The 220,958-nt window shown below is 40.4% G+C and overlaps 1 protein-coding gene and 1 non-coding gene across 14 annotated transcripts; both read left to right on the top strand.

Annotated features, from left to right (window-relative positions):
• The first annotated feature begins 1,548 nt into the window (after positions 1-1,548).
• On the top strand, positions 1,549-220,544 carry OSBPL6 (oxysterol binding protein like 6). 13 transcript variants are annotated; one of them, XM_045163790.1, is made up of 28 exons: positions 1,588-1,669; positions 67,120-67,202; positions 105,312-105,490; positions 132,320-132,575; positions 152,883-152,975; positions 158,513-158,635; positions 161,442-161,495; positions 162,541-162,654; positions 162,772-162,942; positions 165,863-165,995; positions 172,324-172,427; positions 172,994-173,086; positions 177,442-177,516; positions 183,216-183,381; positions 186,869-187,002; positions 187,834-187,857; positions 194,285-194,392; positions 196,262-196,399; positions 203,107-203,194; positions 203,780-204,033; positions 204,780-204,917; positions 205,260-205,323; positions 207,003-207,081; positions 212,317-212,461; positions 214,102-214,246; positions 215,917-216,043; positions 218,217-218,339; positions 219,597-220,544. In XM_045163790.1, exons 4-28 carry the CDS (start codon positions 132,474-132,476, stop codon positions 219,703-219,705), a joined length of 2,904 nt encoding a protein of 967 aa, XP_045019725.1. In that variant the 5' UTR covers positions 1,588-1,669; positions 67,120-67,202; positions 105,312-105,490; positions 132,320-132,473; the 3' UTR covers positions 219,706-220,544. The 13 variants fall into 13 exon arrangements, with proteins under 13 accessions (XP_025129963.3, XP_045019725.1, XP_045019727.1 ...); XM_045163792.1 differs by lacking the exon at positions 105,312-105,490 and adding an exon at positions 79,178-79,223; XM_045163791.1 differs by lacking the exon at positions 105,312-105,490.
• Positions 183,644-183,786, top strand: LOC112583127. The gene has a single exon (XR_003107472.1). It is a non-coding gene; the product is annotated as a small nucleolar RNA SNORA79 (small nucleolar RNA).
• Positions 220,545-220,958: the final 414 nt, after the last annotated feature.

Raw genomic sequence — 220,958 nt, 5'->3', positions numbered from 1 at the left:
CAACAGAGATACTATGGAATAAATTGAAAGCATACAAGTGTGCTTAAGGTAAAACATGAGATTTAGGGTGTGATAGTCCCTTTACCCTAATAGATCTCTGCTACTAGAGGTTCCCTTAAAATATTTGAGCATTTCTTTAGGTTAACTACTCCGTGTGTGACCTCTCATCTCCTTCACACTTGTATTTTCTTATATGTGGGATTTACCTTTTTTTCTCAAGAGAGAGAGAACCGTTTCAGTCGAGTTTCTATCAATAAAATCCAGACGAAAGGGGGTGAAAATGTGGTGATGGTCAAGTGAAGGTCAGCACCCCAGTTGTCCCCTTGAGGAGAATTTCTTCATAGGAAAGGAGTTAAGGTGAAACTGACACGTCACTGGGTCCAGCATCTATTATTTTTTGATAGGAGGATATGAGAATGATGTTAGGGTGAAAGTTGCTAAACCAAAAAGTGAGATTGGAGAGTCAAGAGAAATTGTGCGAGAATGAGTATATATGATTATGTTTCATAGCAAAACAAGGTTTTGTTTTGTTTTAATCAGCACAGAGAACGGTGAAATGTCATCAGAATTGCCTCTGAGAGTAGCAATATCTTAAATTTTTAAAGGCATCGCTACCCTCCTTCATCCAGTCTGAACCCCAGAGAGCCCACAAAGCACTCCAGCGCTGCATCTGTAGTAGCTCCTGTGACGATCCGTGTTCTCGGGATTTTTTTCTCCTGAAGATGGTGATGACAGAAATGTCTTGAGATACCTAACGATATTTCCTCAGTCATCCATCTACAGAAGAAATCACCCTGTCCTTCCTAGCATATTTGCCTTTAGGTTAACCAGGCCTGGCACAGGCCGGGAACGGTTTAAGAGCAGAAGAATGTAAAAGGGTGGGAAGGGTCCTAGTGAGGTGTTTTTTCCGGGCCTGAGAACTTTTTGCTCGCGAGTGTCAGGGACGGCTGGGAGCAGGCAAACGCAGTCCTATCTGTTTACTGATCACCTGAATGAAGGCCCGAGACGGGGGCTGGGCATCGTCCCCGGGGAGGTGACCGGGCTGCTGTTCTCTTCCGAATCCGCTCTCCCACGGTGTTCGAGCGGCTGCTCTCCGGGCCCCGAGCGCTGGGACCATCTGGGCCAACCCGTGCGAGCCAGGGCTGGTCCACCTCCGCTGGCTGGAGCTAGGGCGAACCGGGTCGTTTCTACGGCGTTCAGGCCCGGGTTTGCCGGGTCAGGGGCTCCACGGCTGTGGTCTCTGGACAGCAGGGGTGTTCCCACCGGGGCCGGCCGGGGGTGAGCCCAGGCAGTGAGACCCCTGCGCGTCCCGAGGCTCGGCGCGCCCAGCCCGCGGCTCTCCCGGAGGCTCGGAGAAGGTGTCCAGCAGGTCCGGCGAGCAGCGGTTCCACTCCAGCTCCGCCAGCCAGCGGGAGCCGGGGGCGGGGAGCCGGGAGCGCCGCCCCGCCAGCGCGCCCCGCCCGTGGGAGAGGAGGGGCTGCGGCGCCGCGGACCACTGGAGGCGCAGCGCCGCCGCCGCCGCCGCTGCTGTGGGTGCCGGAGACCGCGGCTCCACGCAGGCGGCGCCCGCGCCTCGGCTCCCCGGCCGGCCCGCGCGCCCGTCCGCCGGGGCCGTCTCCCGCCTCCCGTCGCTGCCACCGCACCATCGGCTGCACCGCTCGTCTTCCCGGTAGGTGTCTTAGCTGCGGAGGGGACACCCGGAGCCGCACGACGGTGCCCGCACCGCGGCCCGGGGGCATTGTGCGCGGCCGGAGGGCCGAGGACCCTCAGGGACGCGCAGCCGGGCAGTCCCGCTTTGGGCCCCCGAGGCGTCGTAGCCTTCCGGAGGTTCCCCTGGCTGGAGAGCAGGAGGTGGCGGTGACAATCCCGCCCCGCGGCCGTGGTGGGAGGGGGCGTCTGGGTCATGGTCCCCGCTCCCCGCCCTCCCCTCCCCCTCGTGGTGGGGAATTCCGGGCGCCCGGCTCTCCCGCCCGCATCCCGCCGCGCTCCCCGCGCCCCGGCTGCTGGGTTGGAAGCTGGGGCAGGGACAGGGACTGATGTAATTGTCGGCGGAGAACCGAACCCGCGCGCCCGCGCCCGCTCCAGCTAACGCCTACGCCGCACCTTTCTGGGAAGCTGGGGAGCCGAGAGGAGCGGCTGGGAAGTTGTGCATTGGGTTTTATTGTGCGCGTGCACTGCGGACTGCCCTCTCGGGGCACCCCTGCCCACCCGCTGCTGGCTCCCCTGCAGCCTTCTCTGCAGCCTTCGTTCACACCCCCGGCCGGGCCCGAGCCTGCCTTCCCTGGTTCAGACCGGGACAGGGTTTGCATTGCAGTCAAGACGTGCTTCCCCTGCATCCAGCCGGGAGCTGCCCGCAAAACGTGTGGCCGGAGATAGTGGGGAGGAAGGGATGGGAGACCTGGGGAGGAAGCCGGGGAGAAGTAATGACACCAGCACATTTTTTTAAAAAAAAAGCCTCTGCTGAATACAGATATATCTGAATGACATCTTTCGAGCTGTTTTTGAAAGTTATGGCCAGGTACTGATTTTGTAGCAGTTCTGTTATATACCTGAAGGTAGCTTAAACATAGAGACTTAAAGCTGGGGAAAGCATTACATAATGGACGTGAAGCAATTGACACGAAACTAAGTGAACCCACAGGGGTGCCAGATTATTTCTTTCTCCCGGATGTAAAGTCCTAGAGGATTTTTCTCTATACGAATTTCCATTTTTAAATCGCTGGACTAGTTTTAGTAAATTGTGATTCCCCCCTCCCCATACCAATTTTTTTTCTTGACTATCTTTTCTTAAATTTAAAAATTGTATGCTAACGGATAGTTGTATTTCACAGAGATGATTAGCAAATATGGTCTCTCTCCAAAAGTAAAAAATTTAATAGGCCATCTTAATATCATTAACTTTATTTTCCTCTTGGTAGTATTTCCCCCCCCCTCCTCCTTTTTTTTTGTTTTTTTGGAAGCATTTCTACAGTTTTAGGTACTGCGATCTCGCAATGTTGATATTCCTATCCAGTGCTACAGCATTGCAGATACAAAGACTAATAATAAATGAAACAGAAGACCTCGCAGTAACTCAGAATGAGCAGAGTTCCCAAGGTCGAAGGGAAGCTGCAGTGTAACTGGGCTATAATCACCTATAAAGAATATGTATGCATAGCCTTCCTTGGGTTATAAGGAAGGCCCTGATAGGTGGACTATTATTCCTATCATTCTTTTACGCGGAATGTCATGTGTTTCCCCCTAAAAATAATGTGGTTTTATTTTCTCCAAGTAGAAACACAGTATTTTGAAATTAAAATCTTTGCTTTTAGAAAGCCTAAAAAATCCAGGGTTTGCCCATATTTTCAGTTTTGATGTTGATAGCTCAATTATACAATCAGTGCATGAATTCCTTTTGGGATATCTTAGTTTCAGATTATGATGATTTGTCAGTTGTCCCTTGGCTATAGTAAAATGTGATTCTATTAGACTTTTACAGAATTGCTTAAAATAAGTTTTCTTGTCCTTAGATTGCTTTAACCTTGTGTTAGTTAACTTTATTCCAAGAAGAAAGATAAAGTCCTTCCAAGATGAAATATTTGTTGTTGGATATCTGTAGCATTGTTGAAGAATTGTATAGAATTATACATAATTCTATAATTGTAGAGTTAGGTTAATGCATAAGTAGATAGAAGTTTGTGGTCCTCTATGGAAGGATAAAGCAGGAATTCTCAAAAGAGAATTTTTGTTGTTGTTGTTGTTTAACTGCAGAGCTTAAGTAATAATTATAATACCTTTTTTTAGTTTGTTTTTGATTTTGAGAAAAGGTCTCATGTACTATCTGTTGATGTGTGAAACTTTTTTTCCCCACTCAACATTATGTCACTATGATTCGTCTATGTTGTAAGTTCATTGACTTACACTGCTGTACAATATTCCATCATGTATCTGTAACAAAATGTTTCCCCGCTCTCCTACCAATAACCCTTTTTTTTTTTTCATTTTTAAGAAGATTGCAGAATGCTGCTTTGCTCATTCATATTTCCTGGGGTACATGGGCAGGTGTTTCCCTTGGGTGAATACCAAGGTATAGAATTGTTGATTGTGTAGGATGTGTGAATATTCAACTTATATAAATTGCCAAATTATTTTCCAAAATTGTACTAACTTACAGAAGCCAGGGAAACAAGCAAACACAAATAATCAAATACAAACAAGCATACGTGTATGTGTGTGTGTTAAATTGCTTTCCCTTGGCATAGTGATTTGGAGAACATCTTGCTGGTAGTTCCAAAAGCAGTTGAATGACAATGTGGCAACATCTTTAAGACAGATAGAGAGAAGAAAGAAAGACCTCCCAAGAAAAAAACCTTGTTGTTTACCACTAAAGTCAGAAGTTATCAAAAAAGAAGCTCATAAGAGAATAAAGGACTATAAACCTCTATTATTCAGGGATGATTATCCACATCCCCTGCTTCAGCTATACATTCCTTACATCCCCTGAATAGATATATTCAATGATTTGAAATTCAGAGTGAACTTAGTAGCTTTGATCAAGAATATGAACTAAAGTTAATTTTAGGGATAACTGACATGATATATGTTTTCTGATACTGATATGTCAGTTACTGAACTTAGTGGTCTGCCCTTCTAGTGTTTTTCTGAGTCTCCATGAACTTTGGAAGTAGTTTTGTATCCATTCCTGGACTTCCCAGCTGGTATTAGTGGTAAAGAACCTATCTGCCAGTGTAGGGAACCCCAGAGATGCGGGTTCAGTTCCTGGGTAGGGAAGATATCCAGGAGGAGGGCATGGCAACCTACTCCAGTATTCTTGCCTGGAGAATCCCCTGGACAGAGGAGCCTGGCAGACTGTGGTCCATAGGTTCACAAAGAGCTGGATATGACTGAAGCTACTTAGCCCACACGCACACTATGTCCATCCATTTGATTGCCAAACCCTTGGCCGATCACTCCTATGGGTCTCATGTGGCAGTGATATTGCATGTTCTTCTTCGTTCAGCCTGCGTTTACTGAACACCTAGTATGTGCCAGATGCCTTGTTAGGTGCTGGGTCAAAAACATGCCTGCCCTTAAGAATCTACTCAAAACAGCATCTACCAAAAACAAATCACTGTTGAATATGTATGCATGTGTGTGGGGTGGATCTGGCTCTGCTTTTATAATTTGCATGAAGTGTCTATTTTTTCTTTTGTTCCCTAAACTTTTTCCAGATTTATGTAACAGAAGCTGTAAAAGGACTTATTCATGGTTAAGTCCTATTGTCGTGAAGACACATGTTGTCAAGTAGGAGAAAGACAGAGATCAGGGAAGGGATAGTTGGATGGTTGAGTTCAGATTTGCTGGGAATGGAACATGACAGTGTTGAATTGACTTTTAAAGAGAAAAATAGAAAATAGACAAAGATGAATGGTTATTAAGAGGTCCAACTTGGGTATTACAGGAATCTCAAGAGCGTATTAAATCTTGATGGTTTCAAGACGAAGTTCCTGGTGGATTATGTGAAATGTTTTCTTGTAAGTGGGTATTCACTTACATTGTGTTTGTATGAATGTAGTTTTTCTTAAAATATAGTATAAAACAAATGCTAAATATCTGTAAAAGGATAATGTTAATAGAGTGATGAATTATGAGAAGCAGAAATGTCTGAAGACTCTTTCTTGCAGTGGTTTTGCAGATTACTTGAAAATAAAAACTTCTCCAGGTGAGAGAATTCCAATGGATAGGGCCAGTGTCTCAGAAAATCTATATAGTAAGTTGACAAAGGACAGAGCTACTCCAAGGAGGCCACTCCAACTAGTTTGATATCCAAGACTATCTAAGGGATAACTAGGCTAGAGAGAACATTAAGTATGTTACTTAACCTGTAATATAAGCTTAAGTAAATTAAAAAATAAGCTTAAGTACATAAAAATAATTTTAAATAGGTAAATATAATTAAGTAAAATATTGGCAGATTATCATTTAATATAATATTTAATATCACCAGGATTATGAGACTGAGTACAAAGAATTCATGATTAATATACAAAAGTTTATCTTCTCCTTTAGAGATGATGGATTGTATATTTTTCTATTCAATAAAACCTAGAGGCCAATTCATAAAATATATGAAGAAGGTACCCAGACACCGAAAATACTTATATTTCCTTGATGTGCTGATTCTTGAATGACATTTATATTAGATAAGGTGTTAGAAGGCTTCCCTGTTGACTCAGATGGTAAAAATTTGCCTGCAATGCCGGAGACCTGGGTTCGATCCCTGGGTCAGGAAGATCCCCTGGAGAAGGAAATGGCAACCCACTCCAGTAGTCTTGCCTGGGAAATCCCATGGACAGAGGAGCCTCACGGGCTACAGTCCATAGGGTTGCAAAGAGTCAGACACGATTGAGCAACACACACACACACACACACGTGCGTGCGCACGCACACTCACACACACACACATACGCACACAGTGTTAGAGGTGTTCAGTTCAGTTCAGTCCAGTCGCTCAGTCGTGTCTGACTCTCTGCGACCGCATGGACTGCAGCATGCCAAGCCTCCCTGCTGCTGCTGCTGCTAAGTCGCTTCAGTCGTGTCCGACTCTGTGCGACCCCATAGACGGCAACCCAGCAGGCTCCCCCGTCCCTGGGATTCTCCAGGCAAGAACACTGGAGTGGGCTGCCATTTCCTTCTCCAATGCATGAAAGTGAAAAGTGAAAGTGAAGTCGCTCAGTCGTGCCCGACTCTTAGCGACCTCATGGACTGCAGCCTACCAGGCTCCTCCATCCATGGGATTTTCCAGGCAAGAGTATTGGAGTGGGGTGCCATTGCCTTCTTGGTCCTTCACCAACTCCTGGAGCTTACTCAAACTCATGTCCATTGAATCGGTGATGCCATCCGTCTTATCCTCTGTCGTCCCCTTCCTCCACCCTCAATCTTTCCCAGCGCCAGGGTCTTCTCAAATGAGTCAGCTCTTCGCATCAAGTGGCCAAAGTATTGGAGTTTCAGCTTCAACATCAGTTCTTCCAATGAATATTCAGGACTGGTTTCTTTAGGATGGACTGGTTGGATCTCCTTGCAGTCCAAGGGACTCTCAAGAGTCTTCACCAACACCACAGTTCAAAAGCATCAATTCTTCAGTGCTCAGCTTTCTTTATAGTCCAACTCTCACATCCATACATGACCACTGGAAAAACCATAGCCTTGACTAGACGGACCTTTGTTGGCAAAGTAATGTCTCTGCTTTTGAATATGCTATCTAGGTTGGTCATAACTTTCCCTCCAAGGAGTAAGCGTCTTTTAATTTCATGGCTGCAGTCACCGTCTGCAGTGATTTTGGAGCCCTCCAAAATAAAGTCTGCCACTGTTTCCCCATCTATTTGCCATGAAGAGAGAAGGGCTTAAAAAATCTTTTATTCCAATTCCAACCTCTCCCATTTTACAAGTGGAAAAACTGAGGCCCTGAGACTTGCCCAGTGAGGTGCCAGCTCCTTTAGAAGATAGTGTGCCAAATAATTTACTTCTGTTGGTGGTAACAGGAACCCTAAATTATGGGTAGGTGAATAACAAGATGAATCAATAGCAACATCTTCAGTGGATTTTAAGCTTTTTTTCTGTCATTTTCTTTGAGTGGTTGGTATAGGAAGTGAAATTGAACATTTATTCTGAAGTTTTTCTTAGATTTTTAGAGAAAAATCTTCATTTTTGAGGGTGTGATGAGGGATTAAATAAATATCATTATTTAAAATTTTTTGATGTTTGCTATTTTGATACCCATAGCTTTGCCTTTTAACTCAATGGATGGGAAAGGATAGGGGAAATTAAATTACCTTGTGCTTCTCTCTTTTCCTTTGTCATTCTTTCCATAAGCTAATATGATACAAAATTGAAGTGTAGAGGGAATCGTCAGGAACAGGACATCAGCTCTTACTTTTTTACCTTGTATCTTATTGAGGCAATTCTTACTATAACTCTTGAGACAGACCTATCCACCTTTTGAAAAGTGTGGAAGTAGAAGGGAGAACAACAGCAGTATATTTTTAGAATCTTTTTTTTTTTCAAAAGTCAAATCTAAAATAAACGTGGCCTCAATTTCCAGCAGTAGCTTTATTTCACAGCTCCTAAACCAGTGCTTAAGTTTTATCATAAATTTGAAGTTACCTTGGTATATTTTTATACATAATACAGTGTTGCTACCAGTAACATACTATGATCAGCTACTAAAGTTTAAAAAATAAAGTATCTAAAGGAACATTGCAATTAAAACATTTTTGTTACATGTCATCTCTGGAGATAAAGAGGAAAGTCTGATTTATTTTAAATTAAGATAACATTTTTGCTTTTTGTTTGTCTCTAGCAGCTAGACAAGCTTTTGCATATTCACACCCCATCAGGCAACAATCTGAACAGTTTTTGTGGTATAATTTCCCTAAAATAGAAAAAGTAGCGCAGTTTGAATGGCATGTTGATTATGAAAAGCCATTAATGAAATTCTTTTTGATCTCAATAAACTTCAAATTGAGCAAGAACTATAAAAAGAGTGTGATCTCCAAGGTAGGTCAAGCAAATGTAGGAAACTTTAGGAAGAAAGCAGGGAAAAGAAGAGATCAAATTTTATAGAAACTCAGTAAAATGGAACAGGAAGCTCATGGAAGGAAGTAGATGGGTATATTATATCCCAGCTTGTCTTACAGTTTTATTTCAAAAAATGCCAACAGAAGAAATAAACATGTAAATCTAAAGAGATGGTCTATAGATGATGGGCTTCCCTGATCGCTCAGTTGGTAGGGAATCTGCCTGCAATGAGGGAGACCTCCGTTCAATCCCTGGGTTGGGAAGATCCCCTGAAGAAGGGAAAGGCTACCCACTCCAGTATTCTGGTTGGGAAGATCTCCTGGAGAAGGGAAAGGTACCCACTCCAGTATTCTGGCCCGGAGAATTCCATGGACTATATAGTCTATGGGGTCGCAAGGAGTCAGATACAACTGAGCGACTTTCACTTCACTTCACTTCATTGTAGAAGATGTCTATTTCAACACTTAAAAAGAAGTTTTTAAACACCTTAAAGAAAAAAAGAAGGCATAAGACGGAAATTGATAAATTCATTTCATTTAAGAAAAGGTAGTATGTATAAGGGAGAAGGCAATGGCACCCCACTCCAGTACTCTTGCCTGGAAAATCCTATGGACGGAGGAGCCTGGTAGGCTGCAGTCCATGGGGTCGCTAAGAGTTGGACATGACTGAGCGACTTGACTTTCACTTTTCACTTTCCTGCATTGGAGAAGGAAATGGCAACCCACTCCAGTGTTCTTGCCTGGAGAATCCCAGGGACAGAGGAGCCTGGTAGGAGGCTGTCTATGGGGTCGCACAGAGTCGGACACGACTGAAGCGACTTAGAAGCAGCAGCAGCAGCAGTATGTATGTATAAGAGGAAAGAGAAAACATCATCACACCAGGAAGAAACTATTTTTAATGTGTCATAGACTAGGGTTTACTTCTTAATATCCAAAGAGCTCCTATGTATCAATGAGAAAAATGACTGTTAATCTACTAGAAAAGGGGCAAAGGAAATGAAGAAACAGTTCACAGAAAAGGAATTACTAGTGGCACTCACAAATATAAAATTATGCTCAACTCATAAAGAAATGCAATTTGAAACTATTTAACCTGTTAAATTGGCAAAGATCTTAATGTATGTTAATTCCTTGGGGTGGCAGGGCTTCACAGAAACTGATGGGCGCATACATTGTTCAGCTCAGTTCAGTTCAGTCACTCAGTCGTGTCCGACTCTTTGTGACCCCATGAATCGCAGCACGCCAGGCCTCCCTGTCCATCACCAACTCCCGGAGTTCACTCAGGCTCACATCCATTGAGTCACTGATGCCATCCAGCCATCTCATCCTCTGTCGTCCCCTTCTCCTCCTGCCCCCATTCCCTCCCAGATCAGGGTCTTTTCCAATGAGTCAACTCTTCACATGAGGTGGCCAAAGTACTGGAGTTTCAGCTTTAGCATCATTCCTTCCAAAGAAATCCCAGGTTAGTAGGGGTAAAAAATGGCACAGCATCTGTGGATAGCAATTTGGCAATATTGCCAAAATTAAAAAGCCACCTGTCTTCTCATCCCAGGAAATCTAAGAAATTTTGCTACAGATGTATTTGTACATTGCAAAATGAATTTCACCAAGACATCCACTGTGGCATTGTCTGTAACAACAAAGATTTAGAGAGCAAGAGATCCATCAATACGAGATTGGTTAAATAGGGAGCAGAAACAAGACTAGGTAGCTGTTATAAAGCTGATGTGGAATGATCTATATTTGTGGAGTGGTTCTGTATTTGCTGACGTGGAATGATCTCTAAGATGTAAGAAGGGAACAAATCAAGGTGCAGAGCAGTTTGTGGTCATTGATGTTAAATATGTGCTTATGTTTGTGACTCTGGAGACTATCTCTTGAAGGTGACACAATGAACTAGTAACAGTGATTAGCTCCAAGGAAGAGAACTGGGTGTTTGGGGTGGGAATGAGAAGGACACTTATTTAGCATACTGTTTAAGTATACCTCCACTACTATTTGAACTCTTAAATATCTGAACATATTAAGTATTCAAGCCGAGATAGTTTTTAAATTTCGTGAGGATCCCTTGTGTTGATCGAGAATGTTGAGTAGTTGTAACCAATAGCGTTCCTTTGCAACGTTGGGTCCTGTTCTGTGTTGATAGAGGAACATGATATAGTTGTCATAAAGACTCACCCTCACTGCCACCCTGACAGGCTAAAGTTCAAAGAGGAGGGAAACTGGCAGCGGTTGCCTTTGGGGACAGAGTTGGCACGACCTTGGTTCTCTGCAGTTGCCCTGCCCTTGCCACTGTGCCCTAGCTAACAGGTCTTCCTGGAAAGGAGACTCAAGGGAGTTGGTTAGGACCAGGGTGCAGATGAGAGTTCAGGGGGAACAGACATCAAAGAAGGTGGTGGCAGAAGCCTGAGGCTGGTAGAACACAGAAAGAGAGATGGTAGTCATGGCAGCCTAACTTCATAAGATGCAGCTGACATGATAAAGTGGAGAGAAAGTCATTTTATAGGCCACAGGCTTGAGGTCCTCTGCTACCCTTGAGGTTTGGTATGGTGTCCAGGAATGTGCATTTTTTTAAAGTGCCCATTCTGGGAATCACTGTCTCTTCCACCTTCCTTGTTTTATAGCTAAGACGATTCCCTTCATCCCTTGAAAAAACCATTTCATGGAATATTTTTCTAATGACTTCTGAAACCATTTATGATATTCTACTCTTAAACTCATGCATTCATAGGGTGATGGTTTCATCTTGTCTTTACCCCTCTAATGCCCATAAAGGGTATCTAATACTAAGTTATAGAATAGTAAGAAGGAGAAAGCTAAGGAAACAGTTGAATGGTTAGTGGGTCATAACTTTGGGAAGAGTAATTGTGTGCTGATATGGCTTTTAAAAGCAGTAATGTGAATAACTATGAGTTATACTAAAGAAAAGGAAAAAGTTGGTAACTACCAGAGGTATTGTACTGCAAAATAATTTTCCTTAAAAGAAATAAAAATAGTTTTAATTATCATCATTAATACATATTTATGCAAAGTTAATAGACATAGCCTTCATTTGGAATTGGTCATTTTAAATCAGGAATGACACTCACCAAATATACAGTGGGGAAATGTTACATCAGTCTCTTTCTTTTAACCTTTAGAAGTTAGAATTAAATAAGTCAAAGTGAAGTCACTCAGTCATGTCTGATTCTTAGTGACCCCATGGACTGCAGCCCACCAGGCACCTCCATCCATGGGATTTTCCAGGCTAGAGTACTGGAGTGGGTTGCTATCGCTTTCTCCGAGAATTAAATATATATCCTGATAAATGAATCAACTAAATACATGCATTACTTTTCTCTTTGGAAGTTCTGATAGTTTAGTAGCTATGGTCTTTTTCAAGTTTGTTTAGAAACTAGGAGGAATAGGCAGCAGCCTCGAAGTAGTGTACCATGAGAAGAGTTGGGTGTCAGAGTGGGGTGATTTGAAGAGCAGAGAATGATAGATGTGAGTGAGGAGAGGTCAGAGAAACTCTTTATCACAGAAGAGGAAGTGGCATACCATGAGAAGAGTTGGCTGTCAGAGTAGGGTGATTTGAAGAGCAGAGAATGATAGAGGTAAGTGGAGAGAGGTCAGAGAAACTCTTTATCACAGAAGAGGAGGCACTGGCCAGCTCTTTGGGGCATGTGTGTCAGTATCTGGAAGATTCCTTATGTAACTTTCCTTGGCTATTGAAATTTCAGGATGCATTTGATACTTAACCTGTGTATCTAATGTGTCTGGTTCCCAGTGGGAGTTTAGGAGCAGGTTTAGTTTGACATGAATGAACGTTTACATTTCTATAAGAGACTCAGTAGCATATGTTAAATAAAATACATGTAAACATGGTATTGTACTTCTTCTTGCCAGACATTCAACTTTTTCTTCCCCCCTTAACTGTATCGCTCTTTGAAAATGGCCTGCTATCTTTTGGTGCTTTTTATCACAGTACCCACTTTGGAGAAGCAGTATCGTTTGACAGGAAGAGCCCTGGAGGAGGTATTAATATCATGGATACCCAAGTTCTGTTCCCAGCTTCTTTGCTTGTTAAGCATCTGACCCTGGGCCAGTAACACCTGGGAGCTTTATCTGATAAATGACAGCAAAACAGTGGTTATTGGAGTGACCATATTTCCAATTAGTACATGAAAACACTTGGAGAACTATTAAGTCTTATGAAGACAGAAAGTACAATTATTAATCATGCCTTAATTTCCCATTTGCCTAAAATCCAAATAGCCAGAAGACCAAAATAACTACAGTTTTTCCCTAGACTTGTCCAGTGATAACTGATTTAATGCCAACCTTCCCTGTGTCCCTGTAAATTCAGAGGTGACTTGGAAATCAAATACCAGCTGCAGTTATATTAAGCAGATTTTTTTTTTTTAACTGGTTCTTTGAAAATTAGTTGATTATATGTGGAAAGTCAAAGTAGAAAAATCCCAGTTTCTGACCAGTGTAGAGTAAAGCAGTCATCAGTCACAAGGTCAGCCCACCTCTGGCTCCTTGCCAGGGTGCCCCTCTGCCCCTTCCCAACAGAGGCCTTTTGTTCCTTCGCAGCCCCCATCGTGCAGCCATTTTGCCTGGGATGCTCTCTTCCCTTTTTGAACCCCACATGGCAGTCAGAGTTCCTTGCAGCCCAGCGGCTTATCCTTCTTTCCCAGGTCCACTGTGCGACTGCATTTGGTTGCCTTCTTGTAAGATTTGCTTTCCCAAGTTAGAAGGGCACCCCTTTTTTAGGGCCAGAGCTCTTTCTCATTCCTTTCTGTCTTCAGAGCTCCTTAGGTGTCCACTCTGTGGTTGCTTCGCACTTCCCTGCTTCGCAACTCTGTGTTTTTCTAACATTATCAAGGAAAGAAGCGTTTCCAAAAAGTGACAACCCCATTAATTATGAACTCTTCTCCTAATTTTAAGCCTCCTTTTTTTTTTAAGAATAGAAATCTCTCTAGAATGTTTTCTATACTTCACATTAAAAAAATTGCACATGGAGACCTCCCCCCATCAACCAACAACAGAGTCCAATCAAATGACAGTAGTAACTCTGGACTGAGTGTACGTTTAAAAATTTTTTTGTTTTTGTTTTGGCTGTGCTGGGTCTTCGATGCTGCGAAGGCTTTTCTCTAGTTGTGGGGTGCAGGCTTCGTGTTGCAGTGGCTTCTCGTTGAATAACAGGGGCTCTAGGAAAGAGGGCTTAAGTAGTTGTGTGCATGGGCTTAGTTGGCTCAGGGGTGTGTGGAATCTTCCTGGACCAGAGATTGAACCTGCGTGTCCTGCACTGGCAGGCAGATTCTTAACCACTGGACCACCAGGGAAGTCCTCCCTACAAGTGTACATTCTTATTCTCCTCTTTAATACAGAAGACTTTGGCTGTGGGGCTGCATGAATTGCTCCTTTACCAAATAACCCTAGACATCTTCTTCTTCTTTGACTTTTAACTGACTGCCTCCACTCCTCCCCAGATCTTTGTTTTCTCCTTCCATTAAGAGTCAGCTTTCTGATACCTGTGTGTGCTGCCCTTCCAGGAGGTGAGTTTATCTTCTGACATATGGGAAATACCGAAGTAATTTTTTTTTTCAGCCACATCTTTGAAGTAGTAAGCAGGGAATGTTTTTTACCCCTTATTTTTCTGAAGTTGTTTTTCTTTAGCTCAGGGGTTCATTTTACAGATAGAGCAAAATAGTTAAGATGGCATGAAGTCTAGTTAGTGCTGGTTAGATCTGGATATTAGACTTTGTTTATAGTTGCTGTGAATATTGGCAATGAGTTATCATTCTCACCTTCTCTAATCTTAACAGGATGGTTAATTTATTTGACAAAATATTTGTGCTTAGAAATCAGAAAAGGTCCCTGTTCTCCTAAAACTGTCATGATAATAGACACAGTCAGTAAAAGTACATTGCTGTTTTAAATGGCATTAAGAACTATAAGGACAGGAATCACAATAAACTGTGGAAAATTCTGAAAGAGATGGGAATACCAGACCACCTGATCTGCCTCTTGAGAAATTTGTATGCAGGTCAGGAAAAAACAGTTAGAACGGGACATGGAACAACAGACTGGTTCCAAATAGGAAAAGGAGTACGTCAAGGCTGTATATTGTCACCCTGCTTATTTAACCTATATGCAGAGTACATCATGAGAAATGCTGGGCTGGAGGAAGCACAAGCTGGAATCAAGATTGCCGGGAGAAATATTAATAACCTCAGATATGCAGATAACACCACCCTTATGGCAGAAAGTGAAGAGGAACTCAAAAGCCTCTTGATGAAAGTGAAAGAGGAGAGTGAAAAAGTTGGCTTAAAGCTCAACATTCAGAAAACAAAGATCATGGCATCCGGCCCCATCACTTCATGGGAAATAGATGGGGAAACAGTGGAAACAGTGTCAGACTTTATTTTTTTTTGGCTCCAAAAATCACTGCAGATGGTGACTGCAGCCATGAAATTAAAAGACACTTACTCCTTGGAAGGAAAGTTATGACCAACCTAGATAGCATATTGAAAAGCAGAGACATTACTTTGCCAACAAAGGTCCGTCTAGTCAAGGCTATGGTTTTTCCAGTGGTCATATATGGATGTGAGAGTTGGACTGTGAAGAAGGCTGAGTGCCGAAGAATTGATGCTTTTGAACTGTGGTGTTGGAGAAGACTCTTGAGAGTCCCTTGGACTGCAAGGAGATCCAACGAGTCCATTCTGAAGGAGATCAGCCCTGGGATTTCTTTGGAAGGAATGATGCTAAAGCTGAAAGTCCAGTACTTTGGCCACCTCATGAGAAGAGTTGACTCATTGGAAAAGACTCTGATGCTAGGAGGGATTGGGGGCGGGAGGAGAAGGGGACGACAGAGGATGAGATGGCTGGATGACATCACTGACTCGATGGACGTGAGTCTGGGTGAACTCCAGGAGTTGGTGATGGACAGGGGGGCCTGGCGTGCTTTGATTCATGGGGTTGCAAAGAGTAGGACACGACTGAGCGACTGAACTGAACCGAATGGGGCAAGAGCATTTGGTGGTGATGGTGGTGGTGGTGGGTGTATTAGTTTCCTAGGGCTGCCATAACAAAGTACCATTAATTGGCTGCTTTAAAACAATAGAGTTACTTTTTCTCAGTGCTGGAGGCTAAAAGTCCAGAATCAAGGTGGCTCCTTCCTTGCCTCTTCCACCTTCCGGCAGCCCCAGGAATTCCTTGGTTTGTGTTAGTAAGCATTCCTTGCTTACTAAGTATAACCAGTCTCTGCCTCCTTCTTTACATGGCCTTCTTTGTGTCTCTGTCTCTGTGTGTCTCTCCTTTATATAAGGACACCAGTCGTAATGGATTAAGAGTCACCCCTACACTAGTAAGACCTCATCTTAATTAACTACCTTTCTACAACCCTTTTAACAATTAAGGTCACGTTCTTAGGTGTTGGGGGGTTAGGACTTCAGTGTATTTCTTTTGGGGACACGATTTAGCCCTAAACAGTGAGTGTCTTTGGGTGGACTGACCAACCAAAGCCTTGCTAGGTGGTAACATTTAAGCTGAGCCTGAATGATGGGAAGGGTCAGACTGTGGGAAAGTCTAGGGCAGATCCTTTCCTGGTAGAGGAAACAGCGAGTGCAAGGACCTGGGGTGTGAGCCTCTTGGACTAGAAGGTATGTACATTAGGTTTTACACTCCTAAAGGAGCAAAAAAACGTCTGGTTTGGGGAGGTTACTTTTAAGACAAAGGAATTTTGCTTTTGAGCACTTTTGGATATTTTTACTTTTGGTCAGGCAAAGACTGAAACAGTTTTTCTTAAAAAAAATTAACTGCTGAGAAATCAGGCCTTCCAGCAGTAGCTAATCACATATTAAGAATTTTGTTGATTAGAAGTTCACTTTGCATTTTAATAGTATAATTCTCCATTACAATATTTGAGTTTATTAACCTAAAAGCTTTAAGTTAGCCTAAAAGCTTTAAGTATTGCAACATCTGAGAATTAAGCAGACTTTGTGATAGTGGAGATTATTTTCTAGTGGTAGGAAATTAAGGCTAAATATTCTCTAAAAACCTGACATCATAAATTAAATTGTTATTTTCAGCAAGATTGTAACATTATTGTGGTTGTCCTATGTGACACCTATGCTAAGTAGCATTCGTGTGATTTTTGGTACATATTTATGAAAATTCTTAGTTTTTGTGGAACTTAAAAATAGATACAGAATCTAGAAAAATCTATATGGAAATGTAAATTTCCCAAGACACTCAAGAAAATTCCACATGGGTTGATAATACCATTAAGCATTCAAAAGTAGGATAAAGTAACTTAAAATATTGTAATATTTAATGCAGAGTTGACATTATGAAGTATGCATCAGTGCATTGTATATGTGTACTTTTAGCCAGAACTTGGGCTTCCCTGGTGGCTCAGATGGTAAAGAATCCGCCTGCAAAGCAGGATCCTTGGGTTCAATCGCTAGGTTGGGAAGATCCCCTGGAGAAGGGAATGGCAACCCCCTCCAGTATTCTTGCCTGGAAAATCCCTTGAACAGAGGAGCCTGGTGGGATGCAATCCATGGGGTTGCAAAGAGTCAAACATGACTGAGTGACTAAAGACTTACTCTTCACTTGCTGTAGTTAATACAGATATATTTGTTTATATTACAGGAAAACTGTATTACTTATGGATAACAAGTTTCTATAAAAAGTTCTAAATGAGTTTTAAAATGCTTATGTAAAATTAGATTTTTATGGTGAATGACTATTTAGATAAAGTTCAGGATTACAAGTCTAGATTGGAGTGAAGACCACCTGTGTTTAAATCCTGACTTTGTTTTGTGCAGCTGTGTAACTTTGAATAAATCATGCGATTTTGAACAAATCGTGTGATTTTGAATAAATCATTTAACCCTTCTCTGCCCTAGTTAACTCACTTGTAGAAGGGGAAATATAAAAATAATACCTAACTCAAAACATTGTTGAGAGGATACAATTAATGCATAAACATTTCCTTAAAAGTGCATATATAAGTGCTGTGTAAGTGTTAGCTGTTATTATTTTTAGCATGTTAATTGAAAATTAGATATATTAATATTCATTAATTATAAAACTCATTGTATAAAATGTAAATACAGTCAGTGTCTCTTATGCCTTCTTATACATCAAAAGTTAATTTGAGAGAGATAAGAAAATTGTCAACAGAATTTGCAAGGCTCTGTTAAAATGTTAATAATGTTAAAAGTATTTTATATGCTTACTTATTTAGTTACTTATAGTAATGACTATGTTCAAGAGAGTTTGTTAGGTCTTAAGGGAGAAGGAAAGATGATTAAGCCGTTGATCCTACTTTCAAGAACCTGCCTATCCAATGGGGGAGATAAGACATAATTTAGTGTAACATGAAATGTAATGAGTTAAGTGTCATGCTGAGAATGTGATTTCGTACTATGAGTATCTCTGGAGGCTGGGAAGCATCTGAGGAGGTATTATGGATAAGAGGAGCATGGACAAAAATGTAGGAATGATGACATCATTAAGGGATGGGAAGAACAGGAGAAATCTGAGGTAGAGAAGGAATAGTTTGATAAGTAGGCAGAAGACTAAGACTCGTGTCCCTAAGACAAGAAAGGAAAGAATTTCTAGGAAGAGAAATGGGTTGTCACAAATACTGTAGAAAATTTATTTAAGGAGAGTGAAAATTGAAGAAAAATCATGAAAAACATTCCCTCCTCATCTTCCTTGGGGCCAGAGAGACTTTGTTGGGGATTCATTGGCTTTTCTTGACAAAATAAGATGAAATAGCAGAATTTCTGGGACATGACATATAATTGAAAAAACATCACATCAGTTAAGGTATAGTCTGTTTGATGTGACTCAAACATAGTGAAATTTCTGGGAGGTTCTAATTTGTAACTCCTTAAAGAACACTTTTAAGACTACCTGCCATTCATTTACCTTTTTTTTTTGGTCTGCCGTACATTGTCTGAAATAGTCAAGATAGTCATCCACTCAATTAAAGGCTTTCAGCTGCTTTTGCAGCAGGTATTATTACTTCCATTTTACAGATATGCAAGCCATGGTCCAAAGAGGAGGTGACCAGCTCACAGTCCTTCCATCTATGATAAGTGATCAACCTGGAATCAGACCCAGCCTGCCTGGCCCCAAAGCCTGAACAAGTCACCAGTTTTAGCTAATAATTGTTTAGTAATCTCAAGGCATTTTGATGGAGAGTTAAGACCAACATTTACTGGTGACCAGCCACATTGGCCTCCTTGCTGTTCTTTAAATAAAGCTGGTTGTTCCCAATTGTGGGCCTGTGCACTCTCTCTTTTCTTTCTTTAGAACTCTTTCCACCTCTTTGCCTGACGGCTCCTCCTCACCTTTCAGTTCTAATGGCAGAGACACCTTCCCCAGCACTCTGGTGAAAGACGTCCATCACCCTTGGTGCATGCTAGTCTGAGAACAGCTCCCTCCTTGGGTGTTTACTTGCTATTGTTTGCCTCCTAATATTCAGTGTCTAGCTTAGGTGCTGCTCTATTTCCAGGCCCCAGTTCATATTTCAATAAATATTTGTGGAATGAATGAATGTATAATATCTCAAAGCTACAGGATTTTAAGTAATTAGTGAGATGTTTTGGTTTATGGAGATGTTAGAGTAATCAATTAATGTCAGTGATTATTTCTTTTCTATTTAACTACATGCCTTTTTTCAATAACTTTGAATTGAAAACTGGGTGATATTTTAAAGAAAAGTCCTAAAAAGATTTTATGTGTTGAAAGTGATACACCCTCATTGTAGGACAACTTGCAAACTCAGAAAAGTATATTGTAAAGTCAGTATATTTTACCTGAAGGTAAATTTTAATATGCGGGTATATTCCTTTAGTTCTTTACAAATTGCTTTCTTTCATCAGCAATGTATCATGAGTATTTCTTGTGTCATTCAGTATTCTCCTAAACTTCATTTTTAAAATAGAATTTCATTTTTAGAGCAGTTTTAGGTTCAGGGCAAAATTGAGCACAGAGATTTCCTGTGTTCCCCCCTTTCTCCAAACAAGCCAAGCCCCCACCATCAACACCCCCTCCTGCCACCAGAATGGTGCATTTGTTACAGTCGACATGCCTATATTGATTGGCACACCATCATCACCCAGAGTCCATAATTTACATTATGGTTCGCCCTTGGTGTTGTACATTCCGCAGGTTTTGATAAATAGATAATAACGTGTATGCACCATTATAGTATTGTACAGAGTACTTTTTCTGCCTTAAAAATCATCTGTGCTCTGCCTATTCATCCCTCCCTCCCCCCAACCCCTGGCAACCGCTAATCTTTTTAGTCTCCCTAGCTAAATTTAATTTTTAATACATGCAGAATATTCCATTTTATGCACATGCCATACTTAATACTAGCTAGGCAGTGAGGTATTATAAATAACTTGATGAATGGCCTTGTGTAGAGATCTTTGTGTACAATTCCAGTTATTTCCTAGAGTGGCTAGATTAAGGGAAATAAACCTTTTGAGGCATTTGTTACATATCCCCTGACAGTCTAGCCCTTCAGATTGTTTTTAAAAACCATTTTTTGCTAAGAATGTATGGGAAAGCTTAGCAAAAAAATGTCTAAGCATGGTGAAACTGTAGACACAATAATAATAGCTGATATATATGCAGTTTATGTGTGACAGTTGTTGTTTTAAGCACTTTTTGAATTAACTCATTTTGTATTCATAGTAAGTACTATTATGAGTACTAATATTAGTTCCATTTTAGAGCTGAGAAAAATGAGGTGCAAAAGGTTAAGAAATTTGCCCAAGTGATTTCCTTAATTATAGGGATACTATTGAGGCTCCAAAATCACTACAGATGGTGACTGCAGCCATGAAATTAAAAGACGCTTACTCCTTGGAAGGAAGGTTATGACCAACCTAGATAGCATGTTGAAAAGCAGAGACATTACTTTGCCAACAAAGGTCCATCTAGTCAAGGCTATGGTTTTTTCCTGTGGTCATGTATGGATGTGAGAGTTGGACTGTGAAGAAGGCTGAGCGCCGAAGAATTGATGCTTTTGAACTGTGGTGTTGGAGAAGACCCTTGAGAATCGCTTGGACTGCAAGGAGATCCAACGAGTCCATTCTGAAGATCAGCCCTGGGATTTCTTTGGAAGGAATAATGCTGAAGCTGAAACTCCAGTACTTTGGCCACCTCATGCGAAGAGTTGACTCATTGGAAAAGACTCTGATGCTGGGAGGGATTGGAGGCAGGAGGAGAAGGGGATGACAGAGGATGAGATGGCTGGATGGCATCACTGACTCGATGGACATGAGTCTGACTGAACTCTGGGAGTTGGTGATGGACAGGGAGGCCTGGTGTGCTGCGATTCATGGAGTCTCAAAGAGTTGGACATGACTGAGCGACTGATCTGATCTGATTGAGGCTATGGTTTTTCCAGTGGTCATGTATGGATGTGAGAGTTGGACTATGAGGAAAGCTGAGTGCTGAAGAATTGATGCTCTTGAACTGTGGTGTTGGAGAAGACTCTTGAGAGTTCCTTGAACTGCAAGGAGATCCAACCAGTCCATCCTAAAGGAGATCAGTCCTGGATGTTCATTGGAAGGACTGATGTTGAAGCTGAAGGTTCAATACTTTGGCCACCTGATGCGGAGAGCTGACTCATTTGAAAAGACCCTGACGCTGGGAAAGATTGAGGGCAGGAGGAGAAGGGGACGACAGAGGATGAGATGGCTGGATGGCATCACTGACTCAATGGACATGGGTTTGAGTGAACTCCGGGAGTTGGTGATGGACAGGGAGGCCTGGTGTGCTGTGGTTCATGGGGTCGCAGAGAGTCAGACATGACTGAGCAACTGAACTGAACTGAACTGATTGAGAGCTAAGTTTTAAGTTGTTGTGTTGAATGTTCTGTGCTCTTCTGGCTCATAGGAAAACTAACCGATTGTCACCAGTAGTGTTAGGGAATCATCCCTGTTATAGAAGTGATGATCAAAGACATGACAACTAAAATGATCATAGAGAATATATTAGCTCTTAGTACTTCAATAAATATTCAAACAGAAAGTTTCTTTCAAATTCAACTTTGTCTAAATAACTCAACATTTACTACATCATTGGTGTTTGTGCTGTGTGTGACTACTACTGAGTGATAGCTTATGAATTTTTTTTTATTTACTGAGAGGAAATTGGCTGTTGAATATGTATATTGGATGCTTTGGATTTTTAACAGTGGTTTGGTTGTCTTCAGTGTATAAATACTATCTAGCACATAGAAAAATATGACTAAAATTAGTAATCCTGATTGATGATTAAAAGAAGCATTAGCATAAAACCCAGTTTCCTAAACTCAAAGGGAAGCCTCCATGTGTCAGGATGTAAAGAAGGCATTTCAGTTTTTGACTTTACTGTGGAAATGCTGTGCTGGAAGAATCACAAGCTGGAATCAAGATTGCTGGGAGAAATATCAATAACCTGATATGTAGCTGACACCATCCTAAGTGAAGAGGAACTAAAAAGCCTTTTGATGAAGAGGCTTTTGAAAAAGAAAAGTGAAAAAAACTGACTTAAAACCCAGCATTCAAAAACTAAGATCATGGAATCCAGTCCTATCACTTCATGGCAAATAAATGGGGGAAAAAATGGAAACAGTGACAGACTTTATTTTCTTGGGCTCCAGAATCACTGTGGACGGTGACTATGAAATTAAAAGAGGCTTGCCCTTTTAAGCTATGACAAACCTAGACAGCATACTAAAAAGTAGAGACATCACTTTGCCAACAAAGGTCTGTGTAGTCAAAGCTATGGTGTTTCCAGTAGTCATGTATGGATGTGAGAGATGGACCATAAAGAAGACTGAGATGGAAAAATTGATGCTTTCGAACTGTGGTGCTGGAAAAGACTCTTAGAGTCCCTTGGACAGCAAGGAGATCAAACCAGTCAATCCTAAAGGAAATCAATCCTTGAATATTCATTATAAGGACTGATGCTGAAGCTGAAGCTCCAATACTTTGGCCCCCTGATGTGAAGAGCCAACTCATTGGAGAAGAGCCGACTCATTGGAGAAGAGCCGACTCATTGGAGAAGACCGTGATGCTGGGAAAGATTGAGGACGTAGGAGAAGGGGACAAGAGAGGATGAGATGGTTGGATGGCATCATTAACTCAATGAACATGAGTTTGAGCAAACTCCTGGAAGTTTGTGAAGGACAGGGAAGTGTGGTATGCTGCAGTCCATGGGGTCACAAAGAATTGGACACAACTGAGCAACTAAACAGCAAGGGAAATTCTGCTTTCAGTTCAGTTCAGTTCAGTGGCTCAGTCGTGTCCGACTCTTTGCGACCCCATGGACTGCAGCACGCCAGGCCTCCCTATCCATCACCAGCTGCCGGAGTTTACCCAGACTCATGTCCATCGCGTTGATGATGCCATCCAACCATCTCATCCTCTGTCATCTCCTTCTCCTCCTGCCCACAATCCCTCCCACCATCAGGGTCTTTTCCAATGAGTCAACTCTTCGCATGAGGTGGCCAAAGTACTGGAGTTTCAGCTTCAGCATCAGTCCTTCCAATGAAACCCAGGACTGATCTCCTTTAGGATGGACTAGTTGGATCTCCTTGCAGTCCAAGGGACTCTCAAGAGTCTTCTCCAACACCACAATTCAAAAGCATCAATTCTTCAGTGCTCAGCTTTCTTCACAGTCCAACTCTCACATCCATACATGACCACTGGAAAAACCATAGCCTTCACTAGATGAATCAACTATTCTTTTCCCTCCTCTCTGCTGTTTCCCCCAAGCCCCAACATTACCCCGTCCACACACTTAATCTCGCTGTTAATTTGCTCCTGAGGATGCTTATATATTTGCTGCTAAGTTTCTCTGGGTCTTTTTAGAGGCCAAACTAATTTTACTGCCAAGATTTGGCGCTCCATCCTATGGTTCCCTGGCTCGCAGAGATATTGTGTCTTCAACCTTTAGTCTTTGAGTGACTTGTCAGATGTCATGGTGAGCCTTGGTGGGACTGATAACTCTTAGGGTAGTTTTTTATTTTCACTTGTTAAATTTCCCAAATTAATGCTACTAAAGGGCCTTTCATAGAACTAAAAAGCTCAGTCTAGTATTCCTTTTAACTCTCACATCACATTGTCTTGTACATAGTGGGCATTCAGTAAGTTGTTGAATATGTAATTTTTTGCTAATTGATTCATATAAAATTACACTGTACATTGTTTACTATTATACATGCTCATTGTAAGTTTATTTAGTTTGTATTTATACTCAATTATCTCAAAGCACTGAAGAAAAGATCTGTAGTTTTTCCTTTAAACTTTAAGAGCAAACACGTATTCGGATAGAGCACTGCTGTACTTCTATTCTTAAGTGTCTATTATGGGTTAGGTAACTGACAATTATTTGTTTCACTATTTAAGAAGTATTTTTTAAAAATACCTTGACAAGAATGCCCAATTATCCTTTATGAGCAGGATAATGTGAAATAACATAATGTGAAATAACAGTTTAGAGATTACATTTTTCAAAGCCAGGAATAAAGTAAACAAAAGCTAAAATGCATTTCCTTCAGTTGGAGATACTAGTGCTTTTTAGTTGATTCTTTTTGGTTTTAAACACGCCATTTGACATTTCTCTTCAGAGCAATAGCTTATGAGTTAAATACAAGCAAGGAACACATGTATACCTGTGGTGGATTCATTTTGATATTTGGCAAAACTAATACAATTATGTAAAGTTTAAAAATAAAATAAAATTAAAAAAAAATACAAGCAAGGTTCTTTTCTTCAGACGCTTTAACAACTACCCACAAATCATGAGATAACTTTCTTCATTTCTTCTTCTCTGGCATGGGTATGATGATTGTACTAAAACAGGAAATTAGTAATCTCTTTTTGAGGATGGTGGTAGAAAGTTACCCCTGACAAATTAACTCATATGTCTGCTCCCAGGTTTTAGTTTTAATATGTAACTCAGATGATAATATTGCATTGAAAAGTGCTTAAGAACCAGTTGGTCCAAAATACTTTCTTCTTACTGAGACTGAGAGTTCTGTTGAATCAATGACTGGGGAGTTGAGAGTGTTAGAAAGAGAGAAGGTGAAGGGATAGCCTGTGATTAACTAGATCAGGTAAGGAGGGAGTCCGAGATGAAGGTTGATGGGATGGGGAGAAAAAAATGTTGCAGAAGCCTTAAGGTTTCTATGGTTTGACAATGGCTGTGATGGCCTTAAAGAAATAAGGGAGCATGTACTTAGTCTTGGATGATGACAATGAAAGTAATGTTGGCAAAGGAAGGTCCCCAGAATTTTACCTGATCTTCTAGTGAATCCTGGCTCTCTGGTAACAGTTCCAGGTAGATCATAGACCTGAGAAAGGTGAAACAAAAATGTCCTAGAAAAAGTGAGCGAAGATTTTTTTAAATAAAACATAGAGTGTTCATCATCAAGGGGTAATGTATTAAAGTTGTTTTCATTGAAAACTCTGGCAGAGAGCAAAATAGCAGGCAACAGAGTAGAGAATATTTCCAGTACATATATCCAGATCCTTTTTTGGTCAGTTTTACTTGGACGAATGAGAAGTTACGTGTCGTCATTTACTGAAACACTAAAATGTTTTATTCTTTCTATCAGAAATTCATTAACAAACACCATGGCTTTGTATATTTCCAGAATTGTTTGTCTAATCCTCTTAAGGGCATTATACCACTAAGCAGCCCAGCTAAGTGTTTGATTAGTTTTAATTAGAACGGTCATTTGTCACACTTTAGAAGCATTTGGCTCTTGGCTATAGAAGTATCAAGGCTGGTCAAAGAAGTATTAATTCTGCCATCTTTTAAGGTTACATTTCAAACTGTTAAAGTTGGTCACAATTGAGTCAGTTTATAATGTTCAACTGTACAAGTCTATTCAATAAGCTGGTTAATTAGATTATGCATCTAATTTTTCCACAATATAATATATGAAAGTCAGGCGATTAGGCTTTGTTTTATTGACCTTTTTAAGGAAATCAGCATCTATTTTTTGTCCTATGTAAGAATTAAAGTTAGTAGCTCAGCCGTGTCCTACTCTTTGCGATCCCATGAACGGTAGCCCACCATGCTCTTCTATCCATGGAATTCTCCAGGCAAGAGTACTAGAGTGGGTTGCCATTTCCTTCTCCAGGGGATCTTCCTGACCAGGAAGATTGAACACAGGTCTCCTGCATTGCAGGCAGATTCTTTACCCTTTGAGCCACCAGGGAAGCCCATAGTGTTTTCCAATAGGTAGAATGAGACAAAAGAGGATTGAGGATTCTTGTATTCTTATATAGGTTAAAAAGCTATTGCACATTTTGTCAACACAAAGGAATGTAAGAACTCACGGACTGTGTAATATTTAGTGGTCAGAGATTACCAAGTAAGATGTTGCAAAGAGACCGGGTCCAAAGCTGCCTGTGAAAATCAGTGTCACGGGTTGACAGTTTTATGGTAGACCAAGGGGACACAAAGAGCATAAAACCATGAGACCACAGTAGTACAGCCTATATACTTAGTGATGTTGTTATTTCTCCTCTGTTTTCAAGGTGAGGAAAGAGTTAGAAAATTTGATTCATGTTGAATCACTCTCAAAAGGATTTAATTTAGTTATCAAAGGCTTTAGTACCTCTTTACCAACCCTCTCTTTTAGGAGTTGGGTTTTTAAATGAGAATGTGCTGTAAGTCAGGGGTCCCCAACCTACCTCTGGGATCTAATACCTGATGATCTGAGGTGGAGCTGATGTCATAATAATAAAAATAAAGTGTACAATAAATGTCATGCACTTGAATCATTCTGAAACCATCCTCATCCCCCCACCCTAGGTCCATGGAAAAATTGTCTTCCACAAAATTGATCCCTGGTGCCAAAAAGGTTGGAGGACCACTGGTCTGACTGGTAGGCTCCTACTTATAAAGGTGGTGCTGAGTAGGTGCCTCTGTGTGTGGGAGTTACACTGAGGTGGTGTATTAGTTGCCTATGGGTGCTATAACAAATCACCACCAACTTCGCAGCTTGAAACAACACAAATTTATTCTCATAGTTCTGTAGACCAGCAGTTTGGGCTGAAATCAAGGGGTCGGTAGGACAACTGCCCTTCCGGAAGCCCCAGGGGAGAATCCATTGCTTATCTCTTCCAGCTTCCAGTCTGCCAGCATTCTCTGATGTTCCTTGGCTTGTGGCCTCATCTCTCCAAATCTGTTTTATCTCTACATTGCTCTTTCTTCTGTGTCTGTCTTTTCTGTTTGTGTCAGAACTCTCTCTGCCTCTCTCTTGTAAGGTTACATTTAATTGCATTTAGAGCCCTTTTGGCACAGTGGTAAAGAATCCACCTGCCAGTGCAGGAGACACAAGAGACTCAAGTTTGATCACTGGGTCAGGAAGATCCCTTGGAGAAGGAAAAGGAAGCTCACTCCAGTATTCTTGCCTGGAAAGTTCCATGGACAGAGAAGCCTAGTCCATGGGGTTGCAAAGAGTTGGACATGACTGAGATAATCCAGTCATGCACCCACACAGATAATCCAGGATAAGCATTTCTTCTTAAGATCCTTAACTTAATCATGTTTTGTTTTTTGCCTTGTGTATAAGGCAGGAGTTTCTCTTTGGCCATATAAGGCAACATTCACAAGTTCTGGGGATTAGGAAGTGAATACATCTTCAGGTGGGCATTTTTCAGCCTACCACAGTTGGTTTTTCCAGCTGTGAGTACACCTGCCATCAGCAGATGCCTGCAGAGGTACATTAGTGAACATCTGGATGCCATGAGTATGCAGGGGAAGTCACCTGTAAGAAACCCAGGTATGGTGGGCTGGGGTTATAGCTCCTGGGTGTGTGAGGAGGGAGAGAGATGGAGGTGGAGTGAGTATTTTGAAAGAATGTTGAGGAAGGATACCAAATGTTCTAAGGCCTTTCTAAAGCCAAGTAGTAAATGGTTTGAGATAGTCATGGCTTTCAGCTAATATTGAGGATATTTTTTTCTTTCAGCTATTTGATGATTAACAAGTAATAGAATTGTGGAGATTGAGTTTGGAGACTTTTTATATATCAAAGTGATGATTAGCACAATTTTATTAGAGATGAAACATTGTCCAGTGGCATGCTTTCACTATTGTTGCTCATTATTTGGCCTTATCCCTTTTTGTTTTTATCACACTCTTTAAAAAATCTTCAAGCACTTTAAAAATTGTTCTAAGCACTTTTAACATGATTAATTAGCTTTACATTTATTGCACGTTATTACTGTTTGTTTATCTACATTTAAAAATTCATAATCACTGTAGGAGATGAATATGCTCTCCTTACAGACTCATCTGTAAAGACACTAAGACATTGAGAAGTTAAGTAACTTGCTCGTGGTCATGCAGTTAATAGTGTACTACCAGGATTTGAACTCAGAGTTTATACTCTTGTTTGTCAGGGTTTGGCAGGCTTTTTATTTAGAGTAGAATGGTAATTACTTTAGGCTTTGCAGGCCATGAAGTCTGTTGTAGCCACTCAGCTTTGCTGTTGCAGTAGGTAAAACAGCCATAGATATTAATACAGGTAAATGAATGAACGTGGTGGTGTTCCAGTAAAATTTGATTCACAGAACTAGGCAGTGGTCAGATTTGGCCCGGGTCCCCCAGTTTTCAGTGTTTGCACTGTGCTGTACAAAGTGTTTTTTTGTTGTTTATGGTATTAATTTTGTATTTTCAAATAGCTTTAGACTTACAGAAAAGTTAAATGTACAACAAAGAATGCCTGGTCCACCTTCATCTGTTTCTCTGATGTCATCCTCTTATATAACTATAGCATGTCTATGAAAATAACCTTGGTATAATACTGTTAACCAGACTCTAGATCTCTTTCCCTCTCCTTCCTCCCACCATTTTTTCCCCTTCCAAAAGATTTAAGAGGTACAGTATGAAAAACTGTTAAAACTTTAAATGATAGGATAGTCAAATCGGGTGCTAAAAGGATACAAATTTCTTAATTGTATTGTGCAGATATATATTTTTAGTAAATCCGTCTGCTTTTTGTCACTGACAGCTGTATTAAAGTCTCCCACTGTGCTTCTGGATTTGTCAGTTTCTCCTCCTAGTTCTATCGATTTTTTCTTTATTAATTTAAAAACGACTTTGTTAGGTGTATGTGTGCTTGTGCTAAGTCGCTTCAGTCATGTCTGACTCTTTGCAACCCCATGGACTGTAACCCACCAGGCTTCTCTGTCCATGGAATTCTCCAGGCAAGAGTACTGGAGTGGGTTGCCATTCTTTTCTCCAGGGGATCTTCCCCACCCAGGAATCAAACCCACAACTGCTGCATTGTAAGGTGGGTTCTTTACCACTAGAGCCACCTGGGAAGCCCTGTTAGGTGTACACTATGTCTGATTGTGCTGTCTTTCTGGTGGATGACCCCTTTATCAGTAGTAAATGCTTAAAAATATCTGTTAATGATTTGGTCTTAAAGTCTGTATTATGTGATAATACTCTAGCTAAGCCATCTTCCTTAACCCAGGCTTTCACTTTCAGCCTTTCTTTATTTAAATTGTCTCTTGTAAAAGGCATAATGTTAGTTTGGAAGTCTTTATGTATTTGTTTGAATGTTTAATCCCATTTACATTTAAGGTGATTAGTGGTATATCTAGGATTAAATCAATTTCTATGTCCTTTTTCATTTTAAGACCTTCAATTCAGTTCAGTTCAGTTGCTCAGTCATGTCCGACTCTTTGTGACCCAGGCCTCCCTGTCCATCACCAACTCCCGGCATTCACTCAGACTCATTTCCATCGAGTCAGTGATGCCGTCCAGCCATCTCATCCTCTGTCGTCCCCTTCTCCTCCTGCCCCCAATCCCTCCCAGCATCAGACTCTTTTCCAATGAGTCAACTCTTCGCATGAGGTGGCCAAAGTACTGGAGTTTCAGCTTAGCATCATTCCTTCCAAAGAAATCCCAGGGCTGATCTCCTTCAGAATGGACTGGTTGGATCTCCTTGCAGTCCAAGGGACTCTCAAGAGTCTTCTCCAACACCACAGTTCAAAAGCATCAGTTCTTCAGCGCTCAGCTTTCTTCACAGTCCAACTCTCCCATCCATACATGACCACAGGAAAAACCATAGCCTTGACTAGACGGACCTTTGTTGGCAAAGTAATGTCTCTGCTTTTGAATATGCTATCTAGGTTGGTCATAACTTTCCTACCAAGGAGTAAGCGTCTTTTAATTTCACGGCTGCAGTCACCATCTGAGGTGATTTTGGAGCCCCCAAAAAGATAAAGTCTGACACTGTTTCCACTGTTTCCCCATCTGTTTCCCATGAAGTGATGGGACCGGATGCCATTATCTTCGTTTTCTGAATGTTGAACTTTAAGACCTTACATGTCTGTAAATATTTTTACGTTATTCTCATTCTTCATTGATAGCTTGACTGGGCATAAAATTCTAGGTTGGAAATAATTTTCCTTCAGAATATTTAAGTCATTATCCCCTAGCTTCCAGTGTCTGTTAAAAAGAGCAAAGTTATTCTAAAACCTCACCTTTTGAATATGATTTCAAGTTTGCATTTGGTCTAGTAGTTAATATTTTCTATTTTTAAATCCAATTTTTTTCTGGGTATATGGTGAGCTAGTTCAGACTGGAAAATTCAGGTTCTTAAGATCTGAAACATCTTCTTTAGTTTTATTGATGATTTTCTCCTCTTTATTCTTTTTTCTGGGATCTTTTTATTTGAGTAATAGACTTCTAGAATTCACTGATTTTTCTTATCTTTTCTCATATTTCTTCATTTTTAATCTTTTTTGCCTGACTTTTTGAGAAGTATCCTTAGCCTTATTTCACAGCCCTTCTTTTGATTTTTTCATGTCTGAATTTCCTTTTATTTTTTTTTAAGGATTTCTTGTTTTATGGATGCAGTGTCTTTTCTTACTCCTTTAAAGATATTAATGTTTTCTATTCCCTGTACAGTCTCTGTTTCCTCCATGACGCTTCTCTTCTGTTTGCTTATTTTAGTCTGTCTTTCATGTTAGAGCTGTTCCTTAGAAGTCTGGTGATCCTTGAGTGTTTACTTCTCTTTGAGAGTGAGTCACCAGGGACCTGACTGGCTCCCAGCACTCAAGGGGGCTTCTGAGCTGAGGGTTTTTCGGACAGAGCTAGTTTCATGAGGGGAAGCCCACCCTCACTACCACAGCAATATCTTCAGGTTTTTTTCAGTCAGTCAGGGAAGATTTCACAAAGAGCAAGCTTCCTCTTGAAGACTACAGACCTGGCTGCTGTTTTTCTTACCTACTAAGTGACTTAAAAGGCTTTTTAAGACAATGCCTTTTATCTCTTTTGTCCATATTATTGCTGTATATTCTGAAAAAAATAAGACTATATTAAAAATAAAAGTTGTAGGTACATTAAAAGTTTTTTAAGTCAGCAAAGACTTTAAAATTCATCTTCCTCTGCAATTAGGACAGACTAGTACTTTACTATTAGATGATTTAACCAATTTGATGGCTACCTTTTGAATATTTGGCTTCCCTGATAGCTCAGTTGGTAAAGAATCCACCTGCAATGCAGGAGACCCCAGTTCAATTCCTGGATCAGAAAGATCTGCTGGAGAAGGGATAGGCTACCCACTCTAGTATTTTTGGGCTTCCCTTGTGGCTCAGCTGGTAAAGAATCTGCCTGCAATGTGGGAGACCTGGGTTCAATCCCTGGGTTGGGAAGATCCGCTGGAGAAGGGAAAAGCTATCCACTCCAGTATTCTGGCCTGGAGAATTCCATGGACTGTATAGTCCATGGGGTTGCAAAGAGTCGGACACAACTGAGCAGCTTTCACTTTTAAATACTTGATGGTTTTTTGGGTTTAGATATCAATTTTGGAAGACTAATATAGACACAATATGCCTTTTGTACATTGGATATATAAATAACCACTCTCTCCTGGGATGGAACAGAGGCTCAGACAAGGACTGGGGTGAAGATAGAACCAAGCCACCAGGTCTAAATGGGGCGTGACTACATGGATATAATGTCAGGGAAGTCTTGAATCACCTAGAAAATCCTGGGAAGGCCAGGCAGAGAACCTTTCTGTGTACAAATAGAGGAGTAGCTGCATGACTTTTGATATGGTTTCAGAGACTTTGGATAAGTCTGTCCTGAAGGGCGAGGGGCCTTCAGTCTTAAGATTAATACCTAACCTTGTCTAGGACTCACCTCTCGGGTTGTCCCTGGCCTGCTTTTCCCCTCAGGGCTCCTGCTAGCACATAGTCGTTCCCAGCACTTGGGCATACTTCTGACCACAGCCTCAGTCATTTGGGTAAGGAATCCCTAACCCTCCTGTATCCCTACAGCCCTGCTAGGGCTTGTGTCTTTGTCCTGCCCCACCCTCACTTACCCTCTGCATCCTCACCTTTGGGCTTTGGTCTGTCAATGGCAGCCACTGGCCCCTATTCCCAACTCCTGTCCTATCTTTACTCTTCTGCCCACATTCCTGGCCTGGAGCCAGATGAGTCCTTTTCCCGCTGCTTCGGAAAAGTGGTATCTTTGTCCATTCTGGGACTACTGCTGAGGAAAGATACATCCTTGGAATACTAAGTTATGCCTGATGTATTTTCTTCACAAAAGCATTGTTATAAATGGTGGTCAGAAGCTCTAGTTAAACTCTTGGGTTTAACGTATGGCCTGGGCTCCACCATTTATAACAGAACTTTTAAGGAAAAATGTGTTTCAGGTTCATGTCATAGACTTGGCACCAGTCCCATTGATAAGATGGGGGCTGCCTTGTAACAGCATGCAAAGGAGGAAAAATGTCATCGTCAAATATTCATTAAGTTCCCACTTGAGCACCATGCTGTGGTGACTGCTGGATCTGTGGGCCTCTGCTGGGCCTGTTTTTATAAGCCATAATAAGGCTGCCTTACAAATTGCCCTCTGAACTTCAACACACTGTAGAGCTTTCTCGGACATATCTTGTATTGTATTAATGGGGAGGATTCAGGCAAGAAGTGTTCCTAGTCTGAGAAAGTGCAGTTTCAATTAAAATGTGTTTTTTCCTGGAGCCTAAGTTCTTTTAGTCACTGAGCCTGCACTAATTTGTGTGATTCTCTTGGGGGCCGGGGCACTCTTCTTACAGCTTTTTAAAATTAGTACTTCCTATTGGTTCAGTATTTTCTTTCAAGTGAGGCACTCTTAGAATTATGTGACACATAGTGATTTTCAAAAGATTAAAGCAATGTGTTCTAATGTGAGCCTTGTAACTAATTGCCTCAACTAATTATACATAAAGGACCGAGTCATTAGTGTTAATAAGAAGTGACTTCGGAAAGTACAGTTTGACCCAAAGACTGAATAACTATTACAAATAGTAATCAGTGAGGTGGTATTCATTGTAGAAAACACCTTAGCTGGAAATTATTCATGTCGGTTTAAATTGGGTTTTCCCTAAGTTGTTACCTTTATACTTGGCTACTAGTTCCTTTTCAGTGAAAAATGTGCACCCTTTAGAATGTAAATCTTCTTCATTGCTCCTCTTCAGGCTCTTTTTCCATCCACTTAAAATATCTGTGCTCCCAGGGCCCTGTCTTAGGTCTTATTCCCTCCCTATACTCCTTCCCTGTTTGACCTCATCAAGTTCTGATTCCATGCTAGCAAGTTCCATATGTATTTATCTGGCCAGGTATCTTCTGGATTTGAGATGCATGTATCCATGTGGATATCTTACAAGAATTGCAAACTTGTGTGTGCCCAGAACAGATCTCTCCCAAATCTTCCCTCTCCGCATTCCCCCGGCCCTGGCTTCTCAACCTGGGAAATGATCCATTGCAACCCCACATCCTGTTGATTTCTTTCAGCCATCTCTCTCCATCCCCATCACCTTGCCCTTGTCCATGCCCTCATTGTCTTTTTCTTTGCAGTAGTGAAAATCTTGTAACGACTTTTCCTAAATCCAGTTTGCTTCCTTTCAAATTATACACAGTTGCTAGAAAAATATTAAAGTGCAGATCTGATCACAAATCTGCTTAAAGTGTGCAGTGATTGTTGTTGGTTGTTGTTTTAGTTGCTGAGTCATGTCCAATTCTATTGCGACCCCATGGACTGTAGGCCACCAAACTCCTCTGTCCATGTGATTTCCTAGGCAAGAATACTCGAGTGGGATGCCTTGCGCTCCTCCAGGGGATCTTCGCGATCCAGGGATTGAACCCGCATCTCCTATCAGGGATTGAACCCGCATCTCCTATGTTGGCAGGTGGATTCTTTACCACTGAGCCACCTAGGAAGCTGGTGGCTACAGCCTATTGACCCTTCTAATCCTAGCTGCAGTGTCATTCCTCAGTGACAGTCCCAAAAGTCCTCCCCAGTTGGTTAGATTCCCCTACTAAATATGCCAACAGCATCTTATTTCCTAGCATTCATCATAATTATAATTAAATGAGCATTTGTATAATTACTGTTTTGATGCCTGATTCTCTTACTAGCCTGTAAACTCCCTGAGAGCAGGGACCATGCCTGTCTGGCTCACCATTCACTCCGCAGTGGCCTCTCATTACAAATATTTGTCAAATGAATGTATAATGAATATGGCTGGACAGAAGCCATGGCATATGTTATGTGTATTTGTTGGAATATGGGGTATCTGATGTTCTAGGACTCAAAGACTTCCCACTCCATCATGAAGCAATACTATGAAAGCTGATTTAAGATCTTGTTAACTGTTCAGCTATTACATACGCTTTCTCCCTCTATTCTGGAAGTAGTCTGTCTGTATATCTGTCAGGGTTCTATCAGAGAAACAGAACCACTAGGAGAGAAAAGATTTATTGCAGGAATCAGCCTTCTCACGTGATTGAAGGGGCCACCTAGGCAAGTACATCTGTAAGGCAGGAGGTCAGGAAAGGCAGGCTGGAATTCTTGGGCTTAGGGCATAAGAAGGCTGCTGTTCACAGGCAGAATTTCTTCTTCAGGGAAGCCCCAGCTCCAACCTTCAGGTTTTCCAAGTGACTGGAGCAGGGCCACCCAGATTATTTAGGATTATCCCCCATACTTAAAAGTCAGCTGATTATGGACTTCAATTGCACTTACAAAATACCTTCATAGTAATACCTAGATTGAATAACTGGAAACTGTAGCCTGAAGCCAACTTGATACATCAAGCTGGCTCTCAAAGAAAACTTCGATACAAAGCACCAGTTTAAAAACATAACTAACTGAAAAAAAACCCCAAACAAACCAAACTTGGCACTTCCGGGATAGAGAATGGTAATTAAATATTTATTCACTGGGCTTCTTACTAACTATGTAATTAATGCCTGTTTTAAAGAGATTTTTACCTGTTCTGCTTATTCCAAATGACCTCATTACTTTGCTATCCAAAACAAATTTGTTTTACTTCGTGTGAATCAATAATACTTGGAAAATAGGCTGTTTTCTGTGCAGTGCTTCTAACAAGTGGACGACTGTGTCTCAGTCTCCAGTACCTTTTTATTTACTAACAGAGACAATACTACTGAGTACAGAGCTGGGCAGTGGAGATACAAGAAGAGGCAGAATACCACCCTGTATTTGGAGGCCTTCTTGAGACAAATGGGTAATCAAATAATTGCAGGCCTGGAGTTCAGTGAGGTTGCAGCATGGAAGGCTAGGGAGACGTGGTTTGGTGCCACGCGCCAATCATGGGGATCCTGCCTTATTCGACTGGATCCTCCCAGTTGAGGAGGGGCATGTTCATATTAGTTAGGAAGAGGAGCGTGGTGTGGAGGATAAAGTGAGGGAAGGAGAGAATGTTGAGGGCAGGAGCCTGAACTAGAAGCTAGATTGTAGCACTAGCAGAGTTTTATCAGCCGAGGGAGGGAGAGAGAAGATTTGAAGATGACTTTGTGGTTTATCGGTCAAAAGATGGGGTATCTGACAAGATCAGGTAGATGGAGGTAGAAGGTACCAGAGGAGAAATGGATGTTTATTTCTGGGGTGGGTAAAAAGACAAACGTTAAGGGTTGCCACTAAGTGAAGTGAAGTCGCTCTGTCGTGTCCAACTCTTTGCAACCCTGTGGACTGTAGCTCACCAGGCTCCTCCGTCCATGGGATTCTCCAGGCAAGAATACTGGAGTGGGTTGCCATTTCCTTCTCCAAGTTAGTTGCCACTAACTGAGCATCTATACTCAGTCTGGTGAGTTATACCCATTATCTCATGTTGTTTGAGATGCCAGTGTGACCTGTAGCCAGTGTGAGATCACTAAGGAGTGTTCTGAACCAAGGGATATATTTAAGGAAGATGCTTGGTGCCGAAAATTCTTTTTTACGGCCTGTTTTTTTTTTTAAAGGCTAATATAGGTACTCCCTTTTGAAAGCTATCTGACAGTTGATTCTAAGAGGAGATCTGTTTATAATTAAAGATGAATGTCAACTAGGAGATTACTGGAAAAGAAAAAAAAAAGCTAGGATTTGTGAATGATTTCTGTGTTGTCTTACCACTCCCAAAGCACACTGAAAAAGAAGAGATTTTTTTTGGCACTGAACATAGCTCTGGGTACACAAAATTGTATTCCCTGAATCTGCTTTCCAAAGACATAAGCGCAAGGGGCTCTCACAGATCAGATCTGGAAAAACTGGAAAATTTATTTATTTATTAAATAAATAATGTAGTAATGTATTATAAAGCATGAACTGAAATAAGATTTAATGAATCTATGTTGATCAATAAATGAATGGGAATGGGGGAGAATAAGTTCTAACAGGAGAATGCCCACCAAAAAATGTAGGGTAAAAAATAGGAAAGTCATCATTTGGCAAACAACACAATGATGATTGATAAAGCCAGGAGTTGTCTGTGTGTGGGTAGAGTTTTGATGAACAGTGGATACTGGCATAGTCTCAGTATTTTCCACAAAATACTCATTAATTACAAAGAGGGAAATGGAGACTTGATGGCAAAGTCTGGCAGACACAAACTTGTGCAGGTGATCAAGGTTAACACCATCGATGATGGGATGATCTGACATCCTTTGCCTCCTGATGTGATGCGCTGAGAACAGCATAGCATCATTTTAGGGTGTTTTTTTTGCCAGGAATACAAAGCCCGAATCCGTGTTCACCTTGAATCCTCACAATATTTTGGAGCAGATGTTTTTATCCTCGAATTGTAGAATAGAAAATTGAAGTGCAGAAGTTGAACAATTTACCCAAAACCAAAAATGGTAAGTGGCAAAGCCCAGTTTCAGAATCCAAGGTAAATTTATAAACTTGTGGTGCTTCAGTCCTGCTGTAAAGCCCATGGGGGTTGTTAGTTCCATGACAGTTGGGTTCTGCAGATAATACCTTACGGTCCAAGGGTGACATTTAGAGGAGTATCACTAAGGAGCCACAGATAGCGAATCTTACATTGCTTATAACACTAGTAGTGAGGGGAGGGAAAGCTGGATTTTATGTCAGCATCTGAATGGCTGGTTCTTAGCAAGTAATTATTTATGATCAGCGCATGTTGCTACTGAAAGCCATCCCGTCAGACCCCTTTCCAGCAAGAGTCTCCTGAAACAGGAACTGATTATGCAGTATTAAATCTGAGACCCATTTCATATTCAGAGGTTCCAGTGGTAAACCTCATATGTCAGGAGCAATTAGTGACCTTGTGACATGTCATCTTCAATATGCTGAACTGTGGTCAATAAATCCTAGCAGGATGGATGGAATTAAATAACTACCTCCACCATCACCCTAGTGCATCAGAGCAGTGCCTTTTCAAGGCCACAAATGCAGGACATTCTCCTAACTAGTGTCACGAAGATTCCAGAAATGTGAGAATATAGTTAATTGTGAAAGTTTTCAGATTTTGAATGCTTAGGAAAAGGGGACAGAGATCTTGGACAGAGGATGAAGTCGTGCAGTATGGTCTGCAAGCAGATCACGGGGGCACTGCTCCAATGCACCTTCAATGGAATGACCACTGTGTGCTGAGGAAATCTGGGAATACACAGAATCAGAAGCCAGAATGTGACAACAGGCTTGGCCAGGACTTAAGAACTAAGTTCTGTTGTGCTAATTGACTATCTCAGATATGTAAGTTGGAAAATGAGTCCACTTCTAACTGGAATTTGATATCTGTTTCTAAAATATATTTCATATTCTTATTTTATAGAGAAAAGAAATGAAACCATATTTTTAGAAGTAAAATGTGATGTCGCAGAAGCATCATCAGTTGAGCTGCATACACAGCCGGACTGTCTCTTGTCGTTCGGCTTCTGTTGCTGACATCAGGATTATCTCCTGAAATGGGATTTTCCTGTTGATTTTGGATTTTTTGCATGTTGCCTAGACACTCCATGGGAAAATGCAGTTACAGGAAGTTGCTAGTGTGCGGCTGAGCAGTGAAAGCATCGAAAAGAGTGCTCTTGTGGGATCACTGGATTGTGTCCATTAAGCCAGGTTCCTGCCCCCAGAATGCTGGTTCTCTTATGGGCTTAGCTCAGAGGTAATTGACTCTTGAGCCCCCTGAGGTAACTCAAGGACTCCCTGTGGCCAAGAACCTCTTTGTCTCCCTGCATTCTGGGGCTTGGTTGCTTCTACTAGACTATTCACATCGACTGTAAATTCTAACCACCACAAAACAAGCCTCTGGAAGTCCCACTTGGGCACAGCCAAGAGATTGCCACTTATCAAATGCCTAAAAATCAAGAGAAAAAAGAAAAGAAGAGGAAATATAAACCTGAACAAAAATAAAAATAAAGAACTTGAGCAGCATTGGTGAAATTTAGGTGGGCCTGGGGTATTGCCAGCTATTTTAGTGTTGGGTAGAAGCATCACTCGGAAATACCTAATAAGCACACCGGATAAGCTTATTATAAGCATATTAGGTGCTACTTGAAGGAACTGCATTGTAAAGTGAATACATAACCTCTTAATAAGTGAGTCTGTCATTATTGAATGAACCTGACGGAAAGCACCCTGCGTGGGTAGATGAGGCTGTGAGCATGCTGTTTTGGAAAAGTAAGTTCTAAGATTATGTAGTCCTAAACCTATTTGTTGGTTATGCACAGAAGTGTGTGTTTATGTTATGAAATTTTCACCAGGTAATAAACTTCTGAACAGTCCCACAATGACAATAGCTGATCTTTAGTTTGAGGATAAAAGTGAACACTGTTCATCAGCCAAGTGCGATGTATTCTTACAGAGATTGGGTTGAGTTTTCAAAGATGTGGCTTTGATTGGTGACTGATGCTCACAGGATAATTGAGGCAGTCAACCCAGTCATGTTTTGCGGGGTAGAAGAGAGCTGGTTTCACAACTGGGGATATGTGAAGTACCAAGCTTGAGATACTTTTACTTGGCAGAACAGGTGAAAATGAATGATTTTGCTTTCCTGGGCTCAGACCTGTCTTGTCCAGTGAGCTCTCACAGGCACAGCATTTAGACTGTCCGCACTAGAGTAAACCGCCATGGGGCCCTGTGTGTGAAAAATCCTCTTATTAGATCCCGCTCTCAGATCCCATGTTCTCTGTAGGTGTTGGCTTTTTTTTCTGTTTTTTTTTTTTTTTTTTTTTTTTTTTTCCTATGGTGCACATTGAATTGGAGGGGAAAGAGGCAAGATATCTGCTGAGGAAATCACCCTCTGGGAGCCTATAATGAGTGATGGTTCGTAGCATGTTCCCCACGAAGTTCTGATTCTGTGATTATGTCAGGGAGCAACCCTAAGCTGCAGCTTTCTCAGATACTATCTTGACTTCTAGGAATTGATGCTGGTGATGTCATTTTAATCTCTTGTCCATCCATCTACCTAAAATCCATAGATGTCTAAGGATCTTCTATATTCTAATTGGTAGAGACTCACACATTACAAAGAGATTTAATAATCTTGGCCTAAAGCAAGTTTGCTGAAAAAAAAAAAATCTTGATATGCTTGTAAGGTAATTACAATTCATTTTGACATTTTAAAACTAAATGTTATGGGAGGTAGTATTTTTCATGCCAGAAAAATAATTTAAGATAGACTCTCCCCCAAGAAATAAAAATCACTCATAATCCCACTGTCCAAACTTGGTGTTCAATACTCAGATAACATTTGGTGTTTAAATACCCATATTTTCTTCCCTAAGATTTGTATTCCTATATTATTTATTTATTTACAAAAATAGACACATGGTACTTTGTAAACCCTTTCCTTACCCCTTGCTTCAACCAGAGAAAATATTTGAACTGCTGTTCCATATTGGTGACTATATTCACATCATCACTTAGAATGGCTGTGATGATTTGCTGGATGTAGGTTGTGTCCTGATTTTTTGCTATAATAAGCAATCCCATGATGAACATCTTTGTATACATGATTGGGCACTTGCTTGATTATATACTTAAGAAACTCTTAAATACAGAATTTACTAGATCAAAGAAGAGCCTACATTGAAGGCTTAGGAGACTTGTTACTAGATTACTTTCCTAAAAGTTTATTCTGCTGCATTAGTAATCTGTCACGTGAAAAGTGGTTTCTTATTGTTTTAAATTTCATCCTTGTTTTTCAAGCTGAGCATTTCTCAGTATTGTATTGGCCATTTGATTTTTGTGGTCATTTGACTAGTTTGCTTTATCCATTTTCCACAGGAGTATTCCTGTTTTTGGCTTATTATTTTGTGAGAGCACTTCACGTATTAGGGACATGGATTTCTTCTCTTCATTTGCTCCACTCGAATGGAATTTTGATTGTGATTTAGTCAAATATAACATTAATTTGGTGGATATGAGCATGTTTTTCAGTGTTGTGTCTTGGTATTTGAGCATAATGTTTTAAATACTTCTGATCTCAGGAAATTATAAAAAGTAAAAGGTACAGAGTTACTTTTTCCAGACCTTTCCATTTATTTATTGCCTTGCCTTGGGGTAGAACTGTTCCTAAATCATTTGAGAAAACCCAAGTAGCTAAAGTGTTTTCACCAGCTAAGTGATCGAATTCCATCTGGTTGGTTTTTTAAGTGTTCATTTTGATGATTTTCGCACACTCACCTATTGTTCCTTCTCTAAGCTAGTATCTTTGGCTCTCTGAAATAGTCTGTTCATGTGGGTCCTCATGGCTTTGGGAGTCTGACAGTTTTATGATTATGCAAATGTTATTGAGATCATCTTGATGGATGCTCCCTGAGCCCTTGGCTGACTGCACAGAGACTGCGCCTTTAACTGTCATGGGGTTGGCTAGTATGACCTTCACATCAGGCTGTGTAAAACACTCTTGCCAGGCATCCTAGGACAATTTGGAGCCGTTGCCTGGGCAACCTCACTTGCTTCTAATCGAATACCCCAAGTCCCAGTGGGAATGCTACCACTGAAGGGAGGAACTGAGCGGAAGTATTAATACATTTGTCTGTTTTAGGACATTGTACTAATGTTGGGGGAAGTGAGCTTATGCCATGATCTCACATGAACTCAGGGGAGGGAGAGAACGAAGAAAAGAAAAGAGAATTGAGAGAGCAGGGACATAAAGAGAGGCTGGAAGAGGAAGCATGCATAGAAGTCAGTGACAGAAATCAAGATAATAAATATGAGCAAATGGTCCATGCATAAGAAAACAGTGTAGCCCAGATTAAGCAGAAAGGAATTGAGAATGAAGACCAGAGAGTTACTCTTAGGGGAAAAAATACATGGTCCATAAATGAATATCTGGGGAGAAAAAAGAATAGTGGAGACTTCTGGGAAGTATATAATAAAAATGTTTTTGCACTGAAACAGACTTGCCTATATGATGTATTTGGTCAACTCTGCTTTAGGAAATAATATTGTTTTCTTTCCGGTACTCTCCATTGTACCTTGAATAAATCATGAGTGATTTTTCTGGAATCAAAATGATGTCGCTCAAAATGATAGGGCACAATTTTACTCACTGCTTTCATGAATCAGAACCATCACAGACTTGAAACTAGTTTAGTTAAAGCAGGTTTTTAAAAAACAAAACACATCCACAATATACCTGGATGGTTATTATGATGGGTGGTGGTGTTTTAGCTGCTCGGATAAGCGGAATGCAGGCTCAGGCAAACAGGCATTGTGTGGTCCTGGGGAGAAAGCCTAGACGGGGATACCAGTGAGTTGACTGTTCTCTACTCTCAGAATTCTCAGTCAGGTGCTTAATTCATCCTATTAAAAAAGTCCATGACTCATTCTTGAAATATCCAGAACTGCTCTTAAGAGCCCCCTTTTTGCAGATGTCAAACCAGGTGCAGGAGAGATGCAAATTTTACTCCAGCTGAAGCTAGCATATCCAGCACTTGATAAAATGTGCTGTCCGAGGCATACCTTTAGTCAGTGTTGAACAGTGACAGTATTTCAGGCCCTTGGTAAACAGAAGTTTTACTCAGATATTTTCAAGAGATTGGATTTTGTAGTTCCAGATGAGGACAGGGTCCAGAGAACCCCCAGGTTCCCTGGAGCCAGCAACAGTGGAAACCATGGCCATCTCTAGGTCAGAAGGAACAAGGCAGAAAGCAGTGTCTCTGGGACCCAGCGAGTGAAAGCTCTGGCCATGAAACTGTAGGTGTGCAACAGCACAGCCAGCACAGAAACAGGCAGGGAGACGGGGGTGAAGGTAAATACCCTGACTCCCCTTTCCTCTCCTCTCTCATCTGCTCTGATCTACTGGTATTTTTGTAGCCAAATTCATCTGGAAGGTAGTGGTAAGGGATCTTGGGTGACACAGTCTTTGTGTGTGTGTGTGCCAAGTCGCTTCAGTCATGTCCAATTCTTTTGCGATCCTCTGGACTGTAGCTCACCAAGCTCCTCTGTCCATGGGATTTTCCAGGCAAGAATACTAGAGTGGACTGCCATGCCCTGTTCCAGAGGATCTTCCCAATCCAGGGATTGAACCCATGTCTCCTGCAGCTCCTGCACTGCAGATGGATTCTTTACCACTGAGCCACCAGGGAAGCTGTGATGCAGTCTGTAGAGGTTAGCTTCCTGGAACACAGAGAAGAGCAAGAAAAGACTGGATAATGGAAGAGTGGGGGAGTGGAGAATAACTAGCACAATGTGCAAATCTCTGTTCTCTAAGGCTAGCCTTTACCCTTTGAGAGCATAAGCATTTGGAAGAGAAGTTATTTATAAAGGATGCCAATTATAGGAGCTGGGCAGTAGAAAAGGAACACCAGTCAGTCTTAGATTTTCCCCAGTTAACTCCTCCCTTGTTGGTGCTACGTGGAGTCTAGTGCATATTCTGCAGTTGCTGCTATTTCTTTAGGTGTGTCTTTGCCCCTCTAGACTTCAAATCCTACAGATTATGAACTTCCTTTTATTTGTCTTTGTCTCCGCAGCATCTAGCCAGGTGCTTGGCATTTGTAGGGAATTATGTCTTAAGTAAATGATGGAATGACTCTTCCTAGACTCTTTCAAGGTAAGTTTGAGTTCTATCATGCTTTTCATAGTTAAATGGTTAATCATCTTTCTCCAGTGCTGGGCCTTCAGTACTGTTCTTTCTCAGTGAAAGAGGGAGAATTCGTGAATCTTGGTTCCCTACCGGCTGAAGCTCCTGCATTGTTAGTGGCCACAGTGGAAATAGTTCTGCTGTCCTTGTGAGCCATACAGAAACAGTTTCATTGAACATCTGTGTGACCAACGTGTTTACTGATCCTTGTTTTTCCAGTAGTCATGTATGGATGTGAGAGTTGGACTGTGAAGAAAGCTGAGCGCTGAAGAATTGATGCTTTTGAACTGTGGTGTTGGAGAAGACTCTTAAGAGTCCTTTGGACTGCAAGGAGATCCAAACAGTCCATCCTAAAGGAGATCAGTCCTGGGTGTTCATTGGTAGGACTGATGTTGACGCTGAAACTCCAATACTTTGGCCACCTGATGCGAAGAGCTGACTCATTTGAAAAGACCCTTATGCTGGGAAAGATTGAGGGCAGGAGGAGAAGGGGATGACAGAGGATGAGATGGTTGGATGGCATCACTGACTCAATGGACATGGGTTTGGGGTGGACTCCAGGAGTTGGTGACAGACAGGGAGGCCTGGTGTGCTGTGGTTCATGGGGCCGCAAAGAGTCGGACATGACTGAGCAACTGAACTGAAAGCCTTTGGCTGTATGGATCACAATAAACTGTGTAAAATTCTTAAAGAGATGGGAATACCAGACCACTTTACCTGCCTCCTGAGAAATCTGTATTCTGGCCAAGAAGCAACACTTAGAACAGGACATGGCAAACGGACTGGTTCAAAATTGGGAAAGGAGTACGTCAAGGCTGTATGTTGTCACCCTGCTTATTTAACTGATACGCAGAGTACATCATGAGAAACGCTGGGCTGGATGAAGCACAAGCTGGAATCAAGATTGCCGGGAGAAATATCAATAACCTCAGACATGCAGATGACACCACCCTTATGGCAGAAAGCAAAGAGGAACTAAAGAACTTCTAGATAAAAGTGAAAGAGGAGAGTGAAAAAGCTGGCTAAAACTCAACATTCAAAAAACTAAGATCATGGCATCTGGTCCCATCACTTCATAGTAATTAGATGGGGAAACAATGGAACAGTGACAGATTTTATTTTCTTGGGCTCCAAAGTCACTGCAGGTGGTGAGTGCAGCCATGAAATTAAAAGACACTTACTCCTTGGAAGAAAAGCTATGACCAACCTAGACAGCATATTAAAAAACAGAGACATTACTTTGCTGACAAAGGTCTGTATAGTCAAAGCTATGGTTTTTCCAGTAGGCACATGTGGATGTGAGAGTTGGAATATAAAGAAAGCTGAGCACCGAAGAATTGATGCTTTTGAACTGTGGTGTTGGAGAAGACTCTTGAGAGTTCCTTGGACTGCAAGGATATCAAACAGTCAATCCTAAAGGAAAGTGAAAAGTGAAAGTCGCTCAGTCGTATCCAACTCTGCGACCCCATTGACTATACAGTCCACGGAATTCTCCAGGCCAGAATACTGGAGTGGGTAGCCTATCCCTTCTCCAGGGGTTCTTCCCAACCCAGGGATCGAACCCAGACCTCCAGCATTGCAGGTGGATTCTTTACCAACTGATACAAGGGAGTACTGGAGTGGGTAGCCTGTCCCTTCTCCAGCGGATCTTCCCGACCCAGAAATCGAACTAGGGTCTCCTGCATTGCAGGCAGATTCTTTGCTAACTGAGCTATTGAGGGAAGCCTAAAGGAAATCAGTCCTGAATATTCATTGGAAGGACTGATGCTGAAGCTGAAGGCCCAATACTTTGGCCACCTGATGTGAAGAACTGACTCACTGGAAAAGACCCTGATGCTAGGAAAGATTGAAGGCAGGAGAAGGGAACAACAGAGGAAGAGGTGGTTGCATGGCATCACCAACTTGATGGACATGAGTTTGAGCAAGCTCCAGGAGTTGGTGGTGGACAGGGAGGCCTGGCGTGCTGCAGTCCATGGGGTCGCAAAGAGTCAGATGTGACTGAGCAGCTTAACTGACTGATACTAAGTGTGAGACCATTACCCATAGAACACGTATGGGGAACAGTCTAAAACTGGATGAGGCTTGAGCATGGTGATTGGCTTGATTTGAGCCAATCAAATGCAACAGGTTTGAAGAGAAGAGGGGTCAGCGGTGTTCCATTACAGAGTAAGTTAAATCTGAGTTTGACCTTAAACATACGTATAGGGTTAGTAAGGAGGACAGACTTGCCCTGCCATATATCAAGACCTATTATGAAGTTATAGAAATTTAATGTGGTACTGGGACTGGGCCAGGTAACTGACCAGTGGAATAAAATAAAAACCCCAGAAAATACTGTATTAGTCTGCTAGGGCTGCCATAACAGAACACCGTGGACTGAGTGGCTTAAACATTAGAAATTTTTTTCCTCACAGTCTTGGAAGCTGGAAGTTCAAGATTGAGGTGATGTCGGGTTGGTTTCTGGTGAGGACTTCTTGGGTTGCAGATGACAGCCTCCATGCTGTGTCCTCACATGGCCTTTTCTCTGGGCATGTGCTTCCCTAGTGTCTCTTCTTCTTCTTGTAAGGACACCAGCCCTGTCGGATTAGGGCACACCCTTATGGCCTCATTTAACTTTAGTTACATCCTTAAAGGCTCTATTGAATTACAGTCACACTTAGGATTTCAACACATGAGGCTTGGGAGAACACAATTCAGACCACAGCACATGCCTACACACAGGTTTAGATCTTTGGTATATGTCAGATTAGTAGGAAAAAAGAAGGGCTATTCAGTAAACAGAGGTGAGAAAAAATACTTATCCTTAGGAGAAAAGATGAAAATAGATCCTTACTTCATCTATCCAAAAAAAAAAAAAAAATCAACTCCAGAAGGATCAAAGTCTTAAATACCAAGAAAAAACCAAAACATAACTTTAAAATTTTGATAGTTGGTCATAAGAAGAAATTTCCTAAGGTGTTTTCGACTTTTAGTCTTCAAAGAAGGAGACTTCTTCAGACACAAAAAACACAATATAAAAGAAAGATTGACAAGTTGGATTACTAAAATAAAATCTAAATAAGCATTATTGAAATTATATGATGCCTGTTATTTGCATCAATATAATTTGTGGGAATAGAGGTATAGATGAAACACAATTGGCCATGAATTGATCATTTTTGAAATTGAGTGTTGGGTACATGGAGTTTATTATACCAGATACACAAAAGATGAAAGGATTAGTATAATATACAAAGAAGTCCTATCAATCAAAAAGAAAAGCATAAACATAGATACAGACAAGGATATACATATGGCCAAGAAATACACCCAAAATGTTCAACATCATTTATGATTTGGAAGGAAATATGACTCAGGGCCTCAATGAGGTACCATTTTATACCTACTCGATTGGAAAAATTAAAAGGGGTGTTAATGTCAAGTGCTAGGGTAGATGGTGACCCAGAGGATCTCATACCCTGCTAGTAAATTGGTGCAGCTACCTTAGAAGATAGTTCTGGTGTTATCCCATAAAGTTGACCACATTTCCAACATTTTGCTTTCAAGTATATATGTAAAAGAAATTCTTGCACATATATACAGAAATATTTATGGTGGCACAGTACACAGTATTAAAACCTGGGAAAACCCCAATCTCTGGACAAGAGAGTAGATGAGTAAACTGTATTATATTCTCCCCGTGGGACACATGCCATAATCAAAATAAAGTATAATGAAAGGGTTGCAGCATAGATGTTTTAATAATATAAGATGAAAAAATTCTAAAAATATTACATATATTGCCTTTTCTATAAATTTAAAAGCAACTAAAATCATAACCATAGTTTTTAGGAATACATGTAGATGAGATGGTAGTACATAGAAAGGAAAGCAGTAGAATCTTGAGTACAGGATTCAGGCTGGTTGTTATCTCAGGAGGCTGAGACTGGGAGGGCTATTGAGTAGGTATTAATAAGTTATTGTCACAGTCTAATTTTTGACTTGGGTGGTGGGTTCATGGTTCCATATTACAACATTAGATATGAAGGATGAGTAAATGAGGGAGGCCTGTGTGGTCCACAGATATGAAAGTGTTCCATATCAAAGATAGTGATTAATCCAATTCTGTGCAATTGAGGTTGAATTAAAAAAGAAAAAAGGATTAGAATGAGTGGAAAGGGAATAGTAGCATAGTACATTTGTCACCAGGACTTTGGAAATTGTGCATTTTGCATAGGAGGATAATGGGGTTCAGGCTAAATAGCTATTATAAAGAGACTGAAAACAAAACTAACTGCTCATACAAGAAAGAAGGTCTGTCTCCCACTTTCTCTTTCTCATTCACATACTAATCTAGACCATTGCCATTCAGTAAAAATGCAGTGTGAGCCACGTATGTAACAATATTAAATTTCCTAGTAGCCATGTTGAAAAAGAAATAAGTGACATTGGTTTCATAAATATATTTTACTTAATGTAATAAAAATATTATTCCAGTATATAATCAGTATAAAGTTTATTAACGATATAGTTTAAATTTTCATCTTAATAAGTCTTCAAAGTCTTATATATATTTTATCCTTGTAGCACGTATCAACTCAGACACTAAATTTTCATCAGAAGTGCTTGATCAGTGTTTAGAGTTCATAAAATATATAGTTGAAAAAAGTAGTTTCACATACCCAAGATATTCTAAACATAGTTAAAAGTTTTCCATTAACTGAACCAAATATTGGTACTTAGGTAATTCAAGTTAAATACTATTAAAGATTCAGTTCCTCAGTCTCACTAGCCACCTTTCAAGTGCTCAGTAACCACATGTGGCTAGTGGCCACCCTAACAAAACAGCAGTTCTAGTTCGTTTGTTAGCACGATGTCCTCCCCTAAATAGACCAGCAGCCTTAATATCACCTCAGGACTTTTTAGAAATGCAAATTGTGAATCTGAACTTGGAGATGGGCACAACACTCAGACTGTAAAGAATCTGCCTGCAGTGCAGGAGACCTGGGTTCAATCCCTGGGTTGGGAAGATCCCCTGGAAAAGGGAATTGCTACCCACTCCAGTATTCTTGCCTGGAGAATTCCATGAACAGAGGAGCCTGGCATGCTACAGTGCATGGGGTCACAAAGTGTGGGACATGACTGAATATCTAACACTTCCAACACTCTGGGCTTAACAAGTCATGCAGGTAATTGTGATGTACACTGAAATTTGAAAACCACTGGTATACAAGCCATTTAGAGACCAACGCTTTATACCTTCTTGTTCTCCAAATCACTTATAGTATTAACTTCATCTATAGAGTAGAAACTAGCTGATTAGGGCCACTTTTGCACCCTACCTGTAGTAAGGTTGGGAGCTGGGGAGAGAAAATAGAGTGGGCAAGCAGTTTCTTTTTTTAAAGGCCTAATTGCACACATCCTTCTGCTCAGATTCCATTGAGTAGAGAGAGCTGAGTGGCCATGTCTAGCTGAAAGGGAGGCTGGGAATTGTAGACAGGCTGCCTGCTACTGTGAGGAGATTTGTGGAGGTGGAGCGGTAGAGGGAGTTCTGTTTCTCTAAGAAAGAAGGGGAGAATGGACACTGAAGGAGGTTTGAAATCTCATAGCAGATGGGTACAGTTTGATTTATTTTGCATCCTAGGACTTAGTCTTGGTTTTATTACTTCATTGGCATATTGGGTGGGTTCCTTGGAAAAGTCAAATAGATGAAATATGGAAGCATACAGTGCCTCGGGAAGTATTAAAGGCGCTATAGAACTGAGTGATGTAGGTCAGACAGAGAAGGAGAAATAGTGTATGATATCCCTTATAAATGGAATCTGAAATGATTGGAAAAGGAAATGGCAACCCACTCCAGTATTCTTGCCATGAGAACCCCATGGACAGAGGAGCCTGGCAGGCCACGGTCCATAGGATCTCAGAGAGTTGGACACAACTGAAGCGACCAAGCACTCATGCACAAAAAGAAATGATACAAACGAACTTACTTACAAAATGGAAAGAAAGAGACTTAAGAGTATGAACTTATGGTTGCCTGGACATATTGCCATATATGACCCAGCAATCCCACTGCTGGGCATACCATCTGAGGAAACCAGAATTGAAAGAGACACGTGTACCCCAATGTTCATCACAGCACTGTTTATAATAGCCAGGACATGGAAGCAACCTAGATGTCCATCAGCAGATGAATGGATAAGAAAGCTGTGGTACATATACACAATGGAGTATTACTCAACCATTAAAAAGAATACATTTGAATCAGTTCTAATGAGGTGGATGAAACTGGAGCCTATTATACAGAGTGAAGTAAGCCAGAAAGAAAGACACCAATACAGTATACTAACCTGTATATATGGAATTTAGAAAGGTGGTAACGATAACCCTACATGTGAGACAGCAAAAGAGACACAGATGTATAGAACAGTCTTTTGGACTCTGTGGGAGAGGGAGGCGGGGGATGATTTGGGAGAATGGCATTGAAACATGTATAATATCATATAAGAAACGAATCGCCAGTCCAGGTTCAATGCAGGATACAGGAAGCATGGGGATGGTGCACTGGGATGACCCAGAGGGATGGTACGGGGAGGGAGGTGGGAGAGGGGTTCAGGATGGGGAACACGTGTACACCCGTGGTGGATTCATGTTGATGTATGGCAAAAACCAATACAGTATTGTAAAGTAATTAGCCTCCAATTAAAATAAATATATATTTTTAAAAAAATGGATAACCAACAAGGACCTACTATACATAGCACATGGAACTCTGCTAAATGTTATGTGGCAGCCTGGATGGGAGGGGAATTTGAAGGAGAACGTATACATGTATATCTATGGCTGAGTCTCTTTGCAGTTCACTTGAAACTGTCACAACATTGTTTGTTAATCGACTATGCGCTGTGCTGTGCTTAGTCGCTCAGTCACATCCTACTCTTCATGACCCGATGGACTGTAAGCCCACCAGGCTCCTCTCTCCATGGGGATTCTCCAGGCAAGAATACTGGAGTGAGTTGCCATGCCCTCCTCCAGAGGATCTTCCTAATCTAGGGCTTGAACCCAGGTCTTCCACATTGCAGTCAGATTCTTTAACATCTGCACCACCAGGGAAGCCCAAGAAGACTAGAATGGGTAGCCTATCCCTCCTCCAGGGGATCTTCCTGAACCAGGAATCGAACCGGGTCTCTTGCAATGCAGGAGCTACCAGGGAAGCCCCTGATCAGCTATCACATCAGAGATCAGATCAGTCGCTCAGTCGTGTCCGACTCTTTGCGACCCCATGAATCGCAGCACACCAGGCCTCCCTGTCCATCACCAACTCCCGGAGTTCACTCAGACTCATGTCCATCGAGTCAGTGATGCCATCCAGCCATCTCATCCTCTGTCGTCCCCTTCTCCTCCTGCCTCCAATCCCTCCCAGCATCAGAGTCTTTTCCAATGAGTCAACTCTTCGCATGAGGTGGCCAAAGTACTGGACTTTCAGCTTTAGCATCATTCCTTCCAAAGAAATCCCAGGGCTGATCTCCTTCAGAATGGACTGGTTGGATCTCCTTGCAGACCAAGGGACTCTCAAGAGTCTTCTCCAACACCACAGTTCAAAAGCATCAATTCTTCGGCACTCAGCCTTCTTCACAGTCCAACTCTCACATCCATATATGACCACTGGAAACACCATAGCCTTGACTAGACGAACCTTTGTTGGCAAAGTAATGTCTCTGCTTTTGAACATGCTATCTAGGTTGGTCATAACTTTCCTTCCAAGGAGTAAGTGTCTTTTAATTTCATGGCTGCAGTCACCATCTGCAGTGATTTTGGAGCCAAAAAAAAATAAATCTGACACTGTTTCCACTGTTTCCCTATCTATTTCCCATGAAGTGGTGGGACCGGATGCCATGATACCCCAATACAAATTAAAAAATTAAAAAAATATATAAAGTTGCTATGAAATATGTGTAAACTTGAAACGTGCCAGAGAGTATATGAGTCACTAAGATTATCCTTGACCATCCTCCTTTGAAGAGGAAAAGGCTTGATGTGGCACACTGGTGGAAGGAAAAACTTACCCTTAGGTATGATAGTTCAAAGAATGAATATGTAATTGTCCCAATTGCATCCTGTAGAGATAATTGCCATTAACACTTTGGAGTGTCCACTACCTAGACTATAAAGATTTTTAATGGAATTATACTTTCTTGCTCTTTTATAATCTGCCTTTCCCATCTAACTCATACCTCGAGTACATTTTGTACCGATAATATAGATCTGCATTGTTGAAGACTACATAGCATCCTATAAGTTAATCATTTCCTATTGTGGGGATATTTCCATTGCTTGTACTTTCTGCTTTATAATTAGCACCACAGTGAATATCTGTGTGCATTTCCACCTACAACAATTCATCCATCCGTGGTCCTTTCCCCACCTCCTCACCATCTATAACATCCTATTAAATCTCTGTAAATTGAATAAGCATATTTAATAAATTTAAACAAATAAGAGGTTATTCTTTGTTCAAATTTACACATCTTTGACATTCATTTCAGAGTTTCTCAAACTGTGCTCCCATTGCCTGTGAACTGGACACTGGTGTTCTGGGGTTCAGAGCCTTAAACTGGGTAAAACAATAGTTAACTGTTCTCACTTCACAGACAGAATAAATCACAGCACAGCTTTCCTGTATTTGAAGTTTTTCCTGTATGTTTTCCTTAAATGTTTACCATGTTTTGCTGTTTGCCTATTCACGAATCTACCCTAAGATAACTTGGTATCACATAAAGATGTATGTTACCTTTAGATTTATTTTATCGTTACTTTATGGTGCTTTCTCACGAGTATCTTCACTTCAAAGAGATAAGCTGGGAAACCTCTAATCCAAGAGGCATAGGGCACTGTGGCTAAGGGCAGGGGAAGGCTCCAGATTCCAAGCACTTGTATTTGAATCCTAGCTTTCCTCTCCCAGCTGTATGATCTTGGAAAAGTTGTTGAATCTATCAGAGCCTCAGTTTCCTCAGATGTAAAATGGGATATAGTATTTATGTTACAAGGTGGTTGTGATGGTTAAATATGAAGATTAGCAGTACCCTTGTCTGGAGAAGGCAATGGCACCCCACTCCAGTACTCTTGCCTGGAAAATCCCATGGATGGAGGAGCCTGGTAGGCTGCAGACCATGGGGTCGCGAAGAGTCGGACATGACTGAGCAACTTCACTTTCACTTTTGCCTTTCATGCATTGGAGAAGGAAATGGCAACCCACTCCAGTGTTCTTGCCTGCAGAATACCAGGGACGGGGGAGCCTGGTGGGCTGCCGTCTATGGAGTCGCAGAGAGTCGGACATGACTGAAGCGACTTAGCAGCAGCAGCAGCAGTACCCTTGTCACAGCTCAGTAAGCAATTACTAGCTACTAATTTTATTTTCTCATAGAGGAGGAAACTGAGTTACCTAGCTCATTACTCTCAGAGTTTATATAATGTATTACATTTGCTTTTTGTTTCTATTGTCTTAAATCACATGGGGACATTGTTCTTTATTTCCAGAACGCTGAGTTTCTACTCAGCCCAATACTTTTTTCTGGATTAACAGCTTCAGACTGATCTTTCAAAAATCGCCCAGCAACACCCCTCTTTAGAACCTTTCCGTTCAGTGTAGTGGAAGCAAGGGCAATGCCCCTATGCCCCAGGTCTTCTTGTTCATCTGCTGTGAGAAGGTTCACAGTGACTCAGCACTCCTGATTTTTTTTAACTATCAGATAATTTTTAATTGCAACTAACATGGGATAACAAATCATCATATAAGAAAGATTTCCTAATGACTTGACTAGAAACTGTCATGGTATACTGCCTGGGATGTATTCATTTTCATAACATTAGGAATTGTAAATGATTATTTTTCACATTTTATAATTTTTCAAGCAACCTAAAATAGCTGATTCAAGAAACTGGTTTAATAGTCCGAGTGTAAAAATAACAAGACTTACTTCTTCAATCTTTAAGTTTGGAATCAGGGTCTTCCCTTTAAGAAAAATAATTGAGAAAATACTCCAAAAAAAAATCCTTGAATTAGCTTTAGAAGTGAAATACACCATAGAAGTGAAATTTAGAAATCAGATAACAGCCACTTGCATTGAATTTCTATTTCTTGTAAAATGGCCTTGCTCTCTGAAAGTTTATAGCCATTTCCACATGGCACTAGTGGTAAAGAACCTGCCTACCAATGCAAGAGATTAAGAGACCTGGGTTCGATCCCTAGGTTGGGAAGATCCTCTGGAGGAGGACATGGCAACCCCTCCAGTATTCTTGCCTGCAGAATTCCCATGGACAGAGGAGCCTGAGGGACTATGGTCCATAGTGTCACAAAGAGTCGGATACAACTGAAGTGACTTCGCACACACATGTGAAAATAACAAGACATACTTCTTTTGGAATTAGGGCTTCCCCTTTAAGAAAAATAAAGAGAAAATACTCAGAAGGAATCCTAGATTTGGCTTCAAGGATTCCTGTAAAATGGCCTTGCTCTCTGAAAGTTTGTAGCCATTCCCATCTGTTTTGTTTGGCCTTATTTTATCAGGGCTGCTTCCTCTGAATTGGTCAAGGCTTCTCAGTGGGGTGTGAGTTTCAGTGTTAATCCATCTACAGTAACTGGAATTACTGTGGACATTATTGTATACTCTAGTTGGTTGTTAGAATGTTTGGTGTCAAGTTAAAAACTGTATCAGAAGCCCAAGCTCCTAATTTCTCTGACATTTTCAGAGCAGACCTGGGGTATCCCTGATCTGGGAATGTAAGGTGGTGATGATGTGGTGGGGGCAGTGGCAGCTGGATATTCAGTAGTTGTAGCATGAGTTCTAACATCATAGGAGCTCTGGCCATGGACTAGCTATTAAATCTCTCTTTACCCATCTTTCATAACAGTACCTACCTCATGGGTTGTATATATTAAGAAAGATGATCCACTTATGATGAGATTATAAGCACAGTATCTGGCACATAGTAATTCCCTTATGATTGCTATTAATTAAGTAGTAGTAGTGTTCACAATAATTGAGCCACTGAAAATACTCTTGCTGGCACACTCTTTTATATATGGAGACAGTTCCTTAGTGTCAGTCTTCTTCTTTTCCCTATAACTCTATTAAGCTTTTGAATAATACTAGTCATAAAGCCTTAAAAACTAATATTTGTTCAGTATTACATTAATATGAGAAAATGGAACTGTTTCTCATATTATGAAAATTTTCATAACGGTTCTTAATGTTAACTACTGCATATGTTTGAAGTCATATAATTTACTCAGTTTCTATGGTGTATGTCATAATATGACTTCAGAAAGTGAAATGGTAATAATAATGACAACAGCAATAAACATCTGAATTAATATGAAGAGAATCCCTATGCCATTCAGGTTAACATTGTTGAAGATTTCGTAAGTTGTGAGTTGTCAAGCTTTGCTGGATGATAACTCTTTAAAATAAATACTATTTCAGGTTGTAGTATAACTCACCAGCGTATTATCAGTATGATAGCTAGACAGACAGGTAGTCATTTAAAAATTTTTTTTGTTTTGAGATAATTATAGATTTACAGGAAGTTGCCTAAAAATGTACAGGGAGGCCCTGTGTATCTGTCTCTCAGGTTTCCTTAGGGACCATCTTACATCACTATAGTATAAAGCAAAACCAGGAAATGACATAGATGGCAATCCACAGAGTTTATTCATATATGCAAATATTAATAATTTTCCAGTCTATAACTTGTCTTTTCATCCTCTTCAAGGGGTCTTTTATAGAACAAACATTTTTCATTTTGGTAGTGTTCAATTTATCAGTTTTTCCTTTTTATAATATAGGGTCAAGTTTCACAAAAGGTGGTCTGCACGTCACCTGCTCTGAATCATCTGAAGTACTTGTCACAAAGCCCATTTGCTTGGACCCCACCCCAAATACTCTGAATCAGATTATCAGGAATGGAGTCTGGTAGTCTCTGTAATTTAAGAAGCTCCTTAAAACCTGAGAACACTGATTCAGAGTTTGGCCTTGGGTTTTTTCCTTTTTGCTCTACCTTGTCTATAGGTTGTCCATTACCTCTTATATTGTCAGATATGTGTGGATAACTTCTGCACAACCTCTCTAATGAGCTCCAGAATTGCTGCCTTGCTGGATACTCTCTGCTACTGTACACAGAAAGTCTTTAATAAATAGATTATTGGATAGATGGGCTGCTGTGAGTAAGATGTAGTAGAATAAAAACCATCCTAGGAAATGGCAATCTACTCCAGTATTCTTGCCTGGAAAATTCCATGGACAGAGGAGCCTGGTAGGCTATAGTTCATGACATCACAAAGAGTCAGACATGACTGAATACATTATAATTTTATAATTATTATTTATAGATTGTCAAAAAGCCTAGGCACTGGTCTTGGTGTTTGAAATTACTTAATTACATAATATTTGGGGGGGAAGTTTAGTTAATAGAAATCTATAAATGGATATTTTATATATATATACACACACAAACACACACACACATGTGTATAGTCTTGGGGTTATTTGCCTAGCAGAAGCAAAAGATATTAAGAAGAGGTGGCAAGAATACATGGAAGAACTAAACAAAAAATATCTTAATGACCCAGATAACCACAATGGTATGATCATTCACATAGAGCCAGACATCCTGGAATGTGAGGTCAAGTGGGCCTTAGGAAGCATCATTATGAACAAAGCTAGTGGAGGTGATAGAATTCCAGTTGAGCGCTAGTGGAGGTGATGGACTGCAGTTGAGCTATTTCAAATCCTAAAAAGATGATGCTGCAAAAGTGCTGCACTCAATATGCCAGCAAATTTGGAAAACTCAGCTGTGGCCACAGACTAGAAAGATCAGTTTTCATTCCAATCCCAAAGAAAGACAATGCCAAAGAATGCTCAAACTACCGCACAATTGTACTCATCTCACACGCTAGCAAAGTAATGCTGAAAATTCTCCAAGCCAGGCTTCAATAGTATGTGAACCATGAACTTCCAGATGTTCAAGCTGGATTTAGAAAAGTCAGAGGAACCAGAGATCAAATTGCCAACATCTGTTGAATCATCAAAAAAAGCAAGAGAGTTCCAGAAAAACATCTATTTCTGCTTTATTGACTACACCAAAGCCTTTGACTGTATGGATCACATCAAACTGGAAAATTCTGAAAGAGATGGGAATACCAGACCACCTGACCTGCCTCCTGAGAAATCTGTATGCAGGTCAAGAAGCAATAGTTAGAACCAGACATGGAACAACAGACTGGTTCCAAATTGGGAAAGGAGTACGTCAAGGCTGTATATTTTCACCCTGCCTATTTAACTTATATGCAGAATACATCATGTGAAATGCCAGGCTGGATAAAGCACAAGCTGTAATAAAGATAGCCAGTAAAAATAGCAATAACCTGAGGTTATTGAGATATGCAAATGACACCACCGTTATGGCAAAAAGCAAAGAAGAACTAAAGAGCCTCTAGATGAAAGTGAAAGAGGAGAGTGAAAAAGTTGGCTTAAAACTCAACATTCAAAAAATAAAGATCATGGCATTCAGTCCCATCACTTTATGGCAAATGGATGGGGAAACAGTGGAAACAGTGACAGATTTTATTTTCCTGGGCTTCAGAATCACTGCACGGTGACTGGAGCCGTGAAATTAAAAGACGCTCGCTCCTTGGAAGAAAAGCTATGATCAACCTAGACAGCATATTAAAAAGCAGGGATATTACTTTGCCAACAAAGGTCTGTATAGTCAAGCTATGGTTTTTCTAGTAGTCATGTGTGAATGTGAGAGTTGGACTATAAAGAAAGCTGAGCACTGAAGAATTTGATGCTTTTGAACTGTGGTGTTGGAGAAGACTCTTGAGAGTCCTTTGGACTTCAAGGAGATCCAACCAGTCAATCATAAAGGAAATCAGTCCTGACTACTTATTGGAAGGACTAATGCTAAAGCTGAAGCTCCAATACTTTGGCCACCTAATGCAAAGAGCTGACTCATTAGAAAAGACCCTGATGCTGGGAAGGGTTGAAGTGTGAGGAGAAGGAGAAGATGAGATGATTGGATGACATCACTGAGTTGATAAACATGAGTTTGAGCTAGCTCCGGGAGTTGGTGATGGACAGGGAATCTGGCTTGCTGCCGTCTGTGGGGTCTCAAAGAGTTGGACACGACTGAGCAACTGAACTGAACTGATTTGTACCTCCTCTTCCATTCATTGGAGCAGATAATTTGATGCACTTTGTATTTGGAGGAAAATTTATATCACTTGAATATCTGTATTCCTGTGGCTTAGCAGCGTAATACTTAGATGTCTGGTTGCTGTTTTTAAAAATTTAAACTGGTTAGACTACTTTAGTTTTTAAAATGAAATTCTCATTTTGTGTTTTCTTCTGAATTACTTGCTCACATTTCTAGCTGCTGCAGTCCCTTAAAAATTAAATTGTCCCTTTAAGATGCTAGGACATGCTGGAACAGGCCTCATGCTAAAAGACAGCAGCCAAAATGATGAAATGAAACTGTTTCTTGTATCTTCATCTTGGAAGAAAATGATAAATTTAGGGAACAGTGCTTAATGATATTTGTATCTAGAGACAGAGTCCAGAAGGCAAGAAATTAAAGCTAATGTTGCCTTGATTATGGAGCTGGATCCAGTCATCACCATGTTAGAGAGTAGCGATAACTGTGGGGCATGATGTACATCCCGTCATAAGGAATATTATGTGCTGTTCTATCATGATACCATTTTCCTGCATGTGCAGCTCTCAGGGGAGTTTGATGTCAGAGAGGTTTGAATTCCACGTGGGCCAGCTAACCCTGGCAACACAATCTCCACTAACTTCAGATGGCCATGTCACTGATGTGTGATGTGCGATACACAAGGAGATCAAGTGACACTGTGATCAGTGAACCTTAACAGAGATAATTCTGATCAGTAAGTGATCTCTGAAGACTGATGCTGGTGGGAATATATTAAGGATGGTGCAATGTAGGATGCAGTCCTTCTTGCCCCCACTGGATGTCAGAATTAGTCTACAGCCATGGCTTTGTCTTGGACCTCATCATAATTTGAAACAATTTATCCTCCAACATATGAGACCCCAAAGAGTTACTATCTTTGACCTTGGCTTCCTACCACTCTTTCTCCCTTCATTCTTCCTCCTACCCAACTGGGTGTCTGTCCGTCCCATGGCACCCAGCCTCCTTTCTGTCTTCTCAGCTCATCTTTGGGCATCATTACCATAGCTTGGATATCATGTAAGCCAACTCAGCACAGCTGCCTAGTTTTCTTACCTCTTGTCCTTCAGTGATCCATCTGGCCAGTCCTGACCTTGAGAAAGCTCTGTCATTCTGCTTTGCTTTTCATTTCCATTATCATCAAGTTTCCCTTGTAGCCTGCTCACCACTCCTTATCTCCATTTTATCACTATTCAGTCGGTCATGAATCAGGCTTCTGACACCACCCATTACTGAAAATACTCTTAGAGGACCAAACTGCTCTTCTGGCAGCCAAATCGAGTGAATGGTCTTTGCTCAGTTCCTTAGTTTTTTGCAGCTTTTGACACTATAGCCTCATCTTTAATTGTATCCATGGACGGAGGAGCCTGGAGGGCTGCAGTCCATGGGGTCGCTGAGGGTCGGACACGACTGAGCAACTTCACTTTCACTTTTCACTTTCATGCACTGGAGAAGGAAATGGCAGCCCACTCTAGTGTTCGTGCCTGGAGAATCTCAGGGACGGGGCAGCCTGGTGGGGCTGCCGTCTACGAGGTCGCACAGAGTCGGACACGACTGAAGTGACTTAGCAGCAGCAGCAGCATTTGAAAAGACCCTGATGTTGGGAGGGATTGGGGGTGGGAGGAGAAGGGGACGACAGAGGATGAACTGGTTGGGTGGCATCACCGACTCAATGGACATGGCTTTGGGTGAACTCCGGGAGTTGGTGATGCCTGGGGTGCTGAGGTTCATGGGGTCGCAAAGAGTCGGACACGACTGAGCAACTGAACTGAACTGAACTGTGTATTCATTTGGGTCTACTCCTATCTCCCTGTTTCCTTTCGATCTCCTTTCTCCGATACTTTCTAGATTCAGGGACTGTCAACCATGTAATCCTCAGCTGTGTTCTTTTTCACAGTTCTTATCCCTTCTCATGTCTCTTCTGGTCACTGCTGCGTGGATGACTTGTAAATATAGATTCCATCTCAGCTGAACTCTAGGCTTATGTGTCCTTTTGCCTTTTGGCGATCTCTGCTTGATCTTCTACATGACGCATGAAACACAGTATGTTTTAAAACATACTATATGTATATTTGACAACAAACTCCTGGGACTTCCCTGGCAGTCCAGTGGTTAGGACACTGCACTTCAACTGCAGGGGGCATGGGTTTGATCCCTGGTTGAGGAACTAAAATCCTGCATGCCACATGGTGTGACCAAAAAATAGGAAAAAAATATGTAAGTAAAACTTCTTCCCCTTCCTTCTTTTACTTATTCCTGTTAATGGGCCCACAGTCCTTTATTTCAATGGTTCCCAAATGTTTTTGGTTGCACACTGCAACAGTATATAGTTTTGTGCATGTTATATCCAAAATATGATACTTATTAATAAATATATGTGTATGATAATATTCTTATAAAACTTGGGAAATAGAAATTTTACAAGGATTATGGAAGATGAAATTAATATTTAAATTTTTAATAGTAAAATTTTTGTTCTCTCTAAAATATTACTAATAATTTAATATGCTTCATTTTTTAAAATCCAGATTTAATACCTTGTTATATAGAAATTTGAGTACCGTTTATTTTGATTGTTGATTTTAGTGTTTTAGTTGAAAAAGATATCCTACAAATACATGTGAATTCCAATAGAAGAAGTATATTTTAGCTATACTTGTGCTTAGTCACTCAGTCATGTCCAGCTCTTTGTGGCCCCACGAACAGTAGCCCACCAGGCTCCTCTGTCCATGGGATTCTCCAGGCAAGAATGTTAGAGTAGGTTGCCATTTCCTTCTCCTATATTTATGAACTCATAATTCTTGAATAGAATGATGGTTGTCAGGGACTGGGGAGGAGGGCACAGGAATTATTATTTAAAAGAGTACAGAGTTTCAGTTTTGCAGCATAAAAAGAGCCTGGAGGTGGATGGTTGCACAACAGTGTCAATGTCCTGAATGCCCCTGCTGTGTACACTTAAAAAGGTAAATCTTATGTGTCTTTTACCACAACTAAAAACAATAATTTGCCATAAAAAGGAACACGTTTGACTCAGTTCTAATGAGGTGGATGAACCTAGAACCTATTATACAGAGTGAAGTGAGTCAGAGAACGATCAGTACTGTGTTCTAACACATATATATAGAATCTAGAAAAATGGAACAGAAGAATTTACTTACAGGGCAACAGTGGAGAAACAGACATAGAGAACAGACTTATGGACGTGGGGAGAGGGGAGGAGAGGGTGAGATGTATGGGAAGAGTAACATGGAAACTTACATTACCAAATGTAATGTAACTTGCTGTATGGCTCAGGAAACTCACACAGGGGCTCTGTATCAACCTCGAGGGGTGGGGTGGGGAGGGAGATGGGAGGGAGTTTCAAAGGGAGGAGATGTATATATACTTATGGCTGATTCACATTGAGGTTTGACAGAAAACAGCAAAATTCTGTAAAGCAATTATCCTTCAATAAAAAATAAATAAATTTCTTAAAAAAATACTTAACTGAGAACAAGTCATATAATAAGCACATAATAAAAGTTATTGTTATTTCTGTACCACTATCCTTGCTAATCATTTCCACAGGCCCATTCATACTTCTCAAACAATGTCCTAATTTTGATTCAGTAATTGATCACCCTACCCATTGGTTCAATAATTGATCACATAGTTCCTTATACATACTAGGCACTTAGAAAACAATGATTGAATAAATGATGTGACAGCAATGGATTACAGTTGCTTCTTGCTTTTTTCTTTTTACTTTAGGGACCTAATTCTATGACCATGGGCATGGCTTGTGATTAAATATTTAATCCATTTTGATTTGATACTTTAAATGTACTAGTGACATTCTGCATGGATACATACTCATGGCAGAAGTTTATATTTAAGGTAATTAAGCGCATAAAGCACAGATAGGCTTTTTACTCCAGAAATTATGTTACTTCATACTGTGTATTGGTCATTTTAAGTTTTATTTTGTGCCTTTAAAAAACATGTCTGATAAAATTGTGCCAAATTAACATGATTGCCTTGGATAAGAGTAGCTTTCAGATGATTTTAAAATATATCTTATGAAAGAGTGATTGAGAAGCTATCTTTTAAAGTAGGTTAGATATGGAAAATGTGCGTTCCCTACAAGAAAAGGGAACGCTTAAGTCTTAATCTTTCGCAGCTAAGACTCCGTGTTTTACTTGCCTGAGTAACAGCATTTGATTCTTCTAATCTCATTTGACAAAGTACCTGCCTGTTCTTTCTTTTCTGAGCAGCTGTCTAGCTCAGCAGCCGCGTTCCAGTAAAATGTAATCTCACTTCCCACATCACTCCTGGCTTCACTGTCTGCTCTCCTCTCTCCTCCCTTTCGCCGGGATTCAGCGGATGTGGATGACGTCATTTTTTCCTTCGGCCGTCTGGCTGGTGTTAAATGTCGCCCTTCCCAAAGTCAAGAGTGACGAGCCTGCTTCTTTAGCAGTTTTTGCTCCTATTTCAATTGGTGAAAGCTTTGAATGAACAAAAAATTTGAATCATGGAAATTTAGTTAAAAGCTAACACAAAATCAACGCAGGGGTCAGAGATGAATGAATTAGAAGTTCCTGTAACCTGAGACCATAAACCAGTGCCTGATGGAAACAGTGATTGGTACCATCTTGTGGGGTTTTTCAAAATACTACTAGTTGGCCACAATGGGAGCGGGATGGTAATGCCATAAGTTTTTATCAAAGAGACGTTACATGAGCTCACTTAATCATCTAAGCCCTGTCTTAAACATTAAAAAAAAACCTATCATTTTAAGGTTTTTCTATACTTACAGCTGAGAAACAATATATATGATATATAGACACATAAAGCCTTCAAAAATGTACTTGCATTTTCAGATATAAAATTTATTTATAAATAGATAATAAATAATATTATATATTTTAGTACTATATAAATATACATATGGGGCTTCCCAGGTGGTACTAGTAGTAAAGAACCTGCCTCCCAGTGCAGGTAGACATAAGAGACCCTGGTTCACTCCCTGGGTCGGGAGATCCCTTGCAGAGGGACATGGCAGCCCACTCCAGTATTCTTGCCTAGAGAATCCCATGGACAGAGGAGCCTGGTGGGCTTTGGTCCATGGGGTCACAAGGAGTAGAACATGACTGAAGTGACTTAGCACCCTTGTAATGCTATATAAGTATATAATTTATAAGCTATATAAAATTGATAACATAACAATTTATAAAATCTACTACCCCATGTAGCTGGTACATTTCAAAGACTTCTTTGCTTTCTCAGGATATAAATTGCTCTACCTGAAAACGAGAATTGTTCACAGTTCTTAGAGAGGACCTATGTATCCATCTCCTTGGTTTGCTCCTTGGCAGGGAATGGACTGCGTCTGGAAGTGAGTGTGTGTGCGTGTGTGTGTGCGCGTGTGTGTGTGTGTTAGTCGCTCAGTTGTATCCAGCTCTTCGTGACCCCATGGACTGTAACCCACCAGGCTCCTTTGTCCATGGGATTCTCCAGGCAAGAATACTGGAATGGGTTGCCATTTCCTTCTCCAGGAAGTGAATGAGAGGGTGGGAATGACTCCTTCAAAGGAGGCTGGACAACCTTTACCTGATGTAGCTACTGACCTAGATCTTAAGAATGAAATGCCACATGTCTTACACTTCTGTTTCATATTATCCCAGCATTTATTTAACATTTCTACCTGGAGATACCACAGACATCTTTAACTTTTTAACAGTTTGGTCAAAACTAGCCTTACTCACTGGCTAAGCCTGTGCCTCTGTCCTCATGTGAGATAGCTCCCCATTCAGTTAGTTGCTCCAGTCAGACACCAGGGATCTTGTTTGCTGCCTCAATCGTTCACTGCTCTCCTGCACCCTTATTGAGCAATCCTATCCATTCATCTCCGAAATATATCCCAAGCTCATCTTCCTCTCCCATTTCCATTGCCATAGTTTTCCCATTTCTTATCCTTCTCCATCCATTCTTTTAAAAATACAAGTTCCATTCTGTCTGTACCCTGTGTGAAGCCTTTCACTGCCTTCTGTTGCACTAGGAAGTGAAAACGACAAAGCAAAATGCAGATCCTTTGTTTGGCTCTGAATATTTGGTTCCTACCTACGAGCGTCACTTCATTTCACTCCCTCCTGTCCTGGCATACTCTGCTCAAGCTCCACTGGTCTCTTTTCAGGTCTGTAGTATGCCCAGCTCTTTCTTGCCTCAGAACCTTTGCACATGCTATTCCTTTTAGCTAGAGTTTCCTCTCCCACTTTGGCCTTCAGTTTTTAGCTTAAATTGCTAATTCCTCCAAGAAGCCACCTTCTCCTCTCGAGTTGAATTCAGTCCCTGTTATTTATTTCTCATAGTACCATATCTTTTCCTTCTAGTATTTAATGTTTATAATCATATGCTTAGCTGTTTAATTTTTTAATCTCTCTCCCCCATCAGACCATAAGTCCATGAGAACAAGGACAGGTCTGTTTGATGTATCACCATATCCCCAATCCCTAACACTGTCTGGCATGTAATAGAGGCTTAATATATTGCATAAGTGACCAAGTGAATGTCTTCAATAAAAAGAGGATAATAATAACCTCAAATTGCTAACATTTCCCCCTTAGAGTTAGAGGTAGAAAGTTGATGGCTCTCTTGAGTTAAAGGCATTCAGTAGCTGGTGCTACTGCTTCTGTGTGGTCTTAGAGTTTCATGTGATTCTGAATATCCTGGTATTTCTATTCAAAGAGAGACTACCACTTATGCTTATTTCATGGTTCCTGACACTTGGTTAACAATTTAATTTTAAATCACTACTGAGATTTGCCTCGAATGGAAAAAATAATTTTATCCAGGTTGTTTAAAATGTATGAGCCTTACTGTACTGCGTAGAACAGCAAAAATAATTTGCTGCTTTGGTTGTGAAATAAAAATTTATTTCTCTGCATGTGTTATTTCTTCCCCCTACCTAGTGTAAGTAACAGATCCAGTATTATCTCCATAATAAGATTTTGATTGAACGGTAGGTAAGGCTCTAGCCTAAGCCATATTAAAACGTACTTTTCCAGAGTATGCTTCGTTTCAGGGCTAAAGGGAATGCAAATGGAAAGTGACATGATGGATTTGACTGCAGCAACCTCTTACTTGGTGATTTGGCAGAACTAGAGCTTGTCTTCCACTCCCTGTGGGTTTCTGCCACTTGAGGGGCTGTGTGGAGGTGTGCCTGTCTCCTTGATCAGCTGGGAGGTAGTGGTTGCATTTTCTCTAGATGTCTTTTCTAGATCCATTGGCTGAGTATGCTTGGAATATGATTGCTTACTGTTTTCTTCTTAATTAAAAAAAAATCATAACATATGGAAGGCTTTTCATAATTGCACTTCTGCTAATTTGAAAATGCTGTTACAAAGCACTTTCTGTTGTTTGCTAGGAGTCTTACTAAAAACTCAGGCTGGGAACTGAGTTTAGGGATGGTGGTGTCCTGTGTAGCCCTGCAGGATGTGGAAAACAACGCAGTCTCACACTGTCGTGAGGAGCAGGCTGGTGTTAGTCCAAGTCAGTGCGTGGTGACCTGGGTACAAAATACTCTGTTAAACCCTGTGTGGAATGCACAGAGGTTGAACTAATCCTCCTTTAGTGAGAAACAAGTATACATGGAATGATAAAAGCCAACGATTTATCCATGGGGCTGTTCTGTCTTTTAAGGTACATCTGCATACATGCTGCGTTTTGGGGCCTTGAAGCAATCCTATGAAGTAGGTGGGGAGTGTGTGTGACTCATAGGGTTCTGCCTAGTTTACTGATGGCAAAACTGAGCTTCACATGATTTACGACATGTTCGTGGGTATATAGGTGGTAAGTGGCAGGACCAGCACACAAAGCCGTGTCTTAGGCTCTAAGCTCCCAGCCTAAGATTCCATAGAACAGGCCTATAGGAGTTCAAAGAAGGGGAACATGTTCATATGCCCGGGCACCCTGCACAGACCCCGTCCTCCTTGCTCTCACAGGTTTGGAAGAGACCTCAAAGCCTCCGTCTAGACCCTGACCCCTTCCTCTCTTGCTTTACCAGTTCTGTCCTCTTTTGGTGTTTCTATAGTTCTGACCAGAAGGGGGTGACAGGATGAGATGGTTGCATGGCATCACTGACTCAATGGACATGAGTTTAGGCAAGCTCCGGGAGATGGTGAAGGAGGGGAAAACTGGCGTGCTGCAGTCCATGGGATCGCAAAGAGTCAGACACGACTGAGCGACTGAACAACAGCAATAGTTCTGCCCTTACCACTGGTTCTCTCCTGTCTTTCTTCTCCAAGTTTTTCTCCTGATCCAGCTTCCCCTTCCTGTCACCATCCTTTGCCTCCCTTCTTCCCCCAACTGTGAGAGCATGTCCTAAATCTCCTGTGTGAATGTCACTCACCCCTCAGCCTGAAAGTTCCTTATCAGTAAGATCTCCAGCAGTGTCTGCATTCTCATCTCGGCCCTTCCTCTCTTTGGTCTGCATGGAGGCTGCCTCAGTGGGCCAGCCGCCGTTTCCTGAGTGTCTCCTCTTGCGGTTTGGACTCAGGACGCCTGCTGCGGCTCTGTCTTCCAGTGCTCTTCCTCTCCTCTACCCCTTAAGTATTGACACTGAAGGTCTGGGTATCAAGTTGTCCTCTGAGGCATAAGAACCGAGTTATCCACAGCCATCTCTTCACGTCCAGCGGCTGCCCCTATCAACCAAAAGATGACCATCTCTAGCATCTCCAGTTCCTGTGCTCTCCTGGGGTTCCGATCTCCACATATCATACCACACGATGCCCAGAATGGAGCAGAAATTCTTTCCATCTATTATGGAATCCTTCCCCCATTTCCCCAAAATAGCAGCCTTGGTGGCATCTTTATATGGGGTTATCGGGAAACCCTGATACTCTTTTCTTAGAATTATTTATTATGGCCTCGTAATTAGCCTCCCTTTCAGTCTCGCCCCACTCCAGACAGTCTTCCATTCTGCTTCTAGAGTTACTTTCCTCTCAATTTAGTCTGATTACATCACTGTCCTGATGAAAGGTCCCTGACTCCTATTTGTCTTCCCTACAGGGCGGGAGCCAGTTCCTTTCACAGTGTCTAGCCACTGGGCCTTGAATGCAGTAGACACTCAAAAATATTTGTTGAGTGAATAAATTTGGTTCCAATCTCGTCTGTCAGTTTTCTCTCTCTGTAACTTTTCCCTGTGCTGTTGTGTATCCAACTTCTCACCATTTCCCAAACGTCTCCACTTCTTGACTATTTCCTGCTTTTGTTGGCTTTATTCTTCTGTCCCACTTAATACATTTCAACTCAATCAAACCTGTTTTCTCTTGGGCATCTTGTAAGTTATTTTTCTGTTCTGAAGAAAGCATCCTTTGTCTTTTACTTTTATTGTCTTTGTTGATTTCAATCAACTCTCATTGCATCTCTTCCTTTTCTGTTCTTTGTCTACTTCTGTTGTTAATTTTTGTATTTCTGATTCTAAGTGTTTTTAATTCTCCAAGTGCTTGTGTGAGAATATTTAATTCAGTTTGGAATGTTGTGTTATGGTTTTCTTCTGTTTCATGATTTTTGGTGGGGAGAATTTTCAGCAGCTGTTCGATTTTGTGCTGATATTTTTCTGTTCCTGGGCATTTCATGACTGTTTCCTGGTTCAGGAGCGCTCATTTCTGTCAGAGGTGCAGTTTCTTTAAGGGACGATGGTGGTGCTGGTGGATGGAGAGGATCTGGGGTGTGCAGTGTCCTCAATTTCTCCTTCTAAGATCCTTCACCATCCTGGCACCGCTCCTTGCTTTACTTCTTTCTCTTCTAGAAGCACTAATTTTCTGGGTCCTGGGTCTTTCTCACCTTTAAGCCCTTTCTTGACATGTAGCAGGTGCTGAGAACTACCAGGTCTCAGGCCTGAGTGTGGTGTGTGGGCTGTTGGTGCAGGACTGTCCTTCCCTTTCTGGGGGGTGATTCTGCTTGAACTTCATCTCCGTGTCGCTTTTCTCCTGTTCACAGGGCTTCCCTGCTCTTCACACACCCTGGATTGTAGCAGCAGCAGGAGCTGAGTTTGAAGTCGGTGTTTATTTCTCCACTCACAGGTAGTTTGAAGCTTGTGGTATTCCCTGTTCCTAATAATGCTGAATGGTTTGGGTCTCATGATGATATTTGCCCTCTTATTGATTCTGTGGTCTTGGGAGAAGGATGTTAGCGTGATTTGAGTCCATGCAGCTGTTATTGTCCTCCAAACCTGAAGGTTCCTGCTAGGAAAGTTTTATTCTCCCCACTTTTAGATAAGAAAACTAAGAAAAGCGAAACTACTTAGCTGAGGTTGCACGGATACCATGTACTGGAAGAAAAGGAGACCTGGCTTTTTTGCTTCTATCAGAAAGCATTTAATCCCCTGTTGCGAAGCCTATTTATGTAATTTTTCTTGATAAATTTCGAGTGCTATAGGGAAGTGAAGGTCCTCTAAAAATGTTTAACATTTCTTTAAAATAAATTTCAGGTTTGGTTATGGGTGTGATGGTATGTAAATATGTACAAACTGGAAGTTTGTGTGACTTTCTGTTTTTACAATGAAACGAATCTTTTTTTATGATTTTCTCTCAGTGTGTGTTGTTAAAGATCAACAAAGAATATAGTCCGATTCATGACCCTGATGTCAGTTTTTAGAAAAGAACAGCCCCTGGTGGAGAACATGATTCTATTTCATGAAAGAAGGCTCAGGAAGTACTGCTGTCTGTCCCTGCAACAGTGTCGGGTTCCTTTTTCTGCAAGGAGGAGAAGGGAGATGTTTGTGTCAAGTCTTCAGTCTCAGTGTTTCTCTTGAGCTTTGGTTTGGGGATTTGAAGACAAAGAGTGTCAGGTATTTTTAAGGAAGAGTAAAAATTATCTGGCTTGTTTCATGTTCTTCCTATACAAGTAGCATCTACTCATGCTATATCTGAAAAATAAAAAAGTACAAAGAAAGAAAAAAATCACCTAAAATCTTATTATCCAGAATTAACTTTAATTTTCTGGTATTGTATGCCCTGCTGGGTTTTTTTTTTTTTCTATTATGTATTTTTTTAAAAACAAAACATTCACTGTTTAAAACAAAACATTGTGCATGCTAGTTTGTAGCCTGCTTTTTTGAGGTACCAATAAAATATGAACATTTTCCCAATAAATCATCTATGACCTGATGTTTACTAGCTGTACATTTATTTTCTTACATAGATGTGCCACACTTTACCTAATCCGTGTGCTATTGTTGATTTAGGTTGTTTTAGGTCATTTTTGCTCTTTATAGCATTATAGTGAATGTTCTTGCAAATATATCTTTGTATATATTTCTGATATATAAGGAGTTACTGATTCTCCTGTAAGATTGACTGTCGTTTTTCGGTTTGAAGAAATAGGTAAATGTACAGAACCTTTTTATGTCTATTGCCTTTCCTTCAACTTTTCAGCCTTTGTTTTGTGTTTGAGTTTAGGGAACTCCCTACAGGCTTATTCCTTGACTCTGTTTTTCTTCCTCTGGACTCACTTCTGCATCAAATACTTCTGTTTTCTACAACTTCAGGTGCCATCTTTATGCTGTTGATACCCAGATGCTGACCTATTAGCCAATTTATAAGTAAATCTTCAAATGCTATTATGAAGTCTCCAACTAGATGCCTGATTCATAATCTCACAGCAGCATACCCAAGCCCTGAACATGCAGGATCCTTTCCACTATCTCCTACCAGGAGAGTTGTGAGCCGTAGAGCCCAGCTATCTAACTGCCTATTGGACATTTTACTAAGGTTGCCGATAAGACATTTCAAGTGCAGAATAATAACCATAGCTGCTAATCTTTTACTGAGATTATTGTTTGCCATGCTAAGTGTTTCACTTTATATGCATCAGTTTTTTTATCGCAACCATCATGAAGTTGGTACATAATTCCCGTTTTACAGATGATGAACAAAGAAGCACAGAAGCTTGCAGAGAAGCCAGTAAATCTTACTGTGCTCTTTACAGATATGCTGTGTGGTTTACAAAGTGGAATTCTTGACGCTTCACCCTACAGTATCTTCCAAAAGTATTTCTTATCTTGGTAAATGGTGCGCTACCTACCAAGGAGCTCATGCTAGCAAATCAAGAGACATCCTTGGTACCTCTTTCTCCCTCATTTGTCAGTATATCCCCGGTTGATCATGCCTTCCAGATATACCTTGATTAATGCCTCTGTTCTGCACACCTATTGCACGCCTCCCCGCCACCCCTTCCCAAAGCAGACCTCCATCATCTCCTGGGCCTCTGCTCCTACCCCTCAGGACCAGTCCTCACACACAGATGGTCTCTTCCTCCCCTGTTCATGGCCTCCCATTGTACTTAGAATGAGTAGAAGTCACTGCTCTGATTTAGAAGGGGTTGCTCCTCTTCCCAGCCTCACTCTCACCTCTCTTGACTGAGCCAGACCTTCTCGTCCTTAGGGCTTCTGCACCTGCTCGTCCTTCTGCCGGAAATACTCCTCAGCTCCCTTCTTCACCTGAGCAACTCCTGCTCCTCCTCCTAGTTTCGTTTTAAATGTTCTTTGGTGGAGCCAAAGCCTTCTCAGATCCCTTGATAAAAATGATGAGTCCCCCTTATATTCTCACACTCCCGCTCCTCACCCTCAGAATGCTGAACACAATTTATACCCTCATAGTCTTAGAGTCGCTTATAATATAATTTTAGACTCTGAGGGATTATCTATCTTCTATCTTCCTCCTGGTGCCACTCCACCTATCAGTGCTCTGAGAAGACTGGGCTGTTTTTGTTCCCTTTGAACCTAAGTACAAATCCTGGCAGACAGGAGACATTCTTCAAATATTTGAATAAAAAAAGAAGCATATTGGAGCTTCCCTGGTGGCTCAGGTGGTAACGAGCCTGCCTGCAGTGCAGGAGACCCAGGGTTTGATCCCTGGGTCGGGAAGATCCCCTGGAGAATTCCATGGACAGAGGGGCCTGGTGGGCTATAGTCCATGGGGTCTCAAAGGGTCGGACATGACTGAGCGACTAACACTTCACTTCAAGCATATTGAGCTTTGGCCACCCCTGAAGTGAGATGAGCTGGGTGTCTCTCCCTCCAGGGTTGTGGGTGTGTATTTGTTTCTCTTGTTTGTCCAGGGGGAGCCCAGGGACTTAAGGCCCAAGACATACATTTAGACCAACAAGGGGAAGGGAGAGGTGGCCTCAGGGAGTGAAAGATGGTCCATAATGGAGGAGGCAGAACTGAAGGAGGGTGAAAGAGCCTCAGCTCTGCTTCCATCCCAGTGGGAGAGCCCCTTTTGATCCCCCACAGGGGTTGAAGGATTGAATTAGACCCAGTTTTTCAAGTTTTTATTTGGTAAGCCATCTACTCTGTCAATACCGTAAAGCCAAACTTAGCAACAGTTACTATGGTTTTTTTTTTCTTCTTCTTCTTCTTCTTCCTGCTCCTCTCAACTAGAGGAATATCTGTGTTTAATTTTCTATGGCATAAAATTTCGGTAACCGTGAGTGTGTCATGTCTGCTTACAAGGGCTTTCTGTGGGAGCAGAAAGGAGATTGCAAGGGGCCCTTCATGGTTGATTACTGCGGAGGAGGTGGCATTCAGCGAAGCCCTCTCAAAAACCATATGTCTTCTGGCCATCAAGTCTGTCCTTCAGGGCACCTGTGTGGAGATCTTTTAAGGCTCCCAGTAGTCTCGGTTTTGAAGATAGTTGTTCTTTCTGATCACACACTCTTCCTGCCTAAAGCAGTGAAACCACAGAACTATGTTGATTTAGATTCTAAATCTCTATAACAGTGACAATACCCTCAGAGGCACCAGCGCCAAATGGAGACAATTTCTGTATTCCTATTTGACTGCATTTCCCTCATCAGACTACAGATACTGGTGGCAGCAGCCGTCCTACACGTGTGCTTATCATTGTGTAATTTCGTCTCCTGAAATGCTGAACTCTGAGCAGGAAGAAATGTGTTTTCTCATACGTCTGTGCCTGTGTGTTTATCCTTTGGATCCTTAAGAATATCTGAGACTGAGGAGTGGTGTTCCATTGAAACTACAGTTAACTGTATGAGCTACTACACCAAAAATGTTCCCTGGGCACTTGAGAGGTTGCAAAGGCTGAGTTCTTGATTGCGCTGGAAATAACTCCTGCATTGGAAAGCTACCATCCATTTTTAGAAAATTGTTGTCCAAAAGATATAGAGCCTGGAATACTGTCACTTCATTTCTCTTTTTTAAATGTGGGATTAATGTTAGTCATTTACAACTGGGATTGGCACAGTTTACAGAAGGGGCAGATAGTATATATTAAGGATTTCGTGAGCCATACAGTCTGTTGCCAACCACTCTGCTGTCGTAGTGTGAAAGCAGCCATAGATACTACACAGATACATGGGCATGGCCGTAGGTCAATAAAACTTTCATTGCAAAATAAGCAGAGGGCAAGATTTGACCCATGGACCATAGTCTGCTGCTATAATTAGCATAATTGCCCAAATCAAAGAGAAGGAAATGGCAACCCACTCCAGTATTCTTGCTTGGAGGATCTTGTGAACAGAGGATCCTGGTGGGCTGCTGTCCATGGAGTTGCATGGAGTTGGACACGACTGAAGCGACTTAGCATGCATGCATGCATTGGAGTGGGAAATGGCAACCCACTCCAGTATTCTTGCCTGGTGAATCCCAGAGACAGAGGAGCCTGGTGGGCTGCTGTCTATGGGGTCGCACAGAGTCGGACACGACTGAAACGACTTAGCAGCAGCAGCAGCCCAAATCAAAACAGTTAAAGCAGGAGAAATAATTTGAGTGAAACAAAAAATAAGAGCTTTTTTGCTCTCATATGATCAGTGCCTAAACTCAGACTTTCGAGAGGAGCTCAAGGGTCTTTGTTAAACAACTATGACCAAGTTAGATGCCATCAGTATCATAGATACCAACATTGGTTACTTGATCAAGGCCGTTTGAGTAAAACTAAATTTGTATGTACAGAGATCCATAATTCCTACTTACTCCTTATGATTAATGCTAATACTGTAGACTGCCTTTCAGATCAGATCGGATCAGATCAGTCGCTCAGTCGTGTCTGACTCTTTACGACCCCATGAATCGCAGCACACCAGGCCTCCCTGTCCATCACCAACTCCCGGAGTTCACTGAGACTCACGTCCATCGAGTCAGTGATGCCATCCAGCCATCTCATCCTCTGCCTTTAGTCAGCATGAATTAGACGCCTGCTATTTGTTCCTTCCTGACTTGAAGAGTTCATGGCATATCTCTATCTTAGAATAATTTTGGATCTTTACTAAAATAATATGAGTTTTTGGTAAGCAGTACATCCTGTGTGATTACCATGTGTGATCATGGCCCCTGATGTGATCAGTATGAGGGAGCACTATTTTCTCTGTAACCCCTGAGCATTTCTGATGTGGACTGTGGACAGAATCTGTAGAAGGTAGCAAATATTAAAGAACATTGAAATCACTGTATAAGAGGAGACATTACCACTGGTGAGCTGTGCAAAAATAGGTTTCAGAAATTCTTTTGAAAAAGTAGAAATGGATGACAAATTGAGTTGGTTGGTGATTTGCTTTTGTGAAGAAACTTCTTCCAGAAGACATGAGAATCTCAGACATTGATAACTAAATTTGATAAGGGTAAAGGTTTGTTAATAATTCAGTGGTTTACAGGAATTTTAGATCTGGTCCAACCCTTTCCATTTCACAGTTGGGGAAATTGAGGCTATCTGAGTAATATCACCATACTCATTTTCTTATTTTCTGTATTGTCTACATGCTATATATTCTGAAGAGATAAATTCTGAGTTAGCAAATCAAAAGTGGATATAGCAGTGTTATGTTTTTTATGTGCATTTTTATTTCATCCATCATTGTAGTGGAGGTGGGCCTGACAGTTGCCATTATTTAGCAAATAGAAATATAGGACTCCGAGTTAAATTTGAACTTCAGACAAACAAGGGATCATTTTTTAATATAAAAGTAGAGTATTATTACTCAGTGCTCTGTGGTGACCTAAACAGGAAGGAAATCCAAAAAAGAGGGGATATATATATATCCCTATATATATATATATATAAAAATCCAAAAAAGAGGGGATATATATATATCCATATATATATATATATATATATATATATAGGGCTTCCCTGATGGCTCAGGCGGTAAAGTGTCTGCCTGCAATGCGGGAGACCTGGGTTCGATCCCTGGCTTGGGAAGATCCCCTGGAGAAGGAAATAGCAACCCACTTCAGTACTCTTGTCTGGAAAATCCCGTGGACGGAGGAGCCTGGTAGGCTACAGACCATGGGGTCACAAAGAGTTGGACACGACTGAGCGACTTCACACACACACACACGCATGCATTTTTTTTTATTCACTTTGCTGTACAATAGAAACTGACTTAACAATGTAAAGTGACCATAATCCAGTAGAAATTAATTTTAAAAAGGTGTAATATTAGGATATCCATGGTGGCACAGTGTATAAGAATCTGCCTGCCAATGCAGGGGACATGGGTTCAATCCCTAGTCAACGAAGATTCCATATGCTGCAGAGCAGCTAAGCCTGTGGACCAAAACTACGGACCCCACACTCTAGGGCCCTCCAGCCACATCTACTGAGCCTGTGTGCCAGAATTACTGAAGCCCGAGTGCCTAGAGTCCATGCTCCACAAGAGAAGCCACTATAATGAGAAGCCCGCACACCGCAGTGAAGAGTAGCCCCCACTCACCGCAACTAGAGAAAGCCCTTCCAAACAACGAAGACCCAGTGAAGCCAAAAAAAAAAAAAAAAAGAACACGGTCTTTTAAAGTGTAATATTAAATGCAATATTTGAGATACACTAAATGATTAATTGTTTCACATTTAACCAGATGTCCTATATTTTATTTGGCAACTCTGAGAGCGCACAAGATGAAAATTGAGAAAGGCTAGCTGTGATGGCTACCAGGATTGGCCAGTTTGCGAATCCTAGCACCAACCTCCGAGAAGGCGATGGCACCCCACTCCAGTACTCTTGCCTGGAAAATCCCATGGACGGGGGAGCCTGGTGGGCTGCGGTCCACGGGGTCGCTAAGAGTCGGGCTCGACTGGGCGACTTCACTTTCACTGTTCACTTTCATGCATTGGAGAAGGAAATGGCAACCCACTCCAGTGTTCTTGCCTGGAGAATCCCAGGGACGGGGGAGCCTGGTGGGCTGCCGTCTATGGGGTCGCACAGAGTCGGACACGACTGAAGTGACTTAGCAGCAGCAGCAGCAGCACCGACCTCAGGAGCTTATTAAAGATTCTAGTTTCCAGGCCTATACCAGAGTCTGAATCAGTAGGACTGGGATGCAGTTCAAGTATTAATACTGCTAACAGTGTCCCCAGGTGATTTTGCAGAGCTTTGGGGGCTGCTGTTTTGTACTGTTCACTCACTGGTGTTCTCTGGAACTTAAGTCTTCAGGGAGGTAGCTCTGTCTATGGTCTTGACACCATTACCCTCCGCTGGCTGAAACTCTGTAAGGGTTTTGCTCCATTTTTTGGGTGGTTGCTACTGTGGAGGTTGTCTTGAGGCTTACTTAGCAAATTAGCCCCTCACCTTCATTTCCTTCATTCACAGTGTGATATCAGGGCCTGGGTTTACGGGAAAAGTGGGGACAGATTTGATAAAATGAACTCGTTTGGAGAAGGGAGATAACAGAGGAAGGGGTCAGCCTAAAATCCTGTAGAGCTTCCTTTCAAACACCCTGTTCTCACTAAATTCCTCTGTTTTCCCACTTGTCAGTGTTTCCTTCTAAATGATAGAACTTCAGTTAAAAATGACATCTGTGGAAGTCATCTGGTCTAAAATCCCTGGAATGAATCCATTCAAATTTTGGAGTTCACATCATCCTGTGGTTTGACCTTGATGTCTGTGATTTCTCTGCTGCAAGAGGCGGCAATCAGGATCTGGGATAAACAGTTGAGAAGTGAAGCTCCTTGATTCAGTGGGCCACACGGCCAGTTACATAGTTCTGTGGACCTTGGGAACCTTTTCTCTTTGGCAGAAAAGCTGGACAGCCCTGTGATGTTTTAGAGGAAAAAAAAAAGTAAAAAGCCGGTGTTTAGAGAAAGCAGCATAGTCTCTTAGGAGAAAGATCCCTCTCACGGATAGGAGGTGTCAAACTGTAAGAGGAAATATGAACTTAGAACCTAACTCTAACTAGAATGTGAAGGTTTAGCCAACAGGGTGATAGCCTGAGTGAGGGTTTTAGCCTCAAGCTTTGCTTTTTCTTGAATTGACCAGTTCTTTAACTGAGATACTGTGTAATGTTCTTTACCTTAACAAAGGAATAAGAAATGGACAGTTTCAGTCATGTTTTTGTTAAGTAAGTTCATAAGCAGCAATTCAGATGGTCTTCTTTGGGCCATCCTAAAACTCAGGGGTTGGCAGTGTTGACTGGCACTTTTTAGGGATGTCATGGACAAAATGGCCATGGCATTTGAGGAGTGCACCAGGTCATTTCATGCAGAACCAAAGGCCACAGGAAGAGCTGAACTGAAAGGAACATGTTCCCCTAACCCAGATCTTAAAAGACATGGGCACACTACAAGTGGGCACTTGGTATGTACAGCTATCATTTGAAGATAAGATTAATGCAAAAGAATTTATCCAAGTGATTTATTAAAGTATATTTTGAACAAGAATGTGCTTATTTAAAACATTGCTTTGACATGCTTATTTAATTTGAAACGTGGTCCCATGACAGCACACCACCCTAGCCTGTTGTTCTTTCAGGGTACATCTGACTCTTGGAGATTAGACTGGGATATTAGAATAGAACCACACCTGGAAAGCACACACAGTCTCTCTCTCCCCTGTCCTCTTTCTTTGAGTTGTATTTTGTGATAGTTGTAAGGTTAGCCTAATAGGTTTAAATAAATAAATAAATAAAATAAACGGAGCCCAGATGTCCACTGAGCTTCCTTGAGTTGAGCCTTAAGATTGGAAAGCCAGATGTTTAGCTTACAAAGTATAATCAATTTGCCTTAAGAATTTAATGTTTCTTATCTCTAATGTTGTGACTTTTATATGAACATTGTTTTGGATGGCCAAGCTTCAGTGGATTTTGTAAGAATAGATTCTCAATTTTGATCATGTGAATTATCACCATCATTTAAAATCCTAAACCATCTTCCTTCTGTCGTCGGGTTTTAGGCATCTTCTTTCAGCCATCAAGTTGGTATGTACACAAGACACTCAAACTTTTCCTAAAGGCCTACATTTTTGCATTATTATGCAAAATAAGTCATATAGTATATTCTGTGACCAAATATGAGTAACATTTATGTTATCCATATTTTATACTTAACCAGCTTTATTATGGTTTTTTTCAGGTAAGAATTAATGAAAAATGAGTGGATATACCTCATGTTACTACTGAAAGAAATATATTAATGATCTCTTCAGACATTCCAGGATGGAATGTAGTCTATTAGTAATTACAAATCTTCATTATTATTGATTTTATATATTTGTATATTACTTGCAGTTTAGAAGTTTTATATCCATTGCCTTCCATGATACTTAGCAACATTCCAGGGTTGTTTTGAGTGAGGTGGGCACCACTCCTTATCTCCAGCTTATAGATTAATAAAATGAGGTTCAGAAAAAATCCAGAGACCCAATAGCTACAAAGTAGTGGGAGGAGATGAAAGTTCTAGCTTTTTTTTTTTTTTTTAAAGACTTTTCTCTTGGAACATTTCAAACATGTACAAAATAAACAGAATAGTATGGTGGATCCCCATGTACCCATCACCCAACCTCAACAATGATCAACATACTGCCATCTTATATCATCTATACCTTTACCAGCTCTTACCGCCACATGCTGGTGGTTTTCATAGTTTTCAAAGTAAGGTCTACATACACTGCTCTGCTAAGTCGCTTCGGTCGTGTCCGACTCTGTGCGACCCCATAGATGGTAGCCCACCAGGCTCCCCTGTCCCTGGGATTCTCCAGGCAAGAACACTGGAGTGGGTTGCCATTTCCTTCTCCAATGCATGAAAGTGAAAAGTGAAAGTGAAGTCGCTCAGTCATGCCTGACTCTTAGCCACCCCATGAACTGCAGCCCACCAGGCTCCTCCATCCATGGGATTTTCCAGGCAAGAGTAGTGGAGTGGGGTGCCATTGCCTTCTCCGCTACATACACTGGAAAGTACTAATCTTAGCTATATAGTTTTGACAAATGGATGTACTTATGTAACTTACACCCCTCTCATGATGATTCTGTCTCCCAGAAAGTTCTTTCATGCCCCCTCTCAGTCAACTCCCCCCTCATCTCAGATAACCACTGTTCTGATTTTTTCACCTGATATTAGTTTGCTTGTTCTTGAACTCCTCATAGGAGTGGAATCTCTCAGTCTGGCTTCTTTTGTTCAGCATCATGGCTGTGAAGCTTTAGTTTCTTCACCTAGAATTCAGTGCTATTTGTTGAGACGGGAGCTATATCTTCACATAATTATAGAAAGATGATTCCCTGAATGATAGATAGCCTTTGAAAACCCAGGCTCTGGCTCATCTCTCTTTGAGTGCACATATAGACATGAAGCGGAGAAGGCGATGGCACCCTACTCCAGTACTCTTGCCTGGAAAATCCCATGGACGGAGGAGCCTGGTAGGCTGCAGTCCATGGGGTCACGAAGAGTCGGACACGACTGAGCGACTTCACTTTCACTTTTCACTTTCATGCATTAGAGAAGGAAATGGCAACCCACTCCAGTGTTCTTGCCTGGAGAATCCCAGAGACCGCAGAGCCTAGCGGGCTGCTGTCTATGGGGTCGCACAGAGTCGGACACAACTGAAGCAACTTAGCAGCAGCAGCATAAACATGAAGAGTTTTTCTTTACATATGGAGGATCCATCATTCTCTCCAGTGACAGTGCTGATTCCATTCTGAGGGTTGATGATGAAGGAGTGCTTCACCCTGAAATAATTTACCAACTTAGTCATTTGCTTTTAAGGCATGCATTCTCACCCCTCAGGCCCTCAACCAATTTCTCCTAATGTATTTGCTTATATGTTCTTGGCACCCTCTTGCTCAAACTCCATTTGAGGTTGTGCTGATTTTTTAAGGTCAGGTACTGATAATTGTAAGATCCAGAAAGTCATTTACTTGTCTTGTCATTTTTAATTAGATTACTTAATGGTTCAGTTTTGCTAATTAAGTAGAAGAGAAATGATCAAAATAGTGGTTCCATTAGTATATGCAGATCTTGCTTTTCATTTCATTTTATTTAAATCAGTGAAGACTCAAAAGTAGAATTAGATCCAAATGTGTTTTTCTTCTGTAGGGAATTTTCTTTGAATTCTTTAATTCAATTATCTCTATTTTAGGTTAGAAAAGAACAACACAGACCAAAAAAAAAAAAAAAAAGGCAGAATGATTCGTTTAGCTTTTAAAGAGGAAATGTGTAAGAATTTATATAAGGAAGTTTCATAAGTAGAACAGTGAACTCAAGGAAGAACTAATTTATAGGTGCCTCTGGCTCCTTTGACTGGCAGTGGTTTCTTTCTCAAAGAAAGCTTGTACACTGATGTTGCTGAATGACTTGTAGTTTCTTAAAATGATTGGAAAGAAGAGAGCCTGAAAAGTAAAAATAACTTTGGCTTTATTCCCTCTGCTGTTTAAGTTTGAGTCAATACTGGATGACTTGTTTCCCCATATTAAACTTTTGAAGTAATCCTAGCAGCCATTGATGGTCATTGCTGAGATCCCATTCATTCATTAGGAGATGTACAATGGTAATCTAACATTTTTCTTCAGTTATTAGCTGGAATAAATTACTAGTTCCTGTAAAGAGAAACTGTTCTGTGTCAAGGTACAGCTTGTAATAGAAAAGCAGGATAAATGCTGACCCTTCCCCTTTATTTACCAGTTTCAAAATGAATTAGTTAGGTATCCTCCTTTAAAGGTGACCAGTGCTTTTTTTTTAAAGATCATAATGAACTTTGGGATTTAAATGCATTTGATATATTTCAATCCATTTGCAGTAATTATTTCATTTGATGATCAAATTGTCTGGTTTTTGTCTAGGGGAGCCTTCTCCAGTTGGCTTCTGAGCTGTAGGTATATGATATACGTAAGTATCCATGCGTGTATGCATCAATATGTCATCTATTTTTCTATCTTTCTGTTTACTTATGATGTGGTTCTACTAGTCTTTGATAGCAAGATGTTCCTATCTCATTGTATTTTTTGTTCCCAGACCTGAAATTAGCCATTTCTCCAAGGAGCTCTGGTTCCTTTTAATAGAAATTGTATTTCAGGACACAATATAAACACTCATGGTGGTGATTACTACTTGGTTTGTCATTATTTACAGATCTTTTCAGAGGATAAACTTAGAAATTTTTATCTTTACATAAGCTGCTTCATGAGTTTGTACCAATACTTCTAATTCACATTGAAGATTATGAAAAAATGATGATTGGGTGGAAAATAATGGGGTGAATAAACAATGACTGTAAGATCATGTAAAAGGCACTGAGGAAATGATTAATGAAATTATGGAAAATAGAACTGCAAAGGGAACTTAAAATAGGCATGGTCTGTTTCTCTACCTACTCCTTTGCCTGTTCATAAAAGCTAAGTTTCAAGCTGTCTGAGTAGAGAAGGGGTTCAGGAAGGTGAAGCTCAAATATTAGTCACTGGCTTTGGCAGGACAGAAATGACTGCAGGCCTCAATGTGAACTGATTCGTGTGAGCTAAAGAGATCAGAAAACAGATGGCCGCAGTTCAAACGGAAAATTTTGTATTGAGCAAATTTCAACTTTAGTTGACCCTCCTGCAACTCTTTTCCCAGTTTGAACTTTTTCTTGGAGAAAGGCTTTTATCTCTAGCAATGAGAAACTTGGTATGGGAAAGCAGAGCAAAATTAGTTGCCGACAAGCCCCTCACACACATGGTGGTTCTGGATTTTCCTTTTTGGACAAGAGCGCTCTAGTTTATCGTTTTTATCAGATTTCTCCTACTGATCTTAACTTTAATATTGTTGCTGCTGTTATTATTTAATGAGAGACCATGTGTAGGATGTTTTGACTAGTGTTTTGTATTTAATATTTAGTATAATATTTAATATTATACCAGGTGGAGGCAAGAAGCCTGGGCTGTGGTGTCCCCAGTTCAGTCTGGAAGGCATATGTATTCATGTACACAATCAATATCTAAAGCAAAACGTTGCCTGTATGCAAGGTATCATAATAGAGATGCAAACTTGAATTAGTTTATTTACTCCATGCTGCTGCTGCTGCTGCTGCTAAGCCGCTTCAGTCGTGTCCGACTCTCTGCGACCCCGTGGACTGCAGCCTACCAGGCTTCTCTGTCCATGGGATTCTCCAGGCAAGAACACTGCAGTGGGTTGCCATTTCCTTCTCCAATGCATGAAAGTGGAAAGTGAAAGTGAAGTCGCTCAGTCGTGTCCGACTCTTAGCGACCCCATGGACTGCAGCCCACCAGGCTCCTCCATCCATGGGATTTTCCAGGCAAGAGTACTGGAGTGGGGTGCCATTGCCTTCTCCCATAGGAGGATTCAAAAAGTACACATACGTGTTTAAAATGCCAGTCTTGAAAGTTTAGAATGCCAGTCTTGAAAGTATGTCTGTTTTCAAATTGAATATCTGCAGTAAATGAAATAAATATCCCCAGTTGTTTGATCATTAAATTTTCTTTAATGCATATTGCAAAAGAGAATTGTTTTTGATGGGAAAAAAATGCAAATGTTATCAGCTTTTAAGGTTAGTATCAAAATGTTAGCAAAACTCCATTTCACTATTAGTATTCAGAATCTGTCTCCAAGGGGAGCATCTCATGAATCAAGGTACATAAATGAACTGTCATTGTGTTTCGTTAAACTTAATATTCATTTTCAAAGGGGAAACGTTAACATTTTGAAGTAGACAGCAGTGAAATGCAGTGTTTTAAGGATGGGTTTCTTTTTAATGTTTCAACAAAAAATAGCTTAATATCCTCCTCTCTAGGGCTATGGGATCCAATGGATTAAAGACGGAAGAGGTTGGCCTTCATTAAAATTAGAACTTCTAAGGGCTTCCCTTAGAAGGGAAAAAGCTAAGGGTGGCACAGTGGTAAAGAATCCGCCTGCCAATGCAGGTGATGTTGGTTCAGTCCCTGGGTCAGGAAGATCCCCTGGAGAAGGAAATGGCAACCCACTCCAATATTCTTGTCTGGGAAATCCCATGGACAGAGGAGCCTGGTGGGCTACAAAAGAGGAGCATGGGGTCACAAAAGAATTGGGACATGACTTAGGGAGTAGACAATAGCCACAGCTCTGTGGAAGACAATGCCAAGAGGATGAGCAGACAAATCACAGATTAGGAGACAATATATGTAAGATAAATTATTGTTATCCAAAATATGCAAAGAATTCTTTAAAAACTCAATAGTAAGAAAGCAAGCAACTTGATTAACAAATAAGCCTTAACAGATACCTCCATCAAAGAAGATAAATATACTTCACATCGGTATGTCCTCAGGGGAATGCAAATTAAAACAATGAGATACCTGTTTACACCTATTAGAAGGGCCAAAATCCAAAACATTGATAACACCAAACATTGCTGAGGATGTAGAACAACAGAAACTCTAATTCATTGCTGGTGGAAATGCAAAAATGGTTATCTGCCACTTTGGAGGACAGATTGGCCATTTCTTACAAAAGTAAGCATACTCTTAACATACAATCCAGCAATCACACTCCTTAGTATTTACCCAGAGGACTTGAAAACATATGTTTACACAAAAGCCTGCATTGGTATGTTTATTGCAGCTTTGTTCATAATTGCCAACACTTGGAAGCAACCAAGCTGTCCTTTAGTAGGTGAATGGATAAATAAACTGGTCTATCCAGACCATGCAGTATCACTCAGCACTAAAAAAGAAATGAGCTATCAAGTCATGAAAACACACAGAAGAATCTTAAATGCATATTGTTAAGCAAAAGAAGCCAATGTGAAAAGGCTACATAGTGTAAGATTCCAACTATATAACATTCTGGAAAAAGCAAAATTATGAAGACAATAAAAAGATCAATAGTTGTCAAGGTTTGGAAGATGAAGAGGGTTGAACAGATAGACACAAAGGATTTTTAGAGTGGTGAAAATACTCTGTAAGATACTATAATGAAAATAGGTTAACTTCTAGTCATTAATTATATAGTATAGCTATGTTAGTATAGCTCAGGGAACTCAGTGCCCTGTGGTGACCTAAATGGGTGTGTGTGTACAGCTGTGTCCTATTCTTTGCAGCCCCATGAACTGGAGCCTACCAGGCTCCTTTGTCCATGGAATTTTCCAGGCAAGAATACTGGAGTGGGTTGCTATTTCCTATTTCAGACCTACCTAAAGGGGAAGGAAATTTAAAAAAAAAAAAAAAAAAGGAGATATATGTGTACTTATAGCTGATTCAAGGGGCTTCCCTGGTGGCTCAGTGGTAAAGAATCTGCCTATAATGCAGGAGACTAGGGTTTGATCCCTGGGTCTGGAAGATCCCCTGGAGAAGGAAATGGCATCCCACTCCAGTATTCTTGTCTGGGAAATCCCATGGACAGAGGAGCCTGGTGGGCTACAGTCCATGGGGTTGCAAGAGTTGGATGTGACTTAGCAACTAAACCATCAACAACATAGCTGGTTCACTTTGCTGTACATTAAAAACTAACACAACGTTTTAAAGTGACTATACTCAGATAAAAATTAATTTTGCAAAAGGATACTATAATGGTGGATGAACGTCAGATGTTTGCCCAGACCTGTGGAATGAACAGCAACAAGAATGAATCGTAATTTAAACTATGGACTTCGGGTGATTTTGAAGTGTCAGCGTAGGTTCATCAGTTGTAGCAAGGGTACCAGTTTGGAGGAGGTATTGATAATGAGGGAGGCTGTGCCTTTGTGGCTATAGGGGCTAATACAGAAAATCTCTGTATTTTTCCCTCAGTTTTGTTGTGAACCTAAAACTGCTCAAAAAAAAACTGTCTTGATTTTTTAAAGGTCTTAGAAAAAGTGGTACAAAGAAATTAGAATTCTTGAGTTTCTGCATCTCTCACTGTTTCTTGGGATTAATAAATTGGAAAAATATAAAATAGAAGTTAGATAGTCAAATACCACTGAGATTCGGAGTTGGAGAAAGGATCTCCACATCCCATACAATACTCAGCATAACCAACACCTGGAACTTAATTATCCCTTGTTTCATTAGTGGTTCAAGACTCAGTGTTTTGTAGATATAGTTGCAGATTTATACTGGAAATGGGTACATTTTTTTACCCAGATTTGTTTCCTAACCTTTTCTTTTTTAAAAGCTGGATTGTATCTGTTCTGAAATGAGAGCTAGTTCTATAATGGGTTTCTCCAAATACCCAAGTGTTACTGTGATCCTGGACGAAAGGACACAGAGAGTAGTCTGTCAGAGTCGAAAGGGGCTTTGCTGTTATCCGGTTGCCTCACGTCTTCGGTTTATAAATAAAGAAACCAAGCTCAGTGACTTGCAAAAGATGGCACACTTTGAAGTAGCAGAACTGTGACTAGGAACCCAGACATCCAGCTCCTCGTCACTGTGTTTTCAGCTGTATTGGGATGCTTTCTCTCTCTGACCGAGGGACTCCCACATCTCGGTTAGAAAGCTTAAAGGCCTTGCAGAGATACTGAGACAGATATGTGTATGTATTCATCATTCAGAAGAGACAGAAAATTCTCAGTATCTTCTTTTTTTTTTCCAAGACCAACAGGAAAAGCTTTATTTCTGTACAAAAGAACTCTGTGGTCATCAGAGCAGAAGGGGCTTGAATTTTACATTGTGAAAGTTTTCTACGTAACACTGGGTTTTGACTCCGTTGACCTTTGGAGAAGGGAAGATGTGGAGCACAGAGCTGGAATTGTAACCCCATGAAAGTTATTCTCTTTTAGTAATACTTCAGTGGTACCAATATTTAATGTTCTCCTAAATGAGTGAAACACCTGGACACTGACCTGAGCGAATGCAGTATCTTCTTAAATGATGATGATGAATGTAAACTTGGCTTCAGGATATTAGGAAGCCTCTGACATTGTAGCTTTTACCTCTTTTGCTGGCCAGAGTCACACTAAGTCACGTTCAGAAATAAAAAGGGGGGCCTGTGACATGGTAACACGGTGCTCAGGGAGCTCTCCAGTGCAGGTGTGGTGCCTCCTTTCATTATGACTCACAGTGCAGCTGTGCGTGGGACACAGTTCTTGCATTTACCTAACTCATGGATGCCAGTTGCTTTGTTCAGTAATATCTTCCAGTATTATTGACTTTTTGAAATTAACTAGGGAAAGTAAAATCTATAAACATGAAAGAACGTAAATTAAGTCCTTGAAATTACATGATCGAAAGCATCTTTCTGTCATATAAATGTCTAAACTGATCATCACACAACTCTGTGGATTTATAAGACATCATCTCCTTTTAAGACCTTGTAGCAATTCACAAATATTGATGAATGAGTACTGACCATACGCCTCCTTGCATGTCCTGTGAATTCTGTAAGGATATTGGCAACAGTTTTGGCTCAGAGTAATAAGGGCACATTTCACAGGTAAACTTCCATCGATTCCATGGGAAACAGGACTAATTATATGTAATTGTCAAACTGTGTGACTTTGAACTATATGGAATATGAGACACACAGACTCTCATGCCTTTCAACAGGGTAATAATTGTGTTTTAACGTATTCGATCTGCAGGCAGTACTTGCTCATAGGTGCATTTGCAAGCTCTACCTCCCCACCCCCCACCTTTATAATAGCATAATCTCCAAGGGGTTTCTGGGCCTTAGGTTGGAAACCACTGATGTAGACTTCCAGGGAGTGTGAAACACAAAGAAGAGTGTTAACAGTGGGGCACAGTGGGGTTTTGTTTGTTTGTTTGTTTGGCTGTGCTGGATCTTCTTTGCAGCCCAGGCTTTTTCTCTAGTTGCAGTGAGCGGGGGCCAGTCTCCAGGTGGGGTGCGTGGGTTTCTCATTGCAGTGGCTTCTCTTGTTGCAGAGCCCAGGCTCTAGGGTGCTTGGGCTTCAATAGTTGCAGCACGTGGGCTCAGGAGTTGTGGCTCCTGGGTTCTAGAGCACAGGCTCAGTAGCTATGGTGCATGGGCTTAGTTGCTCTGTGACATGTGGGATCTTCCCAGATCAGAGATTGAACCCATGTTTCCTGCATTGGCAGGCAGATTCTTTACCAGCAAGTCACCAGGGAAGCCCAGTATTTTTTTGTTTTTTTTTTTACTTTTTTAGGGTTTTGTACTGATTATTTGATTCCTTTTAAAAAGTGTGTGTACATATGTTAAACAACTAAATACAGCTCCCAAATTTTACACAGTGTACTTTAGTTCATGCCATTTTCCACATCCAGGATTGAATAATTGTCCCACAGCTGTATTAGAGGTCATTGACTCTTTTCTGGTGATTTTGACTTAAAAAATGTAGGCCAGCTCTTGTAAGCATAGCACCATTTTAGTGGCAAGTATGAACGAGATCAGCATGCTCTCCTCTACCATTGACCTGAAGCTGATATGACTGAAACATGTATGCAGTAGATTGAATGTGTTCTGAAACCCATATGTTGAAACCCTAACCTCAGGTGGGGGGGTCTTTGGGAGATGATTAGGTCCTGAGGGTGGAGCCCACATGAAAGGGGTGAAGTGTCCTTCTAAAAGGAATCCCAAAGGGCCCCTCACCCTTCAGCCTTGTGAGGACACAGGGAGAAGATGGTAGCCCATGAACCAGGATGGTTTTTTCCCCACAAGGCACAGAATCTGCCTGCACCTTGATCTTAGCCTTTGCAGCCTTCAGAACCGTGAGGAATAAAGAAACGTTTGTTGTCTAAGCCTCCCAGTCTCGTATTTTGTTACGCCAGCCCCATGGACAAGGTCAGTGTTCTATAGTTTTAAACCTTTCTCTTCCCTTTTCTTGCTCTTCTCCCCTCCGTTACTCTTTTCCTCTTTTCATGATTCTTTTTTTTACCTTCCTCCCTTGCCCACTGTGTTCTACAGATATTAAGCATGTAGCCTTGGGAAGCTTACAGAGTAGTGGTTGAAACATGTACTTCGAAAGAAATCACAGAAATCTCTGACCGCAAACTGTGATAAGTGCTGAAGCAAAAATGTGGGTGCTGTGAGAATATGACAGAGATACAGCCCTGCCTGCAGGATCAGAGAACACTTCCCTGGGGAGCTGACAGTTGGGCTGATTTGGGATTAACTGGATGATAAAGAAAGATGCGTTTTCCAGACAGAGAAAACAGAATGTGCTTAAAGAATTAAGTTGAAGAGCAATAGTTTTGCTGAGGGGTGTGTGTGTGTGTGTGTGTGTGTGTGTGTGTGTGTGTGTGTGTGTGTGTGTATATGTGTATTACTCTCTCAGTCATATGTGACTCTTTGCAACCCTATGGACTGTAGCCCGCAGGCTCCTCTGTCCACTGGGATTCTCCAGGCAAGAATACTGGAGTGGGTTGCCATGCCTTCCTCCAGGGGATCTTTCCAACCCAGGGATCAAACCCGAGTCTTTGATGTCTGCTGCATTGGCAGGTGGGTTCTTTACCACTAGCGTCACCTGGGAAGCTGAGAGATGAGGCAAATCACACCAAGGTTTGTAGGGTATGCCTGTTCAGAATTCTGGCTTCAATCCTAAGAGTGGGTCTTAACATGAAATACTTTTGTGTGCCCAAGTAATTCAAGGACCACACTGAGCCCAATGAGCTACTGTTCATATATATTCATATACTATATGTTCTCTGATTTTCACGCAACAGTGCTAACCCCATAGCTCTTTACTGACTGTATGTGTCCACTGGGGCTGCCATCACAGAATGCCACAGACTAGATGGCTTAAAACAGAAACTTATATTCTCAAAGTTCTGGAGGTTCAAGTTCAACATTAAGATGCCGCCAGGGTTGCCTTCTTGTGAGGACTCTTCCTGGCTTGTAGATGGCTACCTTCTTACTGCATCCTTACATGACTTCTGTATGTGCTGGGGCTGGGGGCGAGGGAGATCAATATCTAGTGTCTCTTCTTAGGCACATGTATCCCATTGCTCATTGCAGCACTATTTACAATAGCTAGAACATGGAAGCAACCTAGATGTCCATCAACAGATGAATGGATAAAGTTGTGGTATATATACACAATGGAATATTACTTGGATATAAAAATGAACACATTTGAGTCAGTTATAATGAGGTGGATGAACCTAGAACCTATTATACAGAGTGAGTCAGAAAGAGTAAGATAAATACCATATTCTAACACATATGTAACAGATTCTAACACAGAATCTAGAAAAATCATATTGAAGAATTTATTTACAGGGCAACAATGGAGAAACAGACATAGAGAATAGACTTATGGGCATGGGGAGAGGGGAGGAGAGGGTGAGATGTATGGAAAGAGTAACATGGAAATTTACATTACTAAATATAAAATAGATAGCCAATGGGAATTTGCTGTATGGCTCAGGAAACTCAAACAGGGGCTCTGTATCAATCTAGAGGGGTGGGATGCAGAGGAAGATGGGAGGGAGGTTCAAAAGGGAGGGGATATATGTATACCTATGGCTGATTCATGTTGAGGTTTGACAGAAAACAGCAAAATTCTGTAAAGTAATTATCCTTTAATAAAAAATAAACTAATTTAAAAAAAATCTAGTGTCTCTTCTTATAAGGACACCAGTCCTATCAAGTTGGAGCCCACCCTTTGACCTCATTTAACTCTAATTACTGTCCTAAAGGCCCTGTCTCCAAATAGAGTCACATTTGGGGGTTAGAGCTTCAATGTATCAATTGGTGGTGGTGAGGTGGGGGGCGGGGAGACACAATTCAGCACATAACACTGACCTGTCACAATCTAGAGTGTGACATCTAATGATTGTCCAGGACAATACCTCGTGATTTACAGTGGGCAGGTGTCTTAGAAGAGGACAGACCTTGAAGCCCTGCAGCACTGGGGCTTCTCCCTTTGAATACCAGTGAAAGAGCCAAACAGAACCTGATTCTGTGAGATCAGCATGCTCCATCATGGAAGCCCCAGGACTTGGGATTGATCAACTCGCTGCAACTCTAAGGTGGGCCTAGGTCACCACTATGGACAGATGGTGCTTGGTTGCTGGGATGCTGCAGCTCAGTGGGAAAGTTAACAGAAAGCCTTAACACAGAGAGATGCTGAGACTTCCAGACGCAACCCTCAGAGTCTCGTGACATCAGGTGATAACAGTCAGCTTCAAGAATCCGTGAGACCTGCTATATTTAACAAGGCCACAGAGAAGAGAACTATGAAACTTAGGTAATGCACTGTTCTTGCCCTTTTTGTGAGAACAGTGGTTATTATGTTAACTACCTTTGGCTGTGGGGCTTGTGCTTTTTCCTGGGTCTTATAAATTAGTGATCCTTCAAAAAGTCACCTATAAGAAAAGATCCTAAGGAAATGAATAAGCATGTCATTCTCAAGGGTATTTTCTGGACATGATACATACGGCATCAGCAGGGCCATGAGCGGTCTAGGATGGGGAAGCCAGAGAAACATGTCTATTTTTGTTTTTGCCAGTGCGCAAGCTGTCAAAGGAAGGTTTATCATTTTCTCCCCGATGACATGAGTTTATTGATTATGTCTGTATTTTCCCCACTTTACCTTTTATTTGTTTTTATTATAAGATTCTATAATGAGATGAAATTATATAGGATGAATTTCAATCTCTTACAGGTTGGAAAAGGATCAGTGAAGGAAAACTTAGAATAACAGAATCCTCATCCTAACTCTACTGGTAGATATAGTATATATAAGTATAAGCTATATACTATCTTAAGTGTCTTATGGGTTTTCATGCTTCATATGTGGCATAAAATGTGAAAACTTGGAGAAAAAGGACATTTGCCAGGAAACCTGAGGCAAAGAGAGGGACTATGATGTGATAGGCTAATAAATTATCAAACACATGCTCAGAATAAGATGCTGTACTAGGCATTTAAGGACATCAGTCAGTCAGTTTGGTCGCTCAGTCCTGTCCGACTCTTTGCGACCCCATGAACCACAGCACGCCAGGCCTCCCTGTTCATCACCAACTCCTGGAGTCCACCCAAACCCATATCCATTGTGTCGGTGATGCCATCCAACCATCTCATCCTCTGTCGTCCCCTTCTCCTCCTGCCCTCAGTCTTTCTCAGCATCAGGGTCTTTTTCAAATGAGTCAGCTCTCCGCATCAGTGGCCAAAGTATTGGAGTTTCAGCTTCAACATCAGTCCCTCCAATGAACACCCAGGACTAATCTCTTTTAGGATGGACTGGTTGGATCTCCTTGCAGTCCAAGGGACTGTCAAGAGTCTTCTCCAACGCCACAGTTCAAACGCATCAATTCTTCTGCACTCAGTTTTCTTTATAGTCCAACTCTCACATCCATACATGACCGCTGGAAAAACCATAGCCTTGACTAGACGGACCTTTGTTGGCAAAGTAATGTCTCTGCTTTTGAATATGCTATCTAGGTTGGTCATAACTTTCCTTCCAAGGAGTAAGCGTCTTTTAATTTCATGGCTGCAGTCACCATCTGCAGTGATTTTGGAGCCCAGAAAAATAAAGTCAGCCACTGTTTCCCCATCTATTTCCCATGAAGTTATGGGACTGGATGCCATGATCTTAGTTTTCTGAATGTTGAGCTTCAAGCCAACTTTTTCACTCTCTTCTTTCACTTCATCAAGAGGCTCTTTAGTTCCTTCTTCACTTTCTGCCATAAGAGTGGTGTCATCTGCATATCTGAGGTTATTGATATTTCTCCCAGCAAACTTGATTCCAGCCTTGTGCTTCTTCCAGCCCAGCATTTCTCATGATGTACTCTGCATATAAGTTAAATAAGCAGGGTGACAATATACAGCCTTGATGTACTCCTTTTCCTAATTGGAACCAGTCTGTTGTTCCATGTCCAGTTCTAAGCTGTTGCTTCCTGACCTGCATATAGGTTTCTCAAGAGGCAGGTCAGGTGGTCTGGTATTCCCATCTCTTCCTCAGAATTTTCCACGGTTTATTGTGATCCATTAAGGACATAGAAAGATTAAAAAACAACCAAGGAATTCAAGGAATTTGCATTTTAAGTTAGATTAGCTGTAAATCTAAGCAAAATATAAAATGTCAAGTAATTGAAGGAAAGTAATACAGATGAGCTATCAGAAGGTGGTATGTGATTTATTGCCAGATGACTAGTACTACCAATCATGAGATTTTCTGTGCTAGCATCTAAACTCTGTAACAACAAGGGCTGTACTTGGCAGTGTTTAGCATAGTGGTAGGCATTCATTGGAATGAATGAATGAGTGGTGCTTCTGCTTGCTTGTTAAAAAGGCATAACTTATATATAGCAGAGTACACAAATTCTGAATGTAGACTCAAGTTTCTGTATCTATGTCTATGCACCAAACTACCTCCAGATGAAGATACAGAACATTTCTAGCACACTGGAAGGTTCTTTCCTGCCTCTCCCAATCTGTGCCACACAATACCACGCTTACTGCTGTCACTGTACTTTAATTCACCCTGTCTTTGAACGTCATGTAAATGGAATTGGACAGTGGTTCTCTTTGGCTTAAGATTCACCCCTGTTGTTGCTTTTGTAGTTGCAGTAGCTTGCATTCATCATTGATTTTTTTTTTTTTCCATTTCTGTCCATTGTTCTTAATGGACATTTGGGTTTCAAGTTTGAGGCTATTATGAAAAAAGCCGCCGTGAACATTCTCACATATGCCTTTTGATGGATATAAACACTCACTTCTCCTGAACATATATCCATTAGTGGAATTTCTGTGTCATAGAACATTATTATTACCTTTAGCCGACATTTTTTTTGAAATGATTATATCAATTTATATTCCCACCAGCAGTGTAAGAGAATTTAAATACAGATTCTAAATGGTTTTGTATGTTTCAGTAAACTTTATTCAAAATGTATAAAGACTCTGGTCATTGTAACTTGAGGGAGGGAATGAGTTTTTCCTAATATTATTAATATTGCTCATATTTCCAGATTCTGAACTCTCGTGGCCAGACACAATGTAGACATTCAGTCGATATTTGAGTGGATTCTGAGATATGTCCATAGTTCAGTAAAGAAGGCAAATATGAGAGCAGAGCATTATGCCAACCAGTTATTTAATTCTGTCTTTTACTTATTAAGAGTTCCCATCATCAGTTTCATGATGCCATTGATTGCACAATCAGAGTCTGTGCTAATTCAGAGTCTGTGCTGTGCCAAAAACTCTGTCCTACTATTGCTACTGAATAAGATTAAGGGTGTTGAGCAAGGCCCATAATAACACAGTGGCTGGTGCAGGATTGTGTTGTGACCAAAGTTTCCCTCTGCTCCTTCCTCAGGATAGGTCATGGGCTGCACCATAAGAGGAACCTCTGACGGGGCCCCGCGGTGGGGTTGGGCTGGGCTCAGGTGAGGTCTACACCAGGTAGGATAGGATAGGATTAGGCCATGAATGCTTCCCAGTAATTTCCTCGAGTTGGCTCTCTTATCAAGAAAGATCTCTTGTTTTCTTTTTGTGGGGGTGAACAAGGAAAAGCACAAAGCATGGCTGTGACTTATGTGAGTCAGGATATATATGCAGTGTGACTGTTGGTCACGGTTGCTTTAATAATAATAAAAGCTGACATTGGGCACCTCCTGTGTACCAGCTATTCCTGTTCAGTCCTCATTACTACCCTATGAAATAGATGCTCTTAGTTGCCCCATTTCACTGATTAGGAAACCAAAGAAGAGAGGAAAGACAGAACTCTCCCAAGGTCATGCAGTTAGAGAGGGGCAGAGAGGAATTTGAATGTGGATAGTTCTGGAGACTGGGCTCTTAGCTGCTTACTGCATGACAGTTACCTATTACTTGTGACTTTCAGATTTTCAACTCTTGGTCTTTATTTCTATGAGCTCATAGAAGCTGACTATTAGACAACTTCTAATATTTCAGTGATTTTTGCGTGTAACTTCCCCCTGGGATGGCAGATTTGTAGTCTAAAGAAAGTATATAGTCAGCCCTCCAAATCTGTAGGTTCTGTATCTGCAGATTCGACCAACTACAGATTAAAACTATTCAGGGAAAAAAATTTTCAGAAAATTTCAGAAGCAAAACTTGAATTTGTGGTGTACCAGCAACTACCGGCATACCTTGGCAGTATTGAGGATTTGGCTCCAGACCACTGTGTAAAGTGAATATTGCAACAACGTGAGTCATAAGAATTTTTTGTCTTCCCAGTGCATATAAAAATTATGTTTATACTATACTGTAGTCTATTCAGTGTCCGATAGCATTATGTCTTAATAAGCAATGTATGTGCCTTAAAATAAAAATACTGTATTGGGTCTTCTCTGGTGGTCCAGTGGTTAACACTTCAGCTTCCAGTGCAGGGGGTGGGGGTTCAGTCCCTGGTTGGGGAGCTAAGATCCCACATGCCTCGTGGCCAAAAACCAAAACATAAAACAGAACTAATACTGTAACAAATTCCAGACTTTAAAAATAGTCCACATTAAAAAAAAATCTTAAAAATATTTTATTACTAAATAAATAACCATCATCTGAGCCTTCAGTTCATTTCAGTCGCTCAGTTGTGTCCGGCTCTTTGCGACCCCATGAATCGCAGCACGCCAGGCCTCCCTGTCCATCACCAACTCCCAGAGTTCACTCAAACTCACATCCATTGAGTCAGTGATGCCATCCGGCCATCTCCTCAGTCATCCCCTTCTCCACCTGTCCCCAATCCCTCCCAGCATCAGAGTGTTTTCCAGTGAGTCAGTTCTTTTCATGAGGTGGCCAAAGTACTGGAGTTTCAGCTTTAGCATCAGTCCTTCCAGAGAACACTCAGGACTGATCTCCTTAGAATGGACTGGTTGGATCTCCTTGCAGAGCCTTCAGTGAGTCCTAATTATCTTTGTAATAGTAACATCAAAGATCACTAATCACAGATCACCATGACAAAAATTATAATAATAATGAAAATGTTTGAATATTGTAAAAATTATCAAAATGTTACAAAATGAGCAAATGGAAAATGGCATCTATAGACTGACTTGACACAGAGTTGCCACCAGCCTTCAATTTCTAAAAAATGCAGTATCTTTTAAGTGCAATAAAGTGAAGAGCAGTAAAAAGAGGGAAGTATGCTTATATTTAAATAGCATTCACATTGTATTGGGGCTTTCCTAGTGGCTCAGATGGTAAAGAATCTGCCTGCATTGCAGGAGACCTGGGTTTGATCCCTGGGTTGGGAGGGTCCCCTAGAGAAGGGAATGGCTACCCACTCCAGTATTCTTGCCTGGAGAATTCTGTGGACAGAGGAGCCTGGCGGGCTATGGTTCATGGGGTTGCAAAGAGTCGGTCACACTTGCACTTTTCACTTACGTTGTACTAGGTTTTATAAGTACTCTAGAGAAGGCAATGGCACCCCACTCCAGTACTCTTGCGTGGAAAATCCCATGGACGGAGGACCCTGGTGGGCTGCAGTCCATGGGGTCGTTGACGGTCAGACACGACTGAGCGACTTCACTTTCACGCATTGGAGAAGGAAATGGCAACCCACTCCAGTGTTCTTGCCTGGAGAATCCCAGGGACAGGGGAGCCTGGTGGTCTGCCGTCTCTGGGGTCGCACAGAGTTGGACACGACTGAAGTGACTTAGCAGAGATGATTTAACGTGTACAGGAATATGTGCATAGGTTATATGCAAATACTATATACCATTTTATATAAAGGACTTGAGCATCCTTGGATTTTACTGTAAGTAGATGGGAATCCTGCTTACAGTAGGATGGGATAAGGAGGGATGACTCTATGGCCTATAGCGATATTAGAATGATCCATAGATCTCAATTTTTAATAATCTAATATTAGTTCATCTGTGTCAGAAGGTATATAAATTGGCAGCCATACATACTACTCAATAATGTCTGTGTATTTTTAAATAAATTATGTCTTGTATGTAATTGAGAAGTAAACAATAATTGTGAGGTCTGAAAATGTATGAGTTAAAAAACCTGTCCATAATTAACTTTTGAACACCTGTCATGGGGTATGTGAAGTACTAGATCCTGAATATATATCATCTGAAATCCCCAGAGCAACTTAAACTAGGTTTTATGAGAGCCCCAATCCCCATTTTTCAGATGAGGAAATTGAGGATCAGATAGGCTAAGTAACCTGCTCAGTTTCATAGCTGGAGAACTTTGCTAGGATTTGAAGTAAGTCGTTTACTCCTAGACCCATGCTCTTTCCAGGATGTCACAGACTTCTACTTGTGCCCAAAGGAAGCTCTCAGTTTCAAGGAAAACTACTGTTATATGATATCATAGTCTACCCGGCTTTCTTCATCCGTTTTTTAAATCCATCTATAACATCAAATTAAATTTCCAGAAGAACAATTTTGAATTGTAATAGACGGCATTGTTCATTGTCTCAGCATTTTAAAATTTATCCTGCTTTTACTGCCTGTATCATGTATCTGAATACAGGAAGCTTTAGTCATAAGAATGTTAATAGGCCTGATTCAGTTGTCAGATTTTTTTGTGGTCTAATGAACAAACAAGTAAGTCACTGTGGAAACCAAATAGAAATCTAGATGCATTGATACAGCCAGAGGACTAAGAAATAGGGCAGCTTGAAATAATTCGATCAAAGTAGCATAGGAAGTAAAAGAGACTGACTCAAAGAGAAATGAGGCCAGGGTTATTCAGTTAAGCCTTGTATGGGTAAAAAATACAGATTACATATACAAAACTAATACTTGTTTAGGATCTTTTTTTTACATTATTATTATTATTATTTAACACCAAAAACATTTTGTATTAGGGTATAGCTGAGTAACAATATTGTGAACAGGGAAGGGACTCAGCCATACACATAGGGTCTATTTTATCATTTCAGACCACTGCATGATTTATAATGATGCCACTCATAGTTTACTATACCTGATTTGTTAACAGATTTTAGCATTGTATTGACTTCAGTTTTCATGTGGTAGGCATATGTGTACTATAAAAGAACATATAGTTATTTTAAAAGTAAGTTAAAATAGGGTGTCCAGCTACCTGCTCAAAGGATTCAGTTGCTCGAAGATTCCAGTAATCTGAGAGACACCAGCAATGTGATATTGGAGACTGGATGTTCCAAATGTCATTGATAGGAAAACCATCCCAGGTAGAGCACTCAACAAAACTTCCCATGAGCATAACTCTGAGTCCAGACATCCCTGTAAAAATGTTCTTTCCTCTGGGTTTAGGACATTAAGTCATCTATCCTTTCAGGATTTGGCATTTAGGAAAGTTACTTATGTTTAGGAGTGCATATTAAAACTCATTAATGTGACAGTTTGTGAACTGAATAGGAGAGAAGTATCATCTGTGAATATAGATCCACAGTCCGGATGTGGGCTGGGCAGCTGTTCAGTGGCCTGGCAAGAGCACGGCGATCAGCACAGTCCTAGAGTGTCACCCCAGAGAGAAGTGAGCCTCTCCTTTGTGATCCGAATAGGTGTTTCAGTTAGTACCACCCAAGTGACCTGTCTGACAAGTGAACTTCTGCCCAAGCTATAGCAGATTGCCAGGGTTTAGGGGTTCTTTTGGAGAAGGCAATGGCACCCCACTCCAGTACTCTTGCCTGGGAAATCCCATGGACGGAGGAGCCTGGTGGGCTGCCGTCTATGGGGTCGCACAGAGTCGGACACGACAAGTGACTTAGCAGCAGCAGCAGCAGCAGGGGTTCTTTTATTCGTCTTTCCCTCTCTTGGCACTCGTGGGTTCTGTTATTTATCAGATTCTCCAATTTTTGCATTTTGGTCCTTGGATATTTAGAGTTAAAGTACATTAGATATGATGATTGCAATTATCACTCTGTGCACAGGTCTCGAGGGCTCTTTATCCAAAGCCCAGAGGCAGGTAGTGTTTTGAGTCTGTAGTAGGGGAAGTACAAGACCAGCTGTCTTATGCCTTCTCTAACTTGGGAGGGTATTACCAGTTACATGAGTGGGAGGGAAGCTTTTCATGCATCACTGTTAATGGTTGTTGACAAATCACCAGTTGGAAAATGTAAAGGGAGTGTCTGTGCCCTGGGAGTAGCATTGAAATTCTCATCTCTCAACTTGCTTCACAAGAAAACAAATCTTACTGCATATCTTTTTAACTGTAGCCTTTTTTCCAGCAAAGTTTGTCTGAGTTCATGTTTGTCCATTTGGTTTCCGTGGTCAGTCACATTGAACTTTAGCACATTCTAGCATACTTCTTGTGTGCTTTAGCAAAATAGTAGATGTACCATGGTGCCGTCAGGCTTACAGAAATGGAGCAGGTGTGGATGTTGCCCTCAGAATGCATCCATTCTGGGAAATGAAAGACACATGTGTCAAAAACTGATCAAAATGGACTGAAGAAAGTCCAGGAGGTACTAAGCAAGGATTATAAAAGTTAGAAACCTGAAGAATTACTTCTAGCTGACCATAGGAAGTAATTCCATGTCTCCTGCACAGGGTTTAAAAGGAAGAATGGGTTTTAGACTTCGGAGGTATAAGGGGAAGACTGTTTTCTTCAGAGGAAACACATAAAATAGGCAAAGAGTGGGTATATTGGGGGGAATTGCAAGGAGTTGTGTCTGTTAGATTTCAAGGAGCCTATCGTGGAAGATAAAGTTGGACAGTTGGTTGGAGTTAGATCATGGAAGACCTCTAATACTGGAATAAGGAATTTGAGCTTTATTCTCTTTCCTTAGTTTCAAATATTAACTCAAGTGTTTTACCTTAGATGTGATTATTAGGTATGATTATGCATGAGTACCATGATCCTTTTGGCAGTTTGCTTGGGAACAAAAAAATACTGTTACACAACTGCAATATGTGTGGTCTGGGTCAAATGGCTCTTTTTGGCTGAAAATTTTCTGCAGAGGGGGTGCCAAATATATCACATAATCCTATCACTCAGATATCAGTCATCTACATCACTACAGCATGCACTTATTTTGATTCCTCTCTCGGTTCAATCATGTTAGGATTTCTATTTCCCAGCTGTTTGTTTATTTGTTTGACCCCGTGGGTTGTTCTATAATGCCTAATACTCCATGTGCCTGGCAGACGAGCTAGTTTGAAAGCTGAGTCATTAAGGTCCTTCATCTTTCTTCTCAATTTCCTACTTAGCATTTTCCCTTCATAGTGGGCACTTTGTAAGCAATGAGTGGCTACTACCCAGGAAAGAGTAGCCCTGGTTTTTTTTGTTGTTTTTCTGTCCTATTCAGATTATTTTAGTTTACCTGTGTGTGCCTTGGAAATATTCTGAGCTGATATTTTTTAGCTGTTGGAGGCAAAGAAAAGCATCTGAATTTTATCAGACTTGGAACACTTTTCAACTGATAAAAATGTTAGTGAAAAGGGCCATTATTGGTAGTGTTCTCTGGCGAATTTATTCAGTAGACTAAAGCTTGAGACTTATATGGCAAGGTCAGTTAGTTTTGCTCTGATTATCTCTTGGAGCCTCTAGTCCTGGCCATTGATTTCAAAAATAATTACAACAACAACAAGCACTTACACAGTACTATACACATAACCTCATTTAATCTTCAGAATAATCCTGAAGGATAGGTACTGTTACTCTCTCCATCTTTACAGATCTTGAAACTGAGGCATTGAGAAGCTATGTAACTTGCCGTTACTGGTAGTTGACTGAACCAGGATTTGAACCTAGCACTTAGGTTCCTGGGTCTTTACTCTTGATCTCGTTAAAATCGAACTGTGTCCCTACACTTAAGCAAACACAATACGCGTCTAAATATTTAAAGCAATTTATTTTGTATAGTATTAAGCTTTGAATTTAAGAAGTATCAGGTCAAGGTATTTTATACCGACTCCCAGAATCTATTTAGTATCTATCTCTTTTGTTGTCTGTGCAAGGGGGTGGGGCGGGTGGGGCAAGGCTTCACAGAGGTAACATTTGAGGCCTGAGCCAGGACTTAAAGGATGCTCATGTGCTCACACTCAGGAGCATCACAGGCTGGGCAAACAGACATGCGAAGGCTTGGGGAGGCGAAAGGGCATTTGATGTGCACGTTTGTAGGAGCGTGTGGGGTTCACTGTATCTAAAACATGGAGAGGGTGACTAAGGTGCAATTTAAGATTGCAGACTGTACCCTGCTAAATAGCTTAAAAATTATTTTCTCGGACAGAGACCTTAAAAAAAAAATCAAGGGCTCACAAATTTTTGTATTCAGTTTCAGAGGCTTCCCGGGTGCCCTGAAGCTCACATGTAGGTCTGTAGGCCCCTTCCCCCAAGCAATTGAGAATAACACCATCCAATATATGTTTTAAGAAAGATGACTCTAATGACAATGAAAGATGGCTTGGAGGAGAGAAGGATTAGAAGCAGAGAAATCATGAGGCAGATACGAAAAGATCTATCTGAGATGGCAAGAAGAACCATGTCTCTGAAAGATGTTTAGGAGTTAGAAGTGAGAGAGAGGACCCGGGGTGAGTTAAATGGGAAAGTTGCACGTAAAATAGTTAAAAGTAACTGTCATTTCTAGCTTGGTTTAAGGATATACAGTGATGTCATTAACAAAAACCAAAGGAGAGGAAAGGGGCAAGAGTAGAAAGATTTGGGGCTTGATTTTTAGGCCTGCTGAGTTTCAGGTGCCATGATATATACCAATGGGAATGTCTACTGTACAGCTGGAAATGCAGTCTGGAAAAGAACTCAGCACTGGGGAGAGAGATTTAGCTGCTCTAGCAAATGGTAGGTTGAAGCCCTCTGGGTGAGTCAGGGCCACCCAGGGGAGCCCAGAATGAGAAGACAAGGGCAGAGGAGGAGTATGTGGTAAAGCTGGCTGGGGAGGCGAATCAGGGGAGGAGCAGCAGCCTTGAGTCATTTGAGCACTTCCTGTGCGCTGGGTCTGTTCTGAACACTCTGTGGGCATTAGCTTGCCTAATCCTCAAACACCTCGAGGAACCGGCTGCATTTTGCACGCGAGGAACCGGAGGCCCAGAGAAGGAATTTGCATAGAACTAGTAAGTCACTTTCGATGGTAAATTAGTGCTAGCCTCGTTAAGTTGATGTAATTGAATTAAGATAGTTTTTGTTATAACTTTTTTACAGATTTAAACAGAGATTGGTAAGCTTTGATGATACTATTTCCTTATTTTTGCCTCTGTTCTATCATTAATATAGTATAATAATCAGAAGTCATGAAGAAAGTATGATAGGAGACTTGCATAAATTTCCAAATTCCCTGGCTTTTTCTCAAGTGAGTATTCTGTCAAGATTCATGCATTTCTTAAACATATTTTTATATAATAGGGCAAATTTTCCCTGAAGTTTTCTCCTAATTAATAAGCATGTTTGGCACTAATTGGAGTACTTCCTAAAATGGTTTCATGAGTCATATTTTCCTTTTCCACCTAGAATATATGCTGGACTCTCTTAGCAGTAATCTGAGACATCATCAACTCTATATTCTTAATTTACCCCAAACTTCTCATGTCTCCTTGAGTCCATCCCTTCCTTAGAACCTTTTCATTTTGTTTTCCCTTTTATCACTACACCAGCAGTGGAGATTTTTCTTGGAGCCTTTTTTCCCAGTAATTTTTTTTTTATTACTTCATCAGAATTTTGCACACCAGTTAGATAAGAACAATGAAACCATACCAGGTTGCCACAGTGGGATAATTTGCTAGACTGGGGCCAGCAAGCTACAATCCATGGGCCAAAATAGAGCTATTACATTTTTGTAAATAAAGTTTTATTGGAACACAGCATGATCATTCATTTACATATTACCTGTGACTGCTTTCCAGTGCTACAAGGGCAGAGTTGAATAGTTGGCATTAAGTGGTACAATGCATGGCCCACATAACCTAAAATGTTTAATTTACTAATTTGGACCTTCACAGAGAAAATGCTGACTCTTGCTCTGTACCATATGACTTTTGGAAAATTAGGATTGTCCAAAGATTAGGAATTGTCCAAAGCTTTACAGTTAAGGAGGTTCTCTTTTAAATAAAATATTAAAGAAAATTTTTGAATCATGTAATAGAACCATTGAATGGTTTCTGTAATATGTATTGTTTGGATATATAACAGAAATTGTCAAGGGAATAATAAAATTGAAGACTCCTTTAGGTAATCGATAATCAGAATTCTTACCTGTATAATCAATCATCTGAGTTTTTGTTCATATTAACAGAGCTGTTTAATGTAGAAGAATTTTTTATTCTTTGAGTTCTCAATAGGTGCCAGCCCTTTCCTTGTGCTCAGCTTCTGGGAGTTGCAGAAATGTTACATTTCCCTACCCTCAGAGAAATATGTCTCAATTTCAGCCAAGTTAAATACAAACCAAAAAAATTTGGGAAAATTGGCCTAGATCATAGATATGTAACAGAATGAGAAAAATATGTTTTGTGTTGAGTACATTGTTTTAGTTTGTTAGCATATTGACCATATCTTATACTGCAATCACATTTCTGAAAAAAATAGACAGTGGTTTCTTTTCTTTTTTTAATTGAGATATATTTGGTGTTCAATATTACATAAGTTTCATGTGTACAGCGTAGCACTTCACAATTTTTAATGGTTATTTTCTGCATATAGTTACTATAAAATATTGGCTGTATTTCCAGATATGCTTTATTTTCCATTATTTTGTTAAAAAACAAGAAATAAGTGAGGACAAATGGGACCCATTCTGCCCTCTCAAATACGAGCTTTTCGTTTGTTCCTCCTGACTGCCCGTTGTCCTCAGCAGCTCTGCCCTCCCTTTTTGGCTGCTTTATCTTCCGAGATTCTCTCTTGCGTCTGGGTTCTCTTTCCTCCAATTTGTCCTCCTGGTTCTGCCTCCCTGAAGCATAATCACATAACTCCTCTACTCTAAACTCCACTTCAGTCCTCTACAGCCTACCCAGAGAAATCTGGTCTTTCATCAGCATTGAAGAAGACCTTTCAAACCCACTCTCTGCCTTTTCTTCCCCCGTTGTCCTTCTTTGTACTCTAAACTCAGTACTGTGTCTGTACTTTCCTTTTGCTTGATTTTCATATGCTTTCCTTACTGTTTGAAATGCCCTCTAATTTCTGTGGTACATGGTAGGATTAATGAGATTAAATAAATTTTCAGTTTAAAAGTCTGCTCTTCAGTTATTGACAAGAAAGCCACCGTAGTTGCTAGGTGAAAGTGCTTGGAGTCTTGGTTTTCTTCAGGAACTTACCTCAGCACATGTTTCCATAAATTCCATTGGGTTGTAGCTCTAAAACTGTACTCTCTGGGGTTTCCGTTCAGTTCAGTTCAGTCGCTCAGTCGTGTCCAACTCTTTGCGACCCCATGAATCGCAGCACGCCAGGCCTCCCTGTCCATCACCAATTCCCGGAGTTCACTCAAACTCACGTCCATCGAGTCCGTGATGCCATCCAGCCATCTCATCCTCTGTCGTCCCCTTTTCCTCCTGCCCCCAATCCCTCCCAGCATCAGAGTCTTTTCCAATGAGTCAACCCTTCTCATGAGGTGGCCAAAGTACTGGAGTTTCAGCTTTAGCATCATTCCTTCCAAAGAACACCCAGGACTGATCTCCTTTAGAATGGACTAGTTGGATCTCCTTGCAGTCCAAGGGGCTCTCAAGAATCTTCTCCAACACCATAGATCAAAAGCATCAATTCTCTGGTGCTCAGCTTTCTTCACAATCCAACTCTCACTTCCATACATGACCACTGGAAAAACCATAGCCTTGACTAGACGGACCTTTGTTGGCAAAGTAATGTCTCTGCTTTTGAATATGCTATCTAGGTTGGTCATAACTTTCCTTCCAAGGGGTAAGCGTCTTTTAATTTCATGGCTGCAATCACCATCTGCAGTTAGACACAGTGTAAAAAGTCTCAATGTATTGAGATTATCACAGGTAAAAAGACAAACATCAATTTTTTGTCTAAACATTGCTGCCAGAGAGAAAAGCAAAATAATTCCTTTTACCAACTACGGTATTTAATGGAGACAGTAGGCAAGGTAAGCAAGATAATGAAGAAGGGTCTTACATGGTGTCTTGGGCTACGGTTTTCTGGGAAAGCAATTTAAGATTTTTAACCCTATATCACAACCAAACTTCCTTCGTGGAAGTGATGTGCACATTGAATCAAAACCGTGGGCCACATGTTGTACAGAAAATAGTTGTAAAATAGACTTTGCTATGGAGACTGCTAGCTTTGTGTAAATATACTCTTCTGGTTATTCTGGTCATCTTTACTGCCTTTACTGTTTTAAGAATCTTTTCTTTAGTATTTTACAGAGTGATGGAGTTGCCTCTCCTTTCTCTGCACTGACTTAGTGCTAAAGGGACAGTCTGGTCCTTGGTAGAATACATCATGTGCTTAGTAGAGGGGCTTGAATAAGACATGAGTAGACTGTGTGGGGACTGTGCCAGACAAGAACATGGTGTCTGGTGGGCAAAATTCAGGCTGTAGGAGGATTAGTCACATAATTTACAGGAAAAATTCTGTTGCAAAGATAATGGATCATTTGGTTCCTGAATGAGCCATTCAGAAGGAACCTTTGCCACGCCACTCAACTCCCCTGATGAGATTTTGCAGAGACACCTACTCAAGTACTGTCTAGCATAAAAGACTTTGTTCAAATCAGCCTTTCCAACCTTTCCAACTATTAATTTATTAAGAGCTGAGCAGGTGGGTGTCAAACTGCAGAGGCTATCATTAAGCTAGAACATGATTCCTTTAGTGTATTTTGATAAAAAGCAGATATAATGTTTTCTTTTAAAGCATCAATTTTGCCTATAGTTTTAAAAAGAAACTATATCTTCCCTTCTCTGAGTTTATTTTTTAATGAGGGTTTTAGGAATTAATCTTCCATGTGTACTGTCACAAGGAGTAATCAGACTTGAACTTTGTAAGCTTAGAGCCTTTGAGCTTCTGCCCCGTACACAGTTTATGTGTGACATAAAACAAGATCCTTTATAGTTTCTAATTAAAGTTTAGTTGCCACTTGGTTAACTTTCTGGTTTTTGAATAAAACTTAATAAATTGGTCACCCAGAAATTTGGAAATTGAATGTGACAATACAAATCTTTCTGTACTAATGAAGTTTTTGAAGATGAATTAAAATGATTATTCCTAATATTTCTGGTATCAGGGACGTTTGATTTTATGTGAAATATGTATTGATAGATTGGTAGTTTTTTAATGTAGAACAGTCAGTCCCCCCGAAGGTTATAGAAGGCACTACACTATATAGTGGTTTGTTGCCCTTTTGAAAATGAGGCAGAACGTCTGTATAAACATTAATTATAGTCTCAGAAATACCTTTTGCAAAGTACATATAAATAGAGAACTTCTAAAATTCACTTTTTAACTCCCACACTTACAGTGTACAAGAAACTGCGGTCTGGTCCCTACTTCCAGAGTCAGCACAGCCTGGTAAGGAGATGAGAGGTGTAAGCAGCATGAAAGACCAGGTCAGACTCACATTAGTCAGAATTGACCAAAGTACCAGGTGTGATGATGAGAAACTCCTTTCTAGCTGGGAATATCGATGAAAGAGGTGGAAGTTGTGGTTTTGAGCTGGATTTTGAAGCCAAGACTATGTGGAAAGAGATGAGTGAAGTAAAAAATGGAACCCAGGCCAAGATGCGGTTCACACAGGCTAGACACAGGCCGTGCATGTAGTGTGTGTGATGTGGGAGGGAGGGGTTTCCTTAGGTACGATTAGCAAGATTCAACCACCCTTCTCTTCTCTGCCACTGGATTGGAGGAAACAGAGAAAGAGAGGAAACTTTGCTATTAACCTGTGGTCCTCTGTTCTCCCTTACCTTCCTGTTTGCTATTACAGGATAGTAAGAAGTTATGCAGAGTAAGACTAGGGCAGTGCACACAGAGAACTGCAGTATAAGGGAGTTTCTATAGCTGGCCATTCATATTCAGTCTGCCTATAATTATATGGGATTAAAAAGCATAGTTTAAGTAGTGTTTGCAGAAAATAAGCATATAATGCTGAGCGTACAAAAATAAGCTTGATGGATGCTAACCCTAGTTCTTCTGTGTCATCATCATAATCAAATTTAAATTTAATTAAATTTTATTTAGTAATTATAAGATGCGCAGAATTGTCTTACAACACAGTAGAGACTTAAAAAGCTTTTTTGGTAGAGTTAAAGGAGCTCTAAATGAACAAACACTTTTTTTGTATAAAAATGATACTTAAAGAGCAACCATACACAAGATACTAAGTAGAAATCTTTTGCACTTTTAAGTCCTAGTTTTTTAGTATATGTGTATTGCTTTTTTTTGTTCCTTCTCCATAGGTAAAATGAGAAAAAACTAAAGCAGAATGAAAGAATAGGCTTGAAAGATAATCAGACCTGAGGAGTCATTTTTAAAGCTACCTTGTGAATAAACAAGGCTGCTAGAGAGACGTCTGAGACTTGAAGGAAAAAACTGTTGTCACATTTCAGGGTCAGATATTTATTTTCCTTTTTTAAAAAAACTTAAAGTGAACATGCTTTTGTCTTCTCAATATTGTTTCTTTGCCTTCTGAGATATGATGCCAAGTTGAACACTATGCTTTGCTAGTATAGTTAGCTCTTTTGATTGTTCTAGGGATTTGGCAATAATTCTACTCAGGGCAAATGAGAGACCATTAATAGGTCTTCATCAGGATATTGGGATTGTACATTTTTGTGCAGTGGAACCACTTCATAGTGACTGTTTTAAAAAAACTGAAAGAATCTAAAAATGACTGGGCGTATGTATATATAACAGATTCACTTTGCTGCACACCTGAAACTAACACAGCATTGTAAATCAGCTACAACCCAATACAGATTTTAAAAATAAAAACTCTTTGATGTTCACATTTAATTGGAGGTTTAAACATGTTTCTGGAAAATATGCTTCGTTTCCTTTTAGAAAATACTTGCTCTGTAAGTTGAGAGTTTTCTTACTCCCCACTCTGGGTAAGATATAAATTATGCTGAGGAGCCCAGGGGTTACGTCTTTGAGATTACATAAGATTGAACAAAGGAGGTAAAAATCTCAAATGCCATACCTTATGAACTTTCTCCTCTAAAGATAAATTGGAAAGAATTTCCTGTTGGCCACAGAGGCTCATGAAAGGTCTTTGGAGACGTGCTATACAACTGTAGTGTCTCTCTTTTTCAGCTTGTGCCCCTTCCTGAAAAAAGAAATCGAGAAACCACTCCTAATTTACCAGATAACCCCAGAAGCCTCAGTTGACAGACCAAATTCTCCAGTCAAAGCTACGGGCACCTGAGGATAAACTGCTTCAAATAGCTTTTACCTTAAAGCCAACCTAGAAGGCTTTGACCCCCAGTTACAAGGTGAGTTAGGATAATGCAAGTTTAAAATTAGAAGCAGGACCTGGCTGTCTAGTGGTTAAGACTTTGCCTTCCAATGCAGGCTGTGCAAGTTTAATCCCTAGTCAGGAAAATAAGATCCCACATGCTTCATGGCCAAAAACCAAATCATAAAACAGGAACAATATTGTAACAAATTCAATAAAGATTTTAAAAATGGTCCACATCAAAAAAAATTCTTAAAAAAAAAAAATCAAAAGCAGGATTAGATTAGTCAATGCTCAATGACAGCAAAAGATTAGCAAAATATTACCAAATCTCAGGAACATGTTTTTTTTCTATTTCTTATGTGTCTATCAGATCCAAAAATAAGGCATGGTCATTCTAGTCATGTTTAGCCATCTTAATAAAAAGTTCTGCAGTAATTTTCTTAAAGATAGGAAATAAAGAACATGCCAAAATATTGAATCTCTTTTTGTCTGATGTCTGGCATCATGTGAAAATAAGATGGTCTCCTTCCCTTCTTGAGTGATGAGCCTGCAGACCTAATCCTGAAAATGGCTGAAAGGTTATCCTTGCTTTCATTATATATGCATGCTGTACACGTTCTTAAAATGCATCCAGTTTCTATAATCTTTCATAGTGAATAAATAGACAATTGATTGTATTATTTTTGCACATGAGGCTGAAATAAATAATATACCATCAGTGCTCACTATGGGCCCCTTGTCATCTTTGATATTTGCAGTTATTGTTTTCAGAGCCACCTGAAATATGCTATTTGACATTTTAGGCCCAGGGTCTTCACCGTTTGGACCCATCCCTCCCAGTTACAGGAAGCTTTCTACTTTCTGAGGTCAGGGACCCCCAGAATGGGAGGATGTACCATCATTGGTCTTGGGGCTCTTTTGCAGTATTTATCCTCTACTCACACCCTTATTTTCTTGGAGGCACAAGAGAGCAGCAGTGGTGGGGGTGGTACGATGGGGGCTTTCTGCTTATTATTTATTGCATTATTTAAAGTTAAATTCTAAAGCATAGCTTGCAAACTGGTGGCCTACTGGCCAAATTTTAGGCTTAATTTTTTTAATCTATAGAAGTTTATTTTTAAAAAGTGAGCTAATTGCCAACATTGGGCAATCTGGATACTTGACATAAGATACACACACACACACACACACACCTGGCTTCTCTTGGATGATTAAAAAATATGGTCTTTTTTACTATTTCAAGGACTGAAATGTGGTAGTCTTTACCTTCCCCTAAGTCTTAAATAACCAGCCTTATATGTTACCTGCCTGGTCTAAAGGCTTTTGAGGTAAGATTTCTGCTCTAAGATCACTTTCTTCTCTCCTTACATGAAGCATCTCCCCTGTAGATTACACATAACACTCTCTTAGTCTTTATTCACTTTCTCTTTTGGCATTTTATTATTTATATAAAATTTGTGCACTGTGAGAATCATGATTTTCTAAGATGAAGCTAACACCTGCCAGACTTGCCTATGAAGAAGGAAAACTTACAAAACCAGATGGCCCATGGTTCTTAGCTGGGAAATCTAATTTCCATGGTGATAAGGTCTGAATCATTTTTGCCAGCCCCGAGGTTGTCATTTCAGAGTCTGATGTGTCACAGCCTAATGGTTCCATTGCCTGATCTGACTGTTTTGGTCCAGGGAGGTAAAGTGATTCATTGGGTTGGCTTTTTTTGAATGACGTCTATAGGCATTTGGGCTTCCCTGGTGGCTCAGATGGTAAAGAATCTACATGCAATGCAGGAGACCCGGGTTTGATCCCAGGGTTGGAAAGTTCCCCTGGAGAAGAGGATTGCTACCACTCCAGTATTCTTGCCTGCAGAATTCCATGGACAGAGGAGCCCTGCAGGCTACAGTCCATGGGTTATAAAGAGTTGGACATGACTGAGTGACTAACACTTTAACTTATAGGATTTTGAGTCCATCATCTAGGCCATTACTCATTCTGGACACCAGAGTGAATCACTGAGCTGTATACTCTGCCATCTACATGAGAAATCTACTGAGAAATCTCACCATCAAAATCAGATACATCTTCAAGCACAGTGGGTTGTAGTTAATCACAAATTTCTCTTTCCCCATCTTTGATCACTGTATATTGCTAGGGACTAAATTACTTGCTGTAATGTTCCTCTTAATTTGGTATTGAATCAAACTTTTGGTAGGCTGCAGTCCATGGGGTCACGAAGAGTCGGACACAACTGAGCGACTTCACTTTCACTTTTCACTTTCATGCATTGGAGAAGGAAATGGCAACCCACTCCAGTGTTCTTGCCTGGAGAATCCCAGGGACGGGGGAACCTGGTGGGCTGCCGTCTATGGGGTCGCACAGAGTCGGACACGACTGAAGTGACTTGGCAAAGAGCCTTAACCATGAACACATTTTAAATTATAGGGCCCTTATGGGCATAGTACTTTTTTTTCTGCATTGGCTAAATGCAAACATTACTTATTTGATCATAGTTTACAAATGGGGGAAACTGACTTGATCCCAAAACAGTGGTTCTTATCCCAGCACCTCATTTTTCAAAGTGCCTCTTACTAGAGCAGATTTTAGGTCTCAAAATACTCATTTTTAATGTTGAAGCAAACAAGAAAGAAGGCCGCTGGGACTGGATCTTGATTTCTGGTAGTTTACTGTCCTCCAGCTATACTGCTTTTGCTTTATCTCATGGGATCTCTTAGGTCTTGCCCAGTATCTCTTGATACTTCACCATACATGAAAATGAAATGTACATGAGTCCCTTTGACTGTCAGGTTAAGTTTATGGTACTAAAGTACCTGGAAATTTGTTTCCACACATTTGTGACTTGTGACTTGACTACATAAGAAAGAAATTAAACTCTTCTTAAAAAGAAAAAGCAGGTAAGTGGCATCTCATTTCCTTAGGTAAAGGGGTTTGTTTCCATTCCTCTTTTGTAGTTAGTGTGTATCCATGTATAGTCAACAGCCTCAGATATGCAGATGACTGGGGTCAATCCCTGGGTTGGGAAGATCCCCAGGAGAAGGGAAAGGCTACCCATTCCAGTATTCTGGCCTGGAGAATTCTATAGACTGTGTAGTCCATGGGGTCACAAAGAGTCGGATATGACCGAATGACTTTCACACTCACCACCCTAATAGAAAGCGAAGAGGAATTAAAGAGCCTCTTGATGAAGGTGAAAAAGGAGAGTGAAAAACTCTCCAGCTTAAAACTTAACATTCAAAAAACTAAGATCATGGCATTCCATCCCATCACTTCATGGCAAGTAGATGGGGGAAACAGTGGAAACAGTGGCAGACTTTATTTTTCTGGGCTCCAAAATCATTGCAGATGGTGACTGCAGCCATGAAATTAAAAGACACTTACTCCTTGGAAGGAAAGTTATGACCAACCTAGATAGCATATGGAAAAGCAGAGACATTACTCTGCCAACAAAGGTCCATCTAGTCAAGGCTATGGTTTTTCCATTGGTCATGTATGGATGTGAGAGTTGGACTGTGAAGAAAGCTGAGCGCCAGAGAATTGATGCTTTTGAACTGTGGTGCTGGAGAAGACTCTTGAGAGTCCCTTGGACTGCAAGGAGATCCAACCAGTCCATTCTGAAGGAGATCAGCCCTGGGATTTCTTTGGAAGGAATGATGCTAAAGCTGAAAGTCCAGTACTTTGGCCACCTCATGCGAAGAGTTGACTCATTGGAAAAGACTCTGATGCTGGGAGGGATTGGGGGCAGGAGGAGAAGGGGGAGAGGATGAGATGGCTGGATGGCATCACTGACTCGATGACGTGAGTCTGGGTGAACTCCGGGAGTTGGTGATGGACAGGGAGGCCTGGCGTGCTGCGATTCATGGGGTTGCAAAGAGTCGGACACGACTGAGCGACTGAACTGAACTGAAGTGAAAATCACTGCAGATAGTGCTACAGCCATGAAATTAAAAGAAGCTTGCTCTTTGGAAGGAAAGCTATGACAAACCTATACAGCATATTAAAAAGCAGAGACATCTCTTTGCCAACAAAGGTCCATATAGTCAAAGCTATGGTCTTTCCAGTAGTCGTGTGGATGTAAGAGTTGGATAAACCATGAACCATAAAGAAGGCTGAGTGCCAAAGAGTTGATGCTTTCGAACTAACTATGGTTCTGAAGAAGACTCTTGAGAGTGCCTATTACAGCAAGAGGATCAAACCAGTCTATCCTAAAGGAAATCAGTCCTGAATATTCATTGGAAGGACTGATGCTGAAACTGAAGCTCCAAAACTTTGGCCACCTGATGCAAAGAGCCAACTCATTGGAAAAGACCCTTGTGCTGGGGAAGATTGAGGGCAGGAGAAGAAGGGGACAACAGAGGATGAGATGGTTGGATGGCATCACCGACTCAATGGACATGAGTTTGAGCAAACTCCAGGAGATGGTGAAGGACAGGGAAGCCTGGGGTGCTGCAGTTCGTGGGGTCACAAAGAGTCAGACAGGACATAGCGACTGAACAATAACAACAGGTATGTTCATAAATGCTTTCAGAAAGCCCCTTTATCTCTTTTTCCTTGGCATTCCTGTTATTAGTTCCACATTCCACTTTCCTTAACTCCCTGAGGAAAGGACAACTAGGACCAGAAGAATGGAACCAAAGTGCTTAAGAGTCATTACTGACATATAAAATCTGTTGGAATGTGAAAATGGTAAACCCAGTAAATCAGCTAGTGAGTGAAAGTCGCTCAGTCATGTCCAACTCTGTGACCCCACACACTACACGCAGTCTCTCAGTTCCCAGTTCAGTCGCTCAGCACTGTGCAGTCCATGGAATTCTCCAGGCCAGAATACTGGAGTAGGTAGCCTTTCCCTTCTCCAGGAGATCTTCCCAACTCAGGGATCGAACCCAGGTCTCCCACATTGCAGGTGGATTCTTTACCAGCTGAGCCACAAGGGAAGCCCTGAGCCACAAGCGAAGCCCGTAAATCAGCTAACCAGTCAACAAATATGACGTAGGCAAAAACTGGAAGAAGAGAAAGAGTGCTCAGTTCTGGTACAGCAAGACAGTTGATGTTTGCTCCCTTTTACCTGTTATGAAGATCACAAGACTTCTCCCTCAGGTAGGAGAAATGGAGAGAATATCCAACGAGAACTGGCAGTATTGATACCATTCCACTTGGCTTCTCTCTTTAAAAGGTGATCAAAGATATTTCTTTGTTCTTTTAGGGGGAGAATTCCTTTTTTTTCTTGAGGATCATTGTAAATTCATGGATTTTAAGAGTATATTTTGATGAGTTGTAGTGACTTTTTCTTTTTTTCAGTATGCTCAAATAAAAACTTTGTCCTTTGGGACCCCTTGAGATTGGTTCCTGTAAATACATGGAAAAGAGAGTCCATCATAAGTGGGTCACAGTGAGTTTGCACAAACTCAGTATTCCCATATAATCGGCACCCGGATCAAGATAAAGAACATCCCAAAGGCAGCCATGCCCTATTAGGTTTTTTGACCCCCGCTTTTTGGTTCAAAGGGATACTTTAAGCTCCTCTTGTTTACTTTGTAGCCCAATCTAAGAATCAGTTATATCAGTTATTACAAGGAGCTCTGGTTCCTTTTAGTAGAAAATGGAATTTAGAAACTACAGTCTGGGCATTAAGGGTATTCATTCTTATCGGTTGTCAGTGTTTCCAGGCCTTTTTAGGAAACAGAGGCAGAAATATATATTTTTTAAAATAAAAAATTATAAGTTGACACTGAATTTTTCAAGTTAACCTTATGGAGTTGTAATATTATGTGATTTTATATTTGTATCTCTTCTCAGAGGAATAATCTCAGCATTGCTACTAATAATTGTTCTATTTTTGTAGAGAGAAAAAATGTAGAATTTTATATATCTTTTATCATTATCATTATATTTGAGCTTCCAAAATTTATGTATGTGGTCAAAAACTGAATTTCTTTCACCTCCATTTTTGGTATTGATGTTGATATGTTTCTTGGCAGTGAGATTTAGTCTATTAAATCTTTAGTCCACCAATAATTCGAGTTATTTGCAACTCATTACATCTTCAGCAGGAGAGGTTCCGGAAGTGACAGTGGGATTATTGTACTCTTTGGACGGTGGATCAATTTGTGCTGCATTGCTGCACTTATTAGTGTCTACCCTTCATTATAGTGCAGGTCCAGAAAGAGAAGAAAAATAAATACTCTAAATAGTCTGAAAGTGCCACTGCAGTTTTGTTCTTCTTGCTTCTTTTTATCTGATAAATGAATATTTTATGGATGCTTATCTTAGAATGACTTTCTTTTTCCTTGCTCAGTAAAGGGATCAAGTGCTTTGATTTGGGGACACATTTGGTAATATTTGATCTTGGGAGAAATGTAAGTGTTCATAGAGGATGCAGGACTAGCTAGTTGCCTCTCCCTTCCTTCCTGCCATCTGTCCTTCCTTCCTGCCACCTGTCTATCCTTCCTTTCTTTTTCCTACAGCCAGGTGATTCCTTGAACTTGAAGCTGAGGGATAGACAGTAGGCGGGAAAAAGGAGAGTTTTTTTTTTCCACTCACCATTTGTCTGTTTTCACCTGTCTTCTCAAAATGTCTCATTTCCAACCCTCCATAAGGTTGGAATCCAGTATTTTTGAGTTTTTTTCCAAACATATTTTTAGGTACAGAAAGATGATTAATTAGACTTTAGTTAGTCTAAGGGTGATTTAAATGTTTTTTTAAATTGACTTTTCACATCTAATGAATAATGCCAGGAAGTCCTGAGTGCAGTGAACCAACAATACAGATCTGCTTTGAAAGCTTTGGCTTTCAGACTACACGGATTTGTTGGAAGTAACATTTCTAGATTTTGTCTCAGTAAGCAGTGGTTACACAGATGGTAGACTAACAGATAGTCTCCCCAAAACTTCAGCTGTATATGGCTGGTGGTAAAAGACAGAAGTTTCAGAAACAATGGCAATTTAAATAGATGTGTCTTTTATCACATGCCTCTTATCACCCCTGCCATATCTAGTGTTTGCTCATGTATTCGTTCATTCATCCAGCAAAGTCTACTGAGTGTCTCTACTCAGTGTACACAGGCACTGTTCTAAGTGCAGAGATTATAACAAGAAGCGGGAAACACAACAAGGGAAGTCTCTGGGGATAGATAAAAAGCCAATAAACAAATACTGTAACTACTGAGTGAGATAAGTGCTGTGAAGGAAATGAAAGAGTATCACACAGAAAGTGACAGGGCATATGCCTATTTGAGGTGACAGAAGCTGAGAACCGAAGGGTGATTTGCCGACTAAACTTTCATATTAAGAAAACTAAATTTGAAAGTACTTTACAATTTATTTAGACAATAACTACACATTTGGCATTTGAATTTATTTTCAAATGTCTAATTTTCTTTTCAACTGACACTGTAAATTGTTGAACTGAACTTTCAAATGAAGATCTCTTGTTTTGTCAGGTTCTGAATACCGGAGGAAGTCCTGGGTTTGGGGAACTCTGTACTGTATTTGTACCTTTTCTAAAAATCTAAAATTATTCTAGAATAAAACATTTAAAAGGAAAAACTGGTGAAAATTTATACCAAAATTTATACTAAAGTATAGTGTGGCAAAGATGAGGAATCCAGACTATATAGGAGGGGTCTGCAAGGAGAATGGTGGGTGCTGAGAATTTGTTACTTGAATGCCCTTGTATAGACTTTTGTCTCACCACTCATTTTTAAACTAAACAAATTTTGCCCCTTTTCATGTTTATTTTTACCTTCTTAAGTTTTATAAACTTAACAAACCTTGCAAATAGAGTTAGTTTACATTTTTCCTTTTGTTAAATAATTTATTCATTTTCTTAAAATATTCTTCGACTACTTAGGATGTTATCCTTCAGGTGGAGATTAGCAAATCTTTTTCACATGTGGCTTTTAATAAACCTGGCATCAGAAGTAAAAGTTTCCTCTGATCAAAATAGTCTTCTCTAGACTTTGTTTTATTAGTGTTTTTCAATTCATGTATTTCTAAGCATAAAGTACCTTTTTTTTTTCACATGTTGGTGGCATTCCTGGTAACTCAGATGGTAAAGAATCTGCCAGCAATACAGGAGACCCAAGTTCAGTCAACAGGTCGGGAGGATCCCCTGGAGAAGGGAACGGCTACCCACTCCACTGTTCTCACCTGGAGAATTCCATGGGCAGAGGAGCCTGGCGGGTAAAGTCCATAGTGTCAAAAGGAGTCGGACACGACTGAGCTACTCACACTTTCACATGTTAGAGGAAATAGAAAAATCTGAAGTTGGCAAGAAGCTAGTAAATTCAATATCTTCTTTATAAATAACTTTGCCAACTGTGTGTGTGTTCAGTCGTTCAGTCGTGTCCAACTCTTTGTGGCCCATGGACTGTAGCTCACCAGGCTCCTCTGTCCTTGAGATTCTCTAGGCAAGAATACTGGACTTGGGTGCCATTTCCTACTCCAGGGGATCTTTCCGATCCATGGATTGAATCTGTGTCTCTTGCGTCTCCTGCATTGGCAGGTGGATTCTTTAGTACAGATTAACAGACCTGCCATGGGAAACTCTTTGGTAATCTATAATCTTTGAAAGTACTCTGTAGTATCTGGTCCCAAGAATGCTTCCTGATTGTTCAAAATCTGGTTCAGGAGTAAACAAATTATAGCCCACAAGCTTGCAGTCTTGCTTTGTAAATAAAGTTTTACTGGAACAAGCTATGCTTATTCAGGTACATATTGTCTATGGCTCCTTTCCAACTACTGTAATCCCCCTTTATCCATGAGATGGATTCCAAGACTCTCAGTGGATGCTCAAAACTGTGGATAGGGCTGAACCCACTATATACTGTTTTTTCTTAATTATACATACCTGTGATAAAGTTTTACTTATAATTAGGCACAGTAAGAGATTAATAATAATAAAATAGAACAGTTATAACAATATACTATAATAAAAGTTATGTGGATTTGGTCTCTTTCAAAATATTATACAAATGTAATGCCTTTTCCATCTTAACTAAGCACTACGCACTGTGGCCCTAACTTTTGCAGTTTGAGGTATGATAACAAAACTAGCACAAATTTCTTTTTTGTTCTTTACAGTTTCACAGATAGAAGAGTCATTCTTACTGTAGATCTTATCAACTTCCACATACAGTTTTTTCCTTTACTTATTGAGTCAAGAACTTTCACCTTTTCACTTAAAGGCAAGACGTTACGGCTTCTCTTTGGCAGATCTGAATTGCCAGCATCACTACTCTTGCATTTTGGGGCCAGTATTAAGTCAAGTAAGGGTTAGTTGAACACAAAGACTGTGATACTACAGCCAATGATCTGATAACCCAGACAGCTACTCAGTGATTCATAGGTGGGATATGCTCGACACAGACATGATGCATGACCTGGGCAGGACAGAGCAGGACGGCAGGAGATTTTATCACACTGCTCAGAATGGCATGCAGTTTAAGGTAAATGAATTATTTCCGAAATTTTCCATTTAATATTTTTCAGATCATGGTTGACCATGGATAACTGAAATATCAGAAATCAAAACCATGCATAAGGGGGAACTACTGAACAATGGTAGTGTTGAATAGCTGCAATGAGGTTGTATATATGCCAGACCCTTACATAAAAAGTTTACTGACCTCCGTTCTAGTCAATGGCAGTGACTGGATTATGTCTTTCTGTTTCTGAATCTGGAATCCAAGAAATTTTGCAATCCCAAGGATTAGTAGACAACAAAGTCTTGTTGGTTCATGATAGAGCTTTTTGCTTTATTTTCTTTTTTATTCATAGATGGAGGTACTGTTTTGTAGTAAAATTTTTCCATGAGCTTGATGAAGTTTTCAGAAATAGTTTTGTAACATAAAGTCCATTTCTAGAAATATTAAAATATATATACTTTAGTTATCATTTAAAATTATTATTATTTTTTTAAACTTTGCAGGAAAAATCTTTAAAATCCCTTCATTTTTGAGGTTTCGGTCTTTACCTTGGGAGTGAATCTGTGTCTAATGCTGTATAATTATGCCCTGTGAAGAGCAGGGCCCTGTTGGTAATCATCTACACCTGCTGCGTAGTTACAGGTTTGTTAAAACAGAGTCTTGAGCCTCAGAGTATTTGGTTCATTGGTATGGATGAATTTCATTGAAAGTTTCATTAGAATTTCATTTGGAAATTCTATTCCTGGGTATCTGGAAAAAAACAAAAACACTAAATCGTGACATGCACTCCAACACATATAATTAACCAAGACATGGAAGCAACTCAAGTGCCCATCAACAGACAGTTGGATTAAGAAGTGTGTGTGTGTGTGTGTGTGTGCATGCATCAACTGGAATATTACTCAGCCATAAATAATGAAATATTGCCATTTGTAGCAACATAGACGGACCTAGAGATATTATGCTTGGTGAAGTTAAGTCATACAGAAAGACAAATACTGTATGATATCACTTCTCTGTGAAATCTAAGAAATAATACAAATGCCTGCATATATGAAACAGAAGCAGACTCACAGATATGGAAAACAAACTTGGGTTACCAAAAGGGAGAGGGAAGAGGGGGACGGACAAACCAATGCTATAGGATTAACAGGTACAAATTGCTATATATAGAATAGATAAGCAACAAGGATTTACTACATAGAATAGAGAATTATATCCATTATCTTATAATAACCTATGTGTGCTGTGCTAAGTCACTTCAGTCATGTTTGACTCTATGCGACTATATGGACTGTAGCCCACCAGGCTCCTCTGTCCTTGTGATTCTTCAGACAAAAATACTGGAGTGGATTGCCATGCCCTCCTCCAGGGGATCTTCCCAACCCAGGGATCAAAGCTGTATTTCTTATGTCTCCTGCATTGGCAGGCAGGTTTTTTACTACTAGCACCGCCAGGGAAACCCCAGTGGAATATAATCTGTAAAAGTACTGAATTGCTCTGCTGTGCACCTGAAACTGATGCAAAATTGTAAACCAATTGTACATCAATTAAAAAAAAAAAAAAGACTGAATTTGGAATAAGTTCCCAGGTGGCATGTTCCTGACACCACTTTTCAAAACCTTTGTTTAGATAGCACTGACATCTCCCAAACTTAAAATCTGGTGGAACAGTAGCCTTTCTTCATCACAATTCAATATCAAGTGACATTTTAGGCCTTTTTTTTGAATTCCTTAAACTTCCACTCACTGTGTTTTCAACTGGATTCACTAACCACTCAGTTACAGTTTTTCCACGGTGTACAGATAAATGTTTAAAACTCAGCTCTCAGAAAAAAGGCACTGATTTGTATGGCCTCCATACTCCCACCGTGGCTAAACCCGGTTTCCAGGGGTTATGTCTCTGGAGGCCGAGCTGGGGAGAGGTGTGTCCTGTTGGCTCCTGAGCCCGTGTAAGCCTGCTCCAGTAACCACTAGATGTGTGCAGAGATTGGGACACTCCAGGGAATTGCATTCACAGGCGGAAGAAGCTAGGCCTGGCAGTAGATCTTTGGTTATTGCCAGCTGTTTCTTCCCTCTTGTAACAATGAATGAGCAGTGATTGAAACCAACATTCATGCTGAATGCCCAGCGCAAGGAAAATTTAATTATAGGCAATCTGAGATATGGGTAAAGGTCTGCATAAACAATGGTATTCTGGAGGGGTACCAGTTTTAAAAATTCTGCTGAAGCCTTCTGAAATATCTGTTATTGGGAAGATAATGGGTAGTACATTAGGTAGGTGGCAGGTAGAGTAACTGTGTGCCCAACCTAGCCTATCAGGCAGTGCTTTGGAAGAAGGACACTGCTGCCTCCATTCCACCTTCTAATGTACAACTCTGCACCTGGGAGAACAGCACGTAATAATGCTCCGGGCCTCTAGAGCACCATTAGCAGCCTGGTGGGTCTTTTTTTAGGACAACCAGGAGGTTTTCTCCAGGGAATGTTGAACTTTGTACAGTCCTTCTCTCTAGCTGACTGATGAACAGATAGGGAACTCCAGTCTGCAAATCACTTGGGTTATTTTGAATTATCTTTGGGCAAATATAATAAAATCAAATAACTGCTGTGAGGGTGGTTATCTTCAGGCAGACCGTGTGCATAGTCAACTGTACTTAATGTGTAGAACGGAGGCTTTAAGTCTTAACTATATAATGATAAGCCCAGTAAACAATCTGAGTGCATTTTGTGGCCTGTGACATCAGACTATAATGTTGAAAGTGACATAGTCCCCACCCTTGAAGATTGTGCAGGATCAATACAAATACACACAGTGCAGTGTGTGTTCAATATATATGCATATGTATAGAAATATTATAATACAGATTGAAGTGACAATTTTCTCAAGTAGATTAGGAAAACTTTTATAAAGAAAATGAAACCTGAGCACAAAATAATGTAAAATTAATGCCTGCATACTATAAAAGTAATTATAGTTGATTATATTTTCTTATGTGCATGTATACTAAGTTGCTTCAGTTGTGTCCAACTCTGTGTGACCTTATGGACAATAGCCTGTCAGACTCCGCTGTCCATGGGATTCTCCAGGCAAGAATACTGGAGTGAGTTGCTGTGCCCTTCTCCGGGGATCTTCCCAACCCAGGGATTGAACTCGTGTCTCTTATTTGTCCTGCATTGACAGGCAGGTTCTTTACCACTAGCACCATCTGGGAAGCCCCACAGTGATCATACAAGGACATTTTTATTGTTGCAGAATATACATAAAATTTACCATTTTAATCATTTTTAACCATGCATTTCAGTGGCATTAAATGCATTCACATTGTTCTGTAACCATCAACCCCCACTATGTAAAATATTCATTTTATATATATATTGTTGATTCCCAAAGAATCAAAAATAACAAAAAAAGCCCTTGTAATAAAAGTCCTGTAAGTTATTTTATGTATATTTTACAAAAATAAAAAATGTTCTTGTATGATCAGTTATGCACACAGTGTGTCTGAAGATAACCACACTCATGTCAGGTCTGGATGTTTGTGTGCTCCCTAAAATTAGGGTTGAAACCCTAATCCCTAAGGTGATGGTATTAGGCGGTGGGCCTTTGAGAGATGATTGAGTCATGAATGGAATTAGTTCCCTTATAAGAAACCCAGAGAGATCCCTTGCCTCCTTCTACCATCTGAGGACACGGTGAGAAGAGAGCCAACTGTGCGCTAGAAGAGTGTCTTCCAGTGCTGCAATCATAGACTTCCCAGCCTTCAGAACTGGGAGAAATCAGTGCTTTTGGTTATAAGCCACCCAGTACTTAGTTATAGCAGCCCAAAGGGACTTAGGCAAACCATTTTCTATCGCGAGAACTCTTTCATCTTCCGAACAGGGACCCCGTACCTATTAAACACTAACTCCATTTCCCTTGCCTCATAGACCATGGCAACCACTCTTCTGCTTTCTCTCTCTATTCACTTGACTACTCTAAGCATTTCATGTAGTACTCTACCAGATAGAATCATACCATATGGGTCATTTTGTGCCCAGTTCGTATCACTTAGCATAACCTCTTCAAGTTTCATCCATATTGTAGCATGTGTCAGAATTTCCTACCTTTTGAAGGTTGAATAATATTTCATTCTGCAGACACACAGTACTTTATATCACCTGACTTTATTGTGCTTTGCAGATACTGTGTCTTTTACAAATTGAAGGTTTGTGACAATCCTGCATGGAGCAAGGCTATTGGTGCCATTTTTCCAATAGCATTTGCTCACTTCATGTTTCTGTGTTGCCTCTTGGTAATTCTCACAGTGTTTCAAAGTTTTCCATAACTATTAGATTTGTTATGGTGGTCTGTGATCAATGATCTTTAATGTTAATATTGTAATTGGTTTTTATTTTGTATTTTTAAATTAAGGGATACACTTTCTTTTAGACATAGTGCCGTGCTGTGCTTAGTCGCTCAGTTGTGTCCAATTCTTTGTGGCCCCATGGACTAGAGCCCGCCAGGGTCCTCTATCCATGGGAATTATCCAGGGAAGAATACTGGAGTGAGTTGCCATGCTCTCCTCGAGGGGATCTTCCCAACCCAGGGATTGAACCCAGGTCTCCCACATTGCAGTCAGGTTCTTCACCATCTGAGCCACCAGGGAAGCCCATGAATAGTGGAGTGGGTAGCCTATCCCTTCTCCAGGGGTTCTTCCTGACCCAGGAATCAAACCAGGGTGTCCTGCATTGCAGGCAGATTCTTTACCGGCTGAGCCAATAGGGAAGCCCAAGACACAGTGCTATTGCGCACTTAATAGACTGCAGTATAATGTAAACATAATTTTTCTATACCCTGGGAAACCAAAAATTCATGTGACTCACTGTATTGCCATGGTCTAGATGATGTCATGCAGGTCATGATCCTGCAGTATCTCTGAGTTATGCCTGTATGAATATTCCACATTTTATCCATTTATTGATGAACTCTTGAATTGCTTCTAGCTTCTGGCTATTATGAATAATGATGTTACGAATATGGGAATACATATCTCAGTTCCAGTTGCTGCTCGCAGTTCTTTTGGGCAGATACCCTGAATTGGAATTATTGAATCATATGGTAATTCTGTTTTTAATTTTCTGGGGAGCCACCCTACCACATTCAGTGGCAGTTACACCAGTTCTGCCTTCCCAGTAGCAATGCACCAGAGTTAATTCAGGAACGTTTTAATCTAAGCCATTTTGTGTGCTTTAGCCAGTTCTTTAGCATACCTCAACTCAGTACGGAAACTTGCTTTGACAGGAAATTGCTCTGGAGAACGGGACATGAGCCCAGCACTCATGTCATTTGGTGCCTCAGCAAGAGTTTACACACTTGGATTTATGAATCATGATTCAAGGTCACAAAGCAGAGGCGAACATCTTTGATGTTTCCTGTTATTACCAAAAAGCTCTCATTCAGTACCTATTAGCAGTCATGGGAAACATTTCATAATATTATTTTTTCCATTAAAATATAAATTATGACATTACCAAGCTTCCTTTCAAAACAGATTAGCAAGGCTCAGAAACCAAATAATGAAGGAAAAAGTAGCTGGCAAAATTCTTGAAAATTTAGCACTGGTAAAATTATCAAGTGATGGTATCAAAGTGGCCTTGTCAGGAATGTCCATGGCATATGCTCCCATCAGGATCAAATGTCTTGTGATTTCATTATATTAAATATGTTGTACGCCTTTTGTGCCATTTTTTTAAAGTTCTTTCTTTATTTATCTTTTTGGCTGTGCTGGGTCCTCATTGCCGTGCATGGACTTTTCTCTAGTTGCAGAGAGTGGGGCCTCCTCTCTAGTTGCAGTGATGACTTCTCATTGCAGCACCTTCTCTTGTCACACAGCCTCTAGGCAGACACTCAGACTTCAGTAGTTGCGTCACGCAGCTCAGTAGTCGTGGTTCGAGGGTTCTAGAGTATAGGCTCGTTAGTTATGGCACATGGACTTATTTGCTCCTGGACATGTGGAATTCTCCACGACCAGGGATCTACCCGAGTTCCCTGCACTGGCGGGCAGATACTTAACCATGGGACCACCAGGGAAGTACCCCATGTTTTTTTTTTAAACCTGTACTAATGACAATGCTTTTAGAAATATGAACCCCCAAGGATGTACTATTTTAGCTGTTTGATAATCTACTGAAAACTGTTGAATAGCTCCTGAGTAGTATAAAATGCACACTTTTCAGATCTTCCCTGGGGTTTAAAGAATACCCTAAACCTTTAATGAACCCAGGCCAGGAACCTCTGTAAACGTGTATTGTGTCATCAGCAGTACCGCCAGGCTGATTGTTGCTCGTGTATGTGTGCTCAGCTGTGTCCAACTCTTTGAGACCCTGTGGGCCATAGCCCACCAGGCTCCTTTGTCCTTGGGATTCTCCAGGCAGCAATACCAGAGTGGGTGGCCGTGCCCTTCTCCAGGGGATCCTCCCGACCCACGGATTAAACCCACATCTCTCATGTCTCCTGCACTGGCAGGCACCACCTGGGAAGCCCAGGTTACATGTAAACAGTGGTGAAAGAATTTGTTGCATGGGCTTTGATGTCAAATAGATTCGAAAACCACCATGAGGACTCTGTTTAATAAACTTCCTCAGCCCTACGTTTTTCATCTGTGTACTACGAGTAACAAGAGAGTTCCTGAGAATGTATGGAAAGTGCTTGGCACACAGGCCTGGCATGTGGTAAGAGCCTGATATTTTTATTGGTATTTTCCTCTGACATGATAGAGAAAGCTGGGAAGGAGGTAGGTGATCTTTTTTTTAGGACTCCAACCTCAAATAATATATATATATATATATATATATTTTTTTTTTTTTTTAACTCATTGAGAATTTTCTGAAAGGCTGTTTGTTTTATCAATTAGAAGATGTCCAAAGAAGAAGGATTGCTTGGGGAAAGAGTATAAAAGGTATTGGTTCTTCAGAATAAGGAAGTATTCCCTAATCTCTTTATGATTAACAATTTTTGGAAGTTCTGAGAACAGTTCAATGCATCATGATGCCCCAAGCTCAACAAAACCTAAAATAGGAGGAAATAACTTTCCATGTTCCTAGAATATAAATTTTGTGCCAAGTACAAAATTAAAACTAGATTAGAAAGAATATATAATTATTAAATCTAGGGACATGTATCCCAAGTAGAGAATACCTCAGCTCAAGTTACATTTCTCAAATAAAGCCATTATTATATTAGAGCATAACAGAGATTATGGGCTTCCCTGGTAGCTCAGTGGTAAAGAATCTGTCTGCCAATGAAGGAGACATGGGTTCCATTCCTGATCTGGGAAGATCCCACCTGCCTTAGAGCAACTGAACTCATGCGCCACAACTTTATAGGCATAAAAAATATAAAATAAAATATATTTTAAATTTTTAAAATAAATTTTAAAATTGAAAGCTGTTCTTTAATATCGGTTAGGTTCGCAGCAAAATTGAGCAGAAAGCACAGAGTTCCCCCACCCCCCACAAACACATAGCCTCGCCCATTATCAGTGTCCCACCCCAGAGCAGTTTAATCAGTGGACCTATACTGACGAGTCCAGAGTTTACTGTAGGGTTCGCTCTTGGTCTTGGCAGTCTATGGGTTTTGACAAACGTGTTTTATGTTGACCATTATAGCGTCATACAGAAGAGTTTAACTGCCCTAAAAATCCTTCATGCTCCACTTCGTGCAGCCAGTGATCTTTCTTCTGTCTCCATAGTTTTGCCTTTGTCATGTAAATGGAATTATACAGTGTGTATTCTTTTCAGATTGGCTTGTTTAACTTAAAAATGAAGCTACGTGTGTGTGTGTGTGTGTGTGTGTGTGTGTGTGTGTGTATTTTGTAACCAGGTACTTAAATGAAATCTTTTTTTTTCCTGGTTGATTTTCATTTGATTCTGTCATTCATTTCACTTGGACAGTTTTGTTTTTCATAAGTTAGTACTCTGAGAACACAGTGTCAATAGGACAACAGCCAGCATCATTATTTTGTTGCTGACATCAATGGAAACGGTAATCATCTTTTACTATTAAGCTTGATACTGGGAGTACTTGGAGGATACTTGGAGTGTGTATGTGCGTGTGTGTGTATGTACAGAAGAACACAAACATAAAAGCAGGTGTTCCAATATTTGTTAGGAGTTCATAATATTTGGAAATGGATATTAAATGGATGGCGTACCTTTTAAGTCAAGATGATTGTAGAATAGTGTAACTTTGACTTACTATTTTAGTTGTTTATTATAGATTGCAACAATTATCTCATAATTTAGTGTCTTCTGTCCTTTGGCTATATACTTTTTATAGCCTTGCTTCTATATTTATGGTTCCTGTTTTCTTTATTTAAAAGTGAAATATAAATAAATAAAATGGTTAAACTGATAAATCCAAGAGTAATTATAGTTACTTTCTCTATATTTATCTTGAAGGGCTGGGTGACACAGAACATTGTTGTTGTTTAGTTGCTAAATTGTGTCCAGATCTTTTGTGACCCCACAGACTGTAGCCCACCAGGATCTTCTGTCCATGGGATTTCTCAGGCAAGTATACTGGAGTGGGTTGTCAATTTCTTCTCGAGGAGATCTTCCCAACCCAGGGATTGAACCTATGGTTCCTGCACCTCCTGCATTGCAGGCACGTGGTCCCCGCTGAACCACCAGGGAAGAGCATAGATTTGTCTTATTCATTTATTATGTAAAGAGCCTTTAGAGTGTGGGGAGGGATTAGAGTTTTGTATGGTCACAAGTAGAGAGTTTGTTTCTGTACTCATTCCTTTTAGTTTTGTAAATGACTGCACCAGAGGCCAGCTTGGGGATTGGAAGCTGTATTTTGAGGGTGCACTGGGACATGTCCATGATGCTTATCAGAAGGCAAGGTTAAGAGAGACCTCAGAGGGCAAAGTACCTATGGCCTTGCTGTGCTGGGAGACCTGTGCCTCCATGGTCTCTGAAAGCTTGTAATCTGTGACCAGCCTTTCCCCTAGGCCTCTTGCCCCCTTCCTCTCCAGCTTGGAGGAAACTGGTGGAGCTTCCCAGACTTCCTTCTCCTGTGACACCACTTGACTGTCTTGAGAAGGGCAGTCACATGTTGGTTTTCATCTATTCTGGTTTTGTCCTGACTTAAATGATTCCTTAGATTTTATCACATGTGGTGGCCACTATTCCCTAGAATGAGTAATAATGGTCTTTTTTTTTTTTTTTTAATCCTTTTAGTCATTTTCTAGGAAAACCCTTATCAGATCTCACACTGCCATCTTTCCTGGACGTCTCCAGCTTGCCCTCTTGAAATCAGTTCTCGATTTTCTTTTCCTCATCTGTAGATTAATGACCTTAGAAATAAAGCTTTCCTACCCTTTCTCTTTAAGGAAAAAAAAAAGCTGTAATATATAATGATATTGTAATGAGTACGATATATAATGACAATGGGCATTCGTTGCTATGGTGATGATCCTGATAGAAAATAATTTATTCCACCCAGCAGTACAATGATATTTACCTTGATAAGGTCAGTTGATAAGAATGTCCTACCCCAGGTGGCTGGTGTCTAGAAGTACCTAATGAGGCTCCTCCTAATTCTCTATAAATAGTCATGCAAATCCAGAAAGACAAGCTATCCCTATCCCAAACACTAACATAAAACAGAGTCTAATGTCAAAATGTTGAGGACTAGACCCCAGTTCTAGGGGATCTGACATTGAGGAAAGTCTAGCCAGGTCCTGATTATGACGAACCTCAGCTGGTCTTGAGAAGGAGACGACTTGCAAAGGGAAGAAAAATCTGCCTTACTCAGTCTGTCCTTGCACTTAGAGTTCCCAGTTGGCCCCAGAGAGAAAAAGTCCTGTCAGCTCCTCCCTATTGCTCTAGAATCATAAGTACAGTTCTGCAACACTCCAGATTAAATCACCAAGTTGAAATGAGGACTCAGAGGAGAATTTTTTTATTTTGGGGGGGGAAGGTAGAGGCAGGAGGAGAGGCTTATATTGCAAGGGAAGACTTGAAAGATACTGTTTTACTCTTGACTCCGTCACTTACAGACCCCAGGTTCCACTATAATTTAGACTTAAAGGGGGGATGAGGCTTCCTTGGTGGCTTGGACAGTAAAGAACCTACCTGCAATGCAGGAGACCCATGTTCAATCCCTGGTTTGGGAAGATTCCCTGGAGAAGAGAATGGCTACCCACTCCAATATTCTTACCCGAGAAATTCCATGGACAGAGGCTGGCAGCCTACAGTCCATGGGGTCACAAGGAGTCAGACACAACTGAGTGACTAAGTATACAGTACAAAGGGGGAAGGGGGGATTCCCTCGTGGGCCAGTGGTTAGGATTCCGTACTTCCACTGAAAGGGGCATAGGTTTGATTCCTGGTCAAGGAACTAAGATCCTGCAAGCTGCATGGTTCAGCCCAAAAAAAAGAGAGAGAAACTTAAAGGAGTTTTCTATTTATATAGAATTTTAAATAGAATAGAATAAATAGAATTTTAAAGGGAGAATTGTATCTTCCAAATTAAGGACAAATATAAAACCATGGAAAAGTCAGTAGTATGAAGAAAGGCAGATTATATAGAAAAAGTCATCAAGCATTAAAGGAAACAAAGACAAACCAAAAAATATAGCGTAAAATGGTATGGCAGGGGTAAGGTGAACTATTAGTGAAACAGTAAATAGAAATGGGGAAAGCTGAAATTCGTTTTTTTTTAAACAACCCAACATGATTATTACTAACAGGAGCACATAATACAAAAGTGTAGAAAGTTTAAAAGCATGGACAAATCTCATTAATTACAAACAGAAAAAAAAAAGCAAATGGTATCAAATAAAGTAAAACAAAGAGGGTAATTTTATAATAATCAAAGGTGGAAATATATACTTATCATGAACTCTTCTATAATAAATCTCATTGTTTCAGAATAGACTGAATACAGTCTAAATGTCCCACTAGTAGGATGGCGGAATGTATTATGTTGTATCTGTGTGGTGGCCTTATGCATTCATTCTCAGTTGTTATATCTGACTCTTTGCACACCATGGACTGCAGCCTGCCAGGCTCCTCTGTCCATGGCGTTTTCCTGGCAAGAATACTGGAGTGGGTTGTCATTTTCTTCTCCAGGGGATCTTGCTGATCCAGGGATTGAACCCACATCTCCTGCATAGGCAAGCAAGTTCTTTACCACTGAGCTATCAGGGAAGCCCTATGGTAAATACAATACATCATATTACTGTGCCCAAGTAATCACTGAGAGAATTATACTTCCATGCCTCATAGACTTCAGTTTGTCCATATGACTTGCTTTAGCCAAAAAAATTGTGAGTTTAAGTAGAATGTCCTGCCTACAAGCAAAAGCTCTAAGAACTTTTGGTCTAATGGTTTTTGCCATGGCTCTTTTCCTCCTTCATATGGGGTTGTTAGGCCTGGGATGAAGAGAATATAGAGTAGCCAACCTCTAATGGACATGTAAATGGGTGAGAAATAAACCTTTCATGTAAGCTCTCGAGATTTTGGAGTTCTCTGTTACTGCATCACAACCTAGCCTGGGGTAAGTTGTCCTCAGTTTCAAATGTTTTTCTGAACATGCATGATGTATGATACCTATAAACAGCAAGTTCTAAAAGTCTTCCCTGCCACCTTTTGCTTTAATTAGATCTATAGGTCATAAATCTGATTTTTATGTCACTCACTGTAAATGCAAGTGTTATAGCACTTAGAAACAATTGTAGTGATCTCACTGATAAGTGAGGGAGGAATAAGACAGGAAAATTAGATGTTAGGTTCTTGTATTGCTGTTATTTTCAGACACAATACTTTTCTCGTTGAGTATAGGAATTAGGTTGGTGTTGACTTTAAAATCTGTGATCTAAAATAGGGCTAGAATTTTGTCTAGGTGATTTCTAAATATGTGCTTTGACAGAGATGAAATAAGTATTAATGTCACAACATTTCTTACATTCTAGGAATAAAGAATAAATAGATGCAACCTACCAAAGAGTTTACACTTACTTTTGTCAGTGCGTTTTGAAATAGAGCATTGATGAGACACTTGATTTATAATCAAATTGGAATGATCATTAAAGGTCATCTCATTCAACCTTATATTAGGTACTTGAAACTTTTTTTTAAAGAAGATTTTTATTTATTTATTTATTTTTTTTCATTTCATACATGATATTTTACATGTTTCAATGCCATTCTCCCAAATCTTCCCACCCTCTCCCTCTCCCACAGAGTCCATAAGACTGTTCTATACATCAGTGTCTCTTTTGCTGTCTCGTACACAGGGTTATTGTTACCATCTTTCTAAATTCCATATATATGCGTTAGTATACTGTATTGGTGTTTTTCTTTCTGGCTTACTTCACTCTGTATAATAGGCTCCAGTTTCATCCACCTCATTCGAACTGATTCAAATGTATTCTTTTTAATGGCTGAATAATACTCCATTGTGTATATGTACCACAGCTTTCTTATCCATTCATCTGCTGATGGACATCTAGGTTGCTTCCATGTCCTGGCTATTATAAACAGTGCGGCGATGAACATTGGGGTACTCATGTCTCTTTCCCTTCTGGTTTTCTCAATGTGTATGCCCAGCAATGGGATTGCTGGATCATAAGGCATGTCTATTTCCAGTTTTTTAATAGAAACAGCAGTGCATGCATGCTTAGTAGGTCAGTTGTGTCTGACTCTTTGTGACTCTTTGAACTGTTGTCCACCAGACTCCTCTGTCCATGGGATTTTTCAGGCAAGATTACTGGAGTGGGTTGCCATTTTCCTCCTCCAGGGGATCTCCCCAACCCAGGGATCCAACCAGGCATTTCCTGTGTTTCCTGCATTGCAGGCAGATTCTTTACTGGCTGAACCATTAGGGAAGCCCAGAAACAACAGTAACCTCAAAAACAATTCATGGAATGAATTAAATTCTCTTACTCACTTTTTCCTCATTCTTGACATTATTTGATATATTCATAATTATAATTCAACCAAAAATGCTGCCCTTTCTTCAAAGACAAGTTACTCTGAAAATATCATCTTAAATTAAAACAAAAACCAAAGTATTAGCATTGATGTTTATGAGGAAAGTGCAGTTGGATGCTATTAGGGGAAAAAGGAAAGTACATCAGAGGAAATGTTGGCCCTTGATGTAGGTTGGGTTAAATTTACTTCCAAATGGATAAGAGTTTAACGAGTTAGGTTGTCTCAGCAGCATCCCTTGGGGCACTTGAGCACATCACAGAGCCTCCATACTTTTTGCTCGGGTATCAGCACCTACTTGTAAAGCTTCTTGGGCCAGTAAGCAAAGTACTTCATATCAAGAATTTGAGCAGTGTTCTTGCTTTCTGTTTGCTGGCACCAGAGCTTGGCTTGAGAACATTTATTAGACTACCTCATAAAAGAGAAGGATTAGCTGATCGTCTTGTAAGTGTTGACTTACTACTGCCTCTTGCCAGTACTAAACAAAACGTGATCTCAAGCCAAAGAGCAAGCGCTACAGCTCTTTACATGTCTATTAGTCCAAACACTAGTTTTGTTTCAAGAGAAAGTCTTCCAATTTGGAGGATAAGTAGATTTTGTTTTTCCTGTGGTGAGAATGGCGTTGAAATCTTGTGAAAGGACCACAAGTCAAGTCCGATTTTCCGAGTGTATAGTCACTTGCCTTTTACTTATTGGGATTGTTCTTTCAAATATTCTCTATAGCCAGCTGACCATTAAAATCCTGATTACATTTGAGATCACATAATCAGTTAACATAATGTTGCAGGTTTTAACCATATAATGATAGGCTTTATGAAATTTAATTTATTTGCGCTTGCAGAGTTTACATGATCTATATGTAAGTTGCTTGATATATTTGTACTGTTAACATAATCTATTAAACATTCTTCTCCAGCCTGAATTTCTCTGAACTCCAGACACATGTGTTTGCCTCCATTTGAATGCCTCTGTTGGGCCTCTCTGCTAATGCATCTGAAACTATACTCATAACCTGCTGTCAATCCTGATTGCCTTTGGCCAGTTCTCGCTTGGAATACCAGAGACCTGGGAATCATCCTGAGACCTGCTGTTTCCTCCTCCTTGTGTGTGTGTGTGTTAGTCGCTCAGTAGTGTCTGACTCTTTTGCGACCCCATGAATTATAGCCTGCCAGGCTCCTTTGTCCATGGAATTCTCCAGGCAAGAATACTGGAGTGGCTTGCCATTTTCTCCTTCAGGGGATCTTCCCAACCCAGGGTCTGAACCCAGGTGTCCCATGCTGCAGGTAGATCCTTTACTGTTTGAGGTCCCAGGGAAGCCCTTCCTGCCCCTTATCAAGACACAGCTGCCAGGACCAGGTGCAGAGTAGTCCTGCCACCTCTCTTGTTCATCATCTTTTATTTTCCAATTCAGATCAGATCAGATCAGTAGCTCAGTCGTGTCCGACTCTTTGCAACCCCATGAATCGCAGCAAGCCAGGCCTCCCTGTCCATCACCAACTCTCGGAGCTCACCCAGACTCGCGTCCATCGAGTCAGTGATGCCATCCAGCCATCTCATCCTCTGTCGTCCCCTTCTCCTCTTGCCCCCAATCCCTCCTAACATCACAGTCTTCTCCAATGAGTCAACTCTTCGCATGAGGTAGCCAAAGTACTGGAGTTTCAGTTTTAGCATCATTCCTTCCAAAGAAATCCCAGGGCTGATCTCCTTCAGAATGGACTGGTTGGATCTCCTTGCAGTCCAAGGGACTCTCAAGAGTCTTCTCCAACACCACAGTTCAAAAGCATCAATTCTTCGGCGCTCAGCCTTCTTCACAGTCCAACTCTCACATCCATATATGACCACTGGAAAAACCATAGCCTTGACTAGATGAACCTTTGTTGGCAAAGTAATGTCTCTGCTTTTGAACATGCTATCTAGGTTGGTCATAACTTTCCTTCCAAGGAATAAGTGTCTTTTAATTTCATGGCTGCAGTCACCATCTGTAGTGATTTTGGAGCCCCCCAAAATAAAGTCTGACACTGTTTCCACTGTTTCCCCATCTATTTCCCATGAAGCGATGGGACCGGATGCCATGATCTTCATTTTCTGAATGTAGAGCTTTAAGCCAACTTTTTCACTCTCCACTTTCACTTTCATCAAGAGGCTTTTTAGTTCCTCTTCACCTTCTGCCATAAGGGTGGTGTCATCTGCATATCTGAGGTTATTGATATTTCTCCCCGCAATCTTGATTCCAGCTTGTGTTTCTTCCAGTCCAGCATTTCTCATGATGTACTCTGCATATAAGTTAAATAAGCAGGGTGACAATATACAGCCTTGACGTACTCCTTTTCCTATTTGGAACCAGTCTGTTGTTCCATGTCCAGTTCTAACTGTTGCTTCCTGACCTGCATACAAATTTTCCAATTGGGCTTCCCTTATCTTCTTTACTTCCCCATTCTGGTTCTGCTCATGGCTGCCAAAGTGATCTTTTTAGCATACAAATCTGGTTATACCTCACCTCTTTATGGTCTCTTAGACTTAGGATACGGAGAAGGCAATGGCACCCCACTCCAGTACTCTTGCCTGGAAAATCCCATGGATGGAGGAGCCTGGTAGGCTGCAGTCCATGGGGTCACTAAGAGTCAGACATGACTGAGCGACTTCACTTTCACTTTTGACTTTCATGCATTGGAGAAGGAAATGGCAACCCACTCCAGTGTTCTTGCCTGGAGAATCCCAGGGACAGGGGAGGCTGGTGGGCTGCCGTCTATGAGGTCACACAGAGTCGGACACGACTGAAGCGACTTAGCGGTAGCAGTAGCAGACTTAGGATAAAAATCTGAGTGCTGAATATGCCCTACAGGAATTGAACTCTGCTCTCCTTTGACCCTCATGTCACTGTCTCCATGTGTTCTGATTGTATTTGACCAGCATGAATTCCTAGATCACACCCAGTTGGAAACCCAGACACCTGGCTAACTCCTTGTCATCTTTCAGATCTCAGGTCAAACCCCCCTGCAAAGGGATGCCTCTGACCTCCTGACCCAGTGAGTTCCCCTTGCCATGTGTCCTCCTAATACCCCATGTATTTTCATCCTTTTTTGATTTTTCGCATTGACCGTCTCTGCCCCTGGACTGAAAAGTTCAGGTCTCACTTTTATTTGGCCTAAAGATTGATATCTCTTCATCATTAGCAGGTTTTTTTTCTTTGTTTCTGATTTGTGCTAAAGTACTTACCCAAGGGTCTATGCTTCCTTCAAGGTTTTTAGATCGGGGCTGGAACTTGGCCTTCCACTTTCTTAGACCAGGACAAAGTTCACTTTAGTTGTCAGTCTTTTGGGACACAGATTGTTGTATGAGCTTTTCATCTTACACTATCATGCTTACCTTTAAAACTTTTTTTCCCAGCAACCCGTGTTGCCAGTTGAACAACAGGGACAAGTGTTTAGCCATAGTAGTTACAGTGCAGACTTTTCCTTATATGAATACAAATGAAAAATGACGTGGTTCTTGGCTGTGGGTAACTGGAGCAACTCCATCATTTCCCCAGTCCCAGTACATGCCTGTCAGCCTGCAGATGCTTGTGAGCCTGTTGGTGTTGAGAATCACACGTAGGTGTGCTATGGTCTTGAAGTACAAATAACTGTGCATACATGTATCCCTTACGTTCAGTCCAGTGCAGTTGCTCAGTCGTGTCCGACTCTTTGCCACCCCATGAATCGCAGCACGCCAGGCCTCCCTGTCCATCACCAACTCCCGGAGTTCACTCAGACTCATGTCCATTGAGTCAGTGATGCCATCCAACTGTCTCATCCTCTGTCGTCCCCTTCTCCTCCTGCCTTCAATCTTTCCCAGCATCAGGGTCTTTTCAAATGAGTCAGCTCTTTGCATCAGGTGGTCAAGGTTTTGGAGTTTCAGCTTCAACATCAGTCCTTCCAGTGAACATTCAGGACTGATTTCCTTTAGGATGGACTGGTGTATCCCTTGATCCTTCCCAAACACTGGATCATATGATGCACGAAATGCATCAACTCTTTTCACTTTTGTCACAGACTTCTTTGTGTTGGATTTAACTGTCACATGTATGAAATGACTGAACTAAAGTGGCAACAGATATGGACGGCGCTCCCATTATAATCCCTTGAGCAGGGGAAATTGCATTTCAGGGGAAGCAACTGATGTACTTTGGCATGAAGGTCCAGAACATAACATTGTAATTTGCTTTAAAACAATGAGAATACAGTGGAAGAATATCACTTTAACTTATGGTCTCTTCCTGTTTTCCATGTTGACAGATGTTTGTTACATATTAACACTTTTATCCTCTACCTTAAAATCTAGAAGAAATAATATTTAGTAATATGTCAGAGTTCTTCCTCTCATATTTGTTTCCTAAATAAAATGATTTTAGTGTAATGTTTTTTAAAATCATTTACATGAGGTTTTTTTTGTTTGTTCATTTTATTTTTAGGTGTTTGGGACACCCTCAATATTTGTCTCCTCTTTTCTAATCAAACCTGATTCATGAAATGGACTAAAGCTGAAAAAAATCACCTGCTTCTTTGCGAATTTGAAACACAATTGGCATGGTCTTCAGTGCGTTCAACTAGCCTGTAACTGCAGCTATGAGTTCAGACGAGAAGGGCATATCCCCTGCTCACAAAACATCCACCCCCACCCATAGAAGTGCCTCCTCTTCGACGTCCTCCCAGAGGGACAGTAGGCAGGTAAGAGAAGAGTATAAAGTATGTTTTGTTATTTTGGAGCAACTGTATTAACATCAGGATATGATGGGATTGTTAATTAACTCTGAAACTTTTGTTGTGAAGATTTTTATTCCCCAGGAAAACTCACTGTGTTCTGTAGATCTGCCTGATGATGTCTTGAAGATCTTGCTGTTGCTTTTCTATAACTGAGAATCCTTTTTCAGAGTACAAGCCACAGGAAGAGTGGCTAAGTGAAGCCCTCAGTGTTCTCCCCATGTCTGTACCTGGAGGCAGAAGGTGGCTTCTGGAACATGAACGTTCTGTTATTTCTTCTTCACTTGAGGTCGAAAGGGACTTGGCATCTTCCGACAAGTCTCTCATTGGTCGGCTGTGCACGAAGTTCTGTTTGGAGTTTCATGGAATCTGGTAACAGATTCAGGAATGAGGTTACAAATATAATTGTAGAATCAAGAAATTGAAGTCAATAGAGAAATTAAATTATTATTGCTTAATTATTCCATGTAGCTCATTCTGTAAATTATTTTTGTTTACAGGATACTTTATTACTACTTTGGGCTTCCCTGGTGGCTCAGCTGGTAAAGAATCCACCTGCAATGCAGGGGACCTGGATTCGATACCTAGGTTGGGAAGATCCCCTGGAGAAGGGAACGGCTACCCACTCTAGTATTCTGACCTGGAGAATTCATAGTCCATGGGGTTGCAAAGAATCAGACACTACTGAGCCGTTTTCACTTTATTACTACTTTAGTGGCTGTTATACAGGCAAGGTTGTATGGAGGTTAGTCATATGAAGACGCTTCTTTGTCAAGACAGGTGAATTTTTTTGCCCAGCACTTAACTGAATATTATTTGCCATTATAATGTTATCTTGTGATAGACTTTCACAATAAGCAGATGTTAACTTTTTCTAAAAGCTTTCCTTTTGGGGGACATCCAATTAGAGAACATTATTGTGCAGTTTTTTCTCTCCTATTTTATATGTTCAGAGTATTTTGCTTAGTTTGCTATTTTTCTAGTTTGCTAGAAGTGCACACCTCAGTTATCTGATATTCCGTAGTACAGCCTTGGGCCTTGAGATGCCAGTTCCACATGAGAATTCCTTCTTCTAGATGGTGGGAATGCACTTCTGGAGGTGTTCCTTAGAGAGCCCTCAGTCTACAGATTCCCACTCCGAACTCCCTTTCCTATTTCTAGCAAGAAATTGCAGGGGAATTCAAAGAGGACATCTATGTTCTGTTCATTAGAAGCAGTTATGTCATTAGCTGAATCTGTGATTACACAAAGTTATAATGTTTATTGCATTACATCTTTAGAGTTTAAAAAAAGTAAGAGTACTATGAATGAAAACATTTAAATTAAATTACTACTGCACACGGAGATGCTTTCTAAGTTTGCAATTTCATGCTACCCTTCACCTGCCTCTGGCCTCTCTTGTCATGGCTTCTCCATTTTCCCCTTACCCTGAGCATTTAAATTGAGAGGCATTTTAAGCAGTGTGGCCTCCTGGCTGCTGAGGGAAGGAAGGGATCGACCCTGCTCACCCTGGAGAACTATGGCAAATGGAAGAGACTGCTGACTGTTGCAGAAACATCTGTCAGGCTTAGTTAAACTGCCTATTTTACCTGAGCTCTGGGGTGAGCATGCAAAAAAACAGGGAGGAACTGAGACTCTGATCCACCAGAGGAGGTTTGGAGGTGGAATGTGTGACTCCTGGCTGGTTTGTGGATGGAAGGTTTTATGATGGCAATAAAATAGCATGTCTGCAAACTGATAATGCATTCTAGAAAAATAAGAAACATTCAAATGGTTATTCTTCTTCAAGGAAAGAGTTTACTTTCATTCCTGTTTATCTCAGCAGGGGGAAACTCTCCCAAGTACTTTCTCCTCTAGTTCCTTCCTCCCTCCTGTTGTGTATCTGCTCATCTGCCCCAAGGGAGAGGGGAATAAAGAACCATTCCAGTTCTTTTCCCTCCATGTCTCATCACTTATTAAAATCTTGTATTAGTCTAAGGAAATCAGAAAATGTGACTGATCCTGTGACAGACTATGATGTAGTAGTTTTTAACGCATCTATTTTTTTGTGTGTGATGGCTGTTTTCATGGTGAAGGACATTGAGAAAATGATGAATTGGTCTTCATTGAATGTTACCATTCCTGATTTGACTGACATCTATGTTCAGTTCAGTTCAGTTGCTCAGTCGTGTCCGACTCTTTGCGACCCCATGAATTGCAGCATGCCAGGCCTCCCTGTCCATCACCAACTCCCGGAGTTTACCAAACTCATGTGCATCAAGTCAGTGATGCCATCCAGCCATCTCATCCTCTGTCGTCCCCTTCTCCTCCTGCCCCCAATCCCTCCCAGCATCAGGGTCTTTTCCAATGAGTCAACTCTTCTCATGAGGTGGCCAAAGTATTGGAGTTTCAGCTTCAGCATCAGTCCTTCCAGTGAACACCCAGGACTGATCTCCTTTAGAGTGGACTAGTTGGATCTCCTTGCAGTCCAAGGGACTCTCAAGAGTCTTCTCCAACACCACAGTTCAAAAGCATCAATTCTTTGACATCTATGTAGATGGTGCCAAATTGCAAAGTCCATCCCTGTTTCTCTCCTAAACTGATCATATACGCAAAGGCTCTAGCACATGGTACATGCCATACAGTGGTGACTTCCTGTACATTATTTGCCTGCCCTTCCCAAGTTCTAGTTCTAGGTCGTGAATTACTTGATTGGGCATTTCTACTTAATTGTGTCATTTATACACACCCTAAATCTGTGTGTATAAACCAGTTTACTATCAGGATAATCATTCTCGTGTAGACCCAAGGCCAAAGTCATTTCTTTCTTCTTTGTTTCTCCCACATTCAGTAGGTTAACAAGTCCCACTGATTATTTCCTCCTTCATAATATCATTCTTTCTTTCTAGTCTCACTGCTCATTTCCTAGCCTAGATTCTCATCACCTCACCCTGGGGTCCTGCAGAGTACTCATGCTTCACTGATTCCTTGTGGCCTCCTGAGCTCAAATTTCCTGAATCTGGAAGATTCATGCTCAAATTATTTCAAAGACTTTCAGTTCCCTGCATGATTAAAGCCAGATTTCCTTACTTAGTATCAAGAGACCACCATGATTGGATCCAGCCACAGTGTCCTATTTCTCTCCCAACCTGTACAGTCTTGTCTGCTCATGGCTCCCAAAACTTCCTTATCTCCATCCCTGCTCCTGACTTTCCTGCATGGATTCCCACCACCCTCCTCTCAACTCAATACCTCCTGTGCTTCAAGGACTAATCAAGTGACACTCTCACTGGCCACTAACCCATGCTGACCTTTCCTTTCTCTGAGCTTTATAGAACTTTTTGACAACATTTGACACTTCCTTGTTATCTTTTTATGTACTGATCTCCTCAAGTATATTGCGAGCTCTTTTAAACAGACTTCACAGTCTGATTCTTCAGAGACAAGCCTTGCACCTCAAGTATTTTAATGTATCCTAGAGGATATTTTTAAAGATCTGCAGCAATATTAGTCTTGTCTTTTTATTACAGATTTTCCAATCCAGATTTATTTATCCTCATAGATGAGTATAAACAAAGAACATCTGCCAACTGCATAGTAGTAATTGGCTGCCCTTCCTGTCACTGAATTATGTAGCCCAACCAGTGAAGGAGGGAGAGGAGATGGGAAATGAAGTGATTTGGTGCCCCTGTGGTTTCACTAATGTTTCTTCACCAATGAAAAGGTCAGGGTCCCACTTAGTATTTAACAATTTGGAAGACTTTAGCAATTGCTCCATTTACACTTTGTTCAAGACTGATATCAGATGTTAGAACAGCTAACAGAATTGGCTGTATCTGTGTATATGTGTGTTTGTATGTTCAACTATGATTCTGAAAATGCAAGAAATACACTCCCTAAATTTTTAGGAGAGGAAATAGGTTGATTAGATGTCTAGGACTTTTGCATAACCAGCATTTCCCAAAGTATGGTCCAAGGAATGCTTGTCCCTTGAAAAGTTGCATGAAAAGAGGGTTCTGCTGTCAGGTAGATTAGAGAAATGCTAAACCCAGTCATTTTTTGCAGTTAATAAAGACACCAATAAATCCTGCAGCCAGAACTTGATTTAACTGAGCACTTCTTCAATGTGATAGATTGTGGAGCTTTTTTACTTCCCTAATGTTTGGTTGTGGAAAGTCCAGATTCTTCTTTCTATTTCGAAATGGGAAGGTAAAGGAACACGGGGCCCAGATCCCAAATGGCAGCACTGGACTGGGCTCAGGGTTGGCTTCCCCTTTAGATGAGGCATTTGCTCTCTCATCAGCCACAGTCTCTTCCTCTCCTTATTGTATTGCAATATTTTGTGTTTCCTGCCTGGCCCCTGAAAGCATTTGAATTCACGAACCCTGATTCGGGATGTCAATTAGTTGACAACAATAATATTTAAGTGACCAAGGGAGAGTTCCACTTGAATACTCAGAAGGCATCTCAAACTTAACATGTCCAAAACTGAGCTCTTAATTTCTCTCTCAAATCTACTCCTTCCCAGTCCCCCTTATCTCAGTAAACAGCAACTCTGTCCTTCCACTGGTAAGGCCAAAAATCTTGCAGGAGCCATCCTCAACTCCTCTCTTTTCTTCACACCATGCGTCCAGACCCTCAATGAATCCCATTGGTTCTGCCTTCAGAATGTCCTGAATCTGACCACTACTTCCCTCCTCCTCCCCCTCTGCCCTGGTCTAAGCCACCATCATTCCTCACCCAGACTATGGCCATATCCTTCTAACTGGTCTCCCTACTTCTACCTTTGACTAACCTTCAGGTCATTTTTCACAAAGTAGTCAAAGTGGTCCCTTTAAAGCTAAGTCAGATCAAGCCTCTCACCTGTGCCCAGGCCTCCAATGGTTTCCCATTGCTCTCCAAATATTTGAGCTGCTGACCATTGTCTACAAGGTCATTCATAACCTGGATCTGCATATACCTTTCTGGTCTCATCTCCTGCCACATTCCATGTAGTGCTCCCCAGCATCTTCCTTAGATGTGCCAAGCATGCTCCCAACCTCAGGGACTTTGCATTCTGGGCCCCCTCTGACCAGCTTGCTTTTCCTCCGAGTATCCCCAGATATGCTCACACTCTTGACTCATTCTCCAAATGTAGCCTCTTTGGGCAGCCTTCCCCCACCCTCCCCTGTGTATCCTCATCACTCACTGTGCACTTACCTGCTTTTGTCTTCAGAGCATTAACCACTATCTGACATGTTACATATTCACCTGTTTACATTTGTATCCCTTCCTCTGCTCCTTATCACTGCAGTGCAGGCACCCTGGAAACAGAAGTTTTATTTTGTCTAATAATGTCTCCCTAGTACCATTAGCACCCCACTCCAGTACTCTTGCCTGGAAAATCCCATGGATGGAGGAGCCTGGTAGGCTGCAGTCCACGAGGTCTCTAAGAGTTGGACTCGACTGAGCGACTTCTCTTTCACTTTTCACTTTCATGCATTGGAGAAGGAAGTGGCAACCTATTCCAGTATTCTTGCCTGGAGAATCCCAGGGATGGGAGAGCCTGGTGGGCTGCCATCTCTGGGGTTGCATAGAGTCGGACACAACTGAAGCAACTTAGCAGCAGCAGCAGCAGCAGCACCTTCTACAGTCCTGGCATATAGTTTGGCTCAGAATATATTTGAATAAGCAAGTGAATGAGATATTGGCATGGATAGGAAGATTGTGAACCAGGCTCCAGAGGCCTTGGTAGCTGTGAAGGAATGATCATGCAATTAGGAGATGACAGCAAGGAGAGAAAGTAGTACAGTCAGGAGTTGAGTCTCCCAAAAACAGTGGGCTTTGAAAGTAGAGGAAGGATGGTCCAGAAGTGGCAGAAGATACCAGGAGAGCACAGACCCTCCTGCTTGCTGCTAATGGCAACTGTACAGTAGAATAAATGACTTGGGGCTTATGTAGGCAGAGATATCAAACAAAAGCAAAGCAATGGGAGCATTCTGCATAGATGTTAAAACTATTGGTGGGGTGGGAGATAACTCTAAAATAAGAGTTGTTGTTTCCCAGTCTCTCATCGTACTTATTTTTCAGTAATACTATGTAATTGGCTTATAGCAAGCTGATTGGGTTCTGTTTGTTTGTTTTGATAATTACCCTTATGATTACATTTTTTAGAGAATTTTTTGCAGTATACAAAACTGAGACCACCCTGTTGAGACAGTTTGAGTAGTTTGGGATCAGGCCAAGGATCTACATTAAAAAAAAGTTTTTTTTTTTAATGTGGACCATTTTAAAAAATAATTTTATTTATTTATTTTTGGATGTTCTGGGTCTTCATTGCTGTGGAGGCTTTTCTCTAGTTGGGGTGAGCGGAGGCCGCTCTGTAGTTGGGATGTGCAGGCTTCTCATTGCGATGGCTTCTCTTGTTATGGAGCACAGGCACTAAAGGCCACGAACTTCAGTAGTTGTGGTGCATGGGCTCAGTACTTATGGCTCCCAGGCTCTAGAGCAAGGCTCAGTAGTTGTGGCACATGGGCTTAGTTGCTCTGAGGCATGTGGGATCCTCCCAGATCAGGGACCGAATGTCCCCTGCATTGGCAAGCAGATTCTTTACCACTGAGCCAACCAGGGAAACCCAGATCTACATTTAAAGTGAAGCCTCTGGAGCCAATGCTTATTTTTACTTGTGTTGTTATCAAGACATTTCAGAAGATCAGATACTGTTGCTCCAGGAACTTGGAATTTAGAATGAATAATTATCAGATAGTGTTAGTTGCTCAGTCGTGTCCAAATTTTTGCAATCCCATGGACTGTAGTCTGTCAGGCTCCTCTCTCCATGGGATTTTCCAGGCAAGAATGCTGGAGTGGGTAGCCATTCCCTTCTCTAGGGGATCTTCCCAACCCAAGGACAGAACCCGGGTATCCCACATTGCAGGCAGATTCTTTGCCATCTGAGCCACCAAGAAAGCCCAATTACCAGGTGACAGTGTCTATTACTAGAGTGAATTGTTATAGCTCTACCGAGTTAGATGTGAAAGGCACATATGAGTCAATCTGTTTGTTTAATGAAAAATCAAAGAAAAAAAAAACAGCTATCCTTATAATGATTTAAAGCTTACAGAAGCTTAGAGATCATAAAATAAAGAACTTTTTAAGGAAAAAAATGATATTCCTAATAAGTCATAAGAGGCTGATAATTAATCTTCTTGCCAGTGTTTAATAAAATATATATTCGATATTATGGTCATTGATTACAACTAATAGAAGATTTCAATTACATGGATATCTAAAAATGTTTCCTGGGACTTCCCTGGTGGTCCATTGGTAAAGATGCTGCATTTCCATTGCAGGAGCATGGGTTCAATCCCTGGTTGGGGAACTAAGATCCCACATGCCATGTGGCACAGCCAGAAAAGAAAAGAATAAAGTATTAATAGCAAGAAAAAAAGTTTCCTATACATTATCTATAACAGTTAACAAACCATGACCCATGCAGTTAATGTCCTCTGGTAGCATGGGAGGCTGCCCCGGCAGTGATTCAGAGGGACTCAGGTAACCATGATCTGGTTTACCACCACATAACCACGCAGTTCAGATATCAGCAGCGTCTGCTCTATTTGCAACTTTCATTACTAGTGAAGAAGATGTCTAGAAAACCAGAAAGTAAAAATGTTCTTCATTAACAACTATACTTGTGTACAGGGTTTTCATAACAAGTTTTATTCTTGGACAAACAGATTGATAAAAATATCCCCCAGCATATACACAAACTGACTTGGAATATTTTTCTTCCAGTTGAATCCCTGAAGTATCTTTTTCAAATAGCTTTGCTAAACCAAGTTACTGCTTTGAAATATAGCATCTTTATTTTCTGAATATGAAACCTATTTCCATCTTTGGATTGTGAAAAATATAATGTTCCCCAAACAAAAATATTCTCAGTTCTGGAGAGAAAAATTCACGCATTCTTGATTTATATCTAACTTCCAGTTTAAATTATCTTCAGTCTTATCAGTGAGGAGGAGAATAATTTGAAATCTGCCAGTATCTAAATAGAAAAATTTTAGAATTCAGTGGATCCAGGGATTTGCCAGATAACCCTGGAACCCAGCTCTCAGTTCAGAGAGAAATACTAAAGTGATAAGTGAAAGTCGCTCAGTCGTGTCTGACTCTGTGACCCCATGGACTGTATGGTCCATGGAATTCTCCAGGCTAGAATGCTGGAGTGGATAGCCTTTCCCTTCTTCGGAGGATCTTCCTGACCCAGGGATCAAACCTAGGTCTCCTGCATTGCAGGCAGATTCTTTACCAACTGAGCTATCAGGGAAGCAGTGTCTTAACCAGAGCGAGACTGATATATAAAGCCCTGGGTGCCAGGTTAGTTTAAATTCCTGACTTGCTTCCAAGTTAGCCTTTTGGTGATTCCAGTCATCCCAAGGAACCTAGCTTATACAAAAAAATAAATAAATAAATTTCATGTATTACTGGCAAAAAAAAAAAAAAGACTTAGGACCAATGTTGATGGGAAAAATAGTATCTCCTTGCAAAAAGTCATGTTATGACCAATTTTTGTGATTTAGGTGCATTTTTAAAATCGGGTGTTTTGAGAAGTCTAAACATTAGGCACAGTTCATGAATAATAGAACAATACCAGCAACAGCTGCTTTCTCATGAGTTTTCACTATGGAAGGCTGAAATATCACTATTTCAGAGAACTAAACTTTGGTATAAAGTGGTGAAATATTCTGGCCACACTAATGAGCAGCTAAGTCAGGATTTGCTCCCTGGAAGCCTGATTCTGGAGTTCCTGTTCTTGACCACTCCACTTGTATGCTCCGTAGTAGGGCTGGATGAACAGAAATGTCTGGGGAAAGGGCCTTCTGTACTTGTCTAAGTGAACTTTGTAACACGGCATTTGTCAGTTACCCTTGAGTTATATATCACCTCCTCATTTTTTCCCTCAACAATAACAGTAATTTTTCACATCCTTGTTGGCCTGGGAAACAGTAGACCAGAAAGTACACAGATGAAAATATTAATAATGATTGTGAAATCCTGGTATTAAAGGTGAATTTTTGTAGTTTGTGCTTTCCTGAATGTTAACTTTTCTGGACTTACACTACATGTATTGCTTTTGGAGTGAGAAGTTCCAATCATTTATTTGTTTACTGAAAACTACAGTTAGCCTTTTCTATGAAACGAAATGAGCAGCCCCACAAATTTCTTGCTGTCCCCACCATTTGGAGATTGCTGTCAGTGCTGCTTGATGTTTACGGCATGTGTTCAGTCCGTGTCAAATGTGCTGAAACTGAGACCACTGGAAGGAAATTTGCCACCTGGCACATAGATACTCATTACCCACAAGTGATTGAGAACTCAATGTTATCTCAGAAAGAATCTGTTTGCTGCTTGCCCTGGTGTGTTTGCCAAAGCACTTTGGTTCTCTCCGCCTGCCTTCGTTTCTCACTTACGGAATTATTTTCTAACCTTCTGGCTGATTTGGGTTAGCCTGTTTATAGAAGCAAGTCTGTCCATCCATCAGAGCCAAGATGAATACTGCCTGCTGGGTTCTTAGGCATAACACTAAATTGAGAGAAGCACAATATAATCAGTTATGAACCCCGGAGAGTCTCATTTGTAGGTCATTGACGAGGTCTGGGAATCTGTTGTTTGCAGAAGCTTCCTCGGGAGATTGTTGTTCACTGAGGCTGGGACACAATCACTCCTATAGAACACATTTCAGGTATTTCACTAGGACTATAAAAACATCATCCCAAAGAACCATACATCAACAAAACTGCTCTATTTGACTTTCAACTTGGACACATAGAAAAAACTACCATCCTTCTGTCTTAGTAATTCTCCTAGGTTATGTCAGGGGAGTGTGTAATTTCCTCGGTTCTGTCTCGTCACAACAAAAATTTGAAGTGACGGACGTTAAAGCTCTTGGTGTGTCACACAGCTCTCGGACAGATCAGTGTTACAGCTCTGTGTTACAGCTCAGTTTTATTTAGAAAATAAAGGAAAATACATCCTCGAGGTGTGAGGACATGCCGACCCAAAACACGTGAAGAGAAGAGAGAGAGAGAGGGAGAAGAGAGCGAGAGCATGCGCCCGAGAGAGAGAGAGAGAGCCCCGGCCCTTTGGCTCCTCTTTTTATACGCTTTTTCTCCTCCGCCCTGGGCCTGCCCTATGTAAATTGGGCTAGCCAGGAGAGCTGTTTGTTCTACCTGAGGTCCTCACTCCAGTCCTTGGGCCTTCCTCTGTTCTATTTTCGTGGGCTTTTCCCTTCCTTGTCTTTTAGCCACTGCCATTCTGGACTCCGTTTTTCTATTCTAACTACCTAACAATTATAATTAAAATAGCTTCACAAAAGTAAAGGAAAGCCCCATGCATGTTGTGTCAGGCTTCTTGACCTCAAATCCTAGTTAAAGAGCAGATTTTGTAGTAATGGGAATAGTCAGGTTGATGAGGTTTCAGGGAAATGGATGCTGTCATGTACTACTGCTGGGCATGTTAATTAATTCTGCTTTTCTGGAGGGAAATTTTGCAGTATGTATCTAAAGTCTTTTAAAAAATCAAACCATAGGACCTGGTAGCTCAGCTTCTAAGAAATGCATTCTAAGGAAACCACCAAAGATACATGTAAAGATTTCTGTGCAGAGATGTTTCTCAAAGTATGTTTATGGTATTAAAAAATTAGAAGTAATCTAATATTCAACAAGGAATTCATTTAATAACCTGACTCATAGCCATACAGTGGAAAATTGCACAGCTGTTAAAAATGTTTTTAACATGTTTAAAGCTCTGAGAAAATTATATATTGTTAAATGAAAAAGACCCAGGTATTACATTGAAAATATAGTGTATTTCCAATTTTTTTTTTAAGAATCAGGAGTATATGTTCATTTAAACAGCTTAAAGCAAATATACCAGGATATTGGAAGAGTTTATTGCTGGTTGTGGGTGGTTTCTTTTTTTCCCCTCCGCTCAAATTTCTGCAGTGGACGTGTATAGCTTCTATAGTCAAAAATGTTTATTTTTAAACGTTATGTTTTATGGGTTAATGTGCATATGTATGTAAAACATATGTATGTTTAAAACAGTATATGGAATATAGTAAATACAATATAAATGTCATCTATTTTAATTATCAAATTGTAAGCCTTAACTCCATAAGATTTAAAATTAAACGAATATGAAGTATATACCAGATGGGACACTTAAAGCAAGTTTTTAAAACCATTTTTGAGATGCTATGAGCAAAACCTGTGCCCCTCTTTGCCCTCTAACTATCTATATTTATCTCATAGAAATTTAAGCATGTTTTCCAGAAAGTGGGAACTTGGACACTGTATATTATTATAGCAAATATTTGTTCATTCTTTCAGCAAATATTTATAAGTACATATAGGCAAAGCATAGATATATCTGCTCTGAGTTTACAAGGGTAATCAAAACAAACCAACTCTGCCTTAAATATACATATAAAAATGTTTATACGATTTTTTTTGCTTGTATTGTTAGCAAAATCTTGAGTGATTATCATACGGAAAACCTTTGTCTGTTCTGGGTCATTTTAATAGCCTTATAGAAAAGTACAAATTAGCTTGACCTTAGCATCCTTTTCTAGTCATCCAGAACTGTTCTCCTGCCTCTTATTAACTCTGCATGTTCCAGAGCCTTTACTCTTGAAATGGGCTTCGTATTTGTCCCTTTTATTTGCCATTCAGTTGTAAGTGCAGTAATGAGGCGTGATCATAGTTGCTGGGTTTTCAGTAGTTTCGCTGCATGTTTGTGAGTACAGGTAGGGAGCAAGCCCACAGGTAAGTTCTGGTTCTAGTGTTACTGAAAGGCAACCATGGGAATGAAAGAACTGTTTATTCATATGCCTTTTACCACTTCATAGTCAAGATTGCTGAACTCCTCTTGGCTATAAATGGACCACTCCATGGGCCCTGATTGTATTTCTTACAATGCAGGGTTTCCAACAACAGACGACTTCATTGTGGGGCCATAGCTGTTGGCTCTTAACAAGCTTGTGTTTCTATGCAGCAAGAGTCAAGAATGTGATGACTGTTGGTTCTTCCCTCAGGGTTTCCCAGCTGTGCTGTGTGGAATTTTCCCAGCCACTATGCCTAAAGTTTTCTACTTGCATTCATTTTAGTGGTGCTTATATGGAGATTTATTATTAATGTAATTCTGCCATCTTTCAGTGAGAGCAAGATAATCATTACTATAGAGAAAGTAGTAGAATTAACTGCTTCTTCAGTCATGGCCTTCTGGCTTTGGTGATTTTGGTATTTTATGCTATTCCCAAAATAATAAAAATAGTCCCTTTAAGAACATGATTAAGAAGACAGCAGGCAAGACCGTGAGCCTCTTTTGCTATAGGCATTCACAAGATATGCAGTGTGCATCGCTATCCACTGCTGCTGCTTTCCCACTGGCTAGTGTCCAAGGGCACCTGTCTCCACTCACTCTGTCAGCTTTCTCAGTAAGCTCTGGGGCTCCGGTCATGAGGTGGTGCTGAATACAGTTGCTAGATTGACCAGGTAACATAATGGCCTTGTCAGATATGGCTTCTCAGCTTCCAAAGGGCACCCAGGTGTCGTACACCTGTGGAGTATTTGGACACATCTTTCTGTGGAAATAAGAATGCACAAGATTCCTAAACATTTTTTCTTACATCATTTGTAACCGAGCTGTTAGCCACCATTTATGGAGTGCCTGCTGTGTGCCAGTGTATGGTAGGAGTGTCCATACACTGGGTGCCAACTCAGTGACTTGCAGTGTCTTCTAAGGTAGACTTTAACATCTCCATTTTGGAGATAGAAAACACTGAGGCTGAGAGAGGTTCATGACTTGCCCTCTTTATTTACATAGTAAATAGCAGCATGGGGGTTTGTATGCTTGTCTGTGCAACTGCAAAACTACATTCTTTTCTCTTCATCAGACACTGCATTCCTGAAGTAGAGCTAGCTGACTTGCTCTTAGTTCTGGAAACTTGGGAGCAAACCTCATGGTTGCACCCTATTTAAGAATGCTGTAAACTTCTTTTTGTTTTATTCATTTCTGCCCCTCTGTTTCCATGGAACGTTGTGGTAGATGTGTTCAGTTAGTCTTAAGGTTAAAGACTACTTGAAATTGCTGTAGTTTTTTGTCATTGTATTGTTGCTAATATTGTATTGCTGCTGTTGTTCAGTTGCTAAGTCATGTCCGATTCTTTGCGACCTCATGGACTGCAGCATGCCAGACTCCTCTGTCCTCCACCATCTCCCTGAGTTTGCTCAAATTCATATCCATTGAGTCGGTGATGCTATCTAATCATGTCATTCTCTATCACCCGCTTCTCTTGCCTTACGTCTTTCCCAGCATTGGGGTCTTTCAGATGAGTCAGTTCTTTACATCATGTGGCCTAAGTATTGGAACTTCAGCTTCACATTCAGTCCTTCCAATGAATAGCTAAGGTTAATTTCCTTTACGATTGACTGGTTTGATCTCCTTGAAGTCAAGGGACTCTCAAGAGTCTTCTCCAGCACCACAGTTCGAAGGCATCAAGTATTCGGTGCTGAGCCTTCTTTATGATCCAACTCTCATATCCATACCTGACTACTGTAAAAACCATAGCTTTGACTGTATGAACCTTTGTCTGCCAAGTGATGTCTCTGTTTTGTTTTGCTTTTTAATTATCTACTTTTGTATGTTTGTCTGTTTAAATTTTTGGCTGTGCTGGATCTTCGTTGCTGCGTGCTGAGTGGGGGCCACCCTGTAGTTGAGGTGCAAGGACGTCTCACTGTGGTGGCTTCTCTTGTTGAGCAGTACAGGCTCCAGGGTGCGCAGGCTGTGGTTGTTATGGCATGTGGGCTCAGAAGTTGGGGCTCGCGGCTTCCGGAGCTCGGGCTCGGTAGTTGTGGCGCACGGGCTTAGCTGCCCCACGGCATATGGGATCTTCCGGGACCATGGATTGAACTGGTGTCCCCTGCATTGCACGGTGGACTCTTAACCCCTGGACCACCAGGGAAGCCCTGTTGTCTCAGCTTTTCAATATGTTGTCTAGCTTCCCTTCTAAGGAATAAGTGTCTTGATTTCATGGCTACAGCCACCATCCACAGTGATTTTGGAGCCCAAGAAAATAAAATCTGTCATTGCTTCCACTTTCTCCCAGCACTCTTGACATCTAATACTAGCTTTGACTTTAGTAGAGGTCAGTATTTAAAAGCTTGGAGTCCGGAGGAGAATCTTGATTTCCATTCCAACTCTAATACTTTGTGTCATTAACCTCACTGAGGCTCTGTCTGTTCAATCAGCCATAAAATAAATTGAATAGCCATGATTTAAAGGCTTTTGATGAAGATGGAATGAAATAACCCGTGTAAGAGACAGGGATGTAGAAAGCACTGGATATGAACTATCACGATTGTCAGCAGCAGCCCTGTAAAGGCTACCGGTGTCACTGGAATAGTGCTGCTCTGTCAAAACTAGAAAAACTAGAAGAGAGACAAGCCTAATCATCAGAAGCCTGAACAAGAAAATACTTTCGAAGTTTATGAATCATTTTGGATATCTTTCTTTGAAAATAGTTTATACAGTTCATGAACAGAAAAATATTATAGCTTAGATAAACTCATCGGATGAGCAGTTTCAATGGAGTTAACATTCAGAGAGCAATGGTCTCTTTAATACTGTTTTACATTTGCATGGAAAGTGAGTCTATTCAGAAATTGGTAGCCACAACCTACCATTTTTTCCAGCAGCCCTTTTACATCTCTAAAATGAAATTACACAACAGGCCAGAGAAGCCAAGAGACCCATTCAGCAGTTCTGTGGACTTTTCATTTTGAGAGTTGTGTTTCTCTCTGCAGGAGTTGTGACTAAACCATTCAGGGGTTATTAAATGTCTCTTTGTATGTCTGTTTATCCACATCTTTGATACCACATAAACCAGACTGTAGTCACGTCAACAGATTTCCACTTGCTGCCCAGGAGGTATTAAGGTTAGTGGGTATTACCCAAGGGACTAACTTTTACCAATTGAAAGAGCGGCAGGGAAATATGCACTCAACTCCTGGTTTTAAGCTAAGTGTGCATCGGTTTTCTCTGAGCTGGGCGAACAAAGGATGGGTGAGTACTTTCACCTTCTCTGTGTGTTCCAAGTTCCTTAAAAATGCTGACCTGGAATGAACCTAAGTTCATCGTTTGTCACAAATGGCACCACACACAGGGATTGATAATGGGGGAGAGCAATGCATGCGTGGGGGCAAGGGTACATGGAAATCTCTATACCTGCCTCTCAGTTTTGTTGTGGAGCTAAAACTGCTCTAGGAAAAAAAAGTCTTTAAAAAAATACAGTGACCTGGAAATTAAGTTGTAATTTTAGTATTTGAAAGGAAACTTGATTTTAAAAGAACAATGAACAGATATATGTAATCCTTTATTTAACCTTCTTATATAATATGTATAACACCTTGAGGGTAGGTGGCATGTGTTTCCAAGTCACCGTGAAAGAATATGAAAATAGGCAGCTTGTGAAGAACACCAAGTATAGCACAAGTTATGATCTTAAAGGAAACGGAAGATTTAACTTTTGTTACTGAAGATGTTGCCACATTATTAATACATTTTTTTGTGTTCTCCATTGACCAGTCACAGCTTTAAATCTAATAAACAAGAGCTTAATTCACCAGATGTTAACTCACCAGATGTTTTCATTTTAAAAGTTAAGTCCTCATTTTAAAATGTTTTCAAAAGTTCTGTTTTATTGGAGCTGGGATTTTTATAATTCCAAGATGAAACTAGAAGGGAGTTTTATACCTGATCTTGTGTTAATGATTGCTGAGAGGCCATTCTCTACAACTTAATAAAAGAGATCTAAAAAATTCTAGAGATTGCCTGCCTACAGTATGCAGGGCCTTGTGCTAGAGGTCAAGGAAGTGGGAAACCAAGATGAAGATAAGTTTGTTCCTACTTTCATGGAGCACACAGTTGAACTCGAGTCCAAGACTGAGTATGACAGATTTGAAAACTGTCTTCTTCATATCTGCCCATATTAAGAACATAGCATTCACCTACTTAGGTATCTCATTAAAATAATGAGTGATAGTGTGTCCTTATGTAACTTCAGGGATATATTTTTGACTTTTATTTAAAAACCACGAGTTTGAAGCCAATTCTTAAGGTAGTTGATTAAGTTTTTATTATCAGATAGATGATAGGTTTGAATAATATACAAATATACAATATACTCGGAGAAGGTAATGGCACCCCACTCCAGTACTCTTGCCTGGAAAATCCCATGGATGGAGGAGCCTGGAAGGCTGCAGTCCATGGGGTCGCTGAGGGTCAGACACGACTGAGCGACTTCACTTTCACTTTTCACTTTCATGCATTGGAGAAGGAAATGGCAACCCACTCCAGTGTTCTTGCCTGGAGAATCCCAGGGACAGGGGAGCCTGGTGGGCTGCCGTCTATGGGGTCACACAGAGTCAGACACGACTGAAGTGACTTAGCAGCAGCATAACACAATTTAATCTCTTAAAGCCTCAATTTCCTCACAGTGATAATAAAAATATCCATTTATTACTAAGATAGAGTTATCTTAGTAAACATTTTTATGATTTTCTGTACCTTGGAAAATCAACAAAATTTGGGTTTGGATTATCCACTAAGTTGGAATGTGTTGTTCAGCCACTAAATCGTGTCGGACTCTGAAATGAATGAACCTCTTACTTTTCTTCCCTAATGCAAACTTTTGTAAAATTGAGTGGAGAAAACAACTAATGTGTTCTCTGTGACAGGTACTGCGGTAGGTATTTTACAGATTCTGTTCTGGTTTGTTTTGTCACTAACCTTTCTGACCCACAGAATCCCAGCTACCCTTTAAGTATCCCCAGGTCTCTATAGAGACAAAATTCTTTTTTTTCACACTTTGAATATCCTAAATTGATTTCCGTGTCTGTAGCTTGAATTGAATATTAGGTGATTTAGTTTCTTTCACCTGGCTAAGTTCCTGAGTTAGTCCTTTATTTCTTGCCTACGTCGCTGTTAAGGTCAAGTTCCTTTCCAAGTTTTGCATTTCTTACTGTGTGTATTTGTTATGCAGGGTAGGGAACAGGGACCCGAAGGCAATGTATGTGTATTTTATTGCCCAGACACCTGCATGTATGAAAATAGAGAGGCGTCCTTATGTTATATAACCTCTGACAAACTTCACTATACATTAGAGAGAGAATGAGAGTAAAAAAGATAAATAACATTTTGGTATGGTTATAAGAAGTTTTCAACTTGCATATGCCCTGAAAGGGCCATGGGAACCTCTAAGGTTCATGGACAACTTTTTGAGAACTACTGCTGCAGAAGCTAGAGGGATGAGGAGGGTGAGTAACAGTGGGATGGGAACTTTGACTTCTTTTATATATATCTATTCTGTATTTGAATTTTTTATAATGAGCACACATTAGTTTTATTATTTTTAAACACACACGCAAAAAATGAAAGGCTGTGAGGGCGTCCTAGAAGGTAATATGATTTTTGCTTCTACCACAGCAATAATACTCATTTTAGTTCCTGTTACATGCATGATCTCAGAATAAATCTAAATTTCATATTTAGGTGATATGTTTTAAGTAGGATCCCATCCAGAGTACTAACATGAACAATAATGCAAGTCCCAGGTCATTTGTTCCCATCGTTGTTAAAGATCTGAACACACACTGCCTGTTTTCTCTTCATGGTCTGCCTTTGCTTCTGACGCCCACAAAAGGCACAGGCACAGATGTGGATACCAGTCCCGTTTATCATTTTTCCCTGCTAATTGCAGTGAACCTAGAAATGGAAAGAACAAATTGCCCGTGGACACACTGGCTGCCAGATTAGAAGTTCTTGCTGCCCACTGCCCCTTTGTTTAGTCACCAAATATCTGTTCTGATTTCTTCTGCTTCCTCACAAATTGGGAAAATAAACCTTCCACCTCAGTTATTCCCTTTCTAATAAGTGACTTAAAAAAAAATCAGATACGATTTTAAAAATTTACAGTCAGGCTTCTTATGTTCAAGATTACAGAAATAATCAAAAGTCTGAATAGAAGTTAGAATAATTTGGCTCAGGTCAAAGTGTAACTTGCTTTATGAAGAAGCAAGCATTAATCTGACAGTTTTCCAATGAGATAGGAAAAATAGAGACCTTAATAGGTAAATAAAATCCAACTTTGTGTATTGAAACAATGAAATGTTAAAGCTAGAGTAAAAATGTTACATTTTCAGCCTGTATCTAAATATTAATTCCATTGGATTATTTCTTTAATGCATTTCAGATTTATCCCTTTGTATAAAGTGCTTAATTTCTTCCAAATATAAACTAATGTATATTTTTGCGCAAAAAAAATTAAGAAAAAAAATCATCTGTAATTCCACCACCTCTGTACAGCTACTGTAACATTCTGGAATATATTTTGATTATAAGCTTAGCAGCATCATATTCTACATATTCTTTATAGCCTGATTATTTAGTTAACCAAACACCATGACTATTTTTTCCATTATCAATAAACCAGAGTTCATGTTATCATTTTTAATCATTGCATGGTATTAATACTTCCTTAAAAATCTGTACCATTCTCATATATATTAGATTTTTTTACTACAATAAGATAATGCTTTAGTAAGTATATCTGTTCCTATATCTTTCCATACTAGTCTGATTACTTCCTTAGGGTAAAGACTAAAAAGCCTCTTGATGAAAGTGAAAGTGGAGAGTGAAAAAGTTGGCTTAAAGCTCAACATTCAGAAAACAAAGATCATGGCATCCGGTCCCATCACTTCATGGGAAATGGATGGGGAAACAGTGGAAACAGTGTCAGACTTTATTTTTCTGGGCTCCAAAATCACTACAGACGGTGACTGCAGCCATGAAATTAAAAGATGCTTACTCCTTGGAAGGAAAGTTATGACCAACCTAGATAGCATATTCAAAAGCAGAGACATTACTTTGCCAAAAAATGTCCATCTAGTCAAGGCTATGGTTTTTCCTGTGGTCATGTATGGATGTGAGAGTTGGAATGTGAAGAAAGCTGAGCGCCGAAGAATTTGATGCTTTTGAACTGTGGTGTTGGAGAAGACTCTTGAGAGTCCCCTGGACTGCAAGGAGATCCAACCAGTCCATTCTAAAGGAGATCAGCCCTGGGATTTCTTTGGAAGGAATGATGCTGAAGCTGAAACTCCAGTACTTTGGCCACCTCATGCAAAGAGTTGACTCATTGGAAAAGACTCTGATGCTGGGAGGGATTGGGGGCAGGAGGAGAAGGGGACGACAGAGGATGAGATGGCTGGATGGCATCACTGACTCGATGGACGTGAGTCTGAGTGAACTCCGGGAGTTGGTGATGGACAGGGAGGCCTGGCATGCTGCGATTCATGGGGTCGCAAAGAGTCAGACACGACTGAGCGACTGATCTGATCTGATCTGATGAGATTGCTGGGTCAATGAGGCAGTACTTTTTTCTCCAAAGACTTTTTAATAAAATTGCAAAATTCCTCTTTAAAAAGTATACCGATTGTATACTCCTTTTCCCCCAACCCTGATCTGTTCTTGAATGTAATGGGTTTTAAAAAATCATTATTATTTTGGTTTTCATTTCTTTAAATACCTCTCTGGTTGAAGTTGAACATCTTTTCCAATATCCTGCACAAGTTGCCTGCCCATATACTTTGCCTATTTTCCTATTGGAATGTCATCTTACTGACCTGTGAATGCTCTTTATAATCTTTGTAAAAGACATCTACTGCTTGTTGAATTGTTTTCTTCTCTGCATTTAAGAATTATAGTATTGTAACTATAATAATTATACTATTATAATATCTAATTATAAGGATTATAAGAAACTCTAGAGACTAAACAGTATTATGGCTCTGGGATTTTTGATGTAGATCTTTCTCTGTTTCCTGCCATTTGAAAGATGAGCAAATATTTCTATATAAGGCTAGCCATCTAAGTAGTAGGTATACCACCATTCTTATAAAGTTATTAAAATGTTGGGACTTATTCCATGTTTTTTTTTTTAATTTATGTGCTCCCTGACTCTTTCTCTAAGACTAAAATCAGTATTGTAGCAGAAATTCACCATCAAATCCATAAGGAAAGGAGACAAAGCCCTGTCCTGACACTTTTCTTAGAGTTGTTGCTGCCTTTGGTCCCCTCTGGAACTTGTCGTCTTTAACCTAGCTCACTGCTCCTCCTGTGATGTGTGTGATCTCACCCTCCTGTCCATCCACATGAAGAATGGATTCTCTAACCCTCAGCTGTATTTCCGTATATTTTCAGAGCATCCACATACTGGAGAGGACTTCTTCCACGAGCACTGAACCCTCTATAAGTCGGCAACTGCTGGAACCAGAGCCGGTGCCCCTCTCCAAGGTCAGTGACGCAGTGTGCTGCTCTCCAGGTGGCAGGATTCCTGGCCCGGCGCCAGTGGAACGACACCTCTTTCACCTGACTTCCCTAAACTAGTTGTGATACTTTCTCTTCTTTCCACCCCCAGTATGTAGGATATCTTGCCCTGAGAAGGAAAGAGATGAAAGTGTATTTGCTGAGATTTGCAGGGTTACATACAGATGGCCAGAATTCTCTTTGTTTGGGGCTTCCCCGGTGGCTGAGAAAGTACAGAATCTGCCTGCAATGCAGGAGACTCGGGTTGGATCACTGGGTCCGGAAGATCCCCTGGAGGAGGAAATAAATTGAAATACGCCAGTCCACTATTGAAATTGAAATACTCCAATCCAGTATTCTTGCCTGGAGAATTCCATGGGCAGAGGAGCCTGGTGGTCTGCAGTCCACGGGGTTGCAAAGCATTGGACACAACTGAGTGACTAACACTTTCATTTCTTTTCACTTTCTCTTTGTTCTAAGGGAAAGGCAAGAGAAATTATTGTCCTATGTTGGAGAGATGAACTAATATTTCTATATCAAGGTAATTTTAAAAAATCACTGGGCCCAGAAGTAACAACAACAGCAACAGCAGGTACCATGCACTGGGTACCAGGTATTATACTAAGACTTGATTCCATTTCCTATAATCCTTATGAGCAGTTCCATGTAGTGTGGATATTTACAACATTTTACAAATACAGGAACCAAGAGTTAGTAACTTGCCCAGAGTCAAAAAAGCTGCGGAGTAGCAGGGCAGGGACTCAAACTTAGACTCATTTAAACTCTGCCCCACCTGCAGGGTAAAAGAGTCCCTACCCAGAGGGGCTGTTGTATGTTCAGAGTTCAGCACCCTTCTTACAGCTGGTCTTCGTAGCAATGAGCTCAGAGGACAACACAAGACTACTGATGCAGACCTTTTCTGAATCGTGGAAGCCGGTGTTCCCTCTCCTTGGGCTTCCTTTTCCTCAGATTATGGGAGCATCTAAATTAATTTATGCCTAAAATGCAAAAATCACAAAGAAAAGTCAAGGTGACACCATCCTACTTATTCCCATCCCCTGCTCAAGTCCCTGAGATTTTCAGACCCCCCCTATTGAGAAACTCAGAAAATAGAATGCATGGGAATTTTGAATCCAAATACAAAAATAGCACTTTATTTCCCCAAAAGGTTAACTAAGTATGTATAACAATTCATCCATGTTGCTTTTCCTACATTAAATAGAATCCTTTGTGAAAAGAATGCTCTATTATGCTATTGAATTGTAGAATATAGTACCTCTTTATACTTTGAAGGTGTTACAAGCCATAGACTTTATTCTGTCAGATAGAAGCAGATTGCCAAACTAAAATAAGGGAGTTATTAAATTGTTTAAAAAAAAAAAACTTAGAAATGAAAACAATCTTATTTCTATTTGAATGGCAAACAGAGGGTGTCTACTTGGTAAATATGACCAGAAATCTCTTTGAAACCTCAGTTCTCTCTTAAGACACAGCTAAAGGACAGAGAGAATAACTCCATGTAGGGGTGATGGAGAAGGTGGCCCACCCTGATTGAGCACCCACTTTGGGATCTGGGTAGGACCCTGGCAACATCCACTTCTCATTCCTTCTCCATGCATCCGCCTGCTTAGATCTTGCTGTGTGACTCATATTCTTGTTGTGTTTTTGTACAAATACATAGCAGCTCTCTTGGGACCCCATGAAATCAGAGAGTCCTGTTCAATCCAGACACCATAGCATCTCACCGTCCCTCAGCCCCTTTGAGAGAAGATGGGCTCTCTGGGTACTGGTTGGTGGTGGAAGAATACTGTTTAAAGTACACATAGTCTTGTCTCAGGATTTGTTCAAATGCTTTGTTTGATACTTTCACCTCCTAAAGCATTTCACATATCTACCACCTACACAATGTGCGCCTATAGAATATACTCTTGAGAAAGGAAATGTCTTTTTTTTTTTTTTTTCCAAATGAACAGCCTAGGAAACCTGTTATCAGGTTACTTTCTGTTTTGGGGTATTGTTACTAGATCAAAGATGTTTAAAACTTCTGTAATAGCAAAAGTGTTTGTATATCTGTTTCAAGTACTGATTATGTTAGGGTTTTTAACTCTGTTTCTAATATACATAAACCTATGAAAGTTGGTGACTTTAAGAAGAAAATTGATATTAATTGAAATTAGGAATAGTTATTCAATTTTCTGAAAGCAATTTTAGCTTTCTCAAAACAGACCTGGTCTACTGAGTATAGAGATGAATTATACTAAGTCCTGAGATAGGATATTTCATTTCTTACACACCTTATTTGTAATATTATCATCAGTATTTATAATTGAAATAGAGTTGTTTGCTCTGGCATTATCCCTTGCTTTTTTGTCTGTTTGACAGTTTATTTAACTATAAGAACTATATTAGGATTCTTCCTAATTTCTTTTGCTGGGTTTAGTAATGCTGAATCAGAGTGAGTGCAATTACCTACTCAGAACTGCTGCATGTATGTTTACAAAATACATTTTTAACTTTTTGCTTTTTCTATCTTATCCACATAGGCTGACCCCTTTTTTCCCTCTGTAGTTAAATTCCCAAAGAAGAAAAAAACTGCTGTGATAGAGATCAGTAGTCATAGTTCCATAGGGATAAGCTATTACTACACTCTGAATTTAATTAGGAAAAAATTCAAATAGCATTTGTACTTATTATTAAAGATTTCCAAAAAAAAAAAAGATTTCCATTTTCATAAGTAATGCAGAGTATTTGTCACAAATGGAGAGAGAATAAATCAAAGATGAACACCAGCCTTCAAATAAGATAAAATCTAGCCAAAAATGAAAATGCTCTTCTTCTGGAGATGCTATCCATGGATGGGGCTACTAAAAATAGAAATATCATTAAATACAGCTGATATCTCTCTAAGAGCAGAGATAGTGTTCATGAATATAGGTACACATATGTAGAGAGTTATTCTTTTAATTTCTTGATTACATTAAGGCTTTCTAAAAGAAATCTATAGAAATCTATTAATTTTATGGAATAAAAAGCAATCGTTTTTATCTGCTTCGCTGATGGGAGTGAAAAGCCAAAGATAACTGGACTTTGTACAAGAACCTGCTATTTTCTTCTATTATTCTCTCATTGTTTATAAGCAGTGCTCACCTGGATTGAATTGCAGTTCAGTATTTAAAAATGAATATACCAAAGCCCTCTGCTTTGCACTCCTGATGACAGTCCTTTTATTGTACTAAAAATAGGATACAGAGCCGAATTGTCTCATCAGAAGTTGTTTTTTTTTTTTAGGTGGGCAGTGGATTTATTTAGAAAGAAATATATTTTTTTAAATTACCATATCTAATTAATGGTTCTGACCAGATCAGTCGCAGTTTCTGACAGTACTTAAGTAGAGAATCACTTTGTAGATTGTTTTCTTGTGTACAGGGAAGTTTACAGCTCCTTTAAAAGGTTCTTCATGTCACCAGATAAAGACTGGTAGCTGCATTTCTGTGAGGGATGTATTAATAGTTCATTCACCAGGCGCCCTCAGAGATGACCGAGACGATGGAGAAATGGCAATGATCTTGGATTAGTTCTCAGGGGTGGTGGTGGTTGTGGGCTTGGGCTTCAGTCAGATGCGGAAGCATGGTGCTGGCTTCAGAAGCCAGGAGTATCTCCTAGGCTTAATGATGTTAGCATGAAGCAATGTTCAGCCACATCTCCTGGAAACAAGTTTCTGTGAAAATCCCACTCCATTTACACATATTTGGACTTAAACATAGATTTGACTCAGCCATAGAGCAAGTGGGCTTCCCTGGTGGCTCAGATGGTAAAGAATCTGCCTGAAATATGAGAGACCTAGATTTGATGCCTGGGGTGGAAAGATCCCCTGGAGGAGAGCATGGCAACCCACCCCAGTTTTCTTGCCTGGAGAATCCCCATAGACAGAGGAGCCTGGCAGGCTACAGTCCACAGGGTCTCAAAGAGTCAGACACAACTGAGCTACTAAGCACACACAGCAGTGAGCAAGCAGCTTCTGAGATGAAAGGAGAAGACAGAAGAAAGAGGCATGCATGGTAAATAGGCAGCCCTCTCTCCTCCCATCTCCGTGGCTGATGTCAGGAACTGACTATGGCCCCTTGGCTCCTGGGTCCTGTCAGAGCCTCACAGTCCTGCAGCAGACTCTGGACAGCCACCACCCAGACCCTGGGCTGGCAAGTCTATCTGCCCCAAGATAGAACCCCTTGCCATTCCTGCTGAAGCCTCTGTGCTATAGTCTAAAGAAGATTGCTGATAGGACACCCCTCAGAAGGCAGCTTCCTGAGTCAGTTTTGGTTAGTTCGTTCTGCAGAGAGGCCTGCCCTGATCCGTGAAGCTGCATCCAGCTTTCCAGAGCTGAGGTGGCCAAGCAGGTTGTGCTGAGAGATTTTGCTTCCCTGCTCCATGGGCAGGATTGCAGCAGTCATGCATGAGATGTGACCTCATTGTTCCTGCCTCTGCTTCTGCTTGAGTGAGCCCCAAGCCTGAGATCTAGAACACTCGTGTTTGCCAGGTCAGCAATTACTATAGAGCTGCCTGGGCCCTTGGAAATTACCTGGTCTGGGGATTTTAAAGCCCAGGATGTTGCTACAGAGCAGCTGTCCAACATGGAAGCAGACCCAGGGGGAACTGTGGCAGACTGAAGACAGGCTGCCATCCCCCAGGGCAGGACCAATGTTGCCAGATCTTAGGCTTCCACAAACACTAGAAATCTAGATTTTTAAAGTCTGAAATCCTCTGATTTTTAAATAGTGACAATTCATTTTAAAAGCTTTTTTTAAAAACAACATAGATGAACAAAACATATCTTATGGAAGAGGAAACCATGATTAAGTCTGTTTTTAACAGAGGAGGGTGATAATGTGGACTCTAGAAGCTCAGATTTTTGGCCGTGCAGTCGGGCATTCTTTCCATGGGCTCCCAAAGGTGTGTTTCTCACAACGTGTGTCTTCGAAAACACGGACTTCTTGGTGGGTATTTGGCAAGCGGGGCATTTTATGCTCACTCGGAAATGTCAGCAGCCTCACCAAGAGGAAACAGATGCCCACAGCACTACTCTTCAGCCTAACAGGTTGTGGGCCACTTAGGCTGCTGCAGCCTTTTCATTTCTACAGAAAGCCAGGCCCACACGCTAATTGAACATGTTTCATCAAAATGATCTTATTTTAAAACTTTAATGTGCCTCTGTCCCCAGAGATGAACTGCCTGGAAAAGTGCATTTTAAATCTTGTGAATGCAGGCAATCAAAACCATTCTACCCCAGACTTCACCTCTGTCCAGCTCATTTCTGATGGCCTGCATTCTTCCAGGTGTACCCAGGAACTCGTTCTCACTTCAGTTATAAGTGCATAGCTGTGTGTTATGTTACAGAACGCTCCAGAATGATGTTCATACTTCTGATGGGTTGAGTGTTGTTTCAAAAGCAACTTCTACCTAGGAATTTGCTTTAAGTGTGTCATCAAACACTGAGAAATATGTGATTTGTTTTTCTTCTTTTCTCTTAGGAAGCTGACAGCTGGGAAATTATAGAAGGACTGAAAATAGGCCAAACCAATGTCCAGAGACCAGACAAACATGAAGGTTTTATGCTAAAGAAGAGAAAATGGCCTTTAAAAGGCTGGCACAAGGTAACATTTTCATCACATTCATCTTCATATCTTCATAATTAGAGAGGCTCTTACTTGGTGTCATTAAGTGGTTATACAGCCTTATTTACTTCCCTGGTGGCTCAGATGGTAAAGCGTCTGTCTACAATGCGGGAGACCTGGGTTCGGAAGATTCCCTGGAGAAGGAAATGGCAACCCACTCCAGTACCCTTGCCTAGAAAATCCCATGGACGGAGGAGCCTGGTGTCCATGAGGTAGCAAAGAGTCGGACACGATTGAGTGACTTCACTTCATAGCCTTATTTTAACCATACAGGCTGCAACCTATCATATCTATTTAAGTCAGAGTTCTGTAATGTCTGTAAGCAGAGAAAAAATATTTTACATGATATTTAAAATCCAGTGTAGACATATTGTTGTGTACTCTGCTTTTTAAATTTAAATTAGGATAAATATGTTCTTATTAAATATTCTTCTAAACCAGAGCTGCTTCAAATGCATACATGTATTTCATCAGATGGATTTATGCTATATATCCCACCACTACTGAACCAATTTCTATTTTCATGTGTGTACATGTGTCTGATTTTTTACTGTATGATGTTGTGATGAAGATTCTTATACATTAATTTCCATTTAAGTTCTTGGAGTAAATTCCTAGAATTATTGTTTGCCAGTGCAAACTAAAGATGGAAAATCACTTGTCTTGGAAGTTTGTCTACTGCCCTTTAATATATATGGTGTATTCCTCTCTCCCCAACTCCACATAATTTTTCCATCTTCCAGTTTTAATTATGAAGAAAATATTTTGCACTGTATTGTTGCAATGACCTGAGTAGCAAGAATTCTGGACACTTAGGAGAAGCAAGCTGTCCTCTGTTTTCAAGACAAGCCTTTGGATAGACCACCAGGTTCTATCTAGAATCACTGGAAGAACAGGTTCATTACTTGCCACATGTGCTGATGGATTTCATCTCAAGGCAGATGGATTTGGGGGTGCAAATGGAGTGGTGGTTGCTGCCCATTGGCTCAAAAATGCAGGTTATGGATTATAACTTCCTTAAGGAAATGTATTTTTTGCAAATTAAGGAAAGAACTTAAAAATTAACAGATGGGAAATGTTGCCTCAACTCCCCATCTCTGAGGATGGGATAAAAGCAAGTCAAAGAGTCTTCTTCTCTCTCGCTTGTCAGAAACCTTGGCAGTCTCCTCGAACCCATAATATTATACCAGTACCAGGAATCTCTCTCCACCCTTGATCTCTCTTGGACTTTGGCCAACTGGCCTTATACCTTCCTGGAAGCCCCTTTGCCTTTCATTCTGACCTTCCCACTTTGCAGTTCCTCAAATCAATGGCCTTGCTTATCTCCTCCCCATGACCATCCTATAGGTTATCTCTGCTAGAATTCTTTGATAGATAGAAATGGAAAAATAGAAGAAAGGGGTCAAAGAAACACATTTATCTGAATTGCTGACTTTAATTTAGCACTCTCAGTGCATGTTTCAGCAAAATTGGCTGTGGTTCAGCAGCAGCTCTCTCTGGATCTTCCCTTAGAAAATTTTACTACATGAGCAGAAGTACATCCTCCCTTGCATCTCCTTTGCTCCCGGTCTGTGATCCTGTATTTATTCAAGCATCAGTCCATTTGATTGCCCAAGTCATAGGCAATCAAAAAATCAAGTAGTTTTCAGTTGTAGAGATCCTTTCTTCCGGTGCTTACTTGTTGCCCCCTAGATCTGTAACAAAGGGGTTACAGTGGCCTTCTGTGAGCTCTGTATGGGGTGTCTGCAGGCCCGACTGCCTGTCACCTCAGCAGCCTAGAGTTCCTAAGTCACATAAAAACTTCCCAGCCGAGTAATTTACCAGCCACAGTAATTTACCTGCATCTGTGGAGACTAGCGGACCCTGGACCCGTTGTGTGACTGGGTCATGGGAGCTGTTTGTTCTCCTGTCAATTGTCCATGGAAAGGAAATCAACCACAAAGAGCTTCTGAGGTTTGTGGATCAAAAATAGCTAGATTCATTTGGACTGGACCAGGAGTATCTTGGAAGAGACAGAAACCACTCCATATATATATGTATTTATTCCCCCTTAATAGAGTTTAGAAATAATTTTTAATCTGCTTTACTAATAGTGAAATGGAAGTACTTTTCTAAGTGGAGATGCAAGCATATTGATAAGGCTACTTTTTAAACTTTCCAGATAATTCATTATTCATAGCTCCAGTCCACTGGCTTCTATTTACAGACATGGGTATTTTCAGAATTATCGGTGGTAGCTAGGGAAAGTCAAGAATTGACCTCCAAGGTGGAAAACTAAACAAGTAGTCAAGTTCCTCACAGAATCACTGTGCCCTAACTCAGTTTATTCTCATTTCTTGCTTTGAAAAACACCCCAGTGTAGTTTATTCAGAAAGTCCTAGATATAGGCTCTGATGTCACCCCCATTGAGAAAAACCGTGGTGATGGGGGAGATCCATGTGGTCCACTGGTTAGAATTCAGCACTTTCAGTGCTGTGGCTCAGGTTCAGTCCCTGGTCAGGGAACTGAGATCCCACAAGCTGTGCGGTACAGCCAAAAAGAAAAGAAAAGAAAAACTGGGATGAAAGAGTTCATCCCCATTGGATTATGTGTAAAAGACCCCTACAAGCTCAGATTTCCTTACCATTTCATGTGACTGGCTGTGGCCAGGTGCACTAAATTCAAATACATGGAAATGGTCAAACGTATTGATTACTAAGTACCAAGCAATATTAGACCCACACTTGTGAATGTTTTATGTAATTCAAAATACTGATAGTAACCGGGGACTGTTTGGTTGTTGCAGCGTTTTTTTGTCCTGGATAATGGAATGTTAAAGTATTCAAAGGCACCACTTGATGTAAGTAGACAAAAAGATTGGTTTCGAATTCTGCTTGAAGTCAGTCAGCACCACAGTGTACAAGTGTTGTGCCGTAGTTTTCTGTGTGTTTCTGTGCCTGTAAGACTTAACAACCTACCAAACTTCCATGTTGCATGGAAGGTGTGTTTTATGCTTATGTTCAAACTAGCATAAAATCTCAAAACTGCTGCATGAAAATTTAACTGTTGTAATGTATGCTATTAAAAACAGAAGCTTAAAAGTCACCAACTAACAAAAATCACCCTTTCTGTCTTAGAAAACTCAAGTAGACTTTTTTCCCTGCATTTCTCAATAAACTATGCTTTATGTGCTTTTTCTGAGATTTAGCATGTGTTCTTACTGATGTTTTTTTAAGACTTATCTATGGACTTCATTTCTGTTTCATACATTCCTTTATCTTGAGCATCCCAGCTCTAAAATTATTCCAAATTACTTTTCTTTAACACCAAAAGTTATTGTTTGCATGCAAAACTGGAAAACGCTCTCCTTCTTATCATTGTGTGTGGGAGAAATAACAGAGGGCTCAGATTTCAGTTCTGACCCTAGCTCCTTCATGAGTCAGCTGTGTGTCCTTGATCAGATGAGGGCAACCAGAAGATGAGCTGACTGCTCTGTGCACTCAGTCCCAACTGCCCATTTCTACCCTGCAGCTGTCTGCTAGCTGATTACTTGGGTATGTTTGGGATTGTAGGTCAAAGATGGACCATAGTTATTTTAGGAATCAGAAAAAGTATCTCTTAGGATATAAACTGTGTAATCTAGAGTTACAAAGAATTGACATTATAGTTACACCAAAACAAGAATGAGATGAATAGTCTTACTTATTGAAATTGGCATGAAGTCACTGAACTTCAGCTGTCCTCAAATTAAGGACCTTCAGAACCTTAGCCATTTCCTCTCTGTTCAGGAGGTGTGATCTTCCATCTCCTGTAGATAAATGAGAGTTTACATTAAGCTCAATTCAGTATAGAAACACTTCAGATCACATACCCTTCCAGCCTTTTAACCAGTCTTTTGATTTCAGATCCAAAAAGGGAAGGTCCATGGAAGCATTGATGTGGGACTCTCTGTCATGTCAATTAAAAAGAAAGCTCGGAGAATAGACCTTGACACAGAAGAACACATCTATCATTTGAAGGTAAAGATGCCTTTCGAGGTTTCTCTGCCAATATCTGGGGAAATCATTTGCCTAGACTAGTGGTTAGACAGGAGATTGGCTTCACCATTACCTGTTCCTCGTTTTCAATTGTTGTAGGTGAAATCCCAGGACTGGTTTGATGCATGGGTCTCCAAACTGCGCCATCATCGATTGTATCGGCAGAATGAAATTGTGAGATCACCACGAGATGCTAGTTTTCACATATTTCCTTCAACCTCCACAGCTGAATCCTCACCAGCTGCTAATGTTTCAGTTGTGGATGGAAAGGTATGACTTGGTTATATAAAAGTCAGCCCGGAAATTTCTTGGAAGATTATGCAGACATATTTACTGAGTCTCATTTGACAAACCAGGAAGAAAAGGTTGGCTTTGTAAACTAACTCTCAGAAGACAATAGTGCCATTTAGCATCAAAGTTAATTACAAGTATAGAATAGATTAGATGGAAATGTGGATCACCAAGAGAATTAACAGTTACTTTTCCTATGAAGGGACTACATCTTAATTTTACATGGCTTTATAAGCATATTAGAGAGTAGAGTGAACATTTGGTTAATCAACACCTAGAAATCAATGTCTTCCTGGGTGGTAATAAGAAGACCACAGTGTTTTCAGAATGAAACTTGCTTTTTTGCCTTGAGCTGTAATATATACATGACCACGAAAGAGACCAGTGAATTTTCCCATGATAAGACAAGTGGGCTAGAGATTGCGACAATAATATAAGTAGTGGCCTATTTGAGACTAGGCACTGTGTTAAGCATTGGACATTCATTCATCTGTAGTCTTTAATATAGCCAAAGCTCAGAGACAGTTAAGAATTTTTCCAGAAGATATTATCAGCTGAGTCTTCATCTCAGCTCCATCTGACTCTTCATCTTTGTTTCCAAAATCAGTGTCTTTTCCATTGTACCAGATTAAGGGAGGCTGAAGCTATTCTTTGGGCTGTTTTTTTCTGTATTGAAACACTAGAGGTGTTGCCTGTTAAAAACCAAGGTTAAGTCAATGGAACAGGGAGAGAGCTGCTTTTGCCTTTGCTGCAATAATTAGGTTTTCTGAACCATAGCCACATTGCACTACCCAGGATTCTTCCAGTTTCTTACTTGGCACCTGATATTGAGAACAGAGACATCTGTGAACAACTGGCTGCCACAGGGAACTGAGTTCAAGTGCGTTTCAGTGAAGGTTCTGCTTTTCTCTGTTTTCCTACATAGGGATGTATGGACTAACATATATCCAAGTTTCCTTACAAAGCATTGAAAAACCTCATGGGGTAACTGGAAGATTCATCAAATCAGATTAAACTAAATACAGCTGTAAGCTATTTATTTAAATACAGTATGTAGCTATTGCTGTTTTGATGAAAATTACTTAAGTAATTTTTGTTAAATCCTGTTAATTATATTCGGTTGACTCAAAAGTTCATTCAGGTTTTTCCATAACATCCTACAGAAACATCCAAAATAACTTTTTGGCTAACCCAGTATTTCACAAGGCTCTCAGACATATTTCATTCTGGAATATATCTCTCCTAGAAACAGGGTGTTGGATTAACCCTAATACTAACTACTTCTGAAATATAAGGAAATGAATCAATTGTTGTTTAGTCACTAAGTCATATCCAACTCTTTTGTGACCCCATGGACTATATAGCCTGCCAGGCTCCTCTGTCTGTGGGATTTTTCAGGCAAGAATACTGGAGTGGGTTGCCATTTCCTTCTCCAGGGGACTAATGAATCAGTAAATCGGGGTTATTAGGGAACAGGGCACTTACTGAGTAACACATACAAGATGTTCAAGATAGTCCCCAAGATTCTCTGGGCCTCCTGTGTTCTCATCACAAAATGGAATGAATCCCAGAGTTAGTCCAAATAAAACAAGAAATGTATTCTAGATGGATATTAAATATATATACATATTTAATCATTTGGTTCTTCCAGCTTCTGCTTGTGTCTTTGGCACAGAGTGTTGACAAAAGATGTATTATTTTCATCTCTTGTGTTATGTATTAAATAACTTGGGTGACATCTGAGACTGGAGAACTGAAACCAAATCCTCCGCATTGTTTGCCTTGGAATAAGAAAGGGCTTCAGCTCTGGTTTTCATAGATGTATTGCTCTCATTACAAACGACATACCTCTAAGATCTAACTCAGTGAAAGATTTCCATTGCATTTATCAAAATGCAATAAAGAGTGAAAAGAGCTTTTTATCACTTTGCTTTCTAGGCATCAAATGATGATGTTCCAGAATGTTAATTGCTTTGTGGCCCTGTGCGGGTGATAAATAAGTCTGGATTTGCTAAGCATGCGCATCCTTCACTTCATAATGATTTACAAGAGACACAATCAGTTGTAATTGAATATTAAAGTCAAGTATGGAGTTTTAAAATTGTTTCAGGTTTAGGGGAATAAGTTTCTGCTTTTTTCTTGGAGTGTTTCTCACACTCACGTTAGTATCTACATACTTCATACAACTTTATTTCACATAAAATCTCTTTAATAGAAAGTCTGTCAGCTATAGATAATAATAACTTGCCAAGGCTGCCTCTTTTTTTTTGCCATGCTGTGTGGCTTGTAGAATCTTACTTTGCTGGCCAGGGATAGAACCCAGGCTACTGTCAGTGAAAGCGCCAAGTCCTCGCCGCTGGAGTGTCAGGGAATTTCCAAGGCTGCCATTTTATATGTTACAGTTTTCAATATGCAATGTCATGCTGAATATGCAATTTTCAATATTTTGATGGAAAGGATGCTTGCTGGTGCATAATGTATTTAAGAATCACAAGTGGCTGATAACACCATGAGTTAGTCATAAGGGTACAGAGAGCTTTCAAAAAGTAAAGGCCTTCAGTCGTGAGCTGAGGACTCTTGAAGGACACTATCAACCATAACTTAGTGGGTAATTAAAAACCATTGAAAATTTGAGTTGGCAGGTCCTTGCAAGTATAACATTCTTAAGCACTGTCCGCTTCATTGTACGGTGGAGACGGCAGCTTAACGAGTGTTGTTATCACCTATGAATTTTGACTCCCCTGAGCTTGTACCACATTTAGCCAAGAGGCTCCTTCCATATTTTGAGCTTGCCCTTTTCCCCCCTTTTTTAATGTCGGTTTGAGGATGCTAGTGTTCTTTTTAGTCACTTACATGTACTATTCCTGCCTAACCCTACACATTTTGCTGTTCGATGTAGGTGCAGCCAAACAGCTTTCCATGGCAGTCCCCTCTGCCCTGTAGCAGCAGCCTCCCTGCAACCTGCACGACCGGCCAGAGCAAGGTGGCAGCCTGGCTACAGAACTCGGAAGAGATGGACAGGTGTGCGGAAGGTCAGTTCATGCCCGGTGTGGGCTCTCAGGGTGAGCCAACAAGACAGACACAAAAGGGACAAATTGCATGGGTCCCGCACCTTTCAGGTTTCTCTCCTGTCCGTTCTCCTGCACCCTCAGAACTACTGAATCTGGTTTCGCCCTTACGCTGACTCCCGCCCACTTCAACCCTCTCAGCTCCTTTCCTTAGCAGTTTCCTCTGGCTTCCTTAGCCTCCCACACCCTGCACCTGGGGGCGATCACCCAGCTGAGTGCTGCCTCAGGAGGACCCCCACCCTCTCTCCTGACAGTCCACTAGGTCACTTACACGGCTGCCTTCTCTGCTGCTCTGTCTGGCCCACAGAACAGTGTGTGTTCCCCAACTACCGGCAAAAAACAGCCATGTTATACCGCATCTTATAGCCACCATTACCTGGTGGTGGTGTCCCGCTCTGCATCAGTTACTGAATACTCTGAACTAGTACACTATTCCTTCGGTATACCATCTCTCAGCCTCTTGACCTGCAGAAGCTTTTTCCTTCCATGTCATGAACCTGAGCATGTTGGTTCAAACTGGATCCGCAGACCATTTCCAGTCTGTGAGGCAGCTTTCATTTGACATTCAAAAACGAAAAGAAAAAAAAATAACAGGTATTTAATAAATCTAAATTGATTTAATTTTTAAATTATTTTTAGGTGATATTCGGCCTAACTCTTTTTTTAATATTAAATTTTTTCCTTTATAAAGTTATGGTGAAATGTTATATTATTTTATGACCTCACTTAGAAAAATTTCAATTTGGTGATCTGTGTTCATGCCCTGACCAAAACAAATTTTTTTTGCTCTACACATGTGTGAACTTAAAGTCTGCAACATTTTTTATTAGTTTTCTCCACATCCCAAACTCAATATTTATGTGAAAAATATGACTTTAAGGGGGATGTTATATTCATTAAGTGTGTCAGGCTAACATTCCATTGAAAGAGTTTTACTTAAGTGTATACACAAAACACAGAGATATTACTTTGCCAACAAAGGTCCATCCAGTCAAGGCTATGGTTTTTCCTGTGGTCATGTATGGATATGAGAATTGGACTGTGAAGAAAGCTGAGCGCTGAAGAATTAATGCTTTTGAACTGTGGTGTTGGAGAAGACTCTTGAGAGTCCCTTGGACTGCAAGGAGATCCAACCAGTCCATTCTAAAGGAGATCAGCCCTGGGATTTCTTTGGAAGGAATGATGCTGAAGCTGAAACTCCAGTACTTTGGCCACCTCATGCAAAGAGTTGACTCATTGGAAAAGACTCTGATGCTGGAAGGGATTGTGGGCAGGAGGAGAAGGGAACGACAGAGGATGGGATGGCTGGATGGCATCACCGACTTGATGGACATGAGTTTGAGTGAACTCCAGGAGTTGGTGATGGACAAGGAGGCCTGGCGTGCTGTGATTCATGGGGTCGCAAAGAGTTGGACATGACTGGGCAACTGAACTGAACTGAACTGATACACAAAACACACAGATATTACTTTGCCTTTATGAACTTCAGGTTGGGAAAGAAGCTGAGCTCACTGTCCTACTTACTGAAAACTTGCTCGCCTCTGCGGCTGTGCCAGACAGTCAGCCTCTCCTCTACTTTCTGCCTCCTGGTACATGCTTGTGGCATTCAACCTGGCCACCAGCGTTGTTGAAAAGATGGAGACTGTCCACCAGGACAAAAGTGCATTCATGTGGCCAAAATAGACGTTGGCCTTAATGCCAAGAAGCCCATGACTGGTGGGGGATGTCTCTGTCTCCCTGCGTGCTTCTAAATACTCTGTGGCCCATCCCTGTGCCCTTTCACCAGCCTTGGGGGTGACCCTCCTTTCTCCCCATCCTGACCTTTCCACCTGTGTCCTCGTCCTGCCATTCTCTTCTTCAGGATTTAGCGGAGGAATGATCTCTTCTTTTGGAAACAACCTAAGTCTTTCCCACTTTCCTTGTTCCTGCCTGTAGAGTCCAGCTTCTCTCCCCTAAGTTGGCTTGGCCCTTATGACTCTATGGCAAAAGTGTTCTTGGCAACAAGAGGCCATCTGATTTCTGCTGTGTTCTCAAGCCTCATCCTCTGACCCGCCCTACAAGACCTTGTCTAATGGGCCTCCGCTTTTAGGTCCTGTGAAGTTTTCCCTTTTTTTCCAGTTGTTCCTCCTTTATTTCACTGGGATTCTACTCTGGACAGCCTTGGTTGTAGGGATGGTCAAGATTGAGTATTCTGCTTTTAGCTTCAGTAATAATAAGCACAGTTTATTGAGTGCTCATGTGGGTCGGGCACGGAGTTTAGTACTTTACATATGTGGTCTTTTATATGTTTTCACAATAGTACCAAGCAGGAATTATGAGCCATATTTTTCTAAATAGGAAAACCACAGCTCAGAGAGGTCGAGTAACTTGTCCATGTTACACAGCAAGTACTTGGCAGAGCTGCAGGGCTAACCCAGATCAGCTTGATCCCAATGACCATGCTCAGCGCTTTGGAAACAACAGGCACGCTTCCAGCCGCAGTCTCTATTATTATGATGATAGTGATGATGAGATGGTAGTGGTCGTGGTGGCAGTTGAAAGGATGGGTCACGTCTTGTGCAGCAGATGCTGTTCTAGGGGTTTTATATGCATTGACTCATTTAATCCTCTCAATGCCGCTTTACAGGTGAGAAAACATAGGCTCAGAGAAGTCAGGTCACTTTAACCAAGTTGACACAGCTAGTGACGGTGGAGCTGGGATTCAGACTCATGGTCTGACTCCGGAGCGTATGCTCTTCATCACTGTACCGTATTTCCCTCAGAAAGGCTGAACACCGTCTGTGTCTCAGACCTCTGTACGCAGCCTGTGCTGCATTCCCAGCCACTTCCCGCGCTGTTGACCCTTTTATTGATGCACTTGGTCACGCTCTCTTCTCAGCCTGTCAAAAACCAATTCCGTCTCCTCTGTGGAAACGCCCCCGGTTCCTGGACTCCCCCGTGTTTGTCGGTGCTGCCGTCATAACCGCTCCTGAATCCTCTGTCATCCCTGCCCCTCCCAGCCTGTTCATCCCGCGGAGGCTGAGGTCGTTATTCCTTTGAAACCTAACCCCCCCCAACCTCTCCTCCTCTTCTGCCTTCCTCTGGAATTCCATTTCTGCCAACCTAACTCATGCTCTGTCTTTGCTCACCGGCCTCTGACTGGTACCCGCACCTCAGTCTCTTGCTCTGTGACTCCGTGCCTCTCAGAGGCTCCTGGGGAACTGCTGCTCTTGGATGTGTTCACAAATGGTGCCAGCCCTTAGAAGGGCATCATTCCATTGCCCTTGGCTATGAGGTGTATGTATTACTGCTGCCCCCACTTTGCAGATGAGGAAAGTGAAATGCGTGGAGGTTAAGGAATCTTCCCAGTTATGCACTGCCCTGATGGAGAGGCTGGGGCTCCAGCCAACCCACAGACTCCAGCCAACCCACATTTACTAATGCCAAAGCCAAATCTTTGTTCACTACATAAAATATATAGTCCCTCAAGACCTCTATTCTTAAAATAACTTTTTGCAAAAATCTCTTCAAGTGGTTTTCTGTGGACTCTTGGGCTGTAGTCCAAACTACTTAGCCCAGCATTTAACATCCAACTTTCAGCTTTCTTGCCCTGACTACCCTTTCAACCTTGCCTTCCATAGGCCAAATTGAACTTGCTATCTCCAGAGTGTCCTTGCACGTTCCTGCCTTCACGCCTTTGCACAGGCTGTTCTTCTCAACCTGCTGTGACTGCTTTGCCCTTCTCCATCTTCCTATTTTTCTGAATCCTCTATCAATCCTCCAGACCCACAAAAGTTTCTACTGTCTTATCTACTCTGACGACCTCAACCCACAGTAACTACCCCTTTCTTCAACTACCACAGCACTTTCTTTTTGGTCTATTCTGATCATTTTAGAGAGTCCCATCATTGAGGTTGGTTGCAGTTCAGAAGTTCATCATGTAACATCTTCTTGAACCCATAACATTTATAGTTCCAGTACTTAAAGAGGTTAGCTATTCATAGGTCTGGATGTCTGTCAGTCCATATCTCAAGTATGTAAGGGAGTTTCTTGGAGAACATTTTTTCTCACAGATGCAAAATGTTAAATTAGTATTTTATATGCCTTCCTTGTGTACCAGTATATCCATCACTAAAATGGGTACATAATAGTTTAAGGTAGAGATTATTTATTGTATATATTTTCTTTAAACCAGATTCTTAAATTCCATAAATCTTACTTTATCGCTATATTCCCTACGCTTAGCCCTGTGCTGGTTGCATAGTGTCTTCCTAACCAGTGGTACCCAAATGAAATAGTAAACGGATAACTTTGGACGTGCTCTGAGTGCATAGTCATCAGTTGTGTCCGACTGTTTGCCACCCTTTGGATTGTGGTCCACAAGGCTCCTCTTTGTGTGGGAATTTCCAGCAAGAATACTGGAGTGAGCTGCCATTTCCTTCTTAGGGGATCTTCCTGACCCAGGAATCAAACCCGTGTCTCCTGTGTCTCCTGCATTGCAGGCAGATTCTTTACCTACTGAGCCATCAGGGAGCCTTAATTAATTTAGTCATTGCACAATTGGATAACATATTTCTTTTTATTTTTTTAATTTAACTTTTTATTTTATGTTGGAGTATAGTTGACTTACAATGTTATGTTCATTTCAGCAAGGCAATTCAGTTATACATATATTCACTCTTTCAGATTTTTTTCCCATATAGGTTATTACAGAATATTGGATAGAGTTCTTTTTAGGACAAAGTAGGGATGATGAGAAAATAAGTAAACCGCTATATACTTAAATTTTCAATTTTTTACTATTATAAACTATCTCAACAGTCCTTTATTGGCATAATTTTTCCTTTTTCCCAGATTCTAAAAATAGATTTAATCTTGATTTAATGAAATTCCACAGATTTTTTAAAAAGGTATTTTTATTGTCTTGGGTAAATTTTTATAATCCTTATGTACAATCAGACACCTAGGCAAGGAGTAAAATTCTGCCAAGGATTTCATTTCTTCCATATTTTAAATGATAGAAGTGTCAGGAAATGGTGAGGCTTGTTCCAAGTTAAGGCTCTAGAAGAATGATTCAACATAGTGCAATTAATATTCCATAAAGACAGTTTCTGGTTTTCATAGAATTTTCTCATCTACCATCTCAGTTGCTACTTGCATTAAGAAGGTAAGAGAGTAAATATTAACTGTTACCACTCAACAGGTAAGAAAACTACAGCTGAGAAATATAAAATAAATCAATGTTTCCCAACCCTTAGTTTTGAATCCTTTTGCCTTCAATCAAATCCATTCTCTTTCCATTCTGTTAGAAAGGGTTTTAAGCCCCATTTTTAGATCTCTATACTACCTACATATACCATTGGTATAGAATAATCATAGTTATTAAAGAAGAATGAATGTAAAATTTAGCAAATAGAATGCTTAATGGATAGGTAGTGTTAGGCTATGTCCCTGTCAGCATGCTTATGATGCAGTTTTAACGCAAGTTAAAATGAGGTCTCTTTTCACCATCTTCTTTCTCCTCTTCCCTCCAACCCCTTCCTTCTTTCTTTGTACTGCTTTTCTCTCTCATCCCTTCCCTTTTATCTTTTGTATTTCCTACCCTTCCAACCCACTTGTTTTATTTTCTTCATGGGGGAAGTGGGAGGAGTATAATGGTGCTGCCTCCCCTGAAATGAGGAGGGAGTGATGGAAGGGTCCCGGCCTCCTCGGTATTCTCTTCTGCCGCCTCCGTTAGGTCATTTCCTCTCTTGAGGAATTTAAAGGCCCCTGATGGCTAGGAGTTCCCTGGAGGAGCCACAGCAGCACTTGAATAGCTCACCGAGACTCCAGCCTAGGGCAGATGCTGCTGAGAGATGGCGCCTGGGTGGGGCCTGGCCCCTAGTGTATTGCTGCTGCCTTGCTCTCTGTAGGGTGTGCAGGGATTCTGAGTCCTACACACGAAGACCTTCACAGCAGGTAGACGCGTTCCTAACAGCAAAACTGAACGACCACTGAAGTTCCCTGGAGTGTGCTTCTGATGTGACAAAGGCCATCTCAGCAGAATCTCCCAATTTCACTGAGACTTTTAATAGCTTTCTTCACTAATTGTTCATCTGTAAGAGTAGGTTTTGAACTCATCCAATAAATAGTCAGTGGTTTTATGGTTCTAAACCAGAGAAGGGTCTGTTTTCTTTCATTTGCCAGTATCATCGTCCTGTAAACATAGATCTACCTGATTATATTTGCCATAATTTGGATAGACTGCCTTTTATTATCATTACCACCACTTCCTGCCCAGGTGTAACATATTTTTATTTCTGATCTGTTTTAGACCTTGCACACTGCCAGTCAAACCTTGTGGAACTTAGCAAACTCCTGCAAAATTTGGAAATACTTCAGAGAACTCAGTCAGCTCCTAACTTTACTGACATGCAGGTAAACATATTATAGCTGCTGGTCAAAGGAACTTAAAATATTCACTCAGAATTTTTACTGAATTGTTATATGAATATATAAAGCAATATTTAAAGGGACGTAACTATAGTACAGATTAGCTTATATTCTGGAGCTATTCTTAATAACTTTTTGAATCTTGGTGTCATTGTGTTAAGATGTCTTTTTTAAAATGTTGTACATTTAAATACAGACTAACTATAAGTGAGTATTGGAATCATTCTTCCACATTTATGTTGCATTAAAAATGATAATTATGAAGGTATAATTTGGGTACTGTAAGAATTTGTGCTATCTTTTCAAGTAGCAGAAAAACACCAAAGATCTCTAATCCTATTTTCATTTTGTATAGCAGAAAAATATGTTTTGTTTTTGTCTCTGCTTTTAATACCCGTTATGCATCAGATGCACCTTCATCTCCTGGCTGGTTTGCTTTAGGTATCTAACAATGATTCTTTACTAACTTGCTGTGCTCTCTTTGTCTATGCCTGTATTATCTGTGTTAACTTAATAATGCTTTGTTGCTTTTAACTATTTATGCAATGTAGGCTAACTGTGTAGATATTTCAAAGAAAGACAAGCGGGTCACAAGACGATGGAGAACAAAAAGTGTCAGCAAAGATACAAAAATACAACTGCAGGTACAGACCTTACTTTTCCTTCATTCATATTTATAGATATTTTTAAAAATATTAGTATTTATATATCAGTTCTTACAACTTTAAAAGTTTAAAGCAACTGTTAACTGCTTTAAAGCTAGTGCTTCTCAGACTGAGTTATATTATCTAAAATAGTAAGAAATCTATTCTTATTGTGGCATAAGTAAAAAGAATTTAAAAGAAAGCTTAAAATTATGTAATACAGCTGCCAAGTGGTATTTTCATTCTCAATTATGGCCTTTGAACCATTAAAACATATTTTAACAAAAAGTCACCTTAAAAATCTAGACTAAAAATCAAATGGGTTGTAATGAACATTTATATATACTGAATCTTAAAGGAGCCTTTTATGTGTTAGTGTTGTCCAATCTTATATCTATTAATACGTGAGATGAAGACTGCAATAGGTTAGAAATGAACAAACTTGGGTTCTAATCACTGTGACTTCCTGGCAGTATAATCTCATTTATTTCTGTTAAATTGTCTGGGCTTCCATGAACTTCTGGGTAAAGTGATAGAGTTCCATTAATGTTCTCTGAATTACCTTTCAACTCTAAAATTCTGTGATTCTACAAAAATAGATACTATTGGCCATCAACAGTCACTTTTGAAATTTGAACTAACGTCTTCATGGTTCATAATAAATTTACTTGAAATTCATTTAAAATAAGTTATATGAATAGTTGAAATTTTTTAACATAAGATCCTTTTATGTCATTGCATTGCAATGATACAAAATATGGTAAATGCCTACAACCTCTCATGTCAAAATTCATGTTAGTTTCAGATCTTTAAGCTTGAAATTTTACCATTCCAGTCCTAACTATATATTAATATTATAAAGGACTCTTGCCCTGCACAATTAGAATTAGACTTCTTATTTTGCTTTTCTTCTTATTATGCTGTAAATCAATCTGTAACACAAAGAAGGACTGCTTTTTAGAATATTTCAATGTCTTTTAAATAAGAACAATAATTCTTCCTTATTCTGATTTTACTGATAACATTCTTTTAATTCTAAATGTGTAAATAACCAATTCTTCAGTACTTTGCTTACTAATCTGATTAATTTGAAAATAGATTTTTGCAAGCAATAAAAATCTTTTTTTTTTTTTTTTTTAGTTAGAATGTCCACATTGTGTGAACACAATTTTTTGTGGTCTTTTGTTCAGTATGTTTTTCTGTTTTTTCCCTTCTGTTCAGAAAATTAATACTGTAGAGACAAATGTGCCAAATGACTTCACAAGGAAATTGCCTAAAATTGCTTTCCGGAGTACCGTATTTTTGAGCAAGTGATTGTCTAGTTTTGTGTGTGTATTTTTAAAACATAGTATCTGTGGTTATCATAGGCAGGGAAAGAGAACCTTAATTGTAAATAGAATAACTGGACAGGGCCAGCATCATAGGAACATGCACAGCTGTGGGTAGATACCATTTCAGTCTTGTGTTTTATAAGATAGCCCATTGAACATGTTGCCATTCACAACTGCGGTCTGGAGTAGGTTGGTTCTCAGTGAGTGAGCACAGTATCACTGGCTGTCTTCCTACAGTTTCGAGGACCGCCACAGTCACTGAGTCTTTTTTCCTGAAGGAAACAGAATGCCACTCTGAATAACCCTCCCATTCACAGGCTGTGCTTTTCACTGTGTGGAGAGCTTGATGAAGGTTTTTCTTTTTCTTTAATCATCAAAAGCAGTTGTTCAAAAAGCAGGACAATATTCTTCTTTCATATTTATATCACATTTTGGGGTTGATTGTTTGTTCTTAAAGTTTCATTCATGCTCTATTGCCTTGTTTCTGTTTTGCCAAAGAGTGGCAAAATGGTCCTTGTGATTCTAGTTCAGTCATTTGGGGGAGAATTGAAATCGTTTCATCCCCATACTCAAAGAAAGTGTTAAACTTTCAAAAGTAGGAAATTTAGTTCCAACTCCAGTGGAAATAAATAGACGAAGGGGTGGTGGTTAGCTGTTAATCGTTCCCAGAAAAACCTCACTTCCACTTGAATTGGTAAAACAAAGGGTCATAGGGTGAATGCTACAGAATTTAGTACGACTTTTTCTGCTCACTCAAACCAGCGACCTTCCAAGACCCCTTAGAATGCTCATTCTCTATCACTGCGAAGTTACCAGAAGTTTCTTCACCATCATACCTTACTGGGGAACCATAAAAATCAGCCAGCAAGACTATGACTGATATGAATGTCATTACTCATCAGTTTTTTACCTACAGAACAGCATAGCCTTTATTTTTGCTGTGATGGATTAAATATACCCACCACTTTCTCCCACCCTATTATGCATATTTCCTCCTCCTGTTTTAAATGTTTCTTGACCATTAGAACTGCATCTCACAGTTCCAAGTATTTGTTTTTAGTTCATAATTGTCTCACTACTTGCATCACTTTCTCTGAATGAGAGGCTATTTGTAGTAAATGGCTGGGTTTTGTCCTCTCCATCATTTGGAACGTTTAGTCCACCAGCCATTTATGAAGGAAATCTAAACTCTCTTGTGGTGGTGGTGGTGGTGGGTATTGTTATTTCTGTTGTTGTTATGGATCTTGTTTTATGGAACTTGGTCTTTAGCATTCTGTAATTGTAATTTTTAATACAGAGAGATAATTATAAAATAGATCATTTAAAAAATTGACCTCAAAAAAGTAAAAAATGAAGAACATGTTAAACTAGATGTTTGACTGCTTATTCTTACATAAGTACACTATTGATTTGAATGCAAATGTTAAAATTTGAACCACATTTCTACATGAAGCTACTGGAAAGCTAGCTCAAGAATCCATTGAGTAATTCATTGGAGGCAATAGGTATCCTAGAAGTCTCTGTGGAATTACCTATTAGGAAAAATATTCCCTGTGTCCCAAAGTTCAAATTTCTGGTTCTAATAAAAATCTCGGTATCATCATTATACAATAAAACAGTTTGGTTGTGTTTTAAATGAGTGGAGGATGGCAAGAAGAGAATTATTTTATAAGGGTTGCTGGAGAAGAGATTACTACTAGATTTCCCATGTTGCTAATAGCATGAATTAAATACTAGGTCCCTAGATATTGGAGAGAATGAGGTATGGGGTAGCAGATAAATGATCTGTTGTCATTCATTCATCCTGGATCTCACAGATGCTCAAATTACACTGAAGAGTAAAACTACATTCTTTCTCATTTTTTTTTAACCACAGGAGGCATAAAGAAATCTTCTATAGAAATGTTTTGTCTGACACAGATTATGTATGTGTGTTTGTGTTTAATAATCATATACATATATGTACACAAAGGATTTGTGAAGATGGAAGAGAAATGTGAATGTAATTTGGAAAATTTGAAGAGAATTGGAGATATAAGAATTTAAAATATTTTTCTGTTGTCCAAAAAGACGAACACAGCCATGCTGGTTTTTTGTGTGTTTTTTTTTCTCAGTCTGACTGTTATGTGACTCTGAAAACATTCCAGCTAATTGGAACTGAAATTAATTCTCACAACCTTGAAGAGTCAGGGTCTGTCAAATGCAGGCACAGTTGAGTTGATTAGAAGGGAATATTACTATCCCTTAATCCTGTCCACCAAAAAGAGAAGAAAGAAAGAAAAGCTCTAAGAGTCTTCTACTGGCACATCACTAAATGAAACATATGCCTTCAGGTTTTCATAGTTGATTTTTATAGGTGCTGTCCCAACACACTGAGGACATTGAGGTTAACCTTCCTATTCTATGGGGACTGGCTTCCTCCTTGGAAAATTCTTCAATCAGAAAATCCCAACACCATTCTTAATACTGAATCCCAGAGACCTTTATAGGAGGAGAGAAAGTGGGGAGTTGAATATTCCTGGTATCCTTCCCCTTACTTTTTCCTCCCAGCAAGAAACAAACAATTCTTCCTGGCCAACAGGAGGCTCTCATTACAACCTGTTTGTTTTAGCCTTTGCATATTATCTATTTAGTCACCGTCCCCTGAACTTATTTTTTCCTTTGCTTCCATTTACTGAATGCCTTTTGGCTTCATATAACATGGCATTGCATGAATAAAACAAAAGGTACATTGATTTTACCTTGAAGTCGTAAGCTCTTCATCGCTTCATAACTTTCCATCTCCTTTTGGGGTAGGGGTTATATTCAGCAAATAGATATAAGTGTTTGGGTGGTCTGCCATGATAAACTTTTCTCATGGTGTGAATGCTCCTTCAGGCTCTTTTCAATGCTAAGATTTAGCAAAAGTCAACTGCAGTTAAAAATTCTCCCTCTCCCTTGTCTGATTATCTTTCATCCTCCCATATCCCCCCCTCCCCCCGTCCCGTGTTTTCTCCTCCCTCCTCTCCTCTCATTCACTGTCAGGAAGGGCCATCTGCGAAGGGCCAGTTCAGCACAACTCGGCGCCGGCAGAGGCTAGCAGCAGCAGTGGCTACAACAGTGAGTGGATTTCAACCTCCAGTGGGTGCTTCAAGAGAATGAGAAACTGTACTGGGGCCATCCCCCTGCGCTAACGGTGCCGCTCGCGGGGATGGCATCCAGCACAGCCCTCCTGGGTTGGCAGAGCTCGCACATGTTCTCTGACTGTCTGCGTGGCAGGCCTCTCACGCACACAGGCGTTTGGGTTTGCAATGGAAAACTATCGTGTAATCCAGATCTCTACTCCTACTCTCAGTGTTAGAAACAGTTTAAATTCAAGGATGTATGTGGGATTTTCTTACATGGTATGGGTTTTGGGGGGGGTTGGTTTTTGTTTGGTTTGGTTGTTTGCCATCCTGATCTTAGAACCTTTGCTAACTGATTTCGGTTTTTCTAAGAAAAGTCAATCACTACAGACATAAGTTGTGCTTTTTTGGTCGCAGTGTGACTGTTTGAAAACGATGTGAGGATAAAGAAATGAGAGGGTACAAAAAGGTGAATTTTGATGCTGTCTCTCAATGGCTATGCAAACTTACACTTAGCAAAGGAAAATTGTTTTCTGGAAAGAATATTGAGCTGAAAATCAGAAAATATAGTGTGGAAAGGAGAAAACCACAAAGTTAAATGGTGTTTAATTCACATCTAGATGTTGGTTTGCTTTTTTTTTTTTTAAGAGAAAATAGTATGGATATTAGGTGGATAGAGGAAGTATTGAGATAGATAAGGCAGATAATCAAAACTTGCTTAGAATAGTGAACTATCCACATGGAAATGAAATAGAATATGTAAACACAAGAACCATATGCTGGATAAAAATACATCTTAATATTTGCTTAATCATAATCATAATATCCTACCAACTTTGTAAATACAGAGTTCTGAGTTCATAGCAAACATTAGTTTTTTGGCTATTATATAATATTTCTTGATTTATAGTCTTGCTCTTGCTGCTGGTGTATTTTAAGACTAAAATTTTTGAAAATATGAAAAGATTTTGGTTGCATTCAAGAAGAATAGATATTGGTGTATGGATTGTTGGTTTTATGCTTCGTAACTAGTGACTAACTCTTGATTTATATCTGGGTACTTAGCTGGATTGTTTGAGAGACAGAAATGATTTTGATTATGAAATGAACTAGTGACTTGGAATTTATTAGCGAAGTGACTGAAACAGTTCTGTGAACATTTGAACAAAGAAGTATTTTAAATTGATTTCATAGTTAGTGGGTATCTTACACATGTATTCAAATAAGATGAATAAAGTATCTAATACTGACACGGTAGCAGATTCTGACAATAAATACATGTAAAATCAATTTTAAAATTCTTAAATGTAACCTTTCATTTAAAAATTCAGAAATCCAAATGAGTATTAGAGAACAATATCTCAGTATGGAAAGGAAAGGTCAGTCATTTTATGAAAATAAAATGTTTCCTTAAATAATATATTTCTAAGATGGCATGCCGGAAATGATTGTATGTCTACTATGTTCATTTTTTAATTGTAGATAAATATATAATGAATATAATAAAACTGAAATTGGAACCTATTTGTCTAGAATAGGTTTATATTTTTTTTATTTGGAAGTGCAAGAGAAAAAGGTTTTGAAAGATGGAAGAATTAATGCTCACCTTCCCCCCAGGGTAACGGTGACCAGAGGGGTGAAGAATAACTTAAAGCAACTAATGAGCAATGCTGGCACGTTTAGTCATATATTCAGGAATGATTGGAGAGAATGGGGACTCTTAAACCCTCTAGGATCTGTACTTTTAATTCCATACCAGAGCAGAACAACATCTAGCAGGATCTAACAAAATCATTTCTGCCTCCCTTGGCCTCCTCGCCCACATCTCAGAGACCTGTCACTGGTGACTCAGCCCTCCTGTTTCTTTGACTGCAGTGGTTCCCCTTAACTCCCTGTCATTCCTCCTCCCAAAACTAAAATTCAGTTCAGTTTAGTTCATTTCAGTCGCTCAGTCGTGTCCGACTCTTTGTGACCCCATGAATCGCAGCACACCAGGCTTCCCTGTCCATCACCAACTCCTGGAGTTCACCCAAACTCATGTGCATAGAGTTGGTGATGCCATCCAGCCATCTCATCCTCTGTCGTCCCCTTCTCCTCCTGCCCCCAATCCCTCCCAGCATCAGAGTCTTTTCCAATGAGTCAACTCTTCGCGTGAGGTGGCCAAAGTATTGGAGTTTCAGCCTCAGCATCAGTCCTTCCAGTGAACACCCAGGACTGGTCTCCTTTAGGATGGACTGGTTGGATCTCCTTGCTGTCCAAGGGACTCTCAAGAGTCTTCTCCAGCACCACAGTTCAAAAGCATCAATTCTTCGGCGCTCAGCTTTCTTCACAGTCCAACTCTCACATCCATACATGACCACTGGAAAAACTATAGCCTTGACTAGATGGACCTTTGTTGGTAAAGTAATGTCTCTGCTTTGAATATGCTATCTAGGTTGGTCATAACTTTCCTTGCAAGGAGTAAGAGTCTTTTAATTTCATGGCTGCAATCACCATCTGCATTGATTTTGGAGCTCCCAAAAATAAAGTCTGACACTGTTTCCACTGTCTCCCCATCTATTTGCCATGAAGTGATAGGACCAGATGCCAAGATCTTTGTTTTCTGAATGTTGAGCTTTAAGCCAACTTTTAACTCTCCTCTTTCACTTTCATCAAGAGGCTTTTTAGTTCCTCTTCACTTTCTGCCATAAGGGTGGTATCATCTGCGTATCTGAGGTTATTGATATTTTTCCCGGCAATCTTGATTCCAGCTTGTGTTTCTTCCAGCCCAGCGTTTCTCATGATGTACTCTGCATAGAAGTTAAATAAGCAGGGTGACAATATACAGCCTTGACGTACTCCTTTTCCTATTTGGAACCAGTCTGTTGTTCCATGTCCAATTCTAACTTTTGCTTCCTGACCTGCATATAGGTTTCTCAAGAGGCAGGTCAGGTGGTCTGGTATTCCCATCTCTTTCAGAATTTTCCACAGTTTATTGTGATCCACACAGTTAAAGGCTTTGGCATAGTCAATAAAGCAGATATTGATGTTTTTCTGGAACTTTCTTGCTTTTTTGATGATCCAGCGGATGTCGGCAATTTGATCTCTGGTTCCTCTGCCTTTTCTAAAACCAGCTTGAATGTCTGGAAGTCAGCCCACATGCTTTGAGTCTATCCTATCCTGCTCGGTGCTTTTTATCTGGAATTCTCCCAGGAGGCTCCAGTCACTTGTTCTCCTTGTCCAACTCAGATGTGTTAGGGCAGCTGAGATTGCTCCCAAAGATAAGTACACCCAAGATGTTTCTGAGATTTGTTCTTGTTGATTCTTAGTACGCATGTCCATGACGGCCCACTTACGCCATCAGCCAGACCCATCAGAATAGGGGGATGGAAAAGAGAAACACTAACGCCTCCCCATGCACTTGGTGCTCCCCACAGGCACCCCTGTGCACGTGATGTGGGGTAACCACAGCAGAAGACTGTTTGCGTGGGCCCTGTGAGTTGTGTATGCTCAGTGTCTCTCTTATACCTGCTGTTGTGTGTTCTCTTTCTCGCCCTTGTTTGCCATGTTTTTCTTCTCAGTGTCTGATTGAACTTTTAATAGAGAGGCCTTTATCTTAGGAGCAAGTCTGGGTCCTCACTGGACTCCCTAGGCCTCCTCTGCACCCAGGCCTCCCATCACCACCTCTCCCTCAGCCTCCCTACCCACTCAAGGGAGGAGACCACTCTCCTACACAGTGTTAGTCCCTGGAGTGTTAGGGTTCCTGAGTGCAGATAAAACCCTTTTACATGATCCTCAACACATTTCATTTTCCAACATCAAACATCTACATTCCTTTTTCTCAAATGCTCTCCTGGTTCCTTGTATCCTGAAACCACATCCTTAAATCTGCAAACTCCTTGGTCTGTCTGTTTCCTCAAGTCACAGTCTCTGCCCGTGACCTCCTCATCACCAGCATTTCCATGGACTCTTTTTGTCCCTCATAGAGGGCCTTGGGCTGTCTGCTATTTCTATTAATAGGTTTAACATCATCACAGTCATGGTCAGCAATTTTCTTTATCTATATTCAAACATTCTTCTACATAAATCATCCCATTCCTTTATAGATGTCCTAGAAAACCTCAATCGTTATTGTCACGAAGTTGCCGGGATAGGATTCCAGCAAATTATTGAACCCAAGGATTCCATTTTCTCAAATGGGTTATCTGCACTTTAGTATCTATTCTCTGGAAGAGTCAGAAATTCAGTTCCTAATGAGATAAACAAGCTGTTGACACCTCCCAGCCCAGTGTAGCCAAGACCCCCATGGAGGATGAGAAAGAGTTACTCTGATGTCTCCAGATAACAAGTGCTTCAGATATCCTAGATTACCAGGTTTAGCTTAGCTGAATCTGGGGAAAAGCTTCATTCCCTCTTCCTTTCCTGGGAAGCCTGAATATCTTTTGAGATAAATAACTCCTTGCCAGGACCAAGCTTCATCCTAAGGACCCTCAAGTCTCAGCTGCCATCTCCCAGACCCACAAACTGCAGCTCAGGCTAGATTTTTGGGGGTCTCTCCCTCCCCTCCATCCTCTGTGTCTTCTGTGCACATGCTTTTTTGCTCCCTCTTGCCCCTTCGCCTCCCTTTTTCTATCATGAGATTTAAAGCTAAGTCAAAAAATGAGGAAAGGAAGAGGTTCTAGCATATCTATACATCAGATGAAATATTGGTTCCTTCCTCCTACAGCGTATTTTCTGTTAGATAGAGGATGTGAATTAGCTTTTAATTTATACAAAATTCAGCTTATGGAGGCATCTAAGTCTGGTTCTTGAAGGTAATTGCATATTTGTGTAGTAAGAATTAGGGGAGGTTACTGGTGATCTGATTTATAAAAGGAATTGGCATTCTCATTCTCCAAGAATGGTTGGCTGACAGCATTTTATAATGGTCAGGTAGAAGCTTCTAGAAGGAGAGAGAAGGAGTATTTTGCCCCCACCCATCAGAAGCCTAGCCCAAATCCAAGGGCAAGAGAGCCTCTAGCCATTTGGGAAAATGTAGAGTAGTATGACTTTATTTTACTTAATGCTTTTTGGCCAGTTGATAAGCCACGTTCATGTATGTAACAGAGTTGTGTGTCATATACAAAAGTAACTATAGTAATTTATATAATGTTTCATTTACAGACGTATTTTGATAAATCAATTTCAAATTTAATTGCAGGTCTCTTTAAGCCATTATTATATGTAGCATTAAACTTATGTTTTATCTAATGACAGTGGAGCAAGTGAATCTTTCCGTATATGCACCTCTTGAACTTTTACCTGTTCAGTGAATTCTTGCTCCAGGCTCAGAAAGAAGTCAGCATAAAGAGCCCTCTGACTTGAATACCCAGCCTTTGTGAGAGAAGGTCACAGTTCAGATTGCTTTCTGCCAGTATTGTTTCAGTGGGTGCAGAGCTGCAGCCTGGCTGGGATTACGCTTTTCTTCCTGTCATTTGCTCGCCGTCTCCCCCTGTGACAGTGAACAGCCAGTGAGTCAGCAGCGGTACTAAATCAACTACGGGAAACTGAGATTCCCTCCCACCCGAGCCACCTGCAGACTAGATGAGTACTGTCTCCAAGTGTGTCATCAGAGAGGAATCTGTTATTTTGGAGCACAGGATACATCCCTTCTGTGTAAGAGATTGTGGGACAGGGTGCTTCTGCTCTTTAACCATTTGTGTCCTCCCTTTCCAGGTTCCTTTCAGTGCTACCATGTCCCCAGTCCGCCTGCATTCCTCCAACCCCAACCTTTGTGCAGATATTGAATTTCAGACCCCCCCTAGCCACCTCACAGACCCTCTGGAAAGTTCAACGGATTATACAAAGCTTCAAGAAGAGTTTTGTCTAATTGCGCAGAAAGGTAACAATAAGTGTAATGTGCCCTTTATAGCGGCTCTCTTCCTTGATGGGAAGTTGCCTTTCATTCTCTTACCCTTGTCTAGGTGGTCATGGTGGCAAGGTCAAATGGTTCGTATACTTATTGCAGTTCTATAGATAAATCACAGTGGGATATGATGACTGCCTCCTGGGAAAATGCACATCATAGGTTTCAGTTTTGACTGAGGAAAGAAAGTATTATTGAGGGTGAGTAAAGGCAGAAAGACTAAAAGGGGTGTTATCTTTGATGATGTTCCTCCTACTGCCTTCAGGCCTGACATTAGGGTTTTAGGTCATCATAAATTAAAATTTGCTTTTTCTTCACTCAGAGAATATTAGGGTAATGGGATTATCTACTTATTCTCTGAATTTGCAGAGTCAAACACTTAGGGAGAAAAATAAGATATTATGGTAGGCAGACAAGCCCACAATACTATTCAGCATCTGTTTTTTTATCATGTCATACATACTTGTCAATTAGCAGATTCTGTTTGAAACCTTTTTTTTTTTTTTTTAATTAAATGACACTCACTGATTTTACTTTACAGTTTGTGGGTAAGGAATCAAGAGGGCTCAGCTAAGCAGTTCCTCTGTCCTCCGTGGCATCAGCTGGACTCCCTCTCTGGTATTCAGCTGGAAGCCTGGCTGAATGGTTCAAGGGGGCTTCACTGGCACTTTGGTTGGACAGCTGGGAGGCTGCACACAACTCTGTCCCTCTGCCCTCCCCTTCCAGGGCAGCTCAGGGCTCCAAGTGGAGTGGACTGCAATGGAAGTGGCCAGCTCTGGGTCTGGAACATTGTCCCTTCGCTTCTAGTCCAGATTAGAGGGGAGTGGACATCCAGCCCACCTTGGAGTCTCTTTTTTGATGTTAAATGTTCAGTAAGTCATGTTACAGAAGCTCAACTGCTGCCATCAGGCACAGGGAGCAGGAGAGTGGAGAGCAAATGGACTGGACAGTCTTGACCGTGTTCGCCAGGAAGAGCCACAGCTCCTAAATTAATTCCCTCCCCCTAATGCTAAAGTATCTAAATTTCAGCCACTGAAATTCATTTCTTACCTTATAATAGTGCCTCCCCAGTCATTGTCTTTTGAAATTGTAATCTTTAGGAGAAAGACATTGTGTTGTTTTCAGTCACTAACACCTTATTATGAATTTTTCACATTTATTTCCTCTGGGGCTGCTGGCAATAGGTTATAAAATATTCTTGAAAATGTGTGTTAAGTGGAACATCTCAAGTACCACCCCCCATAATATTCAAAAGCCTAGTGACTTGGGAAAAGAAGAGATGCACACTGAGGGTATTTCTGAGAAAGCTGAAGTCAACAAAAATGCATAGTCTCAAACCATCAGCAAGGATGTGCTCCCAGAGATTTCTTTAATTCCACCATCCTGAAGCAGCTAAAGTAATCTTCTCCCCCAACCCACCTTTTTTTTTCGACTGATTTTTCAGTTGAGATTCTGTAAGCCCAACTCTCTTTCACCTGTTTTACTCCTTGAACATTTTTATTACGTCTTAGCCGGATGCTAATCATGTCATTAGACTAGAACAATGCTGAATTATTTATTTAACAGCGTAGATTTATGATCAGGAAGCCAGTAACTTTTGCTTTTAATGCGAGATTGTAGGAACAGGTAAAATGAGGCAACAAATGTGTAAATTAAATATAGCACAGCTTCTAAAGGAAGATGGATAAATTTGAAGGTAGCCCCAGGAAAGCTTTATGTATTTGGTTGCACTCCTGAGGCTTTTAGGTAATCCAAGTTTTAACAGACTTGTAAAGCCTTTGTTGAAACAGCATATTTTCTTTTCAGCTGTGCTTGGGGGAAAAGATGGCTTTTATATGACTATTGAGTGAATTCTTTAGGAGAAATTATGGATTTTGAAATGAATGAATCCACTTTTAGAGCTGCTAGTTGGGTTAATGTATTTCAGCTATCAAGTTATTACCTTAAAATTGATGACAACTGGAACGTAGCACATAAATCAGTGAATTGTACATTCTTTATGATCCCATTACTTTTCCCGTTTAATTCTGGTCACTATTTTCTGCTACATTTTTCCACTGCTTTTGAAAATAACCTTTCTCTTACAAGGAAATCCCTATTTTAGAAGACTTTACATTTTGCAGAAACTGTTACTATAAAGAAAAGAGTTGGAAATTCAACATTTTTGTGTTTCAAAATTAAAGACTGCCAGACATACAAATGTCTGTTGTTAGGTATGCAGAAATGAGGGTGGAGAGTGTTTTTAGTTGCCTTTATTTTGTTTTACTTTATTTCCAGCTTTATTGAGATAAAATGAACATGTAACATTGTATAAGTTCAAGGTATATATGTTGATTTGACACATACTTATATATTACAAAATAATTACTACCATAGGATAGCTAGTATCTTCAACATGTCACATAATTACCATTTCGTTTTTGTGGTGAGAACATTTGAGATCTACTCTCTTAACAAATTCAGGTAAATAATACGGTGCTGTTAACTATAACCATCCTGCAGATTAGATTCCCAGAACGTATTCATGTTATAACTGGTAGTTTGTACTCTTTGAAAGTACTTTTGACATCATGATGGTTTTGGCTGAGAAAGTACTGCAAGTGTTATTCTTAAGACCAAATCATTTCAACAAAACAGAAATAGAGTCACAGATGTAGAAAACAAAGTTATGGTTACCAGCGGGGGAAGAGGGAAGGGATAAATTGGGAGATTGAGATTGACATATCCACATTATTATATATAAAATAGGTAACTAGTCAGGACATATTGTATAGCACAAGGGATGCCACTCAGTACTCAGTATTGACCTATATGGGAAAAGAATCTAAAAAATAGCAGATATATGTCTATTTATATAACTGATTTACTTCTCTATACAGCAGAGACTAACACAACATTTTAAATCAATGATACTCTGATAAATATTAAAAAAAAAAAGACCAAATCATTTCCTACCACAAAGAGAACTAGCTCCAACTTCTAAAACAGCTGTTTGATTTATATTTGCAAGATTCATAAAATGCCCTTTTTTGGATGCACACTTTGGGGTGATAATTTGATAGTTCTAAATTATTTGCATGAGACTTCATTGTACACATAACTGCTCAAATATTATCATCAACTGTGGCAGAGTAAAACTTGTTCCCTTTTCCTTCTAAGAATTATAGGTTAGTTTCTAAGTATTAAAATTTAAAAATTGGTATTTTATATGCTGCTTCCAAGTCTTCGTTGACTTATCTGGTACGAAATGCTAAAACTTTCATCCTGATTAATTACCATTCCCGTATTTGTTTTGTATTTAGATATTCTGGTAGAGTCCATTTTAAGGCTGACTTTCAATTAGACTGTAACATAACCTTTCCAGAAAACATTCACAAATGAGTTACAAGTGCTGAGAAGTTTATAATTCTGTTATTTTTCTGGATCCATTTGATCCTTGTCTCTTACTTTTCTCCCCACACAGTGCATTCTCTTTTGAAGTCTGCGTTTAATAGCATAGCTATAGAGAAGGAGAAGCTGAAGCAGATGGTTTCTGAGCAGGATCACAGTAAAGGCCACAGCACGCAGATGGCGCGACTCCGCCAGTCACTGTCGCAGGTAAATGAGTGTTTGTATCATTCTCAGGACGCATTCCTAACCGTCCAAGCCAGCGATGGGGGTGGAGGCAGTCCATCATGGGAATGACACATCTGTCTGAATTTCCCCCAATCCATCACAGTGTCACTATTAAACTGTATCACTTTTCTTCCAAAAGATATCAAGGTAAGAGTGACAATCAACCAAACTTGCTTGCAAACATAATTTCTTTTTTGGCTGATTTTAATGCCCCTCTGTTGTCTTATAAGGCCATCCCTGGTTTAAAAAACTAATGCATTTATACATGATTTACCTACACATCTAAACTGTGTTCCAGACTATGTCCAATCCAGCGTCAGACATAATCTACCAGATCTTCCACTTAGTATTTTTCCTACTTATGATGCATTTTAACCTGTTGAAAACTACTGATTACTATTACTTTTTTTTTTTCCTTTTTTGATTTGCACTCTTAGGATTTTCTTCCTCTCTATGTTCCCTGAATCTAGACTCTACGATTTCAGTATATATTTTACACTATAATATGTTCTAGACTCTAAAATTTCAGTATATATTTTACACTATAATATGTATTACTTAATATATATTATATTGATCTTATTAATACTAATCAAATCCCTATCTATTTCAAGGTTGTAATTTCTGTTAAAAATCCTTTAAAACTACACTTCTGCTTTCTTAAAACTGACCACTTCCTCTGAAATATTTTCTTCACTTCGTCTATAAATGCACCTTTAAAATTTCCTTTAAGACTTCAATGTTGTTATTGATTTTGTGTGAGAACTCAGTGATTACATAAAATATTGTTCACTTCCTGGTGCCTTGGATCAGAGCGAAGGACCAAGCAAATCCTGGGTAAGTGGTTTCCATGTGGATCAGCTCCTGCTTGAACAGTTTTCCTCAGTTCCTGCAAATTAGACTTAAACCGTCTCACCATGTTTTATGTACCTGAACTGTCAGCTTCTTTTCAGTGTTGAGTTTCATGTTACTGAATGCTGCTGTCTGGGCCACACTTTCTGCTGTTTGCCATGAAACACTGTCAGTTGCGGCACATATGCTGCTTGGAAACTCAAGAGCCTGCGCATTCAAAGCGGCAGCTGGGTGCCAGTTTGCAGAGGGCTTCCTTCACAAGCACACTTTAATGGTCTGCCCTGGCCTGATCTGTCATATATCTGTTGAACACCTTGTCCATCTTAATGGATCTACTGAATCATGACCCTAAAAAGGATCATAAGTCAGAAAGATCAAAATAGTGGCTAGTAAGCATCTTGTATGTCATCTTGCAAACGTGTCAAATACACTTTTGTTCCCCTACATGTTGCAGTGTTTTATTCAGATGTACTAATGATCGAAGGCTTAGTGGTATGAAATAAGCTTGTACTAAGAAAAATAAGAAAATGTGCTTGTTTCTTGCTTGCTTGCTTTTTATTCGCTTCTTGGTAAGGCAGAGAATGGGCTTCCCTGGTGGCTAGGCTGGTTAAGAATCCACTTGCAGTGTGGGAGACCTGGGTTCTATCCCTGGGTCGGGAAGATCCCCTGGAGAAAGGAATGGCTACCCACTCCAGTGTTCTGGCCTGGAGAATCCCATGGATGGAGGAGCCTGGTGGGTTACGGTCCATGGGGTCACAAAGAGTCAGACATGACTGAAGCGACTGAGCAGCAGTAGCAGCATAGAGTTATACCCTATCCACTAGAGAATTCCATGTTTCCAGTTCTGTGTTACACAGCATTTTAGCTGTGTTTACATCCTTCTGTCTGTATATACCTTCCCATTGGATGGGATCATTTTCTCCTGAGCTCTAGGGCTCAGGAGAGAAGCCCAAACTGGAGAGAAAGATGTGGATATCCCAGTATCTTGGTGAATTTATAGCTATTGATAAATTGTGTTTTCAGTCAGAAGAAAAGAGGTCGGGGTGCTGCCATAGTGAACATTAGTATTTAAAAGACAAGCTGAAAAAAGAAAAGAGAATCCTTTGATGGAAAGCCAGGGGAAACCACTGACGAATTTACATAGCAATGACCACTGAGATCAAGAAGAAAGAGTTTTGATAATTTCGAGAATGAAAAGGTTAACAGGATCTGATTTAGCAGTAAATGATATATGGACTGAAAGTCAGCCTTGAAATTTCACAGTCACCTCAGTTTGTTTGTATCATAAAGGGAAAGAACTAACAGATAAGGAGACATTGAAGATAGGAAACAATTAACTGATGTAGCCATCCTGGTTGGCTAGCTCTATTATTCTCACTGTGCCTCTTCAAATATAGGATTTAGGATTGAACAAGATATGAAACAGCTTGAGTATATTGAGACAGCTGTTCTGAGTATGTTTTTATATTAATATAATTTCACATTACAGTGTGATTTCAGGTAGCCTAAAGACATCGTTGATCCTTTTTCAAATGTCATCAGTTAGAACCCAGGTTTTTTTAAATAAATGATTTCCAAGCCAAATCTCCTCCTAGAAAGGGAAGGAGAGAGACTGTTTAAATAACTTCTTAGATTAGTCTGACATTTTGGAACTTATTTTTTATTTGACATAAGTCCTATTTGATATATGTCTAATGGTTAAAATGCTGCTTTTCTATAAAGCTTTTAAATATAACAACTTGGCAAATTCCATCATCCTTTTAGAAGGCACATAGCATAATAAAATATATAACATTAGCATTTTTCACTACCTGCTCAGCATAAATTGTTACCTGCCTTGAGTGTGTAATGATTTGCAAGGCTGAACAGTGTAATGAATTTCTCTTCTATAGTAATATTTCATCCCTGATCTATAGGTATACAGAGACATGCATAATTCTGGTATTTTACTCCCATGAAGCTTTAAAAGCAAACTTTTACACCTGAAAGGCAGCATAGATGTTGGATTTACATCTGTAGGACAGGGTATTTTATGTGGCATCTCTCCTTTTATAAATGACTTGATTTCACGTCAGCTATAATTTTGTGTACTAAACACCAAAATCAAATAATACATAATAAGACTATGTAAACTCAGCACCCCAGATTCCTGTAGTAAAAGACTCAGCGTGACTTGAGTCTGTCTTCAGTGCATTACACTTGTCACTGTTACTAGTTTGATTTCTGACTCCAGAGTTTGTGCACAACTTGTGCTAAATGCTTTGGGTTTTGAGTTCATACAAGTGTGAACAGGACAATGATTCTTGTACTCCATCTACAATTACTATATTTCATTAAATCAGTATGGCATTCATTGTTCAATATGCCATCATTCTGTGCACTACTAAGAAAGAAAACACCACTTTCAGTGAAACTGGCCAGTGCTTCAGAGGTGTTAGTTTTGAGAACTGTGCATCTTAGAATCAGTGAAATGTGGTATGTTATGGGAATGTAAGCAAAAAATTGGCTTATGGCACATGGCAGCATAATTAAAATCCAAGGCATAGTATTTACCATCCTTCCTGTCTACAACATTTTATACATCCAAAATAAATATTCTATGTTAGAGTAAATGTTTTAAATATATTTGTTCCTGAATTTCACAGTTCCCTGAGAGTTGGCCAAATTTGTTTATGAAGATATTCTTCATAGAATCCTTTACATTTTTTTTTTTAGCTATCCAGTAACTTTAAATCAGTTTCATTTTGGGCATAATTTGATGATGTTTATTTAAAACCTTCAAAGTGTTTTATGCTTTGGTCCTTTGGTTCATGGCTGATATGCGTAATCTAAGGGAGTAACGCTGACTGTAGAAAACGTATGCACATAAACATTCATGGCAGCTTTATTTGTTCTAATAAAAATCAGTAACAACATCATAAGTGCCCGATAGTAGGAAAATAACCACTTATTTCACAGCTAACTAAAATCACATTTGTGAAGAGTTTGCAACATAAAATAAATGTCTGTGTACCAAGAATAAATAGCAAAGGATGTACAGTATGTTCCCATTTTTGGGGATTCCCATTTTTTAATGTGAAAAATGCATAAGAAAAAAACTAGAAAGAAATAGACCAAGCTACCAAAAGTCGGTTGATTGAGTAGTAAGATATAAATTTTTAGAAATATTTTTCTTCTTTTTTGCATTTTCCAAATACACTATCTTAGTATTTGTTTATTTTAAAATAGAAAACAAGGTGATTTTTGAGAGCTAGCCATGATTTGATTCTTGATAACTCTAGCTTTGACAGTTGGCATGCTTACATCCTCACTCCTTTTGAACCAGTTTTGCTTTTATCTGAAGAGTTTAAATCTTCCCAGAACCCGCAGGTCCGTTCAGTAGAATGTATTTGCTATGCCAGACTCTCCCCGACTCTAAGGTAGATTCTCACCCATTGTCTGCCTGGGTGGGAAAATGGTAGTTAATAGCCAAGGAAGTGAGGATTTGGGCAATTCATTCTGACTCAGAACTTCAGGATAGTACTTCCTTCATAGCTTGGTCAGGAATGCTGTGTTTCGTGGGTATATGGCACTTGAGTATGTATGAGGTGTGGGAAAGTGAGCGTGCCTTGTGGAGAGTTTGTGCAGCAGCCTGAGCTCGCTCATGAAAGCGAGTGTGAGACTTCCTAAAGAATCCAGGCATGGTTCCTGAGCCGAGGCTGCTTCCCGCCGCTAGGCCTCGGTCCCATCTGCCACTCCTAGAGCAGTGTCACTCCTCGCAGGTTTCCATGGCTTTCTTGCTCACGGGCTGGCGCCAGTGGCTGGCGACCTGCCTCCTTTTCCCTCGCCTTCCCACCGTACAGGCTCCTTGGCTGCTTTCTGCGTGTTGTTCCTGCCATCACCTGGACTCCTCTGTGTTAACGATCACCAGTTGTGAGCTTCAAGGGTGGAAGTCACAAATGTGGTCCTGAGTCCTCATGGTGCCTGGTTGTAGCCACCTCCCACTGCGGTCTGTGTGACCAAGGCAAAAGGCGGAGCCGCCCTGGCAAGGCACACACAAACAGGCTGCTGCATGCTATGCGTCTGCTTACACTTCCCACCCTCGGGGTTGCCAGAGTTGGAATAGTACTTATTTCCGGGATTTTTTGTGCTGTGTAACAGCATTTTTCTACCACTGCATATATATGATGAACACAGTATTTCTTTAATTTTCAGCTCATGTCCTACTGATATTAGCAGCTAGAGGCTACCGTGTGGTGCCTTCACACACACCTGTAGGCAGGATCACATTTCATGAATATTAGATGAGATGAGAGATTACATGGGAGTTTAACTTTCTTAAATATCCAGAGCAAGCAATTCTGCAAGTTTCCTTATGAATGGAAAACGTGTTTTAAACTCCCACCTGCTGGGGAAAAAAAAAAATTACTTGTCCTTGCCCATGAGTTTTTGTGGGGTTTTGTTAACTTTGTTCCTGGGCAGCAGAAGGTGTTGTCACTTTGGAGGAACCCTTAGGTGAGGTTTGTGTGAAACCCTGAAGTCATGAATGTGATTCTGCCATTAAAACCATCAAACAATGTACAAGGCCTCCTACTTCCAAGACAGCAAAATATATCTGGGTCCAATTATATCAGTAACTAAGATGACTTTCAGTACACTTGTGGACAGAAAAACAATGAAAGAACAAATAAGCATATATAGTTGCAAAGAATAGGAGGAGTGAGGCAGTATTTTTTTTTTCAAATTTCAACTGTTTGAGATTTTGTTCCAAGAAAAAGATCCTGAGCACTTTTGCAGAATGTAAAGGTACTGGGAAGCACATGATTTATTTACTAAAAATGTAATCACCTTTTTTCTCACTAACACATCCCTGTTTGCTCAGTGAACTGGACACATATATTCACCTGTCTGCAATGTAATGACGGTAGGATCTGTGTCCACCTTTAATCCATCAATATCTGACAGCCCACAAGACCAAATGTATTGTTTTACACGTATTTTACAGACTGGTTCTAAAGACTTTAAATGAAAGCCAAAAGCTGTGAGTGAAGAATTTTCTCCTTGAAAAGAGAAAATCGAGGGAATTCCCTGGTGGTCTAGTGGTTAGGACTCAGCACTCTGACTCCCAAGGCCCTGGGTTTGATCCTTAAGCAGGGAACTAAAATCCCATAAGCTGGACAGAGTAGCCAAAAAAAAAAGCTGAGCAGAAAGGAAAGAGGGGAGACTGTTCTATGCTCCATGCTCAAGAACTCTGCACCGCTCAATACAAGTGTGAAGTTTAGCCACTTTGTCATTTATCCCGGGTGATTGAATAGGTACAAATTTAGAGTTAGGCTGTTGTATCTGTGTGTGTATCAGTTTAGTGTATTCATTGACTCCTTATGAAGAAAAGCAGAATCCTCACTCCCTGGGGCAGCTTCACTCTTCAGTAAGTCCTGACATTTATCTTCCATTCTGAAATATTCACTTCCATCTTCTCATTGCTAGATTTAATGGGAAGGAAAGGAGCAGTCCAGCTTTTCACTGGGCTTTGTCCTCACAAAGGTCTCTTACTTGAGACTCGGTGCAATCTATTCAGCTACATGTGTCTTCTGTATATGGAACAGATTTCCATGCACTGATGTGATCCAGGAGCCTCTGTCCCCAGGGCCCCTATAGGGAACCCATGTTTATGTAAATATGTTCCCTTTCCACCACACACGCTAAACTGGGGTACAGCAGATGGTGTTTCACTGATGCTGATTCAGGGTGTGTTAAGAATCATGAGATGCAGACAGCTTGGTTTCCTTTCTGTGGTATGCTCTTTATCATGCTTGTCAGTGTCTACACTGTCCAGGGAAGGCAGCTTTGGTCTACACTTGAATTAGTTCTGCTGTACTGTCACAGGTATTAATTATGTGCTCCTAGAAAATGGAAACACAGTGACTGTTTTCTTTCACCAGGTCAAAATATAGCTCTATGAAATATAAAGCCAGTTCATTGTTCATTCCATTTACAAATAATTTATAAGACATCTGGCTTTGAAACAACATCCAAACTTTAGAAACTGGAACCAAAAAGGAAAAAAAAAAAAAAAAAGAATCAATAGTTTTTATCCTAGGGTATAAAATGTTATATGTATGTGGTGGTAGACTGGACTTGGATATAGTGGGCCTGACTATAAAGGAGAGAAAATTCCATGAATCAATTTTATGAAATCCTTGAACTCTTTCAACCCACTAATCTACTAAGTAGTAGTCTTATATTGCGAAAAATGAATGCCTTAATTCTAAGGCATTTCTTTCCTTCTTACTAGGGGGATCTGGCCTATGGTGGCTCCAAAAGTTACAGCTAAAAGCATCCTAGACTTTGTCTAAAGTGTACCTGTGTGCTGGTTCTGCTTTATGTTTGCTCAATAACTTGAAATTACATGTGCGGTTTTTGTTATTTTAAGGCACTCAACCAGAATGCTGAACTAAGGAGCCGGTTGAACAGAATACATTCAGAATCTATTATTTGTGATCAGGTTGTTAGTGTAAATATTATTCCTAGCCCTGATGAGGTAAGATTCCTTTTTAAAAGATATAGAATACTTACTTTGTAGCATGTACACCTACTGCATATTTTTATTTATTTTCATAAGGTTCTTTCACTACTAATACTAATTCCCGGCATAAATCTTGTGTTGCTGACAGTTCGATGTTCTTTGGAGTGAAGGATATACATGAGCTTGACATCATTTATTGTTGGTCATCGGTTGTCTATTTTTATTTATTCCTGTATTCATCTCATGCTACTGATTATTTAATTTATGTATACTCCAGCTTGTGACTTTTCTGTCACTCTTCATTTGAAATATTCATTATCATTAATGGTCCATGAAATGTTGAAACAAACACTTTTAGCAGAGAAGGTGCTAAATTAAAGTTTTCTAAAGGTTTGTTTTAAAAGTTCTGTCTAAGAAGAGAAGTCACCTGACCTTGCTAAGAAAATATTATTAGTGCTGCTACAGGTCCTGGTGATGATGCTAATAATGAATGCTTAACACGTGTCAAGTGAATGCTTACCATGTGCTTGGTACTGCTAACCCACTTGACATGTGTTATCTCTTTTGATACCCCCAACAACTCTCTGATGTAGGTGCTGTTATTATTCCATTTTTCAGAAGAATTTTTGAAAAAACAGTAAGAGGATAGGAGAACATTCAGTATTTGGACTTAACATAAGTGTGTAGCCAGTGGCTCAGACGATAAAGAATCTGTCTGCAATGCAGGAGACCCAGGTTTAATACCCAAATCAGGAAGATCCCCTGGGAAGGGAATAGCAACCCACTCGTATTCTTGCTTGGAGAATTCCAGGGACAGAGGAACCTGGTGGGCTAGAGTCCAAGAGTCTCAAAGACTCAGACACGACTGAGCAACTAACATGTTCATAAAATTATTATTTTTAGCCAGGAGAATTTGTACTTTCAACAGTAATACATGTAACAGGTGAGAGTTTTAACTAATGGTAAGGCCATATTTGCACCAAACATTTTTTTTCTAGAAATCTCTAAGTGTAAGGGTTCTGCTATCTAACTGCTTAAGAAATACCATTCCCAGACAGCTTCTCTTGGATGTAAGTTACTGAACCAGTGTCCATCCACCTCCATGGGTCCTGTGATCTCTGATTACACTTATGCCCCCTCAACTGCCCAGAATCTAGAATATTTCTAAAATTTTATCAATTAAAAATTAGTTGACAGTCTCAGTTTGAATCTTCTTTTCAATTTAAAATGTGTACTAAATGTACTAGATGTTTAATATGTATAGTTTTCTTACCTATTTTTCTGGTTGCAACTTAAATTGCTTTCTTGAAAGCAATATCATTTGCTATCATTGTATGAATAAAAATACAGTTTGAAATAAGGTTCACTACTCTAGTCATATGTTTCATTGGCTAAAATTCATGATCAAATTGGAAAGTGACTTTTTATATCAATATATTCTGTCTCAAAAATTAGTTTTATAGAATGTTTTCTTAGCATATTGCTAGTGGTTTCTAAAAATACTTTTTGAGTTGTAGTATACTGGTTAGAATATGGCTAGTAATGACAGGCCAAAGCATATGGCAAGGAACTTGTCCCCACAGTCAATTCAGGGCATTTTGGGGGCTCAATCTGTTATTCAATCCACTAAATGTCAATTGAGCATAGATTTAAAATCTACTCACCTTTTGTCTCCACTTTTGGATTCTTCAGGCATATTGGAAGGAAACTTACGCAGTGGTCATTACTCAGTTGCAAGTAAAAATCGCTTGTGCTCACCAGTCCTTTAGCATATGCTGTGAATTTTTCTAGAGATCTGGCTAGTACTTCATTGCCTAATTTGAACAAATAGCCATTCATACGCGGGAAGAAAGTGATCACACCATCTACTTTTCTCTCCTGTAGGCTGGTGAGCAAATCCACGTCAGTCTCCCCCTGTCACAGCAAGTAGCCAATGAGAGCCGCCTCTCCATGTCAGAATCTGTCTCTGAGTTCTTCGACGCCCAAGAAGTGCTCCTCTCTGCAAGCTCATCAGAGAATGAGGTAAGGTTCCTGGATGCATCAACCCCAACTGCTTCTGACCATGAGTTAGGTTAAAGAAAGTCAGACTTTAGAACTTCGTTTTAACATTATAATAAGATGTCCAAATAGTAGCAAAGCCAAAGCATGCAAACTATATGGATTCCATTTACTGAGCCCTTAGCCTTCTGGACACCAACTCAATACTCTTAAATTTGATGAATAAAAAGAAAGAATCAAGATTTATTCTGATATACCTGTACAGTTCATTTTTCAGGGTAAACAGATGATAACAGCTCTTTATAGAAGGAGACTAGCTAATAAATGTAAAAACAATGAGAGCATAAGAAAAATACCATTCTTATTTGTACATACAAACACACATCTTTGCTAAAGACTGAATTTGAATTTAGCTAGCATAACATCTAACATATATCTAGTTGAATAATTATGGCTTCTGGAGGTTACCAGCGGCTACCATGAGGCTTCCCTGGTGGCTTAGTTGGTAAAGAATCTGCCTGCAGTGCAGAAAACCTGGGTTCAATCCTAGGTTGGAAAGATCCCCTGGAGAAAGAAATGGCAACTCATTCCAGTATTGTTGCCTGGGAAATCCCATGGATAGAGGAGCCTGATGGGCTTCCAGCCCATGGGGTCACAAGAATCAGACATGACCGAGCGACTAAACCACCGCCACCACTGGCTGCCATTAAAGATTTATTGGATTGCTTGTCATGCTCATGAATCTTGGCATGGTCTTGGTCAGGTTGCAGAAATTCTTTTACTGAAATTTAGTCAAGTACACTTTGAATTTTTTCTTTTTTGGCGTGAAAGAAGCAGCCAAAACTCTTTCCTACGCAATTGTTTAATTTTGTCATTTGAGATTGAAATCTGTAATGCATTTTTACAAAAAGGGAATGAAGTAATTAAGTAAGTGTTAGTTGTTCAGTCATGTCTGACTCTTTGTGACCTCATGGACTATAGCCCACCAGGCTCCTCTGTTCATGGAATTTTCCCAGCAAGAATACTGGAGTGGGTAGCTATTCCTTTCTCCAAGGGGTCTTCCCGACCCAGGAATAGAACCTGGGTCCCCTGCATTGCAGGCAGATTCTTTACCATCTGAGCCACCAGGGAAGTTCAGAAGCAGATGAAATCACTGATAGATGTTATTTCCATACGCATCAAAAATAGATTGGAAGGAAACATCCTGACAATTAGTAGTAGTTCCTTTTGGACATTTCGTATTACGAGTGATTTTAGAAAATAGAAATAATGAACACATACCACTTTGATATGGAGAAAAATTAAAATAGAATTGTTATATCAGGTACTAAATTTGTTACCACATCAAACTAAGCACCTGCCTCTCCAATTCCAAGTCATAGATTAACAGATTCACAGATATTCCCATTCACAAGGCAGAAACTAGTTTAATTATTCATAGACAATTGATGTTATCAAATGGACAAAATAATCCTGTTTGCTGATCATGTCTCTTTCCCTAGAGGCAAATCTGCCCAGGAAGCGTAATTATGATTAGGAGGTTGGTGAGCAAGGAAGGAATGGGAGCAGGAGAAGTGAGCTGAAGGCTGCGAGGGCCAGGATGTAATTGCTCCAAACTCTCATCTCCATTTCAGAGATGCTCGCCCATGTGGTGGGGAATTAGTGTCTGTGAGTCAGTCTCCACCCTAGGGACCACAGTGCTGGAGACGTGCTCCCAGTATTTCTTTCTTCTCTGATTCTCCCTTTTCTGGGATCCCATTGCTTGTCCTTATTCAAGCAAACTTGACTGTACATTATCTAGGCATTGACCCACCATCTGATGACCTCATACCTTTCTGAGAGCAACCTAATTGCCCTGTGTCTTAAGTTCTTGGGGGCACATCTGCCTGGGTGCCCAGTTGTCACATGCACCAGCCACTGGCAAGACAGAAATGAAGATGTGAGGTGGGTTATTGTATGGGTCCAAGCAAGGTGGTGGTGCCGCCACAGGGAAAGAGTGAGCCCATTGGCCAACAGAGGGGCAAGGCAGTAGAGGACAGAGGCGCATGGAGATGATCCATTCATGTTAAGGCACTGTGAACTTATCAGACCTCTCAGCGGAGGTACCCAGCAGCCTTTTGGATATTCAAGTCTACAGCTCAGGAAGAATGCAGGTCTGAAGAGAAACCAGGCTTTGGCTTGGGATCCACCTAACCTGTGAGACATTGCCATCTGGGTGCTCCACAGAATCTCTAATTCAGCATGTCCAAATGAAGTAATTAACAACCCCCTTACACGTGCGTGCACACGCGCACACACACACCCCCCAAGGGAAAAAACACAAGCCTACCTCTACTTCTCATATTGCCTTTCTAAGTACTTTTCTACCCAGTGTTCACATCAAGTACCTGAATTTCCTCAGGACTTCCCTTCACTCCTCTGCCTTCCTACCACCCACCACCCACATTGATTTACTCATCAGGTTCTGTATTCTGTCACCTAAATAATCTCAGATACATATGTTTTCCTAAGAAGAGCTTCACTGCCACTCCTCCCATTCAATCCTGCATCAGCTCCCACCTATATCACCCTGTTCATCTCCATAACTAGCTTTCCTGCCTGCTTTCTTTACGCCTTGAATCCATTTCCACTGGGCAGCCTGGTTAACCTTTCCAAAATGCAAATCTGATGGTGTCTCTATTCCCCAGTGTTCCTAGGATGACGCTAAACTCCTTAGCTACCTCACAGAGACTCATAATCTGTTCTCAGCTGCAGCCTCTTGGAACCTCTGTTTTTTTGGAGCCATCCAGAGGCCAACGGAGCACTTCCTGGAGTTGATAGTTTACTGCAGACACCCCCTGTCCCTTGCTGATACAAGAGGAGTAAATGTCTCCTACAACCCACATGGGAAAGAACTGAACTATATGTGTGTTCCTTGCAACTGTATCTTACAAGTTTTCATAAAATGCCTGTTTTTTTACTCAGATCTCTTCCCTTTATCACAGCACTCAGTCTTAAGTATTTGAAGAGGCTGGACCAGGAGATAAGCCCAAGTGACAGACACCTCAGTGTTCTCAAGGTTGCTCTTCCCCTTTGTCTGAGACTTGTTCCTGAGGCAACTCCGTCTGCCCAGGTTTCTGAGTTCCCTTGTGATGAGATGCCCCCGGAAGGCTCCTCGAGTCTCCATACCACAGACTTGGCCAGCCCACCTGGTTGGTTCACTTTTTGCGTGAGAATCTAGTAGCAGCTGCAGGATGGGCTCAACTGCACATTCTACATGACAGCTGGCAAAGGCTGTTGGGCCTCTGTGTTGCCACCCACCCTGGTTGGCACACTTCCAGGGCCATGTGGTCAGATTGCTCACTCGCTTCAGTCTACTCAAAAGTCCCCTTCTGAGAAGCCTGCCCTGGATGCCCTGGCTACACCGCAGAGCTGCCATTTCCTCCTTGCCCCTGACCTTTCGCTTGCCTGGTCCCTTCTGATTTTTTCCATAGTGTTTATCACTATCTAACAGAATATATATTTCATGTTTATTTTGTGTCTCTCCCACTGGAGTGAGGGAAGAGATTTAAGCACTCTGTTCTCGGCACTAGAACATTCTTGTGAGCCCAGAACTCAGAAAATATTTGCTAACTGAATGAAAGAAGGAATGCATAACACCTCACACATGATTAATCTGAGAATCCTGTGCCTTAGCTGTCTTATATTAACATTTTCTGGGACTGAGAGAAAATTCTCTATGTGTTTCATTTAATTAATGTACAACCTCTTTTTTAAAAAATGCTCTTTCTTATTTCCAGAATGATCTCCTTCTTTGTCTCTACTGTTAAATGTGTTTCTGCAATGCTGAATGGTTGCATTTTTCTAGTCACATTTAGAAAAAAATATTTCCTAAATTCTTTTGAATCCCAAACCCCTTAAAGAGAAATATTTGGCTCCAAGACTTCTTGATCATGGGAGAGAAAGTAAATCTATATTAATCATTTTATTATAATACTGCAGAGTATTATCCTGTATCCTTATATACGGGATAACATGAGTGGACCACAGCCAGCCTGCCAAGCCTTAGCTACTGCTCACACATGCGATAATATAGATCTTATTAAAGACCCACTGTAATTGTAGAATTATTTTATATTCTACACAGATCTTTCTATGTGGACATGGATATTGGACCATTTCTGTCATGTATTAGTTTGAGTGAAATTAGACATTGAAGAGGATAGACTGTTTATAGCTTCTAAACGTTCATGTAGTAAACATACATGCAATATGAATCAGGTTGGGGCAGGCATTTATTTCTGCTAACATCACTGGATGTGATGAGCTTTTTTCAGAGTAATCACATGAAAGAGTTTGATTTGCTTTTTATTTCTATCAAGGTTCAGAGTGTGGCTTTCATGGGCCTGAAGGTTTAACCTTCCATTTTGTTACAGTCATGGAAGAGTGGAAGCCTGCTGCAGTGGGAAAATAAGAAGTCAGAAAAAGACTTTATTGTCAATTTGCCATCTTTATGGCCTTTCTCAGAGTACAAAAGCAAAACCACAGTTGTTCATTTATGCATAAAATCATTCTGCCTATAATTCTATCTCCTTAAGTGTATCAACTCTTCCCAACTCTATTAAAAATATCAGCAATAAATTCAGAAATTGTAAAGGCAAAGGCTGATTGTTTTTATTATATACAAATTTTAGAACCTTTACCTGACCATAAAATGGCACAAGCAACATTTGAAAAGAAATTGCAAACTAGAAAAAAAAATGCAGTTTATATGAAGAGCTGAAAAATGTGTGAAAGAGAGTTTCACTAAAGATGAAGTTCAGACTTCATAGAAATAGATCTTTTATGTGTGTTAGGTAGATAGATACTAATGTAGATTGATAATGTGTGGTGTTTAAGTCGGGGAGAGATGGGTGCTCTCATATACTAATGTTGAGAATAAACTAATATAGTACAGTCTTCCAGGAGAGCAGTTTGGCAACGTAGGGCTGAAGCCTAAGAGTGACTCATTTGCCCCAGCAATTTCACTTCTGGGAATAAATCTTAATGAAATTGCCAGGCACATTCACAGAAATATGTTTCCAAGGTTGTTCATCCAAGTATTGTCTGTAAATAATAAAAAATTGGATGCCACATGAACATTGGTTAAATTCTTTGTGTTATGTAAGTATCTGCCATTAAGTAAAGATGGAGAGCTGTTTTCGTGAGAATGGGAGTATATTCAGAACACTATAAAATAGCATGTAAACCCATCTGCTTTTTCAGTATCTAAAGATAGATGTATCTGTGTGTTTATATAGGCATTTTGAAATTGGGAGTAAAACTTACAAAATGTTGAAAGTGATTTCTTTTAGGTCACAGGATGGGTGATTTCCATATCATCTGTTTACCTTCATGTAATTTCTGATTTTTTACAATAAGAGTGTTCTGTTTTTGTGTTCAGAAAAAATATAACATTTCCATTTTGAAGACAGTGAATAGGTATCAACAGCTTCCTTGCCTATAGTAAAAATATCAGTTTTCCCATTCCTCTGAATGGCTATACAGTACTTCTCTGTTTTCTTATCTGCTCTGTCTCTAAATCCCCTTAATACATATGTTGCCCTTAATTTTATTCTTATGTGAATCTTGATTTCATTTTAGTTCCATATTTATCTCATGTAGAGAATGGCTTAATTCTCAATTTCTCTGTATCCCTAAATCTTTCTTCCCTGCCCCCAAATTATCTGCCAGATTTTGTCTGTTACACTTTAAATGTGGTTCCCAAATGCAGCTGTACTGCCCGAAATGAACCTTACTGTGGGCATCTTAGTGAAATCAGTCAGTGTTTCTTATCCAGATCTACATAGGATCCTGTTATCTGCGCTCCCTAGGACAAGTTGCAGAGTATCTCCCTGAGAACCAAATATGACTCATTTCCTTGCATTTAATAATTCATTCGATTATATGTGAGGGCTTCCCATATGGCACTAGTGGTAAAGAACCTGCCTGCCAATGCAGGAGACATAAGAAACATTGGTTCAGTCCCTTGGGAAGATCCCCTGAAGAAGGAAATGGCAACCCACTCCAGCATTCTTGCTTGGAGAAATCCCATGGACAGAGGAGCCTGGTGGGCTGCAGTCATTCGGTCACAGAGAGTCAGATACAACTGAAGTGACTTAGCACGTACGCATGCACAATTATATGAAAACCTTTATTTTGACATGAAAAGCCCTTCGCAGTCAGACCTCTTCATCTTTGCCCCATCTTCTGTTACAGCCACTTGACTTCTTAACATTCCTAGAAGAAATGTTTTTCTCACGGTCCTTGCTTTTGTACACCATCCCTTCTTCTTGTGCTTTTTCCCTGCTTCTAACAACTGGGCAACTCTGCATCCTCCAACACCCAGTTAAAATATTATTTCTTCCAGCAATGTTTCCTGACTCCTCTATGGGGATTTGTAGAGTCTCCTTTTTTGCACATTCTTACTGTGTTATACTGAAACATTTCTGGTTATGTACTAGCCTCTCCCAACTTCTCAGCCCAACTTAAGATAGAAAGCTACTTAAAGATAAGAGCTGCTTCCCGGCAGTCCTATATTCTGGCTCATGGGACACCCTAAAGTGTTCATTGCCCTTGTGCCACATATATTTCCCACGATGACCTCTGCTTTCCATTTGAGCAATATCCTGTTGTTTTTAATTGTTTAATTTTTCTGAAATGTCAAGACTGATTGAAAATTCTGATCCTTTCTATGTTCTTCTCTTCCTTAGGCTTCAGATGATGAGTCTTACATCAGTGATGTGAGTGATAATATATCTGAAGACAACACCAGTGTTGCAGACAACATCTCTCGGCAAAGTATGCATCCTTTGAGTTTCGAGGTTGTCCTGTCTACATGCCAAATACAACGCTGATGATTCAATGAACAATCATTTTGGACCCCTTGCTAATTGTTCTTTTTGCAGCTTATTGTTCAATAAATTTTATATTTGTATAATCTGGTAAAAATGGTTGAAAATTTTGTTAGGGAGAGGATTAAGATAAAAAGTTTAGTTCTTGCCCAAACCAAAATTTTGAGTCCTTTGTAATTAAATGTATTTATATTTAGTTTTTTAAATTTTTACTTGTTTAGGACTTCCTTGGCAGTCTAGTGGTTAAGACGGAGCTCCCAAGGCAAGGGGCATGAGTTCAGTCCCTGGTTGGGGAACTAAGATCTCACGAGTCATGAAGCAACACCAGAAAGAACTATACATTGATGTCTTGTGCATTTATCAGCAACCTTGTATTGAAATAATTCCGTTCACTCTTGGGAGAGTTTAAGGAAGGCTTAAGAAATGTATCACAGTCAGAATTATTTGAAAGGGTTCTTTCCCTCCCAGGTTTTGGGAAATCAGAAAAGCAAAACATCGTTCACCGTGATTCTCATCTTTCTCCTTCTTCTAGTCTTGAACGGGGAGCTTACGGGAGGAGCCTTCCGAAACGGACGTCGAACATGCCTGCCAGCTCCCTGTCCCGACACCAGTAACATTAACCTGTGGAATATATTGAGGAACAACATTGGTAAAGACCTGTCTAAAGTCTCCATGCCTGTGGAGCTAAACGAGCCACTCAATACTCTGCAGCATCTCTGCGAGGAAATGGAATACAGTGAGCTCCTAGACAAGGCTTCAGAAACTGACAGTCCCTACGAGCGCATGGTAATAAACGGCAGAGCAGCGCCCTTTGGATTTGCCAACCCTAGACCTGGGCTAGGGAAGATTCATTAGGATAGTGTATTTGCTTGTTGCCTAATGCTCTAACTGCATAGGTAAGAGAAATCCGTTTGCATAAACCAGGCAGGGCCAAAAAAGCTCTAGATACCTCTACTGAAAGATACACCGTGACTTACTCTTGGGTCCGAGTAGTTCTGAAGTTAGAATCTAAAGGCATCACACTTCTTTATAGGTTTAAGACATGCCTAGCCTTGCTTTATCAGCTTTTTCTGAACGCCAGGGAAGCCCATTTGTTTAGGAACTTGGGTCTGAGAAGGTAACTTCCTCTTTGTTCTCTGCCCTGGCCTTTACTCCATGTGACTCTGGAAAACTTGACCTGCCCTCTGAAAAGCACCAGCAGTCACAACTTTCCTGCTAAGATTGTGTAAATGGCATAACCTGGCTTTCAGAACCTTTGAACTCTATAATACTCAAGAAATTGGATGGACAGATGAATGAAGAATATTTGGCCTCAGTTGCCTGCTGGTTGCCATGCAAAGAGTTTAACTGCATTTTCATTTTTTTTTTTTTCCCCATGAGTATATGAAGAGTCTGTGCAAGTAATAGAAAATGCAGATGTCATCAAATCAGCACCCACTGATGTGGGTGTAGAAAATCTAGAGGAATAAGGGACAAACAGGCCTGGAAGTAGTCTCTCCTATATTATTTTCCTTTCTTAAATGTTTTAACAGGTTCTTATTGCTGCATTTGCAGTTTCAGGATATTGCTCCACCTATTTCAGAGCAGGAAGTAAGCCATTCAACCCTGTCCTTGGGGAGACTTATGAATGCATTAGAGAGGACAAAGGATTCCGATTTTTCTCAGAACAAGTAAGTGCCACTGGACTCAGGTTTCTGTGTAGAAACTGTAGGAGGGCTGTTTGATGATGAAAATAGCTTGTTTTTGTAAACATCTGGTTGAGATGGGTTATAATACTAGTTAACAGAAAATTCACTTAGCTTATCTATGTAATTATATTCTCTAAATGTTTTTAAGCATGAAGTCGTACGATTTGGTAATTTACTTACACATCTTGAGAATAATGCAATAACAGAGATAGATAAGTTGAGTAACTTTTATTTGGGGGTAGCCAAATACATGTTGCAAAAAATGATCATTTGTGGAAGTTTTAACACTGATGTCATTGCCCTTTTTTTGTTTTTAACTTTCAGGTTAGCCATCATCCACCCATTTCTGCCTGTCACTGTGAATCCAAGAATTTTGTGTTTTGGCAAGGTTTGTATTTCAGTTATAACTTCAAAATCCAGTTGATAAGCCTGTAAGAAAGTGTCTAGTTTCCAAAGTACTCAGTTTAGATTTCTTGGTTTAGAACTCAGAAAATTGGCATGGAGTTCAGTTTGAGAGATTAGGTTTCTTGATTTAAATATGAAACCGTGTCACCTGGGAGATGGGGTTATTTATGTAGGAAGCACAGCCCTAGGAGACAGCAGGCCTCTGCTGGCAGCCAGGTCAGGGCAATCTCTTTACCTCATTGTGCCTCGTGGTCTGCATCGGTAGCATGAAGAGTGTATCTGCTGTCTTCTTGCTTCTTAAAGGTATACAAATAGATCTTAATCCTGAAAGAAAGCTCTGCTATACATTATCTGTGCTCACAGTCTATTGAGAGATACATACATAGCAGGAATTTCTGTTTTTTAACTCATTGAGGCTTGGGGGTTTGAATTGAAGTCTCTATTAAATTAATATCCATTGTTAAGTTAGAATGTTGCAAACTCACCTAGGATAAAAAGTTTCAAAACCCTTCTAGAAAGAAAAGTATATATATATATGTAAGTGAAAGTGTTAGTCATTCAGTTGTATCTGACTCTTCGTGACCCTGTGGATTGTAGCCTGCTAGACTCCTCTGTCCATGGGATTTCCCAGGCAGGAATACTGGAGTGGGTAGCCATTCCCTTCTCCAGGCGATCTTCCTGACCCAGGATGGAACCAAGGTCTCCTGCATTGCAGGCGAGTTCTTTACCATATGAACCATCATATATGTGTACGTTTACCATTAAATGTGAATAATTCCCTCACATTGGAAAAGGCACTTCACTGATCACCATATGACTCTTCTCACATGCACTTCCTCAACCTAAAAATGATATGAAATGATAGAGCAGCACTGTGACTGTACTTTAGTGCAGATTAAGAAAGTAAGTCATTTCTTGTTCATAACAAAGAGTCAGAAAATTTGTGGAGAGAACACTAAGCTTCCTTAACTCATCAAAAACGAGACCAGTCAATAATACACAAGCACAGATATACCTGAGTGTCCACAAGTGAAACAAAAATCCATCATGTGAGATAGAATTCTGGGCCCTGAGTAGTATCTTAACAACCAGCACAGGAACACGTTCATTAAGTTAATCTCACTTTCTGATAAATCTTACCCATCTATAGTTAGAGGCTTTATTTTTTTTATACTGGTTCTCCCAAGTCATGTAACTTTTCAAATGTGTATATAAATCAATGTTACTGCCATACTACAATCTACAATTACTTTTACTATATACCATATATATACACACACATATATAAAATATTTCCACCATTTAGCTAAATCTTCTAACCGTATTTGTGGAGACATTAAAGCAGAGTAGAGTCTATGTATATGTGTATATGAATATGCACACATGCACACACAGATTATTCCAAGTCTTTCTCAGTTTTATTTGTTGAAAGCACATATAGAGAATATATTATGGAAAAACAGATATTTGGGGGGGTTCCCAGTTAATCTTCTCACCTTGGGCCATCCTCAGGCACTTGTGTTAGAACTAACAGTATAGAATTGATTGTGATTACAAAAGTCCTTTGTAAAATGTAAAGTATATTATAAAAGTTCACTTCTCTAGAGTAAATGATTAGATATAGAGTGTAATTCTTTTTGTCCTCTGCCTTATGTCATTTAGATATCAGATGGAAAAACAAGTTCTGGGGCAAGTCAATGGAAATCCTGCCCGTGGGAACCCTGAATGTCATGCTTCCAAAGTAGGTTGCTCTCATCTTCCTTTTGGTCTCTTATCTGCGTTTCTAAATCATAAATGGGCATCTGAAGCTCTTGTTGTTTATTATTGTTCAGTCGCTCAGTCGTGCCTCTTTGCGACCCCATGGACTGCAGCACGCCAGGCTTCCCTGTCCTTTCGCCATCTTCCACAGCTTGCTCAAACTCATGTCCATTGAGTCCGTGATGCCATCCAACCATCTCATCCTCTGTCGCCCCCTTCTCCTCCTGCCTTCTATCTTTCCCAGCATCAGGGTCTCTTCAAATGAGTCAGCTCTTTGAAACTCTAGATGGTGCCAAGGAGCTGTTGCCCTTTATGGCCAAGGCTTCTGTAACTTCATCAAAGGTTGTTTTTTTTTTTTTAATTGGAGTGTAATTGCTTTACAACGTTGCATTGGTTTTCACCAAAGTTTTGATACTGCTGCTGCTGCTGCTAAGTTGCTTCAGTCATGTCTGACTCTGTGCAACCCCATAGACGGCAGCCCTCCAAGCTCCACTGTCCCTGGGATTCTCCAGGCAAGAACACTGGAGTGGGTTGCCATTTCCTTCTCCAATGCAGGAAAGTGAAAAGTGAAAGTGAAGTTGCTCAGTCGTGTCCGACTCTTAGCGACCCCATGGACTGCAGCCTACCAGGCTCCTCCATCCATGGGAGTTTCCAGGCAAGAGTACTGGAGTGGGGTGCCATTGCCTTCTCCAGTTTTGAGACTGGACCCCATCAAAAGCAAATGAGAATTTTGGCATATGTGTCAAAGCTTCCTTTTTATCTCTACATACCCTCCATTCAACCGTCAGCACCTCCCTGTCCCAATCACCATGTTAACTTGCATTTTATTTTTATTTTATTTGTATTGACATATAGTTGAATTATAATATTTTGTTAATTACTACTATACAGTAAAGTAACTTCATTTTATATATATATATATATGTGTGTGTATATATATACATTCTTTTTCATATTCTTTTCCGTTATGATTTATCACAGGATATTGAATATAGTTCTCTAGGCTATACAGTATGACCTTGTTGTTTATTTAGTCTATATATACTAGTTTGCATCTGATAATCCCAAACTCCTATTCATATCCTTTCCACCTCCCTCCCCTTGGCAACCACCGGTCTATTCTCTGTGTCTCTGTTTGCATTATATATGAAAGTTTCTCTTTTTAGCCATTTATTTTCTATATAATTTATACTTTCACTTCTGAGTTCATCTTAGCCCCAGGCACTATTTTTAATGTTTAAGTTATTTTATTAAGGAAGTGATGGGATCCTTATACAGTTGTTCTCTGGAGAATATAGCCTTGTTGTTGTTAATTGTTGTTTAGTCACTAAGTCATGACTCTTTTGCGACCCCATGGACAGTAGCCTTTAGGGATTTCCTAGGCAGGACTACTGGAGTGAGTTGCCATTTCCTTCCCCAGGGATCAAACCTGCATCTCCTGCATTGGCAGGCGAATTCTTTACCATTGAACCACCAGGGAACCCCTGAATATAGCCTATGCATCTTAAAGTTTAATTGAAGTTTACATTGAGGCCAAAGGTTTGATTGTTTTTCTTTCTTTCTTCATTCAATTGATTTTGTTTTTGTTTTGTTTTTGTCTATATGAATGACAGAGTTTTCTCGTGTATTGAATATGGAGGAAGGTTGAGAAAGGGAGCAGTTCTCAGGACCACAAAATAAATGTTCAGTATTTACAAACTCATGAGGAAGAGAGTTTTCCCAGGTATACATAGTGCCTACATCATACCAATTCATAAATTTTCTAGAAATCCAGAAGCATTTTAGATTGAAATAGCATTTTATTTGACTATATAATAATGTGCATTTTCAAGTTCAGTTCAGTTGTTCAGTCGTGTCTGACTCTTTGTGACCCCATGGACTGCAGCACTTCAGGCTTCCCTGTCCATCGCCAACTCCCGAAGCTTGCTCAAACTCATGTCCATCGAGTCGGTGATACCACCCAACCATCTCATCCTCTGTTGTCCCCTTCTCCTCTTGCCTTCAATCTTTCCCAGCATCTGGTCTTTTCCAGTGAGTCAGTTTTTTGCATCAGGTGGCCAAAGTATTGGAACTTCAGCTTCAGCATCAGTCCTTCCAGTGAATATTTAGGACTGATTTCCTTTACGACTGACTAGTTTGATCTCCTTGCTCTCTAAGGGACTCTCAAGGGTCTTTGCCAGGAACACAGTTCAAAAGTATCAATTCTTCAGCTCTCAGCCTTCTTTATGGTCCAACTTTCACATCCGTACATGACCACTGGAAAAACCACACCTTTGACTGACTATATGGACCTTTGTCAGCCAAGTGATATCTTTGCTTTTTAATATGCTGTCTAGGTTTGTCATAGCTTTCCACCCAAGGAGCAAGCGTCTTTTAATTTCGTGACTGCAGTCACAGTCTGCATTGATTTTGGAGCCCAAGAATATGAAGTCTGACGTTGTTTTCACTTTTTCCCCATCTGTTTTCCATGAAGTGATAGAACCAGATGCCATGATCTTTGCTTTTTGAATGTTGAGTTTTAAGCCAGCATTTTCACTCTCTTCTTTCACTTTCATCAAGAGATTCTTTAGTTCCTCTTCACTTTCTGCCATTAAAGTGATACCATCTGCATATCTGAAGTTGTTGATGTTTCTCCTGGCCATCTTGATTCCAGCTTGTGAGTCATCCAGCCCAGCATTTTGTATGACGTACTCTGCATAGAAGTTCTTCTGCTTCTGTTAGGCTCTTGCCGTTTTTGTTCCTTATTGTGTTTATCTTTGTATGAAACGTCCCCTTGGTATCTTCAGTTTTCTTAAAGAGATCTTTAGTCTTTCCAATTCTATTGTTTTCCTCTATTTCTTTGCATTGTTCACTTAAGAAGGCTTTCCTTGCTATTCTCTGGAACTCTGCATTCAGTTGGGTATATCTTTCCCTTTCTCCTTTGCCTTTTGCTTCTCCTCTTTTCTCAGCTATTTGTAAGGCCTATTCAAACAACCATTTTGCCTTCTTGCATTTCTTTTGCTTGGGGACGGTTTTGGTGACCACCTCCTGTACAGTGTTATGAACCCCCGCCCATAGTTATTAGGCATTCTGTCTACAAGATCTAGTACCTTGAATCTATTCATCACCTCCACTGTATAATCATAAGGGATTTGATTTAGGTCCTACGTGGATGGCCTAGTTGTTTTCCCTACTTTCTTCAATTTCAGTCTGAATTTTGCAATAAAGAGCTGATGATCTGAGCCACAGTCAGCTCCAGGTTTTGTTTTTTCTGACTGCATAGAGCTTCTCCGTCTGTGGCTGCAAAGAACATAATCAATCTGATTTCAGCATTGACCATCTGGTGATGTCATGTGTAGAGTCCATGTGTAGAGTCATCTCTTATGTTGTTGGAAGAGGGTGTTTGCTATGACCAGTGCAGTCTCTTGGCAAAACTCTGTTAGCCTTTGCACTGCTTCATGTTGAACTCCAAGACCAAACTTGCCTGTTACTCCAGGTATCTCTTGATTTCCTAGTTTTCCATTCCAGTCCCTTATGATGAAAAGGACATCTTTTTTTGGTGTTAGTTCTAGAAGGTCTTGTAGATCTTCACAGAATCATTTTTTTCAACTTCATCTTTGACATTAGTGGTTGGGGCATAGACTTGGATTACTGTGATGTTGAATGGTTTGCCTTGGAAATGAACTGAACTCATCCTGTCATTTTTGAGATTGCAACCAAGTACTGCATTTTGGACTCTTTTGTTGACTATGAGGGCTACTCCATTCCTTCTAAGAGATTCTTACCCACAGCAGTAGATATACTGGTCATCTGATGGATGAATATGAGAGTTGGACTATAAAGAAAGCTGAGCAGCAAAGAATTGATGCTTTTGAACTGTGGTGTTGGAGAAGACTCTTGAAAGTCCCTTGGACTGCAAGGAGATCCAACCAGTCCATCCTAAAGGAAATCAGTCCTGAATATTCATTGTAAGAACTGATGCTGAAGCTGAATCTCCAATACTTTGGCCACCTGATGCAAAAAACTGACTCATTGGAAAAGACCCTGATGCTAGAAAAGATTGAAGGCAGGAGGAGAAGGGGACAACAGAGGATGAGATGGCTGGATGGGATCACGAACTCAATGGACATGAGTTTGAGTAAACTCCAGGAGTTGGTGATGGACAGGGAGGCCTGGCGTGCTGCAGTCCATGGGGTCACAAAGAGTCAGACATGACTGAGCGACTGAACTGAACTGAGTTGAATTAAATCCACCCATTCCCATCCATTTTAGTTCACTGATTCCTAAAATATCATTGTTTACTCTTGCCGTCTCCTGTTTGAGCACATCCAATTTACCTTGATTCGTGGACCTAGCATTCCATGTTCCTATGCAATATTGTTCTTTAAAGCATCAGACTTTACTTTCACCACCAAATACAAGCACAGTTGGGCATTGTTTCTGCTTTGACTCATCTTCTTCACTCTTTGTATAACCGTACTCCCCAGAAATTGCATTAGATTTTTGTTATCTATCCTCATCTGTCTTTTCCCAAGGAATTATTCACATATTTTGCCTTAACTCAGACCATGAAGCCCTATCCTCAGAGTAGCCTTTCTTAAATGCATGCCCTGCTGTGCTTCTCGCCCTCCCCACCCTGAACCCTTCCCTGATGGCACATTGCCTGCAGGGTAAATCCAGACTCATTGATGTGTCTTTCAGGACCTTCCATCCTCTGCCTGCTCCCACCTTCCAGCCTTACCCCCTCCGCACCCACTCACCTATAGCATGCGACACACAGGTTCCCAGATGCATTGTGCTCTTTTGGCTTCTGTGGCTTTGTCTCTGCTTTCCCCAGCCTGTAGTACCTTCCTGTCCTTGCTGCTAGCTTAGACCAAACCAACCTCCTTTAGAAACTCTTCCTTGATGCTCACCCCACATGCCAGGCAGATCTAAGGACCCTCCTTCTCTCAGAAGCATCCATCTACCCCTGCCTAACCGTTGGACCCAGGAGAGCAGGAGACAGGCCCTACTCAACTTGGTAGCTTTAGCACCTGGCCCATAGAAAGCACTGACATATTCCTTAAATGAATGAATCATGTGGTAAATATCTTTGACCACATAGAAACTTCCAACAAAGAAAGGAGAGGAAGGTGAAGTTCGAAAAGGAGGCTTTGGTGAAAAATATTCTCATTGGTAGAAACAGTAATATATATTCGTGACCTTCATTGTTTTTAACCAGTGTTGTATTCTTCACTAGGTTTGGAGATTGCTATGTGTGGAACAAGGTCACCACATGCATACACAACATCCTGAGCGGGAGGAGATGGATAGAGCATTATGGAGAAGTGACCGTTAGAAATACCAAAAGCAGTGTTTGCATTTGCAAACTCACATTTGTCAAGGTAAATAATTTCATACAATAGCAAAGGAAAGATATATAAAGTGCTTCCTAGGAAAGAAATAGAGCAATTACCTTAAACAGCAGCAAGTGAATCAGTCCTGTAGCATTAATCCTTATGGACATTTAGTTAAGAAAGCAGAACAAAATGGTGGAGTTACCCCAGACATGCGGACATCTGACCATGTAGAAGTCAAAAAGGACACCATCTTGAAACAGAAAAAAGAATTCTTTTTAAAGAATGTTCTTTTTAAGCAGCCAGTCAGTTCATTAAGTAAAATTCCAGAGAGTACTTCTTGCCTGTAACAAGTCTCCTGGTTTATATTCTATTTATATTCCTGCTTGATTACAACATATTCAAGTGATCTTATTTTAGGGAACTAAATATATCACAGTTGTGTTTCTGAGGATACTTAGAAATGACCGCTTCTAGTCCCTATAAATTTATCCAACTCTGCCACTATTATATATAATCTTACATAAGTTCAACAAAAAGCAGTACCTTTCCTAACAAGAGAAGATGTCAGATATTTTTCTTTTTTCCTTTTTTTCTTATAGATTGATTATGTGGCTCAGAACTGAAGAGCCTGAATCAGTATTTGCTCTGACTGGGTCATGACAGTAACTGTATATTTAGGTTTCTAGTCTAGGAGAAACTTCAGTTTAAACTTCAGTTTAAACTGCCTCTAATATTTGCAGGGCTCAGGGTGAGAGTACAAATGGACGTCCCCATTCTGTATGTGTAAATATTTAAAATATGTAAACCAAGCCCACAAGCTGTCAAATAAAATATGTTTATGCTGACAAAAGTACTTTTGTAAAAATAAAATCTGCTAGTCTAGGTTGGACCCTTGGGAACACCGAGCTGGAAGCCCGGCAGCTCAGGAGAGCCAGTCTGGCCCACGGCCTTCACCACTTACTCCCCACCCCCATCTCTGCCCCGCACTCGAGAAGCCACACATATTTATATAGACAGTCCAGCCCACACTTCCACACTCTGTCCACACCCCTTCAAACCGCCACCCTTGGCCAGCCCTCAGGCCTAATGATTCACATTTTCATCTGCCTATGAGTAGATCAATCAAGGAAAGGCCTGTGCAGGCCATGGAATAAGCTTAGAGGCATTTGGATAGGAATTGGGACCTCATCTAGAATGAGGCCATGGGATCCAAATGGGTCACTTCTCACAGGCTTCTGACCCCTTGAGAAGGAGTATGGCTGGAAGAGAGCTAGAACAAGGTCTTCCTGGTTAAATTCAGCTATTTACAGCTACTATGAAAATTATTTTACAGTTTTCTCCAGCGTTGCCAGTTGAAAATCATTAAAATCCAGGAGCCAAGGAAAATTCAAGACAGGACGATGGGAAGAATTGCTCATCTATAGATTAATGCTCAGTTAAGATAGAAACAGCCTTCTCCGGGCTGTGCTGTCATACTCTAGCATGGAGTAGGGTCATCCCTTTCTTAAAAGTTAAGCCAACTAATGCCTAGAAAGCCACCCTTCCTTGCAAAACATTTTGAGATAGATGTCTGGAAATGGCTTGCCTGAGAAACATCAAGGTTAAGGAAATATTCCGTATGAAAATCATAGGGATTGGTGTTATTAAACAGCTCGGGTGTTTTAACAGGCGCTTGGTTTTTCCAGGTGAATTACTGGAATTCTAATGTGAATGAAGTCCAGGGGGTTGTGATGGATCAGGAGGGGAAGGTGGTGCACCGGCTGTTTGGGAAATGGCACGAAGGGCTGTACTGTGGTGTGGCCCCGTCTGCCAAGTGCATCTGGAGACCAGGTGAGACTGGCTTGAGTGTCCTGCCTCTAGGGGGCGCCGTGAGTGGCCGAAGGTTGGGAAGGTCCCATCATCTGAGATACACCTTATGTTTTCTTTAGTAGTGAGATCATAAACATAAATGCTTAAGGCAATTACAGTTACATTTATACTTAACCTATAAGCTTAATAAGTACTGCTACTAAGTCACTTCAGTCGTGTCCGACTCTGTGTGACGCCATAGACGGCAGCCCACCAGGCTCCCCCGTCCCTGGGATTCTCCAGGCAAGAACACTGGAGTGGGTTGCCATTTCCTTCTCCAATGCATGAAAGTGAAAAGTGAAAGTAAAGTCGCTCAGTTGTGTCTGACTCTTAGCGACCCCATGGACTGCGGCCTACCAGGCTCCTCCGTCCATGGGATTTTCCAGACAAGAGTACTGGAGTGGGTTGTCATTGCCTTCTCCATTAATAAGTACAATATTTGATAATAAGGAGTTGTCGAATTGAGACCAAATCTGATGTGTAGTCAGATTGGGCTTCATGTAAAATCTCTCTAAATGTAATGCCCACATTTCCAAAGCTAGGTTTACTTATTAAAGCATTTAAATAATTGAAATATGCAAACTTACTCATGTTTTTTATTTATTCTCTGTTTTAGTAAAACAAAGGAAAGCCTGCAAACACCCATAATCCAGAAATTCAATTATTTAACCAGAATAAGTGATCTTTTTACTTGAGCAGCAAAGAGCTACAATATGTTGACATTTAATAAAAGACATCAAGAGAGCTCTGGTAATATACTAGCATATAACTGACCATCAAGTACAAATGGAGCAAGTATCCACATGATATTTATTTTCATTGGAATTTTGTCAGTTAATTCCTAACTTTAAAATTAGTTTCCTTAGAGACCTCAGTTGAATATATAAATTCCCTGCTAGTAGAGTGGTTAGTTCATTTATTTGTCAGTTAGGTACTGAGTAGTGACTAAGCTTCAGGCTCTGTTCTGGAAGCTTGGAAGTGTATTAATGTGCGGAGCCTGCAACAGCTCTACCTTCTAATTTAGTTTAAAAGTGCCAGTAAACATTAGATCTGAATCTTTTTCTCTTCTAAATGGAAATAAATTATAAGTATTTCTGCTGATATCTTAATGCTGCTCATAGTTAATCACTCAAACATTTAGTTACCCAGTTGGATATTTGAGAGAAAAATTATGGTGTAGTTTAGCCAGTGAAGACTACTCTATGTGCAAAGTTGTATTTTAAAGGCTAGATTTTACTAAATATATGAGTCTATCAGTTCTAATAGTCAACATAAAAGTTTTTCATCTTACAAAATAAAACCAATTTAATTTCTTTAAAAATTTGTTATTTAGGGACTTCCCTGTGATCCAGTGGCTAAGACTGTGCTTCCAATACAGGGGGCCCAGGCTCAATCCTAGTCAGGGAACTCAATCCCACATGCTGCAATTAAGTGTTCTAATGCCGCAATGAAGACTGAAGATGTCACATGCTGGAACTAAGACCCAGCACAGCCAAATACATAAATAAAATTGTTTAAAATTTGTAATCTAATGTTTATGACTACAGATTTAATGTTAATGTGAGTGTTAATTAAATGTCCAGGTTAAGTCAGCCTCTGCACGCTCTGTACACTTCTTTGCCTCTCACAGTGGTTTCTTGGCTTCATTCCAGGTTCCATGCCCACCAACTATGAGCTCTACTATGGCTTCACAAGGTTTGCTATTGAGCTCAACGAGTTAGATCCTGTACTAAAAGACCTTCTTCCTCCAACAGATGCCCGATTCCGGCCAGATCAGAGGTGAGCAGAGCGGTGGTGTTTAAAATGAACACCAGGTCATGGCATGGTGCTTGCAGAAGTCATCAGTACCTTCATCACCATCCTTTGCTTATTCACTGAATCATTCATTCCCTTATTCACTCAGCAAGAGTTGAGCCTTCTAACCCTAGAAAAAGAGTATTCAGAGTATGATCATAATAGAAGATTAACTCAACAAAAGTGCCCCACAAAAGATAACATAGATGTTTTTTAACAAAAAGTGCAGCCCCCCAATTTACCAAAAGTCTGCAAATTATTGAATTCATTAAATACACAGTCACTCCTCACCTCACTATTTGTACTTCTGTACTTCTATTACTTTTTAACACGGAGCATCCTTTTTTTATTCAAGTAATATTGGTGTTACATTATATAATTATAACATTATGTATGTACTAATGGGCTTCCCAGATGGCGCTAGTGGTAAAGAACCTGCCTGCCAGTGTGGGAGTCGTAAGAGATGTGGGCTCAGTCTCTGGGTTGGGAAGATCCCCTGGAGGAGGGCATAGCAACCCACTGCAGCATTCTTGCCTGGAGAGTCCCATGGACAGAGGAGCCTGGTGGGCTACCAGCCATAGTGTCTCTAAGAGTTGGACATGACTGAAACCACTTAGCACACATGCATATATAGTAGTAATATGTAATCTTCATGTGTACAAATTATATTTCTACATCTGTGTATTTATGTATACCAAAAATTTAGTTTTTATCCATCATCATACAGTTGATCTCCTTTATCTATTTCAGTGAAGAATAAGAGGAGAAGATACAGGGATACCTAGAAATCATTATTGTTGTCGTTTAGTAGCTAAGTTGTATCTGACTCTTTTGCAACCCCAGGAGCTGTAGCCCTCCAGGCTCCTCTGTCCATGGGATTTCCTAGGCAAGAATACTGGAGTGTGTGGCCAGGGGATCTTCTCCAGGGGATCTTCCTGACCCAAGGATCAAACCCACGTCTCTTGCATTGGCAGGTGGATTCTTTATCACTGAGCCACCAGGGAAGCCCATAACTAGAAGTATTTTGAGTCAAGAATTGGAGTTTTCGCAGCATGTTTTCGATCTCCTAGAGTGTGAGATGTACTCAATATACAGTATCTTTAATACCTTCTGATTTTTAAAAAATTAATCTTACATATTCCTATACTCATGTTGTCTATTCCTACAGAATTAATTTTACTCTTTACAGAAATTCTGTGTCATACAAATTCCATCCAAGATTCTCTGTTTCCAGTGGCTTTGTCTGTCTTCTGCCAAAGTGTCCCCAGTACTTGGTTTTCTAGTATTCAGTTTTCTTATGTTCCCCCCTCTTTCTCTAGAGCATGCAGTATCACTGTTTGACATTCAAACTTATCAATAAGCTTCCTGTACACTGTGTATCATATTGTATCCCTGTTCTTTGCTCTCATTTTGAAATTTAAATATTTGCAAATCACCATTGGGTCCGCTTTCTCAATTCTATTTCAGTATTGCCTTTCTGAATTTCATTTACTACTTATTTCCTTTTTGTAGCCTTTTGTAATTTCCCCCAACTGTTACCTTTTCTTTTTCATCAGTTTTATGCTTTCCAATAAAAGATGAGAGCTCCTCCCTCTCAATCTGTGCTAAACGTAGCTGGAGAGCAGCTAGGTCACATCCTCCACGCAGGAGCCCTTCACAAGTGCTTCATTATAACATGGAAAAGGAGCAGAGCCCGGGACTTGATGATGTTCTAAACTCAGACTCTCCAGTCGTCCCGAAAAATCTCAAGTTTTGGAACTCTAGACAGCACAGAGAAGCTGACCACTTCCCTTTCGCTTCTGCCTGCAATGCAGAAGACCCAGGTTCAATATACCTGGGTTGGGAAGATCCCCGGGAGAAGGGAATGGCAGCCCATCCAGTATTCTTGCCTGGAGAATTCCATGGACTGAGGAGCCTGGTGGGCTTCAGTCCATGGGGTCACAAAGAGTCTGACACAACTGAATGTCTTTCACACACACAGAAAATATCTTAGCTTATGGCAGACAGAGACTGTGGCAGGGGCAAGGGGACGTTATCAGAGTGTTACTGTTCATTGTGTTATGTTCATAGCAGCCAGAATTTAAGTTTATGCAAATGGGATGATTTTTTCCTCGGTAAAGAATATAATATATTAAAAGATAAACTGTTTTCTGCTTAGATTTTTGGAAGAAGGAAATTTAGAAGCTGCAGCAGCAGAGAAGCAAAGAGTAGAGGAACTCCAGAGATCTCGAAGACGATACATGGAAGAAAACAACCTTGAACATATACCAAAATTTTTTAAGTAAGTCAGTTTATTCCCACAACAAGTTCATGTTTTGTGAATGGTTGCCACAAGCAATGAAAAACTTAGGTTAAGAAGAAAATGAGGGATAGTTTCATGTCCAGGGCACTTTGAGGTAGAAAATTAAACTGATTTTGGTCACTGGTATTTGGCAGTGAAAATACTGAATCAGATTTTTTTGTCTCGTGAAGTTTGTAGCCACAGAAATAAATTCTGCTGGACAGCTCTTTTCTTTTCATGGGCAGCAATAAAGAGTGAGGGTCCTGCCCGAAAGACTCCTTATCCTCCAGCTACATCCTTTTGAATGGTAGAAACTTGTTCCCACTCCCTCACCCAGAGATAAGCTGGGACCCTGTTGCCCACGGGGTCATTCTAGCTTCATTAGTATTTAATTTTACTTCTTTCATATGGAGGGGCTTCCCTGGTGGCTCAGACCATAAACAATCTGCCTGCAATGTCATAGACCCGGTTCCATCCCTGGCTTGGGAAGATCCCCTGGAGAAGGAAATGGCAACCCACTCCAGTATTCTTGCCTGGAGAATCCCATGGACAGAGGAGCCTGGCGGGCTACAGTCCATGGGGTCACAAAGAGTGGGACATTGCTGAGCGGCTGACACTAACACCCTCTATCATATAGAGCTTTGTGTCCATTCAGATTTGACCCTTCTGTAGTATGATCATGGTGATTATTACAGGATTATTTGAGGGATTATGTACACATCACACAGACTAAGCTGTGGTTTCCAGATCCATCTGCCACCCTTTAGAATCAGGACACATCAGCTCAGAATAACCTCATACCCCTTTTAGCTGCCCTCTCCTGGCTGTCCTGGAGCAGAACTGCAGTCCTGCTCTTCAGATGTTGAGAGTGTCTTCACTGGGCCTGGACCCTGCGGAGGCTCTTACAGCTACTGAGGCTGCGTACCTTCCCTGTCAGTGAAGCAGAGAAAATTCCTGTGGGTCTGGGGTCTAGTTACAGTGTTGAACGTGCTTTGGGCCCCTTCACTTTCTAGTCCTGCCTTGAGGTGACTTATCCCCGCTCTTAGCCCCTCTCCCTAGAACCCTGCCCACTTCCATTTCACAACAAAAATGAGTTTATTTCTGGTCAAAAATAGTCAAATCATGAGCCAGCAGATAGAATGTTCACTGGCTTACAAAGTACTGATTCTAATATACACCTTATCTACAGGAGGGGGTCCAATTATCAGGTCACGTGAATGAGACTTACATCTAATGTTGATTTGTATATTTTCACAGAAAAGTGATTGATGCCAATCAAAGAGAAGCCTGGGTTTCTAACGACACCTACTGGGAGCTGCGAAAGGACCCTGGTTTTAGCAAAGTAGATAGCCCTGTTCTCTGGTAAACTGGAAACGTAGAGCTAGCCAACATATCACGCTCTGAATGAATAAATAACTATGCACAATTATGTTTCTTAGAGCTCCGCGTGGTTTCTGGGTCTATTGAAAACCGACCATTTGCTTTTCTATTCATCTTTATAATGAACTTTCAGAAGTGCATTAGACAAGGCCTCTAACCACTTTCGGATCCTTTCTGTTTTGCTGCAACCATATTCCTTAAAAAACATCCACACCCTCCTCAAAAAGCAGAATAAAAGGAGCAGAATATAAAATCCAAAGTCTGAAGAGTCTGTAAAGAGAAACAAACTGTAACTGGTGCTTAAAAAGCTGATCCAGAGAGTTTAAAGCAACATGACACACGAACCATGCATCTGGTCCTTTTCCAGAAGCGCCATCCCCTCCTTGCAGGAGCTCCAGGGCCATGGCAGTTGGTCAGCTCAGACTTGGAGCTTGTCCGTTTGATGTGGTGTACCTGTGCTGGCCTTTTTAAAAGAGATGTGATGCTTCTCAGAACCTGTTCCATCTGTACGCCATTGTTCATGCCTTAAGAAATGCAAAGATGTACAATAAATCCTTTTTTTAAATGTGCGCTCCTAGGTTTATGTGAAGGACAGATCTTTTGAATCATGGCATGATTCATTTTATGGGATCAAAAGAATTATGAGACTAACTCAAATAGCTTGAAAAAAGTAAACAACACGTGCTTTACTTTGATATATTGGTCACTATATCGTATGTCTGTAGGGCAAGAAGGAAAAGGTGTGCTAAGTAGATCTCTGTATTCACGTTGCTCGTCCATTTCCTGTCCTGCATACAATTAATAAACCACCCCTCTTCCACCTCAGCTCCCAGTGTGCCCTATTATTTGGCAACATCCGTATTTGATTTGAACACTTGTCATTGGTGTTAAAACTTTGGAAGGACATAGCAGAAAGCATATAGGATTTCTCTGTGGGCTTCGGAGTACTGTTAAGTCCAACTATTTTTGAGTGAAGCACAGGGCAGCCCACATGTATCCTGTGTCTGACCCTTTGGCACGGTTGGAATTGCACTGGGAAAGGATGCGAGAACACTAGAAGCTTATTTGCATTGTTTAAATGAGTTCTATGCAAAATCACATATCATATTTTCATCAAGTGTTTCTGTATGATACATAGCCACAGATTAAACATTTACCTTGCTATTGGCAAAAATATTAAATTTAAGCTAAGGAATTTATCCATCCCAACAAAAAAGGAGGGAGATTAGGGGCAGAAAT

Source organism: Bubalus bubalis, chromosome 2 (assembly GCF_019923935.1).
Source record: "Bubalus bubalis isolate 160015118507 breed Murrah chromosome 2, NDDB_SH_1, whole genome shotgun sequence".
Lineage (NCBI taxonomy): Eukaryota > Metazoa > Chordata > Mammalia > Artiodactyla > Bovidae > Bubalus > Bubalus bubalis.
The sequence above is the reverse complement of the archived record's forward strand: the minus strand, read 5'-3'. Positions and strand labels throughout refer to the sequence as shown.

What these genes read in the sequence shown, in the direction of transcription:
- OSBPL6 (XM_025274178.3), top strand. Translation starts at nt 132,474, where the DNA reads ATGAGTTCAGACGAGAAGGGCATATCCCCTGCTCACAAAACATCCACC. An exon ending in CTGAATGTCATGCTTCCAAA is followed by an intron (nt 207,082 to 212,316) that starts GTAGGTTGCTCT and finishes ATTCTTCACTAG; the next exon opens with GTTTGGAGATTGCTATGTGT. An exon ending in CATATACCAAAATTTTTTAA is followed by an intron (nt 218,340 to 219,596) that starts GTAAGTCAGTTT and finishes ATATTTTCACAG; the next exon opens with AAAAGTGATTGATGCCAATC.